Source organism: Lingula anatina, chromosome 9 (genome assembly GCF_051362555.1).
Source record: "Lingula anatina isolate TDL-2025a chromosome 9, LinAna3.0, whole genome shotgun sequence".
Lineage (NCBI taxonomy): Eukaryota > Metazoa > Brachiopoda > Lingulata > Lingulida > Lingulidae > Lingula > Lingula anatina.
Window position 1 is genome coordinate 5,173,474 of NC_141775.1, and position 288,358 is coordinate 5,461,831.

Below are 288,358 nucleotides of genomic sequence, written 5' to 3' on the forward strand. Positions count from 1 at the left end.
GGATAACAATTTGTGGAGGACATAATCTTCTCAGTGCGACAGAGAAGCTGCCTGAGCATTGTGTTAGAAAACACCATCCCCGCGTTGTCATCTTATGAGGGACTATTTCTAGTGAAAAGAAATGAAATATTATTGACGATGCAGACTTTATTTTAATGAGCAGCAATAAGTTCTTGTTAAATCGAACACTAATCCAAACAATACCGTTTTTTATGCAAAAGAAATTTGCCCGGATCTACGAAAACATGCATGCGTACTCGTGATTTACCAAATCCAGGGTTTGATCTCTTGACTTTCCGCAACTATGGCTTTTTTCTAACTATGGGCACGCTACCGACTGCGCCGTGACTCAACCATCCACGCTCTGTTCGTACGTGCTTTTTATAGTAAACAAAAGCGGTTTTTATAAATTATTACTAGCAAAAGTTTACAGTCTAGGACTCGACCCAGCGTATCAGTGTCTGCCTAGGTCCAACACAGCGGAGTTACCACTGAGCCGTAGAAGCTGAGTTGATAGAACAAATGGAAACTTTCTACTTTGCCACCAAGAGGACCAGTTTGCATATACATGAAGTTATCTTCAGCAAATGTATGTCTCTGCCCTATAAATTGTATGTTACTTAAAATGTTGAGGCAAAAATAAAATAAAAAACCGGTGTTAAACATTTCACTCAAAAAAAGCCTTTCCCAAAGACCCTGCAATTTTTGAGACTATTTAACCAATTCTGGTTATGGCGTCATCGCCCTTTGAAAAATGCATTCCGTATGCAATATGTTCAAATTCCTTTAAAAGAACTATTACATTTTATCATGTTAAATCAAAATAATCACAAAAATGACTTGTCAGTTGTCAAGGTGATTATATTCTTTAATAATTGCACATTTTACAGCACATGAAAACCTGAAGACTGCCAAGCCCAATTTTTTTCAGCATTTCTGTCGTTTCACCTTCACATTTTCAAGGCGATTATATTCTTTAATTTTACAGCTTATGTATATAACGTTGTCGCTGTCCTGCCTCTGTCTCTGTAGACGGTCTACGGAGTGCTTGACAGATTATTCGTCTCTTGGAATATTTCATTCCATTGGATTGCATTCTAATATAGAATGCTATAATGATTAAGGCTTACCACGTGGGGTAACATACTATAAATCCAGTGTCATTTCCAAGTCAGAGAGGCCGAGGGTATAAATACTCCTATCATTCATGAGTCTTAGTGTCTGAAATAATCACTTCATGGTACAAAAAGTTTTGTATTGAACACATAGTTAAAAATCACATTTGTTTTGCTTTAAGTGTTGGAATCCTGGGTTAGAGAATACTGCCATATTGTACATTGTGCATTTTCAGCAATAACTTAGGCATTATGCGTCCAACAAGGAGATTCCCCCATATTTCCCCTAATGATCTTATTGTGAAATCAATTAAAGCCGCTGTCAGAACAAAATATCAAGGCAAAAATAAAATATAAAAATATCAAAGCAAAAAGTCAGAATCTCACAATACGAATGCTATCTGTCATATGGATCTAACAATTCCCATCAAACTCATGTCGGTCTAGCAGCTGGCTATCGAGTGCATGTCATATTACCTAATATGTATATTTACTCTCTACCAATTATCCACAAAATATGCACATAATTAATCAAAGACGTATCTGTAAATACCGAGTGAAAACTCAATCTGTGACCCAGGAAGAGGGTTTACTTATTTCATGTGCCTTTACTTTTCAGTAAAGCGTCATGGAGTCGGTAAATTCATGTTCCTCCCTTTTCGAGGCATACCGCAGTAACGGCCTCTCCTCGTCATCAACATAACTTTCGTCAATAGTTCTCCTGCTAACACCTAAATTTGGAGCCCCGTATGCGCGACCACCGCCCACGCTGTGTTGGTACCTCGCGCTTAACCTGGCGCTATCATCCTCCAGCTCCCTGGCGTCGCGATAGTTCGACCAAGACTGCTGCTTACCGCTGGCAAAGATGGCGTAGAAGACTACGCCTGCCATCTCCAGTCCTGCTGTGACCCAGAACACACAGGCCCAGCCAAATGCATCCTGGAAGAATATCAGAATTGACAAGTCACAGTTTATTATTTTATTATATTTTAAAACAAACAAACAAATAGATAAGATGATAAAAATGATGATGACTTTATCTTCGGTCCAACATTCAGGGTAGAGGGTATCATTTTATAGAAATCTATATATAACAAAGGACACCATGGCCTTTCTTGTTTCAGCTTGGAAGTGACGTCACATTCTTTGTTTTACACTCACCCCTTTGCTTGTCAAGGCTCCGACAACTTTAGGCATAATCATGCCCCCTATGCCGCCCAGTTTTGATATGCCCATTAAAATACTGGCATAATCACGTGCCAAGTCAAGAGGATTCGCCTGGTAACCTGAAGTGTTTAATGTCAATATCAAACCCACGCTATGCATTCATTTTGAAAATATTTTTAAAAACGAGTTTTCCATTCAAATTTTGTTTTTTCCACCGTCTCACCAAAATTGATTACTATCGTTATTATTTTTTGGTGTAATATCTTATATCAATCGTCTTGTAAAATATTTTATATTTCTATATTTAAATCTAGGAATAGCAGTGAGTTGTTTGTTGATAATTCATCATAGAATTGTTATATTGTTATATAAAATATATCGCCTCTGACATGATAATCAAACTAAGCACGCAATGCATGTATATCTCATTTCATATTCTAACAAACTATGTCTTAACAAATATATCAGAAGCTCGACTCTTCTGAATTTTAATTTGAAAACTGTTCATAGCTATTCGTGTATCTTACCTGAAGCAGCGAATCCGCTGGCTCCACATGATATCCCAATTAGTGTGACGGCGGCAACTTTACTGGGAAAATACCACGTCATAAACCCGACCAGACACAGTATACTGGCCTCCACTCCAAACCCTAGAAGTGAAATAATAATAATAATAATAATTATAATAATTATAATAACAACAAAAGTTATGAAAAATATCAATCCATAGCTCATCATTGTATATAATCTCATATTTCTTTAAATACTTTGGGGCCAACCATTTTTATCATCATTGTCACAACTCGACAAAGAGTAGACTATTTCCGCAGCCAATCCCCGCCTTCAGGGAACACAAGGCAAAAGCTAAAAATGATGACATAGCTATGACAGCAATTAGGTACATAATTTTTATCCCTCGCCCCCCCCCCCTCCCCCCCCCCCCCCAATCAGCGTGCGGTTTGTAGACTTAAGATACTGATGATTCAAATCGATGACCCCTCACCGACGCAGTTGAACAGCTTTCTGGCAACGGTCCTAGAGACCACTCTTCTTTTCAGACAGGTGTCAGCAATCATGGCCCCAAGACACACGGTTGCCGTGGTAACAAAGAACGGCAAGGAGGACAGATACCCTACCTGAAAAAATAGTCCACAAAATGCACATCAAGAACTCGCAAATAATTTAAGCATGTCATCCTTATCCTTGATTTGTGAAATCCGTCACTGGTCGTTATTAACGGTAGGTTTCCAGAGATCCCGAGAAACCAATTTCACTCTTGATGTAATTACAGTGGGTGGGAGTACACGTGGATTCGATGTGTCACCTATGGTGAGATAACCACATTAAGGCTGAGATGACACGTGCTGAGTTAGGTCGGTCTATGTTGATTGGAAACATACCCTTTTCTGACATAAGTTAAATTCAAATTTATTTTGTACAAAATGCTTTGAATTATTTTCTCGACGGACTTGAACAAAAAAAAAAAAAAAAAAAAAAAAAAAATTACGTACCTCAATTATATTAGGATTATACACATTCTCTAAATATTGAGAGAAATAATTGGTGACCAGAAGAAGCACCCAGCTTCTCGTAGTGCCCGCTACAAACACCGCCCACACAGGAAATGACGTCAGAATCGCCTTGAACGGTATAGCCTTGACCTGTAAATTGATAAACGAAGCAACATTTTAATGCATGCGCAAATTGGAGGTTTCTATATAAAGTTGAAAACATACCCAAATTTACCAAATATTTCATTATTAATTTCAATAAAGAACGAAACATGTTGACATTAAATCTAACAGTTAAATATTGAGGCCAGTGTTTATTCCACTGGAATAAACAAGGACGTAACATCCGGCGCTTACCGCCTCTTGTGGAGCTGCCGATTGTACAGACGTAAATAAATCAGCGTGTTTTTTCCTCCTTTCTTCCTCAAAGAGCTCTCTCTCTTTCTGTCCCAGTCTATGCAGGGCTTTATACGGAGACTTGAAAACAATCAGCACCCACAGTATGCCCCAAATTCCGCCAGCTATGCCTACAATAAGCATTTGACAAACGGGTTACCAACCAGGATATAAACTTAAGGAGGGAATGTAGGTTTGAGATTTTCTCTTAAAATAAAGGTCTTGGCTTTTTTATTCCTGTCACATTCATTTAACGTATCTTCAAAATATCTAATTATGCTTGGAACACAGCTTTAACTTCATCGTGTGACGTAATATTGGGATTTTGGGGACAAAAACACCATTTTTATACACCTGATTTTCTCAGGCACCTGGACAGCTATAAACTTGCTTTTGATGTCATTATGACACTTGAACAAAGTACTACAGCATGGAGTCAGGGATTTTTCTTCAGACACTTATTGTTGATTTTATCTATAAAAACGTGAAATTACATCAAAATATTAGGGAATTTTCACTTTCAAAGTCTATAAATTAGAAAAGAGAGGATCAATCAAAATTTCTTAAAAAGCACTTTTAGAGCATACTGTTCATAATTAGCATGGTGAATTTGGTCTCCCTCAGGTGTACAGGTAGATAGTTAAAGCTTGTTAAGATAACGCTATCTCGTCAATATTGAAAGCAAAGAAAACGAGCAAAAACCCTTTCAGTGAAGTTAATTGTCCACATAAGCAAATAAAATTGTTGACAGCTTTACCTGTTATCGTTCTGACGATCGCGAAGATGGGTACTCTTTTGCCGGTTGAAATTAGCTTGTTTGCATGTATTTGGATGTCAGAAAATCTTATTTTTGTATCAATCTCACCTCCTGTTAGTAACTTCAAGGGGTTACCGCTAGCACTGCCAGAATGATTGACAGGCAATCAAGTAAGCCCTAATGACCCAAGCAATCAGTGGCCACGTCAATTGCCGTCGGGGCAAGTGTTAGGGATGCGCTCTAGGATGTGCACACAATAGCAGCATCGCATGCGGTCTTGTCCACATTCGCCAAGCGAAAAATGGTTCGAAAACACGGTCGTGTTACAGGACGCCGATCGGACCACCAACAACAAGAAATAGACGCAACCAGAAAGGCTTTGTTAGAGGAAATGTCTAAAGTTGGGTGAGTCAGGAAAAATTCTGCGATAATTGTTGAAGAAAAAAAAAAACACTATGTCGGCCTTTAAAGTGCGTACATGAATCCAGAACTGTACCTAGAATTGATGCTAAGGCTAATTCTCCAGCTCATAATTCGGAAAAATCAAAATGTTTATAATAAGCTCTTTCGTGATCTCAGCCTGATATAGTTCGCGCGGAGTCTAGCGATATCATTAGATTTATTTGCTTTACTTTCTTTAATGCACATGTATTGAACCTATGCGCCACCCAGTGAATAATTATGCTAGGGTGTGGGCTCAAGTCTTGTATTTACGCAAAACAATCTTGTGTGTTATTCCAGTATATTCCATACAGGTGACTTTAATAAGCAGAGAATTTCTTTATATTCCGTGAAAATACACTAAATTTATATAAAATAATATCATGGTTGGCCAAAAAATGTACGCACAGTGCATCCGTGCGTATGCCTAGTTACCCCCATGTATATTTTTAAAATCTAACACTAAACTGCATCGACCTGTTGGCGAAAATGGATAGAAAGAATGACGATTGTTGTCACGGGTAGCAAGCAACGGAATTTTCTTCTTTTCTTTTGTGTATCTCAAAAAGTTAACAAGAAAATCGAAAGAACGCGTGTAACAAGCAATATTCAAGGGAGAACGAGTATTTGGAGCAAATCCAATGTGTCGGAAAAGATTCATCTTAGCGCTGATCACAATCAAGAGAGACTATCAAAACAGCTTAAGCGGAACAATAGGCACTGCTTTGCCGATCGCTGTTTATGACAAAGGGGGCATGGCGCATCCCTGTTCTATTGTTTCCCTAGACGTGCTGATGCTGCTTAGGTCCGCCCACCAAGTTTACCCATGCCAACGGCCCTTGACAACGAAGGCGGGGCATATACCAGGCCACCGCTGTCGATGTGTGCAGCATCAGAATAATCAGAAAAAACAAATTTTTTGTTCAAAATGTAAAAATTTTATTCTGTTAAACGTTAAATACACGTTTAACCAATAATTAGACATAAAAAACCAAAAATGGCTATTTTTAGCTATATTTGGGTACATCCGCTCCTTAAATATGCATTTGATGACCAGCCAGGAAATAAACTTTTATATCTGACTATATCTGATTCCACAAGCTTTATCTTGAAAATTATTCTTTAACAACCGTTCAAAAGCAATAGCAATACCTGGGATATGCATATATTTACATATATCAGTTGTACAATGATTTCATCAAAATGGTGTCAGTGTACTTCAGTCTAACATTACCAACTATCTGACGTCATAATCTTTGCTTTGAAAACTGCCAATGAAAATGATAAAAATCGCTATAAGATATCCTGCTAGGGAGAGCTTCGCCCAAGATTTTTTTTTTTTTTTTTTTTTGCTCCTCATGCCACCAGCCAATAAAAATGTAATATTTTACACCAAAACAATAGCATACATTGAACAGATCAGACTTTTTTAATTTGTGGCGAACTACGTATATGTATATCACATTCAACCCTTGGCAAAACTTTGGTACATTAGCTTTATACCGTTGTAATATTCCTTTTCATGCTAAACTTTGTTGGCATAATCTAACAAACGCGACAGCTGAGGCATCTGTGCACAGCAAACACAACGCATATTATCGTCTAGACTACCATTCACCGTCAGGTAATTTACGAGATGCGAAGGGTCCCCACTGTAGGAGGAAGTGTTACAACCAGCTCGCCTTTAACTACCCCAAGGGTACCAAACCTAACCAGTTCAGGATTTTTGTTGAGATGGTTTGGAAGTTTACTTACTGTATATGTAGAAGATCCACTCCCAGCCCAGATGGCAGTTAACAAACCCTGTCAACAACATGGCAATGGCAGGACCACAGTACGCCACTGGAGAGAAATAGACAGAGAGAGAAAGCGATAGAAAGAGATCGCATCACGCAGTTCAGCTATTACCTTTATCCCGCATATTATGTTTTTTTTTGCATCAAACAAAATTTAAAAAATGCAGATTTACTTACAACCAAAATTTTAAAGATACATAACTGATGTGAGTGCAAGTGTGCACATGCTCCGTAAACACAAATTTCTAGTACCACCCTGTTACAAAAAAAAAAAAAAAAAAAAAAAAAAAAAAAAAAAAAAACAAAAACAAAAAAAAAAAAAAAAAAAAAAAAAAAAAAAACGTACAAGCCGAGTAAAAAGTGAAAATTACCCAAAATAATAAGTCGGTAAGCTTGAAAAAGCTTTAAAACTGTACCTTTAACATATATCTGGTCGTAAACATCAATTATCTACCCGTTTACCCAGTTTTTAAAGAAACGAAAAATCAATAGGGCGCGTTTAGTGGCAATGATTTGACATTGCTACCTGCTTAATATGCGCCTTTAAAAGTATTCAAAACATTAAAAATATTTGCAATACATGCAATGCCCAACAGTATAGCCCGTCATTTGAAAACAGCAGGGCAGTAAAAAGAAGAGTAGTTAAAGTTTAAAGGCAGTCACTTCCAAAAAATCTGACTAACTTCTAAAGCGGAAATGCACATTAAAAAAATTGCTATGTCGGAAATGACGTGGCACACTCTTACTCACCTGAAAGAGCGACCAATGAGAGCTTATTTTTCTCGTGTTCAGGGGCCCATTCCTTCCATATGCCCTGCTGGGCCGGGATTTGAACACCCTGAAAAACAGGATACTGTATTTACTAACTCCATATTTCCATTCCTTCCATATTCCCTGCTGGGCTGGGATTTGAACACCCTGAAAAACAGGGTACTGTATTTACTAACTCCATATTTCAAACAAAATTTCTAACTGTTTAAGAGAAAGGACAGCCGTCGCCGTTCTGACTTGCAGACGCTGATAGAACCTACATGTAACTCCTGATCTGGGTTTATTTGGACCGCAGTCAAGAGAACGTATTATTATAGTCACACTTGGAAAGTTAGCCACGATAGGACCGCGGTCATGCGTTAACCGTCGAAAATACCAAAGTAAATGTCCATAGTGTGAGATAATTGCGGGGTGTGATCGCGCGTAAATTAAGGGAGCGAGAGTGAAGTAGGGATAGAGGATGCAGGCCAGCAATTAAAAAAGGGGGGGTCTATTTCTAAAACAGTGGACCTTTAAGATGAAACCTCCTTGTGCCTAGATTAAAATTTTACCCAGAGAGGACCTTTTCACAGCAAAGGAAGGGTTCTTCCGAACCCTCCGAGCCCCTCTTACTACAGGCCTGGGATGGGTGGTAACTGTACGAGCACTTCCAGGACATTTAAACAGGGCATCGAACACAACGGAAATCGAAAATATAATGTAACTCGAAAGCTTTTCTGGCATGGGACTTAAATTTGCAAACTGTTCTTTACATCTGTCGTCTGCTTTCGTTTTCGGCTCCATATCCTTGAAATCAGGATACCCCGTGAATAAACAACTCAAGTATTCATGCTTGTACTTGAATCATTTTATTGAACGTCATATCCTTACCATTGGCCCACTTACTAGCTCTGTTTTTTTTTTTTAGGCTAAGAAACGTTGCATTTTTGTACTTGCTTTCCTTTTCACTCCTGCATTTGACCTGTGAAAGAATTAGGAGCAAAACGCGACATAGGGAGCTTTCTGCATTAAGCTAGTGCACGTATAATGTAATCGGATGTACAGGGTTCAGGCTTGCAAATAATTCCGTGTGGAGATAAAAGTCGTTTTCTTTACCCTCTCTATACATGAGCATACTTTACCAGAGACCACCTGCGTGATGACGTCATAACTGTAAAAAAGTCATGCACCGCGCAGTAATATGAACAGCCAGTAAATAGACAGAGGAATGCCTGTGGATATCTCGCGTGAGACACTTCCGACTGTGGTCCTGGGCCCCGTAACTCGAAAGCATCGCGCATTGCGACCGAGCACAAGCGTCTCGATTCCATAACTCGCCCATACTCGCCCCATATAATAGCCTCGAAATAAAAGGTGATATCCCTATTCGCACTTCGCGATGCTTTCGAGTTACGAGGCCCTGGTAGAAGGGAGGCAGAGGGTGACGCGTGAGGACGTGTTCTGCATAAGGGCGCTTTCAGGACAACTGATCCGCGAAAAAAATATGTTTTACCACAAATCGTGTGAATTATTAATATTAAGACCACATGGGTGTGACGATAGCGATCTATATGTTGAGTGCCAACTTTGAAATAGGCATTATATCCGAGGACAGTTTAGCTCACGTTGTTCTCATTTGGTCTGAACGACTGAGAATGAATTAAAATTATAAAAGGATCAATTTCTATTTTGTAGCGTTCACATCACCCTCTCAGGATTAAGCTTCGACACAGAGATTAATTTTCTTCACAGGACAATATAACATGTTTTGAAATGTACTTTGTGGTTGTGCACAATTTCAACCTCATCATAGTACAGGGAGCGTGAAGAAAATAAACCACTGCTAATCGTGTCTGTGAAATACATTAGTGTGTTTTTCTACAAGTTACTTTCGGTTTCGATTGAGGTTCCTGGAAGCAAATTCCTAGCTGAACCGCAGCTGGTATGTATAATGCAGTAGGATATTTACTGGTACTGGTACGACATGAGTCACAGAGCCGCACATAACATACACAGGTGTTTAACTTGAGCGGATTTCACGTATTTAGTATAATTCAGTGATGAACAGTTGTATCCCAATGGCATATCAGTTTGGGGGGGGGGGGGGGGGAGAGAGGGGAGCTTGGGGATGGGGCAGTGGTACATTGTACCCGCTTCTCCCCTTTTCAATCTATAAAGAATTATAAAAAAATTAAAAAACACACTAGACAAAAGCAGACAATTTAAGTCTCCCTTACTATGAACTTATCTTAAACACAGCTAGGTCAAATAATGTGAGTGCGTTTGTTTTTTAGTAGGTCTTGATTTTTTGTACGCCGCTTTGTATCTATGAACAAGAAAGTTGCACATTTTATTTCTCCGATCCACTAAAGCCGTCGATATATTTTTTTTTTGGGGGGGTATAGGGGATACTGAATCATTTATATTGGATAAAAACAGAGTACTTACTACCTAGCGACTTAGTCTACGACCTAAATGAAATCAACGGGGTTATGCGTGTACATGCACTTACTTCCGAGAGCCCTTGCAACAACCGAATAACGACAACTAGCCTCCAGTCGATTTTCATCATGGTGGGAATGGTGGCGAACAGCGCGAAGCTGATGACAGTGGCGGCACAGAACACCCTGAAACAACACGCACGTGACAGCTTTAACAAACTGATATCGAGATTTTTGTTTTACTGCAGTGTATACAGAAATGTATTGCGTTCTATGCGTCAAGTATAGTGTAGTTGGGTGTAAGACAGTTACAGATAGAGACATTTTAAACGCAAGGAGAGAGAGAGGGAGAGAGAGACAGGAATCAATTTCAAGTCAGACGTCAGTGCACATAAAATTAGATTTATATGCATAGATAAATAAAAGGAGAAATAAAGATTACGCAAATGAAACAACAAATTGGTATCAAATAAATAAATAAATAAATAAATAAATAAATAAATAAATAAAAGACAAATATTAAAACCAAGTGAGAAAGTCGTACCTGTGAGCTGGTAGGGCAGCCGCGAGCACTCCCCCCGGAAGCTGTGTGATGATGTAGCCTATACCGTAGGCCGTAAACACCCAGCCCACCTCGTCTGTGCTCCACGGCAGCGTGAAATTATCTTCAGCTGGACACTGGAAAAAACAGAGAAAAAATTACACACACATGCATATCTCTGACAATTTGATTCATCATACAATGCCGCTTTTATGATAAAGCCATCAGCAGGGCGTCAGTTCATTTTTTAGAACAGCCATAAGCTGGAGAATAATTACTTAAGTGAAAATGAATAAATTTATTTCACGTGTTATTTTGTTATCTTCACATATATTTCAGACAACAAATACATCCATGTGGTTGATGCATAACGTAACTGCCCATTGTTACAGGAAACACATCTCTATTTACGACCACAAAACAATAGCGGCACTTCCCTCGTTTATCTTGGTAGTCGATACGACGGTCAAGTGTTCAGAATAACACCTGATTAAGGGACCGTTCCCATAAAACTATCGTACTGTAACTATCAGGATAGACCTAGGGGATTCTCGCTTAGTTGCATTCCGTTTAATAGTGCAAGAAAGTAATTTACCCCTACCCTCTACCAGGGCGACAGGTTGATTTTTCACAGGTATGTCTTCAGATAAATGGACAGTCATTTTGGTCTAAAATTTTCCGTTTTCCCCTATATAATCAGCCAACCTGGAAGCAACCTGGAAGAGGGTGATTTACCCCCCCCCCCCCCCCCCCCCCCAGCAGCTTCAGTGGGCATGAAAGACATGTACACTGTGTAAGCCTCTTAAACTGCATGCGATTTAGCGAGAATCCTCTCGGAGTTAGAGCGATCACGCTAGCACGATAGTTTTATGGGAACCAGTCTAAGACTGAAAATGACATTATAATATTACTAATTGTTATATCTATAAAGCAAATTTAGTCCTGTCCTTAGCCAGGAAATGTGTTTTATCTGTTCATTTAAGGGTCAGGTCGGGTCAGGTCTATGTACGTAATATGTACTCGCATCTAGGTTCGATAAACAAGCCTGTTGTGATAAAAGCAGTAAAGATTAAGATAATTAAGATTTAGATTTAAGAGATTTCAAATAAATACACTTGAAATTGGAGGAGTTTTGTATATGCATAACAAGTTTTTTAACGTAACTAAAACGTTCAAGCATGGTGGAGTATGTAACAGTTTTATCATGTAAAAGTACAAAAAATCCACTTATAACCAACACATTATTACTCCTAGTTACGAAGTCAGGTATCTTACATCAGGTAATCGCGCGTTTATCAGATAGATGATCCGAAAGTAAATACCCCCCCCCCCCCCAGGTGTAAGTTATTTCCAGACCAGTCTTTTTCGATTATCTTCTCGATGATAATTTCGATCTCGGTACCCGTTCTAAAGGACAAAATCAACCTATGTTTTATGCCAATTTCCGTCGAAGACACAAAAAACAGCTGACTATAAACAACAGGCACTGCATTTCATTACTTTATATCGGTACTAAGTGATCTTACGATTGTTTTTCTATTATGTTGTTGCACTTAATCATTGTGATCGATAACACGAGTAACAATACTACTTAATAATATTCAGCATAAAATCAATAAGCAAAGATACCCAACGGCACTCATCTTATCATAGACAAGGCCGCTGTCTACAGAATAGCTAAAGAGTCTGTTAGGAGGTGCATTTTTAGGAGAGGGTGCATACTACCCGGCGACGTACAAGGCTCAATATATTTATATAATTTAGTGCATACAACAGTTTCTTCCTGTGTGTATGCGTGTGTGAATGTGTGTGTAAAATTTCGGAGTGTGTGTGTGTAAATTATCCAGTGTGTGTCTATGTGCTAGTGTGTTTATGAAAGTGAAAGAGAAATTGAATGATCTCTTTCTCTCTCTCTCTCTCTCTCTCTCTCTCTCTCTGTTGAACTCTCTTTCTCTCTCTCTCTCGCTCTCTCTCTCTCTGCGTATAGAATAGGTATCAGCCATGGACGTACTAGTCTCTATACACATACCTGTGTCCAAGTACACGTACCTCTATTCAGTACAAATATTTCTTTTACTTCGTTTCTAGTCTTCAAAATATGTATAAGCAGAAATTCAATCTAATTTAGTTACCAGTGGGTAAAAAATCAGCCATGGATTAAAAAATGAGATCAGATTCACTTGTAATTGATTGCTATTTATAACGTGCAAACTAGATTGCCCTGAGAGTATGGGGGGTTAATAATGCCATATCAGAACTCAATGACAAAAGACTGATAATGGCGGATCTTTGTAAGAGTCCACCGACAAAGGACAAATGTTAAAAGCCTTTGTAGTCAAGAGGGGTACACGTGAGAACAATAGTATTTGTATCGTGAAGGTGGTGGGGGCGGCTCGTTAAAGGATAACCATGGCAACGATACTACCAAGTGACCGTGCAAGTCCTTTTACTTTTATATAGGACACAGTGGTATGAGTCAGTTTGATGACCAAAATCATTAAGGTTAGTGAGAGTGTATAAAATGGATGAGCTTAGGAGGGACGTTTGGCTTGCTAATGTCCATGACTCAGTTGTTGTATTTTGACCAAGTAAAAAAAATTGAGCTCCTAATTTTAAAATTGGCTAGTCTTAGTGTATCAGAGCCATAGACTATATTTAAAAGCGCGATCAAGCAACCACTGGGACGTGTAAACTAAAATTTAACTAACTTAAATCCTATATATAATAATAGCTAGGGTGGTAGTACATGTGCATCAGCTTAAGTTTTACGTTGACACTGAACCACTACTTACCGTTGAATTCAGAGCATCGCTGTGGCTTCCCTCTGTTCCGTTGGTCTTCACAACGTCGGTGAACGTGACGGATAAGGCGCTGCGCAGTCCGAACGAGAGGCACAGCCCGAGAAAACTCAAGAAGGAGACCAGATAGCGTCTCTGAACCCATCCGCACCACGCCATGACGACGGCGTCTCCGAAGGAACGTAAGATGGCGTCGAAGAGAACAAGAGTGGTATTGATGTTTGCTTCGTGTATGAGAAAAGAAGAGGTCTTGAATTCCTTTCAGAGGTCAGTCGTAACTGTTTTCTCACGCAAAGTAATGTTTTACTCGCCGTGCAATGTTAATGTGTGACACATCCGATGAATGAACTGTTTCTACGAGTTACTCTGGAGATCTTGGTGCATGCCGGCCTCGCACAAGGCCTTATCCGCGAACAACCTTGGCTCGCATCATAATGTCTTCTTTGAGAAAATGTGAACCAGTTTATGACGCAGCCCGGAAGTTACCGAAAGGTTTATTCCTGGAAGGACAGTGCCATGGCTTTAAGACTCGTGCACTTCAATAATTATATAACCGAGTGAGTCACCGTCCTCTGCTGTAATTATAAGTTCCGGATATACAGGATAGGGGGAATCCCCATTCTACAGACCTGCTCTATCTCAGAACTCGAAAAAAGAGAAAATTTGTACTAAGTAGAAAGGATATGACGAATCCTGACTTGTCATTTATATAGTCACGTGGGGATAAGAAAAGCAGGTATAAAGATCAGTGGCGAACGTTACCAAGTGTTTTGGTACTTAGGAGTAGTCCAAAATCGAAGGCTATTCTTCCTATTTCAGGCACATGGTGACAAGATAGGGCGACAAAGGGAAACTAGCGTAACCGCACCTAGTTGTAGCTGCCAGAATGGCGAATTTTAGTACAGTGCGTGAGAGCAAGAGTTCGGACATGAAAAGGCAAAATATTCGGCATGAAGGTAAGCCTGACATTGACAAAAACGGGAGTGATAGAGTGGCGGATTTAGGGGGGAGGGGCGGTGTCAGGGGGGGTTCTGAAAAAAATCACACCAATGGTCCCCTCTTGAAATTAGAATTTTGACTAGCTGAATCATAGTTTTAAACCGTACCAAATGGCACCGTTCGCCCTCTAAATACAATTTATTTTCGGGGCGCTTCAACGGACCCCGAACCCCACGCCAAGGGGAGGGGGGGGGGAGGGGGGTCTTACCCCCCTTCAAATAATCCTGGATCCGCCCCTGGTGACAGTAAAGTGTACGACGAGGTGACCGGTTTAGAACACGAACGAACCGGTTTAGCGCCGAATAAAGTTAGCTACTTGCTGGTAGTCCGCCTATAATATTGTCAGATATTGATACGTGTATCTTTTTAACGTAAGGACTCACACACACATTCATACACATACACACACACACGGAGAGAGAGAGAGAGAGAGAGAGAGAGAGAGAGAGAGAGGGAGGAGAGAGGGGGATCCAGTCATCACAAATGAAAGAAAAAAGTCATTTTTTAAAATTTTTATACGCACAACTGTGATATTCTTTTACATTCTTGTATATCGCTAATGTTCGCCGTTCGTGTACTGTTTAATTAATTACCGTGCTGAGACCAGAAAATTGAACAGATTGCCTTTTTTGGTTACGTTTTTTCCATCAAGATCTATGTGAAATTGATAAGAATAAGTATTTATACCAACCAGATTACTAACTACATGCATTGCTAATAGTGCTGTTCCCTTATGCTAATTTTTCTTTGTTTGCTTCTCTTCCACGTGCAACGTACGTTTATGAAATACAGGATTTGTGAACGGTGCAATTTGAAATGTAACACCATTTAGTTGCCATAGCTATTATCACAAAGCCTTGTGACATACTTAAGAGAAACGGAAAATAAGGTTTAAGGATAGTTTCTAATTGAATGACGTGAACTTAATTATGTGTATTCACGTGATCCGTGTAATTCATCTTGTGTGTATCACGCCTGATTGTTAGGAACAGGCTTGAAACGCACATGCCGAGTTTGTCTTTCTCTTATCTCTTTGGGCTGGGCAACTTATGTTTTTTGTCGTTAAGTTTCAGTACTGGTGTGTTTATTTAACTTTTTTTATAATGTACTGGAATGAAAAATTGGGTCACAGAATCATTGATAGCTTAGTAATCTATTTTTTGCTAAGAACTACCGCATACTAGATGCTCCAAGTGTGTTATGTCGTACAATAAGGAAATTGAATTATTTATGCATGTATAATATCCATAAAGTAAAACAGTACTTTCAGATAAAGAAGTGCTCAATAAATAACTAGAATTCCAGGGTTATATAGCATAATACTTGTCAAATAGAGGCGTAATAAAAGCAGGGTTGACAGAGATAAAGAACTTAAAAGTTAAGAGATGACAATGTTCCTTTCTATCTGTTGTCTATCAGTCAAAAATGTTCGATGGGTATTTAGGTCACAGGGCCCCAACCTCGGATCAAGAAATCTCAACATTGTTTTACTAAGTATAAAATTAACAACTTATTTTGAGTTTAATCTTTAGTTGGAGATAAGGTAGTACTTTTTTGTTGTAAAAGTATGTTTATCAAGCTTTGGTCATCATAATTGTATGACTATTCCATGTCAAGTCACATAGTCTCCTGATGGTTGAACCCGGAATTGACCTGGTTTGAAAAGATAAAAAGTGATAACCATGTGTGAAATCAGCACCGTCGATTGTGGTTTCGTCACAGCTAACGCAATCACCTCTGCAGGCACTATTCATTTTATCTCTTCGGTCGATTGCTGTAAAGTTCGGATGTGTGCTCCTCTTGTTATGTGATGATGAAAAAAGTGAATCTTGGCGAAAGTAAACGTATGCTTTTACTTTTCAGGAAAAACATTTCAGATGTTGCCTCACTTTATACCATAGCTGAATATTGTTGCATGATGATCCCTTTTACTAAACACGTTCGACGCAATTTTATTTTGTGCGTTGGATAGAGTATGCGCGTGCAATATGCTAGTGAACGTAATGTGGTTTTCCATTTTTGAACTTCAAATAGAGCCAGCCCTATTCATCTTGTACTTTTCCAGTGTTTCATTCTTTTGATTACTTCAATCAACTGAATGAAAGGTGTGTCTTCCCAGGTTTTTGTTATATTTTCTGTTATCAATTAGTGTTTCTCAATGTAAAACATTACAAAGTGAAGCTTAAGATTGATTATAATACTGTCTGAACGATTGAATCAGTGTTAATATGGGGCCATAGAATCATAATACGATTCTCGGAGAGGATCATCGTCAAATATTCCATCATCATATTCATCATCTTCGTCATTGATCTCATCATAACCTGGATAACCCGAACCGCCGGTCTTTTCCGAAAACCGAACGCTTCTACTTCGTGTGGCTCCGTAACTGGTCGTGTTTTTCCGCGTGATGTCAAGTTCTCTTGCGTCGCGGTAACTGGACCACGGCTGCTGTTTTCCGCTGGCGAATATGGCGAAAAATAGGACGCCGCCAAGTTCTATCCCCGCGGTCAACCAGAACACGTTGGACCAACCCGCAGGATCCTGGAACATGTATTATAATAAATTTAACACCAGTATCTCTCTCTCTCTCTCTCTCTCTTACACACACACACACACACACACACACACACACACACACACGTGCTTCATATACTTATGCGTTTTACGTGTTATTTTCATAGATCTTTATGTTTGGTGATTATCGTGTAGTACATGTACATACGTTACATTTAATTCGCTTTTTTGCAACTTTTCCTATAGCAATATTCACAACAACCATTCACCATCTTCACAATGATTCATATACAGCATTATATACACTGAGATTATTTCGTATTTTATTTTGTTAGATTTAACAACAATGCCGTCTGTTGGTGACAGGCATTCTTCACTCCCCCCCCTACATACCCTGTTGACGGTAAGAACCCCAACAACGTTGGGCATAATCATTCCTCCTATTCCTCCTAGTTTGGAAATGCCCATCAAAATGGCGGCATGGTCACGTGCTAAGTCCAGGGGATTGGCTTGGTAACCTACGTGAATATACGCAATCTGAAGTCAAGCGGCTTACCTTAACCAGATTTCCAAATCTTATGATTTTCAAAGGATGAAGAAAGTTAAATGTGGTGATAACTTTATTTGTAGCTCTGTACCGTATAAACCACAATTTTCAAGTATAATGCAGATTACATTAATAATAGTTGAATATAGCTTGCATTTGTTGTAAGTCTGACGTAAAACGACAACTGTGGAATCCTTCTCGGTATACAATGTATATAATATGCACCAAAACGAAGTATTAAAACAAATAAAAGTCGAATGAAAATCGACATATACATGCACATTGTAGACAATTAAATTTTCCGTACAAACCTGAAGCCGCAAACCCACTGGATCCACATGACACAGATAGTAAAACCACGGCTAAGATTTCATTCGGAAAATATGACGTCATGAATCCGGCGACTATTAAGATTGTTGCCTCAAAGCCAAAACCTGAAAGGAGAATTTCATTTAGCCTAATGAAGAAGGGGGTGTATATGAAATGAATCCAGCTGGTGATGGGCTGTTAAAAATAACGTTAGATGTTTCAAGATTTCACGGAAAGTGACATGAAAAGCAATATGTCAGATAGTCCAGCTGATTTTCATTTGCCTGATTTAATAGATTTTCTGAAACGTGTCCACATCTCCGATGCAAATAACAACCTGACGGCTTTTTTAATCTGCCAAATTAACTGCAATTAATAAATTCGACAATTGCATTAAATTATCAGTAAAATTCTTGAAGCTCATTTCAGTAACTGACAGTTTTAAAGAGGAATATTTTTTTAAATACAATATTTTTTTAGATACTGTTCTGTCACACGTCTTTGGCACCTGTACATGTACAGTGTGCAGGTAACAGTTTACAGTGATCAATGGGGACATTCACACTAGAAGATCGAGGATCTTCTGATGCACGGAACAAATATGACGGACCCTACATGAAAGAAGAGCCAACTAATCCGCATTAAACGGATTAAATCACGGCTCCGAGGTTTAATTACTAGACCCCTGCAAGGACGGCGCATGACGGGAGACCACCAGAGGATTAGTCGACTCTTCTTTCATGTAGGGTCCGCCATATTTGATCCGTGGATCAGAAGATCCTTAAATCTTTTGATCTGAATGGGGTCAATGGGAACCCAATTAGAAACCTACCAACACAGTTGAATAGCTTCCTGGCCACAGTCCTGGAGACCACCTTCCGCTTCAGGACGAAATCAGCAATGGCCGCCCCCACACACACGGTTACTGTCGTCACAAAAAACGGGACAGCTGACAGGTACCCGATCTAGAACGTATATACATTTGTTTTCGATAGAAATCTTAGATAATTATAATTATTGCGTAATACATTTCATTGTGTCCTAAATTTCAAAGTTTTAATACATTGTATAGTATTGCTTGTTGTTAAGTATAATGCTGGGAGTATTGTTCTGATTTCGTGTACTTCATAAACCTCTCCTTGGTGTCTGTATGTTGGTTTGCAAGCGTACACCGGTAAGTGAGTTTTTTTGTATATTACTGTATGAACGTACATGTACATGTATGACAGAAGTTTCACAATTACAACAGGCTGCACGGGAATTTGACCTTACCTTAATGTCATTAACTGTATTTCAATACTATGAATAAAAGCTATGCATAAATGTAGACTTACAAAAAAAAAAAAAAAAAAAAAAAAAAAAAAAAAAAAAATTAAAACTTTGGTGACTGAAATTGTCAGTATCTCCATGTTAAGTCCTTATGCACGTTCTTACACTGTACCAGGTAGAACTCATCATATAGATTAACTTTTTTCAAGTTTCTCTTAAATCCATCATATGAATACTGTGCATGTGTATATACCGCTAATGAAATAAGAACCAAGTTCAAAGAATACAAACCACATCAATTGGCATGTGGAAAACGTTGTCCAAATATTCTGAGAAATAATTGGTCACCAGTAGGAGGACCCAGCTTCGGGTAGTTCCGGCAACGAAAACTGCCCATACAGGAAGTGACGTCAGAATTGACTTCCACGGAATCCCTTTAACCTAAATTGCAATGTACGCATTAATTATTGTAAGATGGCCAAATGTGTAATAATTCAACTGATTTTTTTTCATTTGTGATTTGATGTAAAGACAGCAAGATCAAGGCTGAAAGAGAGAGAGAGAGAGAGAGAGAGAGAGAGAGAGAGAGAGGGAGACCACAGCCACCTTTGCCAGTCCTTTGATAGATTTGGATGTTTGAGTCTTCATTATGTTAGCCGTTCTTTTTCTCTTTTCCTCTTCAAACAGCAATCTCTCTTTGTCCCCTATTCTATTGGGTGATTTATATGGTGACTGGAACACTAGTAACAGCCAAATGATAAACCAGACCCCTCCAATGATGCCTGGAAGACAATGTGTAATTATAATGTGACTGATATCAATTTTATGTAGGAAAAAGCGCCCGCTAGTTCGTTGAAATGTCTTTGGGCCTACCAAAACTTGTCTGCCTGCTTGCTTGCAAGTGGGCTCTTTCTGACATGATGAATTATTCGGAAATAAGAACTTTAATTATTTTAATTTGAAAGTTCACTGTGATAAATGTCACTAACATTTAATAAAGCTGTATGAAGGAATGACCATGAAAATTTTAAAGCTTACGATTTAACACCAACTGTAGATCAATTTTTATTTTTGAGAAAACTAATCACTACTGACTTTAGAGCACATACTGTATATGTAGAATATCCAGTACCATCCTAACTTTACGTTGACCACTCCCGTGACCAACATGGCAATAGCTGGACCGCAATACGCCCCTGGAATATTAAATAATTCATTTGTTTGTTAAAATACAGTCTTTTTATGACCATTTGAATAGCAAAATCAACAGATTTTTTCTTTAACCTTGTAACCGTGCAACGCCATGTTGCATTTATTCCCCCACTTTCAACGACAGTGTTTTATTTTTTTTTTAATACCAAAAAAAAAAAAAAAATGAAGTTTGATTTTAAAAAAAAAGCGATACTTGTTTTTACTCCATATCACAAATTCTCCACAAATTTGGTACCTGCATTCTGCTCTAAGTTACCAGCCCAGTCGATAGATTGGGGGTCAGCTTAGGTGATTCTCACACGCAGTAGTCAGAATACCTTTAACTGCGTTAAGTTGTCACTAAGGCAAAGTGAACCGGTCCAGTTAAACGTAACACTAGAAAAGAACACGACCCATGATCATACGTACCAGAGAGGGCTATTAAGGACAGCTTGTTCTTTTCACTTTCCGGTGCCCATTCCGTCCATATCCCTTGCTGTGCAGGGATAGTGACCCCCTGGGGAATACACACACGTGACACTAGTGAGTGTTTAATGTTGTAGTATTAAAAAGTATGTAATGCAATGCCTTTTACTAGTCCATTTTTGCCTTTGGAAGACAGTAATCAAGGTAAAGTAATTTTAGTAAATGAAATAACTAAAAGGATACGTAAATACGTAAAGTTCCAACAAGATTATGCGAATAAAAACATATAGGATGATTGGTTAATGGATAAATATATATTCACAGATAGATACGGCAATAAATAAATTAATAAGTAAATAGACAGGCACACTCAAACTGCATAAAAAAAGCTTTCCATCGGTCATGAGTCAGCTTGTAATTGACAAAATCGTAAAAGGACATCACGTGAGTGATATTACATAACTGATACCTGCAGGTTTATGTTACATAATTACCGCTATGACAACGAAGGTCAAGGTTATCTAGTCATTGCTTATGATAGATAACGTGATACGGTAATATTATATTAGTACCGCAAACCACGATGAATGAGATCAAATGTATATAAATATATGTATGGAAGGTGATTCAAAGCCAAGTGCTTGAAGATAGCATTTTGGCGTAACACGGTTGCGTGATCACCGTAGAACTTATCTGTCCGCGGTTCACTTCCCTCAGTATTTTATGAGTAAAATATTTTCTTTGTAAATACAAGAGTTATGTCTGTGTCAGCACTGTCTCGAAATATGTTAAACAACAAGTGCGTGTAGGATGAATGAATTCGTGAAACGTTTCAGTTGAAAACGTTAACGCAATTAACTTTGCCCAGTCTTATCTACCGGAGTACGTGTACTTCCACTAAATCAGCTCCATTAACAGTATAGTGACAACAATGATGATAATAATGACCAGCATCTTTATTATTCAATATAATAACAATAATATTTGTCTTAGGGATAACATTTAGAATAATATTTTCATAGGGTATTAGTATACCTGCAACTCACCTCCACGAAACCTTGTAGAAAGCGGATCACGACGGCATAGCGGTAGTCCCCCGCCACGATAGCCGACGGAAGACACGCAAAGAGCCCAAAACTGAAGGCACAAGCGAAGCTGAACACTCTGAAGAGACGAAAAGACAACACTCTATGAGCGTCACCTCGTCACTCTCTGGCAGGAGGCGCAGGAGAGGAGGTGATATGCGCGCGCGCGCATTTGTGTGTTGTTAACATGTAGTGGATGTTGTTAAAAGGCAGTTTTGTGTCTTAGACCCCATTCCCAGAGATTAGATCGATCCAACTAGATCGACCAAACTCCCTGGGGGTTCACGCTAAATAGCTGTCAGCCGAGCGGGCACGAAAGTTAATTACCCCCTTACAGCTTGTTGTAGGCGGGACGGACATTTAAGCCGGATGATCTGACAGTATTCTAGTGAGACTCCCCACGGAGATTGATCGATCTAAAATCTATGGGAATGCGCCCTTATTGTCTCGTCTGTAGCAATATGGTTTGAGGAATGGAGAAGTGCTTTGGGCCTCCCTCCTTACAATAAGGTAATTATGATGTACGTTTGGTAACCCCCCCCCCCCCCCATGCACACAAAGGCACGTGCATCCGTACTTTCTCGCAGGCATACACACGCACGCGCAAACACAAACATTTCATAATTCAAAGAAACAGAGTTAAGTCTTTTACGCTCAATATGGAGCCTTAATAATGATTTTATTGCAAAATAGTCACTGTTAGTTCTTTAACATTCCGGGCGAAAGAAGGCACGTGCTTGAGGGGAATAAAAAGTCGAAAGGCGAATGAGAAGAAAAAGAGGAAGAAAAAGTGGAAGAAAAAGAAGAAACGAATCTGCGTGAAAGCATTACATTCTGAATGTGCTACTCACAAATGCGCTGGCAGAGCGGCGGAGAGCACTCCCCCTGGAATCTGTGTGATGATATAGCCTATGCCGTACGCACTGAACACCCAACCAACCTCAGACGTCGTCCAGTCCAAGTGGAAAGAATGGTTATCGCTGTGCTGGAGTAATAATAATAATGATAAGAAGAAGAAGAAGAAGAAGAAGAAGAAAAACATCAACAACAACAATAATGATAATTATGATAAAAACAACGACAACAGCAACAACAACAACAATAATAATAATAATAATAATAATAATAATAATAATAATAATAATAATAATAATAATAATAATAATGATAATAATAATAAACAGGAAATAATGAAAATAATAGTTGTAATTGAGATGGTGACCATTATTTACTTTGTCCATTTATTATCGAGCTAACTGATCATCTATGATCTACTGTTGTCAGTTGTCAGTTTATGAATTTTATAAAGGTTGATTATTTCAAAGTAAATGTATCGATGTGACCATCAGGGATGTCACATTACGCTGGTGACAAATATAAAATAAATAAATAAATAAATAAATAAATACCGACCCTACATTCAGCTGCTGTTCAGAAAGGACAGGTTCCGTTAAGAGTAAAAATAAGGTTAGGTCAAGAACTGAGGAAGGAGGGAAGAAGGGATGAGGAGGCAGGGTGAACTCACCGGTGTGTGGTGGTGCGAGTCATTTCCACTTGCGTGACTCTGAACGAGGTTCGTCAGGGACACCGAGAGGGCGCTTCGTAACCCAAACAAAAGACACAAGCCGAAGAAACTGAGGAGAGAAACAACATATCTCCTTTGGACAAAACCGCACCACGCCATCTTGCACACCCTGTTACTTCCGAGTTCGAGATTTTAGTCCACCCTCTCACGACTCTCCCCTTCAATTGTTTCCCTTTCATCACGCTCTCTAGTGGAGCGGGCGATATCTCAACCGATATGATTAGATTAGTTAAAAATAACATAGTTGGGGTGCTTCGAGGCGCCGAATTAATATTTCACAACAGTAAACGTTTCTAAATGATGCATGTTAATCTAAATGGTATATTGGAAAGTAAATGTTAACGACTTGTAAGTGATTTGTAATTTTTTTAGGGTAACATTTCATATTTGCCTTGAATAGCAGATGTACACAGGAAGTTTTAAGCCCCTCTATTTGGCTTATCTGACAATATGACTGACACGATATTCGATATCACACCAAACAGGTCACGAATTAACGCATCATTGTTATTGTATTCATCATTAACGCACCCTATACAGAGCCACATACATTGTACGTGTAATATTTTTCATTCAGTAATTTTTGACAAAGATCTCTTCCGTTATCTATTGTTACATCTTATAAAGCCTTCAGGCATCGAGTTAAGTGTATATAATGCATGTGGTGGTAAGGGGATGTCTTAAGGTGACGTCACAGTTACGTCATTTATGTGACGCCATTGGTTATATCACCTATCTATGACATAATCAGGTTTAACAGCTTTATCTACCAGTGATTTGTTGTACCTCGACCATCTCCACCCGCACTGCTGAAGCCCACTTAAGCCCCCTTTACACTGGACGGCGTCCTTTCTGCGTCCAGCAGTACGGCCCCATTTGAGAGTTAAAAAATTATAATGCTTTACGTGCCGACAACTGGCCGATCATTGAGCATTCATTCTGATACAAAATTAATGCTCGTGGCTCCTTATTAAGACCACAGCGATGCCAAATTTCATGGTCGCAGAAAGGACGCCGTCCAGTGTAAAGGGGGTATTACAGGGTATTCACAACAGAGTTGGTCCGCGGACTTACAGATCTGCGGATCAAATATGGCCGACCCACTTGAAAGCTTACCGCACAATAGTCTATAAGGTGTCCCTCGATATCGTTTCTAACCTTTTCCATTTTCGTGAGTGTAATTTCTATTTATAAATTTTGCTACAAGAAGTATACATTAATAAATATTGAAGACCGCTAACCACACTAAATGTGCCAAATTTTCGTAGGTCGCCAATAAAAAGCATAACTCTTTGTCTTTTCGGAATGATTAATACCTTCTTACCAATAGAAAAGCCTATATTGCAGGCAATAAGCTTAATTTGACCTTGGTGTTTTGTGGGAACTGACTGCGTTCTTTAGCAGTGCCCACTCGGTATCTTCTACCTATCTTGTGATAGTAACAGTCAAGGTCATAAGAGAGTAGATATTAAATCGACTGCTCCCATTGGCTGTCTAGCTCGCCCCATTGATAGGAAAAAAGTTCCAGTCTAAAATTCAATTCATGGCACATTCACAAAATATATAAAGTAAGCGGACCCAAACGTAATTACTTTGAGGCATTTGTTATTTATAACACTCCCAATACTTTACACTAGCAAAAATGGAAAAGCATTCTCATTGCTAAGCGTTTTTTTCCGGCCAGACCTAATGGACTATAATCCCTCAATAGACAATGAATAGGTTTCCCGCGGCGATTACACGACTAGCTTACAAGTGGGTTTGCAATATTTAATATGCTGGTATATGTTAGTCCGCATATCAACTCTGTTGTGAATGGGGACATTCTTCTCTTTGTTGCAGATAGAATTAAATGGTAAAATATTGGTTTGACTAATTTGATCGCCAAGTGACACTTCCTACATCTAACCTTAACTGTGTTTTTTCTTTGTATTTACGTACTGTTGCTAAAGGGCTGTCCATTTTCTGTTGAAAAGTTTCATCAGTTGTGTAATTTCAAAAGAATTGGAGAATTTTATTTTTCAGCAGCTGGGAAAATAAACGGACGCTTTTTCACATACATGTATGGCTCTATTCCCATAGATTTTAGATCGATCTATCCCCGCGGGGAGTCTCACTAGATTACTTTCAGATAATCCTACTTAAATGTCCGTCCCGCCTACTACAAGCTGTAAGGGTGTAATTAATTTTCGTGTCCGCCCGGCTGACAGCTATTTAGCGTGAACCCATAGGGAGTTAGGTCGATCTAAAGTAGGTCGATCTAATCTATGGAAATGGGGTGTATGTCGTCTGCTCACAGTCAGACTAAGGCTCTGTTCTCACAACTTTTAGATCGATCTATCACTGCGGGGAGTCTCACTAGATTACTGTCAGATAATCCCCCTTAAGTGTCCGTCCCCGCCTACTACAAGCTTTAAGGGGTAATTAACTTTCGTGTCCGCCCGGCTGACAGCTATTTAGCGTGAACCCCCAGGGAGTTAGGTCGATCCAATGTAGGTCGATCTAATCTATGAGAATGGGGAGTTAATCAGTGAACGGGGTTGTGATGGATGTAACATAGCCATTATCCCGAGGTGGCGCCATCTGACTAAATGGGCACAATATTCTACATGTATCTATATCGGCTCCCAATATATCTACTGACCGCGACCAGAATAGCAACACGTACTACAGTTGTAGTAGCTATGATGTGACTAGGAATTCACTGAAATGAAATGCCCTTTGTAAAAAGCACCAACTACCTACTTCACGAGGAGCTAGTTTATGAATGACCACTGGTATTATGACTTAAAAATACACTTTGTTTGAAAATCCCCACGATGCTTATTTTTGCCACCCATGACTTTTTATAAAACTTAACATACACCTTTAAATGATTTAACCCCTTAAATATTATTTTTGGAACGTACATTGGAGTTTATAGGAAAACGGTCGCTGTTATAAAGACTGGTCAGTCATTTTAAGCTAAAACCAACTTTTATAAATTTTATCAAAGGTCGAATCAAAGTGCAGAAAGGGATAGATGAACGAGTCGTGAGTACAAACAAATTGCTTATTTTCCCGGGAAAATTCATTTTGGTGGGTAAATCTCGTGGAGTGTACCTTAAATCAATAAATGTGTTTGATTGATTTATGAAATACCATTCAAAAGTAATTGACTGCGAAGGCACATATCACGGAATACATGATCAAAATATTAGAGTACCGAATAGGGTCGAACATGCGAAATACAGAGAAATTATAATAAACGAGCCTACGTCGAAATCGTTTATCAACATGGGGTCGTGAAGTATAAATTTACCCGGAAAAAACCTTAACCAGGCGTGGTGCTTTCGTGCACGTCGGCAATTATCTACAAACGGAGTATATAAATTATTCAGCCTTTTCAACTTTCAAAAGTGTGAAGTTAAATTATTTAGACTTCCGCAATGGTTCTCGCTATTTTTCCACGCATCACTTTTGTTGTAGAAAAGTATCGATCAGACCTCGCTGTGAATTGAGGATGGCATTAGATGATGATTTTAGAGATAATTTCCCTGTGGTAGAGTAATTAGTCACAGTGCACGCGTCACCCAGGGACCCGCCGCATTAAATCTCTTGAAGCGCTCCAGCACGAGAGAACAAACAACTCGTTACGAGGACGGTATGCAAATTAAGACTTAACAAGCGCTCTGTGCGTTGAAAGTCAAACGAACTACGTCAAAGTAACACGTGTGTGAAGAGTTTTGTTCAGTAAATAAAATATGTGATCTGCCTGGCTGCTTTTATCATTTTGTACTATCAATTATCATTTATTATTTTATCATTTTTCCTTTATTTTTATTTCCTTGATGGCATATTTTTTTTACTTTTCGGCCCGCTGTCAAACTTTCGCACTTCCAGAATTACTACAACAATCCTTAAAATATATTTTTTCACAAATGACCCTTCCCGACCCCATGGAAATCCTTACTCTTACTCGGCCTCTCTGATTATCTTGTTCAGAACCATTACGTACCTGATAACATTGTAGGGGAAAGTGACACTGATTGTTCTGAAAGCTATTTCCAACACCGCCACGCGCCAGCTTTCTGCTTGTGAAAAAAAAGCAACCACGTTAAGACGAAACATATGTATCTTCTTGATTATGAAATTACTTCATCTTTACACTTTGTCTGTGTGTGTTGGCAGTGGGTCCTTTGGTCCTATTGTTTAAACTAGGAAACACCAAACATCGTTGCCTTGTGTTTTCTAGGTTGAAATAAAGGCCTCATGTGCTACATGTATATGAAAGAAAAATTAAATTGACACGAAATACACGGTTTCGTAACATTCAAGTAAGAGGCTAGTTGCAAACATTGCACTGTATGTACTCCCATGTGCATATAGATAAAGACAGAGGGTCATATTTAGTTTGTGATATCACTTGTTGTCCAAAGATCATGGCGGAAAAGCGGGCTTTAAGATAAGATGTATATTCTGGTGTGTATAACCACATATTTTCAACGTAGTGCCCGGCAAAGCGGAAATTCTCTTCTACAGCACAAGGCTGGTTACGCTGCTAGGGTACCTCAAGTCTGTTTTGTAGTCTCGCTGCACGCACCGTAGAAAGGACACTGTGTTTGTATAGAGGCATGGGGCATAGGTAACTGTCTGGCATCCAATCTTTTGAACGGTCTATGGCATGGATGTGAACACAAACATTTCATACCCCTTATTAAGACACATGGCGGTTTAGTGGAGATATTTGTGAGGTGGACCAGGCAAAGAGTGAATATCAAAGGTTGTCAAAATATTTGGTGGCGGTTTTCGAACGTGAGTTTTGATACTTCTCTCCACTTATTGATTGCAAAATTGACGAATTATGACTTCGGTACTTTTTTCTCACAAATCATCAAGTAGGTACTTTTATGACCGCTGTTCTTGTTCGAGGTCTTCACCATTCTAGTGTTATTATTTTTTAAAACAAACTGACAGTTAAATGAAATTTTAAAATGATGTTCATTTGCACGTTTTATCTTAAAGTTATTTTTGTCTTTTGTGCAGATTCCACGAACCAGATTGCAATGTGTAAGCAGATCCATGGCTGGTGGAGACTTGGTCTCATCTTGGGAACACCGATATTAGCACTGCCGCTCCCTCTTGTGTTACAATCTCCAGTAAGTAACTGCATGCTAATGGATCGGTTATGTGAGTGTTTAAGCTTGGGACTTATGGAGGAATTCTTACCTTTCAATTACGCTTATCACCATTAGTTACATTAAGGGGAGTAGTAGTAAAACGGATAAAATAATGCCCTGTTCTTATATATATATTTTAAAAAATAAAACATACTTCCCAAAGGCCCATTAAATACAAATATTAAGTACAGTGTCCAACGGAAGTAGCGCCAATTATGGGGAAAATACTGTTTTAGGTTTGGAGATTTTCTCTATAATCAAGACAGCTATTCAAGTGATTCAAACGACACCAAAGAGCTGGGTGAAAGCACTACAGAAGAGTACCAGGGAATTATCTTAAACTATATCCTTTCGATTTTATCGTCTTATAGGTTAAATGGCCACATATTCCAATGGGTTATTCACTTAAAGAGACGATAATTTTCAAACAAACAATTTCGTAAAAAATCCCTTCCTGACATTCATCTGCAGTCCACATTCCCCACAACAATTACTGTAATTTTTGTAACGATCAGTTGCTTAGGGACCATTCTCACAGATAATTGGATCTCCCTGCTTAAATATCTGTCACGCCTAGTAAAGCTATTAGGGGTAATTATCTTTACTCCCTAGCTGATTCGGTAAGCGTGACAGACAGTTTAGTTGATAGCAATTTAGGGAGACTCCCCAGGGAGTTAGACATATCCAGATGGATCGATCTAGGCATTGGAACCCAGTCTTTGATAGGGAAATATACTTGAAACCACGTGTTGATTAAAAAAAAAAAAAAGATTAATCTTTTTATATCTATCGAAGAATGAACTTGTTTTCCCCACCCGCCGCGCATATTCTCTTTCAAAATTTTCTTCCTTTCCTCATGAAATATGCTTTTAGCACGAACTTTTCTCTTTTGCTTTGATTTATTACTAATTACTTTTGCTCCTCCCCCTCATGGTAACGACCCTTAGCAATGGAGGCGTGGCTTAGTTACCCTTTACCAGGGCATCATATTGTCTTTTCACAGGATATTTGCAGATAAATAAATAGACGGTCATTTTACTATATCTGATATCTCTGGCTTTTCCCATTTTCCCTATGTAATCTGCCACCCTGAATCTGGTAGTAGAGGGTATGGCTTAGTCATCAGTCTGATGGGGGCACGTGCCGGTTGAACAAGTCATCAAAAGGCACAGTTCTCGGTGCAAACTAAAAAAAATATTACATCCAATGTTAGTCCTTGCTACAAGTTGCTACAAGTCAGAACAATGCGATATACAGATACAGTTGTGAGTGGGCACCTGTATTGCACGCTGTGAAAAAATTAGAACTGAAAGAAAATTGCAGATACGGTAATACTAATAATTACTACGGATGCAATAGATAATTGAAATGACAGTTTCATAAGTTTGTACTATACATGTAATTATCCTAAATGTAACTAAAAGTGTGTTATTGCAATTTCCCACTGAAAAAACGTTTGATCAATAAATGATTAAATTTACCCAAATCGATGAAATATGCGAGAGGTGTATTTATGAACTGCTCGCGGCTACAGCTGGCAGGATGAAAGCCGAAGTTTGTCCGTTTCTAGTCTGGAAAGATGATTTCCATGGCAGACAACACCCGAAGGGAATATTTATATGAAACTGCGACATTTTTGACATGATTTTCAACCCTTATGGTAATCATCTTTGTTGACTGACTAAAGGACTAAAGATGGACATAAACGCGTTTATATACCTTCTGAATGGAACAAATATAGCTGATATCTCTGACTTGGACATAAACACGTTAATATACCTTCTGAATGGAACAAATACATCAGCTGACAAGTGCAGCAGAATCGAAACACAATTACCATTCTGTGCTTTTATCGAATGTGTCGCTTGCCGTATGTTTCTTACAGTTTTGTCGGTCTGTGGAGTGGTTGGAAATATGGTGTCACTTCTGGCATTGTCACGAATGCCGAAGCCGCGTACAGCATTCCACCTTATGCTTATAAACGTTGCAGCATCGGATTTTGTGTCAATGGTCTTCTATTTTCTATTAGGAATCATGCTGCTCGTCGAACGTCCGACTTGTAGAACAATGGAAGTCACGTCCATCTGGTATATTTTGAATGGTATTTCTTATTCATCGTTGGTTTGCACGATTTGGGCAACGTTTGGACTCGTCGTCTGCCAATATGTGTCTACAAAAGCACCATTTTATTGCGTCAAATCAACCTCAAAGACGCATGCTAAAATATATATTTCAACTACTTGGATTGCTTCAATTATTTTCATCAGTTTGATGACTATAGTGCCACGTGTTACTGGAGATTTCGATTTGTTAAATCTCATCGAAGCTTGTGTGTTCCTGATATCATATGTAATCACCACACTGGCAGTAGTGTATATGTACTGGAGAATGTTTAAGTATGTGCGTCGCGGGCCGCCTAATCTTGGAAGTAACAATGAAAACAATGGTGAACGCTCGAATTTGAAGGCCAGGAAAACTGTTGCCATTTTGGCAGTGGTCATGTTACTGTTTTGGGCACCGGGCATTACACACATGTGTTTGAATATTGTAAACTGTTTTGCAGGATGTGAAAACGAGACATATTATTTAACATATCTGATTTCAGTGATTGGGAACTTTCTGATTGTCTTAAATAGCGTCGTCAATCCCCTGATTTATGGCTTGAGACTGAACATTGTCAGGAAAGGCTATGCCAGGCTATTTGGTTGTGGCAGATGCAATGACTGGTAATTATATGACAAAGCGATCAAGCTCACTTACCTTAACTTCGTTGTCGATATGTGAAAACTTTTATTCTGACAAAAAACTATACAATTTCCAGAAAAGTTAACCAATCAGACAGGTTTTCCAATTAAAGCTGTATTTTAGTACTATGTTATTTTTCTCTAAGTGTGAGGAGAGTAAGTGGCATGGTTTCCTTTATCAAATATAGTTCTTTAAAATTGCCGGTAGTCTTTTAATTGTTATTAAATGATCATGCCATGTAAACACGATAACACATGAATGCACAGTGACAAGTCGACGGTTGTACGCACATGCTACTTCATTTTATAGTATACCGATTGGGCAGGACAGAAATACTGTGAATATGTTACATCCGTAAACTTCTGCAGTGATTGATGTGCTAAAATGCTGCGTATATGCATGCTGATCAAAGACGACAATGAACCATACTTTCCTAGGCTCTATACTGCATCATACTTTACACAGGACGGGAATACTGTGAATATGTGTATGGAACCGAAAACGGAACTTGTTTATAATGTTTTATAGTGTTTTGGTGGCTGTGTTTATACTTACAAACAAATAAATAAGCTGAACGATAAAATTAAATGTTTTTTCCAGTCACGAGAAGAATGAATGTAGTATTTGTTAATTGTCATTGAGTGTTCTACTTTATGTTAACGTTGAGCAGTTTTTATCTTTCAATAGGTAACAATAAATAGATAATTTTTATTATGTAGGTCTATGGTTTATCGTTTTTAACGCAAATTTACAAACTTACAATTGTAAACAGCACCACGATTAACTTGAATATAGTGCTTGGCATTGGCTTTCGATACATGGAACCTTTGATGTACATTTCATTTTACAAAACATGTCATAATTGATTTAAGAATGTGGAGAGGGGAGCGACTATTGTGTAACACATTTTGTGATGAAGTAAAGATGTGATGAAGTGAAACGTTGTTGAGATAAGCTTTTTATCGATATGCAACATGTTAGTATACCTTGGATGGTACCTCTTCCTCTCCGCACCGTTAAACGATAATGAAGTTTCATTTTGGCTACACTAAACATTTCCGAATAATTGGTACTTCTAGTAGCCATTTTATAGAATTTTAGAATGCAAAAGACGTGATTTCAGGTTGTGCATGTATGTTTTAGAATCTGAAGGTGGGGATTTTTATTTTCATGTTGTACTAGTACATACCCGTACATACATGTGTCACTCTAAACCGAATGTGGAGTGTGTTATTTAATTAAGAGGACATTGTTATCATCATTTTCTCGAAAATTTGTAGTTTAAAAGTTCAATTGCTTGAAAAATACAAAAAATGTCGAAACGTAAAACATTAATTCACGTGTATTAATAAAACGTATATTTCTATTGTCACACCTACCAGTGCATCTTCTTAAAGTTCTATCCGCGTGTAATAAAACTAAAAACAATACTGTTTGTGTTTTTTTGCTGTCTATAATTCATATGAATGCATTTATCCTTCGTTGAGTATGATTTTTTTTACATTACAAACATATTGTGCACTTTTTAAAGCTTTTTTCTAATTCTACACATGGAACAAGTGTCTTAAGGCTACTGTCACCCTTCGCCCCAAACTCCTTATTTAATGCCTTAAATATATCCTTTTGAGTAATAAATAAATCTTCAGTATTCAGTAACTATACTAATTAACAATTACGCATATGTAACCTTACGGTGACGTCATTATTGCGATTTTTGGGTAAAAACTGAAAAATCGGACTTCTCAAATTTCTCTTTTACCTGAGCACCCACGGTCACCGTTTCAACGTTAACGCCGGTTTAATGACACCATTTAGTTTTCCAAAACCCTTTCAGCGGTTTTTCTTAAAAGTCTTAGTTAAGATTTTATCGTTGACAAAGCAAAAAATCCCTTTGTTTAATGAAAATCTGTAATTGGGGGCTCATAACTCCATAACAAAAATATTTTAACTAAAATGACGGCACGGGATTGTAGCCGACACACTCCTGGTCAACTCTGATATTATCATGAAAAAATCTTGTTCATTTCATTGTTTAAAGTCAGCACAAAGATAGCTGCATTATTGAATAATTAGATGCAAGAAAAAACTATTTTCGGTATCTGGATGAGGGTTTCAATATCGTAATAAGCTTCGGCTTCGTTGCCAAGGTGTTGTTGCTATGGGTGGGGGCGAAATAAATAAATATTGCTCTTACTACTAATCATGGGAAAGAGAAAAAAATAACGTGAAGGGGAATTAACTAATTGTTATTAATCGCAGTATTAGCCTCTTTTTCAATTATCTTAGTCATTTGTGATCATGTAACAAAGCAGTTTGGAGATCTTGTGTTGGGGTAACCTCTAGGGGGGTCACCTTGTGTTGGGGTCACCTCAAACCTCTGGGGGAGATAATTAATCAACATTCCGACGTCAAAAGTTGACCTCATCTGGGAAGGTCAATGTTTATATGATAGTGACGAACACACCTTGTGCAGTAGGTACGTCATGATAAAGATGATTCCCTTGCCTTTCAGGAGTCGCGCTGTGGGTATGTCATGATCATTATGGTGGTGCTGTGGTTGACGGAAGCGCTCCCCCTAGCGGTGACGGCGTTATTCCCCATGTGTCTCTTTCCCGCTCTTGGGGTCATGAAGTCAAGTGAAGTTGTGCAGAATTATATCAAGGTTAGACTATATGACTGCATTCTTTCCTGCAGTATTAAAACTTAAATGTAAAATAAAAGTAAAAGAAGACTTTCATGTTTCTAGAATAGTTTGGAAGGCGAATTCCCTCTAGAATCGTTTTTATAAGCATGTACATATTCAAAAAATAGGAAAACCGCATCACATGACTATTTTTTTTCTTATATCCAAACAACTCTTATGAAAAGAGCACCTTTTGATAAAATACATTTATGATATTGCATTACTGCTATTTCTGCACTGACAAAGGCATATACACGCAGTCGTTATACAGTATGACTTTTCTAATGTGATAAATTTTCAAAAAAAAAAAAAAAAAAAAAATAAATAAAATAAAATAAAATAAAATAAAATAAAATAAAAGACTATACTGCCCTTTTCCAGGATGTCTCTATGTTGTTTATGGGAGGTATGGCAGTTGCCGTAGCTATTGAAAGATGGAACCTCCACAAGCGGTTTGCTCTTGGTATTCTGCTCTTAGTAGGAACAAAGCCAAGATGGTAACTATTGCTACACTGTACAGTATCTGGGCTTTCTTTCTAAGGTTTTGTGCTGGTGGGAGTTAGGTGGGGAGTTTGGTGGGGAAACCAGACATAGCAGAAAGATGTCTCCGTCTGCTTAGTTCAACTTAATGGTATTCACAAATAAATAAAGAGGACGAACAACTGCGAAAGCATTTGCCAAGAATATTTTCATTAACCACGAACCAATAATAAATCAGTCAATAAGTAGATAAACGACACAATTTTCAGTTTAAAGAACTTCAAGTTAAAAAGGGGAGGAGGGCATTCTACAGACGATTCCAAATTTATGTATCTTTGCACAATTTTTTCTTCGTTTTAGGCTGATGCTTGGCTTTATGATACCAACCTGGTTTCTTTCCATGTGGATAAGTAATACAGCCACGGCCGCCATGATGTTGCCAATTGTACAGGCGGTTCTAAACCAACTGCGGGATCACAAGACAGAAGCATCTCCCCTCACCGATACTGAGACGGAATCTATTACTATGGCAAGTGGTGCGTCTTCTGGAACTTGCTGTTTTTTATGTTTTTTGTCAGTTTGCAATATCTAAACATGGTTTCCTTTCTTTAGATTATTTTCAAATTATGATATTTAAATCCTCAAAGAAGCAACCTAAATATTAGCATTTTTGAAAATTGTCATACGATTTGGAATTTCAAACTCAATTTGCACTCGTTCATAAACATATTGCTAACCGTTCTAACGGGTACAGGAGAATGTCTAAAAATGGCGAGCGGTAGTCAAGAATGCGCTTAACAGCAGCAATGTCGTATTCCGTGCATCATGTAAATTAAAACACAACTTAGCATAATCTAAAGACAAAATAACTATATTTCCGAAATGTCGAAGCTGAATTTGTCAGTGTTTTTTCCGTTTCACGGACTCGGCTCTCTTTCGTAATGCACTCTGCAGGTATTTAACTCTTTAGTTCCATCTTCAAGGGTCTGCCGTAGAAGACGATACCAGTGTATCACCCCCGGAGTGCATAGCAGGGGACGAGGAAAGCAGTTTTACACTGACGTGAGTAGGGCGCCCTATTCGCATCGAAGGCTAACGAATGGTGCTCAGGCCTTCAGCCGCCAATTTACAGTGAGGGATCCTTTATTTGAACTTATGGACGTTTAATCTTTTTAAGTGACCCAATTGAAAAATAGCTTAGCACCTAGATTCAGAGCAGACATTTTTCGGTCACAAGGTCTTTTTCGACCCCCCTCTCCGATCCCCTTATTTACCACGTCCCCCAAAACAAAACACAGAGCAACAACCAAATCAATGCAAGCAGCTGATTGACCGATAAAAATATTTCAAAACTTCTTTAAACATATTTGTGCTATTTAACATTTTAGAGAAGAAGACGCTATATCGGAGAGGCCTTCTGTGTCGGGGAAAACGGATTCTCGCCTTTCCAAAGCTTTCTTGCTGGCCATTTGTTACTCTGCAAACTTTGGGGGGACGTCAGCAATCACCGGAACAGCCGCCAACTTTGTTCTCAAATATGAAGCCGATAAGTAAGGAACAAGTGTTATACCAACTTTTTAAATCCATTTACTTGACTGAAAAATACAGGTCCCACCAAAATACTTTTTTCTTAAGGAAACATTTCTGTCGTTGCTGCTCTCATGTTGTACCCAGTGTAGCTTAGCGCACTTTGTGATTGCATCATCATCATCACCATTATTTATTAACGTGCCATGTGCATCCCAGATTCTTTCCGTACGTAACCGTTCTGGTCCCTTTGTCGCCCCACACACTGCAACTGTGACTCAGGTAATTGCATATCAGTACTGTATCATGTCCAAGAGTTTAGAGAGTACATGTATGCTTAGAGAGTATAGTAGAGAGTTGAAACTTTACAACTGGACTGTAAATGCGTCTTAAGATATCTTATTAGAGAATAATATACCATTGGATGGCCTTTGTATATGAAATGGTTCCTTTTGTTTCCAACAGATTGTTTGGAGAGCACGGAGAGCAGTCTGGAGTCACTTTCACCTCCTGGATGGCGTTTGCAATGCCGATTGCGTTGATAAATATGACAATTGGGTGGCTGTGGCTACAGCTACTTCACATTGGGTTCAGGTGAGAGGTGTACGGCTATAAGCTTTTTAATATGACGATTGTATAGTTTGTGGCATTACCGGTAAGCAGTTTCAAGAAAGGATTTCCTTTTTGGGAAAGCAATAACAAATCGTTGATTTAACTATACCATTTAGTACCTTTTAAAATACTGTTTTCTTTGTCGCGTCTTAATTGCCTTCTGAAAAAGCAAGAGAGTGCGCGCGCGCGCATAGACACACACACACACACACACACACAAACACACACGCACTATAAATATTGAGCGTGTGTTCTTTTATACGTGAATGAAGAAGTGAACATACATTTTAGAGATTGCTGCAGCAAAAATGACGAACAGTCCGTTGCCGTTCGTAATGTTATCAGAGAAGAATACAGACAACTAGGAAAGATACAGTGAGTGAGCCTATATACAAATGGCGCTATATTCACGAAGTAAATGGAAAATGAATAATGAGAGAAACAAAATCTGGCTTATTGTTACTTTCATCACTAAAAAACAATGATAAAAAGTATTATTTAAAAAGGATGTTTTTGTTGTCATGAAAAGAACAATACTCTTACCCAGAAAGTCTATATATAAAAGAAATGATTTACTTATTTTTTCCATAGGTTTGCAGAGTTATCGGTTTGTGCCCATTTTGTTGCTATTGCCCTCTTGTGGTTGACACGTGACCCGGGGCAGGCCGGAGGCTGGGGAGTCATATTCCTGGACGGGTATGTAAGGAGGTCACGGCGCCACTTGCGGATCTAGGATTGGCTGGAGCGTCTGTGGGGAGGGGGGGACACATAATAAACATTGCTTAGTTTTAGTTCGGTAATTAAAAGAGGAAGTCAATTTAATATTATATTCATATGTAGGGTACAAGGATGTAAATGTTATTTTTGGGTTTTGCCTACTTTTACCCTGAACTCTGCTTTGTATTTTAAAACTGGGGCCATCCACAAGTTCTACTCGGTCTTTTCTAACCGCTACAAGACTGAATCGAAGATTCTGTCCAATTTTTTAATAACTTAGAGAGCCCTGGTAGAGGGTAGAGAAGAATTGACATTTCAAAAGCTAAGCTCCTCTATATCAGTTATATCTCAGTTATTATTTATTTATTATTTTTGGAGGGGGGTGTCGTTTATGAAGAGCCTCGTGCCTCCCCCTACCTTTAAGCAAAAACACGGTAACATGAATTGAACTAACTTGTCTAACATTCTGCTCTTAAACCCTTCAAATTGTACATCAAACCACACAGAAACTTGCCAAGTCACGTTAAACATATGCATTCTTATTTAGATATGTGTCAGACGCCACTCCGGCCATCCTGGTCACCTTGTCGCTGTTTGTGTGGCCTGCCGCACTTCCTCATAAAATACCAGGTGAGCTCATCCTGAAACTCCATCAGACTTGTGGTATGTTGTAACTGGTAAAATCCGTCAATGTGATATTTAAGATTTTAATGGTTTGGCGGAGTGACTGGGATACAATTATCTCAATGCGGTAGAGACAGCTGTTTCAAATGTTTGCAGTTGTGCTGGTTTCATCTGGCGCATTCTTCTTCTTCAATATATAGAGGATGATTGAAACTAAAATTCAAAAAGGATGGTTGCAATATAAACAGTTTGTGAATATTACAAGATTTACTTTCAGTCTTGAGAGGACCTATATAATTATACAAGTAAGATAATCGTAATGAATCATATAGCGAAGAAAAATACTTGAACTCTTGATTAGCATATTATTGGAAATGTAGTGTGAGAATCGTGGGTCAAGTCTTACATCCTTTTTTATGTCTTTTAGGCGAATTACCAAACCAGAAACGAATTAAAAGATACGTGGCTTTGCTAGACTGGGGAACCTTTAATGCCAAGATGCCGTGGAACATTGTGCTCCTACTTGGCGGGGGGTTTGCGCTGGCTGACGGCACTGTGGTAAGAATGACGTCATTTGACGTCACGCTGCGTCATGACGTCCAAATTGGTATTTTATTTTTGCTGGATGTACGGTGTGATTCTTCTAAAAAAGGCTACATGTGTAAGATAATTTAATTTTTTCTTAATTGAAATCTGGTCTTCTTTACAGAATAGTATCACAGGTGTGAGAGAATTTTACACAGACAGCATATTATACACAGATATATTATGTACATCATAAAGTGCACGAAAATCTTCCGTTGTTTCAGAAATCTGGTCTGTCAGCGTCAATTGGACAGAGTCTAGAGCTTTTAAACCCGTTGCCTGATTGGCTGGTCGTCTTACTGGTGTGCCTTTTGGTGTCCTTTGCAACTGAGGTCACCAGTAACGTAGCAACCGTTACTATGCTCATGCCAATCCTAGCTGAGCTGGTAAGTTCTTTCTTAAATGGACCCGATATGCCGAGGGAATCTTGTAAAATGTTTTTTTTTCTCTGCAGCGGTAAATTACATCTTTTTAAAGGTGGTTGAGTATATAAAAAATGTTTTATTGCATTGTCATAGGGCACCATACTGATGTTCATTTGTTATAGTATAATTGTAAAAATAATTCTTTTTCAGTCGGTAACAATGGGAACTCATCCCTTGTATGTCATGTTCCCCGCCATTTTAGCAGCCTCGTTTGCATTTATGTTACCCGTGGCTACTCCTGCCAACGCTTTGGTATTCTCGTATGGCCATCTTCGCATTTGGGACATGGTATGAAAAAATTAGTCGGACAATGTTTTTAGAAATTAAAACGACTATTTTGTCTGTTACTATCACGTTTTGACGGAACTGGTATTATCATTTGATGTTCCCCTTGGCGGGGAAAATACGTCACACACGATATTAGAATTTTTGCTTCACGTACTGTTGTTTAAATTATTACTCAGTGACATTTAAAGTAAATATAAACTCTTTGTGGTAAACATGAATTGTCTAGTAATGTTTTGATTAACAGAAGGGGTATAAACCTGTCATTCAATAAGAAATAATCTGATTTTGTTTTACGAGGTGGTTCTTGTTTCAATCACATAATTTTGTACTTGTCATCTTCAGGTGAAGAATGGGTTGTTTATGAACACTGTTTGCCTGGTGACATTAATGGTCTGTATCAACACGTGGGGATGGGTTCAACTGAACCTTGACAACGTCCCGTCTTGGGTCGGCAAAAGACCTGTGGTGAACATGACGGGTGCGCCATCTACAGTGCAAACATTCAACGCCACTGACGTATTATATTTATGACGATTCAGCGCCATTTAGGAAAACGGCGACTTTTTTTGAAGCAACAGCATGTTAAGAATCCGCACAGGCTGGATTTTCGGAACATACACACGCACAAACACTCGAACAAAAACATATTTGTTAAGAGAAATTATTCATTAAATTAGGAAATGCTCAATCAACTGAAAGAGTTTTCATACTTGATTAATTTACCTTGGGGTAAACGGTATATTTCTCCGACTAACCGACCCTTGACCTCTCTTTCCTCTGCAGCAATCTGAGTAAATGAACAACTCCTAAACCTTGGTAAACTGCGGGTTTTCAAGTAGGGTTTGTCACATTCCGCCATAATTATGAGCATTGACCATCAGGTTGCCTGAGATTCAAAACAGTGTCAAGATGGAATTTTCAGACAGTTAGCAATGAATTAAACTATTTTTGGTGATATTAATTCATGGCATTTATCTGTTATAAATGATAAAAAATTGGTTGTCCGTAGGTACTAGGAATTAAAAAAATAAATGGTTTTAAATAAAAATGTGTGTTTAAAACCTTACGATTTATTTATTTATTGCATTTTGTATCATGCGCCACAGATCCAACAAAACTTATTGTGACCAAATTTATTAGTCAAAGGTTGCGTAGGCACAATCGTTTTATTTGGTACCATTTACCCCTGGGTACTTTGAATGGCGGAAATATCTAGCACTATGTTTTGATCAACACTTAAGGCATTACATTTACCAGCTGAGGCCTACATACTGTATATATGTACGTGTACCAGTCCACAATGTGATATATTGAACGTAATGCTTTTTGCAGTTGTATCTGTTTACATTCACTCGACTATTCACCAGCAGGCTTGTCATACCACCATCAGTATTTCTATGTCTGGTTATAAAATATGTAACCACATTTTTTTCATAATGATCCGCAATAATGCACCGCGAAAGAATTTATCTTGCTGTTACATGAAGTTGTGAAATAAATTGGGAAAGAGGCGAATTGTGTCACATTTTGTAAAGTTCAAAGACATCGGGACTTACATGACACATTCAGCAGTTGATTATGATTATGTTCGAGACATTTTGTTCTGTCGCCATCGATTTCAACATTTTGACACCAATCTCAACAAAGATTGAGATAGAACATGATGGCAATAGAACATGGCGTCATCCCTTGCCTGTCTCCCAGACTTAGATATCTCCACCTATCATAACTTTCTACCATATATAAAGCTATTGAGGCGTACAACTGCACATACACGTAGTTGTCTGTATTGATCACCAAACCGTGCAGTCACGAGATCTAACCTCTCAGTGCCATTCTAATCCCTCATGATCACTCTAGTCGCCCACCGACACTGTTATTGGCGAATTCGATAATTTGCAATGCCCAGCGGTGGAATCGGCCAGAAACCAAACGGCCCCTGGTTTACAGTGAGCGTGTATGGCCCAACCGTCACACGCCGTTTGGGATTTAACGCATTTCTTAAGGAATATTGCACCATTAAGTGCTAGAACTTTTACAAAACACGTTTTATATCTTACTCTTGTAAAAGGAAAAAGGACATGTAACGTTGATATTTTCCAATATTAATATTTTGCAAATAAGAATTAAATCGATCATTATAATAAAATTCTTATCCCCTGTATTTCTTACCTAATCGACATACACTAGCAATTCTACATACACACATCAAAATATCCATAGCATACACACCCAAAAGCAACCAAGTACATGTAAAAGTAATCGAGCATGTCTCTCCTAAATTGAGAAATCCCTTCTAACCCCCCCCCCCCCCCCCCGTCTTCCTCTGTAAATATCTAGCCCTTCTTCATCGATCGTCATTTGCGTCATGCCCTCCCGACGCGTGGATACACAGAAGCACCGTGCCATTTGTTCCTTAAACAATCAAATATCTCCTCAAGTAGGTTATAAAGATTGTCAAAGAGACTGATGTCATTATTGTTATAAGCAAGTACAATATCCTCTGCTTGGGCTCTGTTATAATGATACTCGGTTGGGGCCTGCTGTTCTCAATATGTCTTGCTCTTTTTCATCAAGGGTTCCAATCATTCTATCTTTCAGATATTTTCCTTGGATTTAATACCATCGTGCCAATATCAGGAGAAAGACAAAGATTTGCTTTAATGGGTTTTATTCATATTCATACCCGTATAGACTTTAGTAAATAGGTTTACATGTTGATTACCTGTAGCATAAGTTATAAACAGTAGAAAAAGTAACATATTTGCCGAGGTACAGTATCAAACGACGTGACATTTTTAGACTTAAAGGTGCTTTTCCACCAGAATACAAGGCAAGGTGAGTTCGCTTAGGGCTAAGTTTCTATGTAGTGCGCATTCTGCTAAATTTATCACAATATTAGTACAACAATTTTTTGGTCTGTAGGCGCGTTTTCAGAAGCCAGATTCAGTTCATTAGATATAACTATGCACGAGGTACATCTGCACCGCTTTGCCTGACTACATCCCCTGCCGATGGCTGATCGTGGAGGGGGGGGGGGGGGCATGTCCCTCCCCCTAGCTTTAGTAGGACTCTTTTTCCCTCCTCTCCCCAGATGATATTGTAACGAACAAAACGAGTCAAAATATCATGGAATTATCCATTCCAGTGCCCTAAATATTATGGCAATTTAACATCCTCTGCGGTTTTATCATTTGCCTCCACATTTTGTTATCCTAGCACCTGCTTTCCTCTGGAAAATTTCGAAACTGCACTTGTCAGCTCACCTAAACCCCTAAAATAAAACCTAGGGAGATAAATTGAATTTTAAGCCTAGCTACGCGGTGTTCTGTACGAGAAAGTCCGCCACGATACAGAGGCCGGTTAACGTACCCATTGGTTTGTACAGGATTTTTACCCTCTTGCGTCACACTAACCCAAACCTGTGTGAATCTAATGGAGGGCGGACTCTGTGTTACATGGGCCCCCAGTTTCTGAAAACCGGTTGCAGAGCTCGTAGCTTTCTGTATGCGCCGGGTTTAAGTTCCATGGCGTGCGTGAGCGTACTGTTCACACACACCTTACAGCTGCTGGGCGCGTGGACCGTGACGTTTTTCTTAACAAATTACAAATTAAAGTCTCTCTGACAACACTCTCATAAGAAAAGATTGATCACAACGCTCGAGTGTCTGAGCGATTTCAATCAAAGTCAAGTCCAGCGCTATTACAGTTCTCGTTAAACGTTATCGTACTTAAAGTGGCGCGGCACTGGCTAGGTTGCAGTCGAGTGTTTGCCATTACAGCGTTAGTGTGTGTGTGTGTGCGCGCGAGTGTTACAAGTCACGAGTTCCGTTTAAATAACACGGTGGGCAAGCGAGCTTGGTTGAAAAGCCAGTATTTAGAGACGAGGTGCCAATGAGACTACTCAAATATATAGCTTGAAAATTTCATCCAAGATAATCTACGATAATAGCTGTTAAAAAAAGAAAGGTAAGTTTAAATGTTGTGTTATTCTTGTCAGGCAGGATGGGTTTTTTGGTAGATTACAAAGAAATTTTATTTTTTTCATAACATACCATAATTTGCAAGAGTCCAATAGTGCCTCCTGTTAGAAAAAGTTGCCTTCACAAATTCAATAATTTTAACCAAATATTACATTTGGAATAAAATCGAATGGAAATAAAATAAAATTTACAGGGTAAATGTATGAAAACGGTGATTAGACAATACGGGTAAGCCAAAAACAGTCTGCCAAACACGTCAAATTTCAACCTAGCCCGTCACAAAAATGAGCGCTACTTTCTGGGCCATGAGGGCGGATAAAGTGAAAAATCCTACTGGTCGATGCCAGCCTTTTCAGCGTATTTTGATCACTTCAGGGGTTAACAAGAGAAGCGAAGGTTTATATCAACCAGGAAACTGGTGACTAGGCTTAATCGCGCCGTACAGTGGGTATTTCAAGGGGTTGCGTTCTACTTTTGCATTTTTGCTGTTCCTAAATTATTAAGTCTTATGTAGGATTCAGCACAAAGTTGAGTTGGCTTCTAGGTCTTATACAGGGTGGCCCATAAAAAAACGACCTATTTCCTTTCCTTTTCAATTAAAAATGGGTCGTTTTTTATTTTATTTATTTATTTTTTTTTTTGGGGGGGGGCGTGTATTCAGCATAATTTTGCAACGGCTAGAAGACGTCTAGTAGAGAGTCACACTTGCGCTATTTATTTTATGTCACAGTAATAAATCACCTTATTTAATTCATGTCTTATTTAGGCGAACGAGAGAAACGAGGACAATGGAAGCGAATGAGTTTAGAAAACATGGGAAAGAAATGGTAGATTACATTGCAGACTACCTAGAGAAAGTTCACATGCGCAGAGTAACACCGGAAGTCCACCCCGGGTACATGCGTGATCTGGTACCTTCTAAGGCACCTGAAAAGGGTGAAGAATGGACCGACATTATGGCTGATGTTAACAATGTCGTTATGCCAGGGGTGGGTCACTTTTTCTTCCTTAACCATTTATATAACGAAAAGGGTCCATTTAACTTCAGTGTTTCATATTATCCATATTGTCTGTCAGTGAATTAAGGCCTCCGCTCCAAAGCTACTGGTTAAAAACAACTGAAATTTACGAGGCTTTGCTGTTTGTTTGCATCAATTCCCATAAATGTAAAGCCCGTATATAAACCTTTAGACCCCATAAATGCATTTATTATTTTTTTTCATTTTAGATTACTCATTGGCAGCACCCAAACTTCCACGCTTACTTCCCAGCCGGGAATTCGTTTCCATCGATTTTAGCAGATATGTTGTCTGACGCTATCGGCTGTGTTGGGTTTTCTTGGGTAAGTTGTTGTACAAACATATAATAGCACGATTCCAGAGTATAAAAACAAGATCACTGAGATATTTTCGGCAATCAGTTGAAACTTTTAATAGTCAGCGATTTCATTTGTTTGTAAGAAAATAGGTGGCAAAAATCCGATTTACTCAAAATTAGGATCGGTTGCGCTCCTTAACCGACACATATCTAATTTGTCTGCCTTATAAAGAGAAACTAATAAGACAATGTTTACGAACTCCTGTGGAATAGTTATAACGACATAGGGCCTACTCTAGGATCCAATATGTCGGATCTTACATGTAGGCCTTGCTTTAGTTTGGGCGTTGTTGTCTACAACTATTTCGTATTTTACACAATGTGTAAAGAAATTGTCTGCATGTCTCAGTCTCCAGACGAGACCTTCACACAAAAATGTACCATCCAATTAATTAAGTATTTATTTTTTTGACAACCCCTGCATCATTTTCTCATTTTTTTTTGCAAAAATATGAGGCAGACAGTTGTGACGCGAACATAAGCATTGTCACGTGATGTGACGTGACTCGATTCCCATAAAACTAAATACGAGAAGTTATACAAAACAAGGCATGGGAACACGAGATCATTGAACAAGGTCTATAAAAGCGAGGGTATAAAAAATTCATTCAAACAGAAACTCAGAATTGATTTTATTTGTTCAGACGTACTGTGGGTAGTCAGTGCTTGAAAAGGATGACATTCGGGCAACCGATATTGGACGCAAAGGAAAAAAAACGCTCAAAATTCAAATTAAAAGGAATATTATCAATCAGCACTTTGTACAATGAATCTAAACGTTGATTAACATGGGGAGCATATACAAATGCACTGGTCAGGAAAAAGGTATTATCAACAGAAAAATAATTATAATAAGATGAACAATACTGTAAATAAGAATGATTCGAAATGAGATCGGTGTAATAAAAATAAATAAAAAATGAAATGAAAAGAGATAAAATAATATACAACCTGAATGACTATAATGATAAAGTGGTAATAAAATAAATAGAAGGATTTTAAAAAATAGAAAAAAGAAGAATGTAAGTAGATTATATAAGAACTGTGCTTGGTTAAACTAAATAGCTAAATGAATCAAATTTTGCGTGTTCCCGGGTCAAGCTATTCAAGCAGTTAAACCAAACATTTAACATACATGTATAAGAAAGTTCTCACATAGTTAACACTTTCAACATTTATTGTATTTGAATTAAACTTATAATTATACTGCTAATAAAGGACGAATTTTCTCCTTTATGAGACCTATAATTTTGGCAACACTGACCGGAACATAAAAAATATCTTACTAAGGGGCCATTCAGAATAGGGGACTAACTAGTCCGAGGGTCAAATATGGCCGACCCACTTGAATATTTCCCCACGGGATATCTATTCAGTGACTATCAGCGGATTAGACGGCAAGCTTCGTAGTGGGTCGCCATATTTGACCCTCGGACTAGTTAGTCCCCTATTCTGAATGGAGCCTTAGATAGGCCGCACTTGGAATTCAACGGTTCGTTCGTATTTGAGTGTACGGACCCGACTATTACTCAGATCTATTGCAATTATACTCTGGTTTAATCACCAATTATTTGGAGTTAAGTCAGTAGTGTTCTCTCGATATAGAAGGGACCTCCTTTTCCTAGAACATTGAGTGGTTGTGTAGTACCTTTTTAATAGTCAGCTATAATTAATTGCTTCCCTTTTGCCAAGTAATTACTTGTTCCTCCGGTGTAGGCGGGTAGTAAATGCGTATTACTAACGGCATTCGAGTGAGGAATTGATACTACCCGTGGTAATCTGATGTCGAGATCCTTAATAAGTCTAGGAATCACGGCATTTATCAGATTTCAGCGTAACTCCGATCGACAAATTGTTCCCGATGTTTTGATGTCTTTATTTTGGGATCAAAGGAAGGATTAGCAACATAGCAGACTGTGATTATTGCTCTTTCCTCTACAAACAATGATCGAATTGGTTTTTATCAGAAATTGGGGAAATCATTGGGTTCTTTGCTTGCGTTCAATCGATCAGACAAGGCATTGACTTAGGCCGCCATCTTTGTACTCATGTGCGACCCAGTGGGCGCTTATCGAGACACTTAAAAGCTTTGTGTTTTTAATCTTCCATCGATTACATGTAATTTGGCGTGGCCGTGGCTTTGTGAGCTGTCAAACATGTAATCCAATAACACTGGGCGTCTCGTAGCGTCTCGACTTAGGCGGATTAATAGCAATAATGACCACCCAATCACTTGGTAATTTGACCAAATTTCGGTCTTAGATTTTCTAAATTTGGAAACATGTTTCGCATTACTGCCTTCTTTAGATGCATGCTATTACGAAGAATTAATTTATATTTTCCATTTTCCATTAGTTATTGTAACCATCTATTGACATACATGTACTTAGTATAAGGAAATATTTAGGAATGGTTGGGCATGAAACTCCTATCTACATGGCCTAAGTCACTTTGTCCGTTGCCTGGTATGATGCTAAAAGACTGGGACGGTCCGTTTGGAAGGAAAATATAATTTTTTTTTGAAGAATGTGTTCATTTGTATGACTGAAACATGTCCTTATTGTTTTGGGATCCTCTAGGTGTCTTTATCTCATCTAGACTTGCTGACAACTGAAAACTGTCGGCAAATTCAATCCGCGGTGGCAAGTTACGTGAGGATTCCACAAAATAAAAGTAAAAAAATCTAAAATGTTTATTGTTTCGACTGTTTTCAGATCCAATGAAAATATTTTTCAGACACAAGTTGCTTTTTTTATGTTGTTTCAGGCAGCCAGCCCCGCCTGTACCGAACTTGAAACAATAGTTCTGGATTGGCTTGGTAGGTGAAAGAGCACGATGAATTAAATAATATGATTTACATGTATATAGAAATCCTATATTCCCATGTAAATTCCTGACAGGGAACTCGAAATGCTGATTTTAATTTCAGTGCAATTATTTAACCCAAAGTCAAGAAGCATTCATTTAATCTTGACCAGAGTTTTACTTTTGATTTTATTTTCCCTCAAAAGGAAATATTTATAAGATGAACAACTGGCTGGTTGTAATACCTGATATCTTTTAAGCGGACAGTCTTAAGCATTTATGCACAGCATCGAAGTCTGGTGTGACGAACCCAAATATTAATGTTATCAGTCTCTCGTCAAAATCAAACGCTTATAGACATCAGTATTTAAAATGCTTTTTATACAATTGTGTCTTTTCTAGTTTAATGCTTAATTCGGTGTAATTATTTAGTATGATTTTTTGTTTGAAACAGGCACATAGCATTTTAAAATACGCAAGGGTAGGTTTACTCTTTTTTCTATAATCAGCAAGTACGAATTATTTTATGAGATGGTTGTTTTAACAATTTAGCAATTTTAAAATATTGCCCTTTTCCCGACACAGTTAACATGTTTGCTCGCTCTCCATTTTCTAGGTAAAATGATTGGATTGCCGAGTGTTTTTCTTCACGAAAACGGAGTCGGCGGAGGCGTCATACAGGTACAGAGATGACCCCAAATAATAATAAAAAAATAAATTGAAAAAAGTTTTTTTGATAAGAATAAGTCGCCTGGGGGTAGTGTTTACAGAAAAAGTGGCAAATTCTTAGCGAGAAATGATAATTTACTTTTGAAAATGACATAGACATTATATATATAGATTATATGCAATGGCATATATTATATTACACATCATTATATAACATATCTGTACATTGAATGACCAGGGTTCGGCCAGTGAGTGTATCTTGGTCACCCTCCTGGCCGCCCGTCACAACGCCATCAAGCAGATGCAGGACGTCCATCCATTTGTGGAGGACGGTATGCTGCAAGCTAAGTTAGTGGCCTATTGTTCTACCCTGGTGAGTAATTAAAAGGCGTTGTCTAGAAGTTTGCATCTGTCGATCGAAATAATGAGAAACTGTTTAAACGTGGTCATTTCTTATATTAATCCATGCGTAAAAGAGATATTTTATAAATGTGCATAACAATGATTTTTTTTCACAAATTTTGATTCGGAAAGTGGTCAGTTAAAAAATGAAACTTTTTTCAGGCTCATTCTTGTGTCGAGAAGGCTGGAATGATTGGCTGCGTAAAGATGCGCCACCTACCAACTGACGAGAATTTTTCACTGCGGGGTCAAACTCTGGTCAAGGCCATTGAGGAGGACCGGAAGCTGGGGCTGATTCCATTTTACGTGAGTGATACATGGCATCCCAAAGCTAAGGCAATTGTAATATACTTGTTTAGAAATGCTCTGAAAGTGGATATTATACTATACGCGAAAAGAGTACAAGATGTATCGGGGTATGTACAAAAACGGTAGTAAAAAGAAAGAAAAGAAACAAAAAGAGAGAAATACTTGTATGCGTATCATGATTATTGTTATTTAAACCAAGGAGTTATAACAGTTATAACTCCTTGTTTAAACTAATACATGATGTACTCGCTGCTCCGGTGGTTGTCTTTGCCAACAATGAGGTTTAAAGGGATATATTTGTGTACAACAAAGCTTCAAAGCGTCCATGCATACTGCAATATCTATATTTAAATGTAACTTTAAATCTTAAAAAGCAGTTGGTTTTTATCAATGGTCTTTTATCGACGATTTTTAAATGTGATTTTAAAATGAAAAAAAATTAAGTTTATTTCACTATGGCCTTTTCTCGGTGATTTTAAAATGTTATTCGGTGATATTAGTTTAGTCTGTTCCTCGATGTACTGTACTGGATGATTTTTTAATTTGATTTTACAGCTAATTCTAGTCATTATTTTCTCTATGGACAGGTCTGCGCCACCCTCGGAACAACGGCCGTTTGTTCATTTGACAACATTAAGGAGCTCGGGGCAGCGTGTGAGCGGGAGGGGGTGTGGCTGCACATAGATGCCGCTTACGCTGGAAGTGCCTTGATTTGTCCCGAATTCCAGCATCTTATCAAAGGAATTGAGGTACGTGGGGTTATGTCATGGCATAAAAAGGTTTTAAAATTATTATTCAATAAACGATTTTGCTTCCAAACTTATATAAAATTGTTTTGTTTGGCTCTTATCCATCGCGAAAGCTAAACTGTGTACATTTATTTCAGCACGCTCACTCTTTCAACTTCAACCCCAACAAGTGGCTTCTGGTAAACTTCGATTGCTCGACTATGTGGTGAGTGCGCATGCGCGTATCTAATCTTTCCCCGTGAAAAGTGGATTGAAATGAGCAGATGTTGTAATTATATTGATTGTGATAAGAAAGCAATGTTAAGCTTTAATAAATGGGATCTCTTAAATCGCGTTTCATTTGGAGGTAGTGTCAAAAACAGAATAAAAAACTCTGTTTCACATATTTAGTAAAGATACATGTACAGAAATTTAAACAGTATTAAGTTGCATCTTATGCACAATTTCCAAACCGCTGGTACATGTATCGACCCCCCTCTTCATTTTTGTGTTTAATAGCGCGTTCATTGTCAGCATTTTTCTATTGTTTTAGGTACATGTATTGTACAAAGGACATAGAGATTTTTATGGAATGCGCCATTAGGGGCTATCTTCCGAACTGCGTCCGATCAAATCCCCGTAATCATCGGTTTAATATTTTTCTGCCACTTTTTCCCCTTGTTCCTGTCATTTTTCAAGGATCTCTACAATCTTTACTATAAAAATAATAAAGAATCTTATTATTACTTTACTTGATGAACATTATATACCTTGACAGAGATGCACGTACCAGTAGAATTTAGCATAAGCGTATATTGAACACGATGACATCTCATTACCATAGGGTACGTAACAGAGACGCCCTGACGAACGCCCTGACTGTGGACCCAGTCTATCTGCGACACCATCACTCAGGTATGCTATCAAAATCTAAACACCCGAATAATGATTTAGTTTGAATACGTGTTAAACGCTAAAATGAATTATTTGGAAATATTGTTATTTTCATTATATTCCTTGCCTAATCATTTCATTGAATTTTCAACTTAATGTGTCTTTAATGTTTTTTAAAAGTACACTCTTTGTTCATTTAAGATTACATTTAACATGCTCATTTGTAGCATATCAATATCAGGCTTCCCCTTTGTATTTTCAATAACCGTTCCCCTTACTATACGTTAAAGCACAAACGTTCTTCGCTGCAATATTCCATGCCCGTTTATTCAACACACATCATCTCTATTGCCATGGAATTCAATTATGATAAAAGGGGTTCTTATTATCACATCAAACAGCACTTGGCTTTAGCGAGAGTTTGTTATTTACCAAGCAGTAAGGATAAAAAGAACTTCTGCCTAGGATTTAATTAAAAATGATTCAAAATGCGTGGTCGTGGCGCTGGTCATTTCCACTACTTTCTTTGTTTTTTTTCGATAAAGTTTTACTTAATCTAGGACGTGGAAGTGTGCTTTCTTACATGAATCTGTAGGGAAGATAATTTCAGATGTAAATAACTAAATTTGTGTGGCATAACTTGCCGCCAGACTTCCTCATTACTTTGCCATCTGGTTGTCCGATATTAGCGCAAGGCAGACTTATTTTCGTTCTAAATTACTCCTTGTATAGACGTTATTCATGTGTCGTAATATCGTTTATTTTGCTCTCACCATCCGCTTCCACTCTAAAAGGCACGCCAAGTAAACGCAAATATCCTCAATACACGGCACATGAAAGTTATTTTATACGCATTTGGCCTTTAATGTTTTGTGCACATGAAATGTTCATATCCATCGATCAGCTTTCATTTTCCCGACAGTAATCGCTTTTCAAGACAGTTTTGTTGGTATTTTTTTCACGCATACAAAGGACAGGCAATAGACTTCAGGGTAAGTACCACATAGATAATTCTTTTAATAAGCAAATGAATGCACTGGATCACAGTAATCCATTGATACGGCTGCAGTGAAGGAAAGTTTTAGCATGTGCTCAAGTGTCTTGTACATGTATCCTCCATGTAGATCCATATGCATGTAGATTTTTTTCTTTTCTTTTTATTTCATTTCAGCACTGGGGTATCCCTCTAAGCCGTCGTTTCCGGGCACTGAAACTGTGGTTTGTCATAAGGACATATGGGGTGGATGGTCTACAGAAGTACATACGAGAGGTAGTACATACACTAAAGCGTATGTACGAGTAGCTATTGCTATGAATAGAGAAATGGTCAAGTGTTAAAATATGAATACGTTATTCGCGCATCAACGTGAAAATTATTATTAACTACTCCATGAAATCCTCTCCCCGCGCGTCATATCAAAGTTGCCATTTGAGAAAAAAACAATTGAGAAAATTTGTTATTCACTCATTAATGTCATCATTTTGTATAGTACTGGTTATTGTGACCATTATTAAAATAACGTTCTTAGTACACAGGATGATGCAACGCATAAGTTTCTTTAAAGAAAAATAATCTGTTTCTTAGGTTTTTATCCAAAGCTAATAACAGCGACAAATGCTAGGTGTTGATGGTGTTGTTTACAGGATAATTTTGAAGATCAGTTTATTTACAATGTAATTAATCGACTTTCTCTTTCTATAGCATGTTCAGCTGGCCAAGCATTTTGAGGGCTTGGTGCGCGCCGACTCCAGATTTGAAATCCTTGGCCAGGTGACCATGGGGTTGGTCTGTTTCCGACTTAAGGTGAGTGAACCCTCAGGGCACCTGTGCTTGTAAACGTTAACTTCTGTGTAGAAAAAAATTACCATTTAGTGCACTGTTAAGTTCAACTGGTTCATATTAGGGTTTTAAGGTTGGTGAAGCTGCAAACGTTTAATTAAAAACATCAATGTACTTTATCTGTGACATAAAGTTTGAGATATGGCAAAGGTAGTCAGAGATAATGATTTTGGCTTTCTTCTAATTTTCATTTGAAGGGTCCAAACAAAATGACCCAGAATTTGTTGCGTAACATCAACCATTCCGGAAAGCTGCACATGGTTCCCGCTAAGATTCATGAGAAGTACGTCATCAGATTTGCAGTCTGCGCACAGCACGCTATTGATGACGACATTGAACATGCGTGGCACGTCATCACAGATTTCGCCAACGACATCCTTGAAAACTGCGACAGCAACAAGGGGCAGGAAGAGACAGAAAATGAGGAAAATGAAAGCGATGATAACGGCGATTTGATTGGAAGCAGTTCGGAAGATGATGAGGTGTTTTACGAGCACCCTGTCCCTCTGGTCTACCCGGACAAGAGCGACCTGACGGCACAAGTGAGGCGCAACCTTCTGCTGAAGATGGTCTCCGACCCGAAGTGTTACAACGTCAGCGTTCGGGCCGCGTTGAGCATTGCAGAAAGACGTCACAAAAGTGATTCGGCTGCGAAGCATGGGGCGGGAGCGAGGTTTAAGCTTCGCCTTCCCTGAGAGTCAAGTCGACTGCCTGCCAGACGAGGAATACATGTGGCTATCATTACCGTCGAAGATAATTTACTTATCGAAAAGTTAAATGTTTTATCAAAAATACAGGACAGCGTTTTCGTTTTGCTTATGAATATTGTTAGAAATTTACGACTTCTATATGAATACAACAGCCGTGGATACGTAATTGCTCATCCTGGAAATCCCACGGAAAGCTGTTATATCTGCACGACAGTGTGGAATTAACTTGTAATTTATGGTGCATGCTTCACCCACAAAACAAGGGTTAGAAAACAGCAGTCAAAGTATATAAGTGTATGTGTAGGTTGAGATGGAGTTAGACAGCTCAATTGGAAGATATATATATTATATCAGAATACTTCTCCACATTTTAACCGGTGAAGGGAAAAATATAGAGATCAGTGCTTTGTGAGATTCTTCGTGCTCGTACTAGGGCAGTTTACTGATTGATACAGATATAATAAAGGTGTTGACAAAACGACTGCGTCTCGATAATTTTGCAGAAGAAATGTAGTTCTCAGTGGAAAGAGAGAAAAGAAAAAAAAGATTTTCTAAAAATAACCCTTTATTAAATGTGGTAACAGACGCGCGTTCACCAAGTTGGCTCTAGTAGTAAACGGCTACTTATATACATCACAGTAACACAAAAAGAGTGCACACCAAAAGCGTGTATGTTCTTCCTGTCTATTACTAAGTGTTAAATTTGCAATACCATACCTGTGTAAATACGTGTTAAACGCACGTACATGTAATTTTAAGCTTGAGGATAATCCCCTGAAGCTACTAGTGCGTCTAGTCTCAAAACTGGATTTTGTCGGATAGTCGTATACGTTTTTGGCTTTGAAGCGTCTTTGCAATTAATCCAGCAAGACGCGTATCAAAGTCAGTGATCACTCTATAATAAATGTCGGTGTAATTTAAATATGCTGACCGTGCTTTTCTTTCGGCCAAGGTGTTGACACTTAATTGTGAGCAGTTATTGTGGCAACTGTTACTGTCAAAAACGAGGACAAATATGGGCCCCTAACATCCACGATCACATATGGAAAATAATATTGTCACAATGGCTAACTGATTTGCATTATACAACTGTATTTATATACACGCAAGTACATTTGCAGATGCATCAATACGCTAGTGCATGCTCGACATAATCAAATACTCAACAAGCTCAACTACATGCAGTATATGCAGGAAGCTCAGGTGAGCATACTTTCACACATCATTTTGCCTGTCAGTCATCAGTGAAGCAGGATCTTTTCCACTCCCATCATGGGGATTTCAAATGCTAAACTGAACACGAAGGCACCCAAGAAGGATAAACACATATATCCACTGAACAAGAAGGCCTGGAAAAATAAAATAAATGGTACATAGAATAATAAATAAATCGAAAATTGGAATGAAATTGAAACAGAATTAAGTAACACAAAATGATATGAAATAAAACTGAATATAATCAGTCTTAAGCAATTAGTCACATGCAAATGACTGTGACTCTACACATGCTCTCTCTCTCTCTCTCTCTCTCTGTGTGTTACACGTTTACTCACCATATTAAAATCGGATATGTCGACTTCAGACGGACGGTTTTGTAGGTAGACTAGTATAAGTGCCGGGTGGATGAGATAGACCGCGTATACGAGTCTCCCAAGGGGTACCCAGAACGACCAGGACAATATGGAATTGATAAAACCTGTAAAATATACACAAAAATAGAATAAATATATGAGAATCCGTATTTGCAAAATCGACAATTCAAATCACTGAAGTAAATATACATGTATATAAACATGCAATGAATTTACAGTATACGCTTAAATAATTAAGAATACGCGATTATAAAAATACATTTTTGAATATTGGAACAAAAATGATGTCTCAAATTTCAGTATTCATCAAACTAAACAATTGCAAAAATACATTTTCGATTTCTCAGTTATGGATTTACGCTTACGATTTTACATTCATTGTTATTTTTTGAATCTTAAAAAGGTATTTTTTTCACTTTTTAATATTAAAAAACCAGAAGTATAAGTTGTAAAATTACAGATTTAAGGAAAAAAAGAGATTCATATCACCATTATGGCAGTAATACTGTGACACCTACAATCCAGACCAAAAGCGCAGTCATCATCCTTCTAAACACAACTGTTACTGTAGCTTTACGAATTAAGACCATAAATAAATGTAAAAAATGTCTCACCGCCGTGGCCAGTGGCACAGGCAATGATAATCCACCCGAGAGCGAACCCCCACATTGGTTTGCTGATTATTTCGTACATGATGGAGCCCTCTTTGGACCAAGGACCATTTTTGACGTCGTCGTATTTCACGAAGACCAGCAGCGTGCAGCAGGCTATGGACACTATCCAACCCAGAGCAACGAAATACTGAAAAGAAGTATTTAAGACACGAGTTCGATGCAGGTTTTTCGTGTTCATAGGAAACTTAAGCATGATTTCACACCGTTGACTAGATATACCTAAAAGATGATTCCCAAAGGATGATTCAAATAATTTTTGCTTCGTTTTAATAACTATAAACTATGCAAAATGTTTTTGACATTTCAAGACCCTTATTAAAACTGTGAAATGATGCAAATATATTAAAAATGGATCAGTTACTTTTGATTCATTTATTTTTTTAATAATCAAGGCATGGCTCATCATGGCAACGATTTCCCCACAATGCACTAACATACTAAAAAATAAAAAATAAAATAAAGTGTCCGTCACCCCTGGTACATCTAAAGCAGTATGGCTATCATCCATGCTTCGAGAAAACGCGACATTTTCGTCCTCGATTCGTGTTGTTGAGATGCACAGAAACAGGACCCGATAAGGCTGGGTGCTCCAATGGCACCACAACGACTCTACACATATATTCCAATCTCCTCATTGCTAATTGCGTTCGGGCAACGTCGCGTGATTCCGGAAAGGTCCGAAGTGGGGAATCAGTCAGTGTTCATTTCATAACCATCTGTACTATTTCAATATGATCTCCGTCCGTAAGTCCTTTATTCGTGGGTTACTTCCTTGAAATTCGAGTCAGTAATGTCTTACCTTATTCATCTTTATCTTGCACTGAGTCTTATTAAGCAGGAATCCCACCAGCAATCCAATCAGGTAGGGTGCGATGCGACACCAGGGAATAATGTAGTAGTGATAGTAGAAATCGTCTCTAAAAGAGAAGAAAAAAATGTGAAGTAGGTCCTACAACGGAGCGTAATACCGTGTGTTTAAACTAAGAGATTTGTCACGTACATGTACTAATTCTCAGGAGATACAACGAGAAGCAGGGCTACTGTCAAAATAAATAAATAAATAAATAAATAAATAAATAAATAAATAAATAAATAAAATAATAATCCAGTAAAAAAAGATATTATTTTAAGATGTGTTTTGGTATCAAACATAACAATTGAACGTGTAATACGAAAAGCATACATTCTGTACATACCCAAGAAAGAATGAATGCGCTTTTAGCCCAGCCAGCGTGAAGTAACTCCCTATAATATTGGCAATCAGTCCCAAAAGCAGTATCACAAGCCCGACAACAGGTTTCCTACGTGATCAAATCAAAGACATATCATTAGCCCAAACAGGTGTTTCATAGCCATTGATTTAATAAATCATATTACATTGGATACACATTGTAATTTTAAGCGCTATAGAAATGAATTACTTTGAATTTTTAAGGGACATAAAAAAGAAATCTTTGTAAACACGTCATGTTATTTTCAAATCGCATATATAGAGCGCATTCCCAGAGATTTAGATCGATCCAACTTGATCGACCTAACTCCCTGGGGGTTCACGCTAAATTGCTGTCAGCCGACAGTGCACGGAAGTTAATTACCCCCTTACAGCTTTAAGTAGGCGGGACAGACATTTAAGCCAGCTAAGCTGACAGTAATCTAGTGAGACTCCCCCCGGGGATAGATCGATCTCAAATCTGTGGAAATGGGGCCTATACATGCATGCATGTGTATGTATACAGCTGTACCTACCAGTATAAGGGTAACATGAAAAGTGGCGCCACGATATAAAACTGGATATCGTTGTCTATGTACCAGCACCAAGACATACACTGAAAAGAATGGATTTATTTACTAGTAAAATATTAACTTGTACTTTTTCTTTACTTCTTCTAACTGCTAAAATCCTTCAATGGTCTAAATGCTTGTCTGACTAGACCCTACTGGTCTTCGTGCAAATTTTGAACTGAATTATATAATTAGGAATGGTATTAATCATCTAGTCTAAGAACAAAAACGGCTACGGCGAATGACTGTTGAATAGGTGAAATTGATTTTTTTTAGTTAAATTTTATATGGCGCGAAAATCGCATATAGGATACCTTCAATTCCCGTTTGAGTGACAGAAATGAAAAGAGTGTTAATTCCTCTTATATAATTGAAACCAATTTTTTTAAATAATGATGCATGTAACTAACTTCCTAAATGAAATAAGTGAACATACCGCTTCCTTGGCAAAGACAAAGTTGTTAATATACAGTATATTTGTCCACCAATTGTTTCGACACTGTTCGGCATCGTACCCCGTTTCCCGCCACAGAGGGCCACGCCCCATGTAGTCCTTCAGGGTCACGTATATAAACAGTAACATGAAGTAGATGGGCGACAGTCTGAAAATATAAATAACATGTGTGCTAGAGACCAGAGGGCGTACAGCGTAGTATACTCGAAAGGTTGTAACTCGCGTTTAAGTGTACATTTTCGAGTAAAAATGAAAGCTGGTTTTCTAGCTTGTAAATTACAAACTTTTGGAAATCTGGTCAAAGAGAGATTCGCTTACAGATAGGCAGTATCTTGCAGAAAGAACGTTGAAGTAAAGCAAAAGAGAATGATATTTATCAAATTTACATGTAAGGGAAAAGTAGACTTTCTCATTTAGTCATAAGATATGTAAAATGTGCATTACTTATATTATATTATATTATATTATATTATATTATATTATATTATATATGTACTTACCTCAAATATCGGTGGATGTAATAGAGTACCATAGTTTTGCAGCGGACACCGCGCTGTCTTGTTAACTGCTTAAGAAAGAGGTAAGCCACAAGAACACCACTGCAAAATAAATAAATAAATAAATAAATAAATACACAAAACATTTTATTATTTTATTGATTGCAATCCTAATGCCTTTAAAAGTAATGTTTAATGGTAATAAAGTTTCTTAAAATATCTATGTAGTTTTAAACTCTATTTCAATATTACCTTTTTGGACGCAATGAACAATGCATGCTTTAAAAGCAGGTTAAAATAATATCTAAAGCAGGTAAATGCACACAAAAAATGGCAGAAGAACGGTGTTAATAAGGTCAGAAGTTATCCATCTATGTGGAGAGACAACAAGATTACATTAGTGCCAGACATGCAGACAAATAACACACAGATACGCTTGCATATCATAAAGTAACCATGCTACGGCTCACCTCAATAAGAAAAATGAATCCACAGAGAAAAAGGCGTTGGTGACGGCTATGAAGGAGAACCTCGTTGATTCATCCCATGCAAAAAGTGGATTTGCTGAAAGAGAAAAACAACAGACCAGTAGCGTCAAAATGCTGCCATTTCAAGGGCGTACATTGATTTCCTCCAACCAGTCGCTTAATTACATACTTTATGTTGAGATGTAAAGTTAAAAAAAGAACATATTCTATATCCCCAAACAAGAAACGGTGTGTATAAATTAACATGCAGATCGGTTGATCGTTATTTGGAATACACTTGTTTACCTAAATGTTCATCAATAAACTATGACGACAGTGTATGTCCCTGTCGTTTTATTCTTAAATTTACAGTCGATTTTTCATTTGCAGAACTAAAAAAAGTTACAGTAGCAGTTCCTTCTAACAGCAGCTAATGCAGGGTTTTCCTTATCCGACATTTCAGTGTCTCACAAGACACCATCATGTGGAATTTATTGTATCCTCTACCCAAGAAGAGCAGTGAATTATTGGAATGGTGATAAATACCATTCTGACTTCGACAGTTGTTTGAAGAAACTAGTAACTTTGAATGCAATTAAAATCGTCTGACCAATACCTGCAAACACGCCGATGGTGGACACCATATACGAGTACGAGTGTCCCAGTACCACCCAGCCTATACTTAGAACTCGTATCCCGTTTAGACAGGTGATTGCACCGCGCCCCTGGTGCGTATCCAGGAGACGTGGGAGAGAAGAGTACAGAGAGAAAGAAGTGAGGAGGCGGATTGCCAGTGGCGCTGAAAGTAAAGCAAAAGAAAGCGGTGCTTAAACATATCATTTTACGGGAGAAACTGTCTTTCGTGTGGATTGTACTTAGAAGTTATTGTAGAATTAAATAGATTGACAAATTTGTAATAATTAAGGTATTGTAAAATATCCGCTTCACCTTTCGGGTCCTTCGAAGTCTTTTGCTGGGCAGACTCCGCAGCTTTGGTTTTTCCGGCGGTGCCATTGGTCTGCATGCTGTGCTTGGTAACATCACCGTTAGCTAAACATAGTTAAAAATTAATATAAATATAATCATATAATCAAGGATCTATTTTCGACAGAAAGGTATGTTAAACGGTTTCGCGAATTAAGCATAAAAGTACATGTATGGTTTGTTAATAATATCCTACATGTAAGTTTCAGTGTAAAACTGCGACGTTTAAAAAATTTACCTTGTAAATGTAAAGTCACTGACAACAATTGTAATTGAAATTGAAAATAGGCCTATTCATTTAAAGAACTACATTAATTTATGACAAATTGAGATAAACTGAATTTCTACTTTTTTACCTTCCCCGTGTTTCTGTACACCGTTATCAACCACTGTCATTTCTATGTGATTTTCCTCAGAGACGAACGCCTTGTTGTCGTTCCCCACGAGCTCACGCCGCTTGTTTACCTCGCTTTCATTTGCCTTCTTTGCGTACGCTGTGGTCAATGTTTTATCGATACCGAGACCCTCGAGTAATGTCCCTACCAGTATGACCAGTCCAAACACTGACAGGACAGCTCTTTTAGAATAAAATTAATAAAAAGATAAATTATTAGAAAAAAGAAAAATACCTATAGATACAAGTTAACGTATTAAGGAATGTACCCACAGGTGTATCTGCATTCTTGGTTCGAAAAAAAGAACAATTTTTGAATTAAAGAATTGATAAATGATCACAAGGAAAGACACTGATAAATTGGCATGCAATAACTTAATATCTAATGTCATAACTAATGTGACTGGATGTTTTAGCATACTTTTTCCGAAAAAGTAGAACAACTTTAACAATAATATTGCTTTTACACTAACACTGCTTTTTCTCCATATTTTCAAGTTCAATAATGTGTCATTCCAAAAAAAAAAAAAAAAAAAGAAGACATTTGAGTCACGTCAGCGACGCTCGCCTATTCTGTAAAATTGTAATATTTTTAACTTGTCCCATTATTTTTACTGTTTAATACATGTACTTCAGTGCAGTACCATCCACAATAGAAAGAAATCACCAGTAAGCAAACCTTGATTTAAAACAGTTATGCAATTATTGCACAAAATATTTTCGTCACTGGCGCGACTGGGTGACTCGCTTTTTTTGGAATGGCCCACACAGGTATATTGTATACTGTACATAATGGCGAGTAAGGCGGGGACAGTAGCGACATCTACAGTAAATATCATTATTCTATGATTACTTACATGCAGACTTGTGCCCTGGTGTCCGTGCTGAGGTCCGGCCTCTTGTCCTGGTCACATACCACCGTGGTCCCAGCCGCGAGATCCTGGGCATTCGTCAGGTTCATCAGTACTGAAAAAGAGATACACACAAGAATAAAGTATTAATTATAAAATGAAAGGAAAAAACAACGACCATACGAAAAAAGTATGGAAGTCAGGATATAATAGTAATGCCATTTATCCTTTTTATTATTCATTCAATTGTCATATACTGTATATACGAGGACTGGCAGATAATGCGGTCGTGGTATACCCTTGTCACAATAATAAAACAGCATTCTATTCTATTCTAATATCAGTAGTGGATAAGTAAATGCACCTTTCACAATTTGGTTCACATCCTGAGACGAGCACGAGGCGGGAAGACACATCCCCAGAGCTAACTTAACTGTGTCCGCCACGTCACCAACCTGAAACAGGTAACGGACGCTTTATCAACCTATAAATGAACACTGGGATCTATACCCCAATGATTTCATAAGAAGAATCAACGCGATAAAGTTCGTAGAAGAAAAAGCGGGTATTGGACCACAATCGTCTTATATTACTATTACCGATAAGTGTTGTCGGTCCCCTCGAGCTCACGCCGCTTGTTTACCTCGCTTTCATTTGCCTTCTTTGCGTACACTGTGGTCAATGTTTTATCGATACCGAGACCCTCGAGTAATGTCCCTACCAGTATGACCAGCCCAAACACCGACAGGACAGCTTTATTTTTAAATTTATTAAAACAATAATAATAATAATGAAAAGCAAAAAGAGAAACATTCATGTGTACTCATACCTTTTCTTGGCCATCATCAATAGCACCAGCAAACAGAGCAGGCGGTACGGGCATGGACAGCTTGCAGTAGTCGCCATGGAACGAGTGGTTTCCACCTCCAGTTGGTATGCTGATTTTGGAATTTCTTTGAAAAAAATAGAAGTAAGATGGAAATCTACATTAAGAATGTCTTTAACATCAAATGTCTAGGGCATTAGAATTGATTTTAATGCATATCCCTGATCAGTTTTTAAATTTTATAGTTTATAGTTTTCTTTTATTTCTGGTGAGGTGGCCCTCAATTACAAAACCCGATTTATTTTGATACGAACACTCTACCCACTGTCTTTATCTTTATCCCCATTTGGAGCGTCTCGCGTGTTCTTCCGTCTTACTGATAACGAGAAGATGGACTGAATCACCCTAACAGATAAATCAATCAGTAAAATACGTACGCTATTTTGGCCTCGACTCTCAGACACTGTTCGTATTGCCCAAGCCACTGTGTGTCACCAAACAGTAAACCAGTGTTGGGTTTCCCGAAGGCGTCCAGCACTGCAAGGCAAAATATTTTACATGTAATATTCTTATTAGAACAGATTTATAGTTTTAATTGGCTAACATTTTGGGGATGATTGTTAGGGATGGTGATTTATTAAAGCATGCTTTTTAAGCCTCACTCACAAAATGAGGCAAAGGGTGCTCTATGACGGGAAAAAACTCAGTGTGCTAGTAAATAAATAAATAAACAAACCGCGCGCGACTTCCACTCTCCCAAGTACTGGCAACATACCAGGCAAGATACACAATATGTATGTAATCTTCTTGACATACTTGAGGTAGCATCAGCAAATAATTGTCAATAATGATAATCATGCGGTGTATTTACCCACAAATGATAAGTGATATCACGGGAATATGGGTGAAATCTGAACAGTAAGCCTTTATCAAAGAGACTACATGTGCACAGCAGTACAACGTTTATTTATCAAACATATCATTGACTGACGTTGGTTTCATTGTCAGTTTCTTATACACGTGTCGTATTTTTATATATGCATGTGACAGTTGACGGGTATTTACGCGTGCGCGCGTATATATGTATGTGTGTGGTAAATGCGTGTGAAGGGGGGGGGATGTAACGCAGGCGAACTCTCACTGCAGGTGTTGGAAACACGAGCAAGTGACACCTGTCGTGTTGATTTTTGAGGTGTGCCAAAAGATAACGTAAACCTCTGATTAACAACAGTATAAGTAAACCTACATTCCAACAAACGCAAAACGTATTTAAATATTGGCATAAAAATGGCTTCGCCATTAGGCGTCTACGAAGATCTCACAGAATCAGCTGCACCCTATGAAATGTTTGTTTTTTCCTCTACGATTATACATGTTCATCAGACAAGCTGTAATTCGACAGGTTTGTTACTAATATTAAACGCAAATAAAACTTATCACCATTAAATACATCTTAAGTATTATCCTCTACGATTAACTTATTGCCATGATAATCATCGCGCCGCGCATACCCGGTATGTTAACCGGTTAAGCACTTGTCACCCTGAAGCTCCCAGCACTGGCAGTGACTCTCCCTTCGCACAATACACGCCGGGAGTCGCCGCCCGCAAACCATTTGATCCTAAGGGTGTGGTCGCAGTTGCGGCGCTACAATCTTCACGGGTTCGAAGTCCATTCAATTAAACATTTAGGTAAGTGAGTTATCGGGGAAGGAGGTCCGTTCCTATCGAATTATTTGCCCAAAACAAACAAGTAACTGATAATTTGTCACGTTCGTAATGTCAGTTATTATTAAGTCACCATGAGTCGGTTGCTGGGCCAGGTATAATGGGGTTTTCAGAATGGTTTTATTTGGAGAAAAAAACCGCATGTGGACATGGTGCTGCTATGGTGCTTTGAAGTGTTTTGGCATATTTTACACCAAATACAGCCATCTAAAATGACCATACAGCTTTCCTGACACAGAATATAACTAGTTATTTTTCATATTTTCTTCGAGAAGTTACTTACTCTGCAGTGCCCAACCTTCTGTCTTTACCAGTCCTTGCAACATGTAGCTAATGTCTATGGCGCAGTACCCCGATATAGGCTGCAGGACAGCGTTCAGGGCGCTAGGCAGGGCCACTTGTACCAGCGAGTCCCAGTCCACGTTCTGCAGTACCGCCAACGGGTTGCCTCCGCCGGTACCAGCGCCCGAGGTCAACGACTGAACTAAATCCGCAACCGCTGTCCCCTGGGAGGCTAGTAACGGGATGATTTGTTCTCCAACTTTGGAGACATCGGGGACGGCGTTGTTAAGAGCTGTGGTGATTTGGTCCGTGTTGTTCAGCTGGGAAACCACAGCCTTGATGATGGCGTCCTTGTAGTTTTGGGCGAAAGCCGGCAATGGCTGAGGAAGCTGAGAAGTCAGATCGGTCAAGACTTTTCCCAGGTACTCCGGCGAGAGAAGATTCTTCACGACATCTGAATCGAGATATCCTTTCAGAAGATCTCCTAGTCCCCGCCCTTGTGCTGAAACGCTGTTGGGGAGCGATGAAAATACCACGACTAAGCTCAGGCAGAAGACGAAATGTTTCGTCTTCATTTTTTAATGTGAAAAAAGATTTTCAAATAATCACTTGTTGAAAAACTCGGATCCCCCTTCTTAGTGTGCTATTGCCTCCTGTGGTCTGACAGATGGTTTAAATGCTGATTCAGTGCCAAGGCATTATTTGTTATCTATGTAGAGACTAGTTTGCGGATGCCGCGGCTGAGGTACACGTAACTCCGAGCAGCCGTCAGCTGATGCTACACGGCAGTGGCGCACCTGGTGGCGGATAGTAAAACTAATACACACACACACACACACACACACACACGTAGATTCATAAACACCGGAATTACATTGAGCGGGTATTTTTGTTTCACTCTTTAATTTTACTCGTTAAAAGGGTTCTTTGAAAGATGTAATGTGCACTGGAGTCGCTATAGGTGTCCGTGTGGCCAGTAAACGAGAACCGCTGTTGGTGCTGCCCCCTACTGGCGCAGCTGTCACACTACCCCTGTATATAGTGTCTTTGCTTTTTTTATCGAACTGAATCATGAACATTCAAATAACTGAGCTTTGTGTTAGAGGGTTTATCTTCGTAGTCCCCCCTATCACACCTAATACCAGAAGGTTCTTACCCCGCACTAAAACATGCATTTAACTTATTTTTACTTAGGTATTGAGCATGCTTTGCCAACCATATATGGACTTCTTCATGTGGATGTAAAGAACCGATTTTTATTATTATATATCATTAATAAAACTCACATGTACAATGGCTTTAAATTCAGTAACAATATCAAATTTGCAAGTGCTAATGCTACTACACAATATTTAAATGCCAAAAAGAATTTGCATAAAATCTTACATCTGACAAAAGACAAAAACACTTGTAGGTGCATCTTTTTTACTGTAGATAATGGCAAAAAGGGAATCATAAATGTCACATATTCACTTTAATGCACTTTAATATAATGTCCTATAGATGACGACCGTGTGTGTGTTACATGTGTATCACACGGAATGAATAACTCAGAAATATTTCGACCTGGATAAGCATTCTATCAAAGTAGATTTAATGCAGCCAGAGAATGACGATCAGGTTGAAAAAAATACATAACACCCTCACACTTTGCGACCTTGAATACATACGATGGTGGTTAAACAGTCACAAAGAGCGTAGCAAGTACCTAATAGTCCAGGTCGCTGCAACTTCGAAAGATGCCTCAAAAGTTCGAAAGTAACAATAATTTGCCCAACAATGACAAAAACATCACAGCGTAGGTCAACCCTGAAAGTCGTGTCCCCTGTGACGTCCCGCCACCAGGTGTCGCAGGTGTCGTGTAGCGGCAGACGACAGTGTTGTCATACAGCAGGGAGCTTGTCCAGATGAACTTGGACTGACCCCAAGAAATGGTCCGAGGGTTGATGCCCTCCCCTTCCCGTGGCGCTCGCCCCCACCCTACCTCTTGGTCCGTGAACTCGGTGGCGGAGACCCAGGTATCGTCCGTAGTGAAATTTTTGGTCCACCTGCAGAGTGAACGGGACAATTATACATGTTCTTCATATCAATTCTACTAGAAATCAATACACTGAATTGCACAATTACAAATTACATGTATATCAACAAAGAAATATTAATTTATATCACGGAACTACGAAATAGTATAAATAGAGAAGGGTTGTAGAAAGGAAACGAGATGAATGAGAAAAAATAAAATAAAGAAGTAAGAAAAAGGGTTACTAGGAAGAAGGGACGAAAGAACGACTTTTCAGTTTTCAAGTAATCGCATCAATAGTGAATATATCTATATATGTATTCTAACATTAAGTATATAAACAAGATTTGAATTCAGAAAAGCACCGACAGAATTGTTTTTCAGATATCCTATTAATCACATTATCAGACAGTAAATATTTTGAAGATATCAACAGCATCAAATAACCCTAAGAAAAGTTCCTTTAGTCCAGCTTTACGTTCACCGAGGCAGTATACCGATACATTGTGTAATAAGTGAGAGGAGGATAGGAGTATCGTACCAGTTGTCTGGCATGGTGAAGTGCTCGCCACGGCAAATGGTCCAAGGTTTCGGCCCCGAGGTACAGTTCAGGTCTATTGGACCCCTGAAGAACGTCTTACATTTCCACGCTGAGCTGGTCACCGTGCCTTAAGATAAAATATATTGTTTAAAACTCTTAGATTAAGTTTATACGAGTACAAATTACTGCGATAACTGTACATGTATGTCAATCTAGTACGACATGTAGCATTTTAACTGTGGGTGCCTGTTAGAATTATAGACAGCATATACAGGTCCCACAGCGGAGGGTACACAATGCAACAGTTAATATCTATTTACTCCTGTTTATACAAGAGATCCCACATTTCATATCTAAACTTATCTCACTCTTTACTGGCCTAGTTCACTTCTGTATACTACATCTCGGGTCAGGCGAAGATAGCAGTTTCTCTCCAGTGTGACGAGATTCCGTACACACAGTTGTACATTATACTCTTGTATTCAAAAAAGCTGAAGTTGCTATATGTATATATGTAAAAAACAATATCATTCTCGCCGCGGTAGGGAGGGGCATTGAGTAGGCCTAGACCTATTTACGGCTGATACACGCGGTAACATGAAGTAACAACGGAGAATGCTTCGATATTATATAAGGTTTAATATTAGTGTAGACCCCAACAAACAGATAAATAAATAAATAAACAAATAGATAAACAAATAAATAAATAGATAAGTAAATCCACAGGAATTATTGTCTTTGTGGCCTAAGCCGCCCTAACACCCTCTGTTCCAGATTCCAAAACTCGAGACCACGCTCACCGTCATCAAGGACCATCCTTAGCCCGCCGTCTCCAACTTGGGTGTCATTGTACTCCAGAGTTGTCAGGTTGTCCGCGTTGTCCGCTGCCCAAATGGCGAACACGTTCTCTCCGCCATCCCCCACGTCGAAGCTGACGGCGGTGGCGGTCTGGGGTTTAAACAGTGTGTCGTCTGCTATGAATCCCCCGTTTACGTACAGTTTAAAATAGTTGTCGACATATACGTGACCAGAAACGGTTTTAGTTTCTGAGAAATTCACTCCCACTATTGCCAAATAAATAAATAGAATTTGGGCCTCTGTTCTCAGAACAGGCATGATTTCTGTCGTCTTCCTGTCATGCACGGTGTTTTACTCTGATTTGATTCACTGGCTAGGCATTAAAAATTATCTAATTTGCATGAGTGACGTCAGCTCACGGGACAGCCTGGTGGCGGATAGTAAAACTAATCTATATTCATTAACACCGGAATTACATTATTGTTTCACTTTTTAATTTTACTCATTAAAATGTTTTTTTGAAAGATGTAGTGTTTATTGGCGTCGCTAGGTGTCCGTGTCGCCAGTAATCGAGAACTGCTGTTGGTGCTGCCCCCTACTAGCGCCGCTGTCACACCGCCCCCGTTAGTGTGTTCCCAACTCGTGCGTTTGATGGAACGTACCTTATGGTTCTAGTTTGACTGATATTTTGTGTGTACAACGAGAAATCTGAGTTTGGTATTTGACATCACGGCGGTGGCAATGTTTCTTTTCCTAAGTACTTTGAAGGTTTTCCGACAACCCTAATAATAATAATAATAATAATAATATGCCCTAGATTTGCCTGCGTTTTGTTTTGTATTGTATTGTTTTAAAATTTTGTCTTTGAATTCTTTTCTTGGAAGGAGGGGTCTGCAGATGCTAAGCCGACCTCCCCCACCCCCATTTTGGTATTTTAGAGGGCGAACGGTGCCATTTGGTACGGTTTAGAACTATGATTCGGCTTGTCAAAATTATAATTTCAAGAGGAGACGAGAAAACGAAGGGTGGGGGTGGGGGGTCAGGACCCCCCTGACTCCCTCTTAATTCGCCACTGGGTTGAAGGTATCCCTGATGCCCAGTTTTGCTTTTTTATCGAACTGAATCATAAACATTCAAATAACTGAGCTTTGTGTTAGAGGGTTTATCTTCGTAGTCCCCCCTATCACACCTAATACCAGAAGGTTCTTACCCCGCACTAAAACATGCATTTAAAGTATTTTACTTAGGTATTCAGCATGCTTTGCCAACCATATATGGACTTCTTCATGTAGATGTAAAGAACCGATTTTTATTATTATATATCATTAATAAAACTCACATGTACAATGGCTTAAAATTCAGTAACAATATCAAATATCCAAGTGCTAAAGCTACTACAGAATATTTAAATGTCAAAAAGAATTTCAATAAAACCTTATATCTGAAAAGACAAAAACACTTGTAGGTGCATCTTTTTTTACTGTAGATAATGGCAAAAAGGGAATCATAAATGTCACATATTCACTTTAATGCACTTTAATATAATGTCCTATAGATGACGACCGTGTGTGTGTTACATGTGTATCACACGGAATGAATAACTCAGCAATATTTCGACCTGGAAAAGCATTCTATCAGAGTTGATTTAATGCAGTTAGAGAATTCCGGTCAGGTTGAAGTATATATTTAAAAAAAAAAAAAAAAAAAATTACATCCTCACACTTTGCGCCTTTGAAAACATACAATGGTGATTAAATGGTTCAACCGTCACAAAGAGCGTAGTACCTAATTGTTCAGGTCATTGCCACCTCAAACGCTGTCCTAAAACTCGGAGTTAAAATAATTGCTCAACAATGAGAAAAACATCACAGCGTAGGTCAACCCTGAAAGTCGTGTCCCAAGTGACGTCCCGCCACCAGGTGTCGCAGGTGTCGTGTATCGGCAGACGACAGTGTTGTCATACAGCAGGGAGCTTGTCCAGATGAACTTGGACTGACCCCAAGAGATGGTCTGAGGGTTTCTCCCTTCCCCTTCCTGGGGCGGAACCCCCCAACCCACCACGTCGTCCGTGAACTCAGTGGCGGAGACCCAGGTATCGTCGGTGGTGAAATTTTTGGTCCACCTGCGGAGTGAAACGGAAATATGTACGGTTCAGTAGAATGAATTCGAATAAATTATTACCTAAAGCACCTGAAGTTACACATGGATAACGTGGTTATATGGAACACAGTCTCTAAACTAAAAATTGTTGAATAAGGAAAAAAAAAGGACGTGGAAAAAGAACAGTGACTGAATGATGGGAACGAAAAAACTTCAGATATCAAAACAATCTGACTGACAGTTTATCATACTCCGAAGATTTATTGCCTATCATTTAAGAAATCATCAGGAAGATTGGCTAAATACAGTTAAATGTTCAACTGAAAGGGTAGGGAAGAAGTAACGAGTCCATTGCCAGTTATCTGGCTGGGTGAAGTACTCTGATACTGTTCAAATAACCCCAAGAAAATTCCCCATAGGTCAGTTTTATTAACGTTCACCAAGGCAGTGTACCAAATATGAGGAGGAGATTAAATATTGTACCAATTATCTGGCATGGTGAAGTGCTCGCCACGGCAAGTGGTCCAAGGTTTCGGCCCCGAGGTACAGTTCAGGTCTATTGGACCCCTGAAGAACGTCTTGCATTTCCACGCTGAGCTGGTAACCGTGCCTTAACATAAAATATATTGTTTAAACTCTCGGATTAAGTTTATACGAGTAATAATAATAATAATAATAATAATAAGAAGAAGAAGAAGAAGAAGAAGAAGAAGAATGTCCATTTAATACGAACAAATTTCAAGGTGGTGCATCAGGGGAATTAGACTGGACTACAGCTGACGCCAGACAATACGACTGACCTACCCTCTACCAGGGCGACTGATAGATTTTTACGGATATTCACAGATATGTCTCTAGCTAGATGGATTGTCATTTTCAACTGACTTACGTTTAAGTCGGTCCTCTCTGCTTTCAAATTCCACCGGGCTTACAAAAAAGAAGCCATGTCATTGGACAATGCGACCTCTGCGGTTACGTCACTTCAAAAACTGGATGGTAGAGAGGGCCGACTTAAACGTCAAGGTGGGAATTTGGATTTACGGTTTGATTGTGCGTATGCCATGCACGGAATTTACAAACGAGTGACGGGATGCTGTAGCTTGCAGTATTTGCAGTAAGCGTGCCAAGTTTTAGGCCGCTCCGATGCCTGTCAGTATTTTATTTCGATTATTATGTTTAAAATTGTGGAATCTTGTTTCACAAGCTTACTCTATTTTATTGTCTCTATGGAGGTATATGGGGACTTTACGACATTCGGCTTGAAGGCTTAAACCACTTGTTATAGTTTACTTTTGCATTGTATTGGATTAATGTGGCAGTTCAAGGTTGTCCTAGGTGGTTTTCAAGTTTATGCACCCGGTTTTAATATCATTTAGCGATTTTACGACAATCGTTTACTATCCAATCAAGGTGACAGCCGAGCGTGGACTGACCTAGCATTTTGTACGTAAAATAAGAAAAAATGCTATGACATGGAGGTATGGTAATTAAGGCCAAGCTAACCCCTACCCTTTGCACAGCTGTACCCTTTCGCAAGCCAAACAAAAAACAAACAAATAAATTAATATACAGTAAGTACAAAGTTGCGCGACCCTCCCGTTCAGTCGCGCTTCAAACCTCGACTCTGTACCACATTAACTGGCCTCCGGCACGCACTCACCGTCATCAAGGACGACCCGTATCCCGCCGTCCCCGACTTGAGTATTATTGTGCTCCAGAGCAGTTAGGTTGTCAGCGTAATCCGCCGCCCAGATGGCGAACACGTTCCCTCCGCCATCATCCACGTCGAAGCTTACTGCAATGGCGACGTGCGGCTTCATAAGCGTGTCTTCTGCGATGAATTCTCCATTCACGTAAAAGCGAAAATAGTTGTCGACGTATACGTGTCCAGAGACGGTTTTAGCCTCTGAGGTAGACAGCCCCACATGTATTAGGATAATACTAAATAGAACCACTTTCGTAAATAGGCGCATTCTTCCCGTCTCCACACGCTCGTTTATTTCACTATATGTCAAGTCAAAGTCTAGGCACAAGAAAAGCCCACTTGGATGCTCATTTGCATGAGAGACGTAATCTCGTCACAGCCAACCATATTTTGTATAAAATATAACAATGTAAATATTTAATACATTTCAGGCACCTGGCAAGAGGGGGGTTCAAGGGTTCGAAAGAAACCCCCTTTTTGTTGGAGAAAGGTCCAATCTAGGTAAATTTTATCCAGGTAAACGTGGGTTTCACGAAATAAAGGCCTACATTTTCCGAAAAAGAATCCCCTTTTTCAATTGCTGGCTACGGGCCTGCATCTTGTATTGGAATATCCATTTCAAAATAACTATAATTTAGGTGTTGTTCCGCCCCATTTAATGCGTGGTAGCTGCAATTTTGATGTAAATGATAGATGACACTGACCACTTGATTCCACACTGCATGCATATATATACATATACTACCAGTACTACAGTAGCAGACAAAAGGGGAACATACAGTTGACACAATAGTGTCCTTTGTATGCTCTCCGCGTTTATGACAGCGTTTTAACAAATGGATTTTGAAAATCTAAGGCATTTACTCCAGTTTTTTTCTCTTATATGAAAATTATAATATATTTGAAGTTATCAACTTAAAGCACATGTATTATTCAGTTTTCTTAAAATAAGACGTACCGGTATATGTGAGCTCCACATTTATTTACCAAACTAAGTGAAGGCTAAGTTTTTTCTAGGTTTTCGTAGATTTTCTCCCTTAATGACGTAGGTAATCGTTTTGATATACAAGACAATTCTGCGTAATTTCTTTATTCCTGCCTTTTATTTTCTGGTTAGACAAGTACATGTACATGTATATATGAGGCTGACATTGTGCTAGACTTATTTACTTGGTTTTTGTCGTTGGTCCGAACCACATTTTTATAAAGATGCTTATTCGTGACAACAATAAACAAATATTATGAGTAGAAAGTAACTGCAGCCGTTCACGCCACCGACTCATGTTTGGTCCACTGCCTGCTGTCCAGTCTGTTACACAAGCGCAAACCAATACACAATGGAGTACAGGTATACTAGCTCCCATAAAGTATGCGCACATGCACATAGGGACACACGCAAATGAGCCATCTCAAAAACGTGCGCAAGTGAAAACGGACACACAACAGCTGTGAAATGAATCCCTCAGTCGTCTTGGTATAGTGTCTGTGCACAGTAGATGAAATCTGTACTAGAAGTCAAAATTTAAAATAATTTGCTCAACAATGACAAAAACATCACAGCGTAGGTCAACCCTGAAAGTCGTGTCCTTTGTGACGTCCCGTCCCCAGTTGTCGCAGGTGTCGTGTATCGACAAATGACAGTGTTGTCATACAGCAGGGAGCTTGTCCAGATGAACTTGGACTGACCCCAAGATATAGTCCGAGGGTTGATGCCCTCCCCTTCCTGTGGTGCTCGCCCCCACCCTACCTCTTGGTCCGTGAACTCGGTGGCGGAGACCCAGGTATCGTCCGCAGTGAAATTTTTGGTCCACCTGCGGAGTGAAGGGGAGAATTATACTTCACATCAACTCTGCTAGAAATTAATACACTGAATTGCACAATTAAAAATTACATGTACATCAACAAATAAAGATTAATTTATAACACAGAGGAACTACAAAATAGTATAAAATAAAGAAGGGTTGTAGAAAAGAAACAAGATGAACGAGAAAAACAGAATAAGGAAGAAAGAAAAAGGGTAACTAGGAAGAAGGATTTTTCAGTTTTCAAGTAATCGTATCCATAGTGAATATACCTGGGCATAAGACAGTTTCATATATATTGCTTCTAACATTAAGCATATGAAAAACATTTGGACTCAGACAAGCATCGACAGAGTTGTTTTTCAGTTATCCTGTTAATCAAATTGTCAGCTAGTAAATATTTTAAAGATATGTAACACCATTCGGATACTTTCCAAATACCCCTAAAATGTCCCTATAGTCCAGCTTAACGTTCACCGAGGCAGTATACCGATACCTTGTGTAATAAGTGAGAGGAGGATAGGAGTATCGTACCAGTTTTCTGGCATGGTGAAGTGCTCGCCACGGCAAGTGGTCCAAGGTTTCGGGCCCGAGGCACAGTTCAGGTCTATTGGACCCCTGAAGAACGTCTTACATTTCCACGCTGAGCTGGTAACCGTGCCTTAACATAAAATATATTGTTGAAAACTCTTGGATTAAGTTTATACGAGTACAAATTATTACGATTACTGTAGGGGAGACCGGGGCTAGTTGGACCCCGGGGTAAGTTGGCCCCCCGTCAAGTCTCTTTAATAAAGTTACTTTAAGATGCTAAATTATTTCATTTGGACTCACTGCCGACGCTTTCTTAGCACTATTGGATACGGTCACTTTACAAAATGATGTAATCTCACTCTTTACGGGACTACATTTAGTTCACCTCTGCATACTATATCTTAGGTCAGGCGATGATGCCAATTTCTCTCTAGCGTAACGAGATTCAGTATATACAGTTGTACAGTACATTGAACTCTTGCATTCAACGAGGCTGGAGTTGATATATGTATATGTAAAAAACATTATCACATTCCTCGCGTTAGGTAGGGGCATGAAGTAGACCTATCTACGGCTGACACATGTCAAATAGGTAACAACGGAGAATGCTTCGATATAAAGTTCAATTTTTAAAAGTCTAGAGCCCATCGAATAAATAAATAAATAAATAAATAAATAAATAAATAAATAAATAAGAATAACTGTCGTTGTGACCTAAGCCGCCCTTCCCCCTCTGTTCCAAAACTCGGGACCACGCTCACCGTCATCAAGGATCATTCTTAGCCCGCCGTCTCCCACTTGGGTGTCATTGTACTCCAGAGTTGTCAGGTTATCCGCGTTGTCCGCTGCCCAAATGGCGAACACGTTCTCTCCGCCATCCTCCACCTCGAAGTTGACGGCGGTGGCGGTATGGGGAATAAACAGAGTGTCGTCTGCTATGAATCCCCCGTTTACGTACAGTTTAAAATAGTTGTCGACGTATACGTGACCAGAAACGGTTTTAGTTTCTGAGAAATTCACTCCCACTAGTGCCAAATAAATTAATAGAATTGCAGTCACTGTTCTCAGAACAGGCATGATTTGTGTCGTCTTCCTGTCGTGCACGGTGATTTACTCTGATTTGACTCATTGCCTAGGCAGTAAAAATTATCTAATTTGCATGAGTGACGTCAGCTCACCACAGAGCCTCGTTCTCGGAAATAGCCTCGATGAGGCGCAAAGATTTCCTGGGGGCAACCATATAAGTATTTAGTCTGTAATTATCTGATTTATTCTACATTTGAATTTTTATTTGAATAGCTGGCGGCTATTACTCGTCTGGTCCTCTGATGAAATTCGGTCCCCGAGCTCTACATGTAGGCCTAATCTGGCGCCTACAGGCGCTGTCGTTCACCATTTGATATCACAAGGGCCTCTAGTACATGTATTCCAAAGATATCTACATCTTTTGGAGTATACACTATAGTGAAGCATACACAATTCCAAATCCCAAACAGTTTTCTGGGCTGGCTCTGTACTGGCCCCAAATTTTGAAAACTTAAAAAATTTAAACACAACTAAAAATGCAGATGTACTAGTACGCTGTACACTGAATATTAATTTATATAGAAGTGCATTTTATTTACTGGAATTCACTTTCCCTATAATATTTTCTATTAAAATCGCTATTGAAGACTATCCTTAATTGCAAATGTACAATGTGTAATTTTTACTAAGTAACAGTAGATGTATGATTTTGCAAACTGTGGAATTTGCTACTGTTTTCTTTGTTCCAATGTTTAACAAAACACATCCATATTACCGGTCCTTTTGCTAAATACATGTCTTGTTTATATATATTTATATTTAAAAATATTGGGTATGCTTAAGCGGTTTCTGGCTTTCGATATATAAAATCGAACACATGAACTGAATTTTAATACCATCTACGGCACTTGGAAAACACAAGGTCCCAAGTATAAGAAAGTTTCTTCCAAATTATATGTTCCTCTCAACAATAATTAGTACATAAGTATATAAGCAATTGAATCTCAATATTACTGCCATCACCTCTCTTCCACCCTTCAAATATTCAAATATTCCTTTTATGTAATATATACCTTTGTTTTATAACAGTAAGCCAATGTATATTGTATATTAATATGATTTTGCACCTTGGAGTGTATAAATGAGTCTGTCTTGATAGGTAAATGCTATACAAATCATTACTTATTAATAATTAAAACAGTTTAGGCCCAGCTTATCATGACACTTAGAACTCAGGCAGTTGCCATGCAGAGCCGTCTGGTGGTAATTTTCTAGAATTGTGTGTTAAGGGTACTTTACAGACCAGGTATAGGCGATATGTTATAGACAATTTCAAGAATTAAGTAACGCATATTCTGTTCAGATTGTTGAATTGTTCTCGAGCCATCGTGGTTATTTCTTTAACAATATCTTCTCCACACCGAGCATGGGAACCTCGAAAAGGAGAGAGGCGACCAGACCGGCCACATAGGATAGGACCAGGAAGGCAGTAAAAAAGATCGTCTGAAATGGTAAAAATAGATACTTTCAAGGTTTGCCATCATGATGAAATTAACTAGACTTTTGTTCCGTTTTATAAACAAGTACTGCATTATAGTTACAGGTACATGTATGTCACATTTTACACTGTATGGAATATCTATAGAAAATGAATTAATGTGAAGCTATACCCAGATGCAGGAGGATTTAACACCAAATTCCGTACAACGCCTGCACCATGAGCCTTTTTTGTCTCCTTTCCAATGTTCGCTTCACTGCTTACATCTTCGGTTATTTCCGTCAATCTTCGGACTCACCTGACTGAAGTCGGACACAGTGATGTTGGTGGTCCGGCCGCCCCACACGTAGACGACCTGGATGTAACTATGGACGAGGTAGACTGCATACGTCAGACGACCCAATGGTACCCATGGTGACCAGGACAAGATGGTGTTGATGAAACCTTGAAAATTCAAGCGGTAGTTTTACTTCTAAAATTGTCTAAATGTTTAAATCGACATGATATCACGCACGTGCAAGCGCGCACGCACGCGCACGCACACAAACACAAAGATAGATAGACATAGGGCCAGATAGCCAATAAGACAGGGACACAGACAGGGGCATGTAAAACAGACAGATAGAGAAAGATGACTGGTCAACCGACTGCCAGACAGCGAGGCAGACAAGTACATGTACTAGTACCCTACCTCCGTATCCCGTGGCACAGGCCACTATGATCCACCCCAGGGCCGCTGCCCACAAGGGCTTGGTGACCACGGTGTAAGCAATATTGGGTTCCAGCTCCCAGTAACCGTTCTTCACTTCATCATATTTCACATACACTATTACGGTGACTAGACTTAGAGACAGGAACCAACCCAGGGCAACAACGGCCTGAAAACAGTTTAAAAATAATATTATCTAAAAAAAATACTGATTAAGATAGTAAATATAATGTTTAGGTTAAGAACCAGAAAGTACTTTTAAATTTTGCACGTCATGACGCATATTCTGTACAATGGCGTCAAAATGACGTCAGAAGTCTAGTAGGCTACGAGCTGTCCCACCAGGCACGTGCAAACGCGATACCTTATTGCTCTTACCTTATGCATTTTCAGCTTTAGGTCAGTTTTGTACAGTATATATCCCACCACGAGCCCCACTAGGTACGGACCCACGCGGCACCAGGGAAGCATGTAGTAGTCAGTTAAAAACTTCCTCCTGGAATTCGAGAATTAGTTAAGCCTCATACAGCATTCAATAAAGCAACATATCAGACCTGGAGATTATTTATTTATTGATTCCCTGGCGAGAGTTTATTTACTCAAAATGAAAATAGAAAAGATGCATGAACAGGTTGATGGTGAAGTAAATTTATTTTGAAGCAGTTGCATTTAAAGCTACAATTTTACTAAAAACAGAGCTTATGCCACACTTTTTTTACCAAATAGGTTAATAGATACTGACATTACAAATAAATAAATAAATAAATAAATAAATAAATAAATAAAATTGAATACATAAAATCAGTTAATTAATAAAAAATAGAAAATAAATTTAAAGATTAGAAAAGCACGCCTCTTAGCGCAGACTATCTCCAAGGAGACTCCATTTTCCTCTTCACATAATTACTTATTAACCAAAAATTAGATAAAGATGAGATTATACACTATCAACTGATTGAAATGCGAAAGAGCACATTGAGCGTCAGCGGGAGGTGTTCAAGACATAAATCACGATAGGATGGCAGCGTATTATTTTTCGCATTTTCCCCACAAAAATATGTTTTTATTTCATACTAGGCCACCTATTACTAGCGATTGCCCCCCTCTCCTTCTTGAGTACCGTGGGTCAGACTGCACACAAACACGCGCGCACACGCACGCACACGCACGCATATATTACTTACTCACTGAAATCCCCGCCTTTATACAAAGCATCTAACGCATACCCGCCGGCCAGTCCATTTGCTACCAACCCAACGACAACAAAAATAACACCAACTACTGGTTTCCTAGAAATAAAGAAATGTATTTTTACATTCTATCGATCTATCTACGCTTTGATATTGTGGCAACATTTTTCAATTACACTGTAGCAGTATATCGTATGTCATTGAAACTATAACCAAATAGGGAGTAAGGAAAAAAATAATCAGAAACTGCAAGGTTATACGTCTGTGAAAGTAAAATAAAAGGTGAATTTAATCAAATGTGAAGACCTGTTCCAGAAAAACGCAGAATAAAGATATGGACTTTTTTTGTTCCATTTCCATTGCTATTCAATGTCCTTTGACATACATAATACTGAGAACATAATTACATGTACAAGATAGGCCTACATATAATCAGCACACTACTTAAAATTAGGTCACATAAATTGTAAAATCACTCCTTATTTGAATTCTTATACTCATGGTGGATTTACCTATAATTCATTAAGAAAAGCGTTATATGAACCGGTCTCTACTCACCAGAACAGTGGCAATATAAACAGCGGCGCAATCACGTAGAACTGGAAGTCGTTGGCCACATACCAACTAATGGGGAAACACTGCATAGAAATATTAACTTTATGTATAGTATTTAATATTTAGTATAAATTTATAGTTTTATTGCTGCATACATGTATCTTGTATAGCATCCTTAGCAACTGGCGACGAATATAGACCCTACATAGGCCTATAAAACTAGAAAAGCACTCCGAGAGCGCAGACCTTATTATTGATTGATTATTGATCCGGATCACCACCAAAAACTAACCCTCTATTCCTTGGCCCACTTCTGACAGTTTCTGAAAACTTCATTAAAATCGGTCCATAACTTTTTGAGTTATGTTGATGACAAACAAACAAACAGACAAACAGGGGTGAAAACATAACCTCCTTTGCGGAGGTAATAACATCAGGATATGTCACAGGATATATCATCACGAAGATGATGAACCGATCTTCCTTATATTGTGACGCTGTACATACACGTATAAAATACAAACGCTGTAGACTTAACAAAAGTGCATCCAATTAGGACACATTTTTTATTCAGGCGGTAGGTGAAATCCCGACTGTTTTTGAACACTGAAAAATGATCCCAACCGTCTATGGTCTAAATTTGTGTCATGATTGGTTGATTTAATTTTTTTAATGTTTCATTGATCTCCACACAAAACAACTGAAAATTGATTAGTTGGACTACATGCAGACACACGGGTCGCGGCGGACAAGGTTGTACAACGAAACATACAAATCAAAGAAACGGATTTAATTCTTACCATGTTCTCGGGACGAACAATGTTATTGACGTATAAGATATTGGTCCACCAGTTTTCACTACAAGCCGGGTCTTTGAAGGGGTACGTGAGTGGCCATAGAGGACCACTTCCCATGTACGGCATCAGGGCAACAGAGGAAAACAACAGCATGAAATACAGCGGGGAAAGCCTAAAAGATTACAAAAATTACACGTTATTTTTGTTTATACGTTAAAGAGATTTTGGAAACATTGGCATTTTAGTTACTGTTATTTTTCATTGTCGTAAATTAAAAAAATGTAAATCACTTATAAATAGTGAGCTAATACCTTGTGTATCGATGCACATAATACATCACCATGGACTTCACGTGAGGGCCCTTTTCTCTGCGTAACTGCCGCAGGAATAAGTAGGCTACCAACACACCGCTAAAATAAACCACATAGCATCGGTTTATTAGACGGATAATAATTAACAGGAGTCAACTGCCAAGAGAAGGGTTCTAAGGTAGACTATCCGCGTTTGAAAAAAAAGTTCCAAAGTCATATATATAACATGTACCCTACAAATAAAAGCGAGACTAATATACAGTGCATGAGCTTGTATTATAAACACGTTAAAGGAAAAAAATGAACATAACTTCATAAACGTATATATATTCAAAGGGGATTGAGCATTGATTCAAAGCAACGGTTTCAATTAGGAAAAGACACTAGTGCTCCATACCTGAGAAGAAAGAACGTATCCACGGAGTAAACGGCATTAGTGATTGCTTGGAACGAGAAATCCTCGGTTTTCTTCATAGCACCAAGAAGATTACCTGCAAAACGGACATAGTAGGGTGTATTAACTTTTCTACAAAGCTTAAATAAATTGTACTCCAAAGAGTCATGAAAAATATGTATACAAGGATAGGCCATGTGACTCATTTTAAAGTTTTCAGAGAATAGGCCTAAGCAACGATCGACGTATTGTACAATAGGAGCTACAATCGAATCTTCCGTACACCAATAGGTGAGGTATAAAAACAACTCTTGCTCCCTTTTCACATAGAAATATTTACAGCAGTTGGGTATTGGAAAAAAAAGCCTGTACGCCCTCTATCTATTATCTTCCTACCAGTAGATACAGGTATATCCCTATAAATATAGAGTGACGCTCAAGCAAAGCAAATTAAGAAATGGATGAGGATGGGCGATCAATTGTACCCTAGCTTTCTTTAACAACTGGATTCCAGGTGAAAACTCTTCCTAGGTTCACTAGTGAGAGTATAATACTTACTCATGTTCCCCCTGAGCGTGGAATACGTGTGTCCCAGAACAATCCAGGCCATGCTCATTACCCGGATGCCGTTGATACACGTAATGGCGGCGCTTCCTTGGTGGGTACTTAGCAACCGGGGCAGAGTCGTGTACAGAGAGAAGGCAGTGAGGAGACGTATAGCGGTTGGCGCTGAAGGAAAATGTTGATATTTAAAATATTTTGAGGCAATTTGTTAGCCTACCAGCATAAACCAGTATACAGGTGAGGTCACATTAGAGCGTCTGCCACCTTCGTTCTGTCATATACGCATTTTGATCATCATCGTTTTGCTCAAATAACCATGCAGTGGGAAAAGCAAATACTCGTTTCCCTTTTTGTTTCTTGTCTTAATGATCCATAAAATTTTGGAATAAATATATAAGGTGTTTAACACTGAGTTTGAGGACCAAAATCTCTCTTGAGTTCTGGAAACTAGGATGAATTTAGGACCCATTATGGAAATAAAGAAGAAAAGAAACGAATAATTAATGTACCTTCTGCCTTTTTCGGGTTTTCTAAAGAGATCGGGGCATTGTCGGTGTTGGCCGCTATATTATTCAGTTTCAATGTCTCTTTCTCTTTGCTCTCCGTTGCCATCATTTTGTCCAGTCCAAAACCTTCCAACAGAGTCCCCGTGAGCACGGCCATGCCAAACACCATAAGTAGACAGCTGCACAACGAAACAAAGGTATACAGAATATAAGGGAGATAAGAAAATAGGGATAGAATATTTTTAAAAATGAGATACGTTGGGGTCTTGCGCAATGTGGGCGTACCCAGCAGAGTATAATTAAAGGCTGTGGCGCACACTACAAACGCAGCACGGACTAGGTAATTCCTATCACTATTCTAACACATATCCATCCAGATGTTCAAAAAATGTAAGACAATATTTTTATTTATTTATTAAAAACAGAATAGAAAATGTCCGTGTTTAAATTCTGTCTACTTAATGTCGGTGCTGCACCGAACTCGCTAGTGGGACAATATTTCTGACTACTCGCTCTTCCAAACCCCGCAGTATCTCGTTTGATGTTAAGCTACATGTAAGTCACGAGACTTAATGTGGCCTATCTCAGACGCTTCTCACGAAACGCTTGACAGTACAGGTACTAATACATACATGCAAGCTATGGCTGTAGGATCACTAGACAGGTGTTGGACTTTATCTTTCTCACACACTGCGCGTGTCTTCAGCTGCGACATTATTTCTGTAAGGAAAGGACGTTTACAGAGGTGTTGACAGGCGCAGGCAAAAGGCTTGGCAAAATTGAAAACTTTAGTCTTAAAGTTTCGGCTAACTTGCATACAAAGGTTTGTTTTTGCAACTGACCCGTGTTCTTAGTAACAATACAGTACGACCCCAGTACAATACCGCTAAGACGCACGTTTTAACATGGCCGTCAAGTCGCCGGAAGTGCACGTGCTTGGAAGACACGTCCCGAGGGAAATCTCCATTGACCCGCCAGTGGCACCAGTCATCTGGAATAGATGGTCATCTGTTACATCTGGAATATATACTGTAGGTGGATATCTTTTATAATACATCAATGGATTACACGAAGCAAAAGCATTATTTGGCGGGGATTCTAGCTCGGCAATGATTCCAGTTAGACAGTGATCCCATTTGGGCAATAATTTGAGTTAAATAATGATTCAAGTTGGGCAATATTAATTTAGGGTTTATTTATTGGTATGGATGTCATAAAGGGAACGCTTTAGAGCTTAATGTCAAGTCAGTTATTCACGGTAAATGCTATACAGCCATACATTGCCCTCCAAATAAATAAATAAATAAATAAATAAATAAATAAATAAATAAATAAATAAATACCGCAACAGAGAATGCAAAGCAGACTATCCATCCCAGTACTGTAGAAATTGTCAACACATAAACATTTTAAAAATCTCTTCCCCCGTAGCAGTCCGCCAGTGCGTGTGTGTGTGCGTACGTGCATTTGTGTGTGTGTGCACGCTCTTGTTTGATATGAACATGATAAAGACACCTTGGTATATTGTTCAACGTGATAAGAACGGGACAACTTACCCCAGCTATGTTTGCAGGCAGGACAGAAGCTGGCACGGTAATATAGGCTCTACAGTATTCACCGTTGAAGCTATGGTCACCCCGAGCCAACCCGGCCAAGGGTGCATCTCTGCAATCAAAAATGATTAAAAATTGTTGATCAATCAGACATAGTATCCAAAACTTATCAGTGGAATTTCGTCCTGTTGTTTCGTGCAAGCAATCAATTCTTATATATATATATATATATATATATATATTCCATTGGCACCATCGGTCTACGTGGATCGACCCAATTCTGTGGGGACTCTGGCTGATTGCAATCAGCTTAAATCAATGACACTCCTCCAACGTGCGATTGCAGCCAGCAAGAGTCCCTGCACAGTTGGGCTGATCCACCTACACCGATGGTGCCTATGGGAGTGGACCCTTAAACCTTATTGTATATCAAAACAAGCGCACTCACTTGATGTGTGCTTTCACTCGCATACATTCATAGTACTGGCCTAACCAATGTGCATCTCCGTACATGACACCCGCTGGCAGCTTGGCAAATGAATCGAACACTGAAAAGACCACGTCACGCCACAATTGACTGATTGGTTATTTATTGATTATCGATCACGGGGTTGATTCTATGATTTTATAACTGCAGGTGTTTTAATGTGTATTGGTTGATATCAGAGTATTTCCACTAATTTCCACAATGTTAAAAAAGGGCTTAGGTTACTGTACACGTACTGAAGGTCTTCAACAAATGTGCTGAATGACCAATTCAATATTGGCTTTCTCAAGACATCTTAATCCAGTTCCTTAAAAGAAACTGTATTGTGTGGCGCACACACCTACAATGCTCTTTAGATCATTGTAAAACAAGGGACGCAACGAATCATGACTCTAGGGATAAAATGTATTCAGCTGCCCATCTTAACAAATCAAGTTCACATTCGGACATATTATAAACCAGATAATTATGTTTATAAATACACTTACTTTGCAGTGCCCATTGCTGTCCAGTTGCAAGACCACTGACCACGAAGCTCATATCTCTCAGGCACTGGCCAGACACGTTTTTGAAGCCGGTGACAGAAGAGAGCGCACTGGGTAAAATCATCTGTATTACAGTTGCCATGTCCATTCCCTGCACTATACCAGCCAAGGCACTATTGTTGTTTAACAGAGATGAGAATTGTGCTGGTAAATTCATGTTTCCCTGATTACCACTTTGCAAAAATTGTTGCAAAATCGGCACTGCGTTTTTTACAATGAAGTCTTTGTTGGTAATTATGAGGCTCTTCAGTGGTTCGTCTACTCCGGAAGATGCAAAATCCAGGAGCCATCTAATGTTATCTGGACTCAAAGCCTGTTGGAGGTACCCCAGTAAGCCATCTGGTGCCGGAGTGCTCGTTAGTTCAGTAGCCTTGGTGGTCTGGTTTTGCGATGCGACGATCGTAGCGTTTTCGGTTTGAGCCGGAAGAGATGGGCTGACTGTATAGACATTTGAAACAGTCGCGGTGGCGCCATGTTGGCCCGAGACAGACAATGTGGTCGCTTCAGTTGATTGAATTGATGCATTAGCGCCGGTTTGCCCAGTCAACCCGATGGTAACGATATTTGCCGTGGTTCCTGTCCCATTTGTGGCCGCACCAGAGACTCCATTTTGAGTGGAGGTGGGCGAGATGGTTCCATTTTGTGATGCAACACCGGCACATATCACACACAAAAGGAAAACTACTGCATAATAGGATGAATGCTTCATTCTCGTTTCAGTTTCCTGTCTATGTATTCTACAATGTCCCTTTTCGTGAAAACAACCCTAGAGTGGGAAAGAGAAGGCTTAATTCTACAAAGTGACTCTGCAGACCCACTGTTTTTGAGAACAGCCGATGTTTCGCAACACGGTGAAGTCAGCTTTAAGTTTGGAAGAAATGATTGTTGACCTTTTAAGGAGTTTATCTTTTGTAAACACGGGCAACTTAATACATCACTGACGTTTGAATAGATACAATGGACTGCATTCCAGTCGGTGGGTCGAGCAACGCCACTAGATGTTATTGCTGGGATGGATGTTTGATTTTTTTCATTACTGTTTTTCTTCTGGGAATCTTGAATTTGTCTTTGATAGGATAATTATCCTCGCGTTGTATCGAGGCGCTTTTGTTTTGTCTATAACGTGCAGTATACAAATTAGGTTACCTATCCATTCTGAACTTTGCAAAATAGGTACAAACCTTTATCAGATAAACTTTGTCATGACACTATAGAACGCACCACACCGGTCTATGCAATTTAAGAATTTGAAGGTATTCAATTTCTCCACTGACAAATAAGTCTAGCTGCAACCTGCATTTTTTTTAATATGTGATTTATGCGCTTTAACAGAGTTTGATTTACGTTGTTTGATAGAAAGTGCAAAAGTAGTTAAATAAAAACGTGTATAATGACAACAGGAATGACATGTTCACCCCAAGATATCAAACCAGAGTAAACATAAGGGTATATACTATGATAGACTTATAGAATCTTATAATAAAAGCTCCATTCCCCTGGATGTACACTATTTATTTCATGTGTTTGCAAAACATATTGGTTAAAAAGTAACGAAAAAAATGTTGCCTTTTAAAATAGGAAGGCTGGTGGCATTTGTGTTCATCGTGTTTATATTTTATGTTACATTTCAAAAACAATATTTTAAGACACAAGAAAGATCTGTGCAACAGATTCAAAAATGCTGGTTTGTCAACAACGTGACCTCTCTGCCGGTGGTTAAGCTTTTAGCTCGAAGAGTGAGTCGGACGTAAAAAGGTAAATAGACACGGTTGCCACTAGTACATAACAGCTTAAGGTACATCATTATCGAACACCTATTTCAACACTGGTATCAAATGTAAACAGGTAAAGTTAATCTACATTGGTTGATTAATTGTGCCAACTTATTAAGCCCTGGTTACACTGATGTTTCGCTCCTGGTTCGCGGTTTGCAGAATTCATTTCAACTTAAGAATTTTCTATAAACAGGCAAACGCCAAGAGGTTTCATTTATAATTAAATCAGTTTTAATTCGCTGTTATTGAAATTCAGCTGGGCCATTTATAATGCAGGTGCGTAGGTACTACGACTTATTTAGGCTTGAGAATCAAGATAAAGACAACTCTAGAAAATATTGTTGGAATGAAGTAAACGATATGGGATCCCGATTTTTTAAAGGGAGCAAATATGGGGAAACTGCCTGTCCGACGCTCGAAATACCAGAGAACCTGCAAGATTTTTGATACTGTAAGCCCAATGGACTGTCAAGGGTACACGTACTAGAATATGTGAAAATACAATACATAAATGTATTAATAAGTAACATGTTCACACAGACTTATTATAATGGAAATAAAATGCCAAGTTTGGACCTGCATTAACTTGGGACCTGAAGAATTTCTTTAGTGCGGGTCCTCAGGATTTTCACTATCTCCAAATTTTTCTTCACGTCTGAGGGGGTCGCGGGGTTAATATGTGATTTAGTTCATTAGCAAAACCTCATAAGGCATGGCTTTTTAATCAATTTCATTTCGAAGATATATATATATATCTTGTAAATAAGTCGTTCATGATAATTCCATCCAATAACTGACAGTTAATAGAAAGTATCAGGCGCAGCAGCTCGAGTTGATATTATTGTTACAAATGGGAACACGAGCAAGAGTTACATGCGCGCGTCTGTGAGTTTTTATCAGAATTAAAAGACAACAATCGGATCCTGTACACACATTAATTTCTTATATTTGTTTTCTTATAAATGGTATGGGCGTCCTCCAATCACAATACGTGTTTTCAGGGACTATTGAAACTTAAAGCTGAGATATATGAAATGATAACGACAAGTCATACAGAGTATACTCAACGAAAAATCATTTAACTCTCTTGCTGGGATTGTACATCTTGTGTGACAAATCTCAATGAAATTAAAGGTAACATTTGTATTTATGGTATTTATGTCTCTGAGGTACGTGTGTACTGTAGTTGTAAATCAATTTCTGTTCAGAACACTTCAAAACTGTTAATGCCTTCCATATATGTATAGGAAGAGGGGATTAAATGGTGCACATTTGGCCAAAAGTCATATGCATACTGATACTCTATTGGACCATTCTTTCTAATTAGATACTATATATATGAACCAACTTCCTTTATAAATAGTTTCCTTTAATACAATAGGTTAAGCAATCTGTATCAAAACTTTATGACCACATTGAAACAGTGAAGTTCGTCTTTTGTTTTTGATTCACTGATACAGGCACGCTATTTGATGTCTTACAAATAAGACATAACGTCTACCAGTTAATTAAACTGTCCTTAAAACGTTTAAACGTTGTACGCGCACCTTGCCTAATATACCGTATCGAAAAAGATTCTCCCTTTTATAATAGAATGTAATGCACATGCACTTTCCATCTTCTGTGGTCCCAAATATCACAGCAGACCCAATAGATGTCGCTTGTGTTCTATTTCTGTATCTTGGCGTTACTTTTTCAGCAGAATTTTCTCCAGCCCCAATATCGGTACCTCGAAGGCCAGGGACACCACCAGCGCCGCCACGTATGACAGGACAAGGTACGCAGTGAATAGGACGCTCTGAAACGGGAGTAGCCAATGAAGAATCAGCTTCGACACATGACACGGCGAAAAAATGCGATAAAATGTGACAAAATGCGAGAAATGAGGGAAAAATGCCAAGAATCGGAAATAGCTCCTCGAAACGATTTTATTATCTGGACACAATAAACAAACCTACTGCAGATGGATGATAGCAGAATTGGGATAATCGAGATACGCTAATTGTAAAACGCAACTTACCATTGTAAAGTCCGATACCGTTAGTTCACTTATGAGACTAGTCTGGTATGCCCACATTATAGTGGGGTGAACAAGGTACACGGCGTACGTCATCCGGCTCAGAGGGACCCAGGCCGACCAAGACAGGAATGAGTTGATGAAACCTGAATTAGTATATATATATATATATATATATATATATATATAATTACTTATATAATTATTATATATAATTACTTATATATTACTTGAACCGGAGCCTCAGTTTCCCAACAACGGAATCCCAGCAACAGAGCAAAGATAGAACGTTATTAGGACGTTACCAGAACGTTGTGGAATAAAGTTTTAATAACGTATTGTGTTTGCTGGGATATCTTTCGATAAAAGTTACCCTACCTCCATATCCCGTGGCACATGCTATGATGATCCAGCCGACGGCCACGGCCCACAGTGGCTTGCTGACCACCTCGTAGGCGATGGTTTCTGTTTTGCCCCACTGTCCGTTTTCGGTCTCGTCATGTCTGATGAAGATAATCAGCGTCACCAAGGCTAGAGATACTATCCACAACACACCAGCAAGAACCTAAAAGATTCAAGGTGAAATGGGTGACTCAAAGACTTGATTTTGGCCTCAAAACATATGTGTTTCAGTTTGGTCATGAAGAAAAAATAAATTAATTATCAGGCCTTTAAGCATGACATGCCACATTCCACCAACATTTCCACAACCTATACGACGCAAACATGCTCTTAATTATCACGCGAGATTACTAACATAGCTGAAGAGACCCAAAGCCATATGAATACATTACTGGTACCTTGTTGAACTTGATCTTGCGGTCTGTCTTGTACAGTATAAAACCCACAACGAGGCCGACCAAGTATGGGCCAATACGGCACCAGGGGAGAATGTAGAAGTCTGTCAGGAAATTTGGACTGAAGAGAGAACAATCAATCGCTCAGTGTCACTCTGGAAATCACATCGATTATGTTGACTACTATACAATTGTTGACTTAAGTTGACTTAAGATTACATCTTGGCTGGGTTCAACCCGAAGGCGAAGGTTTATACTATCCCAGCTGAAGACTGAACCCACTGAAGCTAACAAGTGACCGAAACACGAATTCTGTAACTTGATCAGTAATTTAAAAGATAACTGAATAAAATTAAGACACTTTGAGAACTTATCGATGACGTATCTAACTTATGCAGATCCAAGATGGCGTGAAGAGTCAACTAATAGGTGAGTATCAAATTTTGTGACCATGAAACAAAAGGTACATGTAACTGTTATGAAATCAAGATCAATTTTCATCATTGGTAGTTCTTGTCGAGCTTAATTCATGCGGTGGTACTTAGTACTTTTCATTGCATTATACTGTACTGGGACTATCTGGATTATTCACCAACCATAATGGTTTTTATTTTGAGATGTTAAATTGTAAGATAAGATATATTTACTTCGACATGATGCGAGGGTTCTCAATGCCAAGTAACGTGAAGGTTGCCCCAACTGCGTACGCGCCCATTGCCAGAATAATGAGCAAAATGCCGACTATAGGTTTCCTGAAAAAAGTAAACAATACAATACAATACAATACAATACAATACAATGATCAATTAGAATTCAAATTTATGGCACAAAGAACACACACACATATCTCATTTTTTATTACAATACGATCAAAATTATATCAATAAAAATATATGAAAATATAAAAAAGAACAACAGAACAAAGTATGTAATGAAGCAATAATGAAACATGATATGGTCGTACAATTAGCTTGCATTGCTTTGCTCCAGGAATTTGAACAGTAGGAATAATGTATAAAACCGAATCCAACTCGTAGTTCTAAAATGCACAACATGGCCAAATTTAAGATTAACCATCATGTGCTTACCAATAAAGAGGCAACAAAAACAGCGGCGCCAAAATGTAAAACTGGAAATCGTTAGCAATATACCAGCTCAGGCCGAAACACTGAAATTAAAAATAGAAGATTAATCTGATTGGTGGAGACTTACGGAATATATTTATGGGACTTCGTATAATTCCGATTGACAAGTAGCTGCTTTTGTATTGAGACGATGAGAAATATAAGTACGAAAGTGAAGATAATTGATTGATGGAACAAATCTATGAAATATGCGAAATTACCTTGACCATACTTTTACCTGACAAAAAATACGGTACGGAAAAACGCACTCAAAATTTTATAATGCAGTGAGCTGACTCGGGTGAAGTGAGAGAAAAAGATAGATAGGTAGATCCAAGGTGTTCTCATATTATAACAATCAAACAGTAGCAATTAAGCTAATGTCATCAGTGGAAAAGTTTTTTATCATACCTCGTGGCCCTTTTCTATGTCCAGTGTGACAATGATAACAGACCCAGAGATGGAAGCCCGGGGTCCCATATGATAAGTAAAGGTAAGGGTTAGTCCTTAGTATATGGGACGATCGAATGTCACCTGTACAAAGTAACGAAAGGAACAGACTACATTTCCTACCAGACTACCGTTTCTGTCACACCGAACCAAAACAAACGTATTTACCAGCTCCTTGTTCTTCACCACATTGTTGACATAGATCAGGTTTGTCCACCAGTTCCATTCACAGAACTGCTGGTCATAGATGCTACGCGCCGACATCGGTCCCCTGCCCATGTAGTTCTGTAAAGCCACGTAGATGAACAGTACCATGAAGTACAGCGGAGACAATCTGAAGGATAATTTGGTATATATTAATGTGTATTAAATGAAATCAAAATATTTCATTGGCTGTGTTTATGTAAAATGATACCAATGCGTTCTTTCTGATGGTATCTTGTGAAACAATGAAAAATTGAAATGGTAAAAATAAACCTTTATCAACTACCTGTACATTTATGGAATCTTTAGCTGACCGGAGTTCTAGAACTGTACTTTAGAATGCATGTTGGAATATGCTTTAAATGTTAAAAAATGCTTTATATCACTTTCAGAATTATAGTAGTATCATAGCTGTAGAATACAACTAACATACAACTTTTTACTTGCAAAACGAATACCAACAGTATCTAAATTCTTGAACATAAATAATATAGTAGTGTGAGTTACGTGTCATTTTCACCCATGTCGTGAATAAATTATAAAACCGTGTGTAATTTAAACTAAAAATATATACAGGGACTTCAACTCAAACTAAAAAAAAAACCCTGTATAATTATGCGCCGTAAGGTTTTACTGGAATCGGTAGGCCATTCAGGACTTAACTCACCGAATATATCTGTGTACGTAATACATGACCATAGTTCTGGTCTTTACACCATTCTCCCTGTGGAGTTGTCTCAGGAACAAATACGCCACCAGTACGCCGCTGGAACAAAACGTACAAGAAAGTCACATACCATTATTATCATTACGCACTAGAACTAAAGTGTATGCGCAAAAAAATTCTTTACTCCTTTTTTCAAGACAAACACAAGATTATTGATTTTGCCGTCCAATAGATAATGAGTATTTTTAGATGAAACAAATTAAGAGTGATATACAATATAAACTCTTCCAGCAATCCAAAGTAGTGACATCTCTACAGAGTCGACTTTATCCTAGCCATAGCCGGCTAAAATATGGCTATACATGCGTTTGTCTGAACGTTTCTACTTCAGTTTAAAGCTGATATATATAACCGAACTAATAAACCTCTTGCAAAGGTTGTTGCAGATATTTGGCAAGTTTACCTTAACAAGAAGAACGTATCCACCGAGAAATAAGCGTTGCTGACGGCCGTGAAGGAGAAGCGTTTCATTTCCAGGAACGCAAACATTATATTATCTAGAATAAAATAGACATCTAATTAACATGATATCATTCTTCAAGTATGAGAAGAGCGTGGTCGCCCTTTATTTGGTCTTGTTGGCACCAATTGGCACATGAAGATACTTACCGGTATTTGAATGATTCAACTGAATTTGCAGAACAAAACACCTTTTGTGTTATAGAAAGAAGCCAAAACGTACCAGTAAAACCAGCAGCGAAGCCGTATGTGTGGCCCAGCACAACCCATCCGATACTCATAACCCGGATACCATTGAGACATGTAATGGCGGCACTTCCTTGGTGAGTGCTCAGTAGTCTGGGGAGAGTGGTGTACAGAGAAAAGGCAGCAAACAGGCGGACAAGAGCGGGGGCTGAACAAAAGAAGGGAATATTTCAGGATTAGGAATTGCTCATGACCATACTTCTGCTCACACATTAAATAAAATTGCTCACTATTTAAAAGGTATCATCTTACCTGCCATGTAAATGTTGCAGTATATCAAAGTGTTACAATAATCCTTTTTACCGAGGAATTCCTCCCCTCGCATAAGAAGATACCAATATTCTCTGAATCAAATTGTTTGAAATATTGTTGGTTTCTACTTGGCGCGGTTAATTTGAAATTTAACTACCAGCACGACCCAATATTGTTAACTACTTCGATAATTAATACATGTATGTGACATTCCTCAAATTTGCTGTTTTATTTCCTTCGTTTACATTGCAATTAAGTCATATTCGACCATATTCTCTCTTATAACCTTTAGAATTGCTACATTTACATGTAGCTTTGAGTCTTATAAAGAAATTTTTCATCAGAAAACTTTCTTAAAATTTATGTAAATATTGCCGTAACGTGTTGGCATGGGCAGGGGGGAATTCACATTTTATTTTCTAATTATGTTCTGTAATATTTTATTTTTCAACGTTTAACTTGGGTTCCTTACGCTCTGGTTTCTTCTCTTGTTTATGGTCGTCTGACGTGGACTTCGTTTGCTTTTGTTCTGCCTTCTTAAACGTCCAATTCGGCGGCATCACCACACCAAATGATTTCTCGTCCAGCACAGGCTTGTGTCCGTTTGCTGCAATATTAGATGACAGAGTCATAAATACATGCATGGAATTGTAAAATGTCTTCGCCAAGACTCGACACCCATTTAAGGTATCGTCGTCATACGTAAAATATGTAATATATAATTGGCCCAAATTCCTGCATGTCTCTATAGGGCAGAGAGAATACTTGTAGAGGTCTATAGAACCCTGAATGATTCCTAGGCAGCTCTGTATATATTCTTCGGTGTCCTTTGGGCAATTTTATCGTAAGGGATATAACAATAGGTCTATATATGAAAGCAACGTACCGATTCCATTGCTTCCATTCATTTCGACACCCTTTTCCTTCATGGAATCAAGAGTAGTGGTTGGTTTTTCATCGTCGGGTTGGTACTTCACGTAGTGGTTCAAATACGTATCCATTGGCTGAACATCGGGTTCATAGGTAGGGTTAGTGACGCCTTCCAGGGCTTTGACCTCTTCTGTGACCTTGACCTCGTGCGGGGCCGCCGGTGTAAATGTCTTGTCCAACCCGAATCCCTCCATTAGAGTTCCAAATACAATCAGTACAGCGAAAACAGTAAGAAGAGCACTGTAAAAGAATTGTAATTCAAATATATATGGTTCTTGAGCCGTTTGCAACAACAACAATAACAACAAAAACAACAACAACAACAACAACGATAATAATAATAATAATAATAATAATAAATAATAATAATACAGAAAGACATATTGCAGGCAAAAAATCACAATTTAAATTAGCATACATAGTTTTAAATCATAAACATATATCATAAACAGTTGCCATAAAAAAAAACAGTCTGCCTAAATTATAAACAAAAGCTCTGCGTTTTTATTAAAAAAAAAACAACAACAACAACGTACATGCATGCTATGGCCTTGGGATCCTCACTCAGGACTAGTTCCTTGTCTTTCTCACAGACGGCGTATGTGCTATTTCCTAGGACTAGAATAAAGGCGTGAGAACTGTTCTATATGGAAACTATGGACTGATGCATGGTAACGTTATTCTGTTCATTTGCATGAACATTTTTGTTAGTATTAATTATTATATTTTTGTAATACTCTTCTTATTTATAAAATATTGTAGCTTGGTTTTTCTCAGTTACCTCTTATTCAATCATACGCAGCTTGTAGATTTCTATTTAAGTTTGTCCACGGCTATAATGCCTTATTGTTTTCAAAAACAGAAATGACTTGCGCCTGAGTTTTGGAAGCTGTTGAGTCACACATTACGTCACTCTAGCATGCCGTGCATAATTATTACAACTTGTAAACGTTGTGCAATATCATGTTTAACTTTTTCTCATATAATAACCGCACACATACACTGTATTTGGGCACGAAAACGTGGTCATAGTAAATATTTTATTCAAGATTTTTGCAAACACGCAATACACCTAATTAGGGACCCCGTCTCTCTCTCTCTCTCTCTCTCTCTCTCTCTCTCTCTCCCACACACACACACACACACACACACACACAAACACACACACATATAAGAGAGTTCATTCAGTTCCTTAGATTATATCACTTACTCTGACTCATGATGGTCACGTCCTTAGAAGTACACGTGTTCGGCAGACACACACCCCATTCTAAGTTAACGCCTGCTCCTAATCCTCCCACGTTCTAAAATATTAAAATATAAAAATGTATAAAATGGTTTTAGATGTATACATAAAACATATATTAAAAAAAACAGCTTGAATTACAAGGGCAGATTCCTAGTGGAAAATAAAAGATCGTGAAAATTTTGATCAATAAAATGTAGATCATTATACAATGTAACTCGGTATCTTTTCCATATTATTTGATGATTTGTTTGATTTGTTCGTTTTTTTTCCGATAAGCGCCATTTCGGGAACCAGCAAAGTTACTACAGTAGGTACTACAATTGGTACTGGTATACTGGCTTTTAAATACTTTATAATATTCTTTACATTTTTATACTTATATAATTGAATTACCCCAGCAGGGATCATTTCGGCTGGCAGCGGTATGTGGATTTTACAGTATTCGCCATTTATCTGGCGATCGGCGGTTAGCGAGATTCCAATGGAAGCATCCCTGGGGAAGAAGACGTACATATTTTCTAGCTGACAATTACTTTTGGAATTGTGTAATAAATAAACTGTTCTCTACAATTCACTTTCTCGGCTCATTTGAAAAATTGAAATCACTCTAACAAACAAAGAAGCAGTAATACTCACACTCATAATTCGTACTTTGCGACTTTTCAAGAAAGGGGAAAAAGTGTTCGTTTTCAAACAATTTGTAAAAACATTGGTCTTACTTAATTTCTCCTTTCACTCTCATACATTGTTCAAATTGTCCGTGCCACTTGGTGTTCCCGTACATGAGCCCAGCTTCCGGTTTACCTATAGCGTCCAGCACTGAAGGATAAATAAATAAATAAATAAATGAAGAAAGAAAGAAAGAAAGAAAGAAAGAAAGAATCACTGCTACCGAACTGATACATGTAACGCAAACATTTTAAATAAACCTGAGTTGCAAGTCCTGTCGATTTCCCCCCTGAAGTCCCTGAATTACACCGGTGGGTGCCTGAATTTGCTAAGGTGGGGTGGGGGAGGGGAAAAAGAAGGAGGGGTGGCAAAGTTAAAAAAGACTGCTTCGGTTCTTCCGGCAAATACATAACAGCAGACTACAGCGCCCTTACTACATGTATAATATTTCGTTTTGCTTGTTGTATTCTTTTTATTTATTTATTTATTTATTTATTTATTTATTTATTTTTGTCTGAGGGAGATATCTTGGTACGTCTGAAGCTAATGGTGGTATGTTCTAAAACGCGTAATAACGTATTTTGAAAGTACATGTTAGTGTTGGTGTTTGTAGTCTCACCCTTGCAGCAAATCGTAACAGACGTGACAAACATCACATCCTTCAATACCAATAGCAATCTTAATGACTATGGTAAAACATTAAAATTGATTGAAAACGTGAACTCATGGTCATAATTGATGGAGGGATTTTTAAGCATATCATCTACATCCCGTTTCCCAGCACATTAAAAACCTATTTTGTTGTAACTGAATAATAAGGTTGCTGGGTACATGTATTACTAAATCCTATTTTGATTGTTCCAATTTTACATGCTGACTTCAGTTAAAGCACATATATTACGGAGGAAAAAAAGGGGAACCAAAAGCACATCCTTAGCGTGTTTACAAGAAGATTCCTTTTATAAGAATGACACAGCACTATTCATCGGCAGTTTGCCCAGCCCTATATTATAGTGTAATCAGTACATGACACATTGGGTATACGGTTATATACAGAGTACTTAACTAATGATAGGCGATATTGACACTCCCTTCATTGTAAGATAAGCACTGACCTAATCTCTTACTCAGCTTCAGTAGTGTCTCCCTCAGTTTGAAGGTGACGTCACTCGATTGATGCGTGGAAGTGAGTGTACATGTACCCATTATTGCTGTGGATTCTTATCGTCGTTTTGATTATTTTATTTTATGAATTTCATTTCATCATTCTTTTTTTTTTTAATTTGATCACTTATTGGATGGGGAGTGACATGAACACGTAAAATTGTTGATGTATATTTCCAATGGATGGAAAGAAGTTCCCCTTACGGCCCCATGCAATCTCAAAATATCATAATCCATCCATTAAAATGATTAAAACCAAATTCTAAAATTAATTTTAAAATCTGCTTATGCTAGTAACCTTAATCCCCTTTTTTCAAAGCATACAGTCTGTAGTTTCATCACAGATATATTTTTGTTAAAATATAAAAATAGCCTAATAAATTAATTTCTAATAAATACAATATCTAAAATTGTGTTTAAAAATCGTCTCTTCGGCCTTAAGCAATTTTGTCTTAATGAATGTGTTTAAGTGGGCAACTGTTCTTTTCAGAAAATTATGACAAATTCTCCGTCGTCAATATCCCTCTGGAGAGGGCAGAGTGTTGAAGTTATTTTGTTTACTTAAAAGAGATTGCATTGACGGCTGAGTTGCCAACCACTCTTATCTCGGACACCAAGAGACAAGTGGTAGTCAAACAGGGCGGGGCGGAGAGGGGTTCTAGTGTAGGCCAACGCCCACGGCAGTCTATATGCTGAGCTACCGATTGACCTTTTGAATCTTGTTTGATTATGATTCGTTTCCTGTCTCCGGGGCGTTAAGGTATAAAAAGTGGGATTTGTGTCGTAATTTGTGTCCATTGGCAATGCCCCACTTACAGGCACACGACTTGTAAAGCCTCACAAGACCAATACTGCAGCTTACAGGGCAACTGTGTGTCGAGTATGGATATTTTGTATTAGACGCACCTACGAACCATCCATAGAAATTAAGATGCATACAGAAGCTGGTAGTTTTTAAAGATTATTTGTACACTGTTGACTTAATCTTTTCATATTAGAAAGTTGCTATTAGTTTTCCAAAATTTATAACGTTTGTAATACTTGTGGAGTCAATTTTATTAATTTCTATTCTATGTGCATTGTTCCGTTTTGTTACTTCTAAATACCAACCAAGTTTTGAATTCCACAAACACAATAAAGTAAAAATCAAAATACATTGATATATTTTCCTAAACGATAAAAAGACGCATTACAAAAGCACATTCTATCATCAACTTACTGCTAAGCGCCCAAATTTGCGAGCTTGAGAGTCCTTCCAACATCAAGCCAATATCTCTGGTGCATTCGCCATTGACGCCGGCCATGTTGGGTGCTTGCGCCAGCGCGAGGGGAATTATCGTCTGCAGAATGGGCCCAAAGTCTGTGTTCGCCAAGCTTCCATTTGTCGCGATATTCTGCAGGAGCAGCTCCAACGCGGTGGTGTCCAGTCCTTGCGAAGACAAGAAGGGTAACAGTTGGTTTTGAACCACGGAGCCGAGGTCGAGGGCGGCAAGGCTGCCGTTTGCCACCCCTAGGGATGAGAGGATTTGCGAAAGCTGCCCGGGGATGTCATTCAAGTTGGACAGAGTGAAGTTTAAGTCGACAACCCCCTGGATGAGTTGTTCAGTTCCGTTTAAGACGGCGGTTGTGATACGGTCTGCGTTCTGCGCCGTCAGAAACCCCTGGAGTTGAGCCGGTAGAGAGCCGTTTAGTGCGACAATTGCGCTCTCGATGTTCTGGCGACTTGCTAGCTGTCGCAGTACGTTGGCTACGGCGTTGGACGACAGCTGTCCGTCGACGTGGTTAAAAGACAGAGACACAACTATCAAAATCACCACAACAGTTGCCGGGACTTTCATGGTGATCACCTTAAATGGCTGTTTGGTCTTTTTAAGTATATTCCAAGTTTATTAATGCTGAATTTGAAATCACAGTACAAGTTTTGAAAAACCTGATTTTGGCTTTTTCTCGTCAGCTCTGTCTTCACTTGATTCTGGCTATCACCTTTTCCGGTGCGCGTTGCGACGTTAACCGTTGATTATCTTGACCGTTTTTTCTCTGCCTTGTCCGACTTTCCTGGTCTCACTCAGTGCTTGTTGATGTTGAAACTCATTTTGTCAAATTCTCAGCTAAATAAGGAGCACCGCATTTGCATAGCAAAGCCGATAGACCAACAAACGATGTAGACCTTTTGACGTTCCTGTCAGGGAGGGTGTGACGTGGGTTTCCAAATATAGCGTAAGATAAGGTGACTCAAAAGTCTGTTAATATTTATTTTGTTTACCCGTTACGCTCTATCACGAACGACTGTTTAAATGTGTGTTAATTTTTATTTACAGATAAGATTTAGAGACATTTAAGTACATGGTATAGGTACATGTACATTATGCTACGCCAATGACGACATCTATTATTTTCCATAAGAAAACTGATGTGCGATACTGTTTGTACGCTCCTTGATGTCTACATACATGTGTGTGTCTGTGTGTGTGTGTGGGGGGGGGGGGGGGGGGGGGGGTAGGGGGGGTGCATGTATGGCTCCTTCATGATCACAGTCTCAAAATTTCCTGTGTTTGCCTTTTCCTTAAAATTAAAAGGTACAGGTTTTCGTCAACATCTGGTCTATGTTGCAATACAATGCAGCTGGTAATGTTAAATTTGTGCAAGGGTTTTATTCTAAACGCACCTTTATCATTTGAGTCGTTTATTAAAACTTCTATTTGCCTGTCTTATTGTCTGTCTGTCTGTCTGTCTGTCTGTCTGTCTGTACTAACTGAGTACCTATTATTATTATTATTATCATTATTATTATTTTGAACGCGTACGTTAGTAGAGAACTCCATAATAGTTATATTAGAACCAAAACATTGCCTAAAAACTGACCTTTGATCACGAAAAAGCACCGTTCTCCCTTTGAAAAAAATACAACGTGCAAATACAAAATTCAAAGGAGGAATTGTGCAGTCGGAATTGGAGGAATGCCCGTTTTTAATAGGCGAATCAATGATGTTTCAAGCCAACTCGTTAGTTAACCGCTGAAAAAATACCTCGCAACGTGTAATTTGAAACGTTACCTACAAATCTGAGGTGAAACTTATTTGTACAGTAACAATAGTTTACAAAGAGCCTAGACCTATTTTGGTTTTATTATTTTTTAGCTTTATTTGAAATTTGCCCATCACATCAAATTTGAAAAAGATACATTGTACATTACATTAAAAACTTATTGGATTTTCTATGGATATATATAAAAAAATTAAATTTAAACTTGTGAAAATATTAAATTTAATTTCGCTCTGTTATCTACCGGTACGCTCATCCCGAAGTTTGGGTGAATAATTTCCGCACACTCTGCAGCTACAATGGTGTTTAAACTTAAAGTTAAATCAAACACGAACTATCGAGTTAATACTTCATACTATATTCAAACGCACAAAACAAATACACTCCTTTGTTATATTCCAATTGCCAAGTTTACCAAGTTCAAGCGACAGATACGGTCGTCAGTTAATTTCTGGTACTTGGTACCACTTGTAGGTTTTTGGGATCTTGAGGGCCACGCCATATGTGAGGTGTTGTTACGGGGACACACTGATAAGCGTGCAATTGCTTTGTGGGCAAGAGGGATACGGCCACCCCCACCCCCCTCTGCCCTCAGATGTCCTGCAAGAAGTAAACCCGTACGGGGTTATTAGTCTCTTGTTAATTCATGATTCACCGTAAAAAAAGAGCCTTCAACTTATATCGGCCGGAACATTATAATGGTATGACTATATATATTCTAAATATGCTTTTGTAAGTCTGATTTCTAATGTCTATATTACAGACAGACACAAACGGTGGACAAGTGCCAACATGTACCGGTACTTCACAAGATCTTCATTACGTGCAACCAAGATAAAAAAGATCTGAGAAAAATTAGTCAGAAGAACAACAGTTTTATTTAAATCCGTTTTTGCCTCGTGTCGAAGGGACTACTTTCTCAGGATCATTTTCTCCAGGCCGAGTATCGGCGCTTCAAAGAGCAGAGAGGCCACCAGGGCTGCTGCGTACGCCAGCGTGATGTAGGCCGTAAACAGGATAGCCTGAAATGAATTTAAAAGAATTAAGCCGAACAAAGAATGATACTGACAATATATAACACCTTGTAAACATGTGCAGGTGATGAAAACGCAGATTGCGAACCTCCTAGTTTAAGGGGCGGGTCTCAAGCTGGCATTTTTAATTTCCCCGTCTTGATCTAACTTTTAATACGTTACACTCTGACATCTAACAATATCTAAAACAGCGCCGTGAAATTAAGTTATTATAAAATATACTGCTATTACAATGTATAATAAAGTCATGTTTGAAATTCTTGATTCAAAATTGAAACAAAATATATCCAGGTATATACCAACATTATGAGTCTAACAAAATATACATGTCAATTCCAACTCGCCACAATTGCCTAATTCATAACTAAAACGTCCAACTTACCACTGTAAAGTCAGAGATGGTGATATCCTTAATACGAGTACTCTGGTATATTGTGATAATGAAGAAGTGTACAAAATACACAGCAAAGGTAAGCCGCCCCAGTGGAACCCAGGCCGGATAGGACAGGATAGTGTTGATAAATCCTGGAATTAAGGGGGGGGGGGTTATATTTATACTGTACATACAATTGTATAGCAAGCGCGTAGGCGGCAAATTAGATGTGTGTATGGGGGTGACAAAAAATTAAAGTGTGCGTCACCTTCCCCCCCCCCCCCCCCCCCCCACTTGTTTCCTACCCGTTTGCTTTAGAAAGTGGTATACAAAGATGCATGTATTTCATCTTAAAAGAGTAAACCAATCTAATCAAGAGATCAATGAGTAAATAGAGACAAGTGTGTGGGCCAACCGCCCTGGTCCAAATTTGGCTCCCTCGTCTATAAAAAGTGTTAAAACTAAACCAAACAAAATGAATGAATGAATGGATGTATAAATAAAAATATTAAATAAACGAATGAATGAATTAAATAATGAATGGATGCATGGATAGACGGGTGAATAAATAGATAAACAAACAAACAAATATAGAAACAAACAAACAAAAACAAGTAAATTAATTGATAGCAAAAATCTTACCGCCATATCCCGTGGCGCAGGCTATAACGACCCAGCCCAAGGCAAGCGCCCAGAGCGGTCTGCTGATCACCTCGTAGGCGATGGCGGCGTCTTTCTCCCAGGGACCATTCTGATCCTCGTCGTGTCTGACGTAGGTCAACATGAAGATGACACCTAGCGACACCAGCCAACACAGGGCAGCCAGGAACTAGACAGGCGATAATAAAGGTTAAAATTATAATCTTAAACTTTGTAATCATGAAATATGTAAAGGGATTTCAAAAAGCGGCAAAAAGATACATGTAATCAAGGAGTTATAACAGAAGGAGATTACACGCGTGGGGGCGGAGCCCGTATTACGGTCTCTCATTGGTCGGAATGAATAGAACCCAGAGAACAATGGATGCCTATCTCTGTTACGCTTAATTGCTACTCTCGTTTAAATCTCGTTTGTTAGTATCTGTGCCTTCGTCTGTTGATTTTTGAGGACAGAAACAGAAACGGACTCCCAAGTTTCTAAAAAATGAGAGAAATACAGAATTTATATGATATTACGTTGGACAAGGTTTTCAAAAAACAGGTAAGTGCTTTTAAATGCATAACTACACGAAATATGAAGATAAGTTGCAACTTTTATGTCGTAGGGTCTCACTGTGTAAGTGTCCAGCTACACGTTGATCTCGCGAGGTGGTGTGTGGAGAATAAATATTGCACGAAAAATATTTCCCACTCATAACAAGTGCCTATCAATATAGTATCAGATGAAAAAAGTTTGGTCTTTATACAGTTGCAATTGTTAAGTAATTTGTGGCAATAGCAAAGAATAAAACTTAGGTGCACTTTCAGTAGCCGAATAACAAGCAGATGCTTAAGCCGCCATCTTGTTAATATTTCGAAAAAAAAATTACTCCAAAAGACATTTTCCTCCTACTTTTTGAAACTTGTGTCACATGACAGTCATAAAATTTAACTAATTGTTATGTGTGCAACACACTTGCTTGAGCAGTATTGTTTTTTTTTGCGATTTTACATGTGGTCTAGCTTGGATACGACAATTGACAATTTTCATGAGTTCCGATCAAAAAGTGTTACGCTTGTTACGGCCAAAAGCCTTACCGCTTTTTGTACTTTTCAAATGCAAGATTATAAAAAAATTTGGTGTGTTTAGATTCTTGAACATCTTGGTCGTGGCGTGGTATATATTGCATGGATACTGCTCCAATATTTCTTGAAAAAAATAACCCGATTTGTTCAGAATACCAATTTGTTATAACTCCTTGATGTAATGTATAAGCCACTGACAAAATGAACTATTATTAATGGTTATATAAACTGGCTTGGTAAACAGGCGGATTTGGGTATAGACAAGGGCGGGGAAAACTATTCAGCCACATCCCTTCCTCTCTCCAACTGTAAGCAAATTAAAAAGAAACGTGTTGTGTTCTCCTCGTTGGGAAAGTTGGACTAAAGTCGGTATATTGATAATACAGGTAATATTAGCCGGTCTAATAACGTAATATCTCATTTAAGTAAAAAAAAAAAACTAGATGTCCTATCTACACATGGTATCATAGACACTTAAAGTCTCATTCCCATTAAAACTAACGGTCTACGATAGATCGTTCCAACTACTATAGGATGCGTAGATTTTTGCTGAATGCAATCAGTTTAACGGGTGTTATAACACGCCTCCTCTTAGTGACATGTTAATCTGTTAAACTGATTGCATTCAGAGAGAGTCTCCGTGGAGTTGGACCGATAGTTTCACAGGTAATGCTATCTTACCTTATTGAATTTAATCTTAAGATCTGTCTTGTACAGTATGTATCCCACCATGAGGCCGACCAAGTATGGGCTAATACGGCACCAGGGGAGGATGTAATAGTCGGCGAAGAAATCTGGGCTGAAATAAAATAAAATCAGTTGACACTAGATGGGGAACATACAGGTGCATGTACGAGGAAACTAACACGATCCTTTGAAACCATACATTGTATCAGCATATGGCTGAATTCCCCGGCCGTGACTCGTGCACACGTACATGTGATTTGGATCCCAATAACGGGGCGGTGATTTAAAAGTCATGGTGTCAGGTCTTACTTGCCAAACAAGTGCATGTCTCCTTCCATTCCGGCCAATGTGAATGCCGCCGCCAGGCCGCATGCCACAACACCCAACAGCAGGAGCAGGACTCCGATCAACGGCTTCCTGAAAGTGGATATATTTCACCGGTGGAAGAGAGCGCCATTGATTAAACACAGTACACAAAAACTGTAAATGAATAAATAAATAAAATGAATATACATGCATACAATATATACAGGGATAGTGCATTTTTTTACGACGTTGACAAGACCCACGTTGACTTTGTTAGTGGTCACGTGACCAGACAGGCCAACCCAACGGCAAGTCGTTCATAAGGCCTGAACATCATTACTTCTATTCTCTCTATTTACTTAGTTCTACTAGTGCTTCGACCAGACATACATGTATACCCGGTAATGCATTAATATTCGTAACTACAGAACTGAACAAATACAAAGTACATGTACATGTATTTGCATTCACATTGTGTGTATGCGCGCGTTTGTACTACATGTACATGTACCGGTAGTATGCTTATTGCTCGTTTGTACACACCAATATGTCCTTTATTTGATTTTTAATTTTAGAGCAGAGTAGGTAAAACACTCCACTTACAAATACAGTGGGATCAGGAATAATGGAGCAACCACGTAAAACTGGAAATCATTTGCAATGTACCAACTCAGGTCGAAACACTGGAAGTGAAAATCAGGAGAAATATTCAAAAAGTGGGTCCTTCAATTAGTACAATATAAGCATTTAAATAGAATGGGTACAGAGTAGTTGCCAGTATGATACTTGTACATATCATTGCAAAATACGCTATTTATTTATAACTGTACCTCCCATATCTCTTTTTTACATTTCCATCTACCCATGTGGATGTACCGGTACTAACGTTTTTCAGTGAATAAACCATTTATTCTCCGTACCATCTGGTCTCGTTTCTAACTTTTGGCATTTAACTGCGCATGCGTCATTCACATGACTTACACCGAAAAAGTTCTGCTCCACACATCAATTATTGAATAATATGTGTCATTAAGTAACAGCCCTGCACTAAATTGGAAGTACTGCGCACGTTCAAGAGTTATTGGAAAATCGAAAGGTGCACCATGGCCACATACCTGTTCTTTATTATTGATAACGTTGTTCAAATACAGGAGGTTAGTCCACCAGTTGTTGGCACAGAATTCACCATCGTGGAGTTTACCGTTCCACATCGGCCCACTTCCCATGTATATGGTCAGCGTGGCATAGATAAATATCAGCATATAATACAGAGGGGACAGCCTGGAAAAGAAGCAATCAGCAGCGACGACGATGAAGCTTAACACATAGCTTGACATGTCAAACGTGTCAAACGTGTCTAGCATTTTCTTCTGTTACAAGCCTGAAAAGCTCTACGTGTTTAGCTTTTACACATATTTCTAAATGCGTTTAGGTGTTAAACGTGTGTTGTATGTGTTTAAATGATAAACACTGTTTTTACAGTGTAGGATCCTATTTTGTAAAGGATGTGGAGACAAAAGCATTGCACGTATTGTATAAGTAGGTACCAGTACACGTTCTCACCGGATTATTCTGTGTACGTAATACATGATCATGGTCTTCGGTCTGATGCCGTTTTCTCTGCGAAGTTGTCTCAGGAACAAATACGCCGCAAGGACACCACTACAATGTGAAGAATAAGAAGTGAAGGTTAAGTGAAATAATAAAACTACTACAAATGTACACAGCGCTGACACAACACAAAGCAATACTAGCACACTTAAAGCGATGCAATGCAATCGGTACAGCTGCAATGCAAGACACAGTATCTGAACACAACTAAACACACGTACTATAAATGAAATCACAAGTCTTAATTTGAGATGGAATTTAAATGAAAATAACTGAAATGAAGTATATTTACAGCTCCTTAACGAAGGTATATGCATGCAGAGTATATAAAGCGGAATTTGTACTAGCACACTGTAGATGCACAATATTAATACGAAAAAGGCAATATATTACATGTAAACTTAAAGTTCTACAATCGGTTGCGTTCAAAAGCGGTTAAGTTTCTGGCAATATTTCTGGCGTCACAAGGTGTTGACCATGGTGAGAAAATACACTGACTAGACCTCGCGTTACGGCTTACGTACCTCAATAAGAAGAACGAATCCACAGAAAATAAAGCATTCCCTACTGCGTTGAATGAAAACCTCTTCGTTTCCTCAAACTCAAAGACAATGTTATCTGAAATAAGCCATTTGTTGTCTTTTTATTAAAATTAAAATTTCTTTCTTCTGTTATGGTTTAATAAATGCACTGTTTGAGGAGGGAAAACAGTTTTATGCATTTGCCTCAATTACGGGTGCAATTTTCCTTTCGTTCCCTGAAAATCTTCAATATATCAGGCTATCGTCCCACATACCAGATACATGTAACATCTTTGCAGAATTATTTCTATTTTACTGATTTGTCGATTCCGTAATGGTCTCCACGATATCATTTCTTTCTTTTTACTTTTAATTTTACAACAAACAGTAACTGTATGTCATATATGAACCTTGTAATACAAGAACAATCCAAGAAAATATTACAAAACAATTAGAGCAATTAAACAATAAGTTATAAAGAACGTGAGTGACGTTTCTCACGAATACTTTAAATATAAAATTAAATTAAAGGTACACTTCATGAGTTTACCCGCCAAAATGGTATATGTGAGGTTTTATAAGAAGCTGTAGAAGGCAAAAATAACCATTTTCGGGATTTTCAAACCCACGGAGTCTACCTTTAAGCATACCAGTACACAAATTACTTAAAGTCGATCTGGCGTTATAAACTCACCGACATTGCCAAATGAAAAAGAATACGTGTGGCCCAGCACAACCCATCCGATGCTCATAACTCGGATGCCATTGAGGCAGGTAATGGCGGCACTTCCTTGGTGAGTGCTCAGTAGTCTGGGGAGAGTGGTGTACAGAGAGAAGGCAGTGAACAGGCGGACGAGAGCGGGAGCTGAACAAAAGAAGTAAAGATTATTAGTGTCAGGAATTCCTAATGACCAGTGCTAAGTACTTACAATCACCACTGTTCACATTTAAAGTGCATGTCCCATCACTTTCCAGGGGTTACTCATGATCGATGCAAACGTTTGAGGCATCTTGGCAAAAAAAAAAAAAAAAAAAAAAAAAAAAAATATATATATATATATATATATATATATATATATATATATATATATATATATATATATATACGCTAAATGTGATGACCGAGTATTGTGCCACTGCATCTTAATTAAAAGTGACTACGCAAATCAAGGCCCAAGAAGACGAGCACAGATACACACATACTAGTAGGAGTGGGAGGGTGATTGAAAATAAATGTCAAATGTGTTACGGGTTCGAATATATGTACCCCCGGTACATCCTGTAATCTTATTTATAAACCCATACCAAAATACCATCATATATAATGCAAGTTTTTGTATTTCGTCTTTACCTTGTGGTTCTTCAACTTTTGTCTTTTCAGAGACCACCACGTCGATAACACTCACGCCGTTCCCATCCACTTCCCCATTGCATACAAATAGACGTGTTAAATATGTGGAAATTATGAAATGCGCTTTTTTGAACTCAGATGAGAAATAAACATGTACCGGTACATGCAAATAAAGGAACCATGCAGATGTTTAACCCCATTTGGACTTTTATATACATTAATTATTAAAAAAACATTTTCTTTAACTTCACAATCTTAAAACTTCGTTTTGCCAAATATACTTTAAATATACGCAGACATACAGTTGTATATGTGTTTTTAAAGTAATAGCTCAAGGTTAACCTACTTTTAGGGTTGACATCTTGCACGTGACTGTCGTTTCCGTTTGGTTTGTGCCCAATCTTTTCTTTCATTGGCACCACCGTATACATTACTGACCCACCGTCACTGAAGCTTTTTGCTGGGGTTAATATTTTGTCTATACCGAAACCTTCTATCAAAGTACCAACCACGAGAAAGAACGCGAAAACGGAGACGACAGCTCTGGGAAAAAAGAACATGTACAGTTTTGTGCAGAGAAGGTGACATTACGGATATGGATAAACTTACGTATCGCAAATTGCACATAATTACAGGGTAAACACAATAGGACACAATGCTTAGAGTAAGTCAGCTGGGGTAAGGGTAGTTAGTTGAGTTGGCCTCGTTTAAGGTGATGAGTGACAGCCTTAATTGCCACCTCTCCCTCTACCGATGCTGCTGAGTGACAGCTTTAATTGTCATCTCCCAAGTCCCAACCGCTTATCTGATTATCTGCCCGACTGCACACAATCATTATTTATCTATATGTGGCACGCTTTCATCGTATTCGTCCTTCAGTTAGTATTTAAAGCCTAGGTCCCAAATACGTTTTCCACGTACGGTATTTTAGGTTCCTTGCGTCCAGCTAGGACGTAGCAAGATCGCACGTAGCGGCTGTTGATCATGTCGAAAAGTTAAGCTTAGGTCCCAACTACGTTTTCCACGCACGGCTTTTAGGTTCCTTGCGTCCGGCTAGGACGTAGCAAGATCGCACGAAGCGGCTGTTGATCATGTCGAAAAGTTTCTACGTGCTGTTTGCGTCCTCCAAAAGTCGCACGATGGACGTGCTCCTCACGCACGAACTCCCACGTTTTTCCCCATTTTTTGGCCGTAGACCACGCATAGCAGCCCATACTTTCGGTTGGGATCTAGGCTTTATTTGATTCCCTCCCTGCGATTTAGCTACGCCCTAGACGGACGCAAGGAGCCTAAAAACCGTGCGTCCAAAACGTAGTTGGGACCTAGGTTTAAGATAGCATTTTCTCTCTTCACGATGTCTTGGTTCTCAAGACTCGGTTACAAATTAATATCACTCCTAAAATTGTTTCAACGGGGCCGTAGCGATAGTCCGAAGGTTCAATAGTCCGAAGGTTCATTGGTCCGAAAGTTCACTATAGAACCTTCGGACCAATGAACCCTTGGTTAAAAAATCGATGAAAATGTTACCACTTTTCGGACCAATGAACCTTCGGACCAATGAACCTTCGGACTATCGAGACGCCCCCGTTTCAACAGGCGTTTTTGCTGCGCACATAGTGACAGTTTTTTATTTTTTTTTTTTTTGCTGTAAATTGTGTTGTAGATTTTGAAATTCCCATGTGTTGTTGATTCTGAATATTGAAAATAAAGGAACAATAACCCAAATAAGACGGTGTATTTTACGTTTTTCCTCGAGGTATCAATTTCAGCTCAAATTATTACATTGAAATGCTCACACTATTATAAATTTATTACCAATAAATGTTACAATTTTTTGGTTGAACTTTGCTTGGTTTGGTGCATGCAAGCTCGTTCTGTCACATTATACGTTACCGATACGGACTGTCACCAGCACCTATTACTGGCGACGGATGTTTCTTCTGTGTTTTTTTTTTTTTTTTTTTTTTCGAATTTATATCAGAATATTTTATTTATCGCAATAAAGGAAATGTCTGGCATATATTTATATAGCAAATATTCTTATATGACATTATCCATACAACTTATTCGATCCAGACTTAGTTCACGTGTATCTTGATGGAATGATTTAAGCAAGCAGTTTTTTAAGAACTTTATTTTAAATTGCAATTTTCAAAGAACTTTATTTTAAATTAATAGTTTTATATTCCCGTTCTTCTGCTGAAACGAGCAGATTTCTTATTGTTTCATGAATAAAATAATAAATAAAAATCCCTTCTTCATACAATGCTCTTCGTTTGATAATTATCCTTGTTGAACAGTGAACGAAAATAAAGGCAGTCTCAAGAAATATGTTGATGGAGAGATAGGAAGATGGCGATCTTATCGGAGCTCTCAATTTACCTGTACGTTGCAGTAATTAAACTGTTAGCTTACGTGGCAGCTCTGATTTAAAGTGTCACCTGAAAATCTTTTGTCCGACTTAAACTTTCAAGATGTGCCAAGTTTGATTTCAATCACGCTCCCTGCGGCAACTGCCGATACGAAACCAGCACCTGACAACAGTGAAATTATCATCCCAAGAGGAAATCTAAAGCACGGAGCTGTCTGCAAGCCAGCTGTCCAAAGTCCGTAAGTTAATAGTGCAGTTTCAAAATATACGAAACCCTACACCCTGGAATTGATCACAGTATTAAGGAATGTGCTTTTGTGCGACTACATGTAGCCCTATTTCTACAATTATTATAATCATTGAATAATAAGACTTTTCCCACCATCAATTAACTCAAACATTACAGAAAGAGATTCCGTTAAGATGTTAAGTTGTTGGTGTGATCTGTAAGTTTGATGTTCATTACATAGGATTGGACGTTGCTTTTACGGGTAAAAAAAACCCACAATACTCTTAAAATTAGACTGCGCTAAATAGGGTATCGACTAGTTAGCAAACTAAAATCAAGGATGGAGGGATGTGCTACAGAAACGGCATAATTACGGATTACTATTAGCACCTCTTTACTATCTAGAATTGTTCACCATACTGACTCTTGTCAAAGCCGACACAGGCTCTAAATATTGTAATACAATAGATGTAGCGTTTAACTCCCCCCTCACCCCCACCGATAACGACTGGCCTGTAATTGTGCGTTTAACAAAGGTAGTGTTACAGTGATATTCACACCTTAAGCCTCTGGCGATAGTCAAGCAAGCAGAACAAGATATAAAACCTCCTTCACTATAAACTGAGCCACACAACAGTGATCAAATTCCTGCTTAAATCAAGACGGCTATTCCAGCCCACTTTCCCGCCATTTTGCATTAATTTGACACATGTAGTCGTACGTGTAGTGTAAAATGTCAACGAAGTACTGATTGGCTTAAAAACCGGAAGCTAGAGGAAATGAACCAAGCGTTTACCTTGGCACAAATGGCCTTCGTTAAATTTGTACGCAGTCATGTGACGTGAAAGTGCCGTGAAACTTATTACGAGTTTTCGCATTTATGTTACTCCGATTGAACAGTATGATTAGTCGGACGTCGGTGAAAAAAAAGGGAAATTATTTTGGGTTTAAATGTTATTTATTTTTTTTTTTTTTTTTGGACATTTTAAAGTCGGCTCACTGACTCACTTAGTCAAAGTTATGCCTGGGTTGCATCACAGTTAGCGGGAAACTGGACCTGCAGTATAATAGACCACAACACAGTGACGTATCATCGACTCGTTGATAAAGGTATCATTTACAAGAAATCAGTAAATCAATGTGAATAACTCTTAAACATCCCATTCTAACCAGAGCAAAGGGTCGCGTCGCAGCGTAACACAGGACGATTTAATAACCCACAATTAAGCGAGATCATATATCACGCCTGTTTTCACACATGATTGTGTGTTGCCGAAAGGCGAGAAACACCCCGCCGTTACCCTATTTGCGTAAGCCCACCCCTTCTTACTCATCGCTGCATGTGTGTAAGATGTACGTAAGATGTGAGTAAGATGTACGTAAGTCGGCATTGTCCTTTAGCCTACGGATTTTCACACAATTCTTTTGTCCTCTTAAGGGGCGTACGTAAGACAAGTTAATCGTTTTTGAAGTAAGCATATCCGTAATGGCATCTTCTCTGCACAAAACTGTAGGTCCATGACTGCAAGTTGTAGTAGGGGACTTTTTGCGAAAATGTTGACCTTATTCAAAATAATTCTTACTAACATGTTTACTACAGTATACCTGTGAGGTATCAGCATGGCGCTTCTGCAGGCTAATTCGATGAGTTTTCATTAAGAAAACAGCTAGTAAAGACAGTTTGTAATTTATTAGTATTCTTCGAGATTCACAGAGTCACATGTATTACAAACATCCCATTCAAACACATTTTGTTTTGTATTTCATAAATATAAGGATATAACAATGTGAAAAAAACAGTTTTTTGTAAAATTTTCGAACTTACATGCATGCTATTGCCTTTGGATCTTCGTTTAGTTTGGGAACTTTGGATTTTTCACATTGGGCGCGTGGGAAAGTAGTATTTCCCATTAAAGCTGAAATAAAAGATAATTGATTTATTGCAAAAAATTCGAACATGAGTTTGATATTTACATGCAGATAGACACGAGGCGAAGGGAAAGTAAATGGGTGCTAACTGAATTAATATTCATGTTTGGGAGGCGCATTTATTAATTGGCATTCTATACATGACAGATGAAATTGCATAGGACTGAACAATCACAATGATAAATAAATAAATAAATAAATAAATAAATAAATAATTACAACATATCATAATCTCAAATATGTATGCAACATGCGCGTGGATTGAACTAAACTCCCATTCCACCTACGGTAGTTACTAGTATGCTTGTTGCCAAAACTGGTGAATACAATAAAACAATGCTGCGATATTGGTTTCGAAGAAAATGTTTTAAAAAGAAAGAAAAAACAGCTATAAGTATGTGATAACTGGTACCTTGACCCAACATCGTGATATCAGCTGATGTGCAAGAGTCTGGAAAACACATCCCTAGCTGAATAAATTGATCGCCTCCCGCCAGCAACGCGAAATTCTATAAAAAATATAACATAGATTGATGCATGGTTACAATTCGCCACTCCCTTTCTACATATATAGAAACTTCACGTGCTAGCGAGGCTTAAATGTATTTAAATACTGCTAGATTAATTGTTAAGGTAAGACAAGGTGAGTATACTTTAAATGACTTACCCCTCCAGCTCCTGGAGCTGCTCCACTTGGAAATTTGATATAAGCTTTGCAATACTCCCCCTTAAAGTGCTCGTCGATTTTCTGCAAGCCAACCTTTCTGGATAATTCAAAACACTTACATAGTAAATCATAACAGGTGAGTGTGTACATGTTTGTATGTGTGTGTGTTTAAGAAACTTAGATGCAGGTCGAGAGAGAGAGAGAGAGAGAGAAAGAGAGAGAATATAAGCCTATGCTGTCGCAGTATTATTAACTAAAAAAATGCCTACCAGTGAGTGAAGGTGGTCGATTCATCGCCATATACCAATATCGGTAATTTAAATGTAGTTATATTTAAAAAAAGCACACATACAATCAACGTTGATATTTCCATATTTGTACATACGGAATGGTGGCCTCCACTCGCATACATTCATCGTACTGTCCAAGCCACCTGAGGTTTCCGTACAATATCCCAGCAGGTGGCTTACCATAAGAGTCAAACACTGAAAAAATAATAAACACTTGTACTGAAGGTTGATAAACCTTACCTTCAGAGTCGACAGGGGACAGGTACATGTATTCCTTTTTTATTTTTGCACATGTTCGCCCGTAGATTCAAAACTTCAGTTGCATTTGATAAAGGGGTTATTTATGTCTCCTCCATCTCAGTGTACCCGAAACTCCATAGTCCCATTCACAACAAGAAAGAAGGCAACAAGGAATTTCGATTGTTTGAGATTTGACCAAATATGGCAGCTTTTATTATATAACCCTACTATTGTACACATGATAACAATTTTTACAATGTGACATATTAATGTCTGTATTAAATGTTCTGGACCATTGCGTGAGTAGCAAAGGGTGGTCTCATGGCAAGTAAGTGCTAATTGCCTAATTGATAAGGGTGGAGTAATTTATTTACTGTACAAAGCACACTCACTGTTCATAGCCCACGCCTGTCCAGTAAGCAGACCCTCAAGGAACAAGCCAATGTCTTTCTTGCACTGGCCCTGGACGAACTGCATGCCGGGAACCTGATCCAGGAGGAGAGGCAGCGCTTCCTGCATCAGAGGTCTGTAGGTGTCGATGTTTACCCCTGTGAGTTGAAAAATAACTGTGCTTTATTGAGGTTTAATAAACGATGGCGCAAAGAGGAGAGCTATTCAATACAACGATTCGCTGACGTTGGAATAATATTTTTTTCAATGCAGTAGCGGGTAAAATTGCAAAATATACATGCAAGGGCTTTGATCTAAACGTTAATATGAAATTTTTCTCAGATGATTCACAATAAACCGAGGAATAATGCAAAGTGAATGATATTCATCAATATTCATTTTCAGTATTTGATGTTTCGAGAAATCCTGAATGGCATTTTGAGGGAAAGATTATAGATTCGAGCGCGTATTTTCAAACCTTTTTCAGCTTAATTTGGCTTAATTCTACGTATGTTCAATTTCATATGACATTAGATCATAATTACCTTGTGCCCCCAATATGTTCTGTAGAAAGTTCTGGACGCTCGCGTTCTGGGCAGCGTTGCCATTGTTTCCAGCGGGAGCGAAGATTTGACCAAGTGTCGCGGGTAAGTCAGCCAGGTTGGACAAGGTGAAATCACTGCGGTCCAGCTCCGCAAAAATCCGGTCCGTCTGGTTGAGCAGCTGTATGGCAATGGCACCTGCGTCTATGCTCTGGAAAATTTTTTTCAGTTGGGGCGGGAGATCTCCTTGGATACTATTTAGGACTTCAACGATAGATTCCCGGGTTACGATCGACTTCAGGAAACCCCCGATGCCAGTTGTGTTTTGCGCACCAAGTGGGGTGAAACAAGTAGCTGAGACGGCCAAAATACCCAAGACAGCCACCCAGCCTTTCATCATGGGTTGGGTAATAATTGGCAAGGATACCATCCAGGTGTGTTAATTTGGATGGTGTAGTCACAAATGAACGGGTAGCGAAGTCTGGAGTCCTGTCTTCCTCTGGTCGATTATTGTCCTCGTCAGGATCTCAAAGCACTACAGGTCACACTGTATGGAACTCGTGGAGATGGAGGTGCAATATGTCAATCTGAACGGGTTTGGAAGAATACGTCGGGTCAGGTTTAAACTTAGCGACATACGCAGTGCTTAAAAAGAAACCAGTCTTTGTGTCATGCATACATGGGACACGGGCAAACTCAACCCGAATATGACACATTGTTAGCAAACGTGCACACCATTTTGGATCACTCTGTATCTTATCTAAAAACCCTGTGTACATAGCGATTTTTAGATTCTAGTATTTCGCAATGATCTAGGGTTTAACTAAGGATACAAGGTTAACACTTAAGCGGCTAATGACATACTACCTTCTGTTTGTGGGAGATTATCGTGTCATTGAATGGGTATAAACAAGTCGAAGAGAAGCGTGCGCTCGTGCGCGCGCGCGCACACACACACACACACACACACACACACACACACACACACTGAATTTTAAAACATACGGCTTCGTTACATACTATACCCCCATCAAACAGTCACAGTTGGGAAATGTACCGTGATTAAGTCAGGGACAAATCTGAATATCCAGTGAAAACTTCACTCTGTGGTCCTGGTAAAGGGTACCGGTAGGCCTTCGACATGTATAAATATCTTTAGATAAGGGTCATTGCAGCTGTACTCTTTTGATAAGAAAAGCAAATAATGTTCAACTTATTCTCAACCGAAATTTCCTTTTCTCGTGTAGGACCACCTCCTCAAATAGCGCGTCCATGTACCGACTATTACGCCTCATTAACTCAGACCCGGGGCCCAATAAACTTCCATATTGGGTCCTACCTCAGACTCAATAAATCAAATTAACAAAATTGGTGATTTGATAAAGTGGAATGTACTGAGTAAGATAAGTGACCGAAATGGCATTTGTATCTTAAAAGAATGATATAACAATCCTACCCCTTCCAGTCAACTGCACCATAACCATAACGTGTTTACCTGACATCTTGAACTACGGTCGGTCATAACCACATGCAGAGTTTGCTTCAAGAAGCGGGTATACAAACAGTTACGCTAAGACGTGCAGTCCGTATTTGATCGCTTAAGTACCCTTGTATTCAAGCAGGCGTATCAAATATTTCTTTATGTCTAAATGGTGTACATTACAAACAGTTAAGCGCACATGCGGGCGTCCTGTACAGTAAATTTTGGGCAACCCCTCCCTCAAAAACAAACAAACAAGCAGACAGACAGACAGACAGACAGGCAGACAGACAAAAAGACAGACAGACAGACAAACAAGCAAACAGACAAACAAACAGACAAATAAACAAACAGACAGACAGACAGACGAACAAACAAACAGACAAACAATCCACCCATAATCCACCCACCGATAGTAACCCTCAGCCTGATTCCTTACTACTACGATGGCCCAAGGCAACTGTGCTGTTGTTGGTTGAAATATGAAATAAAACAAGATAAAGGCAACATTTTAAATCAAGACAGACGAGGAAAGAGATATTAATTAATTTACTTTTTAATTTATTTGCTCAGATAATTTTTGCACTCGACTGAAGTTATTTTGCCAATCTCGTAGCTAGAGGTATTGTCATCTTAGAGAGTAATAACCAGCTTTTCTTTACTATTGAACTGCTTCACAGATTAAAATTTGTACAATTTTCTTTATGATACGCAGATCTCCTGTTAACCTGCTATACATGATGCCCCACCCCGAAAAAAAAAAAAACATGAACTCACTCTTCGACTGCACATAACTTATATAATTTAGGTTTTTGAGAACATGCACGTTTTCTTATTTTCTCGTTTTGATGTTATTTTCTTTAATAAATCCTTTAGATTTGTATCTTTGTCAATAATCTTCTAAATCAAACAACATAGATGAGTAACGGGTAAAAAGAGAGAACAATTTTAGGGTACCATGTATTTATCCCTTTTTAATGTGATCCTTTAATTCATGCGCTTAAATATTTACCTATATACTACTCTACCTGAGTATTACTACTTGGAATACTACTTAACTGAATTAAATATATATTAGCAGGCCCGTAGCCAGGGGGGGTTCGGGGGGTTCGAAAGAACCACCCTTTTTGCTGGGAAAAGGTCCACTCTGGGTAAAATTTGACCTATGTACTTGAGGATTTTATGGTAAAAGGTCCACTTTTTCAGAAAACGAACCCCCCTCTGAAATTGCTGGCTACGGGCCTGATTAGTGAGATTAAATGCAAATACATTTTGATCACAAGAAAAATGAAACTAGGTAGTCCTTTTGGTTCTTGCATATTACAATAGATGTATTTTGCTTCAAGATACCCAGTAGTCCTCATTCTGCTTAGTGGTAGATACCTTATCTTTTGTGGCATTAACGGTAGGCCTATATAACAATAAGTTTTCCGCATATATATATTGGTACTCGCACATTTAACTACCTGTATCAGACACTTTTACTTCACAAGAGCTGTACATCGTGTGCAACCAAGGTAAAAAAAAAAGATTTGAGAAAAACTAAACAGAAGAACAACAGTTTTATTAAAATCCGTTTTTGCCTCGTGTCGAAGGGACTACTTTCTCAGGATCATTTTCTCCAGGCCGAGTATCGGCGCTTCAAAGAGCAAAGACGCCACCAGGGCTGCTACGTACGACAGCGTGATGTAGGCCGTAAACAGGATAGCCTGAAATGAATTTAAAACAATTAAGTCAAACTAAAAAAAAACACAGACAATATATAACACCTTTTGAACATGTCCAGGTTATGATATCGCAGATTACAAAGCTCCTAGTTAGAAAGGGGCGGGTCTCAAGCTATCGATTCGATTTTACCAGTCTTGCTCCAATTTATAATTAAACACGTTCATGTCTGACGTTTTAAAACATCTGTAGCAAATGCGTGAATCAAAGTTATTAAAACATATTGCTTGATGTACAATTGAAACACTAAGACCCCATTTCCAGAGATTAGATCGATCTACTTTAGATCGACCTAACTCCCTGGGGGTTAACGCTAAATAGCTGTCAGCCGAGCGGACACGAAAGTTAATTACCCCCTTACAGCTTGTAGTAGGCGGGACGGACATTTAAGCTGGATTATCTGACAGTAATCTAGTGAGACTCCCCGCGGGGATAGATCGATCTAAAAGCTCTGGGAATACAGCCTAAGTTATCTACAGGTACTGTGTAACAGCTGTAAGAGTCCAAGTCGTTCAAAACACATCAACTCTAGCTCACCACAATTGCCAAAGTCATAAATAAAATGTTTGTTTGGTGATTGTACGCGTTTAACTTACACCGGTAAAGTCAGTGACAGTGATTTCTCTAATATACTGGTGCCCTGTATTTCGTGATAATTGTAAATGTCCAACTTACCACTGTAAAGTCAGAGATGGTGATATCATTAATACGAGTACTCTGGTATATCGTGATAATGAAGACGTGTACAAAATACACAGCAAAGGTAAGCCGCCCCAGTGGAACCCAGGCCTGATAGGACAGGATAGTGTTGATAAATCCTGGAATTAAGGGAGTTTATATTTATACTTACAACTGTATATTCAAGAGAGTAGGGAGCAAATTGTAAGTGTGCATGGCAGCAAAAAATGTTTGCGTCCCCTTGCCCCCACGTGTTTACAGCCGTTTTGATTTAGAAAGTGGTATACATAGACCAAACAAATAAATACATCAGATAATAAATGGATAAATAGATAGAAGTGTGTGGCCCAATTCTGGCTCCCTCGCCTATACAGAGATATTAAGACTAAACCAAAAAAAATGAATAAATGACTGAATGAATGAATAAATAAAAATAAATAAATAGAGAAACGAACAAATGTATGGATGGGTGGATAAGTGAATGAACAAATAAAAGTAAATGAATATAGAAACGAATATATGAATGAGTGAATAAATGAATGAATATGGAAAGATAGGCGAATAAATAAATAAATAGATAAACAAAGAAACAAACAAATAAACAAATGAACAAACAAGTAAATAAATTATAGAAAAAAACCTACCGCCATATCCAGTGGCGCAGGCTATGATGACCCAGCCCAAGGCAAGCGCCCAGAGCGGTCTGCTGATCACCTCGTAGGCGATGACGGCGTCTTTCTCCCAGGGGCCATTCTGAGTCTCGTCGTGTCTGACGTAAACCACCATGAAGATGACCCCTAGCGACACCAGCCAACACAGGGCAGCCAGGAACTATACAAGTGATAATAAAGGGGAACATTGTAATCTTAAACCTTGTTATCATGAAAATGAAACGGGATTTCAAAAGGTGACAAAAAGATACAAGCCACTGACTAAATCAACTAGTATTAATGGTTACATAAATTGGCTTGGTAAACAGGCGGATTTGGGTAAGGAGAAGGGCGGGGGGAACTATTCAGCCACACCCCTTCCTATCTTTAACTGCAAGCAAATTAAGAGAAACGTGTTGTGTTGTCCTCGTTTAAAAAGTCGGATTGAAGTCGGAATAAAGAGTATACAGGTGACTTTTGCTGGTCCAATAACGTAATCTCTTATTAAAGTAAAAAAAAAAAAGACTAGATGACCTATGTACATATGGTATCATAGAGACTTAAACTCGATCCAACTATTAGTATGTGGAGACTCTCGCTATCTTACCTTATTGAATTTAATCTTAAGATCTGTCTTGTACAGTATAAATCCAACCATGAGGCCGACCAAGTATGGGCCAATACGGCACCATGGAATGATGTAATAGTCGGCGAAGAAATTTGGACTGAAATAAAATGAAGTCAACTGACACTAGATAGGGAACATACAGGTACATTTACGAGGAAATTATATGTATATATATGCTAACACGATCCTTTGAAACCATACATTGTGTCAGCATATGACTGAATTCCCCGGCCGTGACTCGTGCTACATGTACATGTTCCGAGTAATATGCACCCCAATAACGGGACGGTGATTTACAAGTGATGGTTGCAGGTCTTACTTGCCAAACAGGTGCACGCCTCCTTCCATTCCGGCCAATGTGAATGCCGCCGCCAGGCCATACCCCACAAAACCCAACAGCAGGAGCAGGACTCCGATCAAGGGCTTCCTGAAAGTGCACACAGTTCATCAGTAGAAGAGAGCGTCATTGATGAAACCCATTGCACATAATTTGCAAATATATAAATATATAAATAATTAAACAAATAAACAAATAAAAGGAATATACATGCATACAATATACGATATATAATGCACTTTCTTTGACGTTGATGAGACCCACATTGTGTTTGTTAGTCGTCACGTGACCAGACAAGTCGTCCCACGGGCAAGTCGTTCACAAGGCATGAACTTCATTACTTCTCTCTATTCACTTAGTTCTACTAGTGCTTCGATCACACATATAATGCATTAACATACGAAACTACAGAACTGAATTGAAACAAAGTGCATCCACGTTGTATGGATTTGCGCGTTTGCACTGTACCAAGTATGCTTATTGCGCGTTTGTACACTACTGTAGAATATGACCTATGACCTATAATTTAAATAAAGTAAAATGCTTCACTTACAAATACAGTGGGATCAGGAATAATGGAGCAACCACGTAAAACTGGAAATCATTTGCAATGTACCAACTTAGGGCGAAACACTGGAAGTGAAAATCAGGAGAAATATTCAAAAAGTGGGTCCTTCAATTAGTACAATATAGGCAATAATAAATATAGTAAATAAAAATGGATACTGGGTAGTTAGAAGTATGTTGCTTGTACATCACTGCAAAATACACTACCAGTATTTACTGGTATTTATAACTGTACCCCCCGTAAATCTTTTGTACATTTCAATCTACCCATGTGGGTGTATACTGGTGCTAACATGATACTATGAATGAACTATTTATTATCCTTACCATCTGATCTCGTTTCTAACTTTTGACATTTACTGCGCATGCGCCATTCACGTGACTTACGCCGAAAAAGTTCTGCTCTCACACATCAATTATTAAATAAAATGTGTCATTAAGAATAGTCACGCACTAAATCGCAAGTACTGCACAAATTCAAAGGTGCACTATATGACCACATACCTGTTCTCTATTATTGATAACATTGTTCAAATACAGGAGGTTAGTCCACCAGTTGTTGGCACAGAATTCACCATCGGGGAGTTTACCGTTCCACATCGGCCCACTTCCCATGTATATGGTCAGCGTGGCATAGATAAACGTCAGCATATAATACAGAGGTGACAGCCTGGAAAAGACGCAGACAGCAGTGACAGGGAGATCAGAACAATACCAGGAGCGGACGGTGGGCGCCTTCTGGGTCTTCCGGAAGACGGTCAGAATTTTGCAAGCTTACATTGACGGGCATCTTATTTTTTGTCGGAAGACAGCCAAAAATGGGGATGGATCAAGGGTGTAGAGACGAAACATTGTATAAGTAGGTACCAGTAAACGTTCTCACCGGATAATTCTGTGTACGTAATACATGATCATGGTCTTCGGTCTGATGCCGTTTTCTCTGCGAAGTTGTCTCAGGAACAAATATGCCGCAAGGACACCACTGCAATGTGAAGAATAAGAAGTGAAGGTTAAGTGAAATAAAAAACTACTTCAAATGTACACAGCGCTGACACAGCACAAAGCAATACTAGCATACTTAAAGCAATGCAGTGCAGTATAGAGTATCTGAATACAACTACATGTAAATACACGTACCATAAATGAAATCACAAGTGTTAATTTGAGACGGAATTTTAATGAAAATAAATGAAATAAAGTGAATTGGCAACTTCTTAGCGGTTGTTTGGTGTTAAGTTTCTGGCAATATTTTACAGGGTGTTCACTATGGTGAGAACATGCGCTGATTAGACGACTGGCCTCACTCAGCTTACGTACCTCAATAAGAAGAACGAATCAACAGAAAAGAAGGCATTGCCTACTGCGGTGAATGAAAACCTCTTCGTTTCCTCAAAGGCAAAGACAATGTTATCTGAAATAAGCCATTTGATGTCTTTAATTTCTTTCTTCTGTTATGGTTTAATAAATGCAATGTCTGAGGAGAAAAAAAAACAGTATTATGCATTTGCATCAATTACGGCGCAAATTTCCTTTCGTCCCCTCAAAATCCTCGATCACGCGATCTATCCGCCTATCGTCCCACATCTTGATACCAGATACATATAACATCCTTGCAGAGTTATTTCTATCTTACTAATTTGTCGATTCCTTAATGGTCTCCACGATATCATTTCTTTCTTTTTACATTTATACTTTAATTTTACAACAAACAGTAAATGTACGTGTGTGTCATACAAGAACAATCAAAGAAAATATAACAAAACAAGATGTATCACCATTAGAGCAATTAAACAGTAAATTATGAAGAACGTAAGCGACCTTTCTCACGAATACTATATCCGCCAAAATGGATTTTCCTGTGTGTATGTGAGGTTTTATAAGAAGCTGTAGAAGGCAAAAATAAGCATTTTCGGGATTTTCCAACACACGGAGTCTACCTTTAAGCATACCTGTACATAGCTTACTTAAAGTCCATCTGGCGTTAAAATTCAAATACTCACCGACATTGCCCAGTCCAAAAGAATACGTGTGCCCCAGCACAACCCATCCGATACTCATAACTCGGATGCCATTGAGGCAGGTAATGGCGGCACTTCCTTGGTGAGTGCTCAGTAGTCTGGGGAGAGTGGTGTACAGAGAGAAGGCCGTGAACAGGCGGACGAGAGCGGGAGCTGATAAAAAGAAGAGAAAATTGGTAGTGTTAGGAATTCCGAATGACCAGTATTAAGTACTAAAAATCACCACTGTTCACACTGAAAGCACTATTAGGCGTATGCATGTCACAACACATTCCAGGGTTACTCATGATCCAAACGTTTAAAGCATCTTGTGGTGCAATAATTCGTATACGATAAATGTGCTGGCCGGGTATATTGCATCCTTGTTTAAATTGACTACGTAATTCACGGCCCAAGGAGTCGGGGACAATTAGATACACACATACTAGTAGGAGCGGGGTACGTGGGTGACAGAAAAAATGTCAAATGTGTTAAGGCCCAGAACATAATCTTATTTATAAACCCATACCAAAATGTCACCCTTTATTATGCAATTTTTTTTTAAATTTCTTCTTTACCTTGTGGTTCTTCAACTTTCGTCTTTTCAGAGACCACCACGTCGTTCACACTCACGCCGTTCCCAACCGCTTCACCATTGCCTACAAATACACGTGTTAAATATGTGAAAATTATGAACTTGCACTTTTTAGAACGCAGATGAGAATTCGACTTTTACATGCACATGCATATTAAGGCACTATACAGATGTTAAACTCCAGTATTGAAACAGTTGAACTTTCATATACATGATTCAGAAAAGAATATTTTATATAACTTCACAGTTTTTAACCTATGCTTTGCCAAAATATTAAAACTATACATAGACATATATGTGTTTCTACTGTTATAGATCAAGGTTGACCTACTTTTAGTGTCGACATCTTGCACGTGACTGTCGTTTCCGTTTGGTATGTGCCCATTCTTTTCTTTCAGTGGTACCACCGTATCCATGACGAACCCACCATTACTGAAGCCGTTCACGTAGTTTTCAATCTGATGTGAGCGTTTTGCTGGGGTCAATATTTTGTCTATTCCGAAACCCTCTATCAAAGTACCAACCACGAGAAAGAACGCGAAAACGGAGACGACAGCTCTGGGAAAAGAACATGAAGGTACATGACTGCAAGTTGTAGTAGGGGACTATTTAAGAAAATTTTGACCTTATTCAAAATTATTCTTACTAACATGTTTACTACAGTATACCTGTACGGTATCAGTATGGCGCTTTTGCAGGCTAATTCGATGAGTTTTAAATAAGAAAACAGCTACTAAAGACAATTTGTAATATACTAGTATTCTTCGAAACATTCAAAGGTATTACAAACATCCCATTCAAATAATTTGTTGTATAAAATAAATATAAAAGACATAACAATGTGATAAAAGGCATTTTTTCCCGTAAAAATTAGAACTCACATGCATGCTATTGCCTTTGGATCTTCGCTTAGTTTGGGAACTTTGGACTTTTCACATTGGGCGCCTGGGAAAGTAGTATTTCCCATTAAAGCTGGAATAAAAGATAATTGATTTATTGTAAAAAAAAAAAAAAAAAATCGTACATGAGTTTGATATTTACCTGCAGATAGGCCCGAGGCGAAGGGAAAGTCACAGGGTACTGAGTTAATATTCATATTTGTGAGGCGCGTTTATAAACTGATAGTCTATTTCTATACATGTACATGACAGATGAAATTGCATAAGATTGAACAATCACAATGATAAATAAATAAATAAATACAACATATTATAATCTCAAATATGTATGCAACATGCGCATGGATTGAACTACATGTAAACTTCCATTCCGCCGAGTTACATGTACTAGTATGCTTCTTGCCAAAACTGGCGAATACAATGAAAAAAATGTTGTGATGTTGGTGTAGAGTAAAATGTAAAATTAAGAAAAACTAAAATAAAACAGCTTAGTATGTGATTACTGGTACCTTGACCGAACATCGTGATATCAGCTGATGTGCAAGAGTCTGGAAAACACGTCCCTAGTTGAATAAATTGATCGCCTCCCATCAACAATGCGGCATTCTGTAAAACATATTACATAGATTGATGAATGGGTACAATTCGCCACTCCCTTTCTACATATGTTGAAATTTCACGTGCTAGAGAGGCTTAATGTATTTAAATACTGCTAGGTTAATTGTTAAGGTAAGACAAGGTGAGACAGTATACTTTAAAGCTCTTACCCCTCCAGCTCCTGCAGCCACTCCGCTTGGAAATTTGATATAAGCTTTGCAATACTCCCCCTTGAAGTGCTGGTCGATTTTCTGCAAGCCAACCTTTCTGGATAATTCAAAACACTTATATAGTAAATCGTAACAGGTGAGTGTGTACATGTTTGTACGCGTGTGTGTGTGTGTGTTTGAGAAACCTAGAGATAGGTCGAGAGAGAGTAGTATTATTAACTACAAAAAGATACCTACCAGTAAGTGAAAGTGGTCGATTCATCGCCATAAACCAATATCGGTAATTTTAATGTAGTTATATTCAAAAAGAGCACACATACAACCCAAGTTTAACTATTTCTATATTTATACATACGGAATGGTGGCCTCCACTCGCATACATTCATCGTACTGTCCAAGCCACTTGAGGTTTCCGTACAATATCCCAGCAGGTGGCTTACCATACGAGTCAAACACTGAAAAAATAATGAACACTTGTACTGAAGGTTGACAAACCTGACCTTCAAAGTCGGCGGGGGACAGGAACTTCATTTTTAAATTTTTGTTTGTAGATTCTAAACTTCAGTTGCATTTGATAAAGAGGCTACTTATGTCTCCTCTTTCCCAGTGTACCACAAACTTCAACAAGAAACAAGTGTAAAACAATTTCGCCCAAACAAGGTTCCTTTAATTATATAACTCCACTAACTTTATCATTTTAACAATTTTAACAATATAACAAATTTTTGCCTGTATTAAATGTCATGACCTTGAGTATAAAAGAATATATCAAATATTCAATAACACTCATCATCCTAGAAATTATGATGTAACGAGTCAGCAAAAATTATCATTTACAAACAAATTTGCACGAATTTCATTTGTAGGGTTGCAAAGAGGCCTTCACTATATCGAATATTCAAAAGCTTGAGATTATAATTAATATACAAATTAGTGCCATTAAATTTTGAAAATTATACACAAGAAAAAAATAAACACAGGCCTCTTAAAACTAAGTTGAGTTTTATGACACCACACTGGAAATACGTCAATATGACAAAACATAAATAACTTAACTGTCATTAATTAACCCCTGGGTTATAACACAGTCTAAAAATAATTTGAAGATAAAATTCTCCCAGTCCTAGATAACACCATATGAAATTAGCCAAATTATAGTTGTTCAAGTCATTTGTTTCATTAATTTTATCCTTTCAACCATTTCATGATCCATTCTCATAATATTTATCACTTCAAGTACTTTAAAGATATCACAAAGTTACGGCCTTATCAAAATTCATATAATACAAGTGTAATCATCTTGACATTTTTGTAATGGGTATGTATATCGTCAACGGCTGACATTGCGATATTTGTAACAAAAGAGGGCACCAGACAAAATTAGGATCCAACGCGGTGACCGAAGTTTGTGCAGACTCACCAAAAATTCCTTCACCTCTGGCCCTTTTCATAACGACGGAAAAAGTTACACAATGACATGACATATTTGGGTCAGTCTTTGATTAGGATGTATATAAGAAATGAATAGATAGAGCACCTAATCCTATCTGTACATACACTAGTACCCCGGCAACTAGGGCGCGGCCGTCCTTATCTCAAGGCGCATTTCTACACAGAAACAGACCCCGAGTCGATCGCGAGTAGTGCCCAAACCAGATAATCGTGTTTTTATTTAAAAATCTATGCAATCCTGTAATATTGTTACGTTTGATTATATGCCCCTTTTGTCATTGTACGGTGCTATTTCTTGTCGGGCATCAGCAACCTTTTTCACTGGTTCTAACGTGTGATTACGTTATTTTCGCAAATTTTTGGACCAATCAAAATTGATCCTGTAAACTGGCAGTGACGAGCACGTGGGCTATGTTTAAAATGTTCAATTTACACCCAAAATATAGTCAATATCTCAGAATGGTGCGAAAAAAAAAGGTGCCGCAAGATGTGAAAATGGATTGAGAATTTTTCATCCCATGGACATGTTGGCCCACGGTCCTCATGCAAGTACCAGAGTCCAAATGCAACTCTAGCATTCAGTGCGCATGTCCCAGAAAACGTCTTGACATACATGTATGATTTGTAATAGCTGTGTAATCAACGAAATTGTTTCTGCGATGACTCAAATTGCATTTATTTTTGTGATTAGATGCAGAGTTCGTATCAGTCATGATCTCATGGAACATCTATTTTGTTACAAAAGGACTGAAATCAGATCTTATGTCAGTGTCTAATAAAACATGCGAGTTGCGCAATAACACGGCTCTGTAAAGGGGCTAGGTAAAATAAAGTGAAGATAAATTCAAAAAGTGTAAGACGTTGTGTAACTTCATCAGCACTATGAAATTATAAATATGCACATTTTTCTTATGCATTGATTAAATTCTGACTACATGCACTCTCTCTCTCTCTCTCTCTCATATCAACTTTTGACAGAACTGTTACTGTTGCTTTTTTCTATTTGGTCTTTTAGATGTACACACCATGATGAATAAAGAAATACATGGACAGATAAATGAAATGACAAATTGATGAATTAATTTATTTACAAAGCATACTCACTGTTCATAGCCCACGCCTGTCCAGTAAGCAGACCCTCAAGTAACAAGCCAATGTCTTTCTTGCACTGACCCTGGACCAACTGCATGCCGGGAACCTGATCCAAAAGCAAAGGCAGCGCTTCCTGCATCAGAGGTCTGTAAGTGTCGATGTTTGGCGCTGTGAGTTGAAAAATAAAAATGGTTTATTGAGGTTTAATAAATGATGACGCAAAGAGGAATGCTACTTAAAACAACGAATCGCTGACGTTGGAATAAGATTTTTTTTCAAATTATGATACATTGTCACAATGAAATCACTCTTAGGCGAGCAATGCACAGGTATTCAGTAGCGGGGAAAATTGCAAAATGTGTAAGGACTTTGGTCTTTCTCTAAACGTTAATTTCATATTTTTCTTAGATGATTCACAATAAACTGAAAGATTGATCTTAAAAAAGAGGAATATGCTAAATGAATGATATTCATTCCAGTATTTCTGAATGATGTTTCGAGACATCCCGAATGGCATTTTGACGAAAAGAGTACAAACATGTAGATTCGACCGCGAATTTTTAATTATCTTTTTTAGCTTAGGTTGGCTTAATTCTACGCATGTTAAATTCCATATGACATTAGATCATAATTACCTTGTGCCCCCAATATGTTCTGTAGAAAGTTCTGGACGCTCGCGTTCTGGGCAGCGTTGCCATTGTTTCCAGCGGGAGCGAAGATTTGACCAAGGGCCGCGGGTAAGTCAGCCAGGTTGGACAGAGTGAAATTACTGCGGTCCAGCTCCGCAAAAATCCTATCCGTTTGGTTGAGCAACTGTGTGGCAATGGCATCTGTGTCTATTTGCTGGAAAATTGCTTTCAGTTGGGGCGACAGATCTCCTTGGATACTATTCAGGACTCCAACGATATTTTCCCGGTTTACGAACGACCTCAGAAAACTCCCGATGCCAGTTGTGTTTTGCGCACCGAGCGGGGTGAAACAAGTGGCTGAGACGGCCAAAATACCTAAGACGGCGACCCAGCCTTTCATCATGGGTTGGATATAAAATTGGATAGAAAAACAACCAGGTGTGTTAATTTGGATGGAGTAATCACAAGTGAACGGATAGCGACGTCTGGAGTCCTGTCTTCCTCTGATCGATCTGATCGATGTTTGTCCTCGTCAGGATTTCAAAACACCACAAGCAACTAATGGAGCCCGTTGAGACAGAGGTGCAATATGTCAATCTGAAAGGGTTTGGAACATTACGTCGGATTTAAACTTAGCAACATACGCAGTGCTTAAAAAGAAATTGGTCTTTGCGTCATACATACATGGGACACGGGCAAACTCAACCCGTATATGACACATTGTTAGCAAACGTGCAAACCATTTTGGATCACTCTGTATCTTATCTAAAAACCCTGTGTACATTTCACAATGGTCTATAGTTCACCATAGAAGGAAAAGTAAACATTGAGAAGAATTCGATGATAATTTTGTCCAATTGACGTAACAACTTTTTTTCGCAATTGTGACCTGAAATTGGTAATTGGATAATGGTTTTCACATCTATCCGTATCCGACACGACATTTCTTCTTTGTATGTACGTAAACTTTAGCGATTTTTATATTCTAGTATTTCGCAATGATCTATAGTTTATCTAAGAATACGAGGTAAACACTTTAGCGGCTAATGATTAACTACCTTCTGTTTGTGGGAGGTTATCGCGACATTGAATAGGTACATGTATAAACAGGTCAAAGACAAGCGTACGCACACACACACACACACACTCATGCACGCACGCACAAACACACATACTGAATTTTAAAACACACGGCTTCATTACCCATCAAACAGTCACAGTGGAGAAATGTGCCATGAATAAGTCAGGAACAAATCAGTGAATATCTAGTGAAAAATCAATCTGTGGCCCTGGTAGAGGGGAGGACTGCGACATATATTTATATCTTTAGATATGGATCATCACAGCTGTATACTCTTTAGATCACAGCTGTAATCTTTAGATAAGAAAAAACAAATAATGTTCAACTTATTCTGAAGCAAATCATCCTTTTCTCGTGTATGACCACCTCTTCAGATAGAGTGTGTCTGTTCCGAGTATTACCCTACATAAACATAGACCCAGGACCCAGTAAACGTGTACAGGGTATGCTGTGTCTTAACTCAGACTCCGTAAATCAAATAAACAAAATTGGATATTTGATAAAGTGAAATGTAATGAGTAAGATAAATGACCAAAATGGCTTTTGTATCTTAAACGTATGTTGACAGTCCTACCCCTTCAAGTCAACTACACCTCAACATTAACGTGTTTACCTGGCATCTTGAGGTACGGTGATAACTCACAGAGTTCAAACAAAACTGTAGATGCACAATTCTCGAAATGGGGGTTGGGGTGTTAGTATCTGTCAGTAAATGTTTTTAACGGTTTATTAGAAATATCTCAAACGAAAGCATGATCACGTAAAAAAAGGTCCGTACATTTCAGTCCCCCCCCCCCCCCCGAAAAATAATGAAAATTGAAATATTTGAGGTGTTTGACATTTGTGAGTAGTTACCGTATTGCAAGACAAACGAAATCAACACTTGAGTCTGATAAGAAATAATATGTAAACATAGTGAGATGAATGATGACAGCGTGTTTATTGGGTGTCGCAGGCGTGGACAGGGCGTTCAACCAATGGCGTATCTAGGGGAATGACTGGCAGGTCATCGTGACCTTAGTGCCACTGAAAGAGGGCGCCACTGACTGGTCTTATTTAAAACCTAAGTACACCTGACTATACATTGAAGCAATTGAAATTGTACTTTTGTGTTGATACTACGGTGAGGTTAACAAGAGAAAAATTTGATGTCAGATGTTTAATTCCAGTGTTTGCCACATGAGAGATTTTCCGTTGTGCATTATGTGTACTTTTGTTCAAGGCATTTATCTTGGTCACTGGTCGTTGAGGAGAAACAAACCAAAGTGAGTTGAGAGTCAAATATAAACTCGTTCAGGTTTAGAAAACCAAAACAGATAATATTTGAAAAAATTAAAAAAAAAAAACGAGAAGAAAAAAGGCATAATGCCATTGTCAAATGCGGTAGATATTAAAGCTGTGTTCCCAACCAGATGTGACGCCAGCCACAATGCGGTAGCTGTGACTGCACTTCCAGCATGTAATGAAGTCTTTTATAGAGTGGGGCGATTTAATTATCTGCACAATGTTGTTATCATTATTTTTTATTTTTGATATTTTTTTTAAAGTTGAATTGCTTTTTAATGTGTGTTTCACGGAATAAGTTTTATGTGAAAAAGAAATGACAAAAATAAATAAATAAATAAATAAATAAATAAATAAATAAATAAATGAGATGCTTTCCGCGAAATTTTTATAAAACAATTGGACTATTATTACCGAGCCACCCCAACCCCGACTGGCATCCGCTTGTGAAGAAAAAAAAAAATACAGACAAGTCAGCGGTTTCCAACCTTTATTGTGAAGTACTAAAACATTTTTTTAATATCGATCTGTGTTCAGTCCAACGCAATTAACACCGAGAAGTGAAAAGTGAAATTTGAACGCATTAAACGGACATGGTATGGCAAGAAGAAATTAAAACATATCACCTATTGTGTGGGCAGGAATCGAGGCAGAATATCACTACATGTGTGGGGGAACTGTCCGTGTTTACGTACAGCTTCATTATCACCTCCACCAAGGAGGTTGTTTTTACCTTCACTGGTGTGTTAGTTAACAGCCCAACTCAAAAGGTGAGGGTTTTGATATATCTCGGGATAGAGTGGAAATGGGCAAACTTAGAATCGATTAAATGTCGCTTCTTGGCGGAGGTCCTCGCTCTCTGGGTGTTTTTCCTATATTTCCTTTGCTAAGAAGGAGAGGGACGGCCAAAAATTCCAAATGTCATACAGTGCATGTCATGTACAGTAAAGCCGAAAACTGTACCATGCTATCTTCTACAACAACCCCGGCAATTCTCCTTTTCTACACTGTATTCTAATATGCAGGTTACTGTAAGAGCTAGATATTTAGGATGTTTTTGCAAACAACATTCTGTACAGTTTCTTGCCGCATATTATAAAAACAACGACCAACAACAGAATACAAAAAAAATTACTTCTAAGTCAGAAATGACAAAACCGCTAGCAATCCCCGTGAGTTTAAGATATTTTTCTTTTTTTCTTAATTTCGCTTTAGGCTAAATAACGCTTACCTATATGTATATTACTTGTATTAATTTCTTTTAAATCATCCTTAAATTTAACTAAGATCTGTGCTAGTAATTTTACCACTTGAGAGGAATAACTATTGCTTTTGACACGTTCGTTCAAAACAAAAAGAATAGTAAGTTCAAAGAGTGTATATACCATGGACAGTTCTTAACAATGTATACATTCTAGCATGTATGGTGTAATTCACCTATCATTTTTGTTACGATGTGTTATCTCAATCATAAAAATAAAAGGGCATTTATAATCATCTTTCACTGTCACTAAGTTTGTGCTGTCGAACCATATAAAAACATATCACAGTGCAACTCTTACATAATACGCCCATTGAGCTGTGCTCACGTTTCTGACGTTACAACACAACCACTTTGAGGTAAAGCCGCTTAATTGTTTGACAACGAACGCTGAACACATGTACAGGTCGACAAAAGTATTACATCGTCTGTCTGAATTGTGCGCTACAGCGTATGCGCCATGGGGGATCCGTTCGTAAATACACTAAAAAAGTGACTCGCGTTTCATTCCTCGCGTAACCAGTGATGACTCCTCATCTGTGTGCACTATGTAGGGTGCCATCGAAGGCGTTTTGTCCATCTAGCTGCCTCCAGGTAAGGAAGCTCAGAAGTGAAGTAGGGAAAGAAATTGTATCTTTGAGGGAGGAGGGTATAAATGTCCCCCTGAGAGCCGCCAGATATGGTGTCTGGTGAGACCGAATACGGGGCTTGCAGAAGGATGGAGGACACTGGTTATGCCAATTAAATACCACGAAGTTGCTGTCCAAGAAGACTATTGCCAGAGACGACAGGTGCCCTTTTATGGTGTCAAGGCTTAGGGGATTTGAACCTTGCAGCACATTTGCAGCTTGAGATTAGTTCAAGGAAAGCCCCGTGTTTCAGGAATTCACACCAGGGTTCCCAGGGTAAAAAGCAATTATCACCTTGGAAACAGACGAAGAAGAGTGACATGGGCTGCAAGAACCATTGCATGGACAGTAGGTCAGAACTGGTGCCGCTTGGTATTTTCTGATTAGTCTAACAACGTGGGTGGAAAAATGAGTGTATAAAACACATCATCTATGTCTCATATACAAGAGAATATGCCTCACTAGACAATCCACTTCAATAATGGTTTGTGGTCGCATTCACCTCTACGGAATTTGTGCACTAATGTTCACGCATTGAAACCTGAACCATGAACTTTACGTTGAAATTCTCGACCATCAGTTTTTACCATCGGGTACAGAAATCGTCCGTTTGTTTTCCAAGATGATAAAGCTAGTATACATCCCACAGGACCAGGGCTGTAAGACAGCGGCTTTGCCTGCATGACATCAGAGTGGGCATCATATCCATTGAAAACCTGTGGAATAAGATTGGAAATCAAATGGCAAAGGATCTACCTTTACCGCAAATGCTCTAATCCAAAGTATCTATTGAGTGTGGGCCAATACTTCCAAAACGTTAACTAAACCTTCAGCAGGGTGGTGGCCATATTAAATCACTTGGGTGTCCTACATAAGGTTACTGCTGACAAAAAGCATGCGTTTTGTGAGGACAAATCACTGGTCTGTAAACGTGTAGTGAAGACACTAACTTCACATAACCACATTTCAATAAGATACCAATTGGAAAACCTTGCAAATCCACCCGTTGTTCACCTACGAGCAAAATGGTGCAATACTGTTGTCACCCCTCTGTACTAGTGTATACAAAGAGAGATTTAAGATTCTGATTTTATCAAATTCCCTTCAACAAATCATCTAGCGATAACTAAAGTAGACGTTCGTTGCTGAAATATATATCAACACGATTCTACATATTGGGATTACTACATGTACGTCCGAACAAAGGTTACACTACATGAAATCGTCACATTTCTAAAACGAAATATTTGGTGCAAATGTACCATGGTATAAAAAAGTCATCACAAAATATTTCACATTTTATCCAGTCAGATGTTTACCAGTACTTTCAATTATATTTAATTTTTTTCATCGATTTTTGCTGACATAACTCAGAGCCTTTTTAGCACTTTAAGAAACAACAATCCCATTAATTAACATGTCTGCGTTCTCTGTACAAGAGCCCAATGGGTTGATGACGTCAGGACGGTGCAAAAATTCTCGCTAAACCGTTCAGTAGTGTGCACACCATAAACCAGAGAAACTATCCATTAATATCTAATTGAAAAAATCTCCCTGCGTGGCCTTGCTAGAGGCAAAGGAGTATGATTGCAGAGAGTTGAAATACGCTGCACCCCAGCATACACTACTGCCTAAACTATACCGCTACAGGTCAATTAAGTGGCAGAGGGTTTTGGGGTTCGAGGGTTGCACCCTTTTGGTCGGAAAGGCCTGCTCTGAATGAAAGATTGATCTACTAGTAGTAGGTTCATACTCTCTCTCTCTCTCTCTCTCTCTCTCTCACGCCCCCACGCCCACCCTCTTCTTTCTCTAATCGGGCGAACTACAGTAAGAGATCTAGAAAAAAAAGATCAGTAAAAATTCTGATATTGTTGGCCACAGGCTTGTGTTGTGTAGGAGTCTGCTATGGATATTGGCCGTGTGACAGGAATGGTAGTCCATTCCCCTTTACTTTCTACAGGTGACATTCGTCCCATATACGAACTCAATGCTACGACTAACCCTAACCTGTAGTAATCATAAGGTACCCCGGACTTCCATTCTTAGGACTACCATTCCTGTCACACCAGTTATTTGTAGTTACAAACGTCTAAGTTACGCTTGTTCATGAACAATGAGACTGGTCATATTCCAGAGTATATTCAGGCACACTGTTTAATGTTTACACTTACACGTCTTCTTGTGAACAGAACTTTTTGAGTCCGTGCAATACGATGAACGATAGATCTACAATGCGTGATGATAACAATATTTTGATAACCTTTGTGCATGTAGTGTGACAAAACTGAGAATCTATGTAGCGGAGAGTCCGCCCTCCATTAGATCCATACAGGTTAGGTTAAGCGTGACGTAAGTGCGTCTACATACTGCACGGGGCTTTCCTGTACAAATTAATGGGGAACGGGCCCTACAGTGTACAGTACATTGGTGACTCTCTTGCACGTGACATTAATAATGCACACCCTCCGTCAGCTGAACAATGGTGGGGCTGCCCCTCTCCTCCTCAAATATAGCCTCGATATCGGCATAGCTTGGAGGGTTCTGTGTCGGCGCACCCGAGGCCACGGAGAGGGTCTGTAGATGCGGTTCCAGAGGCTTGGTCTCGTTGTGGAGCTCAGGCCTGGTGATGCCGTAAACCGGGTTCTTGGGCAGCACAGTCTGGGTCTGCTCGGCGACGGGGCGGCGGGTTTTGTCCAACGCGGAGTTTGACTTTGAAACATCGTCAGTGTTATGGCTAGGCGAGCTGACATTCCCTATAAGCCAGTAAGTAGTCATGTGCCCCTTCCCCTGTAAAATGAAGAACTGATATTGATTACCGCGGTATCTTTTAGATTCAAACATGCATAATTCAAGACGATGGAGTCTGATCCAGCAATATAACTGCGTTTAAATCCCAGATCTAATTTGGTAATCTCCAGTTTGGCTTGTAAAAATCACTATGGAATAGAACCACTTCAAAATGATTCGAAATTAGAAAAAATCTTCCAATGTACATGCATCTCATAAGCTTTATAATTTCTTTCGCTTATCAAAATATGTGAAAGTAGAATTGTTATGGATCCACAATAAGCAAAGAGTTGCAGTTACACGCATTCTTCCCATGCTTCAGATAATATCTCACCAGTTCACTCATCCACAATCTCAACCGTATATCTAAAAACACTCTTTTTTGTTGAAAATAATCGCTATACGATCTTCACGTTTCGAGAAAACGAATCACTGCCCAGAACAAGTAATTTTACCTTGACTTCTATATCTCCTCTCCTCTGCATGATATAACATCCAGTTTTGTCCAGCAGACGATAGGTGGTGTGGCTGATGTGAATTCGATGGGCTGGAATATTAAAAACAAGCCTTTTGTTAAAAAAACCTCCATACTTTTTTTTGCGGGGGTGGGGGGGAGGGGAGGTGAATCTGTTGACATTTTTTTTTCCTCTGAATTTAATCTAGATTGGCTCACAGCTTAATGAGTCCAAAAAAGTAAGGAGCTTAAATTCATAAATGTTCATCAATATAACACTGTTTTCAGATCTAATAAATCTATTTCCATAACCATTATGATACTACGTGTGTTGCAATGTGACGCCCTAAGGTACTTATAAAGTAAAATACATTCACAAAATTAAGCCTCATTAAAATGTGTGTTTGGATTTGAAACTGTAACCCCAATCACATGTCTCTGTTGGAAATTTTCCAATCTTTTTACCATAAATATGACTTTGTTATTGAAGAATTATTATAACCAAAGAGAATATAAGCCCATTATGACCTGCAGAACAAAACGTTTAGAACAGGGTTGATATTAATTGCCGGGAAGTGTGAGATAATACACTGTCACCCGAGCGACATATAAGAATAATCAACCCTGCAAGCGCGTTTTGTTTGCATCATTTTGTGAATACAGTGTGTATCTCCAATATCCGAAAACTGAATTATTTTCCTCCGGTCTGGTGAAATGATATGAATAAGAACTGCTCAAAGGAAATAGATCACCGTCTTGTTTTCGTCAATTTTAGGAAATTGATTTCCGTTTTCATCCCAAAGAATGGAATATTAATTATTGCCTCTCTAATATCATGGAATGTTATAAAATAAATCAGAAACAATGTGTGAATGGAGTAGCATTACATGTACATGTTTCATTGCACAAAGGAACTGAAAATTGTTCCAATAATATAAAAGAGATTCGTATCACCCCGGGTTAATTTGCTTTGTTGATGCTGTCAATAAGAAAATTGTCAAGTTAAATTTGTCTTCGTTTTTGCCAGCCATATGCTGAGCAGAAAAAAAAATCGGTGAGCAAAAACAAATATTCCAGTTTACATGTATACTTACGGAGACTGTAGGTTTCCATTCGGGATGCTGTGTTGACGGTGTCTCCGAACAAACAGTAGCGCGGCAGCTTAGAGCCAACAACACCAGCAACCAAGGGCCCTGCAATACAACACAGACGCTGTTGTCGACATTATTGGTAAAAGCTCGATTATCGTCTCCATTCGATAGCGGAAATGAAGAACTGTTAACAAGAACCCGGTAATTATATCTGTGGTGTGGACAACGTACGAATCTGGTTGACCAGTAAAGGCCTAAGTGAGCAGTATAATGATGCCTGTAGATTCAGCGAAAGACGCGTAGTTTATTTCTCTGCATGCACGCTCTATTATGTACGGGTGTAACGTGACAGAGAGTCCGCTTCCCATCCATTTGTACGGGTAAGCCTCGCCCTAGCTAACTTTAACCATTACAATGTATAACTAAATGGAAGGCGGGCTCTCTGTTACACGGAGACTCAGTTTCGTTACGGGGGGGTGGGGGGGGCTAATTTATGGGGTGCCTCACTCTATGGCCTTTTGATCGCTCTTATTGTTTTTTCCCCTCTTACCCTTTTACCCTACTGGGTAATGTTTAAAAATGAGAAATAATCATTCAGTTGTTCCCAAAGGACCTATTACCCTTTGAACGCGATCCCCTGTGATTGACCTGTCACGTCTGTTATAGCAGTGAATGTCTCACAATTGAGAATAATTAGGACCTTTTTGGAAAGTGTGATGGTTTCCCGTGGCAACAGTGCACAAATGATCCACACCTTTAAATCGAGCGACAAGGTAACTGCCTATTTCACAAACAAATGGATCAGAAAGCAAGCAAGGTTTTTAGAGTGCGCCACCAAAAATACAGTGTAATCCCGCAAACAAAAATGAGCAATAGCCAGAATCGGAAAACTTGCATGAATTAACTAACTGTACCTGTATGTATCACATTAAATGTATTTATCGAAAACACAATGCAATGTAGGCCTATCGAAAATATATATATCCAAGAAGTTACATGTACCGTGGAAAACCGTCATTAACAGGGCACCATCACTTACGGCTTCTACGTTTATCAAAATGAAGTTCTGGGTCCCGTAACCCGAAAGCATCGCGTATTGCGAATAGCGATTTCACATAGAGGCTCCAGTGTATTATATGGGGCGAGTATGGGCGAGTTATGGAATCGAGACGCTTGCGCCTGGTCGCAATGCGCGATGGTTTTCGAGTTACGGGGCCCAGAACACCTTCTACAACCCCGTCACCTAGCAACGGATCTCGCATAAGACTACGAGAGTAAGCCTACAGACTGTCCCTACCTGTGTGGACCCCAATCCGCAGCCGTATCTTGCCCTCGAAGGTGGCCAGGTTGGAGAACTCGATATCATTACAGGTGTTCAGAAGGTCCAGGGACATGTTAGCGATCTCGCTGGCGTGCTTGTTGCCGTTACGTGTTGGCAAACCTAGAAAATATGCGAAATGCAATTGTGTGAAGATGCCAGCATAACATGTGTGTTACTGTTCAAGCAACAAGGAGAGAGAGAGAGAGAGAGAGAGAGAGAGAGAGTATGTTAAATAATGCAGGAATGATTTTTTTTTTTTACATTGGTATTTATTTATTTATTTATTGGTACGCCGTCTTCATTCTGATTTAGGCTACATATTCTCTGTTCATAACCAATAAAACTGTAACTTGCAAATGGAACAATCATGTGATAGATTAAGTTAACCCCACCTGATGCCACCATGTACGACTCTCCAATTGTTTCCACCTTGTACACGTCAAATAGGCCGATATGTTCGTCAAACAGACGATAGATGGTGTTCAGAATCGTGACAATCTCCATGGGGGTGCACTGCATCGATATTCGGGTAAAGCCGACGATATCGGAGAAAAATACGGTTACCTAGGAATGGGGAAAAAAGAAAGACGCATTGACAGTATGTGTGATGGTTTTTTAAGTTTTTCATAAGACAAATATAGTTATAACGGATATAGTGCTACTTCATAGCATTCTTGGGCATTGTGTATTCAAATGTATACGATGATCTGAAAAATAATATTGGAATGATTGTTGCAATTTAGATACATGTACTTGATGTTGTGGTGAGACAATTTTCAATGCACATTTCGAAGTAAATTTTATTTTTGGAACCAACAAGCGTTGCACGCATTAAGAGAAACAGAGAAAACAAACTCATGAACGAATGCCTGTTCTGACGCAAATGTAAACTCCACCGGTAATTGGATAAGGCATTCCGAGAAATAAAAGATGCTAACAGATTTATATTTCTTACCTCCTTGAAGTATTCTGCGCTAACATCCGTTTTAGACTTTAATTGATCTAGAATGAGAATCGTGAGAAGTTTGATATGCACGTTTGACACTAATGAACACCTTGTTTGTTCAATCTTATGATCTTTGTCCAAAAAAAAAAAAAAAAAAAAAAAAAAACTGCTTTTGGGATCTTGCATCTAATCCTTCCTACTCACATACTAAAACCATAATCCCTATCCAGTTACTTCATTTAATGTAACAAGCAGTACACCTATCCATGCCAGGAAGTACACTGTGCCATCCACTGGCTGTGGTAAAGGCGCACTACAAAAAAACAACTTATACAACAGTGCATTACATGAACCTTATGCAAGCAGTTCAGTGGTTTAGCACGCCTACACTTCTTTCCAACGTACTTGTGTAATCATCAGGTTTTTTCTACATTCTACGTATACTCAACACCAGGAGGAGGCGTGTTAATCTGCTGATTGCATTCAGCGAGAGTCCCCGGACAGTTGGATCGATCTACGCAGAATGGGGATGGGCCATATGACCCAATTTGTGTCACATATTTACATGTATGTAACAAAACAATGCAGTTCTGCAAGAACTAATGAGAAGCATGCCTATTATTATTATTATTATTATTATTATTATTATTATTATTATTATTAAAACCAATCGTTACACATACCGGCGACCGGCTGTGGCAGCATCTGATACAACAGGGAATCAGTCCGATGCTTCTCCCTGTTCAACTCCTTCGTCTTGTCCGCCAGGGTGATGGCGTAGCACTGGATGTTGGTGGTCAGTTTGACCACGGACCGAATGACCAGCGGGCAGAAGGCAAACACCAGGAGAATGAAAATGCTGCTCACGGCCACTGATATGTACCGAGCGTTAAGGTCGGACTCAATCATGGAGCTGATGGTGTCTTTGATCTCCAGCTGGACGTCCAAAAGCTTGTTGACGAAGATGGTCATCTGGTCGTACCTTGGGTCAAATATTGGATTATTAATTAAAAGATTTAAAGGCATCATGGCCATAGGAGCCTTTTAATATGCATAAGTCAATATGCCACAAAATGTGAAAAAGATAAAAGTGACGAGGCCCGTGCCGACTTCGCATTTTAGGGGACCGGTGATATGTGAAGTCAACATTAACAAATTGTTGGTATAAACATTAACCATACCACCTCTTTTTTAAGAAAACAGTTGATTAAAGTGAACAGCCACTGAATTATCTTGGCTCAAACTACAGAAGATTACAATTTTGGCCTAAGATACGAAGGCCAATTCTCATTTAACAGAAACGACAACGAGCAAAGATGGTACATACATGTACATTTACGTACCAGTGTGCGCTCCTTTTAAGGTCCCCCTTCGGCTCCGAGTTGTTTCTCCATTGGATCTCCTCTCTGTAGTTTGACAAAACCATGGACAGTTTGTTCCCTTTGACCTCGATATCGAGCTCCGTAAGCGGGATGACCATAGGGGAGAAATTCTGAGCCATCCGGAATTCATTTCTCGCGGTGTGCAGGGCCCTGTTGTATAAACTGTAGTACTCGTTGCTTTCAAAATGTCCGCGCACGAAAAAGACCTGACCAAGAGCGCGCTCAAGGCCGACGTTTTCCTTGACGAAGATGATTTTCTGGTAGGCGACAAGGGATCGCCACACTGTGCCGTATTTGCTCTCCGTGATGGAATCTGTTAGCCAGTTGCCGATGACATCAATAATGCTGGTATAAAAGAGAAGCTCTTCCAATATAGTGTTGTTCAGGAGATCTAGACGGTTTCGGTGGTCGTTTAAATAGCTGCGGAATACGTTTTTACTGCGAAATTCTGGGTTTCTGAGGATGATCTTTGCGTTGACTGGAAAAAAAAGAAAAATCTGCGATGAATTAAGGGTGTTTGTATGACTCTTAACAGAAGCTTTTCGGATGGATATATTTTTTCATGAATGTATTAGAAAATGATCAGTAAAATGAAGTCTGGGTCAATATAAATATTTATCCGAAACTTACCTAGTCGAAATAAATGCATTATACAAAAATCTACACCTCTTTCCCAATAAACAAGATACATGCACATTGCCCACATTTATGGACTAATAAAGACAATACTCCAAGCCTGGGGAAAAATACGTGTACCAAACCACACAATTGAACGTTGGAGTTTATCAAAGGGAACCTTACCTGGCCATCCTGTGAGATCCTCTAATGATTTATCTGTCTCGGGATATCTGGCTGCCAGGTACGACTTGGTAGAGGGGCCGATGTCGCTCATATAGAGGACGCTTTGATCTCTCTCTCTCTGGAGGTAATGCAGGAACATCCCCAGCTGCGTGCTGAACTCTACGTAGGTCCGTACCTTGAAAAGAACGCAAACAGTGATATGCTTTATCACTGCCGGTGTAACAAAACAGAGGGTCCGTGTAACAGACAGTCCGCCCTCCATTAAGTTACAAGGGTTAGGGTTAGCCTGACTACTAAGTGGGTCAAAATCTAGGGTGAGGCTCACCTGTACAAATGAATATCGTGGGGGACTCTCTGTCAAGTTACACCGGCCAGGCCCGGAGCTGGGTTGGAAGAGTACGGGGATTTGGCCGGGAAAAGGTCCGCTCTGGGTAAATTTGGACCCAGGTACACGTGGCTTCATGGTTATTGGTATCCGTTTTTCAGAAAAAGACCCCCCCCCCGTCCTTTTTGAAATGTTACATGTACGTTCGTGCCTGAACTCTGACAAGTGTGATCTTACTAGCGATAAAAATGGGAAAACCGTAAGCAGATTAGTGTTTTACAGTATGTATTAATTAGGAAGAACTATATATAAGACATTCCAATTTGAACGTGCCTATGACACAAAACGAACTATTGTGGTACACCAATGAGTATGTAAAGTAAAATTTCAAAGACACAGGCAGGTGAATTAGTTCAAGTAGTTTTGTTACTTTCCCAAACACGCTCACAAATTCTATGGCATATGTCAGATCCTTTTTTCCAAACAGTGCGCACGCAACCCACAAGGGGGGGATGGAAATGTAATTTTCAATCCTCGATCAAAATGTCTCTTTTCGTTTGCCACAAGCAGAGGAAACCCAATGATTACACATTTCAGGAAATACAATAGAAAGTGTCTGTTTGTGACATTTGGGAAAAAGGTGCAAATCAGGAGCACTGAAAGATACCGTCATGGGCAAAGTTAATCCGTGTTCTTTTCAACGAGATGACTGTGGCAGTATTTTAACTCATGATAATTTTCTTTTCCCAGTCAGTGTCCGTTTTGGAACCTGTACAAATTGATTGCAGAAGTGAACGAAGCCAAAGGTTTAGTACACAGCACAAGTAGACTGAAAAACATTCGCGATTTTATAAATATTATTATTGAATCCAATACATGTAGTACTGAATATACAATACAACAGAATAAAACATATGATAATATTACATATAAAAATTGCTGCTAACAAATACGCACCAATCACTGCGAGTTTGGCAAACATTTTCCGTTATATTAATCACACTCTGTTTGCGTATCCTTAATTGTTAGCATAGCAATATGATTCTCATTATCACGTACGAAGAGGCAGCAATAAATCCTTTTCCATTGGTGAGCATGTCGTTTTAAACCTCTTATAGTCTTACTTGTACCTTATTTCTTTCTTATTTATTTCGGATTACATAAGGAAAAAAGACGTTTTTTCTGGTGCTGTCGCTGAAAAAGACGTTTTCGGAGCTGTCTCGCAATATTTAAGATATAGCACAAGTTCTTAGCCTGTTCGAGAGAAGTCAGAAATTTCTTTCAGGTAAGCATCTTTGTTGTTACAAATTTCGGTTCGTTCATATGTGAGTACGTTCCAAAGCACAGCCATATTTGAGTTGAGTCTTTGGGGTGAAATCCATAAGTTTCTTTGCAAAATAGTACGTAGAGCTTTTTTATGGGGATTTCTCTCTGTGATATATTACTGACCTCATAGTTAATGGAAGGTTTACAAAAGGATGGGTTTTTTCATGGTGTCTTATATAAGATGATTGAACTGTTCATAGACAAGTGTCGTTTTAGATAATGTAAACAAAAGGTATACAGACATTGTCTCTTGCAGTACGCGTCGTGTTTTCCATATTCAGACGTATATGAATATATAAGTACAGATGTGCACGTCCACGTTACTGGGTAACAACAATTGGTTTATCATTTTTGAAAGTCTGTCAAAATATTCTTACGTGTTGGATTACAATGAGGGTGCTTTCAAGTGAAAGAGGATGGATATGACTTATTACATCAAACAATTTCGCATTTCCAAACATTGCTGTGTATCTTAAACTTTTTTATTCTTAGCCGAAAATGACACTCGAGCAGTGCTTAAATCTGGGACACAGACATACCAGTCTGTTTTGCAGTTGTACATTATGGAAAAGAAAGCTTTCAGAATATTATTGTTTTTTTTTTTTTTTTTTTTTTTTTTGTCATCTCAGGGATCATTTAAGCGTTAGGGAAATACAAAAATTGTTCTTCGTCGCAAAGTTTGATGGGTGAAGAAAACGGGTCATTGTACGTTACCATCGTTTCCGTTTTTAACTTCAGTACAAAGTATGATCTCCCATGCACTCCCAAGTACACAAATTATTCAATTTCGGGAATTAAATACCTGAAATACGCTCTGCTTTTCATAAAACAACAAGGTGTAAGGAAATTCTGTCATCACTGATTTTATGACCCAATCCTGTTTTGATTCCTTCAGAAACGCACGACAGCGAAAACACAGCTATAGCGTGTAGTTTCGTTTCCCCATTCAGATTCGGCCCACGTGTAGTTTCGTTTCCCCATTCAGATTCGGCCCAGGGGCCTAGCGTACATAGTGGAAACTTCGATTGATCACGTAATGACCCAACCATATGAATATCAAATGAGACTAATTAAATAAGCTATACCCGGTCCCCACTTTTTGACGTGAAACGTACGCGAGACGCTGTTTAACCGCCGCTGTCATAGCTGTTTAACCGCCCATTCAGCCGATTCCGCCATATTTTAAGTGTAATCCTCCCTGATAATTTTTGTATGTGTTTAATCCTACATTTTCCAAAATTTATGAATATAAAACAAAACACGATGCATATTCTAAGCGGAAAGCGTGTTCACAAGATAAGCGCCATGCTGAAATTTTGATGTCCATGTCTCATTGTTGTTACCCAGTACCGTGGACATGCACGTAGGAATAACATTTAAGTTAAAGGAGAGTGATAGACTAAAGTAAGGGTTACACCAATATAGTGTCACGTTTCTTTTATATAAGTCGCATGTCAACCGAAATACCGAAATTTATAAAACCCTCAGTCGTTTTCGCCAGCTTAATTGAACAAATGGTATTGCTCGCGCAGCAGTAATGCACCATACATAATTACTTCATTTAGTATTTGGTTGACTTAAGGAAACTGAAGAGACGAATAAATAGTTCAGATTTATGGCCAGGTATTAGAGGAACGTGCAGTTCTAAAGCTTTTGTTTCTACCTTAGTGATTACTTTTTTATCCTTTATTCCTTTGTGGACTTTATTTGTGTGTAGCAGATTATTGATCAATTTGTGTTACATTGAATCTAGACTCTCCTCATACACGCGTATGTCACTTTAATAACCTGACTTAGTCGGAGCCGCATTAACAAAAAATGGATTTTACAACATGTACGTATATAATCCGAATATAATATGTATATAATCCGAATACACACGCACGCCATTACCTTCTGCCCCTCTTCCAATGCCGCCACTGTGTCCTGCAGAAAATAGACGGCAACACCAGTCAAACAGATGATGGGAAGGAAGGTCAAGGCCAACATCTTTGCCAGCTGTTTTCTCTTCCCAGACTGGGAAATAGGCTCGCCAGTACATATCCCTGTAATAAAATGCCACATAGATATGGAATGCCGTGTTTTAACTCAATGCTACACGATAACGATTACATTTTGAGAAAATGTGTAAGGCCAAAGTGTTGATGTACAAATGTGTCTGTAACATTTCTTATCATGTCTATATTGGTTGAAACCCCAAATAATAATATAATTATGTAAAAGAGTACTTTTATTGTTCAAACGGGACAATGTAATTTTATTAGAAGTGACTGTACTGTTCCCATCAAAATAAACGATATTTTTTAAATCGTTAGCGAATACAGAAATATAAAACCTACCAAAATTGCCTCTCTTCTTTCCCGCAGAACCAGAAAGATCCCTTAGTGCCGCCTCCAGGAGATCTTGGCTATTTAGTGAGGTCACGCTGTTATTTATGATATTTTCTACCCATTTCTCGTCCTTAATGTCCTTCATTGGGCTTTTGGATCCGTTTCCCTCTCTATAAAAATACAAAAAAAATTACAAAATAGTTACAGCGGCAACGTGTTTAAAATATATCGATCTAAAATACAATATTTTTGGCGCCAGCAATCCAACAGTCAAAACCAGCAGTCATGTAACCAGTCCTGTAACCAGACTGTTTTCGCCGCGCTTACATTACCCAAATGTTTGGAGAAGCTTTCATACAATGAGTCAAGGGGTATCGTTTTTCGTTGAAAATGTCGCAATTATCACTTACCTTTAAGCACCGTTCAAGTACGTTAAAGGGTGCGTTCTCGTTTAACTAATGAGGTCTTATTTCCACGCGCGTAATAAAAATGCACATCCTTATTAACGATACTGTTTTGGTGGCAACACAGTAGTTTCTATGGAGGATGTCTGATACATACGCCAGTGGTGTTTTAATGATGTTATTTCATTAAAATGTGATTCTTTGTTCTAACCACTGACGTTGTTGACCTTATCGATTGTTATTCTCACTAGGAAAGTGATTCCACGTTATACCAAGGGGAAAGACCAGTTTCTTAGAAACCACTTTTCACATGGGGACAGCAGATGTAATACGACCTTATTGTGCTTATTCGATGAAATCATATGTAATATATTGTATCAAGGAAGAGTATAGCCATTATCTCCTTGGATAACTCTATACACTGTAGGTGTATATTCTTTTTTATAATATAAAGGGGCCAGACACGAATCAGACAAGTTCAGAAGGTGGATGCGTTTTTGTTTTTTTTTTTTTCTGAAAAGGTGGACCTTTTTTCAACAAAGCCTACTTGTGTTAATAAAACCTACCTAGAGCTCAAATTTTAATTCAGAGCAATTCGTTCCTACGGGCTTTAGGGTCTTTCACCCCATTTCCATAGATTAGATCGACCTACTTTAGATCGACCTAACTCCCTGGGGGTTCACGCTAAATAGCTGTCAGCCGGGCGGACACGAAAGTTAATTACCCCCTTACAGCTTGTAGTAGGCGGGACGGACATTTAAGTCGGATTATCTGAAAGTAATCTAGTGAGACTCCCCGCGGGGATAGATCGATCTAAAATCTATGGGAATAGAGCCTTTGTCACATGTATACATACATACATGTGCAATGAACAAAAATATATATGAATAATACGTAGGCATCTGTATATGTTTTACCTGCCTCAATAGTGTTGAGATTATAGTCTAATTTGAAGAGCTACAATGGGACTTATGGGTTTGCCGAGGTGTGTATGTGTGCGGGGAGGGGGGATACACGATCACAAGATTTTGCGTCGCTTCGCTCAGCGCATATGAAACGACGTGCAAAGACAACTTCACCGTACATAATATACACGACACAGGACGTGAAAAGTGATTTTTTCCGGCTCGTATTGCTTTTTTGCGATCTCCTTTTCACGAGGCACTATAATCCCAGACATGTCATCAAACTTCTTTCGTTCCTAGTACTTTTGTTTTCCCGTCTTTTTACACCGGGCAACAACACCCCCCACTCTCACGGCAAATTCCGCCCTTAGCTAACCTTCATTAAGTCTTTCCTTACTGCGCATATTTTCCAGTCATCACTAATGAAGGTTCTTCAAAATAATGATCAATATAAACTATGCTAATAAGAAGAGCAGATGAACATCAAGATTCTTCGTTTCCTTTTATTTCGTATAACAAGACTAATTAACAACAACAAAAAAAGGATATCTTCATAATCGTAAAAAGAAGTTTTTTTTAAATTGAAACTGGAATTTTATTCAAAATGGCAGTAATCAATTGTGAAACATTAAACATCTTTATCTGTATTAGTGACACACGGTCACTGCAGAAGAAGATTATCTGGGCTTAATTTGAGGTCTTAGATCCCATGCACTTACAACACCAACTGATATTAATATTGTATTGGAAATCACGCAGAGGGAACAGTCGTCCTTTTGAAATAAAATGGTAACATCTTTCTCGGAAAAAAATTACATATGAAGGGCTACTTTATAGAAAACAACATAATGTGACAACGCCACTGACATTGAAAAATACTAATGAAATGAAAGGCAATGAAAAACATTGTTACCCGCCTTTATGCTAACGTACAGCTAACGAGCATGTCAAAATGAATCGCAGACAAATTAACTTCATCACACTGGTTGTCAGGTCTCACGATGATAATGTTTATAAAGGAAACAACCCACGAATCAAGATGAGAAAAATAACTATCTGAAAAAACACACTGTCTAAAACCTTCTTTAAAATATTCACTGTATACCGCCACGTGTCAGTTTTCATACCATATCAGATAATCTTTATTGCAATGTCAATCTTCATTTGAACTGTTTTTTATTTATTTATTATTAATATTTGTGTATATATGCACATTGTAAACACACCCTATCTCCAGATGCGCACGGTGACAGCCATGTGTATCATGTGTCCACGATTGGATTATCACTTACAGAAACTCTGGAGTGGCAATCATTGTGGATTGTGCCCCATTCACGTTGAATCTTACGTCCACAATATTGGAGACACAGCTTACCCGTCATTTTCTGTAGGTTCAAGGACATTCAAGCAAGCAAACATTTAAGCTAATATGATGTAGAGAATCTCACGCAGAGTGCTTAGATGTATTAGTTTATGTAGCACGGCATTCGTAAATGTAATATCCACAGGTCATAATGCACATTGAATAATGATGATGGTGATGATGATGATGACGATGAAGATAACTGTTAACTGAGCTGTGAATATTACATTGCCACATTTGCCAGCTGTCTGCGCTACATAATACATAATAGACATATAATGTGAAACCAAATAAATAAAGTAGATATAAAAAAAAAGCAAATGCGCTTGATAGGCAATGTTTACCATTATTCAGGTTTTGTATCTAACAGTGTATGGAGTTACGGGAAAGGAAATTTGGGATCCGGCTCAATGTGATTATTCAACTATCAATGGCAGTTTCCTGCAAAGACTATTTCGTTCAAAGATTTGCCGTTTTAAGACGCCTAGAGAATGGGTGCTCAAGAGGACCTCAAAAAGTGATAAACTAAGAAGACGGGTTTGTGTGCGCGCGTCCGCGCGTTAATGTGCGAGCTTCCCATGCCTGGAGATTTATATATATTACAGGTAATATTATAAACCGCAATCTTACTGCACCTCTTAGACATTTTGAAACAAAAAAACGCAGTTGCGTTGTTCAGTAGCGGAGTTGTAAATCTGAACATGAAATACCACGATAATGTTTTTACTCGGGATGACTTAGATGGGCAAAGTGAACAACTATCATTTATTTATAAATCAAATGCCATACAATATTCAGAAATCACATGCTACGAATGTTGTTTTCTCAGTTCAGACAAGTATCCCTTCATCGATTCATTCGTAACCAAGGCTTCTAAGAACAATGTGAAAATAATCATTCGTTAGCGACTTGGTTGGGAGACCCAGGTTTAATTGTCCGACAACGTTTTATTCACAAAATAACACAAAATTACGTAGTACATATGACTATTTTGATAACATCTGAGCTTACCTTTGTGTCATTTTGATCGCGGACACAGCCACCGGTATTAATGCACAGCAGTTTTTCTGCCAGCTTCCTCAGTAGTCATTTCTGTTATTCTGTTATATGCGCAAAAGTGCCCCAGCAAATCTTATGGTAAAATCAGTGATTTTATTGGTTCTGTATCTAGACGTGTTGATTGGTCGAATCCGGCGCGCGCCTGGACAAGAAAAGGTCGAAAGGTCGCCTAGAGAGCTTGTTTTCTGGAGCACCAGTGTGCTGATGATATAACCGTCCGTTATGACGCGTTGATTGGACAATCATGCCGCTTGGTGCGTGCTTTGTGTGTCGTCTTCATAGAAATACTTCGTTTGTCAGCAAGGTTTGAAACAAGATTGCAATATATTGCTGTAGTTTTATTACGCTTTTTTTTTTCGATTCAGCGTTATCATTCTACTTGTATTGTTTACTTGGAAATACAAACTTGTTAATTAGAATCCTTGGAAACGTGCGGGTTGTTAATCCTCCACAGCTACATGAATGCTCAGTCCACTCAAATCTTTACAAATGGTTGCCATGCCTCCCAGTAAACAATATCCTCGAAGGGGGGGTAGAAAGAACAACCTTGTTTTCGGGAAAAGGTCTTTTCTGGGCAATATTTATTCCAGATTCAAAAAATGTTTCATGGTAAAAGGTTCGCATCTGCATTTAAAAAGAGTGCACAGAAAGCGAAGAGGATTCTCGACGCTCGCCCAAACATCGTTTGCCGAAATTGGGCTCGTCCGTATTGTCTGTTGTGGCGTTTGACGTCGTTGGTTAGCCGGGGGGGGGGGGGGGGGGGGGGGGGGGGGGCGCAGGGGCGGATTGAGGCATTCTTCTGGGTCTTTCGGAAGACGGTCAGATTTTCAAGTTTACATTGACATGTATCCATTTTTTAAGTCGGAAGACGGTCAAAAATGGAAGATGGATAAACAAAGATAGTTTGGAAGACTGTCAGAAAATATCTCTAGATCCGCCCCTGGGTCGGGCTGTCAGGTTGCTCATTGGACACACAGGTCTCTCGTAGTTCCATAGAAAAAATTCAGGTTTTGTCGTTCAGAGGCGGCCACTTTTTTCTTAGTTTTGGCAACCATGGCATCCTGGCCATATTTGTGGTCTTAGAATGGGGACAAAGGGATCGTAGCTCAGTGTAAAAGGGCCTTTATTTTGCACAGTGGCCAGTTGTGTAGAAATACCTAGAAGAAGGTGAGAAGCCTAACACACTCTAAAAGCTGCCTTCAACTCTGCGGGGGGCGCTGCCAAAACACACGTCCTCAGAGGCCCAGCTCTGAATCATGTTATTTTGGTAAAGTGGAATTCAACTAGGGCCTAAGCCGACCACCCACAACACGTATTGAAGGTAGCTAACAAGTCTACTTTAGTATTGCCAAAACCAAGGAGTTATAACAGAAGGAGATTACACGCAAGCCTCTCTATTGTCCGATGTCTGTTACGGTGGGCGGAGCTAGCTACGGGGGGCCTCCTGTCTCAAGGTTTCGTCTGGGTCGCTCTCCTCCGCTTGGAGATTGATTTTATATGCGTTATTTCGCGTTAGAGTTCGAGATCAGTAGTGTCAAAGCGGCGCTGTATGCTGACGATTTTTTTCACAGGTAGTTATTTGGACGATGTGCTGGGAGGGAACGATATCATAGAAAGCGATTATAAGGTGGTGACTGATGATGGTCGCCATGAGTTTTTTTTGAGTCGGTGATAGATGGCTTTTCTTTTGCACAACAGTGAAAAATCACCAAGGATAAGTCAAAAGAAAACGTCCCAACTGTGGTTTGTGAAAATGACATTCAAGTGAACGTCTGTCCTCACTGCCAAAGAACATAATATTAATACATAAACGTTTGGACCCTCCTGCCCTTGGGTCCCATAAACATATACATTGAGACAGTGCCTAAGCTTTGTGACTGGTTTTAAATTTCTTTAAGTATTTTTTTCTCTCACTCGGTATAATTTTAATATCATAATGCATTAAAGTGAAATTTTAATCAAAGGTTGAGGCAATGCCACGACATGCCAGTTAACTAAATACTCGTTATAAATTTCTTTATCTTGGAAATCTCCCTTTTTTTCAGGATTATTTTGACACATACTAACACTTCATATTTGTCGGTAAACAAGTACACAGTGCTAAACATTAAGAATAATTTTTATTCATTCATAAATATATTTATGTACAAAATATATCAGAAATTTTAGTATTAACTGAGCTTTTTAAAGTGAAACAAATAAAGATGAGAATTTTGAATTTCAAACTATTATTTACTATATTAACTTAAAATATCTTTTAAGTCAACTCTATACTCAAGCATCATGAGTAAAACCATTTTATTATATCAACAGAAGAACAAAAACAAAATTTTACACATAAGCAGTAATTAATGAAGTCATAAGAATGACTAAGTTGCTATGGTTTTCCAGTTTTATGCAGTCTATGTTGGCATTTTTTTCAACCGTGCAAATAGAAATAATTATATTCTTTTTTATCTGACTTGCTGATACCAGTCTGTGCCAGATACTATTCCACTCACAGGCCAGCAAGGTCTGAGAATCTAATGGGCTGAATGAAAAAAAACCCCTAGAAGATAAAGTGGCTAATTCTTACAAATAGGATAAAAAACATGGGATTTTCAAAAGGTTATTATAAATCAAGACAACACTTAGTAAGAACATTTATAAAATGAACTGGAGTACATGTTACAGCTGAAAAAATTAACTGGGCCAGTAAGTGACTGCTTTAAAGAAATTTCACTGAAACAGTCCAAATTTTACTGGCAATCAAGTAGACTGTTATACCATGGCACTCAACAAATTATATATAGGTTTTGAATTTTTTTCCACGTGACAGTAACATATAATTTATGTCAACTTTTGAAAGGTATAGAGTCAGTTAGGTGACTGAAAATATTTTAAAATGTCATGAAGGAGCACTATTAATTTAATGCAATCTCTGTTGGCCAGTCTTATCCAGTTTCTTCTCCAAAAAGGACAACTCAAGTGAGAATTTCTTCAGGGCCTTTTCTTCTGCCTGCCAATGCCATGCCACTCAGAAAAGAGAGAAACCTGTAGGTTAGAAAAAAAACATAATAATAGCATTATGAACTACTAGTATCCATGAAGACATTATGGAATTACGCAGTGAAGTTTTGACTTGACTGAAATAATGTTCACCACATAAATGAACAATTTACAACTAAATTTATATAGAATATCAAGATTCATGATCACAAGCTAATAACCCCAAGAAATTGAAAGAAATTGTACTTAGTACAAGAAATTATTTAAATCCACCCTGGTTACTACTCTTCTGACAGGACAAAAAGGGGATTTCAGAGAGGCTGGTTGCTAAAAGGAAAATGCCCAAGGTTGTTGTATTTTGAAAAAAATTTAAAAAAGGGTACTGTTGTTAGTGAATGTTTAATGCATTGTAGGCATTATGACAAAAGTAACTTACCCCAGACACACTGACCTCCTTTTTTCATTGACATTTTAAAATTTTTTCCAGCCTGACCATAATTCATGTATTCAATGCAGCCTTCTCCCATATCTATAATAGAATAAAAAAAAACTTGAGTAGTGTTAAGATAAGCATGTAAAATCCATTATCAATTTTGAGAGAATTTCTGTTTCAACACTGCAAGATGAAATATTTACTTTCAAGTAATGAATAAACCTTAATAGAGTTCTATTCTTTTGTAACCACCAAGGCAAAGCTTCTTTCTTAAAATGAACAGAAATATCCAAGCTTGCCACCTAACATGCCAAATTAGTGAAGTATAATTAAAGTAGAGAAGCAAGTACCCCTTAATTATAGAGGTGTCTTACACAATAAGGTGTGTCTTACACACCTTGACTCAATGGGAGATGTGTAGTGAGATAACAGGTTAAGTAATTGGTATGTCCTAGGTGAACTTAAAACCTTTAGACTTTAAATTAAAAGCACCAGGATTCATATGTGTTCTTTTTTCAAAGGTTTAATATAAATTAAAACACATATATGTAAAAAGAAGACTAAATAAGTTAAAAATAACTATGCCATGAAGTCAAACTTCCTGTTAGACCGCCATGATGGAAAATGCTGGGTGGAGGCAAAATTTTCCAGTCAAAAAAACTGAGCACTTTACTTTAACAACAAAGTTACCACTCCAAAGCCACCCACCATGGTGAGAAGAAAAATGATGACCAACTGTCATGATAAGTCTTTTTAGATTTAAACATGAAAAAGGTAAAGGCCAAAATGGTACATTTACCCATAACACTAGAGTAAAAAATTGGTATTCTGAACAAATCAGGTTATTTTTTTCAAGAAGTATTGGAGCAGTATCCATGCAATATATACCACGCCACGACCAAGATGTTCAAGAATCTAAACACACCAAATTTTTTTATAATCTTGCATTTGAAAAGTGCAAAAAGCGGTAAGGCTTTTGGCCGTAACAAGCGTAACACTTTTTGATCGGAACTCATGAAAATTGTCAATTGTCGTATCCAAGCTAGACCACATGTAAAATCGCAAAAAAAAAAAACAATACTGCTCAAGCAAGTGTGTTGCATACATAACAATTAGTTAAATTTTATGACTGTCATGTGACACAAGTTTCAAAAAGTAGGAGGAAAATGTCTTTTGGAGTAATTTTTTTTCGAAATATTAACAAGATGGCGGCTTAAGCATCTGCTTGTTATTCGGCTACTGAAAGTGCACCTAAGTTTTATTCTTTGCTATTGCCACAAATTACTTAACAATTGCAACTGTATAAAGACCAAACTTTCTTCATCTGATACTATATTTATAGGCACTTGTTATGAGTGGGAAATATTTTTTGTGCAATATTTATTCTCCACACACCACCTCGCGAGATCAACGTGTAGCTGGACACTTACACAGTGAGACCCTACGACATAAAAGTTGCAATTTATCTTCATATTTCGTGTAGTTATGCATTTAAAAGCACTTACCTGTTTTTTGAAAACCTTGTCCAACGTAATATCATATAAATTCTGTAATTCTCTCATTTTAAGAAACTTTTGACTGCGTTTCTGTTTGTGTCCTCTCCAAACGACAGACGAAGGCATCTATTCTGACAAACGAGATTTAAACGAGAGTAACAATTAAGCGTAAAAGAGATAGGCATCCATTGTTCTCTAGGTTCTATTCATTCCGACCAATGAGAGACCGTAATACGGGCTCCACCCCCACGCGTGTAATCTCCTTCTGTTATAACTCCTTGCCCAAACCAATTAAAACTGGCAATTTTGAAGTCAATGGATGTTTTCTTCTTCGTCTTTATCCAATCGAATGAATAAAGATTACATTGCCTTTGTCTACATGTAGATGTGTTCCTTTTTAGGCCTTAAGGATAAAGGTCATCTGACTTGAATGATTGCGCAACCTTTCAATGACAGCCATTTAATTACTATCATTGCATTAACTCCACGTCAACATGCATGTCTTATCCTTTGTGGTTCACAGTCTACTTCTGGTAAACGTATAAGAAGTTCTAGTACACAAAACGAACTACTCGTATACATAAGGGTTTAGAAGCTTGTCATTTTCCGAATGGATTGAACTTTATAAAACACAGTGATCTGTAACACAGACGATTCCGCTGATATTTACAGAAAAATCAAAATTGATTTGTTATTGTATTTTTAGCATGTTTCAACCATAAGCCATTTCTATCTTGCGAAACGGGAGCTGCAGATAGATCGATCTAAATTCTATGGGAATGGGGTCTAAGGTATTGTTGAGACATTACACTTACGTTTACAAAATTAAGACAAAATGTGCAGTGGTTCATGATCAAACTTAAATGGCAGCTGACGGTCTAAAATGTAAGACTGACGTACGTTTTTATTTTATTTTTTTTTGTTTGTTTGTTTGTTTGTTTGTTTGTTTGTTTTTTTTTTAAACCAGAGTCGCTAGTTCATTCATTCAAGTGTAAGCTACGGATGTAGTTTGTCATTCAGACTTATGTTTTTGGTCCAAAACAGTAATAAAAAGAAACTTTCGTATTGAGTTATTTTGGAAAACGGGGTCAGATATATTTGAAAGCGCTGCCTGTATGTATATGTGTTATATGTATGTGTGTATGTGCCTATGTATCGCCCGTTATACTTATTTGGATGGGGGGGGGGGGGGGAGAAACGTCCTGGAAGTTGGGAAGGGACTAGTGCCCGTTACGCCGTTCCTTCAAATCATTGAACGCTATGGACTTGTTTTCTTATATTAGTGATTGCCTGCGAGGACGCAGGTGAACGACAGTTCCTGTCTTACTAATAAAACCCATAATTCTCATATCGGTTAACCGATAACCGGAGAAGACCGGGTTCATAAAAGAACTGGGTAGTCTTAACTTACGGCTGAACATCTAGAGCTTATTGGAGGGAAGCTCATCTGAAACGTGGTAGACTCAGAAACAGTGAATATTAATTTGCCAAATATATCCTTATGCCCTTCAATGCGTCCAACACCCTTTAATCTGTAAGGCCTCAATCACATCGAGAAGAGCCGATGCTGTACAAAGCCGAGAACTAAAAATGGCGGACTCCCTGCGGGGGTACAGTCATTAAATCTCGGCTCCATTGGGACGACGCGTGGGGAGGCGTGTGAGAGGCGGAGAGACTATCAAAGGATTAGGCGGTTTTCCTTTCATGTACATCCGCCATATTAAAGTTCTCGGCTTTGTAGAGCCTCGGCTCTTTTCGATGTGAATGCGGCCTAAGGTGATTGCACAAATCCCAAATAAGACTTCAGTAATGCGTTTGAAAGTTAAAACCAACTAGCTGCTTGGGTTCCTTAGCGAGGCTTGCTAATTTTGTGCACGCAGCACCTGGGTTTTTAATCAAGTGTAAATTGCATGCAGTGGTGTTGGATAACTCTGAGTTCTTTGTCATATATTTAATAAACGCATATATATTAGGTGGCAGTGCAGTTCAGCGGAAAATACAGAAGTGACAAGCAGAACGTGCAGTGTGCGGTAAACGAAATAGGTATATCGCTGAAGAGTTTCATTTGCTATGTGTTAATGCCAATATAATGCAGATTCAGTGAATCATAGATTCATCAGTGATCTTGTAATTGATAAAATAGGTAAGTTTTTACGACACTTGTGACCACGCTTGATAGGTGCTGTCAACGAAATTATCGGATCTAGTAAATATCTAACCTTTAAACTTGTGAAATAGCGATCGTTCTTGAAACAATGAATCTAGCGAATTGTCTATAGAAAATGTTTTATTTTTGATCTAATTTTATTAGTTAATTAATTTATTTTTTTATTGATTGATTGATTGATTGATTGATTGATTGATTGATTTTGAATGATTATTTTTGTACTTATGTCATGGACTTGTCTTTTTCTCAGAAAGCTTCAGTGTGTGGTATAATCCATGACAATCTTTCTATGAAACATAGTATATGTTATTTTGACTTAGGTCTACAGTTAAAATATCAATGGATAAATATTCATTTGTCGCCTGTACCATTTAGAATAACTTAATAATGATACGAAAATTTCCTTTGAGTATCCCGGGGGAAAACTTTAGTTCCTGAACCAAGGTAATGATGTTAAACTCGGACTGGCGTTTACGCAAAGTTGACGCGGCTGTTTCCTTAGCGGGTTATTTTTGAACAAAAAATTTGGTCCATATACCTAAATAAGTCGGTTATTGAGTAAAACGTAGTTACAACAATTGGAATTCAGAAGAATTAGAATGAAAAAAAAAACGAGAAAAAATATTTTATAGAGTATAACATTTTTGTTACAAACAATGTAGAGAGTGAGAAGGCAAAATTTCGTCCCATGATTTTCTTTTAAACAGGACTAAGGGCAAATTTGTACCGTTGATTTAAAAACGGCCCGTTAGCCAAAGCAGGCTAGAAAACATGTTTATTTAAAAACGGTTGCTATAATATTATATAATGTTTTCGACAGTATTTGTCTTCGGAAAAAGTATGGTTAATTTGATGACGTCATGGCAGCGGCTTTGAGGTGATAATGCTATTTTCGTCTTCTTGGTGTTTTCAACAACATGTACTTGGACTTGTCTTAGAAAAAATTATGGTAAACGAGCAGCGACTGTCTGTAAACAAAGTCGGTAGACGAGATGTATTTGTGCTTTAAACATGTGATGTTCAAGAGCATAAAGGCTAATTTTCCGGGTACATGTAGGGCGTTGTTTTTTAAGGGTGTGGACTAATAAACTTTTAAGAGCATAAAAAAAGCAGGGGTCAGCAATAGGGTTTGAACTAGGCACAATCATATATTTCAAATCAATACCAATTTTTTATTCATTAAAAATAGATGTGCAAAAATTTCTGATTTCTCAAGTATTTTTTATTTATAAGTGTATGTTCATGTTTTTCATTGTGTTTTTACTCACTTCGACCTGTTATTTAAATCAACACACCAAAATGAGCAGGACATTCATGCTTTTGCATGAACAGTCAGCACTAACCGGGAAGCAGAACATAACACTTCATATTTCAGTTTTCAGTGAACTTTCCCTTGGTCGCCATATTCACGAGAGATGGCGTGGTTTGGCAAGAGTAGCAAGATAGCCCCAAAAGATGACACTTCTATGAAGTCCATACATAGTGCTTTGTCCCATCATGTCGGGACGGAGACACCGGATTCAATGACACCCTCACAGCTTGATGCCGCCATTTTGGAGATGTTGAATGTCACGCCGACCACGCTGCAGTCGGCTTGCGCAGGTGAGTGTCTCTTGAAAAAAGATGGGCCTCGATGCCAGTATCCCCCGCGCGTTTTCAGAGTTTTGGTACTTAGGTTTTGGTACTGCCCTATAAACTAAAGGATGATTCATTTTTAGTGTTCTTTTTTTATTATTTCAGTTATGTACTTTTATTCACACCTCCTTCTTCTCCTTTGGCTTTCGGCTTTGAACCCTCTCTTTTACGGAAGGATTGCTCAAATTTTTAGAAATAATGATAACCTTGGTCATTCCTGGAGTGAACAATTAGTAAGAAGTTTACAAAAAAAAAATCAATGGAATATAAGAGATATTTTTCAAAGTCATTACATAACTGATTTAAAAAATTTGGTAAATGTAATGTAATTAGTGGGGTGGGGGCATACTGCACAAGCCCCAGGGTGTAATACGTCCACTTCATCATTATGTGTGCTTAAGCCTCGATTACATTTGACATGCGATGCCCGTACAGCGCTCGTACACTGCCAATAAATCCCTTTTCGTGCGGTAGGACTGTGCGTAGGCGGGCGGTGGCCGTGCGAGATCGCACGAAATCGTACGGATTCAAGGGTTCCGTAGCCTCAACGATTTTGTAAAGCTTGAATATTTGACAAATTTCGAAATTCGTGAGCCCATTGGTCGTACCATTATCGTAGATAGCAGTTCTCGTACGGGTACTGTTCGGTGAACATGCGGTGATCGTGATAATGGTTGCACCTGTTGTTGGTCTCTTTCCCTTCCCCCTTTACTGGTTTCATGCATGTGGCATAACAATAGTAAAGGTGTTTAACCGACAACATGTATGTATTCAAGGAAGCCAAACGGAAGGCGTACGGCAAATACACTGAGATTGAAAAGGTTCCGCACGATCACCTTCAAACCGTGACAAAAAGGTTATATCGAAGAAATGGCAAGGCACCTTTACGTAAAGTCAACGTACTCGCTGCAGCTGTTAAAAAGTCATACAGAAAATCGTATACGATTTCATCGTACGGTGCCCGTGGCAATTGTAATCTAGGCTTGATTGTCAGTAATTTTAGAGAATTACATGTAGATTACTTTCAGGAGGCCTTACAAGTTTAATGTTGTCAGATGGCAGTTTAAAGGCCGCATTTGTAAGCAGTAGGACACTGGCGATTACAGGGATTAAATTACTGTCAGGGCTGCAGAGATTAAAAAAAAGTGGAGAGTGTAGGGTTTCATTCAGAACAGGGGACTCACAGATCCGCAGAGCAAATATGGCCGTCCCACTTGAATGCTTGTTGCGTAATCCCCGCAGGAAATCTATTCAGTGTCTAATCCTGAATTAAGCGACAAGCTTTTTAGTGGGTCGCCATATTTTATCTGTGGATCTGTTAATCCACTGTTCCGAATGTTCTAGGACAGAAAAGGTTCACCCCTCTTCATTCCATCTGATAAATAGCCGTCCAGTACATAGGCTGACCAGACTGACAATATCCTCAGATTCAAGATTCAAGAAGTTTTATAAGAGCCCGCAAATAAAAACAGTATTCAATGTAAGAAGTAAATTAAGTACTCAGTACAGAGCTACCGGTACAAGGGAACCAAATTCTTTTTGGAGACAAGAGTACAGACAAAATTTCAACCATTATAGAAATATGACGTGAAAACCCAACCCTAATACACCCTTCCACCGCCCTATATAGACCTGCAGCTAGCCATGCACTTTGACCAATGCATCTGTTACTCAAATGCATTAAGCATTGAAATTAGCTGTGTGGTTATTTCGATGTTTTACGAGTACATGGATTTCAAGACCACCTTAATGTAATGAGAACTCTAAGGTGATTAAATTCATATGGCCAGCTATAATGTGAAAGTACACAAAAAGGACATGCTCTGTAGGCAATATCCTTGTCCTCTGTTTGCCCCTGCATGCATATTGCATTATTACATTTGACACGTTTGAAACATTTGTTCTGGTTATGTGTGACGGAAATGAAACGAGGCAATATTAAGATTTTCAGCATTAATATGGTCTGAAATTCGACACAGCGGCTTACATTTATTGCTTGTTGCAAGCAACATGAAATGAACAACCATTGTATTGATGGGGCTCCCGTAGTTCAATGCTTGTTTTTTGAGAGACGAGCCTTAAAATTAAGTGCTGTACATATCCAGATATGATATACTAATATTTCTAAATTAATGGAAATGTAGCTAGTGAAAATTGTTCTTTTCAACCAGGTAACCCGATAACAAAATCCGGAAAGAGAAAGCAGATGGCAAAGATGATAATTTTCACCATGTTCCCTAATGTCGTCTTGATGGGAATCACAGCTGCCATATTTGGCGAGAGAATCGCAGCCTACACCGGCATAATTAACCTTCAACAGGTACATATATATATATAGATATATGTGTATTGTTTTATTTCATGTGTGTTAGCCTCGGTGTTACGTATAAACAGTATACATCAATACACTTTTGACCAAAAGGTTTTCACACCTCCAAATCTATGTGTTTATGCTTACGGATGATCACCTTACGGCTGTAAACCTTTTTTTCTAAATACAATATCCATCATGAGGAAAATCCGCTTTGTTATAAACGCTAATTCAAACTAAGATTGTCTTTTTTGTCATAAGTTTAGTTTGAAAAGTCAATGAAGCAGACCCTTTTTAACTAAGATGGTCACGCAAAGTTGTTATGAGACGTCAAGAGCAAATTTGACTCAGACTTGAGAACTTAATTTGTACATTTCCGATGGTGTGTTTTGATCATCTTCAGGCTATATCCGAGTGTACAACAATGGGAGCGTTTGTACGACAACTGCAAAACGAGAGAGACACAAGTGCCTTATATCACAGTTCTATAGGTAATTTATTAAATAACATGCAAAACTGGATTTTGTTTCACAGAGAACTTTTAGTCGATGGGCAATTCTGGCCAAAACACATGGTGAGAATTTATGCAGATTTAATGAGTTGCGCCTCGCAGTAGATTTTAAGAACATCCGGAACATTTCGGAGTTAAAATGAAAATTTAAGTCAAAAATTGTGGAGTCCACTCTTCTTTCATTTTTAAATCAACATGTTAAAATACACATCTAAAATTGATATGTTGAAATATACATGTAACTTTTTCATCGGACAGGCCCAGAAACAAAGAGAGCACTGATACTGCAATACCCAAGGACTGACGAAGCGCTTGAGAATATCACTAACTGGCCAATGCACCTGATGAGTAGCCAAAAGCACTATCAGAGCAAAGAGAGGTTTTCTTTGTTCCTGAAGGCACACCGCTATGGCCTTGAGGACGAGCAGCAAAGAGTCCTCAGGGAGCTGGATTTCTATACATCGCATCTTGAGCTGTTCGTCAGATGGATGTACAACTTGGCGAGCGAAGAGGTAATTCTGGGAACCGCAGTGTGTTCCCCATTACTTTCTACAGGTTGCATTCGTCCCATATACTAACCCCTGGCAAATAGGCCTTTTTGAGGCTAAATGACTAGATGTTGATTTTTGTGTTTATTGTCCCGTCAGCCAAAAAGGCGTTATGTGATATACGACTGATGATTTTTTTAAACATTGATTTTAGGTAGCTAGCGGATCCGTATGGAAGCGACTGGTCGCATACCTAAGTATAGTCCAGGCCAAGTCCGAGCTCGGAATCGAACGTTCTATTGGGGCTATATTCTACGCTAGGGGAGGCTTCGAAACAAGAGAAACTTACTTGCGGTTTCTAGAGGCGCAAGATAACGCCCAGTCGATGCTTGGAGGCGCAAATCTTTACGCCGACATGGTCCAGGAAATGTACAACAAGACTTATTTGAAGAACAAGACAATGACGAGCATGATCTCGGATATGAGAGAAGACATCCGTGAACGCGCGTTTACAGGTCGTAACCGCTCGGCCACAATGGCGTTGTACTGGTACGATAATTTGACCTTCCAAATTGACATTATGTTAGACATCCAGAAGGTGGTGGCGGACACGATGCTGGTGACTCTGAGGGAAAGGGCACACGCCGAGCGACTGGAACTTGTGGGTAAAGTTGTCTTTCTCATATATTGCACTCCTCCGATGTCATAAATTTAATAATAATAATAATAATAATAATAATAATAATAATAATAATAAAATTATTATAATAATAATAACATTATTGGCCACATTCAGAATGGATGCTCCGAGTACTTACTGATCCGCCGACTAAATATGACCACCACAGTTCAAAGGCGATGCCGCTGATTCCTAATGGTCTCCCCGACTCCACACGTGCCTGTAAACGGATTTAATATCTGGTTCGAGGTTTAATTGCTAGGCCATTGCAGCCATGGCACGTGTGGAGGCGGGGAGACCATCAGGGATCAGCGGCGGGTTCCATTTTGAACTGTGGTCGGCCATATTTAGTCGGTGGATCAGTGAGTACTTGGATCATCCACTCTGAATAGGTCATTCTATGGCCTCATTCAGAATAGGGTTCTCACAAGTCCGAGGGTCAAATATGGCCGACGCACGTGAATACTACCCCACGGATATCTATTCAGTGTTTATTAGCGGATTAGACGGCAAGCTTTGTAGTGGGTCGTCATATTTGACCCTCGGACTAGTTAGTCCCTTATTCTGAATGGGGCTATACAAATGGAAATCGTACATGCTTCCCACCCAAAACCCCTAACTTTGAATAGCGCACAGGGTGACATCATACACGGTACATGTAGAAATACTAACTGAAAACGTTGGCTTGAAACTTGGTACGCAGCAGGAGACAATAAGCACTACCTTAATGACATAATTACCATATCCCACCTGCTGTCGGTAACCAGGATGTTGGAAGGTATATCTGCGTCACCAATGTAATTTTCATGGAAAAGGCAGTTTGCTTGGTTTCACAAATGCCCACATTGGCTGAAATTCCTAGCAAAATAATTACAGTTGATTAATTAGAGTACGCACCCACGACCCTATTGGTGTCTGCCCGGGTTAAAATCAGCGAAGGTACAGTGGAGCCATTGAGGGTTCGTTCCTATCCACGACGTCAAATGAAAACTTTCTTCCTTCTCATTGACAACGCCACCTTGTAGATTTATCTCCTGTTACGATAGTCTGGTGTAACGAAATTGAGGATCCGTGCAACAGAAATTCCGCCCTTCACTTGGTAATAATGGTTAGGGTTAGCCTTGCCTAAGTGGGTCAAAATCTAGGGCAAGGCTTACAGGTACCTGTACAAATTATGGGGAAGCGGACTCTCTGTCATGGGGAGTATGTGTCACGTTACACTGGGCACTGTATTTTATGCCGCACAACGCCTGTTCCGAAACCATACATGAGGTTTTGCTTGTTAAGCATATACAGAGCATTTCTGGAAGGATTACTTTGGATGTTTTTGTTTTCATCGTTTCCTTCACATCGATATTTAGTTTGACGTAAAATATTTATTAGTTACTTTCAAGGCAGAAAAAAAGTTTGTAAAACTATAAAAGGTGAATATATCAGCTCGTAGGGCTTGGCTGTTTGGACATGCCAACTTGAAAACCCTTAACATGTTATAACACGATAGGGTTTTACTCACTTTCATAAGTTTTCCACAAGTTTACGTCCTGCTATTTATATGATTACCACTAGGGTCGACAGCAGGGTCTCTCATGTGTTATACCCAGGTAGCCTAGTAACTGGTCAATATCTTTAGAAAATTTAAAAAAAATAATAATTTGTCAACGTGTACCGCTCATTGTGAAAAGTACCTGTTAAAACTGCTATTTCTCCATGTTTTTTTCTAGGGGAGGGCGTTGCGTTTATGATAGCCCTACTGCTGTGCCCCATGATAACGAAAGCCATTTACATGATTACCAGCCAAATGCAGGGGATTTCCATGATGCTGTCTGCCAAGTGAGAATAGCGTCACATCTCTCTCTCTCTCTCTCTCTCTCTCTCTCTCTCTCTCTCTCTCATTACATCAATACCCATGATCCTCGATACCCTGAAGACTATGAAAGAATTTGGGTTATAACCACATTTCAGAGATGATAAAAGATTCACAAAAAATCTAAAGGCATAATCCATCACTTAGCTCAGCCCCATGTCACGCGTAATATTAGGTAACTTCATTAAAACGGGAATTTACTTCATATAAAATGACTTACTGCGTCTTTTGAGATGACCCCTTTCCCGAGGGTTACTTTCATAAGATACAAAAAAAAAAAACTTTAAGACTAAACACTGCTTTTTGATCTGGCCAATTTTGTAATTGAGATCTTCTTCACCATCCATCACACACACACACACACATCTGACAGCATTTTAAGTACAATTATATTTAATTCTCAGCTCATTAAGACTTGATTGCAACGCGAAATCCGCCTCTAATCCGTCGACGTTAATTTCACACAAAGAGTCTTTGACCTTTATATTGCAAAAGCCGATTGTCCTGGAAATCTATACGTTTTTAATGGTCACTAATGCGCACCATACCTAGACCCAACAACAGAATCACAATCTATAAACCGTTTTTTTCCCCTAAGATTCTAGATTTTGAGTCGCTCATGTTATGGACATGGCGACTGAGACTGATGAATTTAACTTGGTAAATGGTAAAAATAAAAATTCAGAACTCGAAAACTGGTTTATAGATTGCAATTTGTTATGAGGTTCCATGTACGTTATTGGCGGTTGAGGAAAAATCATGAATTTTTTTCTATTCAATGGTCGAAGGATTTCCATATGTCTTTAAGTGTATAATAACAGTTAATTACTTTGGACCATTAAAGTCCCATTGGTCTGATACGGAAGAGATTACATTACAAAGATCACACAGATCATAGCAGATCAGATTAAACCAGATTGGTGATTGGCTTTTGAGATCTGATTACGGAGGGGTTTCAGGGGATGCAATCAATCGTATTAGTTTTGAATTCTAGGCTGAAAAAGATGTTAACTCTGACTTTGCCTATGTTCCTGTGATTACATGTGTCTAATTCAAAACATGAGAATATCAAGAGTCTACGTTTTCCCAGGCCTTTTGATAACGTTCAATGCCAGGGCATAGTATTTATGACATCCTCCCAAAGAGTTGTGACATTTGTGAATTTTCAATCAGTAAAATCAGAATACGACCATTAACATTTTTACTGTGGAATGAAAACGAGAACATACTTAAATGTATTCGACAATTTGTTGTTTTTTTTTCTTTACTTTCGGGCGTTAATGGTTTTCACAATATTAACTGCTTAATGTCTTTTATTGCAGGACGAGGGAACTGAACAAAGAAAAGAAACGCACCGACACCCTTCTGTACCAAATGTTACCCAAAACGATCGCCGAGTCACTAAAAAGAAACGAGGACGTTGTCGCCGAGCTCTATCAAGATACGACGATTTTCTTTTCAGATATCGTTGGCTTCACCGACATATCGTCCCGTGCCTCCCCATTTCAGGTAAAACTCGAGGTATAGTACGAAAATATGTGAAGGTGCCCCGATGAGAAGCGGTGCTAAAATTTGTAAATAAAAGAATGACGACGCTCAGGCCCGCAATTTCAAAGAGGTTTTTTTTCTAAAAAAACAAAGGTAGACCTTTACCATGAAACATTCGCGTACCTAGATCAAATTTTACCCAGAGTGGTCTTTTCATGGCAAAAAGGCCTGTTCGTTCCCCTCCTCACCCCCCCCCCCCCCCCCCCGACCCATCCGGGTACGGGTCTAACGTGTCATCTCACCCCTCCTCTCTAAGGTAAACCTCGATATTGTATGATAATATGTAGATGATGTCGAGACTGACAGTTTGGCTGTCCCAGTGTGATTAATTTGTACGGAGGCAGTTGGTTCTGAATGGATTGTTCTAAATGCCATTCAATTTAAACGGGCACATTATTTTTATCGCATCTTTACAATTTGTTACTGTGTCATATTCTACTTTATATTTTTAATAAAGGTGATCCAAATGTTGAACAGTCTGTACACGGCATTTGACCGCAAAATCGAGAAATACGACGTCTTTAAGGTGGAAACCATTGGAGACGCGTACATGGTGGCCTCCGGTAACTATCACTCGGTTAACATCGTGTCATTCCGTAGCTTGCACTATCACTCGTTTAACATCGTGTCATTCCGTAGCATGCACTATCACTCAGTTAACATCGTGTCTTTCCTTAGCTTGCACTATCACTCGTTTATCATTTTATTTACTTTTCAATTACATTTAAAGGTTGGAATTTGTACTCCTTTAGAAGGTGGTCTGTGAATGATGTGTAATCCTGTGTTATTTATTATATTTTATGTAATAAAAGTAGTTTTGTGTCTATTTATTAATCTATAAATTTGTTTGTTTGTTTGTTTGTTTGTTTTGGATCCGTTTATTTATTCATTTGTTTGTTTGTTTGTTTCAATGACTATTAATAACCTTTATTACTTTAACAATGTCAAAGGTTTGCCATGCCGGAACGGGACCCGTCATTCCTATGAAATCGCCATCATGTCCCTGGACCTCCTGGACCACATATCTCAGCTGGAAATTCCCCACATGCCCGACGAAAAGTTTCGCCTCAGAATCGGCGTGCATACAGGTGCAGTGAAGATCAGATCTAATTGTCTAAAAGTTTATCCTGGAAACTTAATTTTTACAACACATTTTTACTGATACGGCAAATACATATACGACAGCCCGATTCTAGTCAAATAATTGTCTTCATTTCTTTTGAATAAGTTAAGAGTGATTTAAGGGAAAATAAACTCCATACGTTGAAGGTAAAATATGTTTAATGTTGTAAAGGCACATGTGTTTGTCATTCAGGCCCGGTGGCCGCCGGTGTGGTGGGATTAAAGATGCCGCGATACTGCGTATTGGGGGAGACTGTCAGCATCGCCTCGCGCATGGAATCCCTGGGACTGCGTAAGTACCGACTCATTGTTGTAAAAATAATCAAAAATTAATAAGAATTGAAACTGCTGGCTACAGGCATGAACCCCAACTTTTTGATTAAACCGTCAGAAATATTCTGCCAATATTATTACCCAGCAAACACTTAACGTTATTACAACGTTACCATAACGTTAATTTTACGAAAAAAAAACGTTATGGCCACGTTATGGTAACGTTATAAAACGTTCTGTGTTTGCTGGGTATGACTGTGATACAATTATTTACACTCATTCTATTATAGAATATTATTACATCGTTCTAGCCAATAGGATCCACATCAGCATTACCACGTTTGACGCGCTGAGCAACCTTGGAGGATTCCACATGACAAGAAGGCATAAGCTTGTTAAGCAGGTAGTTTTAAACCCCATTTATCCCAATTAAATGGTATGTTTTTCATTTTTTTATTCTTGATGTATTATTGATTCTTTCCTTTTAATTTTGATTACATAGTGTTTCTGAATATATTTGTGTGTTCGTTTCTGTTTTGCAACCACGTTTTCCTTTCCTTTCACGTTATTCCTCATCGTTAAAATCAAACATTTTTGTTCAAAATTTACCAGGCAAATCCAATCTTTCACTGCAAGAAACTTAATTCACATTTTATTTATCCGGTGCATAGCTTACTCCCTGTTTTTGTTAATAGGAAACAAGCCTTTGTTTATTTTTTTCAAATCTCTCATTCTCGTTTAAGTAATACTTCTCGCCCTTAGGATTACAATTGTTTTACATATTTAGCATAAGCAGTCTTTCTGGCCCAGAGCCATATTAATTTTAATATAGTACCATAACAAGGCTGTAATGTATAACAAACCGTGGTTACCATGGAAAAAGGGATTCTGTTACCAAGCAATGAAAGAGGAAAACGTCTTTTTCCGGTAGAGTGAAGAAAAGTTACAAATGTATAGATTCTACTGCTTCACCTTAATTTCCGAGACAGGAAGAAGCTATGTAATGAGAGTTAAGTATTTATGGAACAAAAATTACTGGCTTTTCCGGGAAATATTGTCCCCTTTCTCTTAATCACCAAGCAGTGCCATGCGCAAAACTTTTGAAAAATATTTTTCTTAACTCGTTTTTGAGTTTTGAATATCATGTGCGCTGTAGATGTCGTCAAGTTAATGGCTTATAGGCCTTCATTAATTGCAAGTAATAATTAGGCAGAATCAAACAAGTAAAAAACTTACCGAGTTATTGACTGCAAATTGAATTTCCTTGAAAGCCAACAAATGTAGAAATTGTTTTCGTGTTAAGAAAAAAAAATGTCAAAGTCACATATTGTTTTTTTTTTTTTTTTTTTTTTTTTTGGTCGGTTAAATTGTAAGCTCTTACCACGTGTATAACTCATGCAATATGAGTTTTGGGTGTAACACAATATTTAAAGAATTTCTAATGAAAACTAGGCGGCTCTTAGAGATTGCCTAATAAGGAAGTACATCTACTGAATGGCGGAATGAAACATCAGAATGGAAAATTCTGGTAATCATGCAAAAGGCAATGTAACGAAAACAAGTAAATGCGTGATCGGTGCGGAGAAATTTGTATGAAAATTAGGATACAACATATCTTGAATCTTAAATGAAAATAAGTTGGTGAATAAATGATTGAAAGCTCCAACTCGTCGTCGTCACCAATGGATGATAGAGATGGCGTCTGCTGAATCACTGCCGTGACAGTAGAAATAGAAATTTAGAAGAACTCGAAAATGGGTGTAAAGATCAATAGTTTTGGATATGGTATATTTTAGTTACCAAGGGCAAGCGCTGAAATGTCCATATTATTTCGTTTTTCGCTATACTAAAGTCTAACGCGTCCTTAAGCTCAGTTAGGTAGGCAAATGTAGGGATCTACAACGTTTATTTAATGATGATTAACGAAATGATAAAGCCACACTTACCAGTAACAAGATGAGAGCATTTATCTAAATTTTTCTGATGATTATTAGCTCATTTGATTGAATGAATAGTTAAATAAATATAATGTAAATATACTCTATAGAAAACATCACCCTTCCTTGGATAAATTAGGAAAGAAAGAAATTGATTAAATATGAGATTAATTTGCTATCTATTTGGCGATGTCCACCTATTTCGCCAAGTCCTTAGAGAAGGAAAAATAACCCTTTAACCAATAATGTACACACAATATGATAATGATCGATTAATTTATAATGAAGTAATTACACCATTGATTGAAATATTGATTGAGATATCCTGTTTCATGTTGGCAGAGCGAGCACTTGGTTTCCAGTGCTGGGAAGGGGGACACCACCACATACTGGCTCCTGGGGAGTGACCACTTCAAGACACCTGGTGGTGTTTCAACGCCCAAGTACGATTCAAGCGATGTTGAAGGTAGGTTGAAGGCCGCAATGCAATTTTAGCAACGCCAACCACGGTTATGTTTTCACTGGTGTCTTTTTATGTGCGTCTATATTTGTCTGTTTGGCGGTTGAGAATAGGTCTAAGCAAGTTAGATTTCAATGACATTGTCTGGATAAACTATTATTCAGGAGAGAACAGATCTTACAATGTCAGATGAATCCGGACTTCTTAATATTTTTGAAAGAAATTTCATTTTTTATCCTTTTCAGTAATCGATTTTCCTTGTAGGAGATCTTCACTCTTGCGTTGGTCTGTAGTATTAGGCTACCGAAGTTTCGTTTGGATATGCGCAAAAATACCTCGAATGTTGTGTCATTTTGCGCAGCTAACCCACTTCCGGGAGCAACCTCGCCATCTGTTTGCAAGGTTATTCGGACAGGAATGGCACTCTATATACATTTTTCAGGGTTTTGGATAAACTACACAGAAAACAGAGTCAAACTGCAGAGGAAAAGCAAAGATACTGTAGAGAGTAGTCACGTACTGAAGTTTAGCTACGACAAATATGCCCATGTAGTCAGCTAAAGTCACGTTGCGCAATATTTAACGTGCCTCCAGAAGTGACGAAATCTCGCAGAATACCGCAAAATTCAAATGTCACTTCAGTAGCCTATTGAACAGGGGTTGACCAACTTATTGCGCCATGTTGCTATGATAAGCCCTGTCCATTGGATAAAATTGTTATCATCTGGACTGGATAAAGTTGTGGTTCACAAAGGCTGGATAAACAGCATGATAGGCCTAACTGTCCAGCGGATAGGCCTACATAATTTACCAGAGACAGTTAACCGTACGATATTTGGAAAATAAATAATAAGGGAGTACTCTGGGATATTTATTTGGAAAATAAATATCCCAGAGTACTCCCTTATTATTGTTGTTTGTTACGCGCTGTAGGTTCATCCGTTCTTATGCGTATTGCTTCATTATCATTTATTATTTATTTATAACTTCTCGTTGTAAAAAAGCATCCTTTCTTAAAGAAATCTTATCCAAAGAAACATGTTTTCAGGGCCAAGTTGCTCTAAATATGGAGAATCGGAGGAAGTTCCTCAAAATGCGTTCATAGAGAGGAGAGGGAGCATTACCTACCAAGAAGACGAGTAACATCACATTTCTATCAGGACAATAGCGTCACATCATTACCCGGACATAGAGTGGCGTCACATCATTACCTGGACGAAGAATGGCGTCACATCATGACCCGGATGAAGAATGGCGTCACATCATTACCCGAACATAGAGTGACGTCACATCATTCCCGATATGAATTTCTGGTTTGAAATTGAGTCTTTTTAATTTGACGGATGATTAATTAATGAGCATAACGTCAGTTTCTGTGTTGTAAAAATTTCTGTGTAGCACAATAGTGATTTAGTAACGATTGCCTCTAATACTGTCTGACACAATTCTGGATTGGTGGTGACAAATAGAATCAGCAATGATTTAATTCTGGACAAAGAGATGCGCGCGCGTGAACGCATACTGGAAATGGAACATTGACTTAAAAATGAGGCGGTAATCCAAAATACAGGGATAGGTGTCGTTAATGACCGTCTAATATTCTCCTTGTTTAGTATTAGTAATTCAAAATGGTAATTTTTTCTGAGGTTTTTAATCGGGTTTTTCTTTTTAAAAGTAAAATTTGTGTCTTGTTTGAATTATTTTAATTCTCACTAAAGATGTACATCTTATTCGTGCATGCGTTATATTATAATAGTAATAATTATTATTGTTATTTTTTTTGGACATGAGCCTTTCACCACACTCACTCCCCCGTACACACACACTATCTCCTTATACTCGCTTATATTAGTTAATTAACGGCCATCTACTTCATAAATAATATTATTCATTATTATTATTTCCTGTCCCTTTACCTCTCCACTTTTCAAATACCCCCTCCCTCCCCAACTCCTCCTCGTAAAACGCCACGCCCATTATTGAAACTGTTTTGGTTTTTTTTTTTTTTCAATTTGAAAAATAGCAATATTTTGAGAAGCGGTGTTGTCAGCATGCAGTTTTTCACACCCTAGAAATAACGATTACACTGCCCCCTATTAGCATAAAAGGAAACTGCGCTTTTGCTGCATTTGCTTGCCTCAAGGACTACTTGCCTGTTCTGGTATTGATCCTTAATGCTAAAATGATCGATATTTGGCAACATGCGTATTGTACCAGTAGCAGCTGCCATGAGAGAGTCACTAATCGAAACAATTCTTGTGAGGAAATATAGATGGTATTGAATTTTTATAAAATTTGCAATATATTACGTTACGTATTTTGATTTTTCAAAGATAAGGATATTTGTTGGCGTTTACCCATTATTATGTGACCAGAAAGAACATTAAAGAAAGATAAGCAATTATAAGAAGAATCGGGATCCATCCATTTGTGTCACGTGGTCACTCTGTGTGTGTGTGTGTGGGGGGGGGGGGGGGGGGGGGCGTCCTGTCGCCTGCCTGTAGTGCACATCACGTAGGTCAAACTTGCTTGGATATTTTTATTTGTATCTTACAGAAATATTTACAATTATTATCAAAATAATTATAATACTGATTTATTGAGCACAATCTGAATGTTTATGTATACATGCAGTCTCTCTAACTACTAAGCATGCAGTATAGCAAACAATATTATACAAAATATAGTATGTATATTCACGTTTTCAAATATACTGTAATAGATAAATCGGGTTTTGCAAGAAACGTGTTTGACACCAATACTGTATTCTAATCTAAATCTAAAACAGTATTTTTTAACTCAAATTGTAGATATATATTGAAATATGAACAACTGTCAGGCATTTTAAACATTAATATAATCACATTTAACGCACTTTATATATCTGTATACGTAGATAAATGGGCATCATTTCTTGTTTACATTTTCTTTGCTAAAAAAAGGAAGACCGTGCAAAATTTGACAATATTAGTCGTGAATAAATATATATGTTACCATTCCATTTCTTTGTTTCTGTCACATTGCAGATTCATTGTTTAGTTGGATAGTTTCGTTCGTTACCGGTAAACATGGTTCTGTTTTCGGATAGCGCATGATGTCTTAACAAGGGAAATGTTAGTGGAAGAAAAATAATTGCCTTTGTTTTGTTTTCTTCAGTAATTAATTTGCACTTGTTGATTTGTATTAGATACGGTTTCTATTATCCTTCTTTGTTGCCATGCACTGATATCTATTACATTATTCCGGTGTTTCGTGGTTAATTCATTTCTGCTTTTAATTTTTTTCATTTATTCTATTTTGCCTATACCTAATTTGATCATTCGAAATTGTAATGATTTTGTCAATCATTCAAATTTAAAATTCACTCGATTTGTTGCCCCACGAACACCTGTATACGGACACAGTGATTGAAATTCAATGACTTAGAAGTAATAAAATAAAATAAATGTACATGTAGGCCCTTGTCACTTTGCTTGGTATTTTACCTTTCTTAGGGGGGGGGGGGCTTTCACAAGTTTCAAACTTAGCTTCAAACTGCTTGGTCCAGACAAAATTAATGGGAAAACTGACCGTTTTAAGACATGATATAGGCACCTCTGTCATTTACCTACAGTATTCTCCTATATTTATACCTTATCAACCGCTCGAAACTTTCGCCTGGTTTGCGGCCTCTCATTGAATTTTTTGCCCAATTTCAATCCCCTTCAAAGATGGGGCTTTGGCAACATTCGATAGTCCACATGTATTTATGCAGGAGTGTAAATGAGGATTAAATATTGCTGCTTTTTTCGTCTGTTGCATATTTGTGACAGCGGGCCAAAACTCTCATTCAAGCAGTCGGAAGCCTGATGACGTAATAGGGACTTAACCCGTGACTGAAATATTATGCATTAGTTGAACCATATTTTCATAATGATTGGGAATAGGGATACATTAGAGATGCATTAAGCCAATAAAGTGTACATTTATAGAATATATATTATCGGAAATCCGTTACCCCTTGACAACGCAGGTGTGTCGTGGTTTAACCCTAATAATGTACGGTAATTTCTCGATCTTTTCAATGGAGAAAATTATGAATTTTACAGATAGTGTATTTTATAAATCATAATTTCTTATAATTAGAACATTCATATTGTGTAGTAGCAACAAAATTAAAAAGCAGAGTACCCTATAGTTCTGTTCTGTGCAGTAAAAACACCACACTTGCTATACAGAAATATAATTTTTGTGATAATAAAATAATGTATCTGAACATTTGATAATTTTTGCCCATTGAAAAGAACGAGTAATTACCGCAGTAAGGTGAAATGATGTTAAGACTTTGAGTTGATAAGGGATACTGTTGATGGATAAAAGCTACGATTACAGAAGAGCTCAGATTAAAACTTGGTTAAAAATATTAAATGCTTTACAAACTTGTCGTTACATCTGCCGATTAATCATAAATCCCACGAGAAGCGACCCCCCACCCGTCCTTGTCTCTGTGTTCATCATGTCAAATAAATAAAATAATTGACACCTAACGCCGTCGGTGCTTTATAAATGACTGTTCCATAAAACAACGATGGCTTAGGCCGTTGCAGTAACTTTCATACACTGTATGATACGAGTTCAACAATAATGAAATTGTATTTTGGACACAGCGGAATCACCTGCCACGCGATACTGATGCTCTGAACTCTGCGAAAAAATATGTCACAATCTCCAAGTCTGAAAATTTAAAGACGTATCGCAAAATTGTTCAATATTCTAAATAAGCTCATTGTGAATGCCATGATATTGACATATAGGAAACAAGGGAAGACTCGTAAGAGATGGAGGGGTGAGTTAGGAGTGCTGGAAAAAAACTGGAAGTGTGAAGCCCAAGACAGAATACACTGGAAGAAGCATGCTGATGCCTTTGTCCAAAAATGGAACACTTTACTGGTAGGCCCTGAATGATGGTGTTGATGAAAGCTTATTTATTAAACGATTCGGTGTTTTTGTTCTAATTTTTTTTCGATTGTTCTCAGAATAGTGGAACGGAAGTAATGGTCATAAAGGTGTCACACTTGATATATAATGCAAGGGACGTCACTGGTATATGGCAGAGCATTTCTGCATTTTAATATAGATACTTGGCTGTGGTTTTATTAGGTGATCATATCTTTTTGGGGGAAATGAGGACGTGTAAGGTAACGTCTGTACCCACTGGTCGCAAAGAAAAAGGAGTAGAACACGTCGTTAAACGTGAAGTACAAGTATATAATGTACCTGGTCAGCAAATGCCTCGTTTATTGTGTACACTAATGATCTCACAGGGGGCGTTGTGTATTATCATTATTCCTGTTTTTGTCCTACTAATGCATACTGGTCAATATCATTAAGATAATGGCAAAAAGAGCATTTGTATAACTAGGGTCATATCGTGGGATAATGAGAAGAATGGACGTAACACGCTCAAACCTAACCCTTGTCACCAAGGGGGGCTTTTTGACGATGTGCGTAATAACCTGCGCAATGAAGAGTTGAGGATTTTTGTGTTGTAATTACCTTCGTCCGGTTTTGACAATTTATGAGCCTTCTCGATGATGAGAGTTACAATTTAAATGGTCGATTCCAATGTTGCTCACAAGCTTTCAGACCTATTGTTTTTAATCCGAGAATTAAGTAAATCTGATGGAAAGTTGATCAAAACCTCCTGGGTGTTAAAACGGGATTTTCTAGAAACATGTAAGTATCTTTTTTTTTAATATTTTCCAACAACTTGTATTGCAATATATACGTTAGAAGGTATCATATTGTTTATTTTTGTCTGATCATTTCAGTATGAGTAATTTTTCTTCCAAAGCAATCGCAGTAGGTAATAATATACATTTCCCAAGTTACCTGCCTTAACAAAATGCCTTATTTTTATGTAGAAAGTAGTTTAGTTGTAAGTGTATACTTTCAGGCTGTTCGTGTCTTTGTCCAACATCGCAGTTATAAGTATGACATTGGTCAGCATATATATCTATTTGAATCACCTATTTTTGTACATTTTATGTGTTATAACAATCTTATTTCTCAATTTCGTCGAATACCTTTTTTAGGAAAGACCGACTCTGGGTTAAAATGACACTTGTTTTCCATAAAAAAGAACCGCTCAGAATTGTTTTCATTGTCGTATTCAGTCTACTGCAATATTTTTGGTTGTGTACAAGATATTACAGATAATTCTTAACAGTATCAACTGAATCCGAGCCTCTCCGTATATTTCAATAATCTCATTGCATATTGCTTTGTTGGAGGTCTGCACTCTTTCAGTAAGGTCTAATTTATTTATTTATAACCTCTATCAACATCATCAACATTATTCAAAATAAATTTGTTTTCACTTTGACATTTTGTGATCTTTGTTGGCGATGATAAACAAGCTGACACGTTGCTCGTGCATAAATGCCTCTTCAACAAACTAACCTCGCATGGGCGGCCATTTTCAAGGTACCTCCGTAAGTTATTTTACTTTTCGTCTGCCATTTATTCTAGACTATAACAGTGTACTTTTTTTTCTTAAGAAACCATTCCTCACCATGCCTCAGTTTATGAAGAATAAGGTGGCGTCAGTGGACGGCCGGATCTCCGTGCCTTCCCTGAAGAGTATGGCGGCCCTCAGCAACTCCCAGGTGTCTCTCAGCCAGTCCACCCTCGACCTCGCCGTCATGGAGATGCTGAACATAACGCCGCAAAATTCAAAGTTTGATTTTTGCGAAGGCAAGTGTGTGTTGTGTGTCTGGGAGATATTTTTGCGAAGGCAAGTGTGTGTTGTGTGTCTGGGAGATATTTTTGCGAAGGTAAGTGTGTGTTGTGTGTCTGGGAGATATTTTTGCGAAGGCAAGTGTGTGTTGTGTGTCTGGGAGATATTTTTGCGAAGGCAAGTGGGTGTTGTGTGTCTGGGAGATATTTTTGCGAAGGCAAGTGTGTGTTGTGAGTTTGGGAGATATGACTGAGTTGAGATTAAAGGGATAGCAACTGTTCACAAGCAACTGTTCCATATCTTACAATAAATACGTTGTAAACAGCTCATTGAAATATAATAAATTCTATTTTACCACCAAAAACGGTGGTTAACGCAGTTATTCTGGAATTTGTTCTTGCCATCACATCATGTGGCCTCCCTAGATGGCTACACTCTGTAACAATCTCTTTAGAGAATATTACAGAAGACCAAACTTTTTTGAAAAAAAAAAAAAAAACAGAGACCAACTTTGAATGTGGGAATGGATTCCTTAAATTGTCCTTTACCCCAGGAAAAACCATTTTTGGCCAAAATGAACAGTTGTCATCCCTTTAATCACAAAGGTGTGTTTGGACAATTAGAATTGGATTGGAACATTGGGTAAATATGTAACCTAAATGGGACACTTCTCAAAGCCATTGTGCTTGAATTAAAAAAAGTTAAAAGATTAAAATACTGACGTAAAGTGATAAAATACAGATAGCTGTTTAAACCTCCGTGCATGCCTGTGTGAGTGTGCAGTACGAATGAGATTGCATGTAATTATTATTATTATTATTATTAAATTTATTATTATTATATCAGGAAACCCAATTACAAAATCGGGAAAGCGTCGCCAGATGCAGAAAATGATTTTGTTCACCATGTTGCCGATCTTTGTCCTCCTCGGTCTCAGCGGCAGTTTGGCGGTACAAAAGGGAATGGAGTACGGCCGAGCCGTGGAACTCCTTTCGGTAAAATATCAGTTTATTTGGAAGAAAAAGTTAAATCTGCGACCCCAAAAGGATAAGCCCGTCGTGAAAATAAAACACAGTTATCCCTGGACCCTTATAAGGTATTAGGCGTTTACTAACATTACCCGCAGATCTTTTAGCAATAACACCCAAATTAACCACCAAACCCACAAATTAATATCCACTTACATGTACTTAACATCCTCATTTTTATTGTTAGATAATCCGACAGAGTATCGAGCAGGGGGAGCTGATAAAGAATCTTCAAGACGAGAGAGACTTAAGCGCCCTCTATGTCAGCTTGCTAGGGGACGAAAACAAGGACATTCTTGTACAGCAATATCCCATAACAGGTTTACTCATTTATTGCTTCAATAAACTCACAAACAATACATTTTCACATTTTCGATAAACGTGGGTCATCTGGCTTTGCTAGTCCTCGGATGCGCACATCTTAGATCAATTTTCTGAGAACGTGTCTTCAGTTAATGAAGAGGTATAGATAAGTTCATAGCCAAAGTATTACTAAAATGAAAGTGAAAATTGCATGTCAATTTTAAGAAAATCAACATATAAAATAATCAATACTAATTCTTAAATTGATGAAGTCCATAGTAGTTATGACATGAAAAAGTAGACATTTTTCAAATTACAAAGTTATGCAAGAATCTGCCTCAGAAAATGTTTAAGAATGCCTGTAGCTGTACCCCCTTCATTTTCATCACAATCGGATTATTTATTTATTTATTTATTTATTTATTTATTTATTTGAATGTTAAATCATTTCCAGACACTACACTCGTGGGGTTGAAATTCTGGCCAGAACTGGACACTCCATCTTCCGTTTACCAAACAAGGATGAAGTTTTTGAACCATCTGAACAGGCACCGTTACCAGCTGGACTCGCTGTACCCCGTGTACCACGCCAATGCCAACGTCCACGAGGAGATTTCTTTCTACTCAGACATCATTACCCTGCTTATCCGCTGGCTTTATCAGATGGCCACAGAGGTGAGTTCTTAGACGTGTCAGACCTTTAAGGATTAAATGACGTGCAAAGGTTATTTTTAATTGGGGTTTATTTTACTGCAATAATAACCAGCAAATTAGTACTTTAATCCAAATCCAATTACCATACAACTGAAGAGCATTGTATATAGGTCTCTTTCAGGTAGATGATCCAATTGACCCTTAATAGTTGATTAATCTCTCCGTGTCCATTTGAGTGACTTGATATAGGCACAATCAAAATGTTATATGTATGTTATCAGGATAATACTTCCTAAAGTGGTACTTTCAAAACAAAATTAATTTCGAATGGTTTCAGGTGGGGTCGGGGGAAGTCTGGAAACGGCTGGTGGCATCCATTGAGCTCACCACGGCCAAGCAGCACCTGGGTATTGAGCGGTCCTTGGGTGGGCTCTTCTTCGCTCAGGGAGGGTTTGAGAATCCCGAGGAATACATATTGTATATCAAGCATCAAGATATTGCAAACTCGTCCATCTACTCTGCAATGAGGTACTTTTATATGGTAGAAGAAATGTTTGACGAGTCCCTGATGTTCAACAACTCGGTATTTGCGAACATTCAGAGCATGCGGTACATAATCACAGAGAAAGCGTTTATTCCCCGAGAGCCGGATATTGATATGGGCCATTGGTGGATTGGCAACATGAGCGTCGAGATTAACACCATAGCCCAGATCCAGCGGACCTTGGCCATGGGGATGTTGGACAGCCTTACTGAGAGGCAACATAAGGACGGAGTGAGCTTGGTCGGAGAGTTGTCAGTAGTTTCATTCGTCCTGTTACTCTTTCCCATCATTATCAACTCGGTGTATGCCCTGACAAGCCAGATGCAGAGCTATTCAATCACCCTGGCAGCCAGGTAAAGTAGTCATTATCAGGATAACAAATGAGCAGTATTATTGGATTGGAATTAATTTTCGACCGGTATTCGTGACATTTAGGTTAAAGAAAAAGTTATGTGATTAAATGTACTCAGAAATGAAGACGGTATTTGTCTCTTACTTAAATGACTATACGTTACAGCGTCAAGAATGTTTACTTTGACGTCTGAACTTGCGTGTACTAATGACGGTAAATGTTCTCATTAAATTCATTACTGTCACATTGATAAGAACCGTCTTGGAAACAGGCTCTCGTTAATTTTAGTGAAGCTGATTAATACATGTGAGCGATACTATTTAAGGCTCTAGTTAATTTTAATGAAGCTGATTAATGTCAGCACATGTAAGTGATATTATTTAAGGGAGGTGCATAACTGAGTGACATGTAGATAATACAAGCAAAAGCTCCTTTTAAGTCTTCGCTTTTTATGTTTTATTTTACAAAAAAAAAAATTCTATTCGTCGCTGTTTGGTCCTTGAACTGCAATATTTACTTCGTGGTTACGTACCATGAGACACAAACAGATAATAATCAAGACAGACCCCTAAAAATGTTTTCAAGAAAAGTATTTTTAAATATTCAACTGTTTACTTTCCGCTTTTGAAAATGTTCCAAACTCACATTTTCTTTGTTTACATATCCTGCAAAATTAAGTTACTTATTTTTCCCAATTTAAACCTAAAACAGATAAAACCCTTCAAACATAAGTGCCTGATGGCGAAATTTCCTTCTGAAATGTACAGGAAGAAATGGCGGTCTAAATGACTGCCCAGTCATCTGGAACTAAGGAATTAAGAAATGGTATAAATATTAATTTAAGTGCAGGTACGAGTCAAAGATTGAGTACTGAGTAGGTGGGAATTTCTTTTTTTTCCTTTTCATTTGGGAAAATTCGATTTGGCGGGAAAGTCCATGAATTTTTGCATATCTATGTTTTAGGACAAAGGCCTTGAACAAAGAGAAAAGAAGAGCAGAAATGCTCCTCTACCGTATGTTGCCGAAGTCAGTCGCCGAACAGTTACGAAAACATGAAGAAGTCTCCGCCGAAGTTTTCAAGGAAGTCACCGTGTTTTTCTCCGATATTGTGGGATTCACAGACATATCTTCAAGGAGTTCACCAATTCAAGTAAGTAGGAAGAAACAGAGAAAAGTTCCTTCTCAATCGGATTATATGCACTGAACAAATGTCTTAACGAATTTTACACATGCTATTCACCTTGAACCTGGGTATTCCTAAGGTATATCAAAAGATCAATATCTATAGTTATTATACTTAAACAAGGGGGCACAGGACAGAGTGATATACATGAGAGTTCTACAATTTTCCTTGATTTCCACATTTTTTCATATCGATTTATACCTTTTCAGGTGGTGAACATGCTGAACACGCTGTATCTGTGTTTTGACGCTCGTATAGGACAATACGACGTGTACAAAGTGGAAACTATCGGAGATGCCTACATGGTGGCCTCAGGTAATGTGGCACTAGGGGGATTCCGTAATTTCATTCTCGATTACGGGGTTAAATTGCTCTCTATCAGGGTCACAGAGACAATTGTTTTTTACAGTTAATAATACTCTGGCCTCTGGCAAGAGTAGGGCTATGATAACTATTGCTGAACGGCTAACGTCAGGGAAAAGAAAATATCGCTATATCTTTTAGAACACAGTACAATTATATATAAATCTTAATTGTTGTATAAAGTAAACCACAGAGTAATGACAAGACGCCATTCCTTTATGAAGTGGAAAATGATAAATGCAATACAGTATCAGCTAGGTTTTATGTGGTTGGAAACGGCAATCATTCTGTATTGAAAGTATGCCCTCTGTTCCGAACAAAAAAAAATGTTCGTAAAAGGCATGAATGCTGAACAATCTTTCTGTAAAGTACGTCCCTTATGAACTCTTTACTGATGATGATTCATTCGTTTTAAGGGTTACCCGAGAGAAACGGTAAGAGCCACTCTGTGCAGATCGCCACCATGGCCCTGGACCTGCTGGACCACATCAGTCAACTGGAGATTCCTCACATGCCCGGACACCAGTTCCGCCTCAGGATCGGCATACATACGGGTAACTATTCATACGGGTAGTTGTACATACGGGCAATTGAACATACGGGTAATGTGACGTGCTAGGTATGGGTAGCTATATATATGCAAACAGGAATTTGTGTGGAGGGGACCATTCCCATATCCTTATCGTGCTAGCTGGATCGATCTAACTCCCCTGGAATGCTCGCTATATTGCATTCAGTTTAAGCGGCTTAAATGTCTGGCACTACCCTTTGTAATTTAAAGTACTTCGGAAAAGTCGGGAAAACTTTGTGGTCCATAATGCTGTTCAGGTTGCTTTGCGAGGGGCCGTGTCAGACAATTAAGCTGATTACATTGACTGCGCCTTAGCGAGAATCCCCGCTGAGATAGACAATTTATACATGCAGGTACCAGTAACTCTTCGCGTGGTAGCTACCCGAGTACACTCAAGGTAACTTGCTCATCTTTCTCATCTGGCAAGATCTGTCATAAGCAAAAAACAAAGAAAATCGATTAACTAGCGTCATTATAATTTCGTCTTCGTTATTGATATTCCCATTACAGTAAAAGACATAAGATCTACCTATCAGTATATAACAACTAGTACATATTTTAACTGTCAGTTTTCATATAATACTGGTAACATGATGCTGTTCTAGGACCTGTTGTGTCCGGCGTTGTGGGACTGAAGATGCCACGGTACTGTTTGTTTGGTGACACTGTCAGTATTGCCTCCCGTATGGAGTCCCTGGGACTGCGTAAGTACCCAGTGACCCCTAAAGTACATGGGCCGTTTCTCTTTATGCATTAAGAATATACTCCCCGACTTTCCTTCTGCGAAATCAGTAAAAAGACCGCTTGCCAAGCGTTAGGCATTTTGCAATTGATTTTACTTGGACCGTGATAGAATGTGCGCAGTGTTATTGTTACAGATGTTGTATCCTCTCATTAATTCTTTCAGTGTGTAATCACAACACATGTAGGATATCAATAGATGATGACACTGTTTGATACTCTTTCAGCGTCTAAGATACACATAAGTCAGTTGACGTTTGAAGCTTTGAGTGAAATTGGTGGATTTGTGATGAAAATTCGCGAGGAGAAAGTTCTTCAGGTAAGTTTTCCTGGCTATCTATTTTAATACCGTACAGTGCACTACATGTCCTGCACAAATACACGTGGTACGTAAGATTACGTGAAAAATGCAAATAGAAAAGGAACACAAGATGTCCTGATAGACATCGAAATATTAGCTGTTGACTGAAGAAAAATTCACATCATTCTTATAACTTAACACAGCTGATGAAATTCTTCTCTGAGAAAAGGAACACGTTTAAGAAATCTTTAACAAGACTCTATTTATTAGATACATTTTACTTGATAGTTAATGAATAAAAAGCGTTCCTAGTCTGGGATCAGTATGGTCAAGTTTCATTGCAGAATACACATAGTTTGTTCTTTAAATCTCAGAAAGTGAAAGAAAAAGAAAAAAAAGCATTTATTCTCCTTTCGAATGAACACTGTGGTTTACATGTATTTAGGCATTGGTATGTGTTTCTTCGTTGATCAATTGTTTCCAGAACGAGAAATTCATGCGACTGACCTTGCGCGGCAAATCGGACACTTACTGGCTCCTTGACCGGACCGGAATGCGGCGGAAGACGCTGTGTCGTCAACCGGATCAGTCCAGCTACAATTCGGATGACGGATGCTGGCAGTCACCCCCCGCGAGGAGGGACCATAACGTGGACCAGCTTGATTACTATAATGGTAAATATGATGGTTTACTCGATATGATATAGGCCCCATAACCATTGTGAAAATAAACATCTTCTTAGCTGTTATAAAAGCGGAGAGTGTGAAAAATCCGATTTTTCTGATAACTGTGATACACAGATAATAAAACCATGTTGGAGAAAAAAAATGCAAACTCGCAGTTTTCCTCCACAATCCAAGGTCGGAGTCTAGATTACGTTACACTGAACCATGTATAAAACACATATTCAAAACGCAATGTTCTCTGTTACAGGTCCTCAGGATTTCGAAGACCATATGGAAGACCACATGGAAACGTATTCTTTCTACTAGACAAGCTGCTACAATAAAAAAAAGATCTTCAAGATAAGCACCAATTACCGCCCAAGCAACACATCGACGTTTTCCAGAACAAATTATTGCCTAAATGCCAACGGTTATAAAATAATATCACGGATAGAAAAAAAAAGAGTGAATTTCTTTTACACTGTTATGTGATTTTGGATTACTGCAAAACTGGTTCATAATTTACGGCATTTGTGTTTTGTTATTTTAAAAGGTAACACAACGTTCTTTATTAAACATAGGTTTCTCTAGAAAGTAATTAAGTTTTGAGATGTATTACATTGTCAAATTGTATATCATATTGCACTTGTGACCCGAATTCAACGTATTGGAAGTGACTGTTCATATTTTAGCTTAGCTTTAATTTTATCAAATTACTTCTATTCATCATGTTGATTTCGGTGTTCTTCGTCAGTGTTGATCATTAACGGTGTGAAAGAAGACGAAATGTAACACATAAGTAAATGTAACACACATGTAAAGTAACACATATGAATGCATATTATTTTCGTTTATCCAAAAAGAAACATGGATAATGTACCCGATGGATTTTACTGTACATAAAAAGGGAGTATTGTAGTTGTTGGAAACCTGAAAATCCCCGCCTTCTTCCCACTTTCAAAAACATGACAAAATCGTCAGAGAATTTGAAAACTTTTGGTGAGAAACATGTTTGTTATATTTAAAAGTTATACATGCATTATTCAAAGCGGACCATTGCAAAAAAAAAAAAAAAAAAAACTCTGTGGTTAAGATTGCCATTTTGCAAATTGTCATCAAGGATTGAAAAGTACAATTGTTAAAAATAATTATTTATTTTGCGAACATACACACATACATACATACATATTCATTAGAAATTGGTATCTGTGGAATATGTTATGTAAAATCATCAAAGAGCTAGTTGTGAAAATAAAATGATATATTAATTTATGTATTAAAACAAGAATTAACTTAAAATTTTAGACTTAAAACGAAAAACTGCTTAAGGGTCAAATCTCTTGTAAGAACCAGCTGTAGAAAATGAGAAAAAGAACGGTTGCATTTTTGAGATAATTACATTTATAAACCCCTTGCATGTATCTTATAAGTTCAGCATGTTGTGATTATTTCTCGTGAACTTACTCCTAAATTACAGTATATATGTGATGCGTACAGTGTATTGTATTATAAGAAATGTCTAATAAAGTGCTAGTGAAACAAATGCCTTCTCTTTGTATATGGCCGAAGGGAATACGCGTATTACACGAACTTGTGCAAACGAGAGTGATATGTGATATGTCAGTCGAGGCATGCTTCAATTTAATTGGTTGACGTTGAAAGACGTCAAGGAAGGGGGCGGGGCTTGTGCTGCATCCGGTTTCACAAAATATTGACAGAATGTGGAGAACAAAAATAAACAAAATGTGTCTTTACTTAATGACCGTTTACTCAGCAAAATCGCAGATCGATGTCTTAAGATGGACAATATTAAAAAAAATATATGTAGTTGCACTTATCATGTTAATCTAATAACGTATATATTGGAATTACGCTGTTTCTCATACACTTATAAAGGCAATTAAAATTAAAAAGAATAATGTATAAAAGAGTCTTTAAACGTTCAGTGATAACTGAACTGTCACTTTGATCCAAGTTAATCAACATTCTACGTAGACAATTGCGTCTGTTTTATAGAAACAAGAATATTCTACTTGTATAGATTATCTAACAGATTTGTTCTGGGTGGTCAAAAATAAGAGCCAATTTTTGGACTAAAATGCTCTTGTAAAACGTGCCCATCAAATACATGTATATATTAATAAATGCTCAGTTTAAGGATCTGAATTATTAAAAAAAATAAAACCTTGTGGACGAAATCGTGCAGAAATGTGACTTGAATCATGTAAGAATACAAGTCGTCAAATTTGAGAATGGAGGACATAACTGATATGGCGAGAAATGTCATCTACACATTTACCATAATCTGTTTGGAATTGTGATTTTTGCTTAAAAACTTCCACTGCACTTGACAGTTATTTTTCATTTTAGTAATAGTATGACCCGGCGTAGAAATCAACCTAATGGTGTTAATTTGCTTTTTATTCCATATTTGATTCACGAGATAATTATCCTGTAAACCAGATATTATGAAAAATTCCAAGTAATTGGTTTAATTCCCCCCCTTAAAATATTTTCATGTGATCACTAAATATCACAGAGATCAAATTATTATAATTAAGAAATACCCACTGTTCTTCAACCTCCTGCATTGCAAAAGATCATCTTAATTTCTTTAATGAGGGCATAAAAGTCATCAAAGCAACCAATCATTAAACAACGCAAAGAAGCCCCTTATAAATGTATTTGTAATGAAACCAATATATAACTTTGAATATAATACATAACTTATCGACGAAAATATGTTAAAGCCGCATTTAACCTCGAGCTCGTCTTTAATTCTTAAAATTGTCAGGTAGGTACCCTAACCAGCGTGAAATAGACTTATGTCTTTCTCGAGCAAAACCCACCACCGATGCAAAAAGGTAAAAAGCCAGATGATAAAAAAGACATATCGTTGAGCTACGTCACTTCATTTTCACTTATCCCCGTCTACCCTGTTGGGAAATAGGTCCAGGGCACGGTGACACCATTCTTTGCTATCTTTCGCTACCGTACACGCCTGGCCCCAAGTCAAACCCATCTCTTGTAACTTGTTCTGGACTGTCGCCAAGGGAATTTGATAGCATATTATTGTGCTACGTGGGCACTCAAGACGTAATTATCCACCCAAGCGACAATTGTGCCGGAGGACTCACTACTTAAAAAAGCAAAATGATCATAACACATAAAAAGTTGTGACATTATGTTGAACTATATGTACTTGTGCATGGACAGCTTTGCAAAGCACTTCACTACAAACAAAATCAAATTAATCATAGTTGATAGATAGTTAACGAAATCACTGGAAAAGCAACCTATAGTTTTGAAGATAGGAATAGACCAAAGGGTGTGTGACCCGTTTTGAAAATGTTTTGTCGAAATTCTCTTAAGCTATACGTGGTGAATTGGCAGGGCTAGGTAAGGAATGTGAACAAAACACAGCTAGCAGGCCCGAAATATCATAAAGTTTATCTAATGTACTCAAGCGCCATCAAAATATTCAAATGAATAGCAGAGATATTGCAACAACTGCCTGGAAATAAGTGATCGATTGTGTAAATAGGGAGAAGGTTTTTACACTGGCAAGAATGGCCAAGTAACATATGATCCTCAAATATTTATAGTTGCCCCCCATACCCCCACCCTACCCCACCCCCCACCCCCATCCAAAAAGAAAGAAACAAAAAGAGGAAAGAAAGAAAGAAGGCGGTGGTAATGGAGAGACCAGCAACATTTGGACAATGATTTGAAAAGCGGAATGAAGGAGAGACGGGATGAAACAAGGGTGAAATCGAGAAATCAAGAGGAAGAGCCTTAAGAGAAAACCTAATGTACCGTTGGGGAAAGAGCGGGGGCCAAAAAAGACTAAAATTTCAAATTAAAATTCCTCAACTTTGTAGGTGGTTTATAGAAACGTAAACAGTTTCCACGACACTGTGTTTGAATCACCTCCTCAAAGATGTTGCATAGTCACCGGGTTCTTATACAATGCAAAAACCGAACTATACCGCCTTAATGAATTGCTGACAACCAAAATGATGCTTATTTTCTTTTACGCAAACGAAGACGAGCTGAAAAACAGCTATATCTGGTCCTCCAAACAGCGTCATAATCATTATGGGACCTTGTGTTGATGTGTTTGACCTAACGACCAGTAAACAATGGGCCATTATAAGGTACTGCTGCACGGCTATAATGAGGGAGTATTCGAAGGATGGACTCACGAAATAACCCGGATGATAGGTGATTTATGAAATCCTAATGAGACAGAGATCTTGCATCTGTAAGAAGTAAAAACGATTAAGCCATCAGTTGTTTTCGCGAGGGTTTGAAACCAGCAATCTTTGGACAACAGTTGACTATTTGAAAAATTGATAGTCTCACAGAGCAAGCTGGTGTTATAGGCAAGGTGCAGGGAAACTTCAAGACAGGTGGGTATTTTTCAAATTGTTGAGACATTTTTGATGTTAAAGATGTGTCAGGTTTGGGTACATAATTACCAGGACAAAGATCTGGGTGCCCATATGCCCCAATGACTTTGAGACAAATTTCTGGGTGCTTCTCGTATAAAATTTTAGTAACAGGTTCTTCAAATAATTGAGAAAACGCTGAAGGGGACAACGCGCTTTATGCCTTCCATATTTTATATCATCGTTTTGGAAAGTTTAATCGCCAGAAAATCCACTTGTCATGCGCCCGGTGTAAATGGTACTTATTTGTTGATCCTTTACGTAACCAAACGTTAACAAATGCTTAGAAGATACTGTATAGGGTTGTCTGCAGTGATAAAACATGTAATATTATTGTAAATAATTGAATAAGAGCAAAACTGACAGTTGTAGCTTAATAAGAATATATCAGTCTTGCTTACTGATATGAAACAGACAGGTCGGCGTAAGACCATCAATGTTTCCAATGCTTCCTGCTTGAACGTTTTCCGTTTGTTTAAATGAAAATAAGCCTCACGGAATAATGCTGTGTATAGAATACGTCTAAATTAAAGAAAGAGTGCAATTTTAATTATTTTTACATACCCCTTGTGCAGTTTGGTGTTTTCTATTTATGCAGAGGGATATGATTTAGTCGTTTGTGTTTTGTTGGGTAGTACACATACCATGAAAGATGCAAGCCGTCATTGGGGTGGTGATGGAGAGAGAGGGTACATGTAGCTGAATGTCTTAGCCTGTCAGTAGAAGAACCGTTTTCAGATTAGACCAGGTTATGTTAATCGAGACTAATTTTAAGAACTTGAAAATATGGAATAATTTACCACACATAGCATACTTTCATTTTCAGCGAGTAACAGTAAACAGTAACAGTAAACAAACTTTCTTCTAATTTCTTTTCGGCATGAGAGCAAAGGGTTTTGTCTTTTAATGATTCTTGATTTTTTTTAAACTTTTGCCGACCAAGACATTGGTGATAACATATCTGTACAATTGTCTCTTCCAATAACACGGCCTAATGGCACGTTCCCAGTAAAACTTATTACTTTATCAGGCCCTTCTTAGCGCTGAGTACAAGTAATCAATATAAAGACAATTGACAATGGCTTATCCCAATTACATTGGCGCAGTGTGGAACAAAACAGGGATTAGATTAAATTGTTTTCGTTAGAAAAAGCATACACATGGTCTATTGAGTTAGCAAGTACTAAGTTAAACCGACGCAACCTAACTGAAATGCGACTAGCGCTGAGTACAAGAAATCAATATAAAGACAATTGACAATGGCTTATCCCAATTACATTGGCGCAGTGTGGAACAAAACAGGGATTAGATTAAATTGTTTTCATTAGAAAAAGCATACACATGGTCTATTGAGTTAGCAAGTACTAAATTAAACCGACGCAACCTAACTGAAATGCGACCAGCAAAATGTATTATTGTAAGGTATGTTTTTATTTTATTCGAAGTGGCCATTTCTTATTACAGTAGCGTCATGTCGCGACTACCAACGGCTAATAAGGTGGAGCCGATGGATCCGTCCCCACATTTACCCTGTTCTGTAAAGTCGTCCCGGTCTTCCTCGATGACGTCATCACACCTGGACCTGGCCGTGATGGAGATGCTGAACGTAAAGCCGGTGACGTCAAAGTTGGATCTCTGCGAAGGTAAACGACAATAACGTATCATAAAACGTATCCTACATAATACTTCTTTAAAGATTTTATGTATATTGTGCCCTGTTTTATATTTTGAATTAAATCTTCCTACCTTTAATTTATGTTTTTGGTGTTTGCTTAATCCTTTTATCAGAAACGCGTTAATAAAACTATGAGTTGCGAGCTTATTAATAAGCTATTATTGTTATAATGGAAATATATTAGCAAAACAACTTTCGTTAAGCAAAACAAAAGAGAGACATTAATGATAGTTCATATCTAATTCGAAGTTACTAGAGTATCATTTTTACAAGATAACCTTTTTAGTGTGCCCTTAACTCCGCAGATCACACATCTGCTATTTCTGTAATTTATCCAAAAGTTTCGGACGTACTTGAAGGTATCTGATATAATCCAACATCTCACTCACCTTGAACGTGTACATGTATCACCATGGATTTCATACTTCGCGGAAACAGTGTCTCATGGCTCATATGCTTCGCGGAATCCATATTTCATATCAGGCTCGTAGCCAGGGGGGGTCGGGGGGGGGGGGAGGTTTCGAAAGAACTACCCTTTTTGCTGGGAAAAGGTCCACTCTGGGTAAAATTTGACTTATGTACTTGAGGATTTTATGGTAAAAGGTCCACTTTTTCAGAAAACGCCCCCCCCCCCCTCTGAAATTGCTGACTATGGGACTGCATATTTATAAATTTTTGGCCCAATTTTTAGGCAATCCTATCACAAAATCAGGCAAGCGGATCCAGATGCAGAGGATGATTTGTATTACCATATTGCCCAGCCTGGTTCTGCTGGGGCTCAGTGGGAGCATCGCAGTACAGACGGGGCTGGAGTACGTCAGGGCAGTCGAACTCCTATCGGTGAGTTGCCTGCTTTCTTTTGATGAACGCTCTCTGTTATTTCTCTCTATTTCTCTCTTTTTAAGCACGGGGACTTGTTCCACAAACAAATAAATAGCCATATGCCTAGCCCGAGACCTGCTCTAAACTTTCGGTCCAAAATATTTGTTCAATTTGACATACAGATCGTTCCATTAAATGAAATGCCACGTCCGTTTTAAAGCAGGAGATTCATGTTTCAGACCATAACTTACTTTATTTTAGTTGACTACCATGGAATTGTCAAAAACTGAAGTAGATACAATTTTTAATGCCTAGGATAAATGTTGAGGCCCTCTTTCGCCTGGTAAAAGGACTTAATTGTAAATTATTTGTATTATTCATTAGATTAAACTGGGAGGGGATGGTATACGACGGTGTAATTTTGAAAAAATAATGATAATTCCTTGATGCCGGCTGTTTTCACACAGAAATTGTTAATTTGAGAGTCAAACACATTTGGGGAGGAGGGGCGAGCTGCACAAAAAAGTGCCCCCCTGTACTGTAGAGTTTATAATGGAAATATCTTGTTAGCACTATCAGAACACAACTGTTATTTTCATATGTTCATTTTTACCTTTAACTTCTCTGAATATGTGCATTCAAAAGACTCCCCTGCCACAGATAAGAAATTAAAGGTGTAACTTATTAGCCTGAATTAGCCTGAAAATTATTAGCCTGAATGGAAGTATACAAAGTCTGTTATACTCATATTTAAAATTTTTCCAACGCCAATACTGTTGCCTACCGCAGATAATCCGCCAGAGTGTGGAACAAGGAGAACTCATCAAGAACCTCCAGGACGAGAGAGATTTGAGTGCTCTGTATGTCAGCTTACTCGGGGACGAAAACAAGGATATTCTAGTCCAGCAATACCCTGTCACAGGTATCTATTCGCTATCTTCCCACCAAACACAACGTTATTATAACGTTACCATAACGTTTATATAACTTAAAAAAAAACGTTCTGTTAACGTGATTTTAACGTTATAAAACGCTCTGTGTTTGCTGGGTTAAACTTGCCACCTGGTAGGGTTGGCATAGGTTGTCGCAATCGTAAGTATCAAATTAAACCCAGCACCAACGGATCGATTTCCCAAGCGGTCACTATCGTGCCATGTAAAGAATATTTTATAGTTTGCGATACTAGATATTAGTATTTTAATACTAATATCTAGTATTTTAGTAAATTTTAAAATCAAAATTAAAATAAAGATAATAAGCATTACGAAAAAAAAAGAAAGACATTGCAATGGCAAAATGGTGTACCCCTTTTGTTATTCAAACATGTTTAGGTTTATCGGTTTGGGCACGCCATTACAAAAACTTGGTGATAAAACATTGCGCAAATGACAAACTTCGTGCAATCAAAATCATAATTAACGTCGGATAGATCAACCAAGCCCAATGGTTCTAAATATTTTTAAAATTAATGCTTGCTTATCCTTTACTTTACTGTTTAAGACGCAACTTTGGTCGGACTTACTTTCTGGCCAGAATTGGACACACCCTCAGCCGCTTACAAGACAAGAATGAAGTTTTTGAACCATCTGAACAGACACCGTTACCAGCTAGACTCGCTGTACCCCGTGTACCACGCCAATGCCAACGTCCACGAGGAGATTTCTTTCTACTCAGACATCATTACCCTGCTTATCCGCTGGCTTTATCAGATGGCCACAGAGGTGAGTTTTTAGACCGTATGATTAAATGTCGTGAAAAAAAAGTTGGGATGTTTTCAATTAGAGTTTATATTGTTGACACATAATATCCAGGACAACAGTAAATTATTTCTTATCCAATGATCATACTTCTTGCGAGCATTGCACATGGTCTTCTGGCAGCTGTTTCAAATGGTTTAAATGAGATTGAATTGACTCACAAGAATTGATTAATCTTCCCGTGTCTATTTCTATTTTAATTCTGTAAACCAAAATAAACAGATTGTTATATAAATTGACGTGGTAAAAGAAAAATATGTTCCAGACAAATGATCAGAAACACCTCAGATTAATATATGCTTTTTGGTGCTATACAGGTTGGTTCCGGGGAGGTCTGGAAACGACTCGTGGCGTCCATTGAGTTGACAACTGCCAAACAACACCTGGGTATCGAGCGTGCTCTGGGAGGTTTGTTCTTCGCCCAGGGTGGGTTCGAAAACCCTGAGGAATACACCCTGTACATCAAACACCAAGACATCGCCAATTCCTCCATCTACTCAGCCATGAGGTATTACCACTTGGTGGAGGACTTGTTCGACGAGTCTCTGATGTTCAACAACTCGGTATTTGCAAACATCCAGAGCATGCGATACATCATCACAGAGAAAGCATTCGAGCCGCGAGATCCAGACCTTGAAACGGGACATTGGTGGATTGGCAACATGAGCGTCGAGATTAACACCATAGCCCAGATCCAGCGGACCTTGGCCATGGGGATGTTGGACAGCCTTACTGAGAGGCAGCATAAGGACGGAGTGAGCTTGGCGGGAGAGTCGATGGTCGTGTTCATTGTCCTGTTGCTCTTCCCTATCATCATCAACTCTGTGTATGGGCTGACTACACAGTTACAGAGTTACTCCTTCGTTTTGGCACAAAAGTGAGTATTTTTAATGTTTTACTGGAAGACAGTAATAGCGTGGGGAATAACTCGTACATTTAGTAATTAGTACACTAATCTCAGTATACATATATTTTCTATATTTTTTCATTTTTCTCTTTATGTGTGTGTGTGTGTGTGTGTGTGTGTGTGTGTGTGTGTAAAAGATGTAGCAAAAACCTTTCAAATTGGTGCAAAAAGTACGCATCATGTAAATTTTCTCAATAGGACATATCAAGACCTGGACAAGATGTAAGGCACGTTAATTACAATGTCAAATTTTCTCTCCCCAGGACAAAAGCACTGAACAAAGAGAAGAAGCGTGGGGAGTGGTTACTTCACCGTATGTTGCCACGGACAGTGGCGGAGCAGCTGAGGAGACAGGAACCAGTGGCCCCCGAGGTGTATAAAGACGTCTCGGTGTTCTTCTCTGATATAGTCGGCTTTACAGAAATATCGTCAACAAGTTCTCCAATTCAAGTGAGTGTTGTCTTAAAACTAATGCAATTCAAGTGGTTGGGGACGTATTTTAGAGAAAAAAAATAGTTTTTATAATAATAGTTTTCAAAAAAGTTATTTTAATGACGATTTAATTAAGTAGCCAACCAAAAGTATATACATTGGAAGGATTTATTCGTCATGATTTCTGTGACGTTATCTTTCCAAACCCCTTATTCTGTTGTTGTATTATTGTCATTTTTACTCATATGATTGAGGGATCTTGGATTGTAATTATCAGCATTACTTTGCAATTATTCCCTTTGGCTTTTTACTTTTTCTAATGTTATGGCTTAGCCATTTGTTGTCCATTTGACTCTTTACTTTTTCTTTTACCAGTTTCCTGCCCAGGTAATCGTTTGTCCAAAAATTCCTTAAATGATAGGTGTTTTTTTTCAGGTTGTGATCATGCTTAACAATTTGTATCGCACTTTTGACGACAGAATTGAAAAATATGACGTGTACAAGGTGGAAACCATCGGCGACGCATACATGGTGGCATCAGGTAGGCTAAGTACATCACTCGGTCACCATCGGGTGATTCCGTAACGCGTAAACAAGAGCCACGGATTTCACCAAAAGGCTCAACATTTCTGAATGTTTATATGTTATATAAGTAGAAAAACTAGGCCAACAAAGATGCTTTTACGTGCGTCACAGCCTCTTGGGTGTTAGTAAAGTCTTGATCTTTATGCCTCTTTATATGATTGTTAGTTATTAAAGAGTGTGTATGAAGGAAAAAAAAACTTGGTCTTGGTTCTAGGTGTACCTGAAAGGAACGAAGGACGCCATTCCTCCGAGATTGCCACTATGGCACTGGACCTCCTGGACGTCATAAGTCAGTTGGAGATACCTCACATGCCAGAGCAGACGTTTCGCGTCAGAATAGGAATCCACACAGGTAGCGTTTGAAGTGATATAAAATCAATGCACCTTTAAATAAATACTATATCAAGACATACAAAACATTGTATCGTTTGTCTCCTACTGTTGACAGTGTTAAGAAACAACCAATTTCAGTGCTAACTCTAATGAAGGTTGCTAAATTTAAGTATTATGTGTGTATATGAACATTTGATGTACATTAAAATCAAAGAAGTTCCACGATGAGTAGCGCACCTCGGTATCTAAAACACTTGAATATCTTGAATATTTGTGTATGATACATATATAATATATAACGTAATGCACGAGTATGTATAAGAGAACGATGCTGTTCTTCTCATGCACGTGTTTGCACGTGCGCGCGTTCGTATCCAGTTCCATCGACAACGGCAGGACGGTCATAAAATATCATACTTTGTGCAACTCATCTTTAAAGCGGTACAATTCTACTTCAGGGGCTGTCGTCTCTGGAATCGTTGGCGCCAAGATGCCCCGTTACTGTTTGTTTGGGGACACGGTTAGCATTGCATCTCGTATGGAGTCTTTAGGAAGACGTGAGTTTCAACGTTTTCCCCGTGAAATAAGTTGTTGTAGTACAAGTTGTGCATGTTTGCACGTACACACACACACACACACACACACACACACGCCACTACCACCTTTTGCATTATAATACTGCTGTTCATGCATGAAATGACGCCATTTCTGTATGTCATTGCTTAATCGAAATGACGTCGTGACGCCAGTTTCAAGACTGAAGATGTCATTTGCCAAAAAGGATTATCTTACACGTAAACAATGAATTTGAAGATATCACTTTCTGTTTTGCACATTATTCTTACTACAGCGCACGCGAGTACATTGAAGCACATGTTGTTTACTCAACTATTTCTTCTCCAATCTTTCCGCAGCTTCTCGAGTCCACATTAGTCAAACGACATATGATGCTCTGACGGAGACCGGGGGTTTTGTTATGAAGAAACGCGAGGAAAAAGTTTTACAGGTGAGACAGGCATCAAAACCCGAATGAGATTTATGAAAATTTGTAGATAATTTTAAGTATTATCGACAACTTAAAACGAACTCTAGTTGCAAGTGTGATGAAACACATATGTCCATGTAGGCCTACATAATGGCTTTATTAGTTTCGATTTCTTTTGGGTTATGAACTTGAAAGCTTAAGCTTGTATTGGTATGAATACTTTACGCCAAGCCTCAAATTACACCGAACCACAAAATCGAGAGTTTCTTATCGCTTTCAATAAAACTTAATTTGTATTCATGATACTTGCAGTGACTGATGCTCCTATTCCAACACCAGACATGTTCTGTGGTCATTATTTCAATCAATTAATTATCAATTGATAATTGAAAAGAGTAAGGAAACGACAAATAAATAAATAAATAAATAAATAAATAAATAAATAAATAAAGATTCATGATAAAAAATATAAGATATGAACGTTTTTTTTTCAACTCCAGAATGACAAGTATATGCGACTTAGCCTGCGGGGGAAGATCGACACCTACTGGCTGATGGATAAGACAGGTATGCGACGAACTGGAGCCCATCTGAACAGCGACTTCTTTGATGATGATGATGATAACTCCCTCAAGGAAAGAAATTACGAACAGCCTTTTAAAGGTACTTATATGATACCTCAATTTATTCCTTGCGCAGATTATTCACTTATTTATTTATTTATTTATTTATTTGTTTGTTTATTTAGTCGTCTGTAAACTTATTTTTTTATTTATTTATATGCCTACCTCATATTCTAAATCCGTCCATAACCGTCCATTGAAGATATAAGTGGAATAAAGTCCTTTTTAGGGTTGTCTAACAGCCTTTTATTGTTCTAGATCGTCAGGAGTTTGAAAACCATCTTCAGGAGTCAGATGGGAACCCGTTCATTGAAAGACTCTTTCGGAGCACATTGATGAAGTAAAAATGTATGTGTAATCACTAAATATAAGGGGTTAGTGCGTGCCGCCATGAGCAGCGACCCGAGACAGCTAACTGGCATTCAAGGCCCCGTGACTGGGTAGCATCGCGCATTGCGATCGAGTGCAAGCGTCTCGATTCCATAACTCGCCCATACTCGTCCCATATAATACATAGTAGCCTCTATGTGGTAACACTATTCGCAATGCGCGATGCTTTCGAGTTACGGGGCCTTGGAGCAGAGATACAACATGCAACCCTTATGTTTACGGAGAGTTGATATTCCGCCAATATTTCTTGGTACAGCCAACGCCAACTCTTTCAATTATGGCAGAAAAGATCCCTTGTGCTTAAGCCCCGACATATGCTCTAATGATATTTTCATGGCGTTTAAAAGTGAGAAATTTCCAATTAAACACTCGTTTTTCTCCATTGCTATAGTACATAGACTGCACATTTCGCTGCCGGGTTCAGACCCCGGTCCACCAAAATCACAAGTGGCGCACGCGCATCCCCTTATACCGTTTTAGACTGGTTGAAAATAACATCATCTTATTCTACACGCAGCGAGGAGAATGGTAAAAACGTGCTTCGAGTCAACCCCGCCTCGCCTTATCTCCTATCCGTTCAGACAAACAGGAACAAGAACATTTCTTTCTGACTCTTTATCTAAAACAGTTTGAAGTACGCGCCGTGCGTGCAGATCCACTTATTGGTTTAACACATCTAAGTTAGAATGTCGAGGTAGAAGGACTATTGCGGAGCTAAGGGATTGTAGAAAAAATTAACAAAAAATTGGCATGCTGTATCTTTATTCCGCATTTCTGCAACATTCAAAATATCAGAGGTATGCCTACTCGATTCATGTATATTTTTTAAACTCAGGGCTGCCTGTATTTCGTCAGCGCAATTATGCCTTCAAACTACAATAATTTTAAGTTAACATTTTATTTGAAGATTGTTCGTGGTAACATTATTGTAGTATGATTTCCATATTATGTACAAAACAATGTCATGTAGCGTGTCATGCACATACTGGTGCATAATTTTAAATAAATATTACAATTTTAAATATATATTTACATCTATGTAGGCATAGGTTTTCGCATTGATGGGGCCTGTTACAGCACTTACATATATCATACTATGTATGATGTCTGAAAATATTGTAATTTGTTCTTTTTGTAACGAAAACGCCAGTTGATAAATTTATTTCGTATAACAGTGTGTGTATATTTTATAAGTTGAGTGCAGTATGTATTCCTTGATCAAAATGTATTTGTATATTATCGAAATAAAGGCAATATAAGAACCATGCAACCAAATGATATTATATATGAGTGATCGACTCCAGGTGGGAAATCGCCCAGGTTGAAGGAGCAAGGACGGTGTAACGGAACTGATGGCCCGTGTGCAGTAACAGAAACTCCGCCGTCCATTTAGTTATAATGGTAAGGGTTAGCCTGACCTAAGTGGGTCAAAATGAATCGGAAGCGGACTCACTCGCTGTCCCGTTACCTCTGTCCCACTGCGCATGCCTGAATCAAATGAAATCGAGACCGAAACGATCCCATGTACCCTCCGCGGGTCTCTCTACCAGTTTTGAAATTGGACGGGAGACGCCCGCAAGATTTGTATTCTTCAGGGCATTCACCACGTTGAGATTTGAAACCACTTTTAGAAAACCACAAAATGTCCATTCCTTACCAGAGTGTGCATTATTAAGGACACTTTCTTTAAGAAAAATAAGAACTCAAATTTGTCGAAGCTCTGCAACCCTTGAAGTTGGAATCCGAATAATTAAGAATCAACTATTTAGATTTATAAGAATTTTAATTACAATAAATGCACAAAAGCTTTATATTTCAACAGTGTCAATTCAAAGTACTCTCTCACAATGAAACACACCATACTGACCTTATTCAACTGAGTAAAATACAAAATGTCTGCTTTCTCCTGGTACAATTACAGAAATTCAAAACAATCTTTTTCCACATACGAACTTTGTTACCTTACAATACAATACATATTTATTGCCTTGTCTGACACATTTTAATTATTTGTTTGTGCCATATCCTTGAGGTTACAAAAATACAAATGACAAGCAAATACTGTTACAATACAATTAACAACAGTGAAACAATAATGTACATTTTGAAGCTGACACATCACGGCACGGTGTGAATCTTTAGAAAACAGTGAGAAAATGAGCTCCTACATGAAAAAAATGGGTCATACCTTACGGCCATGGTTTTGGGCAGAGTTCCCGAAAAGTTTTTGTCTGGTTTTTGAAATCAAGACAATGAAAAAAAAAATCATGCTTCTTAACTAAGATGATAAGTTTATACTCCACATTTGATTGTGTCCCAAAGTCATATTTATAATGATTCGTGACTGTGAGAAAAATGATTTTTCTATGAAAATTCTATTTGGTGTGAAAATTCTGGATAGTTGCTTTGATGCATTTGAAAAGTCTTCATTACAATAAATAAAGCCCCTTATACCACTTGAAGTATGCCACATCATCCAGATGTCGGTCTTTAGACAGGATTTCGAGCTGGAGGAGGGACAAATGACTCCACTGAATTCTAACTGAGGTTCTGGGTGGCTTATGGCAGATAACTACTAGAAAAAGCAATTTCTGTTTTCAATTAGAAAAAAAAAAGCGTCTGTGCGATAAAAACAAATGTAAATCAAGAATGGATGTCACTGGCACCTGGCTGACATGTAGTGCATATCCAATTTTTCAGTACCTAGCAATCTGAAAACCATAAAATTCACACAAAGCATGTTTCAGGTTCTAAGGATGCAATTCAAAAATTCAATTTGAACTGAAAATGAAAGAATTTTTTTGTGAAATCCCTTACTAATTATTTGGAAAAATTAATGAGTAAAATTCTACTTTATAAAAAATGCCCCAAAATTATGGAAAAAAAAAAAACAGATTGGCTGCGATATAATCTTAAAGCAGTATAATAGTTGTACCTATTTAAAACATCAATTCAAACCAACAATTATCTGCAATTTTGAGTGAGAAAGAAAACAATTCTGTAACTAACCAAAGTCATGCTACCAAATTCATAATTCTGTTAAAATTAAACTCTCTGCCTTAGATGTTTTTTAATCTATTATAATGTTTTTTTTTTAAATTTATTATTGTTTTCCTTGTGTATATAAATGTAAACGCTACTTAAGTAAAGCATTGGATTTCACTAAGCAAAACCAAGATATTTATATTATATAAGTTATTGTTTTTTGCCTGCCTATATATTGCAAAAAATATCACATGGAAAGTTGAATGCCCTAGATGTGTGTTCCTGCCACTAAAAAAAATCAACGTCTTTTATCATTTACTGTTCATATCCTTGGAACATGTATACGCAATATATCTCAAATAAAGAGAAAATTCCTTTTCATAACAAGTCTCCAAAACATGATGGCTCCTTTATAAATTCTTTTGTCCTCAGAAGAAAAACAAAATCCAATTTCTTCTGCAATGGTGTACGGTATCAAGTAAAAAGATTTATCCTTTTCGTGATTGGCTTCCGACACATGTGACAGTTCCGTAAGGGCTGTGCGCAGATGTGACACGCGCTGTGTCCACAAAGGAACACGAGGTCCTTTTTACGATCCAGACAAATGGAGCACATAACAGTGTCCTCCATCTCTTGCATTTTGGCCTGTAGTTCCTGGAATTTTGACTCGCTGAAATCGTTGGAGCTGTCCTGGCGTTTCACTGACGATGGCTTGATTGGTGTCCCGCCTGAAAAATGAAGAATTTTCATTATTTATTACCATATATTTCATAAAATCCATACATTACTGTGAATAATATAAGGAAAATAATATAAAAAAGTTATTTCAAAACTTTACACCTCATTTGCATCAAAAACCTAAGTTTCTTCTTCCTACACTGAAGCAGATATGAAATTCTCACAGGTAAAGTACATTTCTGACAAGGCATTAACATTGAAAATGACAAAAATGATATGAGTTAATGTATATTAAAATCAATATCTAAAATAGCATGGCATCAATGTTCTTGTGCTGAGATGCAATAAAGGGTGATAGCAACAAAAAAAAAAGTATTATAAGCACGTAAGAAATTGGTGAACATATCTAATAATTTTATTGTGTCATTACCGCCTGTCACATGAAAGAAAAGAGGTCAAAAGGTAATCTTGAATTTAAATCCAAAAAGTTTGGCTAACTTCAGTCTACAATATATCTCACATAGTCTACTAAAAAGTAACTGAAAGTCTAAAACAATCGCAACTTCTCTCCTTTTGTAAAAACAATTCTAGTATAATAATAATACAAATGGACTACTGCCTTAATTTGAATCTAAGTAATGCAAATAAAATCTTCCAACCCCAAGTTAAGACAAACTCCAAGATACTTAGAAGGGAATGCTAACTGCCTGTGTAGACACAATAATATACAACTTCAAGCAGTCTCTAGTAAGCTTTCTATAAGGTGTGTGGAAATCTGCTTATAGTTATTACTCACAAATTCTGAACATATATTTTTTTGATATTTTTCTAAAACAAACTGTGAAAAAAAAAGATGCACATTGAAAAAAGTTTCTGATTGATCTGATTAATCTCTCAATTTAAATTTTTCTGAACACCTATACAAACTCAGAAAAATGGAAGGCTAGAAACATTGTTTGACAAAGTAAATCACTTGATTTCAACGACAGTTTGTGAGTAATTACCATGTTAGCATTTGTTTAGTGTTCCACCCCAATACAAATTATTTAAAAGCATTCACTGGTAAAAACACTATACTCACTGAGTGCATTCAATTCCTGCCCACCTGGAATTAACAGACATGCAGGGGTCAACAAGTGCAAAAACCACAGTAGCCATTTAGAAAATGACTGCAATTTTACATTATCAAGCTAAAATCGATCATATTACTTGAGAGTGGGATTTCCATGCTGTGATTCAACTCTGTTCCCATCCCAGTTCAACATGCAAGGGTTGTTAATGCCAGTGCTCCAATTTAGAAAGCAGGGTGTTTTCACATGACAGAAAAGCAGAGGCAAATTCAGAGAGGAGTAAGGTGGGGAGATGGCTTGGGAGGTGGTGGAAACCTCCCTGACAGAGATCTCAGATAGGGAAAATATACTCTTATGTTTTGCTTTCTAACTGAGAGTATGAGACTGTTTTAAGACTGTGTAAGATACTTTGGGGTGCAGAGATTATGGGGCGATGGATCCACACCTGTTTTGGTATGCTCCAAATTATGAACTTACACCAAGTGATATCAGGTATATGTTGTCTTTACATATACCCAGGTATAGTACAAACAACAAGGTTAAACTTGTAATATTTTCATATCTTTTATCCACAGATAATAGCATTTAACCTTGTCATTTATCGACAGTTTGATGGTAAGAAAACTTACCAGCAGCGACTTTGCTTTGGATTGGTACTCCACACTCCAGACATTTCTTCATCTTGGCGCAGCAGTCTGAGCAGGATATCTGATGTCCGCAGGGCATGAACTTCACATCCGCAGGATCGTCTTCGCAAACTTTGCACGACGGCATGCTGTTTTCTGCAGGATTGGCAGGAGTGCTGGTTCTGAAGAAAATGTAGATTTAGATCTTATTTCTTTTTTTTTTTTTTTTAAAACAAGCTTTTGCCCCCCTGAGAAGTTTCGATGTCCAATGGACACCTTCATAAGTCAAATAAGATTAATTTTAACTATTTTTATAATTTTAACAAAGTGATGCAATTGACATAAGGTGTCTGACGGGCATTAAAACATCTCAAGTGAGCCATAAAAGTTTGTTTAAAAAAATGAAAATTAAAATAATAAAAAATTTTGAAAAAAGGATAATCCTGCCGATTCTTTGAACTTGACCTGTGCTTAAGCTCCTCTACAAATGGCTACAAGGTCCAAGCAAAATTGTGATTTGTTTCATGTTATCACATGTCAACAATAAGTAAGCATGGCTCTGGTTTTTAACTATCAGTAAAAAGCATGAATCCAATAACTGTTGTTGAGCTTTATGGTATAGAGAGAATTTCTACTCATGAGTCACTGTACCAACTTGATCTGTTTGTTTACTTGGCAGGTAGCAACAAGTTTTACAAAAATTTATTTAAGTTTTACAAAGTCAATGACCTGCCCAAAACTGCCCAAATAATGGTCTAGTTGTACTCACTGTACTCCAGCAAACTGTTTCAGTTGCTCCTGCACCTTGGGGTCTGTGATAACATCAAGGGGGGTCTTTCCCTGTGCATTCTTATTGGTCAGAGAGGCCCCCTGCTGAGCTAAGTAACAGGCAATGGCCGTGCCTGTGTTTGTGTCGTCCTCGGTCATGCCTAACTGTGAGCGAATCTGGAAGGGAAATTATTCACAATGTCTTTTAGATAATTCTTCATCAAGTCTCAACAAAATTGTTTAGTTATATTCAATTTTCAACCTTTGTTTGACTGGCAGTATCTGGATAGGTTTTATTCAACCAACCTCAACCAACAACATTTTTGGCTCCCAAAAAGTCAGCATTCAGTTTATAGTCAGAAAACTCTCATCCCTGTATATAACTACTAAATGCTTATTGTAAGCTTTAATGTCTTCTGCTGTATTAGATGTTATGGGTGTGTGAACTTACAGCAGCTAATATGGGCGAGTTGTCCAGTTCTGTGGCCACATTCTGTCTCATGAGAGCTAGGTGGAGGCAGGTGTCTCCATCCTCATCCTGGACATTAACATCAGCACCTACAGCATTAATATAATAAATAAATAAATAAATAAATAAATAAATAAAGAAATAAATAAAATGAGGAAACTTGCATACTGACTTTCTTCCCATACTGAACTAACTATAATCAGACAGCCTACAAAAATGGTGTTTTGCGTTAGGCTGGCCCATTCAGACTGAAAACTCGACTACATTCAAAGTTGGTCTGACCCATCTCAACTGAATCCAAACCTTCATTGCCTGTATACAGAAAGGTGTAAATTGTTACCTTTAGACACCAGTAACTCCAGTAAAGCCGTGTGTCCCTGGGAAACCGCCAGGAGGAGAGGGGTCTGTTTTCTGTTATTCCTGATCTCTATGTCTGCCTGACCCTGCAGAGACAGAAATGATGGTATGTTAGTTATAGGAGGTAAAGATTTGTGAAGGCACTCTACTGGGGGCAACCTAGAGATTTTGTGTTATTTTGCTGATATATATCTGGTGTTAAAAATATTGCACTGAAATCCACCAGAAAGCTATGTAGATGGTGAATTTTCAATGAACAGTTGAGAAAGAGCTTAGACAAATGGATAAAAAGCTAAGGATCCATTACACCAATAAACATATGCAATGATATCTGTTGAAACCTTAACACTTCAGCCCAATGTAATTCCACTTACTCCAATCAAGCCATATTTTACCTGCGTGAGAAGAATTTCTGCCACTTCCTTGTGACCGTTCAATGCTGCAAGGTGGAGGGCTGAGAAACCATCGTCCTTCTTGACGTCAGCCACCTGACGCGCCTTGAGCAGGATACGCTCAGTGGCCCTGAAATACAGAGGCCAAGAGGTCAAACAGAGGTGAAAAGGTCAAAGGTCACACAAAGGTCACATTTATTGCTGTATAAGGGTAAGTACATGGGAGAACTACTTTTAATCAGAATTTGGACAAGTCTAATCTTTCCACTTCCCTGATTAATATTGAAACAAAATCAATTTTTATTCACCCCAAAACAAAGATTTGTCAGTCATAACTGTTAAGGACCAGAGAGGTGCAGCTGGCTGCTTGGTACATACCACTAGCAGGGTTAAGCATAGCAGTGTGATGATATTAAAGATTTCATGCTCTAAACAACTGAAAGCATACTGCCTCTCACTACAGCATGGCAGAGGACAATGAAAATCAGAGAGGCATCGCTGCCTTCTGGTTATGTACCACCAGCTGGGTTATGCAGACCAATGAGATAACACCCAACTACTTACAGCTTATTGCCTTTCAATGCTGCATGGTGTAGTACGTTGAAGCCGCGTTTATTGCGCAGGGTAAAGTCAATGCCTGGATAGTTGCATAACAGGTCAATGATCTCCTGGTTGTCCTTTCCTATACCATCATGCAGTGCTGTGTCACCATACGAATCCTGGAATGATGAAATTATTATTTTCATTCAGTAATCATAGATTTGTGGAAACAAAGCAAATTGAGGGACAAATTTATTAACTTGGATATCAGGCCGGTTTTAGCTTTTAAGTCAATCAAATATTTTCGTATTACTTGTAAAAATGATCCTCTCTCTCTGATTTCATCTTTACTGCTCCACTTGCTAATACTAATAAAGAAAAATATAAACGTTTTCTTGATTTTGTACTGCTCACAATTCACATATCTAATTATCTTTACTCAATATCTCAATGTAAGTTGGAGTGAACCATGAGCCTAAACAAACCTGAATGTTGACATCGCACGTGTGTCGCAGTAAGACGCGCACACAGTCCACGTGCTGTTTGTTCACAGCCACATGCAGCGTGCTGCAGCCGCCATTGTTTAAAGCGTTGATGTTGGCGCCCTTGCTGAGGAGGTACTCTGTGATCTCTGGCTGGTTACTGTTAACGAAAGAAGACAGAAGTTAAAATGGTTGGGTTCCCCATTTTTACATGTGGTACAGCCAAGCAGGTGTGTAAGTCATATATTAAGATCTGTTTTTACCAACAATGCACCTGTCAATCAAACCTATCCTTGATCCACCCGCATTTTTTGCTTACCCAGAATGCACTTAGCTGTCTGTGTGTAAAAAAACTCTAACTATGGTAGAACTTATCAAGAATGTACCTGCGAGAAAACATTACACTGGGGTAAAAGAACTTACCCAGAGTGATCCAGAGTAAGAACCAGAATGCATCCAGCATTCGCCTGTGTATGTGACAGACAACTTACTAAGCATGTATCTGTGTGCCAAAAAAAACTTGCCCAGCATACATCTGTATAAGACGCATGCTAGGTAAGAGCATGCTGGGTAAAACTCACCCAAATGACGCGTAGTGCAGGGCTGTATCCCCGTCCTCGTCCTGCAGCTCCAGGTTAGCCCCAGAGCTCAGCAATAATTTGACAATTTCTATGTGACCTTGGTGGCTGGCCACCTGCAGCGCCGTCTTCCCTGCACTCTTCTGGTCAACCTGGAGAGTGACAATAAATAAATTAATAAATAAGTAAATAAATAAATCCAAATATTACATTACAGATGACACAGTTAGATTTCGAAATCCAGCTTTTACCATATGAATATATTTCGCAAACATTCAAGTATTTCCCAAACTGAAAATTTTTTGTCAATTGGAAAAGGACTGGTATGTGGCTAACAAGTAATCGGATTTTATAAAATCCTGGTTTCTATCTACATCTAGTCTTGGAACTTTTTTCTGTTTAAAAATGAATCATTTTAATCATTTACAAAAGTCCATTACATACCTTATCTGGGAATTTTGTAACAATGTTCTTGACATTATCTATATGTCCCTGCGCGGCCTCTCGTACCAAGCGGTCTGGGCCACTGGCGTCTGGGAGCTGAAGCTCAAACAGCTGCTCTAACAGAGCTGTCAGGGTGGCTGTAAAATAGAGAGCGGGTTTCATGAAAACAAAGACTAGGAGATAGAAGACAATAAGGTTCTGTGGCTTCAGGGAGATGTTGCTTACCCGTTTTCCGTTAGTGTCAAAGGTGACTGCACTAAAGAGGTCACTAAAAAGTTTTTGTTCAAATAGACTTTCAAAAATAAGAGGTTTGAGAAGTCCAGTTGGGGGAAACATTTCACCAACTTGCACATGTAAATAAAAAAGGAACTTTTTTAAAAATCAATTTCCTATTGGTGTTACTTACTTGTTCTATCCTCTCTCTCATGTGATGCCATGCTGTTGTTTAGATCCTCGGCACCATGTGGCAGTACTGTGCAGCAGGCAGGGTTGAACGTCCATGTCTGCTTGTTGACCGCCACCCTCAAGTCACCATCTGCATACACCTTCAGAACCTTTCCTATCTTACCTAGGGCCTGGAACATGGACAACAGAAGATCTTTGATATTGGACATATAGAAATATACATTTAACACCTTCCCTATCTTACCTAGGGCCTGGAACATGGACAATAAAAGATTTGTGATACTGGACATATAGATCTACACCTTCAATACCTTCCCTATCTCAAAGTCTAACAAATGTATGGGTAGAATCACTAATGATAACACATGGCCCATGCTGTCTTGAACTGTAACTTATCTATAATCTTCATCATGACACTCACAGCTTTCATGCTGTCCGTCCACTCCCCATGGCCAACTTGCAGTTTTCTAACTTCATGGAGGTTTTCTGATATCTTCACAATGTCTGCCACTGAAAACTGCTGAACCTTCACATTAGAAACAGAAAATACATTACCAAATGTATTCAATGTCAGTTAACTGGCACATGGTAAAAATTGAACAGCTAATTGAAACCAGAAGAAAACCAAGTCAGACAGAGACATATTCTGCTACTTTCAAATATTTTCACAAAATTCAAATCATTTGCTACAGTGGACACAACGTAAAAATAATAATAATAATAATAATAATAATTCATCAATTATTTATTAATTAAAAAACAGATATGATTTTGGGTAGTAAAAAAAAAGGAAAAACTATAGAAAACTGCCCATGGTGGGCTCATCATTAAAGACAGCCAAAATGGGCCCCCTGAGATGAGGGGACTCAAATGGAAAGGAAACATGCCTTCCATGCCTCACACCCACCTTGGTCAAAGCACCTGCATGGAACGTCCACCTGTTCTGGCATCCCTCATACTGCACGCGCACGTCTCCACGCTCTGTGATTCGATGAACTGTACCAACTTTTCCAATGAACTACAGTAAGCAAATATGGTTGATGTTTTTATATGTTCGAATATTCCATTAGAAAGAAACTGGGTTTATTAGGAGAAAAGGGATAGTTTGTAGAAGTTATATCTAAAGCATTGCAAGTAACTTTAAACTTAATAGAGAATTCAATCATCAGCTTTAGATCATGTTTATGTGATTATCTATCAATTGTTCAATCAAAAATTATGGATAATTATTTTCCAAAAATTTCATCAATTCTACCTCTGCCATCTTTGGATTCCATCCCCCATGACCTTCCTGCATGGCCTTGAGAATATCTAGGTCAAGGTCAACTTTGACTTTGTCTCCCACCCTGAACTGGCAGGGCACCACAGCTGCGGTGGACGCCTCGGTGTGCTCACCTGAAAGGTCATGAATAATTTGTAATTTAGTCCAAGAATTGATAAAATTTGGGATCATTGAACAGACCAAAAGATCTGGAGAGATGTGAATCTTTTCAACACGATTTACTATGAAGTAACTGTATATGATGCAGCACAATATAATTCCTTATTTGTTACTTGCCAAAAAGACAAGCACTACGTCATGTTTAATAAAAAGACAACTGTTCATTTATAAGTGGGTCAGTTGCCCCATTTACCAGTGCAGAAAAGTACTGGCACTGGCGAGTTTGAAAACGCTGGGTTATCACATGGCACAAGTGCACCAATGAGGTACCATCTCTGGTCCTTTCCGCCTTCTTACCTAGCACAGGCAGATGGTCTCTGTAGTACGGCCATCCAGGGGCATCCTGGATGTATTTTAGGTCCACTTTCCCCTTGTGGCCCAGCCTGTACACATTGGTGGAGCCTGTTGTCCAGGACACGTTGGCGACACTGCGTCCAGACTCTGTGTCCCACCCTCGTATGTCCAGCACCTTGCCCACTTTACCTTCTCCTCCTGTGAAGGAAAAAAAAAAAAAAGGAAAATGTGTTTTTGTTTGATGTCAACTGGATTAAAATTCAGGGAAGAAAAAAAATGTATGTATTTGAACACTGCTGCAAAGTATAAAAAATGTATAAAACTGCTAACTGATTCTTGTTTTAATGTTGGTTATTCATGTCTTTTATTTACCATCTTGGCTTGCCCAGTCCCAGTCTGGCCCGCGGACCACTTTGGCTCCAGAAAATATACCCTTGGCCGTCAGCTTCACAGATGTGCTCCTCTTTGGTACCTTGACTCTGGAACATATTTCAAAAAAAAAAATAAAATAAAATAAATAAATAAATAAATAAATAAATAAATAAATAAATAAATAAATAAATTCCTCTCAGAGGTCACCAAATGTGATGTGTTTCTTTAAATGTGTCAATAAAATAGATCAACTGAATTAAAAAAATAAATAAGCAAGTAAATAAATACAGTAAGTTGCAATTTTTTGCTCAAAAAATGAAAAAGACAACCTACTGCTTCATTTTTTCCCCAAAAGTAACAAATTTTTATATAACGGACCACTTGACTTCTAAATGAATTGGAAGGGAAGAAATAAGTGTATCCTTACCCCTGTGAGTTAGCAGTATCAAACCTCATGAAGGGATGGCTGGTGTCGTGTTTGTCACTCATGTAGCAGTGGGAACACAGATCAAAGTCGTAACACTTGGCACACTTCCAGCGCATTCCTTGGATTCCCTGCTTCTTACAGGCATCACAGATGATATTTGGGTGTTTTACTCCTGGGAAGAATAAATTAAATGAACTAATAAATAAAAATAAAATAATTTATAAATTATTTGAAATTTGTTCATTAGAATCACATACTTTACTTTTGTTTACACACCATAGGTAAATGACCCAGGTGCTTGACAAGGGTGTCTTAGTACTATATACACTGAGTCAAGTACAAAATAAAATTAAAAAAAAAAAAAACATAATTGGTGAAAAATAATATCTTCACTTTATCATTTGTTAAGGTGAATCATTTTGGCACAAGGGCAAGAAAACCAACCTTTGTTTGGAAAAATAAAGAAAAAAAGGAATTCTTCTTTAAATGGCAGTTCAAGTCATTTATTCTACAATTGGAAATCCTATATATTCCCCACCTCCAAGTTACAAACGGCAATTTTGTTCATAAGGCATGTTAGAGGTAAATTATCTTTTTTTTTTTTATCAGAGAAGAAAGCGCTTTCTTGCAATCCCTGAAGAAGCAAGCACAAAAGGCATGCAACACTACATGGTGGAGGGGGGGGGGGGGGGGGCTGGCACCCAAATATCTCATTTTCTATTCAGGATAATCTGGAAGACTTCCATCTCTATTGTATGACAGCTACTGCTTCTACACTGCTAATACTGGGTACCTTGACATTAAAATCACAGCAGATTACATCACTTAATACCTGATATTGAAGCCACTTTACTATGACTGGATCAATACTGTCTCCAGTGCTAAATCAAAATATGATGCGCTCACTTAGCTACAACTAAACTGTTCGCAATTAATGAGGCCCTTTCAGACATGTCCTACATTAAAACCTGTCACAAGTGTTGTTCTTGCTGACATGCCTGACGATTACCTCCAAGGAGTTTACATTTTCGCTCCTTTTGTTTGTTTTTTTTTTGCTTGTTTGCAACATTATGCAAAAAAGTTCTTGTCTGATTTAGATGAAATTACCAAGATAGGTCAGATAAGTCAAGGAAAATTGATTGGATCAATGATTAATTTATGATTAATTATTAGTTAACAATGTCTTAGCAGATGTCTGCATTCTCAGTGCTTTTCTTCTTTGAATGTTTCTGATATTTCTTTTAAATACCAATTTGTAAGAAATTAAGAATTAGGTGTAAGACAATAGATCAATAAAAGCAAGCAGTTGCCTTAAATTTACAGCAGCATGATTATCTAGGTTTAATCAAAATAATATAATGTGAATTGGGCCTCTGTTATACTAGTGTAATGGGAATGCTGAGAATTTACTGAAAACCCAATGAAAACCAATGTCATGATGAAATGCCAGCTAAACAACAATTTGGCAATTCCTCTCAAAAGATGCACATACTAGTAACCAGCTTTTAACCAGCTTAAAAAAAGAATTCCCAAAATAATGCCTCACTTATAATTTCAGAAGACTCAACTCACAAAATCAAAATAGTATTAATTAATTTTTTAATCAAAGGGGGTAATTGATTACTGTTGTTCATATTGTTCTATTTACAGATTTATCCATGCATATATCACTGCTTTCCACCATCCTTTTTCTTTTCTTCATTTTAACATTGCAGTGTCTGGTGTAAATGTTGTTTCATATGTCTGGATAACTACCACAGTCTAAGAGTAATATGTCATCAAGTTGGCAGCCAGGAAGCTCATGTTGACTGTTTCTCATGTCCTTTATGAGTCAGACAAAGTTTGCCAAAGGTTCACCCTGTTTATTTCTGTTTTGCTTTGTTTTGGCCAACGTGACTAATTCTTGCCAATTTATCTTGTAACTGGTAAAATATCAGTTATTTGCTTCAGAAAAATACCATTTACCAAAAAGTTTTGCTGTCAAAAAAAATCTGCAGTTCTTTTAAGTGAACCAGTTTGTCTCCATCAATTTTTGCTATGTCCTACAGAACCATCAATTCCACACCTATAATTTTTGTCACTGAAACCAATGTGCTTCCATCAGAATTTTGACCACACATTTTTGCCTTTTTTGCTGCAAAACTGACAAAGTAAGTAACAACTGAGCATTTCCGCTAAATGTGAAACGGGTCTACTAGTGGGTGCCAGAAAACAGAAGGAAAGGGGGGGGGGGGGGAGTCGCTTTTCGAGAAGCTGTGCCCAACCCTCCTCACTTGCCTCCTCTTCCCAAACATGTTAAAAGGAATCCTCCATTAAGCCTAAGATTATGACACATTCTGTTTTCATTAGGAAGAGTATCTTAATCTTATCAAAAATTCTGAAAAAAAAAATTTTTTTGAGTACGAGACATTTCTAGGCAAAACATAAACATAATCCAGATGGCAATAAAAAAGGAATACAAGTCTGCAAATCTAATAAAAACTAGTTTTATTTCAGCAATTTGTCTGCTTTATGACAGCCTTAAAACATTCATATTGCTGGCAAAAGCACTACGTAATGCTTGCAGACAAATTGATTTCCTTTTGGTGGACTAGTAAAAACACACATATGGCCGTCTGCCAGTGGTTACATAAAATACACTCGGGATATCTTGTAGATAACCCAAGTGCTGTTGTGCTTATAAAATTATGTAAGTTTATTTATTTTTTTTCATCATGGGAAAAAACAACCAGTTTCCTTTCTACTACAATACCTCCCAATCACTCATTTACATTACTTATGACAAATTGCAAATTTGCTTTATTTGCAATATATCATATGTTGTCTTCATTATATCAAAGTTCTATAATATCTTCAGACATTTTAGTAAGTTTTTTTCTTGCTGTAAACCATTTCAATCTAAGCTTTTATTTTAAACACATAAAGACTCCCTCTGGAGTAAGTGCGCAGTACCCAATACAATAGATTCACTGTGAATTCCCCCTTAATCTCTGAGCGATTCAAAGACTATAGAAGGTGCGTTCAGAACCCATATCTAATCGATTTGTAACCCTCAGGCCTCAGGGGCCTCGGGGGGAGGGGGGGGGGGGGCTAACTGTGGCCAGTTCATTCTGAACCTACTTCAGGATGAACCCAAAACAAGACATGGTAAGACTGATGGTCCTACAGGACCAGTCATAGCCGACGACTTTTTTTGAAGAACCAGTAGAAAAATGTGTTCAAAAGGAAATATAGGAAGCTTAACTGGACATACATATGATTGCAGGGGTTTTTCAAAAGTTTGAAGAGAACATCTAACAATTTATTTTGGTGGGAAAATCCCATGGAGAGGGAAAATCCCATGGAGTAGCCTTTTAACTCATGGACCACATACATATAATGCTCCCCAGACTTATAGATGTCAAGGTTCACAGTTAGTCCATTTACTGGCTGGATTAGTCTACAAATGCTTTCAGTGAAAACAGCCCTTGGCGCCCCCTAGGGACCATTAGTGTGGCTCTCCCATCAACCCATTTCTGCAAAAAAATTCTTGGAAACATGCACTCTATAAAAGCCATGAAATCTGAAGGTGGATTTATGTAAGATTTATGTAAGACCCAGAAATCTTGCCAGGTTTTTGACTGGCGAGTCCAAATTCATTTTCCTACATAAAAGCCAAGATATCTGAAGGTGCATTTATATATATATACATTTACATAAGCTTTATTAAGGAGCAGAAAATTGCCTATTGAGACAGACTGTTTTAAGTTTTTGGCCAAAAAAAGTTTAATTGTGATTTGTAACAGGAAATGTTCCAGATCAATACTCATGGATGCAGCTTACTAGTACTGCATGTGAATAAATAGAGAGAAAAATTCAGACTCAATTCAGACTGTTACTATTCACATAATAGTAAGCATCAGCATCATCAATATCAATACCACCTTTCAAAAAATCATTTCATGTGAAACAGTAAAACTACTAGTAAACTCACCTATGGGTGCATTGTCAAGTATGCGTAAATCAAACGCTCCCTGGTAGCCGACCCGATAATTGGTCCTACTCCCAGAATCCCATTGTACAACAACAGTCTTATCTGGCGAGGTCTGGCTTCCTGGGCGCCCGATTTCCACCACGGTTCCCACGTGCCCCTCGCCATCGTCCTGGTTACTCCACTTCCAGTCAGGGCCGCGAACAACTCGCAGCCCTACCTCCATCTTCAAATCCAGGCGTAAAAATGTTCCCAATGTAAAGTTTTTTCTGTGTATTTTCCGAAACTGTAGACGTATATATCTTATTTTTAATTATTTCCACAGGGAAGGTTCTTCGTTCTTTAAACAATGTTGTATGTAGACTGTTGGTTTTTTTCTTTTTTCTGCTTTCCTACTTCTGTTGAGAACACGCCCTATTAATTAGTAGCAGCCTCACCTCTGAAAAGATACAAAATCATGATAAATAAGATATATATTGTAATGCTTCTCAAACTATGCTTCATCCCCTATGTACCTTTAACCAGCAGTACTAGTACTTACCTTATGGTACTAGTAGTACTTGAATTCAAATACTAATACACAAAATTAACTACAAAGTGCATTTGGATGGAATATTCACACCTAGTTCTGAATCCTCCCAGTCCATTCCAGTGGAAATCGTCGAGACACAAACACCCTAACGGAGTTAGATTCAAACACACATAACATACTAAAGAGTGCATTATGATGGAATATTGGCACTTCATTACAAATTCTCCCAGTCCATTCCATTGGAAGTCATCAAGGACACGAACACCTCAACAGACCGTGTTCCTAGATTCACATAACATCCCAGTTGGGTGTCGGGTTAGCTTGTTTCAATAGCTGCCTGAGACAATTAAAACGTTAAGCATCATCAGTGTAAGACTCTGTGAGAAATGGCACTGGACTGATGTAACAATTAATTGACTGCATGATCTCATCCTGGTTCTGAACATATCCTAAATCAATACTGCACTTGCTCTGAAATACCACCACTTTCTCTGAAATACCAGATCACGATTAGAACATCAAATATAGAGGAGAATGACACTTTCTAGGACCTAAAAAAAAAAGAACGATTAATTTCCAGTCATTTACGGTGATTTTCTGCACACATATTGAAGTTGATTAGTGCTTGGGTTAACGAGAGGATTGGAGATGTTCACTACCAACAGTGATATCAATACAAGGGTGATGATTCAATGCACTGAATCACTTCAACAAACCAAACCAAAATTAACATTTTGATGTCAAACTAGCAGGCTTACATAATTTCAATATGCATTAAAGTCATAAATCCTGCTCCATTCTATCCACTACTACCTACTTTCAATGACTCCTTCACACCTCAGGGTGATTTCAGTTGAGAGTAAATAGTTAAAACTCTTATTTTGACAAAATGTCAATAATTATTTCTCTCTTTTATAATCTTTACCCTTATTTAAGTATTTCAAATTATCACTTAAGTACCAGTCTCTGTAAGAATCAGAAAAATAACATAGGGGCATTGGAACATGACCCTCCCAGATTTTGTTTTCTTTTAATTTACTGTGAAGAACTATGCTAAAAACTAATAAATTGAGCCCGAAAAGTTGCATATTTAAAATAATTAATTTTTTAGAGCGTTTTATATTTAAGCCTGAAATTTTTCTCCCATATGCTTTTCTATATAAAATGTTCAGGTAACCCCATATTCACTGACAAATAACTCGTATGGCCGACGTAGTTATGTAAGATGGCTATACAAGATGTTTACAGCATATATTCAGGTACCAAAAAATGAAATAAATTTTTTTTCAAAACACAAAATGGTTAAATTACATTAAAAACAATCAACGCTAAAACTACGCGAAAAAGACCATCTGCGCATGCGCAGTAGCGGTGACTGCTAAACTACGAACTCATTCAGATGTAAATAAATTGAATTAAGGTTATTTATCTCATGAAATGGATATTTTTTGGATAAATGGCACTTGTTTTCTGGATTATTTATTGCTTGGATTGTTTTTATGCTGACCGGTGTGTAGTATTTGTTTCCGCACATCGTTTTTTTTATATACAACATAACTAATTTTATCCAAGATGGCGGGAGCTCTGATTGCCGTCGGTTTCGTATGTGGAAGGAGAATGCACACAGTTATTTATTTACGGCATGATATGCAATTTTTCATAAGTTACCCACAAGAAAGGACTGGTAGAACTTTATGGTCGTAAATAATCGGCACTACTAACTACGGATATCAAGAAAACTACCAGGTACATGTACCACTGTGAAAACCTCGTCTTCTCCCTCACGTGCAGCTGCCGTTAATATCCGATATAATCGACAAATAAGTAAAGCACTGTCAGTTACTATACTCTAAATTACAGTCAGTGTTAACTTTGATACAGGCTTTCTAATAAAGTTTTGATGTTCAACGTGAGTTTGTGTTTGACGGCTATTTACTGCTTGAGTATGGTCTACCTCCAATTTAAAACAGCGCCCTGTAAGGCCCGTCGTGCCCTCTCAGGTACTTGAAGTCGATAACAGAACAGATTACTTGAATACTTAATATATACAGTAGAAATTGGTACTCATACAAGTGGAAGAGATTTCTAGTTCTTCACAACCAGGATTCTAAATAAAAAAACTTGTAAAATAAAATAGACATGTAAAAGATATCTGTCAATAATAATAATAATATTCTTATATGGTGTCTTACGTGCTACCTCAAGGCGCCTTACAATAATATAACTAAAATCATTAAAAAATCACTACAATATTTAAATCTGAAACAATTGGAAACCATTTAAAATTAACACTACTAAAAACATTATATATATATATATATATATATATATATATATATACCTAAGAGATATAGACAGATTTAAAAATGTGAGTTTTAAGAAGGGATTTAAAACTGTCAAAGTCGTCTGCTTTTCTAATAAAATTTGGTAAGGCGTTCCATAATTTGGAGGCATAGATTATAAAAGCCCGATCTCCATAACTTTTGAGGCACCCCTTCTCTAAAATAGACTGTTCTAAAATAAGGTCATTCTCAGAATTAAAATGTGTGCACCGCCTTGGTCAGTTAAAACAGATAGGATCAGATAAATATAATGGTCCTTGTGTATGTATCACCTTAAAAATAATACAAATACAAGCAGCCAGTTTTATCCTTTCAGAATGGGAGTGATATGGTGTGTACTATTGCACTTTATTTGACAAACCAGTCTTGCAGCTCAGTTTTTCTCGGAAAGATATAGCAGTACATTAGATTTTCAGTCACAAAAAATACTAAATGAGAAAACAAGTTAGCATTACTTTATAAGCCTTGATAATCATGCTATTTGTATTAAAGACTCACCTAATCAAGTCCTGCTTAGTATAATGCTCCCACAGTTTTGATATTATAAAGTCTGTGTTATCCATACATTTTTCTCATATTTCTTCACTGAAAACTAGCAGGTGACCTAACTTTACTCTTTACATTAAAATTTTAAATAGTAACTTAAATAGGGGAAATTATCATAATGATACTTTCTACCTGATTGTAACATGCCAAATTAGTCCTCAGTGTTGAGGCAGATGTTGGACTAGTCAAAATGTATGATCATGCATGATTCTCGAGACAAAATGCATCAAATACTATCATGTTGAGGCACCCTTAACATTGATAACTGCTTTGCATTGATATCACAACTTCTAACAGTGTAGCTGGTTACCAATGGACTTTACCTACAACAAATATTCTTACAAATAAGTTGTATACCAAAAGAAAATTAGCAAAATTAATAAATTATGAACATTTTAGGGCAAGGAGCATGAGGGAAAATATATATTGGTATTTTAAGTTTGTGACAAAAATGCTGAACACCATAACAAATATTCATATAATTTACTACTATGTAGAGAAAATGCCTCATTTTCTTTCAAATAAGAAAGACTAAAATGTTTTAATTCACTGTGACTTGTTTAAAATATATTCATATACAATTAAAAGAATCAAATAAAAATGTTAACTAATCTGGGGTGGGCACTGCTAAATCCATGCACATTATAGATAGTAGTTTATGGATAGGGGAATTTTTTTCCTGGACAGTGGTAGAAGGTCCACAAGAGATTGAAACTGAAGCTGAGACTGGTAGGAGATATTTCTCAACTATTGGATGTCAACCAAAAGAATACCACCACATTGCTGTTATTGTATGACCTTGAAAGATTAACACCCATTGTCCCACTGTGAAAATTCATCATTTTAAAGTTTTTTTTAAAGATCACAAAAATATTTACCTGTGTGCTTTTGACTAAATCAAGTTATTTAGCAGGACACAAGTACAAAATTTGTATTTTAATCCATTTTTAAAGCAGAAATAGCGAAAAATGGAAAATTTGGTTGACGCCATCTTGAATTGTGAATTTAAAAATTTGCATTTTTTTTTAATGTTTGAAAAAAGATTTTTTTATAATATTAACTCAAAACATTTACTTATAATGTTTGACAATATTAGGTGGGTTTGGCCAGTCTATGAAAAATGTATTTAAAAATGGCAAAATTTGGGCATTTTAGCTAAAATTTGAAATTTTGGAAATCTGCCATTTTTAGAGTTGTTTTTCTAAATTTTTAGGACTGTTTAAAATATTAAGTAATATGCATTTGACTTAATCAAGATATAATATTTAGCAGGATACTAAAATGAAATGTGTGTTTTATCCATGCTTGTTTAGTTTAAAGCAGAAATAGAGACATTTTGCCATTTGATTGCCGCCATCTTGGATTAAGAATTTTAAAATTTGAATAATTTTTTGAAAAATGTGTTTGAAAAAAATTTTATTTTTGATTAAAACAGTTCAGTATATGTACTTCCTTATGTAATGTATGTCAATAATAGGTGGCTTTGGCCAGTGTATGAAAAGTGTATTTGAAAATGGCAAATTTGGGCATTTTAGCAAAATTTTGAATTTTTGAAAATTCCCCATTTTCAAAGTTATTTTTTTTATTTTTAAAGGCCAGCAAAAAATAATATTTTTTATGTTTTTCAATTAATCAAGATTTGGGATTTAGCAACATACAAATATAAAATATGTGTTTAACCATGTTTGTTATTTTTAATATACACAAATATGTAAAATGTGCAATTTGGTTGCCGCCATCTTGGATTAAGAATTTTAAAAATTGAATAATTTTTTGAAAAATGTGTTTGAAAAAAATTTTATTTTTGATTATAAAAGGACAGTACTTGTACTTTCTTATGTAATGTATGGTGATAATAGATGGCTTTGGCCAGTCTATGAAAAATGTATTTGAAATTTGCAAATTTGGGCATTTTAGCAAAAATTGGAATTTTTGAAAATTCCCCATTTTCAAAGTTATTTTTCTAATTTTTAAAGGCCACCAAAAACATTTATTTATATGTTTTTAGTTCAAATAGGATATGATATTTAACAATGTCTGAAAATGAAAAATGTTTATTTATCCACATTTATGGTTTTTTTAGCTCAAATATAGCTGAAATTGAAATTTTGCAATCTGGATTCCGCCATCTTGGGTGAAAATTTTTAAGTGCTGTTACCATGGCAACCGAGGGTGATTCAAACAAACCAATATCCATTATGTTGGTTTGGGGCTATAATGAACAAATACACCAATTTTCATCAAAATCTGAGAGGGTCATGTGCCACCCTATTCTGAACCTTACAGAGACTGCTACTTAAATTTCCTCATGCTTACCTTGGTAAAACACAGAGCAGCCTTGTTACACTGGCCCCCAACTTCACATTTTTCCCTTCTCAGGACCAACTACTATTTACTAAATAAATCTCGAGTTACAGATAGGTTCTTCACCATCCAGCCAAATTATCAAATTCTAATATTTAAGTGATCAAAAAGTCAAAGTCCAAGTACAAATCTATTCCATTTACTGTGGGATCACCACTACCGCTCCGTTCATAAAACAATATGTGCATGTATGATAAAGCCAAATTACAAGACATCTGCTGAGGGAGTGTCTCAAAAACATGGGATTGTATCATACTTATATATTACAATATTGCACATAATATTGTCACATGCATGTACTATAAGGATACACCATCTGTAGATAGGTGTTTGGCTTTTAAAGGGAATGTGAGCAGTTTGCATGAATCACTATGTTTTTCCAAGTCTGTAATTTGTAAAGGTATGTTGAAAAGAGTTTACACATATCTACAGATACTGTGAAAAGCATTCAATCTCGGGTCCTTATGAAAATGTCATTGAAAGCAATGTTATCAGTGCCTATGAAACTTAGAAATCTCTTTCCACCATGCTTTCTCTCCCATCCTCTCTGAATTTACTTCCTGCCCCACCTTCTTCTTTCCCCCTCCTTTCCTTCCCTCCCTGTATTTTCTTTTTCTCTCTATCCTCTTCTTTTATTCCTAACCCTCTCTCTCTAACCCTCTCTCTCTATATATATATCTGAGTATTTTCATCTGCTCTCTATCCTCTTCTTTAACTCCAAAACCTTTTCCTCTCCCCAAACTAGCTTTAGCTCCCAAACTTACCATCACATCTCCTCGATAATTCACCAGTTCTGTTTCTAAACATCACCTCCCCATCTCAGCAACATCCATTGCCTATTATGCAAAATTACAGGCACTTTCTGGTGTATTGGGAGAGCGTTCCCAATACCCATGACAGGGAATTATGTTCAATTATGGGACTTATCCATAAAAATATCTGCTGCATCAACAGAATTTCACTGAATTTGAGTCCCCAAGTGAGTGCATGGGTCTGGCTGATAAAAGGACGTTAGTTCTCCAGGAAGTCATTCAGAACAGAAGATCCGAGGATCCACGTGTGGAGGCAGGGAGACTATCAGCTCTTATTTGATGTAGGGTCTGCCATATTTGATCTGTGGATCAGTGGATCCTTGGATCTTCTGCTCTGAATGGAATCAATCACTAGCAAAACAGGTACGACCTCACACATGCATGCATAAACACATGATATGAGAAGTTCTTCAACTTTTATTCAGAGAGAGAGAGAGAGAGAGAGAGAGAGAAAGAGCTTTTCTAACTAGTAAATGATTGAGTGTCCATATGTGTTCAAAAGTATAATATTATACCATGTAAAAACTTTTGCATACAGGCATATTGTAAAACCCATATATTAAATTACCACCAACCTTAATCTCAAATATCCTAGAGATGTACCAGCTACTCTATGTCCTAGACAAAGAGGGCGAGTCCTCAACCAGATCTCTCACCCAGTTAATGATATTGATGACATTGACAACAGGACATTCAGTCTCCTCCTTCACAGCTGTCTCTCAACCTACAGACCTTCCTATCTCTCCAAACATCTTAATCAGTTCATATTACTAGTGCACCAACAGCCATGGGCACTAATTAACTCCCCATTAATTACCAATTAAAGTCTGATCCCTTCATTTGTTGTGAATAAAAGCTCCTAGAGGTGTCATTATTAAGTATAAACCTCATCTAGCCCCTATTGTACAAGTGCTAGGATGGTTTGTTAATGACTTAATCTCATCATGACCCAAGAAAAAGACAAGCCTTCTCTGAGAGAGAGAGAGAGAGAGAGAGAGAGAGAGAGAGAGAGGAGGGTTGAGAACTTTAACTATATTGACTAAAAGCATAGGTGGCAAAGGTTTTCCTGAAAGTGAAGATTTGTATTTAGGGATGGCCCCTGGAAAACAGTATTTTAAATTTCATTTACAATGTTGATTGTTCTTAAAAATTAAGGATTCTAACTACAAAATTGAGAAAGAGAAATTAAGGAGATATTTCACATCCTGGTCATCATTAATATATTATTCTTTATATGAGTCACTAAATTAATATATAGTCTACAAATTAAAATAATTACAAAAGGGGAAAAAGATAATTATGACCACAAAATATGCAACAACGTGGCAAGTACAACTAATATGGTATGCATACATTTATAACAGCAGGAAATGTACTGAAAGAGAAGTGAAATACATGATAAGATACAAACCAGGATGCGCCTGGTTGAAATTTAAGAAATTTCTTTCCACAAATATTTTAACCCCAAAAGGCAGCATGTGGAAATGGAAGGAAAAAGACACTAAAACCATATATTGTCAAACTATACCACAAAAAGTAGAAATTATACTATAAAATACATTATACAAAGAGAAACTAGCATCCTGTCAATTTTAACTGCAACCTAAAGGCATGACCAATGGCAAGTTTTGATAACTCATTTCTGAATTAATAATAATAATAATAATAATAATAATAATAATAATAATTATTATTATTATTATTGCAAGTAAAAAAAAAAAGTAGGACTCTGCAATTAAATAACACAAGAACTTGAGAGGAGCATCAAAACACACACAAAAAAGAATAGTTGCAGATAAAGTTAAAAGTTACAAAAAACTCAGGTTAATAATTTTGAGGTTAAAAAATTTGTTCAGACCACATCGACCACCCATCATTCCAGGCATGTGTGAATAAGCAAGAACAGGTTTTATTTCAGATTGAAAAACAAGTGGCTGTCCCACAGGCAAATAATTAGTCAAGTAATTCATTTTATTGACCCAGGGCACTTCCCTGAGAGAGCAAGTGCAATGCAGGTGGTCCACATCATAATATTGAACCTCACTATCTATACAGACTTGTGTAGGAGGCGGTGTGGGTTGTACAGGTATTGATCAGGACTATCTCCTGGACATTAATGCATTATTACATTAATTCATGTATCAACACATTGATGAAACAAGAGCCTGCTCGTTGAGTCCAGTCCAAGTTGTTTAGGCCCTATTTTGATAGACACATTAACTAGTTTGATCCATCTAACACTGTGGGGGATTCTTGTTGAGTGCAATCATTGGAATCTGCCTAATTGTCTGACACGCCTTCTTTAACAGTTAGGGGTTAATTGACTTTTTACTAGCTGCTTGAGAGAGCCTGTCATTCAGTTAAGCTGATCCCCTGCAGAGTTGGACCGTCCTTCCTAGTATGATGTGTCTATGGGTGCTTTCCCAGAGATTTAGATCGATCTAGAGATAAAGATTTAGATCGACCTAACTCCCTGGGGGTTCACGCTAAATTGCAGTCAGCCGAGCGGGCACCATAGTTAATTACCCCCTTACAGCTTTTAGTAGGCGGGACAGACGCTTAAGCCGGCCAAGCTGACAGTAATCTAGTGAGACTCCCCACAGGGATAGATTGATCTAAAAATCTATGGAAATGGGGTGTATCTCATTGCTCCCTTTGATTCTATAGTGGCTAAGTAAATGTTCAGATTCATGGGCTGCTGTCATATCACTTTAGTGTTATATGATGTCATCCAGTAAGTACATTCATTCACATGCAATTTAATTGTTTTAAGATAAGCAGTATGTCTATGTACTGAATACTCCACTCTGAACAAGAATATTTCCAGGGATCTTGTAATTTATATTTTTCTAGCTTTTTCACAAAGTTACTTCAAATAAATAAATAAATAAATAAATAAATAAATATATATATATAACTTGCCGAGGATCAACTCAAATTCCATCACATTTCTTTTTGCATTGTCAGAGGGTATACTGAACATACAAACATTACACACCAAGCAAAATGAGAATACGAAACCACTCGCTATAAATATATATTTATAACTAGTATCTCTTTCAAACAACTTTTCATACATACAAATTTCAATGGGGATATACTTCCAACCATTTCCAAGTAAAGTAATGATAGCTTAAATTATCTTTTCTTTGCAAAAAATGATTATCATGTACCTAACCAAAAGAAATTAATCTAATCGATCTGTTGTCCCACCCACTAACACTGCAACAGAGTAAGTCATATACCTTTAAACTGGCTTTCTAGAAGGCTACTATACCCTAGTAGATTCTACTTCAACTGGCAGAATTTTTAACTATTTTGATTCAACTGGATACTTTAAGTTCTGAGTTAAAAACATCTTATTAGGAAATTTTATTATTGATCATATTATTTGTAATTGGTTTTATGTGACTTTTTTTCGCTAGAATATAAACATATATAACATATATATACCTTGGTAATAGTGTTTTTAATTATGTCTGTTTTATGTAACATCTAGTGAAATTTTAAAATGGATTTTAGACTTACAATAAATAAGTAAATAAATATATAAATAAATAAATAAATAAATATTATTATTATTATATTATTATTATTGTATTACCGTAGAAAGCCATTGTTATCACTCTGGTGTCTCACCCACTGTTAAAATGTAAATGTCTCATATGGTTAGATTGGCTTCCAAATAGGTTAACTAGGTGTGTACTATTTCAACAAGCAGTGTGTATCAGTTTTCTACCTGCCAAATGCCACCTACTCGAATTCTACACTGAAGTGAGGGGAGAGTCGATACATATTTGATATATCCTCTCTTTGGCTTCCAGTTGTTTGAAATAGTTACAATGTGTACAAAGCTAAGCTTAATTGGAAATGCGACCACACAGCAGTATGCTATCCCATATTTTGTCAAGGGAATGCTTTCACAGTTACAACAAGAGGCCGCTTTTAGTTTGGTAGGAAACAGGCAAAGGAAGCGGACATTTTCAGTTCACAGTGACACACCTACACAAAATGATAACAAAAGACTTCTTGTTAGTTTCAGTGATACCATTTTACCTAAAGGAAATATTTTTGAACACATAAACACGAAGATTAAATTCTGATACAAATAAATTCTTTGATTAAAATATTCCTTTTCTCTGCACTGTTATATAACCGTGGCAAACAGTGTATTGCAAAAGTTCTCTCTCAATCTCATTTCTTTTTCAACCTAGCAGCATGCAGCCAAACTGAGAAAATATAAATTATTAATTGTGAACACTAAGCAATGGCAGGCTCTTGCTGGGCTGGAGACCAGTCAGTGATGTCATAAAAATACCACAGGACTAAACAAATTTGATTCTATCACACTGGGAAATCATTGTTTTTCTGAGTATTTCTCTAAAACACTGCTGTAAGAAAACTGGGGTAAAAGCAGCCACTCACCATTTTCCTTCGTGGCCAAATTTCCTAGTGAAAAAAGATCTTCATTGTAAAAATCAATAGAAAGCACAGCCAAACACCATCAATTCTAACTTAAGACAGATGATGATGATAATAACACAGACAAGGCACCTTTCAATTAATGCGCTGACAGTAACAGAGTGATCAATCAATTTAACGCCTTGGTGGACTGGTGGTTAATGGCTGAATAGCCAGTGGTCAGTGGTTGAAGGATCAGAAAGTTCTGGACAAATCTGGGCTCTTGCTTAAAGGTTTTCTCCACTAAAAAAAATTACAAGTATTATCAAACAGCAGACAAAATAAATAAATAAATAAATAAATAAATAAATAAATAAATAAATAAATAAATAAATAAATAAATAAATAAAAAGTCAGGGTAGGAATTTGTCTATCAATACTCTCCATTACCATTCCCCTGAGATTTTTTTATGCTACCTGTCCTATAATATTTACATAATGATCTCATTATTTTACATTCTACTTCTTGTAACAACCACAATATACAGGGAGGCGAGTACTAATACCTGCCGAAATGACTAAGGAGGGGAGAGGAGGGGTTAACCCCATTTTCTTGATGAAGATGCATGATCTTGATAAAATTCAAACCAAAATAATTTGTAATTTTTAACAAATCTGCTTCCTTCAAGACTCTTGAAATAAGTTATTTTGCTGAAAAAAAAAATGCTAGCGTGATGTAGCACAGAATCTGGTGCATCTGATCGGCTGAATAATTAATGTGTTGTTGATATTATTGGCAAACTGTGGTGCCTTAAATAAAGAAATATCGACCATGGAGAAATATATAAACTTTTTCAGTGTGATCAAGAGAAAAGGCAAAAGAAACAAGGAAACAGAGAGGTGAGGACAGTTCAGGGACATACACACACAAATGGTTTAGTAAATATTTAAGTGCAACTATCCATTCAATATCAAATATTTTATTAGTAAACCCTTTAAACTTAATTATATTCATAAGAGTAATTCACTCACTAGTAAAAAAAAAATTCAAATTGAAGATATTTTTTAAACTTTTTTCAAATAACTCAAAACAATGATTATGTCACGCTAACAAAGCTCTTCAGTGAAGGTTTGAAATGTAATGCCTCTTAGGTAAAAAAGAGTTTATCTCTATACAAAGGACACACTATCTTACAGTACTAATTTTATATAAAGTAAGATGTAAAGTAATGAAAAAAAAATGTTAAGAATACTTCAGCACTTTAATAGATTGAGGACTCGAGAGTTTTGTGCAACTTGCAGAAACACTGTTTATACTGTCAAGTCTGACATATTGGTTAGGCATGTGTGGCACAGACTGAGTGGGCAAAATTTACTTATCTTTACTATTTTCTAAGTAATAACCACTGACACATCAGTATGACCTTTTTCCCAGCAAATGGTAAAGTTTTCTGTACCACTCCAGTTATAGTGGTAGGCAATTTATAGTCCTTAATAACCTGGCTATAACATAAAGGAATCATCAATGGCCTTAACAGAACAACCAGGGTTGGCGTGGCCAGTCTACTGATATTGATCCACTGGGGCTTGTGAAAGGAAGTACCCAGCCCCCTCCTCCCCATAGCGTAATTAAACCTGGTACCATACAGAAAACTGTACCGATTAATGTGAAAAGACTGGGTATATGAACAAGTCCTGCTTATGTTATTAGACTGGGAGCATAGTGAACCTTTTTAGAACTTATTTAAATCATAAATCATATCTGTTATATCGGTATTGGTTAAGCAGGACTGACACAGACTGTGTGAGCAGCAGTCACTTTTCTTCACAAAACATTTTATTCCATAACCATTGCATCGCAGCACTATGCCTTCATCCCACAGGCACTCACAATATCATTTCTCTCTCTGTCTCGAGTACTGAGCAGGAAGTAATCCCAGCTAATGGATTAACCGTATGACATTTCACTGTGGATTCATGCCTTGTTAGACACTATTTTTGTCTCAGACAAATGTTGGATGGAGAAGGAAATTGTCTGCCCTGTGGACAATACCTGCATCAATACTGTCTTAGCTGTGGAAATGAAAAGCGTTTTAGCCGGGACTGAAATCCTAAAAGGCCAGTTCAAACAAAGCAACCTCATTGACTGCATTGACTGAGTTTTATTCCAGCTGAAGACCCTGCTTTCTTTTCGTGATTTTTCAAAGAAAGATAATTCTCACAATTCAATTTCATCAAACTCTTTAGTTGAAAAATTATAATAAAAAGCATGAAATATCAATTTAATTTAATTAATAAAATAATAGCAATTTATAATTTCATTAGTCTGAATTATTGCAAGTGGAATTCCCTTTTTAAAGGTATCATCTGCTTCAAGACATTTCTCTTATTAAAGTCCTTTATTAGAAGCGCATTCAATATCATAATACCTCCCACTCAGACAAAGTTTGAAGCAGAAGGTACCAAGGAAAGCATCTTTTTTTCTTTGCTCCAACAGATGAGAAGGGTAAACCACATCCTCAGTCTCATGTTCATTTTTAATGGGAAGCTGACAGAACAGGCATGATGACAATGTGTCTAATAATAATTCTGTGGGAACAAAAGAAAAAAAAATAGAATTTTCATGTTCATTTTTTATACCCTAAGTTTCATTCCAGCTGAAGACAATCTTGTTTTCCTAAATACCCATGTAACCTTCAGTTGTTCTCAGCTTCATCAGTAAAATGCTTCATCTCATTCTGACTAAGCCTATTGAATTTTCAATGTCCTTGGATGCCAAAACTTGAGAGAGATGGTTGCAAACATGACAGTTAACATGTAGACAACTGAAACACAGGGTACTACTTGAATGATGTTTGCATTAATGGAAGGATCTAGCACAATGGAAATATCTAGCACATTTTTTTTTTTTTTCTTTGCACAAATGAAATCTGAAATGCATTACCTCTAAATGATACCACAAGACACAGCTTACTTGCATTATAAAAGCAATGACCTGGGGAATCACAATCAAGATACAGAATGGGAACATAGAATGCTGAAAGAAAGAAAGAAATCACTGCCTAATTTAACTCAGCTCACCAAAAGCCATTTGGCCAAAACTACACCCAACGCCTGTCCCATATTTTATGGTCACATTCAGGAAGAAAACAAAGACATATACCACAGTTACTCCCAGCAAATATCAAGTGTTAAAGACACAACACATTTGCAAGAATTATCAACTTAATTGGCATACAGCCAAAACAGAAAAATGTTCGATCTGAGGCATCATTACATAAATTTGTTAACATAACGTCCGAGTCTGGCAATAAATTTGACGATGTTTGGAAAACAGATCACTGTCGTTTCCAGCCAGTCATATTTTGTGAGTAATTAACTTTTCAAACATTTAGCATATATGTCCCAGAGTCTGGGTCAGATATATATCCTAGTCACGCCAATACGATATAAAAAACTCTCTCTAACAAGCAGGTGTGTTTATCAAGCGGGATGGGCTGTCAGATCTAAAATGACACCAAGTTGATCAACTTACATCAACCGAGTCGATGCTCCAACTTCCAAGCTGTTTCATCCTGTTAATAATCTATATCATGTGTAGCTAAATAAAAGGCACTATACAGAATAAATAACAAAACTTTTTTTACTGTACCAGTAAGTCGATTCGATCATGGTAGGTGAAAAAATTGATCACAGTTCGCTAGTTTGTACGAGTGTTTTCTCAAACATCCATTTTGGACAGAGTTCATGGTGGAATGATCCCGCAGTAAATACGTTCCTTTGCATCATTAGGCAAAAAAGCTCAACAACTTTAAATGTGTAAATTTCTATTTAAAATACAAGAAAGAAACCATGTGGCACGTAAAAATCTAAATGATGAAATACTTATGAGGTTGTGTATTTTTATATCCAATGTTTATCCACAGACAGTCATTGCTCATCTGTGAACATCTTGTTGTCGCTTGGCAGTCTGGTAATTTGCAACCAACTGCAGTAGATGAGCTTTGCGGTACAATCACTCTGAAATAATTTATGAAACATCGGAAATTGAATCCAATATATAATAAAGTCTAAACAAAAACAACTCACGCGTATTATACAATATTCCTACAGTAAAACATAAATAACAGATTCTTTTCTTATTATTATTGGGAGATCGTCACGGGAGAAAACGTGATACAAGGAACAGCTTTCTGAAATTGATCCATTTCTTTGTACCCGAAGGTGTGTCGGTCGATGTAAAAGACTTATTCCTTATGCAAAGTAAATTATTATAATAAACAGTTCAATTTACCTGTAGTATGTTTCTCTCTGTTATATTATCCTTAGATTAATAAAAAACGATAAGAACTGGGAAAAAAGCACAACCGGAAGTGATCTCAACCCAGCTCCCATAAAACTGACGGTTCTCGTTCCTCCATGTTTGATACTTCGGGACGCCATTTTCACCAGGGATCATTGAAAGTTCATAGATTTTAGGCGATCGACCAAGCCTCCAACATGGAGGAGACGAAGATCATATACCATATTGATGATGAAGATACTCCATATCTGATCAAACTTTCAATTCCGGCAGATAAAGTGACACTGGGAGACTTCAAAAATGCCTTAAACCGACCCAATTACAAATTCTTTTTCAAATCCATGGATGACGATTTTGGGTGGGTATATATATTTGTTATATTCTGTTCTCTGTTGTGTGCTCGAGCCACCCAGGGCATTATGAATGCTTAGCTGTATTCGCAGTATCTCTGTCATGTTGTATGTATCTGTGATATAACTAAATTTGTATTTGAAGATGCTGCGATATTTGTGACTTTGTTCGAGTTGCAACCGGAGATATCGGGCACCTGCCTTTGAGTTATCTGCTACCACTGCAGAACGATTCTTCTCACTGAATCAGATCTGGACAGCACATTTTGCATATCTAGGTTTCAGTGGGCCATAATCCAGCATGCAACTTTATCTTGAAGTGCACCAATGAAGTGTTGACCAACCTGAGAAAAAATCTCTTTTATGTGACATCAGTCTTTCTCTCACCCAGGTTGCTCGATGTTTATGTGTTCACAGGCCCACCAAATTTACACCTGTCACAGCCATTTATTGTGTCACCATAGCAATGCATTCCAATGAAATTGGTAAACTTAAATGCAGTATAAGTTGGAGAGACTTTTATCAATCCAGTATGGCTGACAAGTTAAAATCTGTTAAAGAGAGCGACATATCTGTCTTTGTCCCATAAGATAAATAAATGAACTGAGCATGATATGTTACATTTTCTTATTTCACTCTTGATGCCAGCAACATATTTCATTTTTTACAAATTCTTGTATAATATACGTATGAACTTAAACAACACCCCCTTTTCAGCACCCCCTCCTCCCCCCCCCCCCCCCCCCCCCATCCTCCATGTCCATATATGCCTACCTGCAAATGGGCTGCACCCATCCGTATCACATCGTAGTTGTTGCTATGTTGTCTTACACAAACAGCCCCTCAATCTCCCAGGTGGCGCCAGTTAACGTATCTTGTAAAAGTCATCTGTCAGACCCAGAGATTGACGCATAGATTAAGCATACTCTGGAAAAGGTATTCTCTTAGAAAAATTGCTTCATAATTTTCACCAATATGAGTTTTGAATTCCATGACTTTGTGTCTCTTTCCCTTAAAAATTATTTCTAAGGGCAGAGAGGAAAAGCCAATTTGACGGCTGTGACATTTTTGACGGTCATTTTCTAGTGTTGTCACACATGTTATCAGTCTACCACATACCTTTCCATCATTAAATTAAAAAAAAAAGAATGATGGGCACTTGCAAAGATACAATAATGATTTAAAAGTATGTCTAGCATATTGTAAAGGAAAGGAAAGATGGTCCATTAAATAGTGCAACATGTTTGGAATGACGACATATTTGGAATGGCAGAATGAGGTATTGGGCCATCTGTCATTCAGTGAGGTAGTATGTCCAATCTGTTTATGTTTAGTATTGGTCAGCTGGTCTAGGTAATTATCTGACCAGTGGTGACCAGTTGTGGTAAAGCACCGTTATCAATATCAGACATGTCCTGTGAATCAAACTGATGACTGTCATTATGCTGATTGAAGTGAATGAATAAATATTAAAAAATTAATTGGTAAAAGAAGAACAAAATACAAAAGCAATGCTTAGATAAATGGGAAAGATTTCTTCTCGTGCTTTAACACTTGCCCACAAGTAGTCTTCAAAAGGTCATTGGATTTTCCACTTATGATTTTTTGGAATGAAAAAGCAAATGTCAACATCTGCTACCCTTTTGGCATGCCTCAAACTTTGGTTACCAACTGCAATGACCAGCGGTCAGTATAATATGACCAGCAGTTACATGTGATGGGCTAAGTGATCAGTTAAGGTGGATATAGGAAGGATGACAGAATGGGAGTTCTGGTCTCCTGTAGGTGGCATTTTAAGCAAGACAAACTGAGGCAAGTTTTAAATGTAAAATATTTGTAACTATTCAGTCATCCACAGTCCTCCAATGATTTTATACTAAAGATGTTTACTAGTTTGAAGAAAGGGCTGGAGGTGTTTAGGTATGAAAAAAAAAAAAAAAGATACCTAGTCCACCAGAAGATAACATTGTTTTAGTAATAGTATCTTCATGTTATCGGTGTTTTTATTCAGTTTGAGTCCCAGTTGCTCAGCTACAAAAACAGGTGTACTCATGTTTTCATTACTTAAAACACCTTCGTCTTGATCAAATACTGTTGTAGGCAGTTACTCGAGCCGGCCCACACATCAACAAACTGGCGCCTTATGACTTGTCTTATGTGGGTACTCGGAATTTCAAAGCAGTGATAGATAGGTGTTTACATAGCTACCATGAATTTCATGGCACTGTTAGCGGCCATTCAGAATAGAAGACCCGAGTATCAACTGGTGCAAAGCTCAAATATGGCGGACCCTACATGAAAGGAAGACTGCTTAATCCTGTAATGGTTTCTCCGCCTCTCACATGCCTCACATACCCTAAAACTACTGTTGAAAAATTTGTATTAGAATCATTTTTGCCTTGGTATAGATGTGTATCATGTGTGGTGTGTGTAGCCTGATTATAAGTAAAAGACATCATTCTAGTAATTAGTTTTCTTCTTGTGGAATGTTTCAGTGTGTGTGTGTGTGTGTGTGTGTGTGTGTGTGTGTGTGTGTGTGTGTGTGTGTGTGTGTGTGTAATTTTACTTGCATGCTTGCATTCGATAACGTGTGTGTGTGGGGGGAGGGGTGCACTTGTGAGTATTGAAGAGAACTTATACACTTTTGAATTTTCGGAATGATTATCAGTGAAGTTGCAGCTTGCTTTGAGGATTTGTTTGCAGGTTTACAGTAAAAATAAAAGCTATAATATACTTCACATCTTAATTTTTCTCAAATTTGGTGTCTTTCAGGGTGGTCAAAGAAGAAATTATAGATGAAAGTGCGCACCTTCCATGTTTCAATGGCAGAGTAGTCTCCTGGGTAAGTATGCCATGGGTGAATGCACTGTAGATGGCACTGCTGTCAACCTGTCCAACTGTCTTGATTCTCCAAAAAATTTTTAACCTCAGATTGCATTTATATTTGGCATTAATTCTCCAGGAGTAGCCCTGCTAGAAATTGAGAATACTTTTCATGATAGAGCTGATGAAGATCTACGTTTGTTTGGACAAGAACACCTGAAAACTACAGAGGATTGAAGCACAGACATGTTCTCTTGCTCAATCTGTTTTACACAACTGCCCTTGTAGAAGATTTTGCGGTCTATAAATGACTGAAATGTTCTCAAAACAGCAATATTTTCTATGAGAACTAAGCAAAAATTGTAAAGCTTATGGAACTGTGGATCAAAAGGTGAAGGTGGAGGCAATATGTATGTTCGTAAAATTAAATAATCCCTAATTCCTTACTCTCTGATAATGTTTTGGATGAAGATGTCTTTGAAAAGTCAGCTGTTGATTAGACTTGCTGGTTTCTGAAAGGCTTCCCCTCACAGAGAACATGTTAGAGACATAGCTGTTGCTCACAATGACATCAGTGAAAAAAAAAAATCAATGATGGTTAATCAAATTCTGATTACACCACATTATAAGTAGCACAATTTTTCATAAACATCCGCCATTAGCTTCTAGTTTCTCAAGACAATGTTTTGATGAAGAAAATTGAAATTTTAGAAGTTCAGAGAAGACAGTTCCCGTAAGAAGATTTGTATTGATTTTTCATTTTCCTGAAATCCAGTGTCCTGACTTCCTGTGTCGTACCAGACAGCAACAAGATATTAGAAGCAATAGGGATTTTATTACTCCCCATTCCCATAGATTAGATCGACCTACTTTGGATCGACCTAACTCCCTGGGGGTTCGCGCTGAATAGCTGTCAGCCGGGCGGACACGAAAGTTAATTGCCCCTTACGGCTTGTAGTGGGCAGGGACAGACACTTAAGGGGGATTATCTGACGGTAGTCTGGTGAGACTCCCCGCGGTGATAGATCGATCTAAAGTTGTGGGAATAGACCCTTAGATTCTTCCCCTTAATAGGATTATGCTGTGTGTGTTGTCTGGTATATAAAGGACAGTTTTTAAGGGCACACAGTGCAGTACTTCTGTATGCAGGGTGGTGTGTGCAGACTTTTGAATCTCTCTCTCTCTCTCTCTCTTTCTCTCTCTCTCTCTCTCTCTTTAACCTTTTTTTTTTGTGGGAGTTGATTTTCTACATAGTGCTGTTTCTTTTCTTGTTTAAATTTAGTGGAACAGTAGTCATTTTATTAGTAAAATTCCATTTTTTTGTGGGGGGGGGGGGATGGGCATAAAATGATGCTGAGATGGGAGGCTTATTTGATGTGTGAAATGAGTGGAAAACATACATATTAGAAATTGATGGTTGTTTAGATTATACAGAGTGTACAGTTTCTATTGAAGATGGACCAATCTAACTTATTTCATCAGAGCTGATTGTATTTAGCTCTTCAAACAACCAATCTAATCCCTATGGTGTCCTGCTTATAGTTTTTGTGGTTTGGGTAAAAAAAGTTAGTTAAAACATTGCCTTTGGCTGATTAGTGCAAGATAATAATATTGGATGGCATAATGAGAAGGTCTACCTATCTCAACTATAAACACACCTTACATTGAATGTGAACAGGATCTTCTTTTCCTGTGGTTATTGCATCTACTACAATTTCAAAAAAGCACCAGCTACATTCCCAGAGCATATTATGGTGCAAAATATACCATATAAAAATAATTAATTTTTTTCCTGATATTACCAAACCCGGAAATGATCATCTTTGTCCAACATTCGAACTCTCGGGAAGATAGCATATATTCACTTCCCGGTGGAATTGAGGCAAGAAAAGTGAATTCATTTTCTGCCTGCTTGGATCACTGTGCCATCTGTAGAGTTTGAAACAATAAAGGCAAGGTGCTCTTTGATGGAGAGATACAGATCCACGCAGGTGTGAATGATTGACATAAATTCATTGCCAGTTTTTTTTCCGAGTCACTTTCATGTTGAAAAAAAAAAACTAAGATGTGTCTCTGTTCTTTCCATGATGATCCACAAGTTGTGTATTTATGAATTTATTTATTTTTTTGATAAGAAGTTATATTATTAATCCAGATGTCCTCAAAAAAAGGGCTGTTTTTTATTATAATTTTAAATGCTTAAAGCATAATGGTGTTTGTCCTTGTTTTAAGTTGAATTAAAGGAAACCACACATGTCCAGTGACACATGTATTTATGTGCTGTGTTGTGGTTGGTGCACGTTTGCGAGAGAGAGAGAGAGAGAGAGAGAGAGAAAGAGAGAGGTAGGGAGGGAGGGGAAGAGAGAGAGATATGGTGCTAAAGAAATGTATTACAGGAGTATATTTCAGTCAGTTCCATTCAATAAATTCTAATCCTACAGGGTAATTAAATATAATGAAACAATAAAACTCCAGTGCAGTGTATCCCTGTAGAGTGAGATAGCCAACAGAGAAAGCTCAAAGATGCCCATCATCAGTAGAGTTTTAGTCATCCATCCTGTTGGGAATTTCACACATTAAGTCTATTGATTTTTGTCTGGAGTGAATCACTTCAGATTATGTACAATGATATGGAGAAGCACGCTGAACTTAGGTTGAAGATGCACCCAGGACTATTTAGTCATTTTGGAATGGTTTTGTGCTCATGCCTGCGAAAGATAAACATTATAGTAATTTTCTGCACAAGTGCAGTACATTGTGTGTCTTCAACCTTAGCATTGCCGTCTTTTGATGGTTTTGGTGAAATTGTTCAGTTCTGACTGGCAACATCTTGAATTAAGATGATGTATTTTAACATGGTTGGATATGATGGCTGGCTGAGTCATTTTCTTGAAACATTTTGCACAGTTGAAGATGACAATAATAACATTTTAGCCCACGATGATTCTTTTAATAACAACATCGTGATGTGAAGTGAGCAGAAACTTAAAGATGAGATGTTTTCCTTGAAATTAGACATCATGCCAACTTAATAGTTCTAGAATCTATGAAGTTTATAAATAGTACAATTTTCTTATTAAGACATGAAAAAAGCATATGACGAAAAGAACTTATCCATATACTTGAAAAGTAGTACCTGTAGCAGGAACAAAAGATAATTGACCCATGGGTGTACTAGTATACCTTCAATTCATAATTTTTCAAAAATTGAACTTGGAAATCTGAATTTTTTCCCTTGACTGTTTTCTTTCTTAAGCTATCCCCAACCCCCCCCCCTCCCCTTTAGTAAGGCCAATGAGCATTTCTTTCTACTTTTTGCTATAACCCAATATCATATCCGACTTAAAAAATCAAACGAGAATGGTGGGATTGCTGTACGTCTTTCATAAGCATGACTTGGGGTACGTAAAGCGTGTCTTTTAAATTACACCTTTTATTCTGGGATTGGGACTGAAATTGATTTCTGAGAGGAAACTACCTCAGAGAAAAGACATGTTTGTAAATACATTTCTGCAGTGTAGCAATACATTGTAGTTAAATTACAATTTTTCCTTTGAGAGTTGCACTGGAATGGCATGTGTCTTGACATAGAGGTTGGAATTGCTTGTATCTGGTAAAGATCAAACAGCAGCCTGATTGGGAACGAAACTTTATTTTCAGCATTGAGGATGTTGGCTCTTCTCCTTAGAACTAATGTTTTGCATGAAAATATTTCAAAAGATAAATGTTGTTCTACAAAGAAAAAATACCTCGAAGTGCTTTGCCAACATTTCTTATCATTTCGGAAAAATCAGACTGTCTTGAGAAAATACATATTCCACCTATATAATGGACAAATGGACAAATGTTCAGCCTCTTCCTTACAATATTAAAGGAAAGACCAATTCGCCTGAAAAAAAAAAAATCCCCAACAGAACATCTGCTAAAACTTGCAGGCAAGTGAGAAGGGTTGTTTATAACCTAGGCTGTAGTTATCTCCGTGCCTTTTGGAGGAAGGTAAACACATCTGACAGGGCTAGTTAAACAGGAGGGCTAACTCCACATGTTAGGTGTTCTACAGTGGTAGTAGAATCTCTTCACTGGATGTTACTGTCCTGGGTCATGGCCAGCAGCTTCTGGTTTGGGGTTCTCAATTTGATTTTAAAGGGGCAGTGCCAGGGGTCTGGGGAGAGGGGGGGGGGTAATGAAGGAGAGAGAAAGGGGTGCATAGACTTCATTTCTTAGATGTCTGAAAAAAAACCCAAGCAGTATTACAAATTGTTTCTTCAAACTCAGTTCATTAATTATTATGTTTAACAAATAAAATTATGGAATTATTTTTGTAATTTTTACTACTAATTACTAAGAAATTAAAGCACCTTAAGAAAACATAGAGACATTTATCATGTATTGATTTCATGACACAGAGTAATGACACTGCTACATCAACAGGAAATATATTCCATGTGTTCATTTCGCCTAAAAATCAACCTCATTAATTTCGTCAATAGATGAGTCGTTGTTTACAAACACGCAGCATAGAAGCTGGGTGAAGGAAAATGTTAAAAGGAAATATCTGTTTCTGCCCAGCTGAGAAGGTAATTGGAAAGGAAAAACCCATTATGAAGACTGGACTTTTTGTGTTTTTTACCCGAAAATGGAACATTTATATTGGACACTTGTAGAATGCACGTCTTTTAATAGTTCCATTTCATTATGACAAGACAAAAACCTGTTCTTGTGTCTTTAAGCTGAGTGCAACCTAATAATTCACCAGCTTTTCTGTATTTCACTCAACGCCAGGAGGAGGTCTGTTAATCAGTTAAACTGATTGCTTTCAGCGAGTCCCAGTTGAGTTGGATCGATCTGCATAGACTGATAGTTTCAATTGGAACGAGCTATTTACAATTGAAAAATCCATTAGGGATTTATGTGGCCCATCCAGTCAACCAATTCTTATCTAAAGCTCTGTTCACAACCAAGTTGAGCTGCTGCCTAACTGACCCATAACCCAAAATGGCCAGAGAGAGTTTCTTTTTCACTCAGAAAGATGCTACAGCATTCTGTGAGCTGCTCTTGCTATGCATCATTGAGACTTATAACACATTGCCAACCTACAGTTGTGCAATATCTTGTAATTTAAAATAATGACCAGTTAATGAGTGTGGCAGATATAGGGAGAAATCAGCCTAAGGACAGTTTAAATTGTAATTAATAAACTGGTGATGAGAAAGACCTGATTGTAATGAGGATCTAAGATCACACAGATATATAAGAGCATACATGAATACTAATGGCCAAATGCTGAAAGTGATTTGTTGTGCCAAATAAAGTGAAAGTTTTTCTATTGATATTCATTTATTTTTCCCATTTGTTAAAAACAATGTTATTTGGGAAAATTACAAAATGTTTTTAGATAATGTCAAAAAGAGGGAGCTAGATTAAGTGCTAATGATGATGTTCTAGTGAAAGCTTTTAAATCCATGGTGTAGATTGTGGGTAATTGGATCTTGGTAACTCGTGGTTGTTTGATGTAGTTAAAACGAATCAAATGGTTGTGCGTGTGTTTAGTGGCAGTTTTCTGAGAAATTTCCGGGTATCTGTTTTTGTTGTCAGCCTTCAATTTACTGGAAAACAAAATTAATGGGAAAAAAAGCAATTGCTGTGTTGTATGTTGATGTGATGTGGTTGGAATGCCATTACTGGTACATTTGTGGTTATGGGATGTAGAGCACTGCTGGAAAAAAAAAAGAAATGATGGGAAAAATGATGAAATAAGACTTATGTACATTGTCATTGTTTAGATATAAGAAAAGAGGGTTGAGAAAGAGAGAGAGAGAGTGTGTGTGTGTGTGAGAGAGAGAGAGAGAGAGAGAGGCAGGGGAGGTGTGTGTATGTATGTGTGTGTGTGTGTGTGAGAGAGTGTGTGAGAGAGAGAGAGAGCGCGGCTGCAGTCTCCTGGGCAGAACCATCTGTCCTGCGGCTTCTTCTGGAATAAGGAAGCGTGAACAGACTTCAAAGTAATTGTATTCACCATCCATCTGACTTAATTGACTTTGCCATACAACATATGGCAGACGAGGAAATACCAATCACCTTTTTTTTTTCGTGAAAAATGGTACAGGAAGAGAAAATAAAATTGATAATACCTTTGTTATGCAATGATTGGTAAAATATGAATTTTGATACTTCCAGTGGACTCATTGTAAACATAATTGATTATTTTCAAATAAAATATTTGAACTGTGCGCCAGATGGATTTCAAAGTTGGATTTCATTTTCTGGAAAAAAAAATAAGGATTATGATGATAATAGTGATAATATAATATTTATGATAATATTTATAATAACAGTAACAGCAATCATAATAACAAAAATGAACAGACCAACCTGAAAGATGAACTAATCCAAATTGTGGAAATAATAGTTAATAAACAGTAAAACTGATGTCTTTATATATTTGTATTTTCCAGCTGGTAGCAGCAGAAAGTAGTGCCTCAGATACACAGTCCCAGTGTGATTCACAGCAGGGGGATCCCACCCCACCCCCCAACCTTCCAGGAGAGAGAGTGGGAGGAATTGGAGACAGTCGCCCGCCATCTTTTCAGTAAGTGTTTTGATGCATTCAGGCCATAGACTAAAGAAAAAAAAGAAGAAGAAATAACACAGTATGGATAGAACTACAAATCTTGTTTGATCATTTCAAGATTTATGGATTTAATTGGCTTATAAAACAACGTGCACTTTGAAACCCAGTGCACTGTTCACAGCTTTGAAGTCATCTTCGTCTTTGTCTAGTGTGGTCCATTATCTCAAGACTCACCAATGTCAACTTGTTATCCAAAATCTTGTTGCTATTTTGTGAAGCTCAGGCCATATTGAGGGTATTATAAACCAACCGAATCATCATTATTGGCTTAAAGAAGATGATCTATCCATCATCCAGCTAAATAAATCAGTGGGTTAGTTATTTAAGTAGGAGGCTATGTATTTGTACCCGCCCCCCTCCAACCCATCCAACTAGCCACCCAGCCACCCACCCCTTAGGAAATCTAACATATTTTTGCCAAGAGGGTCTTGGTTTTGACCCCAGCCTTTTCTCCAGTTACTGCTAGTGCCCCAGGAACAGTAGAAAGTGTAAGGTTATTCTTCAAAAAATTTGCATTCTGTGAAATCATTTCACTTGAATAAGGTTTTCTTCATAATACTTGAAGAAATTGATTGTTGAATACTTAGAATAGTTGGGTTTAAGATGGAAATGCTGCTTTAAAAGGAAACAAAATTGTGAAGAAAGATACGCTGAGAATAATTGGTATTCGAAAGTTGTGAACCACTACAGTACTACAGTAGGGCTACAGGTGCGCAAACACCATTAGGTCAGTTTGATTGGTTTAGAAGGCTTATTATAGACAACATGGGGCATCTCTACAGGTAGTAAAATGCCTGACTACAGGAGAGAGATTGGCTTGCTGAGTGCTTGCTCCTTGCTGGACGGGCTTTGCCTGAAAGTGACATTCACTCAGTACATTGCAGATGCAGGTAGTCTGCAATCAGAGTGCTTTTATGCTGTGTTTATTTCAGCTCCCACATATTTATTTATTTATTTGTATGCAAAGAAATTGTGAACTGTATTTTGAAGTTATAACAGGGATCAGGATATTAAAAATTATAAACTTAAGAAAAAAAACTTATTTTATTCTTTCATTCTAAATTTTACCTTAATTTTTGTTGAACATAATTATGTGGACATAGCAAGTATACCACAGCATGACGTCATGCAATCAACAACTTGCCAGATATTTTGACTGTAGCAACAGTTACACGTAATGCGCCTGGTGTAAAGGCCCCAGTTTGTGCCACTCTGATTTCCACTGGATTTGTCTTGTGTCAGTTGTGTGTGTGTAAATGATGCTCACTCTGATTCCCACCTGATTTGTCTTGCGTGTGCAAATGAGCCTTAGCTTTCAGAGTCAAATGGATGCTGGTTGATGTTTACACTTGCTGCTGTTTATGCTGCTACTGTGTTAACAGGGAATTCATTTGGCTGAGGGGTTAGAAGATGGTTAGACTTGTTTTGGGGATGACTGGAAGGTCAAAATAGGTGTTTTGTGGCCAAATTAACTTACACTGAAGAATTAAAAGAAAAGAAAAAAAAAAAAGATGAGACACTGAAGCATTTAAAGAAAAGAAAAAAAAAAAAGATGAGGTAGATCTGTTGAGTGGGGGGGGGGGGGGGGGGGGCGTTTTGAAAAAAGTAAGAGATATTTTTCTTAGTTAGAGATATTTTTCTTAGTAACATTATGGCAAATGTTTACTCAAAGAGTAAACATGAAAACATTAACATGGTTCGCCAATCTCAGTCTTTTTTCTCTGTTGTCTTTCTATTCCTTAGCCTTTGTTACTGAGCCACCTTCTGTGCTGAGATAGTTTGTTAAGTGGTCATAGCTTTACTATAGATACACCCTAATAAGCATCTTCAATAATCCATGTACTTAATTGCTGGCGCCCAAACCCAGTGTGTGATTTGTGTTAATTGAGTAGTTTTGCTTATTTTTGAAGTATTCTCAATTTCTGTTGGGAACTTCATGAAGACAAGTATGTTAAGTGCACTTCAACATAATTCTTTTAAGTAACCAGTCCAGGTATTTTGGGTTGTTAAACAGGTGTAAGTCTCAGTGGATACGTACAGGTTTCCTTAACAACATTGTATGTATGTAAAAAATTTGGATAGATCATGTTTTGAATAATAGAGTTATGTAAAGAATAAAGCCTTTTACATAAGCTTTTACATAAGTTTTTACATAAGCTTGAGTATTTTAAGAATGTATGAAAAACTGAAACACATACCTCTGGAAATGCAAAATTAGATTATTGTCGTAAACAAGGGGCATGTGCAAAAATATAAACATGTACGTGCAAGTAGATTGTTGAAGATGAACAGACACATAGGGATGAGAGGTCAAGTAGCAACAGTGTGACAACTTTGATATAAACAGATCATTCTCATGTATCCAATCTGCAAGAACTGGCCCACCTGTGCTTATTATGTGAGAAGAACACACACATGTATGCATGTGTGCACGACTTAAACAATAATTTACAAACCAGAATATGGCCCAAAAGCTAAAAAATCTTAGCTTTGAAAAAAAAAAAACAAAAACAATATACTAATTCACCAGCAAGATATCTCACTAGAATGTTACTAGTACAGACATGATTTTTTCCCCCGATTTAAATCACAAAACTATTTTTTTTTTCTGGCAGTTTTTCTACTTAAAGCAGGAAGGCTTATAGTTTGGTTTTACATTCCCACTTATTTTTAGAGAAGTCAAAAAGAAAGAGTAAGATTCAATGATGTTTCAGAAACTAAATTGCTTTATTTAACAAGTTATGTTACTTGGCTATCAGTTAACTTATTCATTGAAGTCAGAAAACGAAATAGAATGTTAAATCAAACATTGATGATTAACATCATGTTATCCTTTCAGTTAACCAGCACAGATAATTGCTAGCCTTTATTTATTTTGATATATCATAATAATCTTTCTTCTTTCTCCAAGCATTGAATAGATTCTGAAGATGAGTCCATGAAATTACCATAGACCTCTTGTTTATCCCCGTCTTATTTTGATGTAATCTGTATGGGGTTTCTTTGTGTATATTTCAGTGCTAACGCCTCATCAGTCCACAGCCAAGACAACGAGCCATGTGACACATGTACAGAGACAGACTCCGTTATCAGCTCACGACGAGGTAGGATGTGTGTGTGTGTGTGTGTGCGCGCATGTGTGTATATGTGTGGGAGAGAGAAAAGGAGCTGATTTTGTTTATATTCAGCATTCATGATTGTGTTTTTTTTTAATATCAAAAATGCATGTCCTTCTCTGTTTTACTTTTGCTTTGCAGTCCACTTGCTCTACTTGTTATTGAATGCTATGCTCAGACTTATGTTTGTTATGTCAGATTGTTCAAAGGCACCTTTTTATATATGCAAGACTGCACATCAGTTTGTCTAGATAATAAATATTAGACAAATAGAGGAAGTATACCTGAATGTATGTGTGTAAAATGCCCCTACATTGATTTTAAATTGTGTTAGCTGTGACTGGAGCACAATGACTGTGGTTGTGCCTAACTGGGTGAGACAGATTGTGTTGTGCTTGCCTGAGTGAGACGGGTTGTGTTGTGCATTTAGTGAGCCAGATTGAGATGAATTGAGTAATCAACTGAACACGGGTCATGTTTCACAGTTGCTGGCGAGGGGAAGAGAGGTAAGTGACCTTTAATATTCATAAATTTTAACGTCTACAGACAAAATGCACAGCTTGTGTTAGACTGTTAAGTTGAGGTTAGATTCAACAGGTGAACACCCATGAAAAAAAAAAAAGACTAAGGAAAAAGAGAATGAAAGCAATTATATCATAAGTTTAGTCAAGATGAGTTACAGTATATATACAACCTACAGCATATATATACAAACGGAAGATGATACCTTTTTTCCCCAGGGGTAATTTTCATCAGAGATGAAGGACTGCCTGTTATGTTTTGAACTTGGGCAATCATAGGTGAACAATTTTATTGCAACATTTTTATGGCAAAGTTGCTGCTTTGCAGTCTTACAGAAAGGAACCCAGAATTGAGATTCAAAGATACCAAGGTGGACTCTTCAGAAACATTTACACTGAAAAAAAAAAAAAAAAGAAAAGAAAAGCATAATCAACAATATCTTAAAAGGGGGAAGAAAGAAAGCAAAAATAGACAAAACATCATGTTGCAATTGTGCAGTATTTCACAAACAGGGCAAGATTTTAGCCTCAATGAATTCATCTCAACAGATGGCAGCACCTAGGGGAAGGCTCAAGAGAAACCTCTGCCCATATTTTATTTGCTAGAATGATTACCCACCTCTTGATATTGATAGAGATAGGAGGATAAGGCATAATTCCAAGCAACAACAGACCTCACTAGGTTTCAGGAGAATTTACCAACAAGAAGTTAAAATGTCCGCACCTCTGTGAAGATTTTCTACGGAAGATAACATTGTTGGATGTAAACACTCCCCACAGAATGAATGAATGGATTGGAAGGTGGGGAAAATTGGAAAGAAGATAGCCACTTTTGTGTTGGACAGGATTGATTGGTGATTGATAATGGGACCTTGGCAGTGATGGGAACCCAGTAAGCTCCTTGTGCATTACTTTTCCAGACAACCAGGAAATTTGCTCTAGAAATATTTTCAAATCTGAAAATAAATGGAAAAGGAACAAGGATAAAAGTCCGAGGGCATCGTTTAAACAGTAGACATTAACTGTATAGGCTTACATCTGGAGAGTTTGAGTTCTGGTGGGAATGCCAACTGTGACTTGGAACTGACTTGTGTATTTTGATACACTGATTTGATTACTGTTCAAGCAGTCCTTGGCAGATAGGCTTAGTGGCATTAAAAGGTAATGTGAGAACAGTAAATGATTTGATGATTACGCAGTAGCAGTCTTTTAAAGAATGCAAAATGTTTTTGTAAATTTTCAGTTTTGGAACACACTTGTGGAAAAGATTTCAGATTAAATCACCATACAACCTAAGATAAATTTTATAATGTTTTTGTTATAAATTGAGGAGACAAATTACAGTGTTTTACATTTTAGTCAGTAAACATTTTATGTGTCCAAATTTAGCACCAAATAACTCATATTTTTAAAAAAATTGATTATTTGTCCAGAAAAGGGCCCTAGGTCTGAAATTTCATGCTGCAAGAATTTTTACACCTAATTGATGTCAATAACAGTAATTACATACAGGATAACAATAACGGTGTCTGCTAAACTCTCATTATAACAGCCCAAATTTCACAGCAGTGTCAACAGAGCGACGGGTGACTTTGTGTCACTTCAACCAGTGATCTGTCATTGTCACCTGTCCTGGAATGACGTTAATTAGCTCGCGGGGGTGACAATTAGGAGGCGGGGTGCGCAGGCCACATGGTATCAAGAGGGAGGGGTCAGAAGAGCACAGTTCATTTCATGGGGTATGACTGTGAACAAAATGTCTGTTTCTTCCCCGTGTTTATGCTAAGTTTTATGGTTTATCGAGACTTTCCAAGGCAGCTGGTCGGGCTTGATATGTTTTTTTTTTTTTTTTTTTTTTTTTTTTTTTTTCAGTGAAACTTTCAAGAGACTTATGATGATGTGTGTTTATTTGTCATCTTCACTGGTGTTTATCATGTATATGGAGAAACTGTATGGGTGCCTAGGTGTTTTATATTTTGATAGATATTGAGAATAAGGAACTAACACACATAAGAGAGGGGAAATTAAAGTAATTGTAGAGGAAATTCTGGGAAGGAAAAATGATAATGGGGGTTTGGAAGAGGTATTTTATCTCATTTGAAAAGTAAACCTTAAAGAGGAAAAGCTGATGTGATATGTCTTGGTGCAAAACAAAGTGATATGGCAGGATCTAAACAGACCTTTCTACCAAGTTATGTTATATTCTTATTGCAAAAAACAAATTTATCCCCCCCCCCCCCCCCGACTTCCTATTCCTTGTGCTTCCTAATGGTGCAGAATATCAAGTATTAAAGTCTTTCTGGTTTTAAGAGCAGTCAACTAAACAGTGCCAGTCCCTCAGTATAAAACTTATCAGTCTAAGTTTATTGCATAATGTTCCCTCATATAGTATGGTTATAATCTTCAAGTAATTGATTTTTCTATTTATGCTGTAGACTATAAGAATAACTGCCCATTACTGATGATTGTGATGGTCATTATATTGGTCCAAGGACGGTATTTTGATATTTGCAAGGTATGGTCATTTTGATTGTACGTGGTGGTCATTATATTGATCTGAGGGAGGTCTTTACGTACACATAAGTTATGGTCATTTTGATTAAAGATAGTACCCATTGTGTTGGGGTAAGGCTGGTCCTTTCATTAATAGTAAGTAATGGTCTGTTTGATTATGAAATAGTGGACATTTTCATAAGTTGTGAATGAGATGGGTCATTTTACAGATGGACCCTTTCAAACTGAGATTATGGTAAATTTTAAAATAACAGGTGAAAGAGTGCATGAGATTAATTTCTGCTATGACAGTCTTGGCATTTGTCTGACCATTGGTCATTTCTGATGTCCAGTTTTTTTATGAGAATGCCAAGTGAAATTTGATATTTATTAAAGGAAATAAGTTGCTTTACAAGAGGCTTTAAATGTGCCGGTTTGATAACAACTACACTTGATTGACTTCAAAACTGTCAGAAACAAAAAATATCTGCTAGCGTGACAGTATTTGGACATGCAAGCAGTATTTCGCATTGATAAAGTGATTTAAACCTGACTGTTAATTGTCTGAAAGGGAGTTAACCATAAAGGTCAAGGAGCCTCGCGTGTGTATGCCAAGTTCTGCATTGGACAGCATAAACCAAAAGTTCACAGATTGCCAATGTGAGAAAGAAACAGTTATCAGGTTGAGTATCATTTTTTATTGTCTGGGAGAGATTGATATTAAGACGTAGTTATTGGTAGGTCACTTTGACAGTTGAAGCATATTTCCCTTTAAATCGTCAGATTTTTTATGTTTAAATGGCTATTACACACATTGGTTCATGTAATAGCTGACCTTATGGTCAGGCCAAGTTCATACCTTTCAAATTAAGCAAAAAGTTATAAAAGCTGGCTCATGTATTTGGAGAGGTGTGATCAAAGTTATAAACTTGCTCATATAGGTAGGGGCTGGTCGAGAGTGTTGTACAGGAAGAAAATTATTACAACTTCCGAGCATCTGGTGCAAGAGAAATGTTTTTGACATCTCATCGATCTCGTCACACATGGCTCTTAATTACTGAAATGGATTTATAATCAATTCGGACAAAGTGTCACATTAATTGCTTAATTTGATAGCTATCAAATTGGGATAAACTCTTTCTATTGACTGAAAAAAAAAAACACTTGTTACATATTTGAATGCAATTATCACTGCCATAACATATGGGACATTTCAGGATTTTTATTGATCCTTGTTCAAAACTTGTACTTATTTATTTTTGAAATTGTGTATAAAAACTTATGCAAAAGAAATTTTATGTATGTCTGCTATGAATTGAAGCACATGTGCATGTTTGGGTTTTAAGAAGCGCTATCTGGACACTGAGAGCCATGTTTTGCTCTCTACGGCCGAATTTATCTGTCCAGTCGGAGACAGGATGGCCACTTGGACATTCACTACATATCTGTTCAGGCATTTTAACCCTGAAGTTTTGACAGGTATATCAGAGATATTTGTTAACTGTATCAGAAGTATATTTGAAGAGATGTTGACCTGCTGGATTTACATGTAATCTTGTCTCGTGCATTGCTTGTCTTCGTAGATAAATGTTGTTTGGGATTTATGTAGGACTGATATTGCAATAGTTGATATTTCTCTCTCTGTCCCTCTTTCTCTCCACAACATCTTACAAAACTGCATGGTTAAATCTCTCTCTCTCTCTCTCTCTCTCTCTCTCTCTCTCTCTCTCTCCAACATCTTACAAAAATCTATGTTTAAAGTTCGCTGGTGACTTTTTAGGACCCACATAAAAATGTATGGAGATAAAATATTATCACATAGATCATGCCTTACATGTAGGTCCTCCGGATATTGGAGGATTTATTATCACCCGCCTTGCTCCTCACTGGTGAAATCTTCATAAACTGATTTAGGAAAGGAAGTGGAAAATTGTCTACTACTAACTTGAATTTAAAAGCCTCCCTCCCTTCCTTTAGGCCATGCCTTGTTTTAGACAGACCCCACCCCTGTTATCCATGCCTTGTTTTGAATAAGCCTCTAGGATGACTGGGGGGTTTGCTTTTATCTTCCTGATTTATCTAAATGTTTGAAGAGAGCAGACATCAGGGAAGCAAACACAAAGTCCAAGGTTACTCTGGCTAATTAAGGAAGATTTTTTGGGGGGCCAGGTGAGAGAGTTGTGGTGAGACTTCTTAAATTTATACAGATATAAAAGTATGTACTTATTACTTATTGTAAAATTAAAGTAGCTGTTTTGATAAACAAGTTAAAATATTTTGATATTATGTTTAAATATTGAGTTATGATTCTCATGTTAAGGGGGCCGCACACGGTGAGCATTTGGCGCGCGCACGTTTTCTTATCGTGTGCGGGGGTATTTTGGTGAGAATTTTGCCTCACGCGTGGCTGAGCAAAATTTCTCACGTGTTTGATTTTTTTGGTCTCTTGAGGCAAATGTCTCAGCGTGTGCGGGGTGCAAGCGCCGATTGCTCACGCCATGCCAACAATGCGCATGTGCCAGTAGCCGGAAACAAACAAAAATGGCAGCCCCCAGCGAAGTCAACAAAAATGTACACAGTTATAGTTAGTCTGATTGATTAACGTGGTCATCATTATCCATTACTATCAGAAAAAACAACAAAATGTAATGTTTCCTTAAACACATGATCCCACAGTTCGCGGTGCGTCCGATAGGGGCAGGCCTGGAGGCATCTCTGCTGAGCAAAGAGCGCATCGTTTGCGGGGAGCTGAGGAGCGCGAGCATCTGGCGCAGCGCAAGTGGCGCACGCCGAATGCTCACCGTGTGCGGGCCCCTTTAGTCTCCTATGGTGTGCAATGAGTAGTGACATCTGTATTCTTCTGGGAAGTTAGATAATGAAATGTTTAATTCGCAATGAGATCAACATCATTGTCTCTTTTTCATACTGTTACATGAAATTAGTGAGAAGGCCCTGAAAGAAATCATCATCAGTATTGCAAACATCAATGAACCACATGGTGTACTATTGTGAGATCATTTCTGGTCCGCTGTCAGTTATGAGAGGAAACGTGGAGGTATAATGCCTGTATGCAGGGCCCGCTAGTCTTATGAATGAGAAGTTGGGTGCAAATATTACAAAAATTGAAAGTTTCGGGTTTTGTGGTGCTTTGTCTTGTTATCTAGTATATCTGTCACGGTTTGGGAAGCTTTCAGAAATAAAATGCACACATTTCATTGATATCAATGTTACAAAGCACCAGTGTTTATTAGAAAGGGAATTTTGTTGGGATTGTTGACAGTGGGGAAAGAGTTTGGTATCTGATGTATCTGATCAGTCACGCCCCAGTACTATTTTGTAGATGATATTTATATACTCATACATCATAAATATTCAACTTAGCTTCAGGAAGGGGCATTTAATAAGGGAAAGGGAAAGAAATATTGGCAACGAAGAACGCTAGTAAGTTAAGACAGTAAGTTAAAAAATGTATGATTTTCTTATGTTAATATGAAAACTCAAATCCAAGTAAAATGTCCTAAAACTGGTTGATATTTATGTGCAACTACGTAATATCATGAAGAAGATACCATGAGTCTGTTGACATAAGCAAGAATTTGTTTTCTTTTTTAGTGCAGTATGTCAAAGTTTTGTCTTTAGATACACATGCCACAGAATTCATGTCATAGTGCTGTCATTAATAGTATTTAAAATAAAATACTTCAGGCATCAGACAAAAAAAAAATCTGTCTGATCGTCAGAGGTGATGGTTGACGTGTGATCTGAATTAATGAAAAAAATATGTGAAAGGCAGATTGGAGGTGACATTTAAAAAGATGATGAAAGGATTACTAAACATTAGGAAATTAAGCACGGACAGACTGCGTAAAAACTAGAAATTGGCATTAATTACTAAAGAGGAGTGATATTGGACCATGCTTCATTGTCAGGTATGGCAGATGCTGCTAATGTAAGGATATCTTTATAGATTTTATGAATCTTGAGAACGTGACTTGAATTTTAAAAAAATTAAATAAATTTCTGTGTCTCTGTCGGTCTCTTTGTAAAGTGACTAAGTGCAACAAACTAGTTATTAAGATAACCAGTTAAGCTGTTTTAATAGTCACATTCAGATAGAAAAACATAAGAAAATTTAAAGCAAAACTGATTAATGTGATCAGTAGAAAAATCATGCACATACACATGCAACTGATTGTTTTGAAATAAAAGAAAAAAATTGGTAATTTTTGAGTCTGTAACAATAAATTTAAAGGGAATCACGTGAGATAGCCCAAAGCTTCATGTCATTTTGTAAAATCTTATGAGATTTTGGGGGATATAGAGGAGAGTGGGGTCAGAAGTAATGGCAGAGTAACGAGTGCACTGTAACGACGCAAAAACCAACAATTTATCCATGATGACTTGGTGGATGCTTCTCTGGTTGTTTTCCCTTAAGGTCTATCCATACACAGTCTATTGCACGATAGAGAAATATTTTAATGATGTTTGCCTAGTAGTCTGTTACAAAAATCATACTTATGGGACTGACTATAAAGTCACCATGAGGGAAGCCTCAAGATATTAGACCCATACTTTAACAAAATGCATGATCATCTCAGGATTCACACAGGGAATCTTTGTTCGTGTTCAACTAGATACAGTTGATGTAAGATACAAGTGATTGCGGCAGATTTCCTTTAATCTGTGGTTTATTGAGAGAAGAATTACCTGAAAGTTCTGATGTCTATCTGTTGTTTGTTGATGTTACATTTGCCTCGGTGGCTCAGATGTATGGACCAGCTCTAGACTGCGGTTGACCTAGGAGAAAAACAGATTCTTCTCAAGTTAAGAATTTTGCACCAAAAATGGCTCTGTTGGAATGGAAGTTTCACAATCACAACAGTAGAGGTATCATGCTTTTGTAATTATGATTATGTTGCTTTAATGATTATTTGTATAATTTAGAATGTAGACTTAGAATTGATTAGGTCACAAATGACTTGAGAAAGGGAAGGGGGGGGGAGGGAATGGTTCAATGCTCTAAGAGGTGTAAAGTCAGGAAGTACACCAGTTTCTTTAGCATTTTGTGCAAGGATTATGAGGAAGGCGCTCCTTCAAGTTGAGAGTAAAACCGGTACAATAGGGTGCCATGTAGTTGGTAGAATATGAAGGACATCAATCTGTCTGGTGTATTACGGTAAAAATTTGAAAATTTGGTCACTTAAAAATTAAATAATATTTTTAAATGCATGGATCCAACATGACCATACAGGTGACAAACTTTGCAAATTCAAGAGGCCCATTTTCAAGTCTGAAAAATATTTTCAAAGTGAAAAAAAAAATAACGTCAGCAGAGAATCTTCTTCCAACATATTTTCAAGACAGACAAAATTTTCAAGTTTCTACCGTATGTGTGGAGAGCACAGTACTGAGCTTGGCACTGAGAAGAGACTACATGACATGGCACAAAGCTGGTGAAGTAGAGGCTTCCACTTGTGCTTATTCCCTTCATATGCAAGTCTTGTCTGTACTTGAGGCGGTTTTGGTGGTTTTCTTTGATTTAAGTGTGGTTATGTAACTGTTATAGTTTTTTATGTATTTGATATAAGAGGTACGAATTAAGATGTTTTAGATAAAAAAAAGTGCAGTAACTCGTGTCAGAAGACAAGTATGATTGTAGATACACATGCAGTATACATATATACGTATACGGGTGGACACGTGCATGCAGACACATGCAAAGACATACACACACATGCACACACACTGGAACCTCACAAAAAGCTAAACATTTGAAAACTTAAGCAATATATTCAGTCCAAGGCAACTTAAATTTGAACAGCTAAAAAAAGAGAGAGAGAGAGAGGTGCAAAAAAGTCAGTTCTTGTTATGTAGCTAGGCCACAGTTGAGTTAGAGTGACTTAAGATGACAAGGGAGAATTATGTAAGTAGGAAGACTTCAAGTTTTGCTCTTAAGCTTTACTTGTTCAGGAGATGTACCTCCTCTTGGTAAGTGAGTACTTGAAGTGCACCCAAATGAACTGAAGACACACAGAATTACATTTGTACAACAGATTTGGAAGAATTAGGCCTGGAGTCATGACCAGTGTTACCTTTAAGTACAGGCACGAGAATTCTGTACAACTAAACCAATACAAGGGGTCTGAAGAAGTGGTGTGCTTAATGGGTGACATGAGTGCAAAGATTCTAGCTTGACGTACCAACATAGAAAGTGCGAAGGCTTGGTGTTGAGTTTTTGTTTTGATACTAGATGAAGGTTGTGGCAATATGGAAAATTACTGAAGTCGGTCCACTCAGGTATGCATTTTGGGGTCCAATATTGCACTCGGAAAAGCATGTGTAAAAGATGCATCTCTGTTTCACAGCATTAAATTGCAAAAGAAAATTGCAGATTGTTAGAAAACTTTGTTTTGCTAGTGACACAAAGATATGGAAAAAAATGTTGATTTTCATGAGATTGTTGATTTCAATAGGATGGTCAAGGGCTTCCCATTCATTTTGATTCTCATGTGGTAGATTTTAGTCGAGATACGGCCAAGGGAAGACACAACTTCAGCCCGAGTTACTCATTTCAATTTAAAAGAGCGCCAGTGGGCAATTGAAGTGTGCCAGTTCAGCCAAGGGAAGCTGGGGTTTATTTTCATGGTCTAAAATTTCAGCAGAAGTCGGTCTTTTTATATTGTTGTCATTTTTCCTTTGGTTTGTAGAGATTTTTAAAGAATACTTTAATTTATAGCATCTTTTTAGTTTTTAAAATTTTTAAGTATTCTGTTTTTAGTCTATACTGGCTTTAATTTATCTGTGGAGTTATATTTTTTATGTAAACAGCGCTGAGACGCATGTGTAGCGCGGTTTTAAAGAAGTGTTTTATTATTATTATTATTATTATTTTCAGCAACTTATTTCATACATGGATTTTAGTGACTCTTATCCGAGTTGACTGCCAGTAACCATTGAGCAGATGATATACGCAGATGATCTTGTGTGACATGAGGCAGTTATGTTAATTTAAAGGTCACAGTGACACTTTATTTCATACGCTGCATTCAATCTAAAACATGCTGCTGAATAAGGATTGCTCGCAACATGTCGTGATAGCGGTCAGCAGCTTATTCATGCAATAGTGGAGCACATATTGTAAAATAATGATGGTGGATCTGAAAAAGCAGTCAAGTCTTTTTTTTACTAAGATCAGGTATGTCTTGTTGTTGCTGTATTTTTTATTGGTGTATTAGAAGTGGTTGCCATTGGTTAGGTAGCCATTGGTTAGGTAGCCATTCAGGTTGTCATTTAAAAACCTTTGGCAGATATTTGATATTTTTATCGATTGGGTTAGTTGTCATAAAGATATGGAATGAAAGCTAGAAATCATCAAAATTTCACTTGAGCGGAAAAGTCATGTATGACTATTATACTGCAAACAGCACAGGGGTAGATCTGGAAGGGAAAATTGTGGTTTAGAGACCTTTTAGTTCCATTATTGGACTGTAAAACCAAGTTATACTAAATCATCTGCTTTATGGGATTTGGAAGCCATAAACTATTTCTTTTTTCAAGGTAACATGAAGTCTTGAAGAAAAAAAAATTCACTTTTATTAACCTACAAAGGTTATACGCCTTTTAGTAGGCACAGAATTTTCTTGATATTTTCAACTGTTGTTTTCGTCCTTTTTATTATGCTTTTTCATGTCAGAATATGAATGGCTCTGTGAAACTGACAGTAATGAAATTGACTATGAGATTTAGAATTGGGTCACGAGATCAAATAGTGACTATGTAATTAAGACTGCTTCACACTTGGCTATATGTTATATTTAGGAAGTGAAGGACAGATAGTGCATATGAATTAAGACATTTTCAACATGGAAATACCTAGGGTTGCAAAAGAGACTCAGACATCCCTTGTTATAAATTCTGGACATTTTTAATGATGTTGGTATATTCAGTCAAAAAAAAAAAAAAAAGAACCAATTTAAGATCACATTCACAACGAGTTGAGCCAGGCTTTACTAATCCTGGGGACTAAATATGGCGGATATATGAAAGAAAACCTGCCTAATCTTTTAATAGTCTCTCCGCCTCTCACATGCCTCCCCATGTGTCGTCCCAATGGAGCCGAGATTTAATGACTGTCCCCCCGCAGGGACGACGTGTGGGGAGGCCTGTGAGAGACGGAGAGACTATTAAAAGATTAGACAGTTTTTCTTTCATGTACGTCCGCCATATTTAGTCCCCAGGATTTGTAAAGACTGGCTGAACTCATTGTGAATGCGATCTAAGTTAACTTGCCATGAGGGTTTCACTGGCATATATGTCTAACTCCTTTTACATGCAGAAGTGAATCTGAAAGTCAAAGTTGAAGTCTTCAGTATTCTGTCACGGCCACCAGGGAACACTGTGCTTGGTAATCAACTTCACCTAGACTAAAAAAAAAAAAAAAAAAGAAGAAAAAAGGCGTGAGATCTGGAGACACTGTTTAGGTGAGGGCTGACATCTCAGCTTGAGTGGTATCCAGTTTATCAAGTTGTCAAGGTTGTTTTACATTGAATTCTGTCCTGTCAGTACATTTCGAGATTACGTGGAAACTTCTTTCAATTAAGATGGTTAATGTCTGAGGAATTTTTTCAGCGATATGCTCTTTATTCACTGTTAAAATCATGGTAAGTTGAACCAGAATTATTCTTAGAATTAATGGTCAAATACTGATATGAAATAAAAATATTTTCTTAACGTGACAAAGTACATCAGAAACTGTGCATACTTATCAGTTTATGGTGAACTTATTGATCTGAGAAGTCCTTATTTCAAAGAAATGCCACGTTACCTCAGTGTCAATATTTTATTGTATTTAACAAGTACGTCACATTGTTCACACAGCAGTCTCCTAAAGTAGACCTTGTTACATCACACCATTTCACTGAAGTAATATTGACTCTGTCTGATTCCCTGTGAAAAAACAGCAATAAAAGAAAAGGATTATCCACTGTTGACTAAGCAGAAACTAGGGACAAATAAAATACCTTGTGGGCAAAACACAGGGTTGTTGCTGCTTAACTTCAACAAGGTTCTGTCACTCGATCTGTGAAGACAAAGATATTGGCATATATAGTCAATACAGGACTTTCTCCTGTAGCAGATGTAGACGGGCTCTAGTGAACTTGTCAAGTCATTTGTTCTTGTGTGCTAAATTTGTGTCAGTGTTTTCGGGTGACAAGCTCTATTGTTTTTGTGTGATTTGGTAGCGCTGTCCTAGTTAGCGTCAAAGTGGGGCCGGTGGCTATAACACGGTGAGTTTGTTTTTGGTTGGTGAATAATTTCAATGTTTTGTCTGATGTGTTAGGCAAGTGATCAAAATGTAAAAGATAGATCGTATTAGGTGATACATGAGGGTGTTGTACTCTGGTTAAATGGTGTGATAGGTAAGAGAACTAGAGCTGGATAGTCGACTAGGCTGCTTTATAAGTCTTTAGTTAGATGACTGCTTCTGTTTTAAAATAGCAAGATATGTATATATTTAGAAACCATATGCAGTGTTGCCAATATGACACAGCTCAAAATGTATAGATCTTTTGTGTAACATCTTGTTTACAATAGAATAATCCCAGTAAACAATGGGACTCCATCCTAAATAATGTATCTAAAATACCCTTAAAAGTGAAAAAAATGGGCAAGTTTGCATATGAATACATAGTAATAGAAATGGATGATAAAATGCATAAGGTATTTCCTTAAATGCACATGGAAGAAAATGTAAAAGGGTCTGTTAAAATTGTGCTAAAGAAAGGACATTTTAATAATATAAGGCATCTTATCCTTGGTTACATTTGCATGGAAATTATACCATTGGTATCAAAGTGGCTGGTGCTTTACTTAAAATAACTGTTGACCTAAAGGTCATGTGGGTAAAAAACAGTTGCCTTTTGAATTATTAAAAAAACAGAGAGAGATATCAAGTGAAAACAGGAAGAAGTATGATATTTACAGAAGGTGGGATAGAGGTTGGACCCAAGTTTTTTATATTTCATTGATATGAAATCTTTGAGGTTGTCAGTTTGACAAAAACTTCTTGACTCAGTGATTGTGCTGATTTTATTTTCTGCAGAAGAGGATGAACATTTGCTTGAAAATTTTAAGGCAATGAAAGGAGCCTGTCAGGCCTTTCGAGAAAGTGTCAAGTTTGTCAGTTATTAGGGTTTTTTCTTAAACAAGGGGTGCTCTGTTTTTTTGGGAGGAGAGGGAAAAAAAGCAGTTGCTTGGTATTTTGGTTGTCAGAGAAGGTAATTGCATTTATAAGACTAGTAAAATAGGCAGACAACTTCAAAGTATATTATAACGGAATATATAAGTATAAGGAAAGGCTGGTTATTTGCAGGTGAAGACTAAGATTATTACATATTGAAAAAAATCACCATTTTCATTGTCTAATTCACAATGTTATCATCATTGCCCTCTTACAGAAAGTCTAAACAGTAAAGTGCAGTGTAAGGAAAGTAATTAGCTAGTATTGTATATAACAAATTACTACAATTAACCACTTCTATATGGTTTTGTTAGTCTATCAGCAATGGCTTTCGTGATGACAGTTATTTTAAATGAGGGAAAGGAAAATGAAACTTTGAGCATGGATCCATTGCCGTAAAGTTAAACGTAAGCTTTATTATTGTCAAATATACCACTGAAACAGTGATTCATACATTATATAGTATTCAGTAACTTTACAGACAAATCTGATGAAAAAGATACAGATCTGATATAGATAGGTACTGTAATACAATGAGTTGTAGCTATTTACACCATATACTTTCTACACCATATGCCATATATGTTGTCTTCAGTTTTAATACAGTCAGCATTTCATTTTATTTAACAAGCCAAGAGGAAAATGCCTTTTTCTTTGCTTACAGCCTTCTGATTGCACTGGGCTAATGTATCAAACTTTTTCAGCTGTAAAAACAAGGGAATCGGTGTTATGAGACATGAGGCAATACACCGCTAAAGGCGACCTCAGTCTGTGTGGGAAACGGTTCACATTGAAGGGGTACCACGGAGCTCTCTGAAATAACAACTGCACACACACAGTTCAAATGCTGCAGCAGGAGTGAAATGTTTTTGTTGGAATATTCATCCCCGATTTATTAAACATGGGTGGAATGAACGTGCATGTGTGACATGCTCTTTTTCTTTTCTTTTTTAACAAACATCAAGGTGGAAGGAGTCTTGTTAATGTTGAATAAATTATGAATCTGTTGGGGTCTGCACGGATCAAAACCTCACTTGGGAAATCTACTGATTAGCAATCTGGATGTTGATTGGAATCTGAGTAGTTCGAGAAAAAATATATGACAAAAAAAAAAAAATGCAGTGGATCACAAGTTGAAATCTGAAAAAGTAAATAAGCAGATTTTCTAAAGCAGCAGAGTTGGATTTGCAAGCAGCAAAGTCATTCAAGGAGCAAAAGAACCTTACTCTATCAGCAAATCAAACAGGAAGTCTTATCAATTTTCATCCTTAGTGGCACGCTCCTGGTACAGATGCTTGTATATCTCATACAACATTGGAGAATACTTTAACACTTGTGAGAAGTTAAACTTCAAAAATTAAGTTAGTTACTCCAGAAAGCCTCCAAAACACCACCATGGTCATGGCACTTCTCGCATGACATTGAGAAATAACCAGCTTTGGATGTCAACCAGGAGAGCTTGGTCATTTTCCTAATGTTCGAGCTTCGCTGGGATTGTCACACACCGTTTGACAACATGGTGAGAATACAGGTGTTGACAACAGTGTCACCAGACAAGGGGATGACGGTACAGGTGCTGAAGACTTGTGAATGCTGCAGTCTGTGCCAATGTGAAGGTAGATATGTCAGCACGCACACACACACATGCACACGCACAGATTAACAAAAGTATTGGTAATCTATAGACAATGAAGTGATGTATAGTATGAGGCTTGTGAGTGATGATGTCTGTGGTACATGTGACCATACACGAACATGCATGCATGCACGCACGCACGCACGCGCACACACACACACACACACACACACACACAAAAATGCATACATGCAAGTCAAAATTAACAGTTTTATCACCAGACTAAAGGAAAGCAGTGTAAGCTTATGGCAATCAGAATGCATTAACATTTACAATTACATGCAAATGCAAACATACACAGTTACATTTGCAGACACGTACGATCTGATACAGCCTTGCTTTTGCGCAATCATCATCACATTTTCACTCAAGGCTCTTGTAAAAAATTGGCTCACATGTTATACAAGTACACCCAGACATTGCACTTTTATGAACATTTCCCTGAGGGATTTTATTACAGTTTTATGTTTTTTCCTCTGTTTTAAAATATGGTAAGTTTGGATTCAAACAAGTCAGGGTTTGTATTTGACATCAGTTTGGGGAAACTTCAAAGCTTTTAACTGTCCATAATGAATGCTTAGATACTCTGTCAACATAATTGGCTATAATGAAAAGGGTAAGTATGGTATGATGTGTTATGGTGGAAAACCAGTAGTTGAGGGCTGAATGAAGTCAGTGTGATATTAATGTAATAGATAAAAAAGCAAGATTCAGAGTAAGATTGAAGAGATAAGATGAATATTAGACAATATTCACCTTTCAGGATGCTTCAAGATGAACTTGCTTTAACAATTTCAACTAAAATCATGGTTCATTCATGATAGTAACTCTTCACGTAATATGGGATGTCATGTCATTTTGGTTTAATATTACAACTGTGGTTTAGTCTTCTGAAACATAAGAAAAAATGGTTTCAAAGCTATCATTCTTGTCCAGTCAGCCCCCCCCCCCCACCTCCACCCCAAACACTCCCCCTCCTCCCCCATCCCCAAATATTTCCATCACTTCCGTAATATGTCCAATGTACACATTCATTAAATAAACTGACCAGCTGGACAGACGCAGGGTTCATGGTCATTTGCTCTGGGTTATTAATTTCTCCTGCTTGATTATTTTCCTCAAATCCGGCCATTGAGAATTCTCTCTGTTTGATATAAATGCTGGGCTCAATGAAAAGAAAACAAGGCGGCATACCTGAGCTTGTGAATTTCTAAGGGTAAAATAACAGGGCCATGGGATGGGATTTAAATGGCTGTGTGCTTTGTAAAAATGTGGGAATGGAGGAAAGTGGGCTCGAGTCTGGCCGAATTACTGCAACAATATTTGGAAACTTTGGTGAGATTTCGAAAAACAGCCTGTGCCTTACAGCCTCCCTCCCGCCATCCAGCCCCCTTCTATCTTTCCCGTCCCTACTCCCACCATCTCCACTCCTTGAAATTGAATCATTTGTAACCTGAGTTTTCAATTCTGGAATTAAGTGTTATACAATAATGATGCAATAGGAATATTTTCAGAAATCTTTCATTTGTACCTCATTTTCAAGCACACCACAAACAAAAAGAGGGAAACTGATGTTTACTGGCCAATAAGTGCTCTCCAATAAATGCCCAATTTTGTCTGAGGGCAAGCTCAATTTATTATACCTTCCTTCCTATTGTTTGTCCCAATCAAAGTCAACAACTGCAAACAAATAAAATCAATGATGTTAATCTCTTCGAACTGGGGTTTACAAATGGGGAATGAACCAGACCGCCATGGTTATTAGGAGGAGCTGGGAATAATGGGAAATCAATCGATTCCGTACCTTTCAGACATGGGGAGAAAATCAAAATATTGACCTAACTGGCTTTGTGTGGGGGTAATGGGGAAATTGTTGCCAATAGTTTGTGAAGGTGCATGGAGCCTCTTGCTACAGGGGTCCCAAACAGATGTAGAAGGGGGCTATTTTAAATTAAAGGGTTTTGAAATAAGTATTTTGTAAAAAAAAAAAAATAATAAATAGTTATAATGAAATGAACAAGGCCTTCAGCAAGGATCAGAGAATCCTCCTTTTACCTTCTCTTTAATTGTCTATTTGAAAAAATATAAAGTGGCTTGAATGGTGATTGTTATTATAAGATGGTCCTTTTGATCATAAATAATAATAAGACTTATTAGTATAATTGAAAGTTTCTGTTTGGAGATTGGCATGAACTTCAGTTGTGAACAAGTCAAGATGAAATTTAGACTAAATAGTCAGTAGGATCCCCAAAAAGAAAATGAATATTCTTCAAACTGAATGTTAACAAATCCAACAAAACTATTTTCTCACCTGTTTAAGAGGGTACGTAAGTGGTTCAGTGCAGTTTTGGACCGGGACACAATTCGCGGGAGGTAGACAGGTGGGACATTTCTACCAGACACTGGCTGTGAAACCTACATGTCTGCTGTAATTGACGAGGTTTGCTGTAATTGACGAGGATTATCGTGAAATTTACAAATTCTAGGATTGTGAAATTGACACATTGGGGGAGATATTTACCTCTGGATACTGATGAAATGGGAATTGATGAGGAATATCAATATGTTTGAGGAGAGTTTACAAGATATTACATGAATAGAGTTTAACTTGAACTGTTAGTAAAGTTGTTATAAGAAAGTTATACTTGTATATTAAGAGAAAAATTAAGAGAAAAGTCTTTGGTTGAAGTACAATGCCTTTAGGAGTGATGTTTGGGAACGCACTGAGGCTTATCAAAGGTGAGTAGAGTGGAAAAAGAAAATGGTATGAAGTGGGAAAGGGAGCAAGGCATCCAATTTTAATTGAGGTTTGAGTGGTTTTGAAACTTTGTGTCTGTTAAAAGAGAAGACGGGTAGAGAGAGAGAGAGAGAGAGAGAGAGAGAGAGAGAGAGGTGAGGGGGGAAGAAGGAAAGAGATGCCAGTAAGTAAAAGAGAGGGAGAGCAGTTGTGGGTGTGTCTTTTTACTTTTTGAAGATTTTTGTGCATGTTTGTGACTGTGTTTGTGTGGGCATATTTATGTTTACGCCTGTGTGTGTTTGATTTAATTGTCTGACCCATGTTATCCCAGAATGTTTTGTTTTAATCTAAACTGTACACTGAATTTATAAATTGAATAATTTTAAACTGCTTATTCATGTGCATGAATTTTGAAAAAAAATGTGAACTTAAATTGTTGTCTCAATGTTGTACCAGTTTTTATTCTTAATTGTATCTTATAAAAGTGCACTGTGTGCATTTTACTTTTCTTTTAAAGAACGGTAATTTGTTTTGAATATGCCTGGCTGATTTAAGTTGTTTTTGGGCATGGTGCATGTGCTTTTTAAGTGTTTTCAGTTTTGTTTCACCTTTGTTGCATTTTAGATCGTCAAAATCAGCAAGTGCGTTCTTCATCCAGACAGTCTATAACTCATCCCAGAGACACTCGGCCAAACAATGACAACTTACATAGTGAGTACAGTATACAATAACAATGACAACTTACATAGTGAGTACAGTATACAATAACAATGACAACTTTACATAGTGAGTACAGTATACAATAACAATGACAACTTACATAGTGAGTACAGTATACACTAACAGTGACAACTAAACTTACGTAATGGGTACACTACACAAGAACAACTTCAATACAGTTGATTACTCATAACTAGACTGAACAATGACAATAGTACACAGTGGAGTACACTATATAATAACTACCTGAGTAGAGTATATGCCATAATAGCAACAACAATTGCCATTGTGAATACAATGACTACTTACATAGAGAGAACGGTATACAATATCAAAGACAACATACATTGTAAACAGTGTGACAGCATGTAGTGAACAATGTCAGTAGCAGTTTACCTAACGAGCATAGCATACAGTAACTGTGACAACCTACGTTAGTTACAGTGACAACTGACATTATGAGAACAATAGCAATTACCACATAGCGCAGTAAATGGAAACATATCACCACAAAATTACAAACAGCAGACACTGTAGAAATGACAACTGCCAACAGTTTGATTGCAGTAGTTGTGATGTATTTCTCTGAACATTGCTGTCTCAACTGCTGCAATTGATCAATTCAACATGTGTGTATGTGCTTGAGTGTTTTCACATGTACTTTAATACATATACTAATGTGCAAGCTTATCACACTTTGATTTCCAAAGTTAAATTATTATGCTGAAATTTAATCTGCATGCTTTTTAAAAATTAAATTGAGTACATTGTAAAGTAAGGGAAAAGAGACCAGTGTATTTTGTTTGTTAACTTAACCAAAGCACACTTACAAGCCAATTGAACATCATCTGTAGCATTGACATCCTACAAGTGACCATAGGAGAAAAAAATGTAGAATTGAAACACTCTGAAAAATGTACAAACTTTGATCTTGAGTTACCGCCACTCTGGTCTTAAATAATGAGACACTAAGAGCGCATTAATCGTTTTTCAAGTTGTGGTCTTAGATGCTAGAGCCAGATCAAAAGTTTTGAGTTGATTATTTTTTTACGGAGAATTGGTTTCCTGGTGGGGGGTATGCTTGGCGGTGTTGAGTGGAAAGGAGCAACAGATGTGTTGCCAACGATTTTGGGGTGGGGTTCCTTTTGTGAAAAAGTGGACCTTTTCACCGTCTTAGTTGACCCAACTTTTGAAATGGCATAGAACCAAGTTCAGATTTTCATCCACAGCAGACCTTTTCTGGCCAAAAGGGCAATTCTTTGGGATAACCCTGTCAATGTCTCCACCACCCTCTCCTTTTGCCTACGGTCCGGATTAATTCTCTCTTTATAAACTGCAGTGGTTGACCATGTTGGTGACCCAAGTTCAGCTACACATTTTGTTTTGTCTACCATAATTTTTTCTTCCAAATTATAAAAAAGAAGGAAGAATCAATCAGTTCCCTTCAAAGCTTGGTTTCTGTTTAGCTTACTTGTTTTATGGCAGTTGGAAAAAAATGACACTAATTGAAAAAACAAAAAAAGAAATATATTTCCTTTTGCTCTATGAAGTGATTTTTCCCCAGTATTCTTGAAATAAATGGCTGAAGAAATATTTCATACAAAAGAACTGCTTGCGAATATTTTGTGTTGCATAAATGTAAGCCAAAAGAAACCTGAGCTTTTCTGGTAAGATTGACTGTCACAAACCAAGGTTTTCTGGTTAGATTGACTGAAACCAACCAATTTCTCAACTTTTGATGCATCCTTCATAATAATACTCCCAGAGAAACCTGTTCTTCTTGCTACACTTGAACTGCCAATTCTGTCAGAAAATCTATAGATTATAACTTCAGCTAGGGAATCCTGAATGATTCTTGTTGTAATTCCTCCTATCAAACTTGATACATACTTCTATTCCATTAGATGATGCGATATCCCCTATAGGGAGCAGAGGGACCTTTTAACTAATTGGGATTGAATTCCCCCTCGGGGCTGTGGTGGTTCAGGGATTGATATCTATAAACACAGTGTTGTTACAATGTGTCCAGCTAGGTGCTTATGGCCGTGAGGGTGCTTTCAACATATGGTCTCAGGTTTCTTTCTTGCTTTCTGTCTTTTTTCTTTGATAAGATAGATTTTGAAAAAAAAAAGTGAAGTAAACAGTAGCAACTCTGTGATGAAGGAGTAGCTGACTTAAGAGTTCAATGATTTCAGAGAAGCTAAATAAAAAAGGAAAGAAAAAAGTCTTGTGTTTTCATGTACTAAAAATTAAATAAAGTGAGCATTTTTCTGTTTTTCAGTTGGAGGAATATATTTTTTGTATTTGATAGCCCTGACCCTCACTGTGGTTCCTTTTGCAATACAAATGCAAATCATGAAATGCATGAAATTTACATTATTTCTCAAAGAAAATCAATGCTGTAACAAGCTTCACTGGACTAGAAAATATATTAGAAGCAAACTGCTGTATATTTCAACCCTCACATGGTCGTTAATCAATACTGAATTTAAACAGAATTTTTTCCTGAATTTTTTCACACACATCGAAGATCACAAAATGCAATGCTTTTTATTTTCTGAATTCGCTTACTTCCCATGTCTTGTCAGTTGGTGCTGAATTCTTATCCAGTATTGTTTTCTATTCTTTTCAGTCACAAGAGTTACAAATGGACACAATAAGCACGAGCGTCATCGAGGCGGAGGCCATGGTTATGAGACGTCGTCGTCAGTCATCACAAGTGATATAGAAACCACTAGCTTTTTCGATTCTGAAGATGATGCTTCAAGCAGGTAAGTTATTTTAGTGTTCTGGTAAAATAAGAAATTTACACTTCTTAAGTAGACTTCTTAACATAACATAGACTTCTTAGCGTAATTTGGACAGGGTTTGATAGAGAATAATGTTTATCTTACAAAAAAATCGAGTATTCGATTTGAATTTTAAAAGGAACAACATTGGACTTTTTTGACAGTGACAATTTTTTCTCTCTCTTCTTTTTTTGCGCAGGTTCTCATCAATGACAGATGCTACAAGTAGGTCATCAAAATATGGTCGTCATCGGCGGCGGAAACGGAAACATCGTATGCCCCCCATCAGCAGAGTGAGTACTGCCCTGAATTCTTTATCTGGCATCAGCTATGCAATGTGGTATATTTCTGTGTGTCTGTGGCATGATCTGAAGCCAAGAAAAAGAGATGATATTTGGCATTTATAAATTTTTTACATTTTAGAGGATATTGTATCAGAAATTAATTTTTTGTTTTCTTGTATTTTATATGCCAATATGTGAAGTAAAATTTTTTCACAAGCAGAAATATTGCACATTCCAATGTTGACCATTTGTTGTGTTGGTTTCTTGGGAGTTGACTATACACCATATTGCAATCACACACAATCAACATACACAGAAGCAGACGAGGAAGCAGCCGTCTCACCACCAGTCAAGGATAGCTGATTTTTCTCCTCCATGTTGCTTTTCTCTTTTGCCGTGAATGAAAAACAAAACCTGTTCTGTTGATTTATTTGCAAACAATTTCAGGAGGACTTAAAGCAGATAACTGACCAACTGAGTGTGACTGATGTTGAGAAGATTTACTAAAATTTAATTTTGCATCCTTGGAGTAGCTGTGTGCGTGTGCGCGCGCTTCACATGCATTTCTGTGTATTGGTGTGAGAGAGAGAAAGAGCATGGGTATTTATCTGTCCACTTTTCAGCGAATATACCTCATAGATGTAAACTCTCGTGTTGTGCCCTGTAACCACATTCACATGGCAACCCTTATTCTGACCAGCGTATTCCTGGCAACAACAGCTCTGTTCTGTAACCACTTCCCCATGACAACCTGTATTGTATTATCACCCTGTGCTGTAGATGGTGGAGTGATGTCAGTTTCTACCAGCATAATGTACATACTAGGCTGTAATTGCTCTCCTTCAAGGTGCACCGAAGAGGCCAAGGTGAGTGTTACTTGTTTGTGCTACAATTGTTTAACATTGACCATATACCGTTTGTATGAATTGATTCTGTTGTGATGATGTCATTGCGGATTATGTATATCTACTTATGATGAGAGATGACCTGTATGGACATTTTATGCTGAAGATCAGGAACACCTTGCAAGAAAACCAAAATGGTGGACAGTTTCCTGATGCATTGTCAGAAATCTTGGAGTCATTGTTTTGTATGAAAATTGTACCACCTTGTTTCCAAATTTTGGATACGATGGCATGAATCCCAGCATATTAAAATTCAAACCATCTTTGGTATTGCTGTGTTATTTGGATGATATGGAGCATAAAAAATGATTTAAAAAAAATGGTGGACAGTATTCTCCTGATTCTAGATACATCAGCCTCTTTTTCACTTCTGGTCTTTTCTGATGGGGGTAGGGCTAAAACAGACCCTTTTTTGCCATGTATTTTACTTCAAGCCAAGCATGTCTGACGGTTGAGACTTTTTTCTTCATCTCTTTTTTTTTTTTTTTTTTTTTTTGTAATGAAAAGGGAAAACGACTTAACATGGTACTATTTTGAGACGCTGAAGGTTATTATGATAGCTAACTGCGTGATATGGTTCCCAGTTATCTCCGCGTGGTCACTTGTTTTGTAATCAAAACATGGGCAAATTGGTTTTTATAAGACCACTTCTTTCCACTAGGCCAGAGGAAATGAGTTTGTGCTCGATGGCAGCCAACTTAGCCTGTTTGATAGAAAAATAGCAGATGGTCAGGATTGGAGTGATTTTAATGGATGGCTGTAGGTTTTACTTTGGGAAGAAAAATGTTGTTCACAATCAGGTGTACTTTTCATACCACTGAATGTGGTTTTCTTCCCTTTGAAAAAATAAAAAGTGTGACCATGTTGAAGTGCAAAGGAAAATTTTGGCAGGCCTTGCAGCACTTTCTTTCAAAGATGTCTGACATTCTGTACCTAAAACATTGCAATTAAAATGACAATTGTTTTTGTACCTGGAGCATTGTGGCACACATAAAAATGCAGTACTTATAAATCACCTTGACATTTCATGTTTGCTCTTTAAAGTGAAGTGATATTGCAATTTTTACAAATAAGAAGTACATTCACAGAGTCATATCTAAATTTTATTACAGAATACTAAAAAAAGTTATTTCACAATTTGTATTCTGCAAAACCAATAATAGCTGTATTCTTAGCTACCTCCCTTTTATGCTTCTCGGCAGAAACGCTGGAAAGAGAGAGAAAGAGAGAGAGAAGGAGCCTCCCACAGCCTCAACTCTTCTCTGACGTTAATTAGAGGAGATCACTGGGCGAGGAAAGCCTCATAAAATCTGTCTCTGAAAGATCATCTCCATCATATCCAATCAGTAAAAACGGGTTAGGTGGTGCAGAACCGGAATTTACTTAGATTACCACCATTATTGTACATTGGGTGTCTTTATTTCAAAGTCCGTGTGGACTTGGACCACTTTATGCTATCCTGAATGTCTGAGAATATCAATTAAATTAGTCTTCGGACACAATTTGCGCTGGTTTCTAATCCAAAATGACCTGGTCTGAATTGAGCGTTAGAATTTGTGTTTTTCAACATGGCAGCACACCTGGTTTTAGTTAAAAAAGAGGAAAGGAAATGGCCGATTCATCTTGTAAACTATTTTATGGTTATTTATGTCACAGCTAGGACAAATTGTTTGTTGGGAGATACAGGGAGAAAGAGACTGCAGATTGGAGATGTGATAGAATATTAATATTGTTTGTTTATGGTTCTATTGAAGAATAGATAGCAAAGAGGTGTTTAAAAAACAGTTGAATTAATGATGCATATTGGAAAATGTATCCCAAAGGTCACTTCAGAATCATATCTGACATTTTTAAGTTGTTCCTAAACATGATACGGTTTCTGGATATGTTATTTTCAATTATGGATATCATTACATTGTCTGCCATCTTTAAAAAGATGAAAGAAAAATATCCCCATGGGTGTATTCCAACTTCCTGAAAATCATGTAGAATATTTAAAGATAGAAACATATTTGGGTCTTGTAGCAATAGGTTACAAATAAAAGCAAGCTCGGCTGATTGGGTTTGATTATACAAAAACAAGCACGGAAATAGGACTGTTATGGAAAGGAAAGTAAGAGCCAAAGGTTGGAAAAGGTGGAGATTTATTCCATGTCCTTGTCCCTCAATGAGGAAACAACAATATTTGCCTGTTGTTTCTATGAGATCATTTCTTTGGTGTTGAATCAACTTCTTGAAGGAGGGAGCAAAGATCAGACTTCTGGTTTTGATATGGCTTGACGCACAAACAAGAAAATGGAGAATATGTGAGGAAACAGAGCTGTTTGAAGAAAAAAGAACTGTTTGGTGTTCATAAGTTTACACTTGTTTATCAGATTAAGGCACTGAACATGAGTTTGACACCAGTATTATTAAGACAAAATAGCAGATAAAAAATAAAAGCAACACTAATTTTTCCACACCCCATGTTGAGAGGGAAAGTGAACTTATTGATCCAAGAAAATATTTCACCAAGAAAGCAATCATCAATCTTGATAGAAATATTCCTCAGAAACCTCACAGCAAGCAGCTCTGCATGAGCGATTTCAGAAACCAATAGATTAAAGTACGGGTTCAGTCCAGTATGGTCTGCAATAAGAAATGTTGGATCAGTAAGCAATAACATGGAATGTCATCTTCACGTTTGGTTTGAAGAATGCATAAGGCATTTTAATAGGCACATAAATTAGAATATGTGTGTTCTTGTTGTAGTATGTATGCACACACATACTTAAAATGCCCATGTGCATTAGTGCATGTGTACATGCATGCGTGCACGCACACACATATACACTTGTTTGGTAAAATGTCAGTTTAAATTACTCCACAGATACCATATACTGTAATGAAGCAGTCAACAAGGATTTGGCCCCAAGAAGCCAAGAACATTGGAAATGTGGATTTAAACTTAACATTTCATCAAACATCACCCAACTACCTAGAGGTTGGATACGCAGCAAGAGCACTGGCCTCCAGAATAAGAAAATGATTGATTTTCCTCCCTGCCTTATTAAAAGGCTGTGGATGGTCGTGCATATCCAGCATCCAGGGCATGTTTGTTTTAGCTGTGCTGTTACACTGGGCCCCTAGAGAGGATGCAGAATGGCACCCCTATTCTTATACTTGGGTAGGGCCCTGTAGTGAAACAATTGGTGAAACGTGGAAAAATTGCAAGTTTGAAGAGGAAAATGTTTAAAGTTTGGGGACAGCTTAGTTGAAGCCCTAAAAGAGATAAAGTGGTGATTTTTAGTAAAATTCATCAGAACGTCTGCTGTTTTGGATACAGTAAGGAGTATCTTTGAAGTGGGGACGGACGCACATGGATGATACTGGGGGAAGGGTCTGCTCAATAGATCTTTAAGACCCCGCTGACAACTTCTGGGAAGATCAACAAGAGGAGGCCCAGCCTGCACCTGAGCACTGATGATTTGACCAATATTCCTGCCTATTTGACCAACCGCCTGTATCAGCATCACACCAGCTTGTGGGTACCTCTGGATCATAACAACTGCAGAGAATCGCAATAACAACTGGATGGGAGGGAGAGAAAGGTCTGGTGATGCAGCACAGAGGATGTAGTTTCCTTGTAGAACTCTAGTGTGCGGAGGATCTTATAGTAACAACTGCTGTGTGGTAGGCAGACCAGTGTTGTATAGTACACTACAGTATATATATAGGAGAATTCCTGGTGGAACTGGAGTTGGGAGACTGAAAAAGAATATTTACGAGAATTGTGGCAAGTTGTGGGTATATTGTAGATGTAAAGATGTACATCGTGGATGCCTGATTTTTTGTAGTTATTTTCAGTTGTTCTCCTAATGACATTATGAGATAGTTGTATATAGAGAAGATTAGTTTCTTACGGAATGATACAGTTAAGAAAGATGTTAATAAGTAATTCAACAGAGGCTTTGTACACAGTTGAGGAAATATTCAAGTTTAGGTTTTTTGTTTTTTTTTTTTGGGGGGGGGGGGTTGGTAATATGAGTTAAGAGGAATTTTTGCTCCCTGTAGACATATATGGGGAAATTATTTTAAAGGAAAATTGGAGCAAACTTCAGGTTATGTAAATAGCGATTTGATCTGAACAGAAGAGGCCCCCATAATTTTAAGTCTTCATTTTAATAATTTTGTTTTTCATTTGTCCCAAATGTGATGAAAAATTGAAAGTTACGTTCAGTATTTTCAGCCTTGACAACTTTCACCCGTGGTGGTTGTGGATTGACAGGTGTGAACTTTGTGTGGAGAGATTTGATGTGATCACGACATGGGAGACACGCTCTCCCCAGCTGGGCATATGTCGCTTTATATTCCCTAATTCATTGCCAAAATCCAGTATACAGGAGAAAAAACATATTTTCACTTGTTGACATCGACTTATGATTGGAGAAATATAAAAAAAAAGAGAAATATCGAAAGTCCTTACCAACTGTGTGACAGTAGTTTGCCATAATATGAAGTTCCAGATTAACAAATGACAATTTTTATGCCTCAAAAGAGTCTGAAATTGATGTCTTTGAAGTTGATGGAGCTGAAAGTGATGACTGTGGAAAATGAAGACATTTTTGATACAAATGACAACTTAACTGTGCTGAAGCTGAAACTAATGACAGCTTATCTGATCCAGAACTGCAATGGAGTAGGTCTTTTCATTTATATGCAAGTTGGAATTGGAAGTTTTCACTTACAATCTGAGGACGAGGAGTACGGAATCTGAGGATAATATTTCAAGGGATGAAAGTAAGGGAAGGAATTTGAGGAACAGAACCTAGGGATAAAACTGTGGAATAGGCTCTGAGGATAAAACTGAGGGATATGATATGAGGATAGGATTGAGAAAGAAAATCTGGAGGAAAAAAGGAGAAATGAAATCTGAAAATCTAAAACTGAGATATAGAACCTGATGATGAAACGGTGACAGTTTCTCAAATGAAACTTGCTTTTGATCCTTTTGGAGTGACTGTAATGGCTCCTTATAGATTGGTTTTAAAAGAGCCTCTGTAAAAGAAAAAAAAGATACAAGGTAACAGAATATAGAATATAGACATTTCTGTAAATCCTAGTCCTAGTCAACAAGGACTTTGTTAACATGGACAACAACCTGGAATGTTTAATTGACATTTGGTTGCCCTTTCTGCATCAGTTCTGATGTTCATGTTCCACTAGAGTAGCCACTAGAGTGAGTGACCACTGATTTAGGTGACCATTGGTTATCATCAAAGTTGCTAATATTTTAAGGGATTTTAATCCAGAAACTGCCCTGCAGCACAAATATTTGGATGGAGGTTATCATTAATTCATAAGTAAGTTATTTAAGGCGCACGCAAGCCCCAGCCCAGTGTCTCGTCTGTGTATTGGATATTTTGAGAAATCAGCTGAAATTAAACAGGGAGATTTAGTGCTGTTGATGTGTTGGACAGGGATGTAGCCATGGTAGTATGGCGATAGGACTGGGAGTAGAGGTTTAACATAGCAAGAAGACAAAACTCAGGGTAACAGATGAAATGAATTGTCAGATCATGGAAGGTCATTTATTTTAGCATTAGAAAAACAAGATAGATTTGATTACCCATTTACTTATCGTCTTTTTCATGTTTTATTAACAAGACACGTTTATTAAAATTGTTGTTTATAAAATGTCAGTTTGGTAAGAGGTCACGGGGATGTGTACTTATTGTGGGCCACAGATTGAATTAGAGAACGAGGTAATGGGTGTGCTGAGATTTTTTTCCTGCAAGGTAGACTTGTAAAATAGACAGATTTTCTATAATGACAAGGTTAAATGTGTGGTTTTCTCCTGTGTGGCAAGGTCTTAGAGTGAAAGTGATCTCAAAGTTTCTAGGTTGTTGGGGTTTCAAATATGTAAAACACGGGAGTTGTTTCAGTGATAGAAATACCACAGCCTTGGAGAAGAGGTTGAATGTCAGAAATCTAACAAGTACTTGAAAGCTACCAAAAGTTTTGGAATCCGTTGAATCCCAAGAATACAAGGCTATCATTTTGATTTTAAGAATCTTCTATGTGAAGTGTGTATTTTCTTTTATTCACCTGCTTTGAGAACCTTGCAAGAGGAGGCAGGTGGAAAATCATACTTTTAGGTGCTATCTAAGATTTCTGTCACTACTGCTTGAGGCGTCATTTAATTGTGAACGGAACCAATTAAGTATCAGTGTACACTGTAATTAATTCAAGTGAAGTTGTCATTCTATTGATCTGCCATTTATAATTAAGTGTTGTTGTTTTGTAGAGGAATTATGGATGGTTATTGCAGAAACATGAATACTGATTGAGAGTTTTGTGGTTTCGCTTTGCGTGGAATTCATAATTATGCCATTTCTGAAAAATCTCTTGGGTTTTACAGATTTGAGGTCTGTGAGGGATTCTGGGAAATTAATTTGGACAGAAAGTAGATTAAGCATAAGGATTGTCCAGTCATTTAGAAACTGACAAAAGTTGGATGCTAACATATACTGAAACAGGGTGAAACCTTTTTTGGTGAGAGATCAAAACAATTTTCAAATTTAAGTGAATTACAGCACGTGTTACCCTGTGAAAAAGCCCTACAAAAAAAAATTTTTTTTTTAAATGGGCACTCATGAAGTAAAATATAAATGCACTTGGCAAAAACTGGCTGACAGATTTAACAATTTTGTGATGCAATAGCCAAGCCTACTCCAAAAGGAGACAGCACAGTTTTTGTGATTTATTTCTAAGACATCACAGGCCATTGACGCCAGTACGCGTAGCATGTCATGATGTTATCTACAGAGAGATCTTATCGCAAGAAAAGCGGGCAAATGATTTTCCTAAAGACCCCAGAGAAGTCATCAGGCTGGCCTTGCATAAGCTAGCATTAAATCAATAGAGACTTCATCAGACAAGATGCAGGAATTGTTGGTACTTGCTGCTGAGAAAACAATCCCAGGTTATAGTTGCGTAATCCATAATATTTGGATGTTGCAATAACTTGTGTAATGGTCAGATGTTATGAGGCTGAGGTTGTGTGATTCAAAATCCACTTCCCTCTATTTCCTTTTCTTCAGTAGCAAGAGGTTTTTGGGCAAAACGTTTTTAACACTTCTTTACCCAACTGACAGAAAAAAGTTTTAAAATGAGAATTTTGCTTGCCTCCTTATAAAACTCTTAAAGCAATTTAGTGGGACTGCAAGTCACTAAAAATTTCAGGAGAAATGTTACGGAAAAAAAATACTGGCATGTTTCTCATGTGGTCCTTTTTACAAGTAAGACTGGAATGTATTACAGATATAACCTGCTGAAACTGTACAAGTACGGCATTCTAAAGAAAAGGTGGAATGGAAACTAAAATTTAAAAGTTATCGTGAAATTGATCACCTGCAGGTGAATCTACAAGCCTCCTAAATGAAGTCATTGAGCAAAATTCAGTGGTTACTGGCACTTGCTGGTGGAGAAAAATATACCAAGATAACAGTTATGTAATGAATAATATACATTTATTATGCAAGGAATGATATACTGGTATAATGTTGTCACTGCTAAGGTTAACAACTAGCTGAGAAGCAAAAACGAGATGTGATCTGTTCTCAAATTACCATAGCAAAATGTGTTTCTTAGTAGAAATAAGGCATGTTATGTGTGAAAGTCAGTTACAGACAAAGGATGGGAGGTACCCAGTCAATGCTTCACTATAATAAACTGTAATAAACTTAGCCAAGGTTCAAGATCTGTACCATTTATCAGATGGAACACTTGATTTTTTTAGTCTTTAAAAGGTGCTTCACCTAAACATTATGACAGAGAGGAGAAGTCAACGGGTGCAGTGGAGAGATATCATCAGAGGGTACCTTTCAGGTTGACAAATATAGAATATGTGTATTATTATGTTTTCTAGAGAAAAGTGGATCAGTTATTCAAACTTTTTTTTTTAAGTTAAATTATAATGGGTAAAAATCATAACACAAAGAGACAAAGGGATACTTTTTTTTGTACAAAAAAGAGTTGATACGGCAAGTGTAATTAAATTTTTGTTTTGAAATATTAAGGGTTTTTGCAACCTATTATTCAGGTTAGTGAAGTCGTAGTTACCTATGAAATAGAGTGCATTTTGGTTGTATTATAACTTTTAGTAGTTTACGTTGGAGCACATATTATTGGAGATGCACTTGAGAGGTTGCAGAACTTTTTTTAGCATTTTCAATCTTTTTTTTTTTTTTTTCACATTACTGATTGCAGCATTTGAAGAGGTATCGTAACAATGCAAAGAGCATACTTCGTTAACTATTGCTAGCTGACAAAAAATGGAATTGAAAATACTGTCCCAGCATGGGTCTTGAAAAGGGCATCTAAGTGTTGTAATTGATATACACAGTGCATTGTTGGAGTATAAAACCAATCTGCTGAAGAAAAGAAGGAAAAATGGGTGGCAGGGATCATGATGCAACATTTAATTAAGTGAATAAATAAATTAATGAATAAGGCAGAAGGGAAATTGATTTCAAAATGTGCCACTGCAGAACATCACTAAGAGTACCTACCAATCCTGAAATACTCACGTCAGCTCTTTAAGATCATAAAAATGGATTGTGATTCAAATAACATGTGATGTAAAATTGACGTCTTTCATAATGAGTAAAGAACATTCTCTAGGAAAGAAAAAAACAGCTTAGCAAAGACTCGGGTTACCTCATCTGGTGGTGTTAAAAATAAATGCCTGAAGACAATGACCCGTTAGGTTGAACGTAGAAAAGCGCGCAGAGAGAAAAAATGGCAACTTTTGCTCCAGTAAGGTGAGGTCGCAGCCAGAGAAACAATATCTGTAGATAAGCAGACATCATGCTGTTCCATTAGGGGAGAGAAATGTGTTTTTTGACAGTGGGCCGGCTTCTGCTCTGATTGTGACGCAACTCTGCAAGCTGCAGTTATTTCCTTGGCTGTGTTAACGGGAAGGTTTTTTTATGGAAGTTAAGCTACAGTTATGAATCCATGATTACGATAAGAGAAGTTTTGGGACTTAACAGAAAGGCTTGAGAGAGGAGTGAAAGAAAGAGGAAGAAAAAAAAAAAAAAGACACAGCCGTGTTCACACAGGTTTGATTGTTTTAGGTTTAAAACGTGCCATGCTACCAAAGCTAATTACCTTGGACATGATCGTCAACAGTGAAGAGGGGGCCTCTGTTTGCATGTCCTTATATTAATTGTTTCTGTACTAATTTTGGATTGGAAACATATTGACTTCTAAAATCCCTTCTGATGGTTGTAGAGACCTCCCAAAGTAAGCTAAGGTTATTCTGGATAGGTTATTCTGCCGTAGACTTGATGTTAGCAAGGTTGATATATATGTTTTAGTTGTAGTTTTGTTGTAGTACTACGGAACTTGGACAGTTTGTAGTTCTAGTTAAAAGTTCTCTCAAGCAAAAACCAACACAGAAAATGCATTTTTGATATGTGCATTAATAACATGTTGCTAGTTATCTGGACAAAGCACATCTTGAACCAACAGACTGGCTTCTAGCTGTATCTTCTAAGAAAATGTGCAACCCTGAAATACAACACAGTCTGGATCACATGTCCTCATAAAACACCAGTACAAAGGATACTTCAAGAAAATTTAAATCTTTGTAATAAGTTGTTGATAAATGACTTGTAGACTGCAAGTTTTGCTTGTAGAGTTCATTCTGTTTGTGGATTTCATTCTGAGACTGTTTGTGAGGATTGCGTGCTTGATGTGTTTAGAACGTAGCAAGAAGTGTTATTTAACAGTGTTAGAGAACCAAAGAGTGTCAACACCCAATTGTGATCAGGAGATAAATGAACGTCACATCTAAACTGGGTCTGGCGTAGTTTAAGACCCCATTTCCAAAGATTAGATCGATCTACTTTAGATCGACCTAACTCCCTGGGGGTTCACGCTAAATAGCTGTCAGCCGAGCAGACACGAAAGTTAATTACCCCCTTACAGCTTGTAGTAGGCGGGACGGACATTTAAGCGGGGTTATCTGACAGTAATCTAGTGAGACTCCCCGCGGGGATAGATTGATCTAAAAGCTCTGGAAATACAGCCTAAGAAGTGCACACCTGCTCATAATATAGTTGTGGCATGATGAAACAGGGTTTTCTTGGTGGTAAATATTTTTATATAAATTAAAAAATGTGTGTAGTATTTGTGTTTGTGTCTTTCCCTCTTATTCATTTCATTATTTATCAACAAGCGCATATAGACTGGCACATATTTAATGCTAACATGATACTCATAAATGCTTGAATTTAAAGAAAGTTACGTCATTCCATATGTATATGTGGTAGTACAATAGTCAAAGGTGTTTAAGTCTTAAGTTGTACACTCTTGTAGTGTTCTATTGTCTTGAACCGTGACATTTTAATGCATCTGGATAAAAAACAAGGGTAAATTATGTCATGTACAAAGTGTAGAACAACCCACTTATGTGATAAATGAATAGTAATAGCAGTTATATCATGTAGAAGGGATAAAAAGCAGGGGGTGACATGCAAGAGAAATAAGAAAACATGTAAAACAAATGGACAAGGACAAACACCAATCAGGGAGTCTTCAATGTTAGGGCATTGGAATGCCACAAGGGTTTAATGAACAAGGAGACTTGTCTGTCTAACGTCTGTGGAATCTGGAATAGTGACACAAACTTCACCAGGCAAAGGAAGTCATCACTCATGTCAGTACCTCTGGCAGGTAGAGAATCAGCATGTCAACAAGAGGACAGAGCCTTGTAGCATAGACAGTTGTCATGGCAACGGGGATAAAGGTACAGAGCACCTGGACAGGATGGCACCCCGTATGTAGAGGTTAAGTTTGGCGTTTAGTCATTCAGACTGTTAAATCATTGCTGGTGCTGGATACGCTGTGCTTTTTTTGGTAGGTAGAATGGTTATCATGTGAGCAGAAAAACATAAAGGCCTTATAACATGAATACTGTGTGACGGTGAACTTTTCTGAAACAGCTGAGCAGGATGACACCCTGCGTGCAAAAGGGTAAGGTGGATGTCATAGTTACCTGTGAAAAAGAGTGTGTTTTGATGGCTGGTGGCACATGATTGGAGCTCTACTGTCAGGAAGGAACCAGCATGTCACCAGTAAGACCAACTGCTTTATAATATGGATGTTTTATTACTTCAACTGTGAAGAGCATCAAGACAAGCTTAATTCTAATGTCAAAATTTCATACTTTATCTCTCCCCTTTGAAAATCCGAATACAGATTGATGGATTTTGGCATAGGATAGCAGCTTTCCCTGAAGAATAAAAGTCAGCAAAGCCATCCTGCGTTATAAGCATATACAGTTTAATGTTTTGACTTTATGAAACACCTGGGTGGGATATGCACCCTGCGGATTGATGGATTTGATGCTCCGGTATCTCTGATATGTAGTTCACAAGAATATGGCTCAAAACCCATAGAACTTGAACCATGATTTGAATGGTTAGTCATGTAAAGACTGATGGATTTTTTCCTTTTGGAGACCAGAGAGACCCCACCACACTTTAGACATCAAAACTGGACAACATGAAGGGAAACACCGGTCTCTTTTCCATGATTGTGAATGCCCCAATGAAGATGTGGCCTGTATCACTTGGCTGGCATTCTGCAATTCAGAACTTGCCTTCAGAGCTTGCAGTATAACAGCTGATGGGGCATTTGTTTCTCATACAGCACCTTGTACTGGCTGAATGACTTAAAGAGGTATACCAGCAAAATCAGAACCAACTGACAGTTTCTGCTGGGTTTGGTTTTGTGTGTAAAGCACCTGCTGGCACTGGATGTTGGTGATGACAAATTATGACAGATACAGCCATTCTATAAAAATGTTGGTCAAAATTCACATTTCTGGAAGGGTACTTTTGGTCTCAAAATCTCCAATTAATTTATTGCTGTTGTTATTGTTTTAATTTCATTGTGTTTTATTAATTAAGGGAGGGGGAACCATTTTATTTATCTCATCTTCTGATGATCAAACCTCAGTTTAGAACTAGCGTTGTTATTAGTGGGTTGATATTGCATGCTAATGCAAGATGGGGAGTCTGCTTGTGGGAATTTTTTCTTTCAAGAGTTACAAATTGCTCCTCTTATTTATCACTTAATTCATTTCCCTCCCTTCTTACTACACTGGTCTCTTACATCACCGGATGACACAATGTCAAAAACCCTTACGGGTCACCTATGTTGATGTCAGCAGGCTTACAGGTCTCTCCATGGAATCCACTGTGCTGCTTGTTTGTTGTGGCTAAGTACTAATTCAAAGCCACAGAAAAACGCCAGCTCTGGGCTTGCTGTTCCTTAAGCTGTACCACTTGGAAAAGCAGTTGTTACTGAAGCGAGACAGCACTGGAGATATCTGGAAATTACCATCAACTGCTGGATCATATAAACAGGGTTCTTTCTCTTAGTAGGGATAGTAGGGCTAATTGGGCCAGTGAAAGAAGGGGGAGAATGGTCAACCCAAAGGAGAGGAAAAAGCAACAGTTCTTGGAAAAGTGAGACAAACTGCTTTGAAGTATAACCTGTGAAAGAAAAGGAGATCTGTTTATTAGCAATACTGAATTTTCTGGTGTTTGCCATGAGAGTGGAAAGTTGATATGTAATTGTATGGGAAATCTGGATCATGCGAACAACTTTGACATATCATTGGATGTATGATCTTAAGGTATTATTTGGCCAAGTCGGTAAGGAAATTCAGGGATACTGGGATAATCATGGCAGGAGAGTTTGTGGCAAAATTTATGGTCAGTCTGCAATAGAAAAACTGATTGAAAAGCAAGTAGGGAAAGAAATAGAATTGCATTTACAAATACAGGATATATTGATGAAATTGTGTGTTGGAGGGGGGATGGATGAGAAAGGTAGAGAGAGAGTTGTTGTCAAGCTGTATAGTAACTTGGTACACATTTAGCAAAGCATTCTTACAACAATGATTAGTTTTAAGACTTAGTATAAGAGTGACTGTTTGACTGCACCCACCTGCAGTCAAATTTCCCACTCTCTTTCCTTAGTCTTAAACCATTTTAAGTTAACCCGTTGCTGAATGGGGCCTAAGACATCAGATTTTCAGTAATAAGCACTACTTTGTGAGAAAGGGGAGAAAGTAACTTTGACACTTCTGATCAATTTCCCATTATCCACTGAAAGCGAATTGATCCATCAAGCAGCTCTGAGGGGACCAGAGAGCTAAATACTGGCAACCTGGGGATTGTGAGATTAGCCAGTGGTTTTCAGTTTATACGGTATTTCTAGGAAATTTAAAACAGAAGAGAATTTATAGCTTTAGACTGTATTTTTACGAAGAAAAGAGAGAAAAATTAATTTTTAAGAATGGGCATAAGATTCAACATGCTGTAGTAAAGTTATTTGAGTTAATGTTTAATAAGTGTCATTGTTCTTGAAATCACAGGGTTCAACATTTACATAGATGACTTACATGCAATGATTCTTTCAGATTAAGTACAGTACTAATCCTTCTCAGTAATGTTAAGTTAGGCGCTTATTACTGTGTGTGCCGCACCAGAAGGTACTGGAGATAGATAACTGTCAGTTTGCATCAACTTCTGTAATGTATCAGTGCACTTCAAGGTCAGGCGGGAAGTTGTAGGTTTCTTAAAGGAAATTGGGGAATTTGCAGTACCATCAGTGTTGATTTATTGGTCAAGTAGAGATGTATTTATTTTAGAAAAATATTTAGATTTGATATGATTTTATGCATAGTTTATTTTAATTTTTTTTAAAGGTTAATATTTTTGTTTAATTGGGCAAGTTTTTCCCCTTTAGAATCTTGTTGACTAAGATTACTTACAACATAATAGTTTTAATACACGCCATGAACTAGCTCTAATATGATTTTAGATAAAAATATATTTGTAAGGGGGACTGATGGTGCAAAACTTTATTAAACCTTAGTGTGTGTTTCTGTTATCATAGGAATGTGTTAGAGGCACCTGGGCTTCTGTATATCACTCAGGCAGGTGTCAGAAGATACACCAATATAGATTGGTTCTACCCAATTATCAATTCTTCCATTAGACAAATTGTACCTGTAAATGTCAGAGATTCTTCAATATTCTACTGTTACGCATCAACAAGTTGCAGAATCATTTTTGGGGGTTGGACTTTTCTGCTGTTATCACTTTTATCTGAAAATTACTGAAGTTATTAAGGTGCCTTGACAAATGTAAATTTTGGGTGATGTTGAGAACAGAAATACACATAAAAATGTATGTACATTTCAGCGCACATTTCTCAGACTTGTTAATTTCAAGATCAATTTCAGCTGTAAAGGGAACCTGCTGAGAGACACAGACAGAGGTCAGAGGTCAAACTATTTGTGCAAACTGATAAGTGTAAGGAAAATATGTAGCAGATAAAAAAAGGCGCATTTCAGGACAGGTGAAAAATATAAACATATCCAGCCTGCACAGTGGTGGTTTTATTGGACATGCACCTCCACTGCCGTTAGGTGGGCCTGGTTCATCATTTAGACCAGGTCATCAAATACCTGACTTTACAGTGCAACAAGGAATATATGTAGTTGGGCATTGTAGACTTTGATACATATGAGAGCAAAAACCGTGAATTTTTGCCTATTTTTGTGTTGGATGGACACTGCTATGCATGGGAGACTTCTGTATGACTTGGGAACTAGAAAGTACAACTCTGGAACCTTCAGAGTTGGCTCTGGATACTAACATTTTACCCCAACAGACCTAGTCAGGATCTTAAAGGAAGAGTAACACAGACAATTTGGTTGAGTTTGAAATTTACTGCTGTTATTAGGAGTACCACACCCCGTCTCTGAGCTGTTATATAGGACTGGCCAGAATTCCACTCTGCTACCATTCTAGCTAGAAACCTGCCGAGGCTGGAATTTACCCTTGGTTTTAAGTGGTGTAACACTGCCAAATTTTAGAGCTGCCAACTCCTGGAGAGAGAGAGCCAAAACCAAGAGAGAAGGAGGAAGGGAGACTAATGTCTTGATAAGATCACTGTTTATTGTGGAAATGTGTGAATGCCAAAGATGAACGGGGAAAAACTGGTCCAGACTTTTTGATTTTTCATGCGTCTGTTACACAAGGATTGAAATATATATATTATAGGTGCTATTTGTGAGGTCTCTATGTTGCATTCACAGTGGATTATGGGGAGCATTCTTTGTGATTCATTTAGGAAGGTTGTGACAACCATATTTTGAAGATTCTGAGTAATTCTGATGGAAAAATAACTTCAAATTTTACACGAATAGAAGACCAAGGAACATATGGAGTAACAAATATAGTTGACATGATAAGAAAGGTATATTCATAAACAAGTATGTATAACTTTGCACTGATGGTGTTTTGAGGTTTAAAAAACTGCACACCATGTATCATCACATACCTTCGGCGCCACCTTCACCAAAATTACCAGCCAAGTATCCTGGGAAGGTGCCGAGTTCTCCTAAACTGAGACCTGCAAAATGTCCCGTTGTTCCAATGTCACCAAAATTGAGAAAAAAGGACAAATTTTCTCTCATTCCTACCTCTCCAAAACTGACCAAGGCAAAGTGCCCCGTTGTGCCATTATCGCCAAAACTGCGGCCGGCAAAATGTCCGGTGGTTCAGCTTCCCCGAGAAACGACAGATGATGATTGGTCAGATTCTGATTTTGGGAGTATTTTCAACCATAGGGGGAATAATCATTCTAAAACAAGACAGAGTTATGATTATGGCTATCAGTCCCCGCATCATTGCACGTACTGTCACAGAAGTTACGATACGTGGGACTCTTGCAGCAGGTGTTACAACTCGCACCAGGACGCGCGCAATCACAACGTGTTCGCACAGAAACAGTGCAAGCAGTGTCACATTGCTGACAGAGACAGTAACATACGCAGGTCGTGGTATGATGGAGGGATATGTTACGAAAGGAGCAGAGACAAGGACCAGCCGTACCCAGGTCCTCTCATGCGTTGTAATACGGAATCCTCCTTGGTAAGTTGCTCTTCACTTTACAGGGCTAAGTACAGGAATTGGCCCATAGGGGGCAGCAGGAGTGCAGCACACTCTTGAATCAAAGTGAATGATACAATATTTATAACACCTTTCATTTTACCTTGTAGATTTTTCATTTGTTTCAGGAATCCAACAGAAGAGATTTACTTTTAAATTCTTTTACCAAGTATGTTGACTACACAGATGAGTTTTTTTAGGCTATGTATTTCATCTTCCATTTTCCATGCTGAACATGTTCATTTGACACACAATAGCATCTCTTTTTCAGGCCAAACCATTGTTCTAACGCCTAAAGGTAGACATGTAATACTCACTTTTTACACCAAATTATTGCCCCTCAATAGTATAATTTGAATATAAGTGGAAGGTACCAGGCAATGCCTTTGAGGCAAGACCGTGCGTGTAATGCAAATTTATTTTAAATCAAGTAAGTTTTGGGCAAAGCCAGGGACTGTGAGCAAATATCTCGTAAAATGGAGGCAATTTTTTTTTTTTTTTTTTTTTTTTTTCAGTTTGGCTACCTAATTTTTAAGTAGCCATAAGATTGATATAATTGAATAGAATGACCTATGTGAGCAATTAGCCTGATTTGGGTGGTAAAAGAAGTCTGGACCATCTGTCTATAGGATAGCTGAAAAATGTAGGATGAAATTATCACACAGCAGAAGGTGTGGACTCTAGTCTGTGTGTTATTTGTGAATTGACCAGTTTTATTTCTGATCTAGCTGGCAAATTGCTTTGTTTTATCAGCTGCCATGCTGTGGAAATGTGAAAATATTTATAGATTATGTGCTGACTTGCCGCAAGATCCAAGCTGTGGTCTTTATGATGCACTTCAGTTGCTGTCGAAATAAGATACAGGCCAATCAATTTTTATTCCTTCACTGATATATAACTGACGTGGCATGTGTCACATGTATTATGTACTTTAAGATAATTTCAATCCTGAAAATAGGTGATTTAACAAAAGAAAGTTTTTGTCCACATAGTATCTTATTGGGTTGTTTTGTAAGGTAAAATATAGTGCAGTAACAGAGAAAACAGGTCAAGTTACGATCCCAATTATTTCTTCTTTATACACTTACAAGATAATGAATCATGTGAGTATTATTATACAAATACTGTTTCTTCCATGTGTCATGTTTTTTGTAAGTTATTTGGCATCCATTGCCTCAGTTGTGGAGGAAATTGATTTTAATAGCAGGGAGTCTGGTGTAGGATAAGGGTGTCAAGTTTTCCGAAGTGGATGAAATTTACATCCCGTCTCATTCATTACACCTGAAGGTTGTCGATATCTCTTGGCAGGTGACAGAGGGTGACAGCATGGAGATTTTTTTAACCCCTTTTCTTATTTTCTTTTTCTTTTGATTTCACTTGAATCATGAATTGGCTTAAGCAAGATTTTATCACCATCATGCATATTTTTTTTTCTATGATGGAAATCTACTTTTCCTCTTTTTATAGGCTGTCAATATGTAACAGATTCCAACAGGAAACTGTGGATTGGTGTGATGCATGGATGTGTGACAAGTAGAAACATAGTTTTGTTTTGCTTTCATTTGGTGATATGTGAGTATGTGTTAAGAGAGAGAAAGGGTAGATAAGGAGAGAGAATGATTTAAAATTTCAATATTTTTCCCTTTATATTTTTATTTTTCTGTGCAATATTCCACATACTGCAAAGTACATACTTTCTCAGACTGCACAGGATTTGACATTTCTTCAATGAAATGTTTTTTGCAATAGGAAAGGAGGGGATACATTGAGTAACAGTGTATAGTATGCTCTCTCATATCAGGATGATGAACACATTAAAGGATTGTTATAACAGAGAAGTGTCCCCTTTCAAGAACAGGAGACACATGTCTGTCATAGAAACATCAGGATATAACCACTATTATAAAAAGTACTGGTTATAGTCTTACTACCTTGTCTTTTTCTTGGTGTCTTACTTAAACAGGAACCACATTTCCGTGGATTCTTCAGTCCATTTATCTGGTTATTAGTTATTTTATTTGAAGGCTCCCATGATTCATGCATTGCCCAGAGGCCTATCTCTGTGTCTGGAGTAACATGGTCATCTATCATGCTATCCATCAGGCTGACCATGTGATGGACATTTGTCTGGACCATGTGGCTTGCCAGAGGAATGGGCCGGAGGGCTTGTAGTGGACATGTAATATTCACAATATTTTGACTAAGAGAATCTTTTGCTGATGGTACAGCTTAACAGACATAGAAAGCTGGACTTTGACACTCTCTCTCTCTTTTTCTCTCTCTCTCACACACACACACACAAGCAACCTCTCTCTGTCTCCCTCCTTTCCCACATCCACACACATAACTTCAACCTCCCATAACCTGACAGTTTAACCAGTTATGGCTATTTAAAAACATAACAGTACATTATGATCATAACCGTTCCTTTCATGACAGTCACCACAACATATCACAGTATACTACAGTGCCACTCCAAGTCTGCCAGGCTATTGAGTTAAGTGATCTCTTGAGAAAGGTGACACCTCCTCCCAGAGGAAGTTGATCCCCACTTGAGTCTTCACTCCTAAATGGTCACCCCCATGATTGCTGGTTATTATTCCCCAATTATTGGCCAATTTGGTGCCAATCACGCTGTTATTATTTTAAAGTGTTACACGCTATTATTAAGGCAATCACACAGATGGACATTTTTGTGGGAATTGGGGTCTTTAGAGATGTTAGACCTAGCATAGCCAGTGAAGTTTGGTATGGCCCTTAATGATGAAAATTTGACTGAGTTTATTTATTTATTTATTTTATTTTTTTAACATGGTATTTAACAGACAGCTATTTCACGCTTGTTCTTTGAGTATCTGATGCAGAATCATAGTGAAGTCACCCCAAAGTCATTTACGATGTAGTATGCATTGAGACATTCATATTTAATTTCAGTCAATAACCAGGCATTGTTACCTCCCAATCAGCAGTCAGTAGGATCCTGATCTTAATTAATAGAAATGCCATTTGATTAAGGTGACAGGGCGGGTGGGTCATTTCCTTGCCTGTCCAGTTCTGGCAGGCACTGGTGTTCTGCCTTCATTGCCAAAATGGAGAAAAAAAAAGAGAATATTGATAACCTGACAACTATTGACCATCCAGTTTAGGGGACAGTTTTAGTGTATTTCGCTATATCCAAAACTCTACTGTCTTTATTCCCTTGGCTGATAATTATGCATTGTCAGGGCCAGTGTGAGATTTGGGAGAAATGTCAGCCAGTCACTGCCTACTACCCAGCAGTTTACCATGCATCTTCAGGGCCCAACGGCAGTGTCTGTATGGGTAGTTTCTGTATCCATCCCACACAAGCCTGTCAATATACTGCATACATCACTATACCTTTTCAGGGCTGTCAGTGATATTTAGAGCAAGAGTCCCTGAAAAATCATGTGTTGGTGCTTGTTCACTTCCTTATATGCCTCAGGGCCAGGTAGGGTAGGACATAAATTAGGTATACTTCGCCCTAAGGAGAAAATGGGATGATTTGATATGATAGCGCGGAGATTGGGACATTTACACCACCACCACTGCTCTGTGTCGATGATTGTTTCTCATTGGATAATGAAATTTGGAAATTGTAGATGCGTCTCATTGGATAGTGTATTCCAAGTAGTGTGATGACAGAAGGTTCAGGATTCGGGAAGTAAACTGAGGTCTCCCGAGTTGTTCAGATCCCATAACAACAGCAGCTAATATTCAAGTTCAAGTCTAACCCAGGTTCATTTGTAATTTGTCAAATCTTCCTGTGGTTGATTTTAATATCAGCTACAGCAGATAGCCTGGAGTTAACCCAGGATAGCAATAGTACTTTCTTTTATAATGGCCAAATCTTCCCATGGTGGATACAGAGCCAATATAGTATAAGGAAATGTTGACTTTTCTACAAAAAAGTGGAGGACCACCTGTCCAGTACTAGTGTTAAAGAAGACAGGATACTGACAACAGCATAGGGGCCTTGGCACACAGTGGGACACTGACCATTAGGATACTGACCAAAGCTGGCCGTGGTCCATTTGTTATGTTAACTGTACTGTTTGGATTATGATGCTACATATAGAGATATACACAAGAGTGGTGAACTTTTAGTCAGTATATACTAAGTAGGGCTGGACAGTTTGCTCTGACATATACACAGGCCAATGACAAGATTGGACTAATAATATATAGTTCTCCATAGAGGAGAGGGATTTTGAAATATGTTGACAAAATTGGAGCTTAAAATAAGCTATGGGTGGACTGCTGAAGTGACAGTGCTATGTATTCACTCTGAAGATGACTAAAAGCTCCTTGAGTTGCTGAACAAGGAAAAAAGGGTTTCAATGGACTTTTAAACAACCAAAAGCCTGTGTGACTTTGGAAAAGAAATCAGTTTTGGGTTTGGACAAGTCGGTGTTAATTAGCAAGGGAAGTATTTTATATGGACATTGAGCCTTGAGTGCACTTAAAGAGAACTTTTTTTTCACCATCGGGGTATTAAAAGAGACAGTGTCCCCATTTATATGGACATGGAGCCTAGAAAGCACTTAAGAGAACTTTTTTCATAGAGCATATAAAAGAAGCAAAAGACAGTTACTTAAGTTACAGACTGCAAGGTTATTTGTGGCTGTTAAGTCGAAATTTTCACGAAACTTTTCGGCTAGTATTGATTAATTTAATTAGAAGAGCAGTTTGACTTGAGCAGACCATGGACCATGCAGATTTTGTTGTGGAAGGCACCTAAGCGGTCATTTAGTGCATTCGGTTTTGTTTGCATGTTGCTGTGGATTTAGTGTTCTGATCGTAAAGAAATTATCATCTGAATATCTGACAGTGACCTTGGGTCGCTACCATAGCATTTCTGAGCAGAAACAGTGGGCAGTAACTTGCACTCATTAACTCCATTCTAATGGACTCTAGGACAAGAAGTAGATCCTGTCACGACTCTTCTTTTCTTAGAACAACATTGGTCTGTCAGAAACTTGGTATTGATAACACTTATTTTCTGCACTGGTCAGTCTAACTCAGTGCAGTGGTCATCTGAAGTGTTTCTTTAAGATCAGATCAGACGTGAGTGGTCAAGATTGGATTGGTCAAGCTGTCCACCCAGACTTCTGTAGGTGTGTTATGATTGTGTTTACATGACAGGAGGCAGGGATTATAACACACATGGAAGGTGCTCCAAGCCAGGTACCCTCTTGGTTCTTGTGTTGAGTGTGTCCAGCTTCAGTGTCCAGTGCTTACCTACCACTGTATAGAGAACAAGAAGCATTTTGGATGGTTTCTACTTCAGAGGACTGAAACAACTTTACAGAGTTTGTAGTCAGGACACCTGACTGTAAAAGTAGAATCATTGTGGATGTGTGAGGAAAAATGGGGTAAATTATACCTTAACTTGATTATTGTGGTTGATATTGATACGAGTTCCCAAGGAGATGATGTCACATGTTGCCTGTGAAAATAGGACAGTTACTTTGTTAGTCAAATGTCAAAACCTATTCTAACAGTCGCATTATCGATGATAATAACATGTTCACTTTAAAACTAACATTTCCTTCCAAAAAAAAGTTGACAAAACACACTGAAAACAATGTGTAGCCGTTGGTGAGAAAATTCTTTGGATATATTTTTACAGATGCTAAAATCGACAAAATAATTCCTGGAGAAGGCTATACAATAATCCTTGAACTGGGAAATCAATATCAATCCCGCCTCTCAATTAATTAACTACTGAGTGGTGAGGGAGTAAATTGATCGTCTATCTACCACCAAGGGAGAAGAAAAAGTCAGAAGACAGTTAGGCTTAAGAAGGAGATATTTTGACACCTTAAGTATGCGTGAAACTTGACACATCAATCTTGCGTAGACTGAATGGGAACTGGTGAAAAAATAAGCATCCCAAAGACTTGTCTCTCTCCTCTCAGCATGCAGGAGCCTTGTCGCTTGTAGATAGAGAGAGGGGAAAACTTTCAGGAAACTTTTCTCTCATCGAATTTGCTGGATAGTTTTACGATAAGGTGGATTTATAGAAAAAAGAAGTGAAAGTTTCAGCTGGGAAAAGGAACTTAAAAAACTGCATGCTGCTTTGTGTTTCAGATAGTTTTACACCAAGCTGGAGCAAGGAGAAAATATTTACAGAAGGTTGAGGGAAATTAAGGACAATATTGGACTATTAGACTAAAAAAGGGGATCTGGAATATGTGAAGGGGACTAAAGGAATTTTTTAAAGCAATACATGGCGAATTTCTCGTTTTCTATAAGACTAGGATAAAACTGAAAGGAAAAGGACTTTGTATACAATTCCAGCTTTCATGTTTTGTTATATTTGACCCGTGAGCACATTTTGACCACCGCAGTCATGCTGGACCGCAATTCGAGTGACCGTTCCTCTGACCGGCAGTCATGGGTCAAACGGTGGTTCCAGAGACGGAAACAGAAGGAGCTGGACAATGCCTCCATGGTGGTGACCATTAATTTACCCAGAGTAAGTTCCCTATGGGGGTAGCCGGTGGTTTGCTGCAGCTGTGTTACTAGCACTGTGTAAACCATGCTTGTTCTTCTGGGGAAATTGAGTGTATTACTTCATGCAGATAACAATTTCCAAGTAATGTATATTTCTGCTTTGTTTCAGGAAATGACTTGAGAGGACTTGTAACAAACATTTCAATTTTTAATTTATTTTAGGACAGTGTAATATCTCTCTCTGTCTCTCTCCCCTCTCTCTCTCTCTCTCTCTCTCTCTCTCATACACTACTGCTGCCTGCCAGTTTAAACCATATGCAGCACACGATGACAGTGACAGACTGGAAGTGTGAACCACATTAGTATCTCTGGTTGACACCTGAATAGAGAGGCCAGTCAGTGATATAACACCACCATGTTATGGTATATGGAGTGAAAGCAGGGATTAGCAACACTCTGATACCTCTGGCCTGTTACCAGCTATTTCAAAGGGGGAGGGGGGGGGGGAGTTTGTGAAAAAGGGGACCTTTTCACATGCACACATACACACAAATGCAGGCATGCACGCAGACACACTTATGCATGCGTGTGCATGCGTGCGCACGCGCACACGCACACACACACACACACACACACACCAAGTTGTGGCATACTACTCATGTTGGCACTTATATATCTTGTGACAGTGTATGCAGGTTGAATGTAGCTGAATTTTATTGTTAAATAATGTCACAGGGAGAAAATCAGGCAGCCATATAATGGTTAACTAAAGTACTAATTTTACTATTTTACTATTTTACTGGTATACATCTAAAGGGGGAAAATAAATACTTATCCCTGTATGCTGCTTAATGCAATGTGAAATGAATTTGGTGAATTTTGACACCTCAACACACAGACATCAGCAAATTCCATCTTTATCTGATAAAACCCCAGCAAGCTTTTTAGTCAGGTTTACTCTTTCACATCGTGAAAATTCCCCCTGTTAATACCAGAGGCTTGTACTTAACACCCCCAATGTCTATAGGTAGACCAAACTTTCTCTGTACATTTCTTTTCTGGTCAAGTCCATTATTACTTTCATCGGGTATAAAGACCAGTAAAATGCACCCCATTTTGATCCATTTTCATGTAGTTCATATTGAGAGACTGGGGGAAGAAACGCATGTAAAGTTGGGACGGTGTTTAATATGTGTGTTTATATTGAGGAACAGTGACAGTACCAGGGTGACAGATACCAGGTGTCTCCTGTCACCTTTATCAGGAAAGGAGCAACACCCAGTGCAGGGTTTGATGGCTCACCTGCCTGATCAGTGATTACTGTCTGATGTTACTGTTATTATGCATAGGAGAGTGTGCACCGTGATTAGACATGGTGGCAGACTAGTTTGGTTGGTCAAGACTGAATTGCTGCTTTTATCAAGAGGTGGACAGCCGATTTTAGCATTTGCTCAAGTTGATGGATTTAAAAGGAAGATACCAGCTACTTTTTACCTTATGTCTTAGCAGACATGGATGAAAACAGTTGTGTCTTGTTGAACAAAGATGTGTTACTTATAGTTACTTGTGTTTAAGTTGTAAAAGGCTACATGAAAGTCTGTGAGAGTAATTATGAAGTAAAAGGTGATTTGTAGTGATTCCTGAACAGGTGGCATTATATTATTGGACCTGTTTACATGCAAAATTGCTTCCAGTTGAACTAGATTTGTATGATATATGTAAATACAAGGACTCCCATATGTGTCAACATAATGTAAATACCACCTCACCAATACATTTATAATCTGCTGTGATTGCTACAGAACAGCCAACAATGGCAGTCTTTCTCCTCTCAACCCCTTGGCCCCAGCGAGGATCATAGGGTTTTACCAGTGAAGTGTTTGCTAGCAACTCAAGTTAATTATGGAGTGTCCCTGCTGGGCGGTACAGGTGTCACTTTCTCCATTTGAAAAGGAGTTTGGCTTCACTGTGGACAGAATGGCTGTGTAGGCAAATACTAAATATTTATATGGCGGCTGAGGTTTACTTGGAGTATGGGGGAGTGAAATTGACATGAAATGAACGTGAAATTGAGTGGTGGCTCAAGGAGGCTTGAAATCAGCGAGGTGGATTCAAATGAACAAAGTGAAATTTATTCAGTTGAAAGGGGACAATGACGTGAAAAAGGTGCCACAAACGCTGCTGAAGTAGAGGAATTATTCGCAAACAAAAGCTGAAGTTGGTTGTAAGGCAATACTGATGATGATGCTATGGATTATGGTTGAAATGTACTCTTTTGGGATTTGATATATGTGTTTCTGTTAATATGAAGAGAAAACAAGGAGAAAGTTACTGAAGTGTGGGCAAACCTTCTTGGAAGACTTCAATTGGGCATAATATTGTTGCAGTTTGTTGGTTGATACCAGAACACAATAGAAAGACACTGAAGTGCTGAAAGAAAGTGAAAATATTTTCATATTTGATAGGGAGTTTTCATGAAGAAGTGACAACTAGACAAAGGTTGTGAGATTTGTGTTGAGGTTGTCCAGGGGCCTGAAAAGGATTACCACTGACCTCTCACATATCCATGTGGTAATTGTGGTTACTCTTTTTCTTTTATCCTTTCTCAAAATGTTGAAACACTTGAAAGAAAATCCCTCTGAAAGGAGGGATATTGAGAGAGTATTGGCACACACACGCACCTACGTGTATCAGTCTACGAAACCAGTAAAGCAGCAACGAGAGCGAGCACCTGCGCATCATCAGCAATGTTTACATGAGGATCCTAAGCCCAGGTTTAAGGGAAGTGTGGGGTATACCAATCCGGTAGGTGGACCATGTTTGGCAGGATTTTTAAAATTATTTCCTGACAGAGGTGGTATTTATGAGAATTTTGTAATTTTTTAAAAGTTTTTGCCTTGTTCCAATCATAGCCATAAATGATTATGGAACAATTTTGGATGTAGTATGGGTCAGGAAATAAAATGCCTAAAAGCGAAATAAAGAAATCTAGGTATATTTTATCAAGGGAAAATGGCGATTTTGCCTAAGACTTGATGATATTGTTTCTGAGTCTGATGTTGAATACAGCTCAAAACATAGAAAAGCAACGGGCATTTTTTCCAAAAAACAAAAAAGGGGAATTTTTTTTTTCAATATTTTATCAAAAAATAGTATTTTCCCCAAGACATCTGATCCCATACCACCAATAGGAAACACGGCATCCTTATCACATCCCATTCTCTTCCCCTATAACAATAGGGGACATGCCTTCCGTGTAGACCCCGCAGCTCAGGTGGTTACTATCCCTGATGATAGCCGTGATAAAGTCACTTACACAACTTTACCAGCCTCAGCGTCCCTGGGCGATGTTTATCTTCCATTGCTACCTGCTGTGAATGACAGACTGAGAGATTTCACAGACATCACTGTAGCCATAGGGTTGTTGTTGTCACAAGTGCCAGGGGGAGGGTGTTGCCTGATACTGTGGGCTCTCACGTAGGTTATAATGAATTGGGGAAATCTGGGCATTGCTTTCCTGTATGCCTGTTAGCTAGCAATTTTAGGGGAGGGGCGGGGGATGGGGGGTATTTTTGGGAAATTATTGTATTCCCCAAGTTGGCCCTGCTTTAGAAATGGAGTGAAATTTAGATAAAATTTTGATTCAGAGTTGAACTTTTCTTTCCAAAAGGGAGGGCAGTTCTTGGGGACTGCCAACCCTACCTTCCCTATGAGCTGATGAGTTTTGGACACTGGTAAAACACAAGGGTGAATTTGTGTAATTCAAAAATACTTTGCTAAATTTTCTCAAATTTTAAAAGCTTCCCCATGAATAGCAAATGTGTGTTTATATAAGTGGTTTGTACACACATTAAAAAATGAGATTAAAGAGGAAATGTAAGGATATATTTGCAAAAATTCATAATTGACTGAACACATCTATGTTTCAGCTCTGTCTTTACCCTGGTTTGAAAGTCAAACATTTCACCTATAGTAAACGTCGTGTATGGCCCTGTATTAAAATGAAGAAATGAGATATCTTATTATGGTATTGATGTACAAACTGCCCCTCCTCTCTGGCCTCTTTGTCACCAGTGTTACAAGATGCCCTGTATGCCTTATAGGAATTCTGTTGAAATTTCCATTATGAGCATGTATTCATGAAAGGGTGCGTTCAGAACCAATTGATCCGTAGACTAAGTAGTCCCCAGATCTAATATGGTGAAAGCATGCCAAGATAAAACTGCTCTCCCCCTGCTTGGGGCGATAGTGTCCAAGGTTGGAAGCTGTTGCCAAGCGCATGCCATATTCGTTCCATGGACTAGTTAGTCCATGGATCAACTGGTACTAAATAGGCCCAATGGCTCTTTAGTTCCTGTATACCTGAAGCCTTGTTTTTGTGTGACAGTGACACAGGTCAGCGACCAGTGTGTTATTACTGGCCAGGTATCCAGGGGCTAGTGGTTGACCAGTGTCATTGTTTAATTGCTTTACTATTCAAATTTCAGGTGAAATTTTAGGTTGCTGAATCATCTTAAGGTTTTTTTTTTTTTTTTTTTTTTTTTTTTTTTTTTTTTTTTTTTTTTCTTTTTTTTTCTCCAAGGTCAGAATGTCACATTGATCAACTTGCCAAGAGTTAGTGGGTGTCCAGTGTCAATGTTTGTTTACATGGTCAAATTTCGGAAAGTGAAAATTTTGACAACTGAGTCATATTGGGATTTTTATTTGATATCCGAACTTAAAAGAATCTGTTTATCATGATTTCAGCTTCTATGAAAGGGGCTGAAAAAAGAAATATCATAATATCATTTATTTACAATAGAATAAATACTAAAATATATTTTTCTTTCCTAAATGTGTTTGTCATGTTTGTTATAGTAATTGATATCTTAAACAAGATGTCTTATATTTGTTGTTATATAGTAATGTTATCGTGGCATACTACATTTAAGGTCAGCTGTTAAATTCAATTGTCAGAATTTTTGTTCATTTTGTCAATTAAATTGTTTTATCTAATGCATATCTGCTGTTTTGAATGCAATATTTCATTTAATGTCATTTACTCAATTTTCAGGATTCTTTCACACACAATAAACAATGACACAAACAAAAAATATCCATCATCTCTACATACACATAGTCAAGTCCCAAGGGTTCCTATAAATATTTTATAAATATATTAATAAAATTAATATGTATAATATAAGTAGAACAAAAACAATTAAAATAATTAAATGGGATTTTGTTTAATTCTAAAGACAGTTCATCTTAGCATAATTTTCCTTGTGTTACTTTTTGGCAAATTTATTATTCAGTTGATCATTTTTGCATTATGTGGAGAATGCATTGCTTACATATGATGTCAACATATAGCATTAAAACTGTTTTATTACTTCATCTTGCAGGCTTCCTCCTTTAGCAGCATTACAGATTCCACTATGTCCCTAAATATCATTACAGTCACTCTAAACATGGGTAAGTATAAATACTAGTACATGGGCTAGTACCAAAAGTATGTTTATGACCTCTACCATGGAGGTTATGTCTTTGCCTTTGTTGGTTTGTTAAATAATAGCCTAACTCAAAAAATAACTAATTGATTTTGATAAAATTTTAAGGGTAGGCCAGAAATGGGATGTGTTTGGATCATTTAGATTTTTCTGGTGATCCAGCAATACACTAACCGATTAAATAATTGATCCGTTAATAATGAGAACTGAGCTTCCTTGGCGGAGGTTTGCACTCCCTGAATGCCCATGTAGTT

At 37.9% G+C, this 288,358-nt stretch overlaps 19 protein-coding genes and 2 long non-coding RNA genes across 34 annotated transcripts in view; 8 read left to right on the forward strand and 13 right to left on the reverse strand.

Moving 5' to 3' along the window:
* Nucleotides 1-840: 840 nt before the first annotated feature.
* Nucleotides 841-13,875, reverse strand: LOC106169251 (vesicular glutamate transporter 2). The gene is made up of 11 exons (XM_086995007.1): nucleotides 13,708-13,875; nucleotides 10,919-11,052; nucleotides 10,446-10,560; nucleotides 7,934-8,021; nucleotides 7,143-7,229; nucleotides 4,151-4,320; nucleotides 3,794-3,943; nucleotides 3,286-3,418; nucleotides 2,810-2,932; nucleotides 2,277-2,401; nucleotides 841-2,054 (listed from the first exon to the last, which is right to left on the reverse strand). The coding sequence occupies exons 1-11, from the start codon at nucleotides 13,870-13,872 to the stop codon at nucleotides 1,731-1,733; spliced, it is 1,614 nt and encodes a 537-aa protein (XP_086851133.1). The 5' UTR covers nucleotides 13,873-13,875; the 3' UTR covers nucleotides 841-1,730.
* LOC106169250 (Na(+)/citrate cotransporter-like) lies at nucleotides 13,811-40,997 on the forward strand. Of its 6 annotated transcripts, none has more exons than XM_086995002.1 (16): nucleotides 13,811-13,980; nucleotides 14,533-14,669; nucleotides 28,667-28,779; nucleotides 34,058-34,207; nucleotides 34,610-34,725; nucleotides 35,069-35,244; nucleotides 35,692-35,770; nucleotides 36,097-36,258; nucleotides 36,701-36,829; nucleotides 37,139-37,222; nucleotides 37,439-37,543; nucleotides 38,112-38,194; nucleotides 38,616-38,746; nucleotides 38,998-39,159; nucleotides 39,349-39,486; nucleotides 39,829-40,997. In XM_086995002.1, the coding sequence occupies exons 2-16, from the start codon at nucleotides 14,600-14,602 to the stop codon at nucleotides 40,015-40,017; spliced, it is 1,887 nt and encodes a 628-aa protein (XP_086851128.1). In that variant the 5' UTR covers nucleotides 13,811-13,980; nucleotides 14,533-14,599; the 3' UTR covers nucleotides 40,018-40,997. The 6 variants fall into 6 exon arrangements, with proteins under 6 accessions (XP_086851128.1, XP_013404115.2, XP_086851132.1 ...); XM_013548661.3 differs by lacking the exon at nucleotides 13,811-13,980 and adding an exon at nucleotides 14,134-14,270; XM_086995003.1 differs by lacking the exon at nucleotides 13,811-13,980 and adding an exon at nucleotides 14,314-14,449.
* On the reverse strand, nucleotides 15,210-23,812 carry LOC106169252 (vesicular glutamate transporter 2). Of its 2 annotated transcripts, none has more exons than XM_086995008.1 (11): nucleotides 23,582-23,812; nucleotides 22,908-23,041; nucleotides 22,018-22,135; nucleotides 20,975-21,062; nucleotides 20,464-20,550; nucleotides 19,961-20,094; nucleotides 19,646-19,795; nucleotides 18,918-19,050; nucleotides 18,088-18,210; nucleotides 17,623-17,747; nucleotides 15,210-17,256 (listed from the first exon to the last, which is right to left on the reverse strand). In XM_086995008.1, exons 1-11 carry the CDS (start codon nucleotides 23,738-23,740, stop codon nucleotides 16,936-16,938), a joined length of 1,572 nt encoding a protein of 523 aa, XP_086851134.1. In that variant the 5' UTR covers nucleotides 23,741-23,812; the 3' UTR covers nucleotides 15,210-16,935. The 2 variants fall into 2 exon arrangements, with proteins under 2 accessions (XP_086851134.1, XP_013404117.2); XM_013548663.2 differs by having other exon boundaries at nucleotides 19,961-20,136.
* A 3,169-nt stretch (nucleotides 40,998-44,166) lies between the features above and the next one.
* On the forward strand, nucleotides 44,167-53,678 carry LOC106169254 (aromatic-L-amino-acid decarboxylase-like). Its single transcript, XM_013548665.2, has 13 exons — nucleotides 44,167-44,458; nucleotides 44,698-44,811; nucleotides 47,613-47,664; nucleotides 48,268-48,332; nucleotides 48,559-48,693; nucleotides 48,885-49,028; nucleotides 49,619-49,780; nucleotides 49,918-49,985; nucleotides 50,604-50,674; nucleotides 51,626-51,645; nucleotides 51,825-51,923; nucleotides 52,356-52,457; nucleotides 52,691-53,678. Exons 1-13 carry the CDS (start codon nucleotides 44,258-44,260, stop codon nucleotides 53,186-53,188), a joined length of 1,731 nt encoding a protein of 576 aa, XP_013404119.2. The 5' UTR covers nucleotides 44,167-44,257; the 3' UTR covers nucleotides 53,189-53,678.
* Nucleotides 53,679-53,750: 72 nt separating this feature from the next.
* Nucleotides 53,751-64,528, reverse strand: LOC106169240 (O-acyltransferase like protein). The gene is made up of 17 exons (XM_086995009.1): nucleotides 63,735-64,528; nucleotides 62,162-62,261; nucleotides 61,728-61,851; nucleotides 61,263-61,353; nucleotides 60,905-61,013; nucleotides 60,010-60,230; nucleotides 59,618-59,719; nucleotides 59,286-59,468; nucleotides 58,673-58,766; nucleotides 58,206-58,304; nucleotides 57,688-57,853; nucleotides 57,216-57,295; nucleotides 56,666-56,770; nucleotides 56,269-56,386; nucleotides 55,410-55,596; nucleotides 54,757-54,899; nucleotides 53,751-54,552 (listed from the first exon to the last, which is right to left on the reverse strand). The coding sequence occupies exons 1-17, from the start codon at nucleotides 64,306-64,308 to the stop codon at nucleotides 54,445-54,447; spliced, it is 2,604 nt and encodes an 867-aa protein (XP_086851135.1). The 5' UTR covers nucleotides 64,309-64,528; the 3' UTR covers nucleotides 53,751-54,444.
* A 636-nt stretch (nucleotides 64,529-65,164) lies between these two features.
* LOC106169244 (uncharacterized) lies at nucleotides 65,165-67,478 on the reverse strand. Its single transcript, XM_013548648.3, has 3 exons — nucleotides 67,092-67,478; nucleotides 66,292-66,418; nucleotides 65,165-65,781 (listed from the first exon to the last, which is right to left on the reverse strand). Exons 1-3 carry the CDS (start codon nucleotides 67,405-67,407, stop codon nucleotides 65,478-65,480), a joined length of 747 nt encoding a protein of 248 aa, XP_013404102.2. The 5' UTR covers nucleotides 67,408-67,478; the 3' UTR covers nucleotides 65,165-65,477.
* A 906-nt stretch (nucleotides 67,479-68,384) lies between these two features.
* LOC147759815 (uncharacterized) lies at nucleotides 68,385-71,205 on the reverse strand. Its single transcript, XM_086995991.1, has 3 exons — nucleotides 70,850-71,205; nucleotides 69,673-69,799; nucleotides 68,385-69,211 (listed from the first exon to the last, which is right to left on the reverse strand). The coding sequence occupies exons 1-3, from the start codon at nucleotides 71,160-71,162 to the stop codon at nucleotides 68,911-68,913; spliced, it is 741 nt and encodes a 246-aa protein (XP_086852117.1). The 5' UTR covers nucleotides 71,163-71,205; the 3' UTR covers nucleotides 68,385-68,910.
* Nucleotides 71,206-71,831: 626 nt separating this feature from the next.
* LOC147759816 (uncharacterized) lies at nucleotides 71,832-74,430 on the reverse strand. Its single transcript, XM_086995992.1, has 3 exons — nucleotides 73,992-74,430; nucleotides 73,231-73,357; nucleotides 71,832-72,705 (listed from the first exon to the last, which is right to left on the reverse strand). The coding sequence occupies exons 1-3, from the start codon at nucleotides 74,305-74,307 to the stop codon at nucleotides 72,417-72,419; spliced, it is 732 nt and encodes a 243-aa protein (XP_086852118.1). The 5' UTR covers nucleotides 74,308-74,430; the 3' UTR covers nucleotides 71,832-72,416.
* A 429-nt stretch (nucleotides 74,431-74,859) lies between these two features.
* Nucleotides 74,860-84,249, reverse strand: LOC106169224 (O-acyltransferase like protein). The gene is made up of 16 exons (XM_013548628.3): nucleotides 83,309-84,249; nucleotides 82,782-82,881; nucleotides 82,337-82,445; nucleotides 81,678-81,771; nucleotides 81,413-81,500; nucleotides 80,784-80,959; nucleotides 80,269-80,439; nucleotides 79,714-79,807; nucleotides 79,317-79,415; nucleotides 79,009-79,177; nucleotides 78,212-78,291; nucleotides 77,648-77,752; nucleotides 76,842-76,959; nucleotides 76,446-76,632; nucleotides 76,053-76,198; nucleotides 74,860-75,759 (listed from the first exon to the last, which is right to left on the reverse strand). The coding sequence occupies exons 1-16, from the start codon at nucleotides 84,072-84,074 to the stop codon at nucleotides 75,649-75,651; spliced, it is 2,613 nt and encodes an 870-aa protein (XP_013404082.2). The 5' UTR covers nucleotides 84,075-84,249; the 3' UTR covers nucleotides 74,860-75,648.
* Nucleotides 84,250-86,061: 1,812 nt separating this feature from the next.
* LOC106169222 (O-acyltransferase like protein) lies at nucleotides 86,062-97,637 on the reverse strand. The gene is made up of 17 exons (XM_086995985.1): nucleotides 96,648-97,637; nucleotides 94,315-94,414; nucleotides 93,989-94,088; nucleotides 93,557-93,650; nucleotides 92,883-92,964; nucleotides 92,303-92,586; nucleotides 91,889-92,023; nucleotides 91,142-91,312; nucleotides 90,863-90,956; nucleotides 90,400-90,498; nucleotides 89,697-89,862; nucleotides 89,043-89,122; nucleotides 88,602-88,706; nucleotides 87,958-88,075; nucleotides 87,536-87,722; nucleotides 87,161-87,303; nucleotides 86,062-86,938 (listed from the first exon to the last, which is right to left on the reverse strand). Exons 1-17 carry the CDS (start codon nucleotides 97,264-97,266, stop codon nucleotides 86,828-86,830), a joined length of 2,688 nt encoding a protein of 895 aa, XP_086852111.1. The 5' UTR covers nucleotides 97,267-97,637; the 3' UTR covers nucleotides 86,062-86,827.
* Nucleotides 97,638-98,812: 1,175 nt separating this feature from the next.
* Nucleotides 98,813-114,004, reverse strand: LOC106169241 (O-acyltransferase like protein-like). Its single transcript, XM_086995971.1, has 18 exons — nucleotides 112,740-114,004; nucleotides 112,197-112,352; nucleotides 111,660-111,759; nucleotides 111,275-111,371; nucleotides 111,020-111,116; nucleotides 110,504-110,594; nucleotides 106,425-106,621; nucleotides 106,079-106,147; nucleotides 105,422-105,592; nucleotides 104,731-104,824; nucleotides 104,159-104,257; nucleotides 103,711-103,876; nucleotides 103,199-103,278; nucleotides 102,599-102,706; nucleotides 102,284-102,401; nucleotides 100,520-100,706; nucleotides 99,887-100,029; nucleotides 98,813-99,492 (listed from the first exon to the last, which is right to left on the reverse strand). Exons 1-18 carry the CDS (start codon nucleotides 113,164-113,166, stop codon nucleotides 99,382-99,384), a joined length of 2,511 nt encoding a protein of 836 aa, XP_086852097.1. The 5' UTR covers nucleotides 113,167-114,004; the 3' UTR covers nucleotides 98,813-99,381.
* A 752-nt stretch (nucleotides 114,005-114,756) lies between these two features.
* On the reverse strand, nucleotides 114,757-126,869 carry LOC106169220 (O-acyltransferase like protein). The gene is made up of 18 exons (XM_013548622.3): nucleotides 126,239-126,869; nucleotides 125,616-125,771; nucleotides 123,415-123,514; nucleotides 123,060-123,156; nucleotides 122,802-122,898; nucleotides 122,275-122,365; nucleotides 121,725-121,951; nucleotides 121,377-121,457; nucleotides 120,802-120,972; nucleotides 120,119-120,212; nucleotides 119,685-119,783; nucleotides 119,306-119,471; nucleotides 118,788-118,867; nucleotides 118,217-118,324; nucleotides 117,877-117,994; nucleotides 117,264-117,450; nucleotides 116,617-116,759; nucleotides 114,757-115,925 (listed from the first exon to the last, which is right to left on the reverse strand). Exons 1-18 carry the CDS (start codon nucleotides 126,633-126,635, stop codon nucleotides 115,815-115,817), a joined length of 2,523 nt encoding a protein of 840 aa, XP_013404076.2. The 5' UTR covers nucleotides 126,636-126,869; the 3' UTR covers nucleotides 114,757-115,814.
* A 2,204-nt stretch (nucleotides 126,870-129,073) lies between these two features.
* On the reverse strand, nucleotides 129,074-147,067 carry LOC106161205 (uncharacterized). Its single transcript, XM_013538086.2, has 12 exons — nucleotides 146,934-147,067; nucleotides 143,260-143,420; nucleotides 142,814-142,965; nucleotides 139,270-139,444; nucleotides 138,430-138,946; nucleotides 137,770-138,068; nucleotides 137,096-137,142; nucleotides 136,533-136,704; nucleotides 136,117-136,260; nucleotides 134,823-134,921; nucleotides 133,730-133,821; nucleotides 129,074-133,274 (listed from the first exon to the last, which is right to left on the reverse strand). Exons 1-12 carry the CDS (start codon nucleotides 146,942-146,944, stop codon nucleotides 132,936-132,938), a joined length of 2,208 nt encoding a protein of 735 aa, XP_013393540.2. The 5' UTR covers nucleotides 146,945-147,067; the 3' UTR covers nucleotides 129,074-132,935.
* A 2,015-nt stretch (nucleotides 147,068-149,082) lies between these two features.
* LOC147759817 (uncharacterized) lies at nucleotides 149,083-152,081 on the reverse strand. The gene is made up of 3 exons (XR_015331193.1): nucleotides 151,908-152,081; nucleotides 150,406-150,498; nucleotides 149,083-150,014 (listed from the first exon to the last, which is right to left on the reverse strand). It is a non-coding gene; the product is annotated as an uncharacterized LOC147759817 (long non-coding RNA).
* Nucleotides 152,082-153,895: 1,814 nt separating this feature from the next.
* LOC106164478 (uncharacterized) lies at nucleotides 153,896-169,354 on the forward strand. Its single transcript, XM_086996379.1, has 14 exons — nucleotides 153,896-154,041; nucleotides 155,441-155,667; nucleotides 157,872-158,020; nucleotides 158,415-158,502; nucleotides 158,781-159,034; nucleotides 159,225-159,675; nucleotides 161,411-161,519; nucleotides 162,876-163,062; nucleotides 163,559-163,664; nucleotides 164,052-164,189; nucleotides 164,417-164,515; nucleotides 164,808-164,899; nucleotides 166,776-166,899; nucleotides 167,942-169,354. The coding sequence occupies exons 2-14, from the start codon at nucleotides 155,481-155,483 to the stop codon at nucleotides 168,034-168,036; spliced, it is 2,079 nt and encodes a 692-aa protein (XP_086852505.1). The 5' UTR covers nucleotides 153,896-154,041; nucleotides 155,441-155,480; the 3' UTR covers nucleotides 168,037-169,354.
* Nucleotides 169,355-173,447: 4,093 nt separating this feature from the next.
* Nucleotides 173,448-176,497, forward strand: LOC147759818 (uncharacterized). The gene is made up of 5 exons (XM_086995568.1): nucleotides 173,448-173,628; nucleotides 174,458-174,606; nucleotides 174,827-174,959; nucleotides 175,397-175,617; nucleotides 175,934-176,497. Exons 1-5 carry the CDS (start codon nucleotides 173,448-173,450, stop codon nucleotides 176,495-176,497), a joined length of 1,248 nt encoding a protein of 415 aa, XP_086851694.1.
* A 980-nt stretch (nucleotides 176,498-177,477) lies between these two features.
* On the forward strand, nucleotides 177,478-181,388 carry LOC106164477 (atrial natriuretic peptide receptor 2-like). Its single transcript, XM_013542408.2, has 7 exons — nucleotides 177,478-177,642; nucleotides 177,885-177,990; nucleotides 178,455-178,592; nucleotides 179,215-179,313; nucleotides 179,578-179,669; nucleotides 180,136-180,325; nucleotides 180,585-181,388. The coding sequence occupies exons 1-7, from the start codon at nucleotides 177,493-177,495 to the stop codon at nucleotides 180,641-180,643; spliced, it is 834 nt and encodes a 277-aa protein (XP_013397862.2). The 5' UTR covers nucleotides 177,478-177,492; the 3' UTR covers nucleotides 180,644-181,388.
* A 4,940-nt stretch (nucleotides 181,389-186,328) lies between these two features.
* LOC106164476 (uncharacterized) lies at nucleotides 186,329-194,534 on the forward strand. The gene is made up of 12 exons (XM_086995569.1): nucleotides 186,329-186,410; nucleotides 187,134-187,282; nucleotides 188,054-188,186; nucleotides 188,765-188,985; nucleotides 189,339-189,898; nucleotides 190,192-190,378; nucleotides 190,796-190,901; nucleotides 191,160-191,297; nucleotides 191,737-191,835; nucleotides 192,193-192,284; nucleotides 192,764-192,926; nucleotides 193,145-194,534. The coding sequence occupies exons 1-12, from the start codon at nucleotides 186,329-186,331 to the stop codon at nucleotides 193,228-193,230; spliced, it is 2,016 nt and encodes a 671-aa protein (XP_086851695.1). The 3' UTR covers nucleotides 193,231-194,534.
* Nucleotides 194,535-195,040: 506 nt separating this feature from the next.
* LOC106164494 (E3 ubiquitin-protein ligase MIB2) lies at nucleotides 195,041-224,525 on the reverse strand. 2 transcript variants are annotated; one of them, XM_013542432.2, is made up of 20 exons: nucleotides 224,224-224,525; nucleotides 209,578-210,013; nucleotides 205,605-205,776; nucleotides 205,178-205,284; nucleotides 204,809-205,003; nucleotides 204,326-204,465; nucleotides 203,978-204,088; nucleotides 203,492-203,596; nucleotides 203,072-203,240; nucleotides 202,666-202,802; nucleotides 202,225-202,373; nucleotides 201,647-201,803; nucleotides 201,186-201,340; nucleotides 200,625-200,751; nucleotides 200,213-200,315; nucleotides 199,855-199,961; nucleotides 199,405-199,580; nucleotides 198,639-198,817; nucleotides 198,021-198,044; nucleotides 195,041-196,989 (listed from the first exon to the last, which is right to left on the reverse strand). In XM_013542432.2, the coding sequence occupies exons 2-20, from the start codon at nucleotides 209,798-209,800 to the stop codon at nucleotides 196,736-196,738; spliced, it is 2,790 nt and encodes a 929-aa protein (XP_013397886.1). In that variant the 5' UTR covers nucleotides 209,801-210,013; nucleotides 224,224-224,525; the 3' UTR covers nucleotides 195,041-196,735. The 2 variants fall into 2 exon arrangements, with proteins under 2 accessions (XP_013397886.1, XP_013397887.1); XM_013542433.2 differs by lacking the exon at nucleotides 198,021-198,044.
* Nucleotides 224,526-224,964: 439 nt separating this feature from the next.
* The window catches only part of LOC106164491 (segment polarity protein dishevelled homolog DVL-3), a 77,795-nt gene continuing 14,401 nt past the window's right edge, over nucleotides 224,965-288,358 (forward strand). The window contains exons 1-8 of one of the 7 annotated variants that reach the window (XM_086995107.1): nucleotides 224,965-225,232; nucleotides 227,997-228,066; nucleotides 234,500-234,633; nucleotides 237,694-237,779; nucleotides 256,043-256,129; nucleotides 258,771-258,909; nucleotides 259,127-259,220; nucleotides 288,000-288,069. In XM_086995107.1, the coding sequence (XP_086851233.1) occupies nucleotides 225,072-225,232; nucleotides 227,997-228,066; nucleotides 234,500-234,633; nucleotides 237,694-237,779; nucleotides 256,043-256,129; nucleotides 258,771-258,909; nucleotides 259,127-259,220; nucleotides 288,000-288,069 (841 nt within the window). In that variant the 5' untranslated portion in view covers nucleotides 224,965-225,071. Of the gene's footprint in view, nucleotides 225,233-227,996; nucleotides 228,067-234,499; nucleotides 234,634-237,693; nucleotides 237,780-252,186; nucleotides 252,662-254,840; nucleotides 255,421-256,042; nucleotides 256,130-258,770; nucleotides 258,910-259,126; nucleotides 259,221-275,323; nucleotides 276,121-287,999; nucleotides 288,070-288,358 lie in introns of those variants that run through there. The other 6 variants (XM_086995106.1, XM_086995111.1, XM_086995108.1 and 3 more) reach the window with 6 other exon arrangements.
* Nucleotides 259,442-274,621, forward strand: LOC147759819 (uncharacterized). The gene is made up of 2 exons (XR_015331007.1): nucleotides 259,442-260,077; nucleotides 274,425-274,621. It is a non-coding gene; the product is annotated as an uncharacterized LOC147759819 (long non-coding RNA).

Coding starts and splice junctions, on each gene's coding strand:
- LOC106169251 (XM_086995007.1), bottom strand. CDS start 13,872: ATGGCGTGGTGCGGATGGGTTCAGAGACGCTATCTGGTCTCCTTCTTG. Junction 7,230..7,933: donor CTCATTGGTCGCTCTTTCAG/GTGAGTAAGAGT, acceptor ATTTCTCTCCAG/TGGCGTACTGTGGTCCTGCC. Junction 4,321..7,142: donor GTGGATCTTCTACATATACA/GTAAGTAAACTT, acceptor TGCTTATTGTAG/GCATAGCTGGCGGAATTTGG.
- LOC106169250 (XM_086995002.1), top strand. CDS start 14,600: ATGGCGAATTTTAGTACAGTGCGTGAGAGCAAGAGTTCGGACATGAAA. Junction 34,726..35,068: donor GTAGGAACAAAGCCAAGATG/GTAACTATTGCT, acceptor TCTTCGTTTTAG/GCTGATGCTTGGCTTTATGA. Junction 38,747..38,997: donor CGCTGGCTGACGGCACTGTG/GTAAGAATGACG, acceptor CCGTTGTTTCAG/AAATCTGGTCTGTCAGCGTC.
- LOC106169252 (XM_013548663.2), bottom strand. CDS start 23,740: ATGGCGTGGTGCGGTTTTGTCCAAAGGAGATATGTTGTTTCTCTCCTC. Junction 19,051..19,645: donor TCCACATGCCAATTGATGTG/GTTTGTATTCTT, acceptor TATACGTTCTAG/ATCGGGTACCTGTCAGCTGT. Junction 17,748..18,087: donor CAGTGGGTTTGCGGCTTCAG/GTTTGTACGGAA, acceptor ATATTCACGTAG/GTTACCAAGCCAATCCCCTG.
- LOC106169254 (XM_013548665.2), top strand. CDS start 44,258: ATGGAAGCGAATGAGTTTAGAAAACATGGGAAAGAAATGGTAGATTAC. Junction 47,665..48,267: donor AATAGTTCTGGATTGGCTTG/GTAGGTGAAAGA, acceptor TCCATTTTCTAG/GTAAAATGATTGGATTGCCG. Junction 49,781..49,917: donor ATCTTATCAAAGGAATTGAG/GTACGTGGGGTT, acceptor CATTTATTTCAG/CACGCTCACTCTTTCAACTT.
- LOC106169240 (XM_086995009.1), bottom strand. CDS start 64,308: ATGAAGACGAAACATTTCGTCTTCTGCCTGAGCTTAGTCGTGGTATTT. Junction 58,305..58,672: donor GATTCATTTTTCTTATTGAG/GTGAGCCGTAGC, acceptor TTTATTTTGCAG/TGGTGTTCTTGTGGCTTACC. Junction 55,597..56,268: donor GCAAGATAAAGATGAATAAG/GTAAGACATTAC, acceptor ACTTCTTTTCAG/TATTTCGTTGCTCTGGGTTG.
- LOC106169244 (XM_013548648.3), bottom strand. CDS start 67,407: ATGCCTGTTCTGAGAACAGAGGCCCAAATTCTATTTATTTATTTGGCA. Junction 66,419..67,091: donor AAGGATGGTCCTTGATGACG/GTGAGCGTGGTC, acceptor TTTTATCTTAAG/GCACGGTGACCAGCTCAGCG. Junction 65,782..66,291: donor TTCACCATGCCAGACAACTG/GTACGATACTCC, acceptor TTCACTCTGCAG/GTGGACCAAAAATTTCACTA.
- LOC147759815 (XM_086995991.1), bottom strand. CDS start 71,162: ATGCGCCTATTTACGAAAGTGGTTCTATTTAGTATTATCCTAATACAT. Junction 69,800..70,849: donor ACGGGTCGTCCTTGATGACG/GTGAGTGCGTGC, acceptor TTTTATGTTAAG/GCACGGTTACCAGCTCAGCG. Junction 69,212..69,672: donor TTCACCATGCCAGATAATTG/GTACAATATTTA, acceptor TTCACTCCGCAG/GTGGACCAAAAATTTCACCA.
- LOC147759816 (XM_086995992.1), bottom strand. CDS start 74,307: ATGCCTGTTCTGAGAACAGTGACTGCAATTCTATTAATTTATTTGGCA. Junction 73,358..73,991: donor AAGAATGATCCTTGATGACG/GTGAGCGTGGTC, acceptor TTTTATGTTAAG/GCACGGTTACCAGCTCAGCG. Junction 72,706..73,230: donor TTCACCATGCCAGAAAACTG/GTACGATACTCC, acceptor TTCACTCCGCAG/GTGGACCAAAAATTTCACTG.
- LOC106169224 (XM_013548628.3), bottom strand. CDS start 84,074: ATGAAGCATTCATCCTATTATGCAGTAGTTTTCCTTTTGTGTGTGATA. Junction 81,501..81,677: donor CTTGACGGCCATGTTAAAAC/GTGCGTCTTAGC, acceptor CTTTCCTTACAG/AAATAATGTCGCAGCTGAAG. Junction 79,808..80,268: donor CACGCTCAGGGGGAACATGA/GTAAGTATTATA, acceptor TCCGTTTTGCAG/GTAATCTTCTTGGTGCTATG.
- LOC106169222 (XM_086995985.1), bottom strand. CDS start 97,266: ATGAAAGTCCCGGCAACTGTTGTGGTGATTTTGATAGTTGTGTCTCTG. Junction 94,415..96,647: donor GCAAATTTGGGCGCTTAGCA/GTAAGTTGATGA, acceptor TTTATCCTTCAG/TGCTGGACGCTATAGGTAAA. Junction 93,651..93,988: donor CCGAAATGATCCCTGCTGGG/GTAATTCAATTA, acceptor TTAATATTTTAG/AACGTGGGAGGATTAGGAGC.
- LOC106169241 (XM_086995971.1), bottom strand. CDS start 113,166: ATGGTATCCTTGCCAATTATTACCCAACCCATGATGAAAGGCTGGGTG. Junction 111,117..111,274: donor CAGCTCCAGGAGCTGGAGGG/GTAAGTCATTTA, acceptor TATTTTTTATAG/AATTTCGCGTTGCTGGCGGG. Junction 103,279..103,710: donor TTATCAATAATAAAGAACAG/GTATGTGGCCAT, acceptor TTTCACTTCCAG/TGTTTCGACCTGAGTTGGTA.
- LOC106169220 (XM_013548622.3), bottom strand. CDS start 126,635: ATGATGAAAGGCTGGGTCGCCGTCTTAGGTATTTTGGCCGTCTCAGCC. Junction 121,458..121,724: donor GCAAGATGTCGACACTAAAA/GTAGGTCAACCT, acceptor GTGTATTTGTAG/GCAATGGTGAAGCGGTTGGG. Junction 117,451..117,876: donor TTAAGATTAAATTCAATAAG/GTAAGATAGCGA, acceptor TCACTTGTATAG/TTCCTGGCTGCCCTGTGTTG.
- LOC106161205 (XM_013538086.2), bottom strand. Junction 139,445..142,813: donor CATTGGAAGAGGGGCAGAAG/GTAATGGCGTGC, acceptor GTTCTTTTCAAG/GTACGGACCTACGTAGAGTT. Junction 138,069..138,429: donor CTTAAAAGGAGCGCACACTG/GTACGTAAATGT, acceptor ATTTGACCCAAG/GTACGACCAGATGACCATCT.
- LOC106164478 (XM_086996379.1), top strand. CDS start 155,481: ATGGCGTGGTTTGGCAAGAGTAGCAAGATAGCCCCAAAAGATGACACT. Junction 155,668..157,871: donor GCTGCAGTCGGCTTGCGCAG/GTGAGTGTCTCT, acceptor CTTTTCAACCAG/GTAACCCGATAACAAAATCC. Junction 159,676..161,410: donor CGAGCGACTGGAACTTGTGG/GTAAAGTTGTCT, acceptor GTTTTTTTCTAG/GGGAGGGCGTTGCGTTTATG.
- LOC147759818 (XM_086995568.1), top strand. CDS start 173,448: ATGCCTCAGTTTATGAAGAATAAGGTGGCGTCAGTGGACGGCCGGATC. Junction 173,629..174,457: donor AAAGTTTGATTTTTGCGAAG/GCAAGTGTGTGT, acceptor TTATTATATCAG/GAAACCCAATTACAAAATCG. Junction 175,618..175,933: donor TTTATCAGATGGCCACAGAG/GTGAGTTCTTAG, acceptor GAATGGTTTCAG/GTGGGGTCGGGGGAAGTCTG.
- LOC106164477 (XM_013542408.2), top strand. CDS start 177,493: ATGCTCCTCTACCGTATGTTGCCGAAGTCAGTCGCCGAACAGTTACGA. Junction 178,593..179,214: donor CAGGATCGGCATACATACGG/GTAACTATTCAT, acceptor ATGCTGTTCTAG/GACCTGTTGTGTCCGGCGTT. Junction 180,326..180,584: donor CCAGCTTGATTACTATAATG/GTAAATATGATG, acceptor TCTCTGTTACAG/GTCCTCAGGATTTCGAAGAC.
- LOC106164476 (XM_086995569.1), top strand. CDS start 186,329: ATGACGTCATCACACCTGGACCTGGCCGTGATGGAGATGCTGAACGTA. Junction 189,899..190,191: donor TCCTTCGTTTTGGCACAAAA/GTGAGTATTTTT, acceptor TTCTCTCCCCAG/GACAAAAGCACTGAACAAAG. Junction 191,836..192,192: donor TATGGAGTCTTTAGGAAGAC/GTGAGTTTCAAC, acceptor ATCTTTCCGCAG/CTTCTCGAGTCCACATTAGT.
- LOC106164494 (XM_013542432.2), bottom strand. CDS start 209,800: ATGGAGGTAGGGCTGCGAGTTGTTCGCGGCCCTGACTGGAAGTGGAGT. Junction 205,777..209,577: donor ACTTGACAATGCACCCATAG/GTGAGTTTACTA, acceptor TATTCTTCCCAG/GAGTAAAACACCCAAATATC. Junction 200,752..201,185: donor GCATTGAAAGGCAATAAGCT/GTAAGTAGTTGG, acceptor TCTGTATTTCAG/GGCCACTGAGCGTATCCTGC.